Source organism: Urocitellus parryii, chromosome 5 (assembly GCF_045843805.1).
Source record: "Urocitellus parryii isolate mUroPar1 chromosome 5, mUroPar1.hap1, whole genome shotgun sequence".
NCBI classification, from domain to species: Eukaryota; Metazoa; Chordata; class Mammalia; order Rodentia; family Sciuridae; genus Urocitellus; species Urocitellus parryii.
This window is the reverse complement of record NC_135535.1, coordinates 88,544,772-88,833,129: the sequence shown is the minus strand read 5'-3', so window position 1 is coordinate 88,833,129 and position 288,358 is coordinate 88,544,772. Positions and strand designations below refer to the sequence as shown.

Genomic DNA, 288,358 nt, shown 5'->3' with positions numbered 1-288,358 from the left:
CCCTAGACCAAAATTATATTCAGGTAGATGGGGTCACACACCCACTGCTACAAAGTAAAAAATACGAGTTTATATTCAGCCATGTGAGAGAGGTAACAATTCCTAAAAGGAAAGATTTTTGGCAGTCAAGAAATTAATTTTTTTTTCTAAACAGATAATAGGTATGCACTACACTAGAAGAGAACACTAAAGTTGACTAGCAACAGTAATAACGTTGTTGATAGAGCGGAGAAGTTAAGTTATGGGGAAGGCTGACTTTTTAAAATGTTGATTTTAAAGTGCCTGTAGGACATTCGAATGAGGCAATCTCCTGGGGGAAAAACTGAGTCAGAAGCACAGGAGAAAGACATATGTTTAAAATTCATTTGTGTTAGGATACATCAGGGTGTGCATTAGCAACCCACTACAGTTCTTGAATGTGGAAGTTCTTTAGCAAAAAAAAAAAGAAAGAAAGAAAGAAAGAAAGAAAGAAAGAAAGAAAGAAAGAAAGAAAGAAAGAAAAGAAAAGAAATCAATAACCCATTTAGCCTATTTTCAACACATACATACATACAATATCAAGCATCCTAGAAACCACACCTCCCCAAGGGTCCCTGCACCCCAGACTTGCAAGCCTAGATTGCCTTGCCAGACTCGGCAGAAGGCTCGGACTACAACAACCGGCGTGCACCGCGAGGGGCGTGGGCGTGGGCGGGGCGTGGCACAGCCGCCAGCTCCAGCGGCCGGGCGGGGATCGGGCGGAGCCGTAGCTGAGTTGGCGGGGGACTAGCTCCCGGATGTGGAGAAGCTGGAGCGAAGGCGTAGGAGGAAGATGGACTCCTTGGAAAAGGGGTCCACCTCTGTCTGCAATCCACGGGGGCGGTCGTCCCGGGGCCGACCGCCTAAGCTACAGCGCAATTCCCGCGGCGGCCAGGGCCGATGTGTAGAGAAGCCCCCGCACTTGGCGGCCCTAATTCTGGCCCGGGGCGGCAGCAAAGGCATCCCCCTGAAGAACATTAAGCACCTGGCGGGGGTCCCGCTCATTGGCTGGGTCCTGCGTGCGGCCCTGGACTCGGGGGTCTTCCAGAGGTGCGCTTGTGCGAGACTGGAGGCGCGGTCTGGGCTGGGGTCGGGAGAGGAGACGGGCTGCTGGAGGGGGTTCCCGGGGCGTTGCTCCTGGAGGGTGTGATCGCTCCTATGAGGGGCGTGCAGGATCCGGGTGTTGGGGCCCGGGCCGAGAGCTCCGGAGGAAGGGCTTCGGCGCCTTCCTTGTTCCGTAGCTTCTAATAGCCATGACCCGAAACAGTTCCTGTCTCGCCCTTGAGAATGCCGTACTTTTATAAGGGGAGATTTCCCCTACCTAACGGTCACCTCCAACCGGGTGGACCTCACTGGCAAAAGCAAAGGAGACCAACCCCCTGTGTAACATCTGTGTGAGCTCCTTTTGACAGAGGCCCTTGAGGCTCCCCTGTTGCTCAGCCTTGATAACTGCTTGATGCTGATCCTCTTAGGGAGGCATCAGGTTCATGAGTGGAGTCCGATGTCGGGGCTTCCTAGTTTTAAGATCAGCTTGGAGATCCTTTCCTAACCTTTGAAAAATACCAGCTATCTGCTTGTGAGTCAGCACAATCTAGAAAGCTCCTTACATTTGTACGGATGTGAGAGACAGTGGCAAGGTATACAACTGGCTGTTTTATGTTTGTAAATGATTTTATTATATCTCTTGAACTTTGTCTGCCCTAAGGACAGTTTAATTTGTGCATCATTTAGAGACGTTGCCACATGCCAAATTGGTCATTTGTTGCAAGCTGATGTCATTCATCAAAGAAGAGAGATGAAAGTCTTTACCAAGAATGAATTTACACATAGTAGATGCAACCTAATTACACTTGAATTTGTTACTGAGAAAATGAAATTATTTTAATAATCAGCTGTTTTGCTTTTTAAGGAGATGTCTGCTTTCGAAGCATATTAATTTCCATGATTAATTACCCATATTACTATATGGATGAGTTTCATTTAACCAGTTTCGTTTATGAGTGAGATAGATACCAAAAAGCATAAATTTACTAATTTTCTTAATGTTTTAACCCAAAGTAAGCTCTGGGTGGAGCCACACAAATAGGAGCTGGTGCTCAGAAGATAACACTAATGTAATAGGAAGTGTGCTAAGGAGAGATAGGGAAGAACTTGGGGTTTGGTTCAATTCAGTAAACATTTACTAAGGCCTCATTTCTGCCATGCATACAAGGGAATAACAAGATGAATGGAATGTGGTTGTCCTTATGAAGTGTGTGCAGACTTTTGGACAGTTTTTACCTTTTTAGGAAGGGTACAAAGTGAGAAGTACTAAGATAAGGGAGTACATCCAGACCATAGTGGAAGAGTAAAATTTATAATACTAGAGATCAAAATCACACAGTAGATTGAGAATAAAACTATCATTTACATGGATTGCATATGTCAAAACACCACTTTGAAAATGATTTAACAAAAAAGGGTGAGTTTTGTTTCAGATACAAAAATTAAAAAGGTCAAAAAATGCTTCTTCCATTCAGCAAATATTTATTAACTATCTATTATTTGACAGACACTGTTCTGTGTCCTAAAGCAGGGGTCATAGCAGTAGCAGGAGGGTCAGTCCCTATATGACTGTGAAAAGTCTGGTTCTGCTGCCACCCTATGAACCCAATACCTGAGGAGACAAAAGAGTGGAAGAAGAAAGAACTTAAGAGGTTGGCAGGTGGAAGATGGAGGTCTATCTCCCCAATTCTATACTGTAAGGAATGCCACTTTCACCATAGCCAGATGAACTCTGGAATGGTCAGTTGCAGTAGTCAGTTTGCTTGATGTTGTTTTAATTGCCAGGCATTCCTGGGTCCTATAAACTTCAAGAAAGATTAGTGATCAGTGGGTCATATGACTGATATTGTTCTTTGATGTTTTCTCTTATTCTCTGCAGGCAAGACTGCCTCATTATTTGGAGAGTAAGACAAATAGTAAAAATCAGACTTTCTAGTGCTAGGAGTGAGTTAACCCACTTATCAGTTTCATCTAATTGCATGGAGATTGTTTTACAATAAGGAAGGATGAGTAATATGCAGACATTAATATATAGTGTATCAGGTGGTCATCAATGATTTGAAGAAAAATAAAAGATAAGGGGATGGTGCACTCTATCACCAAAATTCTCAATTTCTTGGTTTTGGATAAGTTGCTCTTTTGTGAAGTCAAGGTGATTGTACTGACAACTGCAAAACTATTCCCAAACCATTGCACCAAGAGTCTTAGCTCTATCATGGCTTCTAGCAGCTTAAGGCTTTGTCTCTAGCATGATTCCAGCCCCCCCATAAAATGCCTGCTGAGAAGGTTTAATGCTGCCACAATGTACTATTTATTCCTGGAAAAACTTGGTAATAGGCTGATAGCCTTTGAACCCCCTCTTAAAACAGTTGCTTTAGAAAGCTTTCAATTGTAGAAACTTTCTCTGCCCTTTGAGCTGTAATTCTGCCACCCCAAACTGCATCCCTCCCCCAAGGTCAAATGCAAACATTCTGAAAGATAACTCAGTCCCTGTGGAAAAGATAAAGGCCTGGCTTTGGTGAATGCTTTTCTTCAACTTGCAATGTTGTCAGTTGTTATAAAGAAAGAAATCTGCTTCTTCCCCAGATAAGCACCAATTAATAAATGCAAGTGAATCTTTACATGGACTAATCCCCTTGAACAACTCTCAGCGCCTTTCAAGTAGCATACCCTAGCCTTTGAAAAAGTCTCCAGTCTCATATTTTCTGGGAATTTGAGTTCAGTTTACACAGGATTCTTGCCCCTATTAAAATAGAGTACAACCTGTCCTCTCTACTTAAACTGGTAACCAGCTTTCTTTATCCTTGACAGTATTCCTCAAATCCTTCTAGATTTAAGTGTTATCAGAAAAAATTGCTCTTCCTCAAGCCTTTAGTAAAGTTCCCACTGGGTCTCATTGGGTCCTCTGCTTATACTAGAACCAGTTACCATCGCAAGACTCTTGTATTGTTTATTGCGTCTTCCACTCTGGGGAAGCAATGGAATCCCCACTGAAGTACATGACAGGTCTAATAGGAAAGTTAAGTCCAGTTAGCAAAAGCGAGGGGAATAGATTCTGGGAGTCAAAATACAACAAAATAACCATTACAGTGTACATTGGAGATTTGTTATGAAGGGATTAGAAAACACATGTTTGTTTTAAACAATGATTTTCCTGTTTTCATTATTAAAACGAATACAGAATTCCATTAAAAAATGACTTACCTGTCAACTTCTTCTGTATCAGTTTCACTTCATTCATCTAGACTACAGTATAAACCCCTTGACTATAGGGATAACATTTTTCAAGTTCTTTGAGTTACCTGCCATTTCTGTCTCCATACCAATATTAGTGATTAGAAGAAATGAAATCAGTCTTTCCCGTAACTAGCAAAATGAATATATTTTTAACTGCCTTCTCTAACTCACAATATCATGTAATAATGTGATTTTATTCTGTTTGGTTCTCATTGCTGCTTGCTGTGTGACTTCCATTCTGGGGACCTGGAAAGTTTAACTTGGGGTAACAGGAGGGACTATGACTGCTTCCACCATGAAGGCTTTGCTGATCTTTAAATAATCAAGTCTGTTTTCTCATACATAGCAACATGGTTTATTCCTTCATTTAGTGCCAGCAGTATTGAGAGTGGTAAGATCATAGACCCTGGAGTTATACTGTATGTATTTGAATTCTAGCTTCACCATATATTAACCATGTAATGTTTGCTTACATGCCCTAGTCTCTTCATCCACAAAATGGATTTAAATGTCTACCTCATAAGCTTGCTGAGGAGAACAAGTGAGTTAATGTATGTACAGGCCCATAGAATGTGATCTAACATTCACATTTTTCTCTTGTAATGGAGATTTTTACAGTCTTGATCTCTTCCATGGACTATAGTTTCTTTGATTGTAAAATGGAAAAATAGTAATGATCTTCAAAATTCTGGTGCTTACATTCCTTGGCTTTGAAGAGTTAATGGAAATATGTTTTTATTCTGTATTTCAACTTTCAGCAAACTTTCTATAAAGGGACAGATAGTAAATATTTTAGGCTTTGCAGGCCAGATGGTGTCTGTTACAACTACTCAGTTCTGTGGTTTTATGTTGTAAAAGGAGGACACGTATACATAAATGAATGAGTGTGACTGTATTTCAATAAAATGTTACAAACCCAGCCTGAGGAGTGGGCCATATTGGGCCTGGAAAAACCACTGCAGATTAGATGAAAAACTTGTCATGAGTAGGTACAGTCTTATTTATCTTGATATGCTTTATTACTTTAGATCCCCAATTAAAGTGTGTTGATTTAATTTAATTGACTTACTATGACTACAGGAGGACTTTGGCACATACTTCCTGCCTCCAACCCTTTTCTTTCTTCCTTCGACAAATATTTACCTTAGAAGGGAATTGAAGAAAATTACAGCTATGTGGTTTGTGGTTTTAGGGCTAGAAGACACCTTGAAGATTATTTTGTTCAAAACCATGATTGACTTAATTGAGGCAAATTCTATGGCCCTGCTCAGAATCAAAACTAAAAATATTACATTTTTAGGGTTGCTAAATTTGCATACTAACTAGGATATTTAGCAGTCAAGAAAAATGCTGAGATAAAAATTTCCTTTTCATTTAGTGAAGTATTATTTCTAGAACTAACTCTTTAAGTACTTGGTTTTCAACAGTAATTCAGTAGTGTTTAAGTAAACCTCAGAACAAATTGATCTTTAAAATTTTGCATAACATTCTGGTGAAAATAAATTTTAGTTTCATTTCTAGGGTGTAGATTTATGACTCATGAAAGGCCTATGCTATGTTATCCTAAAATGACAGTTTACAGTTTTCAATTTAGTTGATATTCCTGTTCATCCTGTTTGATATAGTATGCCTTCATTCAAGGCTAAAACCATTGACATTAGACTTTGACCCTTTACTTGATTTTAATATTATTAGGCGTGTTGGCACACATGTTTATTCTTTCCTCTTTGTGCATTTTATCCAAACCAAAGAAAGTTTATCTATTCACTTATTCCCTTTCACAATGATTGTTGTGTTTTTAGGTGTGCATGTGGATTGCTGTTTTTATATTAACAGTGCCATTGTCTTATATAATGCATACAAATTAGGCATTTGGACCTCTGAAGATTTGAAAGTAGAACTTCAGGTTTCAATAGATTTCAGTATGAAGATTAAATGAGACTGCCCATGTTTCTTTATTACCATTCCTGTTTTAGTGTTTTTAATTACTACCATCTATTAAATGTTTATTTTGTGATAAATGGTTTATATTTAATCCTCATAACAACTATATGAATGGAATAAAAGAAAAAAAATATATGTGTACATATGTGGCAAAGACTATAAGCCATTGAAATATCTGGGCATAATGTCAGTACTAAAATGTGGCTAGAGTAATATTCAGATTTTTCTTTCTGGCAGTTCGACTCAGTGAAGGTGCAGAAAACAACTTAAGTACAGATTAGTTTATATCCTCAAAAATAGCATTTATTTATTTGTTTGTTTGTTTGTTTGTTTGAAGGAGTACCAGGCAGTGAACTCAGGGGTATTCCACCACTGAGCCACATCCCCCAACCCCCCCCCCCTTTTTTTTTTTGTATTTTATTTAGAGTCAGGATCTCACTGAGTTGCTTAGCACTTTGCTGTTGCTAAGGTTGGCTTTGAACTTGCGATCCTCCTGCCTCAGCCTCCTGAGCGAGCCACTGGGATTACAAGTGTGCGCCACTGTGCCTACCCAAAATAACATTTTTTATTCTTTGTTTTTACCTAATAAAGTCTAAATATACCACTATGAAAGTTGTAATTAATAGTGTTGAGTTAAACTCTCATGAGCCACTCAAGCCAGGGCCCATAACCTATTATTATCAATGGCTATAACTTGATTCTTTGTTCAAACTTCTGCATACTCATTGTTGCAGAAATGATTCATTGATAAAGTAGGGCGGAAAAAGTTCAATTATCTGATTTGGGCCTAGAATTGGGCGTATATACTCTTCTAAGCTTGAAACTTTCAGCTTTATGACTTGGCTAAGCCAAGCCATGTTTTTCTTAAGTTTATTAAAACATTTCATAAAATATTTTGAATTTGGGGAATAAGAATCAGGATCTTCTTTTAATTTCTTTAGATTTGACATCTAGTGGTTTTTTGCTTAGTATATCTAGTTTTATAGAACTATATTACCTAAATAATAATTATATATAATACATAAAATGATAATAATAATATATAATACATAAAACAATTTTTTGAGATATAAATGGAAACATTTAGTATAAAATTTTTTCAGATATAATATACATGCAAAATACTTAATAATTCTTTATATTACTCTGGATGTTTAACATTATTTTAATGGTACAAAAAACAATTCTAACAATGTGTAAATTGTATTCTAGGATTGCAGAGCTCCTTTTTATTGTTCGTGATTTCTTTTTGTTGATGTGACAATTTAATTTTTTTTTTAATATCTGAACAGTGTGTGGGTTTCAACAGACCATGATGAAATTGAGAATGTGGCCAAACAATTTGGTGCACAAGTTCACCGACGAAGTTCTGAAGCGTCAAAAGACAGTGCTACCTCACTAGATGCCATCATAGAATTTCTCAATTATCACAATGGTATGAGTCTGGATACTATTCAAAATTTTATTTAATTTCTAACTTATCATCTCACAAGACTTGTTTTAACATTTGAACTAAAGATCTTAGTTTGCTTGCTTGCCAGAAACTTTATTGTGATGTCCTTTTCATTTCTTTTGTCTTCTTAAGAGGTTGATATCATAGGAAATATTCAAGCTACTTCTCCATGTTTACATCCTACGGATCTTCAGAAAGTTGCAGAAATGATTCGAGAGGAAGGATATGATTCTGTTTTCTCTGTTGTGAGACGGCATCAGTTTCGATGGAGTGAAATTCAGAAAGGAGGTAATCTTTTATCGGTCTTTATTTTAGCTCATTTTACTGAGAATCAGGTGTTTTGGGGACTGGGGGTGGGTACCACGGATTGAACTCAGGGGCACTTGACCACTGAGCCATATCCCCAGCCATTATTGTATTTTATTTACAGACAAGGTCTCTGAGGCTGGCTTTGAACTCATAATCCTCCTGCCTCAGCCTCTGGCGCTGCTGGGATTACAGGAATGCAGCACTGTGCCTAGCTGGAGAATCATTTTTCAGTTGTTGGTTTTTTTTTTTTTTAATATATTTATTTTTTAGTCATGGGTGGGCACAATATCTTTATTTTATGTGGTGCTGAGGATCGAATCATGCATGGTAGGTGAGCACTCTACCTCTGAGCCACAACCCCAGCCTGAAAATCAGTTTTTATATATAAATATTCTTTAAGATTGAGAAGAGTTAAAAAGGGAACAATGACATAATTAGTTCTAAATCTTTTTATTGAGGCAATTTCTTTGTTTTTTTCTTTATGATTAGACTTTCTAATCCTCTATTGCTACTTGTCTTTTTGAGGCAGATGTCATTTTTATAGATCAAATACATTTTAGATAAACTGCATACAAAACATATGCAAATAAAAAGCATTTGTCAAAAAAGTTCTAGAAAATCTCAAGAATAAAATTCCCCAAATTTGTAATTCATATGTAAGACGGGTTTAATGGGAGCCTGATTTCTAGTCAGATAAATTAACAAAATATTTAATAAAAACAGAGTCACTAACAAATAGGTAAATGTAGCATACTTGGGGGAAAGAAATGTGATTTCTCTTAGGTACACTGACATTTGCTGACTTTCAAAAGCCATCCTGTCTCTATGTAATATATGTCTTAAAAATAAGATAGTAATGAAGGTAGTGAAACTGGAGAAAGTACAAAAAAAGATAATCAGGAGTATACTGATAGTATACAGATAGACTGAAAATAATAACTTTTCAATCTCAAATTATGAATTTTATCAAGACAATATATATCAATAAATATATTTACTTTTTTATTCAGTAGACATTTATTATTTTCTCTGTGCCAGATTCTGTTAGGCTTGCTTGCCAATATAAAAATTTAAACTAATTTATCCAATCTACAAATAAAATCTAGGAAGGAGCTATTAAATCTTAAAAAAACAAAATTTTTAATCAAATCAAGAAAACCCAAATTCAAATTGGATTTTGAGGTTTATACTATATTAAAGTCCAAGAAATATCTAGATTCAATAGGTGATAATTTCATAAATTAAAAAATCCATAAATATTTTTTAAGAAAGTCAGGAATATTTGAAGAAATGTCTTTGAGCATTAAGAATGCACGTTAGGAACAATATCTTTGTCTTTTCACATGATATATTCCCTGATACCACTATAAAATAGAATACTGATAGGCAATTATTCTAAACCAGACTGGCATTTCTGTTTTCTTTTTAAATTTTTTCTTTAGTTGAAAATGGAATTAATATCTTTATTTTATTTACTTATTTATATGTGGTACTGAGGATTGAACTCAGTGCCTCACACGGGCTAGACAAGCTAGACAAGCGTTCTGCCACTGAGCCACAACCTCAGCCCCAGTCTGGCATTTCGTAATGATTCTTTTGTTCCTTGTTTATATAGTCATTATGACTAAAAGTCCTAGTAGTTTAATCAGTACCTTAAAAATTATTCCATTTTATTTTCTATAACATATTCTTTTTTAGTTGTTACTCTATATCTGCACTATCTGGTAGCCACTAGTACTGTTAATGCTTGAAATGTTAACAGTGCCAAACTCAGGTGAGCGCTAAGTATAAAATACATATTGCATTTCTAGATTTGGTATGAAAGAAGTGTTACAATATCTCAATAATTTTTATACTTATTACATGTTGAAATTGTAATATTTTAGATACATTGGACTAAATAATATGTACTGGTTTTTTTTTTTTTTGTTTGTTTGTTGTTTTTATGGTGCCGGGAATAGAACCCAGGGCCTTCCACATGCTAGACAAATAATCTAGGACTGAGTCACACACCCAACCCAGTAAAATGTACTATTAAAATTAGTTTGGTTCCTTTTATTTCTTCACAATGTAGCTAGTAGAAAATTTTAAATTACTTATGTGGCTCACATTGTATTTCTAATGTACAGCAGTGCCCTAGAGAGTATACTTCATGCCTTTGTTACAATCTACCCTGAACTAGTATTTTATAATTTCATCAATAATTGAAAACCTCACACCAGTATATTTCTATTTATGCCCTTTCTTTTGTACTTTTATTGAAGCAGTCTATTTCAACATATATTTTAATGCCATAATACATTGTTGCTATATTTTAACAACTAAATCTTTTTTAAAATTGTTAATAGTCATTTATCTTTCACCTGCATATTTATATTTTTCTGAAATTTTTCATTTCTTATATTTGCCCTTATTATATAGTTGTAACTGTTGCTGACAAATTCAGCTTTTGTTTATCTAAAAATGTAATTTGTCTTTATTTTTAAGGATACTTCCATTAAGTATGAAATTTTGATTGGCTTTTTTTTCCAGCATTTTAAACTTGCATTTTTATGATGTTCTTCTGAAGATTCATCTTTAAGATATTTCATTATTTTCTACCATCTGTGTTTTTTTAATAATAAATCAGCCATCATTTTGACTATTGTTTCTCTGTAATTATGTGTCTTTTTTCCTCAAACTGCTCTCAAAAATTTCTTTTTATTTAGTTTTCCACACTCTGACTCATACTTTTTCCCTCTTGTAGAGGGAATCATTGGGTAAGCTAGCTTTATTTAGGATTCCCAAACATGGGACTTGGATTTGGACGACAGTTTGCTACTAAGTTTACAGGGCCATTGAAAATTCTTCTAATTTTTTCTTACCCTAGCAGAAGCCATCTCATTTGCCTGCTTGATCCTTCTCTCACCTTGTCCTCTCTTCAGCAAATAGCCCCATGAAGAAAGCAGCCACTGATTCTAGAAAAGACTTGTTCCTCTTTTTCACTCCAGTGCCTATAAAGCTGTACAACCTGTAGCTATTCAAAATCTATTTGCTGAGTTTTTTCCTAGATTATATTAAATACGGATGAAAAAGAACAGAGATTGGTTTAGTTAGTGAAGTAAATAGAGGTTATTACCAGAAACTTTACACTTAGAACTAGAGGTTATTACTAGAAACTTTACAGCCGAAAGAAAGATGTTGAAGAATTAGCAGCTGTTAAACACACACACACACACACACACACACAGATGTATACCTATACATATACAAATTAGGAGGAAATTCATTGAAAAGGTAAGGAAATATCTATATACTAATACCAAAGGCTTAATTTTTTATAATGTGTTGTCATCATTAATGTTGATATTGCTAAGTCTTCATTATCAAGCATAATAATGAATAGGTGTTTCATATAGTTTTAACTACTGATAAAATATTTAATATATAAACATTCTTATCAATTTAAATGTTTCAATAAGTTAATGGGAAAAATCCTGTTTTCTGAATAATTCTGAAAAGAAATTCTTCAACCACATTAAATAAATAACACAGGCGCAAACAATAAAAAATAAAGGGCTAAAATTCTGAATGTGGTATTTTATGATAAGCTTAGTTTTTTTAAAGCTAGTTTAAGACAGCTTTGATGTTTTCCCAAAGCATTATGTTTGTATAAATATCTTAAACCTTGATTATTCTACAATTCCTTGTAAAATATTTTTCAGTTACTATGAGAAAGCAAAGATATAGCATTAGAATTGTTGGAGATTTTGTTCCTTTAAAGAAGTCCTTTTAGTTAATTATCTAGATAAAGAAAAAATGACATTTTAGTTCATTTTAATTTTTATTTTTTTTAAGTTACCAAATGAACACTTTCTGTATCCAAAGCAATATGGACTGACTATAGCTTTTTGTTTTTAGTTTGTGAAGTGACTGAGCCTCTGAATTTGAATCCAGCTAAACGACCTCGTCGACAAGACTGGGATGGAGAATTATATGAAAATGGCTCATTTTATTTTGCTAAAAGACATTTGATAGAGATGGGTTACTTACAGGTTTGTACATTCATTTTATAAAGTCCTTTCAAACCCTTTCATATGAACACATTGAATTCCAGGGAAGAAGTCTGGCATGGTTGCTAAAAGAAAGTAGCATCCCCCAGAGGAAAGGCAATAGCTGACAAGATTTATCATTTACCGCATTTATTCTGCAGGTTTTCCCCCAAAGTGATATTTGGAGTCTATTTAGTAAATATAAAAGGAATTCTGTTCCAACTATAATATTAAGATAAAAAATGAATCAAGTGGGCTGGGGTTGTAGCTCAGTGAGGAGCACTTACCTCACATGTGTGAGGCACTGGGTTCGATTCTCAGCACCACATATAAATAAAATGAATAAAATAAAGGTCCATCAACAACTAAAAACAATTAAAAAAGTGAATCAAGTACTGAATGTTTACATGTGTCCTGATATTCACATGATACCATTCAGAATTGTTTGTAATACATGTTTATGGTACTGTTAGGTAGGTTGTGGCTGTACAGATGAATGATTTCTATTACTTTAAAAAGAGAAAATAACCAATATAGTAGATGTGAAAAAAGACAAGCCTGGAAGTCAAGAACACCACATTCTAATGATCTTAACCTTGAATATATCATTTTTATCTGTTCTGTCCCATTGCTCTCATTTTAAAACATGGGGATTGAATGTCTGTCTCATTTTGGGTCCTACATGGTTGCATCATATATTTGTAAATTGGTTAATTTTAATAGCTGTTATTTATGTACCACTTAAATGTACTAGTGACTATATGAACATTTTACTTGGTAATTTATGTAATCTGCACAGCAGCTGGATGAAGTAAACATTTCTATACCAGTTTTACCTAGAAGGAAACTTTAGTTCTCAAAAGTGAAGTAATTAACTCAAGGCAGAATAGCTAGTCAGTGGGACTGTCAGGCTTTAGATCTAGGTCCTTATGTTACTCAAAAAAATAGCATTAAAAAGGGGTTGGGGACTGAGAGTAAAGCACATAAGTGAGGCTCTGATTTCAATCCCCAGTGCCAATTAAAAAAAAAAAAAGATAAGCCTCATCACTCTACAGTAAAAATTCGAATATGACTTGTGCTCTGAAGAAAAAAAGGAAAAGCATTTTTTCCAATCTTCTGAATACTACATAGGCAAAAGTAGACTGTACAGTTAAGTTCAGGTATTGAGGAAAATTAGATTTGACATAGAAAGATACCATCTTCCATGAACTCTTTTCTAAGGAGAACTTTGATCTAACCCTTTTCCAAAGTGTGGAGCAAAGTAATGTTTCTCATTATAACAAGATTCATAAAAAGACTAACAATTCTGGAAAAAATGAAATTTTCTAGTAATTGATCTGATCATTCAAATAATTACTGTCAGAGAAAGGCCCCTCCTCTTACTCCCATACCTCAGAATCTGTCCCTGCCTTAGCCCACATGTAATCTGGAAAACTGTTTTCCAATTCTCCTCTGTGGCTCAGTCATCCAAGACAGTACTGTACAACAGATAGTACTATTGTCCTCCCTGTCCTGCCCCTTAGTTGCAAGTTGGAACAGAAGTTCTGAAAACCTTGATATTGCTTTTGAATGATGATGGAAGAGATCTCCAGAAAAAAAGGGGAATATTTTAAGGGATTTTTTAGAATGGCTGTGATTTCTTTTTTCAATCATAAAATAGAAAACTTTTTGAAGAAAAATGGTACTTACATATTAAAGGTTATTAGTTTTGTGTGAGCTTTGCTTTCTAAAAAAACAAATAATTTGTGGTATCTTATTTATTTTACTGGGTTATTTCTTTTTCTTAGTACTATAGAAATTAATCCATTGTTCTATATTTTAATACAGTTTATGTGATCATATTAAAAACAGTACTCATGACATTTGTACTGTGTTTAGGGTGGAAAAATGGCATACTACGAAATGCGCGCCGAACACAGTGTGGATATAGATGTGGATATTGATTGGCCTATTGCAGAGCAAAGAGTATTAAGGTAAAAAAAAAAAAAAAACTTGGATAATCTTTGTACTAGAGCCTAAAATTATTTTTAGTAGATGATGTTTAATTATGCATCTAGACATCGACTTCTAATACTCCAAACATCTTAGGGTCTCTAGAACTAGTTTCCTCATGTGGGAAAGATATATGCATAAAATATGCCTTTAGATGACTTGTTCAATAAACTTAGAAACACATAATCTGGTTAGAACACACTGGGTATAGGACTTGCACTGTAAGTCAAAGTGTATATTATATGTTAAGTAAATTTGAAAAGTAATACTTGAATAATTGAATGGAGCATGAGGATTCAGTTACTGGTGCTGGCCAGATGAGAGGGAGTGATTAGTACTGCATTTGTACTCATAGGTCTATTTTGGTTTCTTTTAGATATGGCTATTTTGGCAAAGAGAAGTTTAAGGAGATAAAACTTTTGGTATGCAATATTGATGGATGTCTCACCAATGGCCACATTTATGTATCAGGAGACCAAAAAGAAATAATATCTTATGATGTAAAAGATGCTATTGGGATAAGTTTATTAAAGAAAAGTGGTATTGAGGTATGTGCTCCCTGAATGTAGCATTATTTTATAAGATTTTGATTCAGGGTTAAAGAATATGCAAGGAATTAAAAGATTTAAATTTTTAGTATTAATTATTAAAATATCTTAAGTTTAACCTCACATGCCTAGAAAGTTATCACACTTTATTTTTGGATGAGTAAAATTGAGATTTTTTTAATCAACAAATAATATATTTTTTTATTTATTCAGTGAGTGTAATTTATTCAGTAAGTGTAAATATACTGCTTTTAAATAGGTGCTAACTAGATTATTAGAAATTGCCACAGGATCTTGGAATAAGAAAGATTTCCTGACTAACTAGTTTTGGCATTTAGAAAAGGGCAAATATCTTGTGGATTTTTAAAATGTAGCATATTCTTTTTTTTTTTTTTTTTTAAGCAGGATTTCAGACACCTTTATTTTTGGCCTCTGAAATATGTTACTTCAAGGAAGTCAGCTCCTCCCTAAGTCCCCAGCATCCTCCAACAGCCAGCAGCCTGTCATTTCTCCTGCCCTCAAGGAGCCCTGAACACACCCTGCCTGCAGGCTGCAGCTGGCCCATTCCAGGCAGCACACTACCAGAACTTGCTGCTGGTCCCTCCTAGGAGTCAAGCAAATTATACTTTGCATTAAAAAATGTAGTATATTTTTATGAATGAAATTTTTAATTAGAAACAACTTAGTCTTTATATTTTTTTAAAATGAAGGCCAAGTATAATTCACTAGAATTCTTAAATATGTGTTACTAAGCAGCACAAGAGAGATTATGTACTTTTCTCTTAATAAATTGAAGGACTAGAAAATGTTAGATTAGTATCAGACAGTGTGTATTGTATTTTGTACCTGTGGGTAGAATCCTCTACACTGTCTTGCCTTTGTTGGGCTTTTAGAAATAAAATAAGCTTTGTTTTAAAGTATCATCATTTTCAAATGTCAGTTGATTTTACTATAATTAGTCCTTCAGAAGGTCAAAAGACTACTCATCTGTGATAGATTATTTACAAGGCCTTATTTTATTATGAAAGATTTCTGTTTCCTTTCTGATTTTTCCTAAACGTTTTGTGTTTTTGTTTGTTTGGTTTGGGGTTTTATTCATTTCAGGTGAGATTCATCTCAGAAAGGGACTGTTCCCAGGAGACACTCTCTTCCTTACAGCTGGATTGCAAAATGGAAGTCAGCGTATCAGACAAACTGGCTCTTGTAGATGAGTGGAGAAAAGAAATGGGCCTGTGCTGGAAAGAAGTGGCATATCTTGGTTGGTGTCTTTTATACAACCTTAGTAAAATGGACCAGGATTTATTTTTCACAAAATAGAAAAATAGGAAAGAAAATTCCCTAGATTAGTTTGATTATAGGGAAATAGCAGCTTTCTTGTACTGCTGACCAAAGTTTTAAATTGGGGAAGCCTCAGCAACTTAGTGAGACCCTATCTTAAAATACAAAGAGCTAGGGATTTAGCTCCATGGTAAAGCGCCCTGGGTTTGATGCAAAAATACCAACACTTTTTTTTTTAATTAATAGTTATACATAGCCAACACTTTCATAAGTAAAATTTCCTTGCAAAGTTTAGTTCAAAGACTGAATTACACACACAAAAAAAATATTGACCCTATTTTTCATCATCTTTCAGTGAAAACAGCTCAAATTTCAGTATATTTTATAACAAGAAAAATATTTCAGTGAATATAGAGCAAAGTTATATTAGTACTGTTTTGTCTACAATATAGTAATAATTAAACTCAGAATGGTGAATCTAAAGTACTGGGAGTTTTAAAATTTATCTTACCTAAAAAGTGGGGTTGGGGTAGAGGGAGGAGACAGAAGAAGCAAGAGGGGGAGAGAAATGATATAGTCATGTCAGTGTGATTTGGTATTTAATTCTTTGATGAAAATGCTAATTCTTCAATATATATGAATACAAATCAAAAGAACTATTACAGATTAAAAAGGCTAAAGATACACATTAACAAAAATGCATTATGTGGGCCTTATTTGACTCCTAAATTTAAAAAAAATGAAGCATAAAAAAACAATTTTGAGATGATTGGAGATATTCGAACATGGTTATGAGGTGATATTGAGGAATTATTGTCAATTTCATGAGCTTGATAATATGTCACGTAATATATTTAGCTTTTGGAGATAATTGCTAAAGAGTTTTTGGGTAAAATATTTCTAGGAATTCCTTCCTTTTCCTCTGCCCAAGGAAACTAGGAGGAGGGAATAGAAAAAAATTAATAAGTGATTCCAAAACACTGATAATAATTCAGTATAACCTTAGATTTCTTACATATGGTTGAAATTTTCCTTCATAAAATGTTGAAATAATTTCTCATATATAGAATTTCTAATGATTATGTTTATGGCAGGCAGAAAGAATACTCTAGTCTCTCCCTGTCCCTGATAAGAGTTTCTTTTTAATTGCTTACGATAAATCTTAGACCTCAGTTACCCTTTAAAAGATTCATTGCTCTGTCTAATCTTTACGTAATTCCTAAGGTCTTAACTAAAGTTACCAGTCCTCACTTGTTTGCATTTTTAGCTAGAATATCCTATGTCTCACTAAATGTTCAATTAGTATTTATTTTACTTGACAGGAAATGAAGTGTCTGATGAAGAGTGCTTGAAGAGAGCGGGCCTAAATGGTGTTCCTGCTGATGCCTGTTCTGCAGCTCAGAAGGCTGTTGGATATATTTGCAAATGTAATGGTGGCCGCGGTGCCATCCGAGAGTTTGCAGAGCACATTTTCCTACTGATGGAAAAGGTTAATAATTCATGCCAAAAATAGAAATTAGTGTAATGTTGGTAAGAAAGAATACAGCCTTCTTCAGCCACTTTGCTTTTATTTTTGATTGGGTATAATTCCATGGTGTAATGTTGCAGAGGGTGTGATTTGATTTGTGATAGATCTTAATATCTTTTTAAAAAGCAAAGTCATCTTAAATTATCATTCCAAAATCTATGAAATAATTGTGCCCTACTTTATCTTTATGCAAGAAAATTATTTAGAAATTGTTCACAGTCTTTCTTAGATTTTTAGAAAATATAAGTAAGAAATCATCAACATTGATTTTGTATTGTACCCTGGAAAACTGTGTATTTGTGAGCTTTAATGATGCTGGGATTTTATTTATTTGGAGACTGTGTCTGGCAAGAACACCCTTCTGTTAATTAATAAAATTAAATTTCACAAACTTGATGAAAATTGCCTTATTATAAAAGACATTTATTTCTTCTTAACATTATGTGCAGTCTTAGTGAGAAACAGGCTACTGGATGCCAAGTGTAAAACATAAATATCTGAATAAATACATATATCATGATGGTTATATGTTGATTTGAAGAAGGCTAGATTAAATCATTTGCAGTTACCTCTGTGATAATGGTAATTTTGTGTACTATATTCAGCTATCATAATTTTGTTTATGATAATTTGCCAACACAAATTGTTCCTACTTGATTGGATTCCAAGCATGGGACATTATCTCATAAATGTAGACACTTCACTGATAAATACATTTCCTGTGGAACATTTACACCTCTTTCTACCGAAAGAAGAATTCCTGTTTTTTTTTTTTTTTAATTTAGTTATACATAACAGTAGCATGTATTTTGGCAGAATATATATAAATAAAGTATAACTTATTCTATTAGGTTCCCACTCTGGCAGTCATACATGATGTGGAGTTGCCCTGGTCATATATACAAATACAAGGCTAGGAAAGTTATGACTAATTAATTCTGTCTTTTCTTTTCTCCTCCCCTTCCTTACCCTTTGTCTAGTCCAGTCTATTTCTATTATTCCCCTCCCCAAACTTCCATGTTTTGGATTAGCATCCACAAACCAGAGAGAACATTTGGCCTTTGGTGTTTTGGGATTGGCTTATTTCACTTAGCATGATAGTCTCTAGTCCCATCCAGTTACCAGCAAATGCCACAATTTCATTCAAGAGGAATTCCTTTTAAACTCAACAAGAAGCAAGCCATTCATGCCAAGCTTTCCAGGAAGCTGTTTTCCTGTCAGGACTTGGATTTGGACAATTGAGGGTTTGTTCTTACAAAACAGAGATAATTTCGAGGAAAAAAGAACCATATCCTACCTTAGTTTCCTTTACATCCTGTCCTGGTTTTACTCATGTTTCTAGATTTTCCCACTGCTGACTTTTATTTTCTTCTTTATCCTTAAATTTACCCCAAAGGTTCTTACCCTAGTTTTTATTCTTCCCCCAAAGATCACATCTGTGTTCAAGGTTTGGACTATAACCTCCATGTGGATAACTCTCAGATCTAATCTCTAACTAACTAAATATATGTATATAATTTTTTTTTTTTTGTACCAGAGATGCTTATCCACTAGGCCACATCCCTAGCCCTATTTTTTATTAGAGACAGGGTCTCACTGAGTTGCTTAGCACCTCGCTTTTGCTGAGGCTGGCTTTGAACTCACGATCCTCCTACCTCAGCCTCCCAAACTGCTGGGATTACAGGCATGCACCACCATGCCCAGCTCTAATTCAATATTCTGTTGTGACTCCTAGTTATATCTTGAACTGAGCATGTTCCAAGCCAGACTCCTTGGACTTCACCTTTCAATTTTTTTCATTAGTGAGATGTTATAGTTTTCCTTAGTTTATATTCTTTTTTTTTTTTTTGTACTGGGGTTGAACCCAGAGACGCTTAACCACTGAACTATATCCCCCATCCCTTTTTATTTTCTATTTTGAGACAGGGTCTTGCTAAATTGCTTAAGGCCTTCCTAAATTGCTGAGGCTAGCTTTGAATTTGGATCCCCCTACCTCAGTCTCTCTGAGCCATGGGGATTACAGGCATGTGCCACCATGCCCAGCTTCTTTTTCTCTTCAGATACCAAATCTTGAGTTTGACACTATTAGCCCTGTGGTCTTTCACTTTATCAATTATATTGCTGAGTTAATTGTTCACATTTTTGCTGTTATCCTTTAAAAATCTTTTAGTGGCCCCATATTGACTACAGAATAAAAGAGTTTTATATAGATCTAACATTAATTGGGCCACAAACTAATATTTATAGCTGTAGTTACCACTAATTGTGGGTCCCTCCACTCCAGTCAAGCTTTTCTGGCTGTATTGGCCTATTTTTCCTCAAGTCACACCTTTATTAGCATGAACCACACACTTCTCAAAAACCTCCTGCCAAAATAGATCCCAAAGTAATTATTGTATATGAGTATAGTTTATACGAGAGTCCTTGTTTAATTTCAATCACCCAAACTCATACAAGGATACAATGCAGTCCTCACTGTTACTACTTCCTGTGTTCCCAATAGTAGAAAATATCATTTTGTTCAGCTCTAATATGTAAAGAATTTAGAAGTTTCCACTCCTATCCTTCCAATAAGAAAAACTGGATAAATGGAATCAATGACTTTTCTGGATCTATCAGAAACAGGAAAGAAGAACCACTTCAAAGCTACAGAGATAGCACATTCTGAGAGAACCTGAAACCTGATGGAGCAGAAGCTGCTGGATGCCACAAACTGATAGAATCACATAGATAGTAATTTTGATGACTTCCTGAAATATGAGTGTGGGCTAAGGTAGAAATTCCTGTTAGCCACAGGTATGAAAGGCACACATGCATACTTTCCCTCCAGGAGTGCCGACAGGTTCTCACAGGAAGGATCTAAGGATCCAAGAAACATCCCTATGGACTGGAGTTTAGGGAAAAGAATAGCCAATGTGAAACCCTTCCAAATCCTAACGCAGAACTACTTTCCAGTAGGAAGAGTCTCTTCCCAACGGGCAATACTAAAATTTTACTCCAGCCCACTTTCTTGTCTCACTTAAGAGGGAAAAAAATCAATAGTCATCAAGAAGTAGATTGGAAATGCCACAGTGAAAGAAAACAATAGGGAACAGTGGGAAGAAAGCTAAATCCCTGGAGGAAAAACAGAAACAGAGACCAAAACAGAGAACATTTTTGCATGTCCCCCTCTTCCACAACATACACTACACCTACAAATCTCCAGTAAAATAATATTTTTTTATATCAGATTAAGGGCAAAAAGCTATTAGTCACCTTGTCTAAGGAGAAATACAAAAGGAAATCCAATCCAAAACCAAAAAAGGAAATGTATTCTCCTTAGTTGTAACACGGATAAAGAATTAATACTGCAAGACTTCCTGAAAAATTAACATAAGAATGTTTTGTCTTAGTACCTATTATCCAATACAACATCTGCAAAATTAACATAAGAATATTTTGTCTTAGTATCTATTATCCAATACAACATATCTGGTTTTCAACAACAACAAAAAAAATTATAAGACATACAAAAGGCAAGAAAAAGCAGTCTAAAGAGACAAAGCAATCATTATAACTAGACTCCAGTATAAATAATGCAGGTGTTAGTATTATCACACAGGTGATTTAAAATAGCCATGATTTTATGTAAACAGATGTCATGAGAAAATTACACAATATGCAATAATGATAGGTAATGTCAATAGAGAGATGGAAACTATAAAAAAGAAAAAAAAGGAAGTGCTAGAAATCAAAGACACGGTAACAAATATTAGGACAATATCAGAAAGTATAACATTTGTGTAATAGTAATAAGAAACAGAATAGGACAAAAAAATATCTAAAGTAATTATGGCCAAGAACTTCCCAGAATTAATAACAGATACCAAACCACAGGTCCAAGAACCTCAGAAAACACTAAATATCAATGGATCAAAACCAAACCTTACAATCAGGCATATCATATTGAATTTCAGGGAATCAAAATCTTGAAGGAACCCACATGAAAACACACACACAGAGGAATAAGGACACAAATTATAGCGGCTTTGTCTTTAGAAAACATGCAAGAACAGTAGTATGGAATTTCAAAATTTTGAAAGAATGAAAGGAAAAAAACAGCCAACATAAATTTTCGTAACCAGTGAAATTGCCATCAGAAATTACAAAATAAGTAAGACTTTCCCACAAAAAAAAATGGAGGGATTTCATTGCTAACAACATTTTGGCAAAAAAAAAAAAATGTTCAAGAAATTCTTCAAAAAGAAAATAAATGAGATAAGTTGAAAAGTTGGGTCTTGTTATGATTTGGGTATGTGGTGTTCCCCGAAAGCTCATGTGTGAGACAATGCAAGAATGTTCAGGGGTGAAATGATTAGATTATGAGAGCTATACTCGAATCAATGAGTTAATCCCCTGGTATGGACTAACTGGGTGGGAACCGAACCCGTAGGCAGGTAGCTTGTGGCTGGAGGAGGTAGGTCAATGGGTGTGTGCCTTTGGAGTATATGTTTTATCCCTGGCGAGTGGAGTGCTCTGTCTCTACTTCCTGGTTGTCATGTTCAGATATGCTTCCCTCTGTCTCATCTTGGCCTAGAGCACTGGCGTTGACCAGTCATGGACTGAACCTGGGGAACTGAGCCCAAACAAACTTTTCTTCTTTTTAAGTTGTTCTTGTGACATCTTTTGGTTTCAGTGATGAAAAAGCTAACTAAAACAGACCTACACAAAGAAGAACATTAGAAAAGGAATAAATCAAAATAAAACAATATCTTTCTTTCTCTATCTTTAGTTGATCTAAGAGATAACTATTTACAGTAATGATGGTAGCAATGTATAAGATGATTATAGTGTACAGAAAATTGAAATGATTGGTAGGAATGGAAGGGATGAATTGCGAGTACACACATAAGGTGGAACTCTGTAATATTTTTTGGAGATGGATTTAGATTATTTTGAAATGTACATTGTAAACTTTAAAATATATTAAAGAATGTAAATAATATACTAAGGGAGAAAATAAAATAGAATCATACCATATGCTCAATTAAAACTAAAGAAGTCAGAAAAAGAGGGAGAGAAAGAAACAAAGAATGAGACCAATCATGTAAATTGTGCATTTTGTGCTCTGGGCCAGTTTAGCCAACCTTTCTGTCCTTGTCCTAATTAAAGGTAATAATACTATCCACTCAAAGGATAGGGAAGATTAAAATAATATAGCTCATTACTCCACATGCCCCAGAAGCATCCCACCGTACACTCACCCTACCTGTGTGCTACTATCCTATGCTTCAGTAGTAGGCCACCCCACCCCTCTGCTGCCAGCCCCATGCCTCTTCTGCTGAGCCTTTGACAGTGGTCATGTCCCACACAATCTGAAATTAACAAGGGTGAGCTCACAACTGTCTTAATTGATCTGGATGAATGAAGCCTGCAGTTCCAAACAGGAGGAGACTTGGCCACTGGGTCACAGACCATCAGGGACCATGTCACTTGACCCTCCAGAGAGCTATAACACCAAGAAAACAATGGGAGCCTCCTAAGTTCACGCCAAAGGTGGACAAAATGATGTCTCTGCAGACACATGACAAAACATAAGTTCTGTACAGTCTTTGAGGCTGAAAACTGAACTAGACTGCTGGAGGGAAACAGGGGAGATAAATATACTGTTTCCTAATACATTAGGGAGATGGCTAATGTAGGAACTACCTCCATGTCCAAAGAATCTTAAAGGACAAGTAAAGAAGGTATGAGCATTTGCTACCCCTCCCCAAACTTGACAAAATCCATATCCGAAAGACCAAATAAGATATCTCTCCATCTCTAATAGCTCAGTAAAGAATAAATTAAAGCTTTCTAATGTTAGTTGTTTTATTTATGAATTTTGTGTTTTTTGATATGATAGCTTACACATATTATTTCATATTACACACTTTAATACAATCTTGAGTTTGACACTATTAGCCCTGTGGTCTTTCACTTTATCAATTATATTGCTGAGTTAATTGTTCACATTTTTGCTGTTATCCTTTAAAAATCTTTTAGTGACTCCCTACTGATTACAGAATAAAAGAGTTTTATATAGATCTAACATTAATTGGGCCACAAACTATATTTATAGCTGTAGTTACCACTGATATCATCTTCAAGAAATGTCTTTTAATGCTTTAATATGTCAATTGGATTTATTCTTTTTAATTTTTTCTTCTTCCTCACTTTTATATTCTCCCCTCTTCTGTCTCTCTTCTTGCATTGTCTGCTTCTGTCTTACCACACTAACAACAACTTTTTTGTTTATTTCCATCCCTATATAGTTTAATAGTAATCTTATATCCTCTAATGCCTATTTTTTTTAACCTATTCTAGTCTCTCTTTTTCACTTTTGAACTAGTGGAATCATGGAGAACATTTTCAGCACACTTTTATGGTTTGATAGTATATGGTTTGCTCTGAAGTGCTTGCAGTTGGTTATGATTATCATCTCATCTCAAAGTGGTGCTAGGGATTGATCACAGCACTGTGATCACATTGAGTGTGTATTTTAAAACTGAGATATAACCTCATCCCAGGGCATATAGTAAAGAGAAAGCAGCTCACTAAACTTTCACGACAGTGGTAGAAATATTTATCATAACAGAAAAGCAAATTTTAACATACAAACATAGATAACATGAGAAATAAGGCAAGAGGATGCCTCATAATTTAAAACTTCCCAAAAACAAATTTAGAAATATTGAAGTGGAGGAAATGCTGAGCAAAGAATCCAAAAATTTGAATGTTAAAATGATCTATGGGATGATCTATGGGATGAACTAAGAAAATACAGGAACATTTCAATAGAGAGAGACTATCAAAAGAACAAAACAAATCTTGGAAATAAAACACTCAGTTAAACACACACACACACACACACACACACACACACACACAAACTCAGTGAAGTCTCACCAACCCAGATTAGATCATACAAAAGAAAGAAAATCAGAGCTTAAAGACAAGGTGCATAAATTAGAACATTTAGACAATAGTAAAAAAAAAAAAGTTAAAACCATGTACAGAATATACAAGAACTCTGGAACAACATTAAAAAGACAAAACTTAAGATTTGTACATCTTGAGGAAGAAGAAGAGATACAAACTAATGTCATAAAAAACTAATTCAGTGAAATAATAGCAGAAATCTTCCCAAATTTTGGGATTAAGAAATATGCAGCTACTTAAGTTGTATTGAACTCCAAACATCAAGAAGCCCAAAACAGAATCTTTCAATGACATATTGTTATTAAAATGCCAAAAAATTCAAATTAAAGAAAAGAACTAAAAATCCACAAGAGAAAATCACCAACTTACTAAAGACAAACCAATTTTAATAACAAAAGATTTTTTAGAAAAATCTCTAAAAGTCAGGAGAACATGAAATGATGTATCTCAAACCCTGGAAGAAACCTTGATTACTATATCCAGTAAAGTCATCCTTCAGAATCAAATCATAAAATAAAATCCTTCCAAGAGAAGCATAAATTGAAGTAATTCATGGCTAAACCAGCTTTGCAAAAAGTACCTTAAGGAATACTGCACACAGAAGAGAAAGTTAAAAATAAGCAAGAGAGCATAAGAAAAAATAAATTACATTAGAAGAATACAAATAAACAAATAATAAAGATAAACAATTTAACTACCAGAAATAAAACAAAATGACAGAGAATAACACATACCTCTCTATATTAATACTGAATGAAAATGGTCTTAATTCTCCAGCAGAAATTCAGATTAACAGATTGGATTAAAAATAAGACTGAATTGTATATCGTCTTCAAGAAACACACCTCACAGGCAAAGAGTTGCATAGTTTAAAAAGTTAAAGGATGGAAAACGATAAATCATGCAAATAGAATCCAAAAACAATCTTACCTCAGACAAAACAAAAAAAGACTTCAAGCCAAAAGTAACCAGAAGAGACAAAGAAGGTCATTATATATTGGTGAAGGGAACAATCTGACAAGAAGATATAACAATCATAAATATTTATGCTCTAAATGTAGATCCACCTGATTATATAAAACAAGAATTGTTTGACATAAAGGGACTGATGTCCCCAATACAATGATAGTGGAGACTTCAATAAACCACTGTCACCATCAGAAAGAGCATCCAGACAGATGATCAACAAGGACGTGTCAGATTTAAACTTCACTGCAAATAAATTGGACTTTGACATATACAGAATATTTAATCAAATGAAAACTGAAAATTCTTTCTTTTCAGGACTAATGTCACTTTCTAAAACTGATCATATATTAGCCCATAAAGCAAGGCTTAGAAAATATTGAAATAATATATTTTTTTTGAAATAATCTTTAGCATTTTACAGATCATAATGGAATGAAATTAGAAATCAACAAATTAAAAGTTACAAAAATATATTAGTACATAGAAATTCAATAGTATTCTTTTTAATGATGAGTTGATCATTGAAGAAATTATGGAGGAAATTTTTAAATTCTTATAATCAAACAAAAATAGAAATACAACATACCAGAATTGTATATATATGGTGTACATATATATATACATATATAAAATATATATGTATATATAAAAATGGCTATAAGTGCCTACATTAAAACAGAAAACAAACAAAAAACCCAGAGAAATCAAATAAACAACCTAATGCTGCATCTTAAAATGTTAGAAACAAGAATAAAAAAAATCTTAGTAGAATGAAATAATAAAGATTAGAGCTAAAACTAACAAAATAGAAACTAAATGAACAATATAAAGGATCAAGGAAACAAAGAATTGGTTCCTTGAAAAAATAAACATGATTGATAAACCCCTAACCAAACTAACCAAAAGAAAGGAAGAGAAGATCCAAATTAATAAACACAAAAATGGGGATATTACAACAGGCACAACTAAACTAAGAGGATTATTAGGGACTATTTTGAAAATCTGTAGCCCAAAGAATTGGAAAATTTAGAAGATATGGATAAATTTCTTGATGTGTGAAATCTGCCAAAATTGAACCAAGAGGATATAGAAATCCTAAACAGATTAACAACAAGCAGTGAGATTGAAACATTAATAAAAAGCCTCCCAACTAAGAAAAGCTCAGGATCAAAAAGATTCACAGCTGAATTTTACCTGATTTTTAAAGAAGAACTAATACCAATACTCCTCAAATTATTCCACAAAATTGAAAAGGAGGAAATATTTCCCAAACTCATTTTAAGCCTATATCATTCTAATACCAAAACTGGATAAGGACACTTTAACAAAATAAAACTATAGACCAATATAATTGAGGAACACAGATTTTAAAATCCTCAATAAAATATTAGCAAATTGAATTCAACAACACAAGATTACACACCTTGATCAAGTTGTTTCATTCCAGGGATAGAAGGCTTGTTCAACATAAGAAAAGAAACTAAGAATAGAAGGAACTTACTCTAAAATAATAAAGGCTAACTATGACAAAAACCAAAGCAAAATATCATAAGGAATGGGAAAAAAAACTAAGTGGATTTCCTCTAAAACCAGGAACAAGACAAGAATATCCAGTCTCACCACTCCTTTTCAATATAATACTTGAAGTTTTGCCAAAGCAATTAGGCAAGAGAAAGAAATAATAGAATATAAATAGGGGAAAGGAAGAAGTCAAATTGTCCCTATTTACAGATGATATTATTTTATGTTTAGAAGACCCTAAACCAGAAGACTCTAACAAATTCAGTAGCAGGATACAAAATCCACATAAAAAGATAATAACATTTCTATACACCAATAATGAATCCACTGTGAACGAAATGAAGAAAACAATTCCATTCATAATAGCTTCAAAATGAATAAAACACCTAGCAATACACCAAAAGAAGGTGGTGAAAGACCTGTACAATGAAAATTATAGAACACTGGAGAAATAAATTGAAGAAGGTACTAAAAGATGGGGACTTTCCATGTTCATGGACTGACAAAATTAATATTGTTAAAATGGACATATTACCAAAAGCAATCTACAGATTCAATGCTATTTCAATCAAATATGAAAGATATTTTTCAAAGAACTAGAAAAAAAATTCTAAAATTGATATGGAAAAACTGTTATGATTTAGACCTGAGGTGTCCCCTAAAAGTTCATGTGTGAGATAATGCAAGAAGTTTAGAGGTGAAATGATTATGTGATGAGAGTTTAAACCTATCAGTGCATCAATCGCCTAATAGGGATTAACTGGATGGTGGCTATCAACAGGAAGGTTGTGGCTGAAGAAAGCAGGTCATTGGGTGGGGGGATGCCTTTTGAGTATATATTTTGTTCTTGGTGAATAAAGTCTCTGATTCCTGGTGGCCATGTCCTGAAATGTTTTCCTCCACCACAGTCTTCCACAATGATGTCCTGCCTTACCCTGAGGAATAGAGTTGGCCATGTACAGACTAAGATCTCTGAAACCATGAGCCTCAAATAAACTTTTCCTTGTTGAAATTGTTCTTGTCAGATCTTTTGGTCACAGTAGGAAGAAAGAAAGAAAGAAAGAAAGAAAGAAAGAAAGAAAGGAAGGAAGGAAGGAAGGAAGGAAGGAAGGAAGGAAGGAAGGAAGGAAGGAAGGAAGAGGGCGGGCTACAGAGACCCACCAGCCGCGCAGAGAAATGGAACTTCGGATCCTGTGAGGAGCTGCTAACCGGGCCTCCACTGGGCACCAGACTGAGATCTGAAGCTGGGACTTAGGAGACAAACGGCCAGATCCACCCTCCCCACCAGACACCCCGGCAAGGAAACCAGTGACTACCATATCAGAGAACTGACTTCATCAGAGTTCCTCGGATCGGATCAATTAGCAGAGAATTCGGCAACAACAGGTGTGTGACCCCCAGCACCCTCCTCCACACAGCTGGAAAAACTCAAAACATCTCTCCCCAGCTCTCCAAGGGCGTGAATATCAGAGCCTATCGAAACTGAAAAGGCACCTGACCTCCAACTCCCCCTCCCACCAGCTGCGAAAACGAAACCTTTCTCTCCAGTTGGGGGGGGGCGTGGCTATCAGAGGGAATCATGCAGAATAGGCTGCCGCTTCCCAACTCCCCTGCTCCACAGCCATGAGGACTGGGTGAATAACAAAGAGAGCGCCCAGTCATTCAAGAGAGCAGGGAATCCAGGAAACTGCAGGCCCAGATTGTAGCTAGATCTGTGGAGAAGTGCCCCAGTAAGTGGGGCCTGGCGGGCAGGAGAAGCAAGGAAGCTAGAGACCAGGAGCTACCCTAAGACTGGGATTGTAGATACACCCAGCTCGGGAGGGAGAGCCGCCTCACACAAATTGTTTCCTGCATCCTGAGGGCAGAGGCTTAGCCTGGAAAGAACAGCTCCACCTACTGGAAGAGAAGAAAATAGAACTCTAAGAGTGCTTTTTAAAAAAATTTTTATTTTTTCCTTTTCTTTTTTTTCTTTTTTTTTCTTTTTAAAGAGAGAGTGAGAGAGGAGAGAGAGAGAATTTTTAATATTTATTTTTTTTTAGTTCTCGGCAGACACAACATCTTTGTATGTGGTGCTGAGGATCGAACCCGGGTCGCACGCATGCCAGGCGAGCGCGCTACCGCTTGAGCCACGTTCTCTCTCTCTTTCGCTTTCTTGATTTCTTTCTTCCCCTTACCCTACCTTTACTCCCAAGCATTACGACTTCTATTATGTGTAATTGACTAAATGCAAATAGGTGAATGTTCCGGGGCTATCTATCGTGCTTCTGAGTCCCTAGCTACCCACAAATACTCCTGTCTATTCTCCTGTTAATATCCTCCTTCAGTAGAGGAATCTTCCAAGGTAGCTAAGATATACTAACCCCCATACCATCACATCATCCAACCTAAACATAAAGTTCTAAGACCAAACCTCAGTTCTCTATACACCATCAGAATCCGTATGCCTTTTATGGAACTCATGAACTTACTTTAAATTACAATTAAACCCAACATCTCTAGACATTTTCTCCCATTACAAAGGAGAGATCTCAGAGCTATACACAACCAAAACAAATTTATAGGAGAAAACAGTAACACAGCAGTCAAACAGAGCTGGAAAGAAACTCGAGCATCATGTAAAAATAAGGAAGAAAAGGAACACAAACAATGCAGGACAGCTTTGCTGCAGTCTGGCTGGGCACAAATCACCAAGCTGCCACAAAGCCTTGTATGTTCAAACAGGAAGCTTTATTGCCCGAACTCCACCAGCACTCCACGCACACACTTCCACGCACACTCCCCGGGATGGCTCTCTCCTCTCCACCGGGCTCCACCACAACTCTCTAGGAACCCCCGAGAATCCAACAGGAACTCCAAAGTAGCGGGCACCCAAGGCAGCAAGAGCCGCCCTATTGCCTGACAGTAAAGGTCAAATATACAATTGAACACAGCTTAACATAACCATCATCATCTCAATGGCTCGCTGGCATCACCTCTCAACTACTCCCTTCTGGCAATATGCCATGCATCATCGTGACTCAGCTGTGGCCCTCAACAAGCTTAAATTTACAGGAGATGCTAGAGGCATCAGAGAAATGGTCAGATAAAGAATTTAAGGCATACTTGATACAGATGGAATGGAATCTGAAAGAGGTCATTAGACAGCAAATGCAAACAATGAAAGATCACTTCAACAATGAATTACATAAACAAATTCAAGAAGCAAAAGAACAATTTTACAGGGAGATATAGGTTATAAAAAAATCAAACAGAAATCCTAGAAATTAAGGAAATTAAAAACTCAAATGAGAGTATCACCAGTAGAGTAGACCAAGTAGAAGTCAGAACATCAGACAATGAGACAAAATATATCATCTCGAAAAGAGTCTAGTCAACTCAGAAAGGCTGGTAAGAAACCATGAGCAAAATATCCAAGAGATATGCGATATCATAAAAAAACAAACTTAAGAGTCATTGGAATAGAGGAAAGTATAGAGGTCCAAATCAAAGGAACGAACAATCTGTTAAATGAAATAATATTAGAAAACTTTCCAGACATGAAAAATGAAACGGATGTCCATATGCTAGAAGCCTACAGGATGCCAAATGTACAAAACTACAACAGACCAACACCAAGACATATTATTATTAAGATATCCAACATATAGAACAAGGAGAGAATATTAAAAGCTACAAGAGAAAGGGGGCAGATTATATTTAGGGGTAAACCAATTAGGTTAATGGTTTATTTTTCATCACAGACGCTGAAAGCGAGAAGATCCTGGAACAACATATTTCAAATGCTGAAAGACAATGGATGCCAACCAAGAATATTGTATCCAGCAAAATTAAGCTTCAGGTTTGACAATCAAATAAAAACCTTCCATGATAAACAAAAGTTAAAAGAATTTGCAGCCAGAAAACCAGCACTGTAAACATTTTGGACAAAACACTACATGAAGAGGAAATGAAAAACAACAACCAAAATCAACAGTGGGAAGTACCTCAGTAAAAGGGGAAAAAAACTAATCAAAGAGGAAAAACATACCAAATTTTAAAAATAAATAAACAAACATGACTGGACGTACAAACCATATATCAATAGTAACCCTAAACGTTAATGGCTTAAACTCACCAATTAAGTGACATAGGCTAGTAACCTTGATTAAAAAAACAGATCTAACACTATGCTGCCTTCAGGAGACTCATATGATAGGAAAAGACATACACAGGCTGAAGGTGAAAGGTTGGGAAAAATCATACCACTCACATGGACCTCAGAAGCAAGCAAGGGTGGCCATATTCATATCAAATAAAATCGACTTCAAGCCTAAGTTAATCAAAAAGGATAAAGAAGGACACTATATACTGTTCAAGGTAACCATTCACCAACAAGTCATAACAATCATTAATATATATGCCCCAAACAATGGTGCAGCTATGTTCATAAAACAAACTCTCCTCAAGTTCAAGAGACAAATAGACCATAACACAAAAATTATGGGTGACTTCAACACACCTCTCTAACCACTGGACAGATCTTCCAAACAAAAATTGAATAAAGAAACTATAGAACTCAATAACACAATTAATAACCTAGACTTAACCGACATATATAGAATATATCAACTATCATCAAGAGGATATACTTTTTTCTCAGCAGCACATGGATCTTTCTCAAAAATAGACCATATATTATGCCATAGGGCAACTCTTAACAATTATAAAGGAGTAGAGTTAATACCATGCATCTTATCTGATCATAATGGAATGAAATTGGAAATCAACGATAAAAGAATGAAGGAAAAATCCTACATCACTTTGAGAATGAACAATATGTTACTGAATGATCAATGGGTTACAGAAGACATCAAGGACGAAATTTAAAAATTCTTAGAGATAAATGAAAACACAGACACAATATATCTGAATCTATGGGACACAATGAAAGCAGTTCTAAGAGGAAAATTCATTGCTTGGAATTCATTCCTCAAAAGAAGAAAAAACCAACAAATAAACGATGTCACACTTTATCTCAAAGCCCGAGAAAAATAAGAGCAAAACAACAGCAAATGTAATAGAAGGCAAGAAATAATTAAAATCAGAGCTGAAATCAATGAAATTGAAACAAAAGAAACAATTGAAAAAATTGACAAAACTAAAAGTGGGTTCTTTGAAAAAATAAATAAGATCGACAGACCCTTAGCCTTGCAAATGAAGAGAAGAAGGGAGAGAACTCAAATTACTAGCATACAGGATGAAAAAGGCAATATCACAACAGACACTACAGAAATACAAAAGATAATTAGAAATTATTTTGAAACCTTATACTCTAATAAAATAGAAGATAGTGAAGGCATCGATAAATTGCTTAAGTTATATGATCTGCCCAGATTGAGTCAGGAGGATATACACAACTTAAACAGACCTATATCAATTGAGGAAATAGAAGAAGCCATCAAAAGACCTACCAACCAAGAAAAGCCCAAGACCAGATGGGTATACAGCAGAGTTTTACAAAACCTTTAAAGCAGAACTAATACCAATACTTTTCAAGCTATTTCAGGAAATAGAAAAAACAGGGAGTACTTCTAAATTCATTCTACAAGGCCAACATCACCCTGATTCCTAAACCAGACAAAGACACTTCAAAGAAAGAAAACTGCAGATCAATATCTCTAATGAACATAGATGCAAAAATCCTCAATAAAATTTTATCAAATCGGATACAAAAACATATAAAAAAGATCGTGCACTGTGGTCAAGTAGGATTCATCCCTGGGATGCAAGTCTGGTTCAATATATGGAAATCAATAAATGTAATTCACCACATCAATATACTTAAATATAAGAACCATATGATCATCTCGATAGACGTAGAAAAAGCATTCGACAAAATACAGCATCCCTTTATGTTCAAAATACTAGAAAAACTAGGAATAACAGGAACTTACCTCAACATTGTCAAAACTATTTATGCTAAGCCTCAAGCCAGCATATTCTAAACAGAGAAAAATTGAAGGCATTCCCTCTAAAATCTGGAACAAGACAGGGATGCCCTCTCTCACCACATCTATTCAACATAGTTCTCGAAACATTGGCCAGAGCAATTAGACAGATGAAAGAAATTAAAGGCATAAACACAGGAAAAGAAGAAAAGAAGACCCAAAAGGTTCCACCAGGAAACTTCTAGAACTAGTAAATGAATTCAGCAAAGTGGCAGGATATAAAATCAACACCCATGAATCAATGGCATTCCTTATATCAGTGACAAATCCTCTGAAATGGAAATGAGGACAAACACCCCATTCACAATATCCTCAATAAAATAAAATAAAATACTTGGGAACCAATCTAACAAAAGAGGTGAAAGACCTATACAATGAAAACTACAGAACCCTAAAGAGAGAAATAGAAGAAGACCTTAGAAGATGGAAAGATATACCTTGTTTATGGATAGGCAGAATTAATATCATTAAGATGGCCATATTACCAAAAGTACTGTATAGGTTCAATGCAATGCCAATCAAAATCCCAATGGCATTCCTCACAGAAATAGAAAAAGCAATCATGAAATTCATCTGGAAAAATAAAAGACCCAGAATAGCTAAAGCAATTCTAAGCAGGAAGATTGAAACAGGTGGTATAGCAATACCAGATTTTAAACTATACTACAGAGCAATAGTAACAAAAACAGGATGGTACTGGTACCAAAATAGGTGGGTAGACCAATGGTACAGAATAGAGGACACAGAGACAAATCCACAAAATTACAACTACCTTATATTAGACAAAGGTGCTAAAAGTATGCAATGGAGAAAGGATAGCATCTTCAACAAATGGTGCTGGGAGAACTGGAAATCCATATGCAACAAAATGAAAATGAATCCCTTTCTCTCTCCATGCACAAAAGTTAACTCAAAATGGATCAAGGAGCTAGGAATCAAACCAGAGACTCTGTGTCTAATAGAAGAAAAAGTTGGCCCTAATCTCCATCTCGTGGGGTTGGGCTCCAAATTCCTTAATAGGACACCTATAGCACAAGAGTTAAAATCACGAATCAACAAATGGGATGTATTCAAACTAAAAAGATTTTTCTCAGCAAGAGAAATAATACGTGAGGTAAATAGGGAACCTACATTCTGGGAACAAATTTTTACCCCTCACACTTCAGATAGAGCTCTAATCTCCAGAGTATACAAATAACTTAAAATTAAACAAAAAGAAAACAAATATCCCAATCAACAGATGGGCCAAGGATCTGAACAGACACTTCTCAGAGGAGGATATACAATCAATCAACAATTACACGAAAAAATGCTTACCATCTCTAGCAATCAGAGAAATGCAAATTAAAACCACTCTAAGATACCATCTCACTCCAGTAAGAATGGCAGCCACTATGAAGTCAAACAATAACAAGTGCTGGCGAGGATGTGGGGAAAAAGATACACTCGTACATTGCTGGTGGGACTGCAAATTGGTGCAACCAATTTGGAGGGCAGTATGGAGATTCCTTGGAAAGCTGGGAATGGAACCACCATTTGACCCAGATATTCCCCTTCTCGGACTATACCCAAAAGACCTAAAAAGAGCATACTACAGGGACACAGCTACATCAATGTTCATAGCAGCACAATTCACAATAGCTAGACTGTGGAACCAACCTAGATGCCCTTCAATAGATGAATGGATAAAAAAATGTGGCAATTATACACAATCAAATATTACTCAGCACTAAAAAATAACAAAATCATGGCATTTGCAGGGAAATGGATGGCATTAGAGCAGATTATGCTAAGTTAGCCAAATCCCTAAAAAACAAATGCCAAATGTCTTCTTTGATATAAGGAGGGTGACTCAAAGCAGAGTAGGGAGGAAGAGCATGAGAAGAAGATTACCACTAAACAGGGACAAGAGGTGGGAGGGAATGGGAAGGATAAGGGGAATTGCTCGGAAGATGGAAGGAGACCCTCATTGTTATACAAAATTACATATAAGAGGAAGTGAGGGGGAAGGAAAAAAAGAGAGAAAAATGTGTCACAGTAGATTGGGTAGAGAGAGGTAATGGGAGAGGAGGGGAGGGAAGGGGGGTATAGGAAGGGCAGCAGAATACAACAGACACTAGTATGGCCCTATGTATAAACGTGGCTGTATAACCAATGTGATCCTGCAATCTGTACACGTGGAAAAATAATAATTCATACCCCATTTGAATCAAATGTATGATATGTCAAGATCATTGTATTGTCTTGAGCAACTAATAAAAAAAAGGAAGGAAGGAAGGAAGGAAGGAAGGAAGGAGGGATGGATGGGGGGATAGATGGAGGGAAGGAGGGAGGGAGAAAAAAAGGCAATGCCAATGCAACCCTGAGCAAAAACAGCAATGCTGGAACCATCATGATACCTTCTTTCAAATTATATGGAGATACATAGTAACAAAACCACCATGGAACTGGCATAAAAATAGACAGGAGACCAATGGAAAGAACAGAAGACACAAGCAGACCCATACAATTTGATTTTTTACCAAGGTGCCAAAAGCATTTATTGGAGTAAAGGCAGCCTTTTTAAAAAGTGATGCTGGGAAAACTGGTTACGCACATGTAGAAGAATGATGCTAGATCCCCATCCTCACCCTGTATAAAAGTCAACTCAGAATGCATCAAAGACCTAAGTGTAAGACTGGAAACTTTACAACTCTTATAAGGAAAAAGAGGGAAAATACTTCAACCTACAGGCACATCAAAGGCTTCCTGAATAGGACCCCTATAGCTCAGGAAATGGGTGAATGGATCTATAAATTAAATAGCATCAAATTAAAAAACTTCTGTGCATCAAAGGAAATAACAGGATGAGGAGAAAACCAACAGAATGATAGAAAGTCTTTGCCAGCCACTCTTCTGAAAGAGGATTAATATCCAGAATATATAAAGAACTCAAAAAAACTAAAAAAAAATATTTGCTACAGTTTGGGTATGAGTGTCCCCTGAAAGCTCGTTTGTGTGGCAATGCAGGAATGTTGAGAGGATTAATCCATTTGATGGGTTAATAATTTGAATGGATTGATGGGTGGTAACTGTAGGCAGGTTGGGTGTGGCTGGAGGAAGGAGGTCACTGGGAGCATGCCCATGGGGATTACGTTATCCCTCGCTCCATGTGTTGCAGCTCTTTCTCTGCTTCCTGGCTGTCATGAATGGAGCAGTTCTCCTCCATCATGCCCTTCTGCTATGATGACTCCAGCTGAGAGCTATGGAGTTAGCTAACTGTAGACTGAACCTCTGAAACCATGAGCTAAAATAACTTCTCCTCCAAGAAATTATTACTGTCAAGTACAGTGGTTACAGTGATGCAAAACTAACAAAGAAAATGTTCAACATCTTTAGCCATCAGGAAAATGCAAATCAAAACTGAGATTCTATCTTATTCCAGTTAGAATTGCAATCATTAAGAATACAAATAACAATAAATGCTGGCAAGCATGTGGGGAAAAGGAATTTGTACATCGCTTTATAAATCAGTATGGTGGATTCTCAAAAAAAAAAGAATGGAACCATCATATGACCCACTTATACAACTCTTTGGTATTTATCTGTAAGAAGTAAAGTGAGTTCATGTTAATTGCTGCACAATTCACAACAACAATTTATGAAATCAGCGTAGGTGTTCAACAACAGTTGAATGAATTAAAAAAATGGAATATATACACAATGGAATTTTTTTCAATCATAAAGAAGAAGAAAATTATGTCATTTGCAGGAATATGGATGAGAAATTTTGGGCGAAATAAGCCAAACTCATAGACAAAAGTTGTGTTTTCCCTCATGTGTGGAAGCTAAAAGGGAAAAACAGGAAAAAGAGACACCATGAAGTAGAAGCATGACCATGAAGGTAGAGGAAGGGGAAGGGGGAGCTAAAGGGGGCTACAGAGAAGTGAAATTGATCAATTTGTATTTAATTAAATGCAAAAGAAAATACAAGTAGCATATTTAAATGTTCTGGATGTAGATTATTATTATTGACAATAAATACACTTGGATTCTAGCTTCAGCTCTGTGACTAAATGAAGTTTTTCAAGTCTTTTAATGTCCCCAAGCTAGTTGGATTATAAACTGAGGATCACAGACTAGCTGTATCTTCCCATATAATCCTATAGTTGCAAATGTACTAATGTTTTACCTCGAAGAAATCTTTTACATGAAAAAAAAATACTATATATGTGAAAAATGTTGGCATTTATGATTCTGGTGATGATTAGCTAAAAAGTTACAGGGAAGAAGTCTTTTAAATTTCTTAGTACATCAGTCAACTGGAAAGGAAAATACTGTTGGTTAAACTGTGATTCTTTGAAGGAGAATAGCTATCAATTGAGGTAATTTTATTTGTGAGGGTCATTTAGTTTTCTCAATTCAACAATAAAGTATCCAGCATGTAAAGACACTGTGATATTCCTGAAAATAAAAATTGAGGCACAAGTTCATGGCCTAGGCTGGCAGACAAATGCAGTGAGATGAGATGAGATGAGTCTGGAGTCACAAAGAAATGGTGACTAAATCATTAAAGAATTTTTACTTTATTATAAGAATAATGATATAGAGGCCTTGATAGGGCTTGAAGCAAGAAGAGCTTTTCAGAAGTGAAATTTGAAGCTGGGCCTTGAGAACTACAGAAAATTTCATTGCTGCCAGAGGATAATCACAAAGAAATGAGGTTGCCACATTGTGTCCAGAGAAGGGAAGAGGCTATTGTGTACCAGACCTAAAGGATCTAGAAGGCAATGGTAAGTAATAAGAGCAGAAAAACAGGACAAATTTGGGGATGACCTTTAAAAGAAAATGTTTGATCCTCATGTTGACTTTGAAGTGCCCAGTGTCTTCCTGTCCAATCTGTTCTATTATCACTTTAGTGGTCCACTTTGCGCTTTGCATTCCCCTTGTAAAAACTTAGTGACTCCGTACTGTGCACAGAATAAGCTGAACTTCATAGTCCAATCGTGATCGCTCTCGTTTGTACCTCTCTCGTCCTCTACCCTGATGATGAAACCAGAAGAGAGCTGATCATTAGCTCTCCTCTTCTTCCCCCACATGTTCTCTTGAAGCCCTTTCTTCACAGCTCTAAGTATTTTAATGTGTACCTTTAAATTACAAAGCACCAGAGAGCCTGTCTGTTTCATGGTCCCCGTATTGCTTCAGTGGGCCTCGCACAGCATCCTTGAGACTGCATCTGCAGATACTCCCTTTCTGGGGACAGAATATATCCAATGACTAGATGAATGCAGAAGATAAGTCCTGTCTTCTTGCCCCCTAATAGACAACGTGATGAGCCAACGTGAGGTCAGCAGAGGCCTACCTTGAGACTACATGGGGTCCATCTCCTCCCTCTTCCCAGGCCACCTTCCTACCTGTCCTTACTACAAGTACAATCCAGGAACTCACTCTCATGAGCCTCCTAGACATAGTCTCCCTCTCAACACAAGGAAGTTTTGATTTTTTTTTTTTTTTGAATACTGAGTGAATATACAAAATACGCTATACCATTTGGGATGGGTACTAGGTAAAGTCATTACTGTTACCTGAGTTGCCACAGTAAACATGTTAATTAGTTCCTAATTATTTAGAAGGTCATGTGTGACGAATGACCCTTACTAGTTCTTACTAGTGTCTGTTACAATTGCCTGTGTCTGGTTTCTTGTTTGTTTACACTTTCTCTAAGTCTAAAAGGTTTTTTTTTTTTTTTTTTTTTTTTTTTTTTTTTTTTTTTTTTTTTTTTAGGAGTATGATGCTTTTGACAACCTGCTGCTCTTTTCAGCCTGAACCAGTTGGGAAATTTTTATTCCTAAAAATAGTACTTTTGATTTGTCCACAATTCATGATGATATTCCTCATGCAGGACCATTTTGTGTTCTGTTATTGAATTGCTGTCAAAATTTAAAGATAAAATAGATGCAATATTATTTGGATTCTGAGGGGGGAAAAAAACATGCTTTATTTTAAAATTTCAGTGGTTGACATTTTGGCCACTGGGTGTCATCACAGATCTAACTTTAAAGACATGCAGTTTTCACTAACTGATTAGAAATAACTGAGTTCAATGAGGTTGAATACAGTCTTTCCATTGTTCATGCTTCATCCATCAAACATCAACATTCATTGTACACGATTTTTCATGATGTAGAATAGCAGTATTTTTAAGTCTTTCTTCATAGCACAGCACTTAGAAGTAGCTGCTTCTGACATGTTTGGAGTCAGACTTAAGTGAGTCCTGAGTGGAAGACCAGTGAGCAATTGTCCTACTGCCTTTTTAGAAGACCAGCACCTACTAAAAAGAAAGACATATTTCCAAAGTTATCCAGCTGTTACCTCTGGACATAAAGTGACCTCCAAACACTTCTTTTAAATCCTCACAACCTCTATAAAGTAAGTACTTTCTTCCCTCTTCTACATAGATGTGGAAATTGAGACACAGGGAGGTTAAGAACTACCCAAGGTTAGACATTTGGCAGCAGATCTAGAACATTCCCAAGGGGGCAGATTACACCTTTGGTGAAGGCCTTGGCAGTATTCCCTTCAAGTATGATCCCTCGACCACCTTCATCAAAATCCCTTGTAATATTTGTTACACACATATTCCAGTCCCACCCCAGAGCCACTGACTCAGACCTCTGGGAGAAGGTCTGGGAATCTGCATGTTAGTAAGAGCCATTAGATGACTTTCAGGCACAGTGAATTTTTAGAATTCTTTAACCAGAGGAGTGAATTGGGGAGGCCTCCGCTACAGAGAGGAAGGTGAGAGAATGGCCCCTTGAAGGACAGCAGGATGAAGTCCAGGCTCAGGGACCACTCCTACCATCTTCAGTACATACTCCATGTGCATTGGACACCTTCTTCCTGCCTACCCTCAGACCTGGTGGTCGTGCCTACCCACCTCCTCCAGACACGGCCCTGTTCACCTGTGGAGGCCTCCTCTAACTCGGGGAACTTATTCACTTGAATCACCCCAGGGAATCTTAAAAACACAGGGATGTTTAACCCAATCCATCAAGTCAGAAACTCTGTGGATAGGGCCCAAAGAATTGGTATTAATTCTTTTTCCTTTTGTGATTCTCGTGTGCCGTCAGAATTGGTAACTACAGTTCTTGAGCAATAATTCTCAAATGATATTTAAACAAACATTCTTGCCCTGATATTCTGCAAAACACACTTTGAGAAACTGTCGTAAGTCTAAGAATGCAGGACATAGAAAGGGATGCCAAGGGGGATTTTTTTTTAAGTTAAACTAATATCTTTCTAGGAAAAATTAGTATGGATAGTGTTCTGGATCAGAAGCAGGACAGTCTTGAACTATAAGTTAAGAGACTGAGTGGAAGGGGTCTATCAAGGGACTATCATGTTGAGCTATATAGGATCTCCTCATTTTTGACCCACCTGGAAAGAGGGCCATGTTTTTACAAAAGGTAAGATCTAATTAGCCACATGGTATGCTTCTGCCAGAACAACTGAAATCCACCATATCACTGCCTCCAATTGCAAGCTCTGGGGCTCCTTTCTGGACCCCAACTCTGATTCTCGCACACAAGATGCTGATCCAGAGTTCTGTCATGGCACTTTTCCCATCTTATTGTTACTGTTCACTTCTGGAGAAAAGCTCTAAAAATATGACAGTGTCTGGCTTATTCATCAGTATTTTCAGGATTTTGGTACAGTACCTAGAGTTCATTCTGAAGGACTTCTATCTTTTCTCCATCACCTGCAAAAAGAGGGTCTCTTTCTCCTAAAAGGAAATCCTTCCATGCTTGCTTGGCAGAAAGCCTGGAGTACTAATGGGAGGAGAATGTCAAAGATGGAAGCTGGAGTGAAGATAGGGTGCCACGAGAAGATGACGACACATCTCTGGGCTCTTCCTTCCACCCTTCACTAGCACCCGGCACCCACATTCCTCATTCTTCCTGTTTCTTAGGAGTTGTGTCCCTAAGGGAGGCAATTAAGCTCATGGAAAAGGAGGTGACCTGGATGGACATCAGGGTTTTCTATATATAGTCTCCTATCTTACAGAAATATAACTGGTCAAATTTTCCTTTTTTAAATTTTGCATCTTGCATCTCATTGCAAAAAGCTTTGGCCTAGACAAAACTTGGCAGAGTCAAAACCTATGATTGAGGCCAGGAGCTCACTCAAGCCTACAGATTCCTGTCCAAAACAGTGTAGCTATCAAGTGAGGCCTGACTAGCACACTCACCAGTTGTCCTTCCTGCCACATTTGGCCTTTCACTTGACTGGCATCCTAGAAGAAGCGCCATGACAAGGCCTGTCACTGCAGCCTCATCACCCTTTGAGCCTGAGTTTTATTTGCATTTGGTAGAGGGCTCAAGGGATTCTGAATTAGATTTTATGAGTCTCAGGGGGGAACTTTGCTCCAGTGGCTACAAAGTCTTTTCACTGCAGTTGAAATCAGAAACTGCTCTCACTGAACAGGATGAAGTTGACCTTTATTATATTTACAGAAGAAGAATGAAATGAGAGATTGAATTGTCAGATTAACATGGGTAATATTTTTTGAATATTTATCTGAAGATTTAAAAAATATTTCTGTCTGAAGTGAATGAACTTCTGTATATCATTTTCCAGCACTACCTAGCAAGATTTAGCTGGTCACACTAATTTATTTTAATAAAATATTCTTTGAGCAATTACTCAAAGAGTAATTGCCCTCTTTCCCTAAAAGCTGACTACTCATCAGAAGGATACTCTCTCCTTGCCTGCCTCAGTCTTCCCTCAGTTGTCTTTTTTAAAAAATATTTTTATGTTAGATGTTGATAGACCTTTATTTTATTCATTTATTTATATGCGGTACTGAGGATCAAACCCAGTGCCTCACACATGCTAGGCAAGTGCTCTACCACTGAGCCACAATTCCAGCCCTCAGTGGTCATTTATACAGATCCTGGTGACTAGGAATCTTCACATAATGAAGGTATAATCTAAATAATGCAGAGCATCTAAAGAGCTATAAGTTCTCATCCCTATATGAGTAAATTTGATGTACATTAATATACTACAATACATAGCACATTGAATTGGACAAAGTCATATTTTAGAAATATATATATATACACACACATATATATATATACACACATATATTTATTATACCTATAAATTGGCTCAGAATTGTACTCTTGTTATTAACTACAACCTGAGAATTTCCTTTTCATCACAGAGATAATCATAACAACATCTAGTTAACAGTTGAGGATTAGTAGATCCTCATAACCATATAGTAATTGTGATGAAGATTTTTAAACTACTAAAGATCATATAGCAAACCAAAATATTTTCTCACATTTATTTACACAGATCTGTTTAGTTATAGCTTGAGAGTATATTCTTCATACTTTGGAAGAGTAATAATCCAAACTGTGTTTATCTAAATGGAGCACAGTGTTTGCCTGTAATTAGTTTTCTAATTAGCTACTGTGGGCTAGCTGGATTGCTGACTCCTTGACTTATGTGTCGCATGACTATTCATCCAAAATAGCCATAAGGGTTGTTTCCAACTAACTCCCTGTTGACTCTTATCGGATTCAGTGTAGGTCCTTACCTGTGGATCTAGAAAAAGGGCCAATAATCTTTTTATTAAACTAGAGTAAAAATAAATAATGAGCATTATTTAAATACAACATTATTCCCCCTTGACACTGATTTTCAGTTCCCTGACTTTAGCTGGGAGTTATGAATGTGTGAAAATGTTCCCATTTAATAGTCTTACATGATACAAGAAGAAATTTCTGAGAAAAGAAACACAAATACATATACACTGTGTGAACCTCACAGACCTCTCTATTGGATCTATTTACCCTATAGGTGGTAAACACATGCTCTTATAATTTTTAATTGATCTTTCCTTTTTGTTTGAAGGAGAATTGGTAAGGTGTTTTGTTATACTTAGATTGGATTGAGATAGTTATTATATATAGTAATTGTAAAGTGTTTCTCTCAAAAAGCTGGAAGAAAGAATTTGAATTTTTTTGGTAATTGTTTCTTGTTTTTTTGTTTGTTTGTTTTGCCATGCAGATGTGAAAAATGCTTGAGGAAACAGATGCCTTTAATCTTATAATAATATAAACATGTATAAAAACATCACATGGTACCCTACTAATAGGTACCAATATGATAGATACCAATTAAAAATAAAGTTAATTTTTTACAAAAGAATGGATTTAGAGATGTTGAAAAGCAAGAATTAATGGTGTACTATATGTACTATAATTAGTTTGATCTGGAAAGTGGAAGAAAAGCAAAGAATTAAATACATTCATGCTTACAGGACCAGCAAGCTGAGCCAGTCCATGAGAGACAGGAATGTGTTCATTCATCCTTTAAGTCATTCATTCATTCTTCCATTCAATACACAATTAGTGAAAAATTTCTGTGGTCAATACAATCCTTCAGTCCCTGAAGAAGCATCCTGTAAGTTTACAATAAAATTGGAAAGAAAAGTCTTGCATAGTGTGAAACATTTTAAGCAATAATGGAAGGGAATATATGATTAGGTTAAAAAAAAGAATTGACTAATGCAGACACAAAGTACTAGGAGAATACAAAAATAGGATCCATGTGGGTTGCAGTATTGGAACTGAGTTTTCTAGAAGATGAAGAATTTAAGCTTGCCCATGAACTCAACTCACAACCAACATTTGTTAAACATCTATTATGAGTGCTTTACTGGGCTGGGCCTGGTGGAAGAGACAAAAATAAATAGGGTAATGACTCTAATTAGCAAGAACTTTACAAACCAGAGTGGGAGATGGATGTTTACTTAATCACATGAGGCTGGAATGATTGAGTGGGAAGTAAAATACAAATGAAGAGTCATTGGAGAGTCAATAAAGGGAAATGAAAAAATAATGAGAGCAAGGAGCAGGGATTAACAGAGCAGGCTTTCAGAAAGCTGAAAGATCATGGAGAGAAATACCTTTAAGGTACCAACAAATGCTGGGAAGTAAGAAAGCACTGTCTGATGAAACCCTAGAAAAATCTTTAGGATTTAGCTCTTATTCATTGACTGCAAAAGTAGAGCAGAGAAATGAAGGAAAAAGAGAAAAATAAGTAAGAGAGGGAATCAATAGCAGGATGGTGGGAGGCAGTTTGGATGCAGAAATGCATATTACATTGTTTCGTAAGATCCAAGGAGGTAAGAAAACAAAGGAGTAGGTCAGAGTTCAGGGGAAGAGATCCAGAATTTCCAAAAAAGGGGAAAACCCCAGTGGGCGAGGATTTCAGGGCAATTGGCCTGCCCCAGGCCTCCAGGATTGTAGGCCTTGATTTAGCCACCTGGCCACCTTGACTGGTGTCTGCTTCTTCTCTCTGGGTAATGGTCCAGGAAAAGGGCAAAGTACATGCAGTAGAATTTGAAAGAACTTACCAGAGTTTATTTTTATATTCTCTAAGCCCACAGGAGCAGAAGCACACAGCAGGTTGATGTAAGTTAAAGAGGAAGGCAATCTCACTGGGTGTGTCAGTCTGTTGAGTAGGTATGTGATTACATCTGATATTTATAGCAGGTAATAGAAAAAATAAGTGTTCACTTAAGGATATTTTAGTCGTCTCTTAATAAAAAAAAAAAAAAAAAAAAAAAACCACTGACAGTTTTCAATGTTATATTTGTGGGCACCAAGACACAATTCTTGGGTGTTGTTTCTTAGTAGTATTGAACTCATGGATACAGAATAAGCTTTGACAAGGTAATTTTTCTAAACTTTCTTCCTGGAAACATTAGCCAGGAAAGGGATTTTAAATCTGGTTATTAAAATCCTTTTAGGAAGATGTAAAGGGGAGATGGGGTGGTGGCTCAGTGGCAGAGCACTTGCCTAGCATGTGTGAGGCACTCCGTTCAATCCTCAGCACCACATATAAATAAATAAATAAATAAAGGTACATCAACAACTAAAAAATATTAAAAAAAAAAAAAGAAGAAGAAGAAAACGTAAAGGGAATGGCTAAGGCTAATTTTCATCAGATACAGTTAGGAATAATAAAATGTTTTAAGAGAAGTAAGCCAAGCAATAATCAGCATCTACATTTTTTCTGTAGGCTTTGACTTTCAGGATCAGTCCACCTTGATTTATACCTGAAACTATCTCAGCCATTATCAAAGAAGTCAAGGAGTCCCAGGTCATTCATTATACAGATGCTCATTTCCATATTGTTAATCTAATTTGACACAACCTCCCATATCTCCCAACATTACTGGGGATTGAATCCAGGAGCCCTCTACCATTGAGTTGTAACCTGAAGGGTCTATCTTATTTTGAGATGGTCTCACTAAACTTCCAAGGCTGCCCTTGATCTTGTGATCCTCTTGCCTTCCCTGGGATTAAAGGCCTGCACCATGGCACCATGGCCTGTACCTAGCACCTCCTTACCTTCTTAAACCTCCCTTAGACCCCAAAGAACAACACAGCAGTCCTCAGAAATAACTCCCTAGTATCTAATAGATATTTCAGTCAGCGTGGTCAAAGTAGAATTTTTTATCCACATACCTCCACCTACCCCCCAAATCATTTTGCAATCAAGCTCTCACATCTAAATAAATGCCATTCTCAGATAGTGAACTGATTAGCCAAAAGTCTGGGTTCCTTTTAATCTACTCCTTTCTGTCTCTTCCTGTTAATAGCTTCACTATCTTGATATCCATGATATCCCTAAAATGTCCATTTCCACCATCCCCACTTCTATGATCATAGTCCAAGTCTTCTCTCTCTCACCTACACCATTTGGAATAGCCATTTATCCCTGTCTCTTTGCATGACCATTTAAGTCTAGCAATCAGATGAGTTTTTTTTTCAAAATGCTTGTCAGAATGTCTCCCTCCTCTATGCAAAGCCACTCACCCATCTAGAGTGAAATCTAAACCTGGGTCATGCCTTCAAGTTCAGATAGCACTAGTCCTCATTCACATTGAAGGTTCATACCCCAGCCAAGTGCAGCTCTGCACTTACCGTGAAATGACCTTATTTTATTTTTATAGTATATAGTGGGACCTGGCACATCTCATATGCTTGCTTTTCTAAAAATATTAATTATTATTCTATAACTTTCCCCTCTAGCAAGTAAGCTTTTTGAAAGCAGAGATTCTTTCCACTCCATCATGTGTCCCTATGGTCCACCATGAACCCTGGCACATAGATGATACTCAGAAATCTTTTTAATTGATAAATGAACTAGGAATTAAGATTTGTGGCTACACCTTTAAATACTGATCTTAGGAAATTTCTTATCAAAACTGGATTCTAAATTTACCTTACAGGTCTGAAATACAATCAAATACAGTCTTTCTTCAGTTCTCTTGACTTCAACAATCATTTTCATGAAATGAGAAGGGATATTGTCTCACAGGATTTGGTTCCTCCAACCCTACAGTCATTATTTTCTTTAATTTCCAGCCTCATTAGATCTCTGTGGCTGTCTTATGGCTTTGTCATTCCCTGGCCATCAATATCAGGAGGGATTTCAGCTCCACTATGAAGATGAAGCTAACGACGAAAGATGACCCCTGATTGCTCCTGTCATTCTCTAACCTCATTCATTTGAGGAAGGGAAGTATCTCAGTAAATCTCTAGGAATGCTAAGTTTGGAGGAAAAAAATTGCATGCATGAAGTAAAAAGAAAATAGATTTTATTTGTAACAAATGTGTATACACAAGGTTTAAGAAGATTTAATTTCTTACAAAATAAACTTGACACAAAAGACTCCAACAGATTTGTGACTGATGATTTATGTAAGTTTATAATACACTAAGATACAGAATCAAATGATGGTTAAATTAAGTCAACCCATTCCTTTGAGTTCAAAGCTCAATGTCATACACAATATATACTTTTATTTGCAATTAAGCTGTGAGTTAGATATTTTGACAGATATAAACAACACGACATAATTTATATGTTGTCACGTAGGTGATAAATAATCTTAAAATAAGTTCACTGAAATTCCATTATAATGTCCTCTGGGATAAACCTATAGAATAATACTCATTATAGAATAGAGAGAATTATACAGATTGATGTTAAAAATGATTCAGAATGAAAGCATACATATTCAAAATACTACAAAGAATCATAAAGATTCAAGGAAAATTATACTTTTTAAAACTGGAAAATAAGAAATTTTGTAAACTAACTGAATCAAGATAAAGAAAATACTAAAATACTAAGCCAACATTAATGTGAAAGTGTTATCTGTTCATTCTTTATTTTTCCCAATATATTGGAATGTGGTCATTTGATTATGCTCAGGTATTAGGAGATTCCACCTTAGTAAGATTATGTTTGTCATGATTATGACATTGGAGAATATTTCTACACAGACATCAGAGAATGTCGAAATAAAAGTGTTGGTCATGATTGTCCAAATAGGCAGAAAATAAATTCTTCTCAGACATCTGTTATTTTAGATAATCCCTCTCCTCTTTTGTTGTACATTACTGCAGCTTGTAGAACACCACAGTAATATGCTCTCTCTGAATAGAAGTAATTCCTTGCCTTACTGAATATCCTGGAAATAGGTATATAATTCAGCCATTCAAAAATGTTATACTTCCTTTTACTAATAATTCCTTGCTATCACCGAATATAATAACAGTCTCTCACACAGGACACTTTTGACACATTCATGAAGTATATGTTTCTCACGGAAAGAAATATTGGCTTTCTACATTGGTGAAAAATATTTACACATTCCCCAAGCTCAGCACTGCATAAAATGGAAATTGGTTTCATTTCCCATTTGTACTAAGAGTACTCCTTCAAGCGTCTTGCCAGTTCACTGTGTTTCATTTTCTCTGTGAATAGTTCATCAAATACTCTCTTCTGCTTTGAAGTAAAGTAGTTTATCCAATCACCCACCACTCCTGCAAAAATTGGAAACGTATCAGACAAGAACCAATTTAAATGTATAGTATTCACAAAAGAAATCTGTTAGCTTTATAATAAAATGTGAACATTTGGTATTCCTTGATGATAAGATTATGTGGGATTATTTTTCTTTTGCTTATCTGTTGTTTCTAATTTATTCTGCAAAGGTTGCATATTAATTTGTACAGTTTAAGAAGTTACTTCTTAAAAGGAAAGAAAGATTGAAAATACTTAAACATCATAAGGTTTTACTCTAGCAGGCAAAGAAGTTTCTAATCTAAATGTAATAAAACTAAATCAGACAATGTGGGCATAAGAACATTTAACTTATTTCCCTACCTGGGCACCTAGATAGCAGAAGATGTGTGGGTGGGTGGGTAATTTGTCTCATTTTAAGGAAATCTATTTTACAAAGTGAATAATGGATAATTAGAAATATAAACATCGAGTTCCAATGTAAGATATCTGGAGATACGGTATATACCTCACAATGTCCCTGAGCCTCTCCTGATCATACAAAATACCTTTCTCAGCGTGGCCACAAGAGGGTCCCCTCAAAACTGCCTTTCTCACCTCTCTTATGCCCCCTGTGACACAGCCCAATCCTGAATCTTGCACACCATGGTTTTCTGGCTTCAAGCTGCACCTCTGGGGTCTCCAGGTATTGAAGCCAATGAAATATCATTAAACCCAAGATTTCTAATTGCTTTATACCATGTTTTCTTTCCCATTAGCTTAGGTTAGGGACTGTGATGTATCATTTGTGTGTAATCCTATAGTTCCTGATTCAATGCTGAGCTGTTTCTAGTGAGTGGGTGTTCAATAAACAGCCTGCAGCTTAATCGAATGCCAAATAATGTCACCTACACCTACAGCAAAGCAACATAAAACAACCTAGGAATTTCTGATGTTGTGAATTATTGCCTCAAAAATTGAGTTCAAGAAGGAGCAGAGAGAAATTCTTGTATTGTCAGTAGGGTGGGGGTAGGAGATGGAAAGGAGAGCAGTACCAGAAGGAAGATCTCAATCAGGAAATGACACTGACGACACTGCCTCTAAGACACACCAACTTGGACACAAGGCCAGCTCCATGAGGTCAGTATGCCTGGCCCATGGAAGAGCAATATTATTTTTACCGAACAACCAATATCCTTTGGTCTTTTTCTGGTTTTCCCTTCCAGCCTCAGTGTCAGCTCCTCTGGATCACTATTTTAATCTTCATTTAATATGACTTTTGTTTGCTTGTCTTGTTTCTAATTTCTGATTTGTTCTTTGGACTTCCTTTATTTCTTTTGTTAAGGAAAAAAATTCTAAAAATAATATAGTAATTATATATGTAGGTTAAGAAAATACCTATGAGCAAAGAAGGTTAAAAAAAGTCAAGGAAATACGCTCAGCTAACACGGTATATGCTGACCTGCATTCTCCCAGATGTTTTTCTTTGCAAGCATAGATATTCACGTAAACTGTATTTAAAAATCACAACATCATAACCTGCTTTTATTTCACATGTTATACTTTGATCATCTTTCATGTTAGTATGCATAATCGCACAGTAAAATTATGGTTGCATAGAACAAGACGATCAATCAAAAACTTAAAGGGAAATTGGAAAATGTTTTGAAACAAAAAAACAAAACCACGGCACCAAAAACTTAGATAATACATTAGAAACAAAACAAAGAGGGAAATTAATAATGGCAAACACCTATACTGAAAAAGAAGTATCTCAAATAAACAACCTAACTTTGCACCTCAACCAACTAGAAAAAGAAGGGAAAAAAAAAACAAGCTCAAAGCTAGAACAAGGGGAAAAATAATAAAGATGAAAGCAGAAATAAATGAAATAGAGAAAACCAAAAAAATTAACAAAATTAAGAGTTGGTTTTTTGAAAAGATAAGCAAAACTGATGAACCTTCCATTAAGGAAAAGAAACCTCAAATAAATTTGATTGATTGAATTCAAGTCTTGACTTTACTGTCTTAGTTCCATGACTTTGAAAAGTTATTCAGGTACTTGATGTCTCTATACAAGGGTTAACATGAATATAATCCTCAAGTTTATTGTCAAGTATAAGAAAGATAAACCAAGTAATGTGCTTGGCACATAGTAAGCACTCAATAAATCCTACTTTTGCCTGCATAATTTTCTGTAATTTTCATACGCCATAGTAAATTCCTATATGCATGTAACTAAATTTCTGATTAGTGTCTGTTTCAGTGCTTTCTAGATTTTCATTGTCATGGGCAATACTGCAGCCTGCCTCCTGGCCATACATCTTTCCACACTCCCATAATTCTCCTGGAACTTTGAGTATGTGCAGGTCATTGGACTTGGGATACTGGGATCACTACTTGTCATCTCCATGGCTACCTCGTCATTTCCTAGAACATCACTCTAATTTGGGATATCAAAGTAAAGACAACTGCAAGGACAAATTCTCCTCTGTAAAGTAAAGACTTTCTCTGTGTGCCAAGGAGTCTAAGTCAGTGACTTGAGCAGTTTCCCTGCAGTGAGCATTTCTGAAGGATAGATCCTCAACTCCCACCTCATCCACCCAGTGCAGGAGCCAAGTGCACTACTGCTGGGCCCTCCTTGTGTTTAATTCCTTGTGTACAACAGATCTACCGACAGGCCCTCCTGGTGACAGTATCAGTGAGGAGGTTCCCACTGTTAACCTTCTGTGCTTAGAGCAACACAAGGAAACACTTTTAACACTAAATTTAAATGCTTTATAATTAATGTTGTTAGCTACAGTGATAAGTGAACTGATTTCATACAGGATATTTGCGAGGGTTACTAGCCTGGCAGGTCAGAGAATAATTCCTTTCCCATTACAGTAATATTTCACATGTTTGTAGGATAAGATGTGAGAATATTGATTATTTTGCTAATCAGAATCTCAAAGGGTAGTAATTAAACACTGTTCACCACTAAATATCAGAACTTCCTCATTTCTCACTTTCCTCTTTACCATGATCTGTCTCCTTTTTTTTTTTTTTTTTTTTTGGTTGGTTGGTTGGTTTCCCTTCTCTTTGCTTATTTTGCCTTCCTTATGTGGATCTTTTTCTAAGTTCTGCTGTCTTTCTTTCACCTCTTCTCTCAACCCCTCCTAATATTTTACTTATTCCTGCCTTTCTCTCAAGCCCCACATCCCCTTCCTCCTACCCTCTATTCTCTAACCTCTTAGAAGAGGGGCCCTTAGTTCCCGTACCCCCTTTTCACCTCCCATCTCATCAGATATTCACCTGGTTCCCCCTATATCTGGATAAAAATCACACAGACTTCAAAACAGTTCTATATCCAGATGTACCTGCACTTGCTCCTTACTTAAACCTGAAGAACTAGTGGAGAAGATTTATTTTCTTCTCTTTGTGTTTCCAAGCAGAGGACCATCCTTGATTAACAATCCCAGCTTCTTTCCCTACTCCTTCCTTACTTCTGAAGGATGAGTTGCCTGGTTGGTATCTGGGGAACCATACCATCCACATTCATGAACTCTTTTCACTTAAGAGAGGACTGGTGTGTTTGATCACCACCATGCTCCAGCGCCTTGCCTGGGGAATGGAAAGAATGGCCCTTGATGGGCTGTAACTAAGTGCATATGTTTATATAATTCAGGGTAAATTGTCAGCAAATGCACTAGGCTGCAGACCTGAGGCACATTCTTCAAAGAGCTTTATTATTTCCATCTGTTTAACTCCTATGTCTATCTTTCAGTTGACTCCTGAACAGGCATTGACATCTCAACTCTGGAAATAACACAATTCAACAATCTTATTTAATAAACATTCACCAAAGGGTGACAATGTGCAATATATTACACAAGAAATGGAAAGGTAAAATGGAAGATTAAATATGGAACTGCAGTTGTCCCTTGGTTGTCCCAGGGGGGATTGGTTCTAGGACATCCCCAAAATACCCAAATCCTCACAAGATATCCCTTATATCAAATGGCATAGTGTTTGCATATAACCTATCTATGCACATCCTTCCTTGCACTTTAAATCCTCTCTAGACACACTCAGTACAATGTAAATGCTCTCTAAATAGTTGTTATACCCAGTTGTTAAGGAAATAATGACAAGTCTACACACATGCAGTATAGTTGCAATTTTTTTTTTCAAATATTTTCATCTGCTATAGGCTCAATTCACTGATGAGGAAGATGCACATATGGAGGGTCAACTGTACTTCCAAAGACAGATGAGTTACCACATCTCCTTCTGGCTTACCTTTTCTAAATACCAGGTTCCTCTCAGATGTGAGGGCACAGATGGTATGATTTGGATCATGGCTTTCTTTGACTGTTTTATTTTTCATTTCACTGAAGGATGTTTTCCAAGCAATGTTATTAATTTCACTGTCATTCACATGCATACCAAGGAAAGTAGTTATTTTCTTTAAACTTTTAAAAAAATCCTGAGCAATAAGCAAAATTTAAAAACAAATTAAGTATAAGTCTTGTCAAAACACAAAATTCATTCCCTTAAACCTAAAAAGCAGAATTCAATTGATTGACTTCTTGTTTTAACTTAATTTGATTTAAATTTTGATTACTGAAACATTAGGGAAGACTTACTTTCTTCATTTCTTCATAGAATATAATTAGAACATTATCATTTTTGTGCTCTTCCCAGCTTAAAACATGATCAAACCAGGATCCATACACAACTGGAAAAAAAGTGAATTGTTGTGGTATTATTAAAAATTATGTCTTTGTATTCATGGGGTTTTCCCTTAGGAAGCAGTAAAAGTGAGGCATGTACTTATCAGACTCTGGAGTAAGACTTTTCCTTAGAAGAGCTTGATTTCACTATTATTTTGACAAATATAATGCTATGATATGATGCTGGATGGCCACATCTTTTAATAAGTCTTTGGTGCTTTTTTTCCTTATTTCTAGAAAACATTTTTTTTTTTTTTTTTTTTTTTTTTTTACCATCAGGGAAAGAAGGAGCAGAAATACAGATACACATTTTCTCAAGATAGTTTTTTGATCACCATTTTGGTTCTTGGGAGAAATATAGAAACAATGAGAATTTATTCCTATAAAGTGACATGTTTTCATAATTATAGGTTTTTCCAAAAATATTTACAAACTTCTTTTTAAAAAATTCTTATGATTATGTTTTTATGTATCAGTTAAAATTAATTTGAACAAAAAAAATAAAATTAACTTTAAAAAAGATTCTATTCACATGTTAGTTCAAGACTGAAAAATCAGCCTTGGAGATTTATGATCTCTTTGTTGTTGTTATTAACTAACAGCCTTGGAAAAAAAACTCCAAGGGTTTAAATGCAAAATATTATGATGCATAATAACCTTTTTGACAATGGTGATTAAAAATAAAATTTATTTATTTCATTTCATGAAGCCAACTAGTTTGAAGCACAATGTATAAAACATAGTAATTTAAAATACTGCATATACATTCTTCCATGTATCCTTACCAATCAATATTCAAATTCTGGCTAATACCATAAGTATAAAAGAGCTGCTCTACTGCTTTCCTGAAGATCTGCTGACTTTTGATTCATTGAATAAACATTTATTAAGCCATTAGTGTCTGCCAGACATTTGCTAGACGTTTTGAACATTAAAGCTTTGAATAAATTGAAGTATAATTAACTCCAAACTAAGTGCAATTTTTCATGGCTTCAGCTTTTGAGGAAACAAAGAGCAGAAAATAACCATGTGTATTTTTAAAACAAGAATTTCCAGGACTACCGTGATGTAATCAAAGAGTCAGCCTGCTACCCCCGGGGACCCACAGGGTTTACAGTAAGCTCCTCAGAGAGCTTCCTGGACACACCTTTTACTTATCAGCAGTCTCTAGCAGTTTCAGTGACTTGCGAAACACCTCTTACTAAATTACCCAAAGTACCACTTCATTGATAAGGGATACGTCTTCTAAGAATGGTCATTCTTTTCCCAGAAGCAAACACCTAGTAGGAAGAAGACTGATTTTCTGTTATGCAAATTTAGGAAGTTAACTACTGTAGTCACTGGTGCCTTAGACCACATCATGGACACAACCTGCCCTGCCAGTTCCCACACCCACATCCTCCAGGTGACATCATGCCTGGAGTTGTTGATGTCCAGGGACTCCTTTATACTACAGGACAGGGAAGCTGAGCTTCAGCAGCTAGGAGGCTGGGCAAAGACAGACCCAGAGTTTTACTCACCATTAGGTGTAATTGACTTTGCTCACTATGGTTTTTCATAGAAAATGTATTGCAACATGCCTCAGAATACATTTAAGAGTAGATGTTGCAGCATAGCTTGATCACAATTTGAAAGCCAGCTGTTTCATTGTTGACCAATTAATTTACACCCCACCATGTTCCAAAAGGACTTTAGTCAGATAAAATTGAAAAAAGTTGGCAGCCTGCTCCTTCTTCACCAATACAGGAAAGTGTGTTAGTACTATATCTGAAAAATGTTTTTGATAGGCTAAAAACCTTAAAGTTTGGATTAATTTTTTAAATCAGAATTGTTTAATTATCCAGGTCATTAATGGATCTTAGCTCTAAAAAAAAAAAAAAATCAGCTTTCAAAATAGAGGTTTGAAATCTTTCTTTTATGGAAAACTCTTTTTTCCATGTCCTGCATTTAATTTCAGAATTATCCTACTACCTCCTGGCTTTAATATTTGCCTGCAGGGCCTGCCCTTTGCTATCTAAAATTCTTTTACCAAATGTCCCTGAGAAGACAAGTTTATTCTAATTCAACCCATGTGTCTTAGGGTCTGGGGAGTGAGCCATTTGGCCTCCTAGAAAATTCCAGAATTCCTCCTTCCTATTAAATCCATGCTTCTTTGAGACTCATTTCAATAAATCATTCTTTCCCTCCTTATCTCAATCATAAATCAACCTGTTCTCTCTCCTAAAGTCACTGAAGGCTCTTCCTAACAGGTCACAGTCTCTGGGTCCTCTCAGTTCTTGCCATCTGCTCGAGTGACTAAATGGACAGTTCCTCCCGAGCCCTACTCTGAATATTTTATCCCTTTCTGTCTTCACTCTCTTCCTCTGTTTTCTTGCCTATCTCTTCAGTTTCCTTGTTGCCTTATTGCTTATTTAGAACAATTAGGAAAAAAAAAAAAAACACCCAGAATTGAATCAAAACACTTCAACTTCTTTCTTCTCTCCCATTTTTGCTGAGAGCTGCTGGAGAAATGCATACAAGTCAGTATTTGCATCACTGCAAGTTCCTGTTTCCAACCTTAGGGCTCCAAGGCTCCCTAAGCAAGCCACTTGTCCTACGTTAACATTCCCTTCTTCCCAGCAGCCTTTTCGATCCTGCCACACTTTCTGCAAACCTTGTGCCTCTACTCCATTTATAATGAATGTCTTAGTTTCTAGTTTCTAGGAAGTTCTCATAAGATGAAGTATTTGTGAAGAAAAACAAAACTCTCTGGGACGAAGTGGCCTAGGAAACAGAGTATCTATATAAGACCGGAGAGAAGGCTGTGAGGAGAAAAAAAGAGCTGAATGCTAAGGCATTAATTTTATTGAGATTATTAATCTGCTATGGTTTTACCAGAACACAATTTCTAGTTATTGTTTAACTTGAAAAGCTAAAATGTATTTATATGCTATCTGAAAGGCATATTAGATGATTAGATACATGTCTAATATGTCTCTTTAATATAGCATTATATAACTAAAATCCATGTCTATATTTAGGGATAGATACAGGATATCATAACTCCTTAGTTATAAAATAACCTCTTTAGATAAATCCTTACTTAACAACAGCTCTGCCTTAATGTGAAACTTACTTTCATTCTTTCTTCATCATAATCTTTTTTTTTTTTTTTTTTTTTTTTGGTACCAGAGATTGAACCCAGCAGCGCTTAATCAGAGCCCAGAACCACATCCCCAGCCTTTATATTTTTAATTTTAAGACAAGGCCTCACTAAGTTGCTTAAGGTCTCACTAAGTTTCTGAGTCTGGCTTTGAGTTTGTTATCCTCCTGCCTCAGCATCCCGAGCCCCAGGGATTGCAGGGATTGCAGGGATTGCAGCCCCAGGCCCGGCAATGTGAAACTCTTTAAACACCTTCTGAAAGAATGCACGAGTAGATTTCTACAGCACATTTCACACATTATTTAAATTTGAACCTCTAAATAATCTTACAAAATGGATCATTTGATTAGCCTTCTTTTTATATTAAAGTATAGACCTCAGAAAAGTTATGCTACTAATCCAAAGCCACACAGGAAATATAGTCAGAACTTGATGCCAGATCTTCTGCCTCTGTCACCTATTCTTCCTACTACACCATAGTAAGAGAAATAATCTTCCCTTCAAAGAGTTTCTAAAGAACATCCCTGAAAAAAAAATAGTCTCATACATATAATACACATGCACATGAACACAAACAACCATGACTTACAAATAGTAAAAACAGAAGCTACTTGTACCCAACCCAATAGATTTTTTAAAAAAAACAACTTCTGTTCTTCTGTTGGTGAGAGGGTTTGCCTAGGCTGAATCACTCAGTTGTAGAATGTTTATAGATAAAATCCCTTTACAACTAAAAATCTGTTCATTCACCCAAGAAGGTGCCAGAGAATCATCTGGAATACTTTTTCCAACTATACTCTGTCCCTCCTGGATACTCCAGGGCTCCACTAGGGCCAGATAGCCTCACTGTACTCTGGTCTGGGCTGGCATGTTTGTGGTTACATGGATAGAAAAATAACTTCTAGAATAGGAATAGTGCTAGAAGTCCTCACCAGATCACACCTAAAGTATACTTGCTTTCTGGAAACTGCATAATGGTAGAGTGGCCAAATTAGAGCTGATGCAGTGGAAATGATTGGGAACCCCAGTATGTGAGAATGGCAGACAAAAACAGCATTTCTTGTCTCGAGGAAAAGCAGACTCCAAGTCTGTTCTGGGAAAAAAAAAAAAGTCATGTATTTAAACTCTGCTTATTCCAAAAATGGAATTGAGGTGAAGTGAGGCATGCCAACTATCTTCAAATATTTAGAAGGCTATCATGTACAAGAGGAATTTATGATCAGGGGTAGTTTTTTTCTCTCCTGAACAAATGACACAATGGTTAAGGGTAAAGATTTTGGAGCAAATGCCTGAAATTAACCCAGGCTTTGCTCCTTATTAGTTATGCATCTGTGAACAAATTGCTTGGCTTCTCAAGGTTTGCTTTCTCTTCAGTTGTAAAATGAGGATAATAACAGCTACCTCGTAGGGTGTCTGGTGTGAATGAAATGAGAGAATGTTTGCATAGCACTTACCTAAGTGTATCACATGGTAAGCACAAGTAAATGGTAAGAAAAAAAAAAAAAAAAAAAAAGAAAACATCTGAGAAGTGCCAAGAGGAAATGCAGAGTGTTAGGGGGTTGGCGAACCTGTTGCCAGGGTTAAGATGTTTAAGCTTAACTTATACAATTCTTGTGGATGTCATAGGGTGATTCAAAATCAGGTGGGTATTTGGACCAGATAAGTACCTGTCATTCCTGCAACATGATTCCATTAAATGTGTGCCATTAGCTAAGCAGGAAAAGCAGATCAGAAAGAGGAAATACTGTGAGCAGAACATATTCTTCCATACGCTATGGAGTGAAACAAAGAAAAAAAGTACTATGTGGAGCCAGGGATTAAGGCTACAATTACCTAGTCCTCTCTGAAACTAAAGGCTGAAAAATTTCCTAGGGAAATTAGCTATTAAAAAAGACCTACCCTACCTCCAGGAAGAGAGAGGGCTCTCTGAAGACTCACCCTCTCTAACTCACGTCTCTTAAAAGTCTACAGTGCCTTGGCCTATTATTTTGGCTTAACATGTGTTTGGGAATTCAGAATAGCTGTTCGTTCTTTTGTTTGTTTTTTAAGTGCTTCAGACACCACTAAGTCCAGGGGAGAGGAATAAATTCAAAGGTCTTGTGGTGGCAGAACCAATGTGCACCGTGCAGCTCAATCATGTTTCATGGTGGTGTTTTTCAAGATAAATGGCTGTTAGTTTTCATGAAATCAGTTCTCTCACAATTTGTTTATTGGTTTATTTGGGGAAATTATGAGCATACTTTTTGTTGTTTCATGTTTATTCCCCCCTAGGCAGGTATATATAAGGTATTTCAGGCTTCTTATCTTCATAATTATTTCACCAAAAAAAGAGAAAGACTATTGGTATATGGGGTGGGTTGGGGGTGTTGGTTATATAGAATTAATCTGTTTAGAAAACACTCAAATCAGCTCAGTAAATAATCACCAATATATTACTCCCTTAGGAGATAAGAGAGACTGTAGAGAAGTAAAGTAAGTAAGAATTTGTTTAGAAGAAATGAAAAAATTATCTTTTCAGCACAGTTCTGAAAATAGGCAGTTAGGATCCATTTAAACTCTTGGAAAAATGCTTTCATTTTCAGTGAGAAAGTTCACTGTATGTTATGAATATTAAAATCATTGTTATATTTACCATCTCCTCTGAGGAACAGCTCCAGAAATGCAGCCCATGTTTCAATGTAAGGGAGATTGGGGTTATCTCTGTAGTAGTGGAAGAGTGAGACGGCTGTATCTTTTGGATTTCTAATGATGTAGATAACCTGTTTAAAAAACCAATTTATTCTTAAATAACCCAGTACAAACTATTTGCTGAAAGTAAACAGCAACTAAACTTACCTGTGCAAATCCTGATTATTATTATTATTATTATTATTATTATTTTTGGAGGGGGATAGCTTTTGCTAATGATTAAATACTGTCTTAGGCTAATATCTCTCAAAACTTAATGTGCAGAGGAGTCATTAGAGGATCTTGTTAAAATGCAGATTTTGATTCAGGAGGTCAAGGAGGAGGCCTGGTATATTGTACTTTTAACAAGCTCCCAGCTGATGTTGATACTGCCAGTCTACCAACCACACTTTCTACATTTATGTGCTAAATTTGGTCCTATCTTTTGGGGGAAGACATGGGAAAATATAAACTTATTCATTTGTGAGACAAAATTACCTTTTAGTTATCCACATAATATAAAATTGATTTCCAGATACTCATATTTCTTATAAATTGTCTGTTATTATTGAAAGAAAAAAATACTGTTTTAGAATTTTTTTTTCTATGGTTTAATCCCCCCAAGAGTAGGGAATCTTGAGGGAGCCTCCCAATTTCCATGAACACTGCAAATGCAGTTTAATTCAATTCAATAAATATTTATTTAGTACCTATTGTGTACCAAGTAATGTGAGATTTCCTCAGTCCAAAGAATATAATGAGCCAGGTATGGTGGCATATGCCTGTATAATCCCAGAGGCTTGGGAGGCTAAGGTAGGATTGCAAGTTCAAGGTCAGCCTCAGCAATTTAGTAAGACCCTAAGCAACTTACTGAGACTCTGTCTGAAAATAAAAAACAAACAGGGCTGGGGATGTAGCTCAGTGGTAAAGCACCTCTGGGTTAAATCTCCAGAACCAAAAAGAAAAAAAAAAAAAGAAGAAGAAAGAAAGAAATCCAAAGAATATAACAATAAACAAGACAGAAAGGATTCTAGCTCTCTCAAAACTTACAGTCAGGAGTGGGAAGTCTATAATTACATACACTTGACAATACAATGTTGTAAGAGTTATAACAAGGTGTGTAGAGTACCTACGACTATATAAGAGGCCTCAAGACACCAGGATAGGAAGCTGGATTTAATAGGTGCATTTTCAATCATAGTCAATATTGCATGATGAGTTGAGGGTACAAGATGTTCCACTTACTTTTAAAATGACAATCAGGGTAGACACATTTTGCTCAGATTAAAAGAGTTAGCTGAGTCATTATGCATACGTAACTATCCTGTTCAACCTAACTATCCTGTTCATAGTCCAGGTATTGTGGGTCCACATGAACAGTGTCTGTTCTTCTTTAATTGAGGGGATGTATAAAGGTCGCTGTGTACAGGAATGAAGAGTCACCTTTACCCCCACCCCACCCAGTATTCTCTCTACATCCCAAGAAATGCTTTCAGAGTAACCTAACACATTAGGCCTGTCTGACTTCTCCTGAGCAGATTCATAGAACCCTAAGGCTCACAGAACAGTTATAAAAAACCCACTGCCTTAACAAAAAGGGATAAAGTGTCAGAATTTAAGCCTGAGTCATTCAGTTGGACATATTCATTTTAGTAAAAGCAAACGTTTTTAGGGTTTCTGGAGAACGCCCAAAGTTATACGTCTGCACTATCTATTGGGAAAGACAATGCAACCCATTTATTAGTACATATTTTGTCAGAGAATGTAGTCTAGAGGCATTAGAATTACTGGAGGAGGTTAGGGGAGATAAAGGGAAGGCAGAATAGTACTCTGGAGGGGAATCAAATATGAAACAAAACAACATAAAATGAGCTAGAAAACATAACTTTTATGCGAAAGAGTTTAGAAACATAAAAAGGGAGAAATAAGGATCAAGGAGAAAATAGAGAAGGCAACTAGGAGTCAGGGGAAATACGGGAGGGAGGAATCTACTGTCCCAGGACCCTGCTGGGGCAAGGAGGCTTCTCCAACTCCAAGCCCTCAGGAGCTGAACCTCACTAACAGTTGTGGGAAACCTCTCATGAGTCCAGGGAAGAGGAGGCTGAGCTCCCAATAAGGGTCACACTGAAAGGGCTGCACCTCAAGGCTTTAGTGTGGTGGTTAAGAAGCACCCAAAGTTGGGCTGGGGCGCTGGCTCAGTGGTAGAGCGCTCGCCTAGCACAGTCAAGGCCCTGGGTTCGATCCTCAGCACTACATAAAAATAAATAAATAAAGATATTGAGTCCAACTCCATAAAAATAAATAAATAAAGATATTGAGTCCAACTACAACTAATGTGTGTGTATATGTGTACATATATACATATATATGCATGTATATATATGAAGTGTCCAAAGCTATCTGAGGTTCAGTGTCCTTGCTTATGAAGGGTCTGTGACCTTCACTTGTCCTTCTTGTGATGTACACAAAACATATAGCTTCCTATCTGGTAGCCATTTGTTACCACATCACCCTGAGTTAAAGTTAGTGAGTTTAATCTGAATCCTTTTCTCTTCGAATCTCTCTGTCTCTCTCCTTTCCCTCCTCTCTGTCTCTATCTTTGCTTTTCTTTCTGTCTCACTCTTTCTATTTTCAGTCTGTTTCATCAGGAGAAAGAAGAATATTTGAAAAGCATTGCCTTTCTCCCTTTCTCTCCCTTTGTCTTAGCAAGAGTCTCTTTGGAAGGTCTGGTTGAGTGAAATGGAATCAAGTTAATTCACTTTCTCCTGTTCTGACAGATTGGGGAGGGAGGGTCAGTCAAGGCAAAGCTTTATGACATTTGCCCCTGGTTGACTGTGCTTCCTTTAATTTGTGCACAGAGGTGTTGTGGTCATGGAATTACAGTCGGGGAAGACCTGCTCTAATGCATATACATTTGACTGGTAGGCTGCTTTTGTTTTTATGTTTAGAATATGACTGACATTGTTTGAAAAGCTTTCGTTTCTGGAAATGTGTTATAGCTGTTACGTGGGTCTTGTCTTTGCTTTTCAAACATTCTTCTTTTTTCTGATCAAAACAGACTTTTAAAATGTTCCTTACACATACATCAATCCTAACATCATATTACATTAGGCGTTTTTTCCTTTCCTATATAACACTTTGCAAAAATAATAGATAAAATAATTAAAATATAAGCAATATTGACTGTGCCACTTCTGGGCCATATGACAAAGTAGGAATCCAAACCCAGCTTTGTGAGACTCCCAAGCCCCAACTACTAACCACAGAACTTACCTTGCATTGCTTTTGTTTAATATCCACCGGCAGCATGTCATAGCTCAAATGGGTAGGAATGACTCTTCTCTTAGAATACGTTTTTAGCTCGTCAAATTTAGAAATGTCTCCCAATTCAATAGGAGTTGTTATAGTTATTTTTGCATTGGGAATGTTCTCAATGACTTCTGCAACCCAGTGAGTGCCTTTACACAGAGATAAAATGAAATCCAATTTTAATTAAATATCACTCTTGATGAAATGAATAAAGAAAATTAGGATGTGATAAAAGCAATGAAAGCATTAATTTTATTATAATAGTCACATTACACACCCATAAAACCTGTGGAAACACTGAAGACGCTAATTCATTTCACAAGTAGATTCACATTTTAAAGAGTGAAAGGGTTTGAAGACTGTACTTGTTGCTTCCTTGGCTAAAATGCTCTTCTGTTACCAATCACTCCTGAAACTTTCAATTCACAAAGTCATGCACATCTTTCCACACATAATTCCCACTCATCCTGTGAGCTCATGCAGCTTTGTCCTCTATAAACTACCTCTGAGTCCCCACTCGCTGGCACAGTTGCTCATCCCTTCCTGGCTCCCACGCTGTATTCAGCTCCTACCTCTGTCAGAGCACAACCACAGCATAGTTGCCATTGCTCATGTTCATGTTTACTTCTCCATTTCCTCCTTGCAGATAGCCACGAACCTTCATTTTATGTACAGATTACACAATATTTGTGCAATCAACAAGGCATTTGAACAATGAATGTATGCTGTATTCAAACATCATAGAGATACAAGCTATCATGGAATCCAGAAAGAATACAACATCAGCCGTTTTATTGTTGTTGTTGCTGCTGTTGTTTTATTTTTTCCTGGTGCTGAGAATTGAACCCAGGGCCTTGCATATACTAGCCAAGTGCTCTCCTACCAAGCTGTCCAGCCCAAGAAAACAACTTGACATTGACATAAAGCAAATGGTGGATGCACTCTATAGACAACAGTAAATTGGAGCAGAGAAATAGAAATCTGCAGTGGGGTGGGGTGGGGTTTGCTAACTTGAAAGCAATGTCCATAAAGAGTTTAAGTCGAGCCTCAACTTCATTTATCTCACTTTAATTTTCATGAGATACAGTATTTACAAGGTTACAGTTGAAAAGAGTTTAAATAGTACCTTCATTTGCATTGTTTTAATATTGACTATTTTAATTTGTAATAAGTCTTAAATATTTATAATTATAGTATTCATACAAATGTGACTTAAATTGTATGGCTATTTGGACTATTTTAACAAAACATATTGATTTGTTTTGATGAAAGAGAGGGAATATAAATGACTCTGTGCTACCAGACAGACCTTTTGGCAGCTGATGCCTTAGATGGCAGGGGATGTCACCATGTAGGCTCCACTATGTCCAGTGGAAGTCAATATATGTTTGCTTATGGTGTAAGTTAGCCACTTACTGTGAGAACATTTAGGCCCATCTTGTTTGTTTGGTGAGGTACTGGGGATTGAACCCAAGGGTGCTCGTCCACTGAGCTATATCCCCAAATCTTTGTTTGTCTGTTTTGGCTTTGGCTTTAGTTTAGTGTTTTTTTTTTTTTTTTTGGTATTACAAAAATGAACTTGTCCTTTTGCCTCAGCATCCAGTGTCACTGGGATTATAGGTGTGCATGTCCAGTTCCAAGAACACTTAAAATATCATAGATTACTTTCTAAACTAATATATCAACTTAAGACAATTTGCATATATTCACAGAGCAACCTATTATATTCCAACTTTACTCTGACATATTCTGGAGTCAATCATTTAATAATTTCTTTCCAGCAATGTTTTCCAAAATAAAATGCTAACACTGGGAAGATCAGTAAAGTAAAGGGACCAAAGGACGGGAGGCAGGGAGAGAGTGGGGAAATGGTAAAGAATGATATTGTTAAATTATATTGTTATACTGTGTGCACGTATGAATATGTAACAACAAATCCCATCAGTATGTGTAACTATAATGCACCAATTAAAAAATGTGGAAAAAGAACAGAATGATCACCCTAGAATATCTGGTCTTATGTGAACTCTACATCTTCTGATAAGGAGGACCTCTTGGCCTCAGATGGTGACTCTTCTGCAGTCACAACTCAAGGGGAGCTCAGCTTTTAGTTGCTGAACTAGTGCTACCAGGTATATGCCATCTCTATATGGTCACTAGTCTGGAAATAGCAACAGGCAGTGGGATGTTATATACCTTTGCAAGCTGTCAAAGCAAAAACAATATAACTCATTTTGAGAATTTGCAGAATGATATTATTCATAATAACCATCCCTTCATGGATCTACAACTCCATGTGGGAATAAACTTTGAAGTGAAATCTTTTTAATGTTACAAATATTGATGGCTCTTACTAGTTTAGAAGAAAAACAGTTATTTATAAAGCAATCATTAAGTGTAAATTGAACAAGTATCATTTAATTATTGCTATGCGTGAGTCAAATTATGATCAGAACTTTATAATGTTATAGATCTTATGCTTACTATAAATTTCAGCATATGTCCTCATGAATAAAATAGAAACAAGCATTTGTAAAGCTTTACTTTTTCCAACTGAATCTTTTGCAAAGCACATTTTAAAAATCTCTAATGTCAAAATTTTTTCATTAAAATAAGCAGTGGAAAAATTCCAAAAAATAAATGCTGAGCAAAAATGATTATTTTATTTATTATTGCATTCCTACATTAAAAATGCATTGAAATAAACTCACCAGATTTGGGGTAGGAAACCAGAAACACATCATCTTCTCTTGCATCAAAAGAATCCAAGGAATCAAGAAGTTCTCTTGAAGATGCAGTGGAAAAGAGGATCCCCTTGAATTTATGAAGAACACTCAATTGACCCGGGGATAACATCTTTCATCAAATCTATCAAAAATTATTTACTAAACACTAACTCAACACAAGACACAGAACAAATGTGGTCCGTGATCTTACTCCTAGCTGAGTGGGAATGTAATCTTAGAATTACTAAGTTGACATTCCAAACACACACACACACACACACATATATATATATATATATATATATATATATATATATATATACCTTTTACAATTCTTCTCAAGACTAATTTTTAAACCATAACAGAGTTAAAGTCTGTTGTAAAAATTTTGTTATCTGAATTTTTCTGATAACACATGTTACAAAATGTTTCCTCCTACTTGACTCAGGATAGTTTGCGTACAAAGCTACCAAGCTATCAGAATGCAATCATTCTAGTAAGATACTGCAGTCAATCGAATCCTTTGGCCTGAACAGGAAAAGGCTTTTAGTGGCTATAATGGATTATGTCATACACAAATGATTATAAAAAACTAGATTTAGATTTCTACTTATTAACATAGTAGAGGAAGTAGTTACTATTGTTTTTGTTTTTGTTTTTTTAATTTGAAAATGCTAGGAATTGAACCTAGAGACTTGTACATGGTACACATTTACTCTACCACTGAGATAGGCCCCCAGCTCTCATATGGCATTTTAAGAAAAGAGAAATAAAGTGAGAAAAGAGAAATATAAATTTTTATAGGAATTAAAAGATATAGCTGTGAATTTGGACAAAACAGAGTTATAAAGGAGTCAATATTGGAATAAGGCCATCCATGCCAGAAAGAGATATCTTGAGGTTTTATGAAAACAGGAAGTTATAAGTTGAATTAAATAAACTCTTGTCTGACTCATTCCTAGTTTTTGTCAGTAACATTGCAATCCACAGTTGGATTTATGCTTGTCTAACCATTGAAATATACACCAACAACAACAATAACAACAACAACAACAAAATGTTAGTTGAGCACCAAAAAATAAAGCAAAACAAAATAGGTCTACTGTGGAGAAATAACAAAAGAAGAAAAATATCTATGACAATAACAGAAATGATCACATACATAGAAAATCTCAAAGAATCTACAGACGGTAAGAATAAATATATGAATTGAGCATGGCTGCTGGATTGTTAGGTCACCACATGAAAATGGAGTGTATTCTGATATTTTAACAAAAAAAACAATTTAAAATAAAATCTAGGGCTGGGGATGTGGCTCAAGCGGTAGCGCGCTCTCCTGGCATGCGTGCGGCCCGGGTTCGATCCTCAGCACCACATACAAACAAAGATGTTGTGTCTGCCGAGAACTGAAAAATAAATATTAAAAAAAATTCTCTCTCTCCCCCATCTCTCTCTCTCTCTCTCTCTCACTCAATCTCTCTCTTTAAAAATAAATAAATAAATAAAATTTTAAAAGTCTAAATTAATACTATTTGCAATAAGGAAAAAAATCAATTCTCTTAGAAACAAGTCCAATAATAGATGTGCAAGACACTGAAAACTGCAAAGTATTACAGAGACTAGTTTAAAAAGACCTAAACAGGGCTGGGGCTGGGGCTGATCAGTAACTCACTTGCCTGGCATGTGTGAGGCACTGGGTTTGATTCTCGGCACCACATATAAATAAATAAAATAAAGATCTATCAACAACTAAAAAAATATTTAAAAAAACCTAAATAAATGTAGACATATACCACATCCATGGACTAGATGACTTAATTTTATTAAATGACCTAATTTTATTAAAATATCAAAATTATTCTTATTGATATAAAGTCAATAAAAGTTTGATCAAAATCCAAACAGGTATGCGTGCCTATGCGTGTATGTACATTTATAAATTGATAAGCATTTATGTGAAAATGCAAAGAGCCCCAGAATAGCCAAAGAAATCTTAAAAGAAAAAAAAAATCTCTAGGACTTATCAGATTTCAAGGTTTGCTGTACAGTAATAGTAATTAAAATTATGTGACCTGAGCCTAAGACTACACACATAGACCAATGGAATAGAATGAAGAGCACAGAAAATGACACACAGATAAAGGGCCACTTGATTCATGACAAAGGGAAAATTCAGGGAGAAAAGGACTTTTTTTAAATGAATGGTACTTATTCCATTGGATCTCTAGCGAGAGTTCAATGAATCCCATCTTATAAACAGAGGAAATTCAAAATGGATCATATAAAATTAAATTTTAAAAATAAAATATTTCTAGATGCAAACAAGGAGAATATCTTCTGAATCTTTGAGAAAGCAAAGATTTCTTTTAAAGGATTAAAAAAAACCACAAACCATTAAAAAATTATAATTGGACTTCATTAAATTAAGAACTTCCTGATTAAAAGCCATCATTAAGAGTAGAAAGCAAGACACAGAATGTCAGAAAATATTATAGTTTATATATTAAATGCTGTGCTTATTTCTAGACTCTTTAAAGAACTTGTACTTACAATAACAAAAATCAAACAACAAAAAAAGCAAAAGATGTGAATAAGCCTTTGAAAATGTATCCAATGTGGTTCTTTGTTAAGAAAATGAAAATTAAATCTAACACTATAAAGCAGTCTACTCTCAGGATGACAGGTGAAGAGCTCTGTGGACACAATGATGAAATAATCACAGGGACAAATCTTTTAAAAATTTATGTTAAAAAATAAACATTTAAAGCCTCCATAAATTGTCCTAAAAAGTCTTTTTTAAAATTTATATTAAAAAATAAATACTTAGAGACTCTAGAAATTGTCCTAAAAGCAAACAGTAATTAAATATTTATTCAAGAAAATCTACTAAATCTTGATGAGAACAGTGGGAGTCTGTCACAGTTGAATCATGATCTGCTCCCTCCCTCTATGATCCCTGCCAGTTCAACATGGAAGCTGCACTGCAGGAAAGCTTGGTTTAAAAAATGAGGCTCCTCCCTTCCCGGCTTTCAGACAGGGGATAATGTGCTTCCCTGGGAAGAACAGGCCACAAGCATTTCTCATCTCCTCTACCTTTGTTCTGTAGAGGCTGAACTTCAGGTGACAGCAGTCAAGAGATCGGAGGCTCTCTTCTTCCATTCAATACCACCTGAAGGAAAAGATGCTCTACTCTTGGTGCAGCAGAAAGAAAATACATGAGTACCCATGGCCCAGCTCATACACAGACCAGAGGCTTTACAACAGGAGAAGACTAGAGGATACTAACACTTCCAAGAGCCCCACTTATAGAACAGTGTCACTCTGAGAGAAACAGGCCACCATCTATGTGGCTCTAAGATTTTTCCCAGGAAAAGCATTTAAAAAAAAAAAAATAGAAAAAGAAAAAAAATAGTTCTTTTAAAATCTTAAGCTGTCCCAACAGGGAGACACTGACTTTACTTAAAAGGGCAAGGGAGAGGGTGCTTTGGAGAACAATGAGAGAAATTAAATAGATTGTAGACCCTCGTTGTTTATCAGGTAGCAGGAAAGGAGATGGCTAAGAAGAGGTCTCCTGGGGTCAGAACAAAATGAAAAAGAAAACAAAAATGACTTCAAATGCTATATCTGCAAAGTGTTTTACTTTTAATTGAGTCAGACTGTTGAGAAATTGATATTTCAAGGTATTGTTGAAAATAGTAGAGCAACCAGGTTATAAGTAGTCAAGCCCAATAGTTAGGTGACTTGTACAAAAAGCAGACAGCTACTCAGAAGATCAGGAAAAGAGAAAGACAGCCCTGTTGAAAGCACTGTTATCCAAGGGTCACTGTGCAGTTGCTCAAGGCCACACTCAGAAGTGACCTCAGAGGCTTCAGGATGTGGGAGGAAATGAACCTTTATAAAGCAGTCAAGCCAAATAACATTTTATAAAAACAACAACAAAAAAAAAATCAACAAGTCCCATATAAGTAAGGATCAGTGTCCTGGGTTGTTGGAGTATATTTTCTACAATGAAAACATTTCAACAAAAATATGAGAGATGCAAAGAAACTGGAAGGTGTGACTCGAAAACGGTGTGTGTGTGTGGTGGGGGCACTGGCAGCATGTCTGTGAAAGGCCTGAATGATATACTTAACAGACACTGACCTCAAAATGGCTATTTCATACATATTAATAGAACTAAAGCAAACCATGATTTAGAAAGTAAAGTTTGATGGAAATCATCATACTGCCTCATGTAGAGGGAAAAAAATGATGAGCAATTAAAAACAAAGAACTAAATTGACATCTGGCACTAAAAAATATAATTACTGACATGAAAAATTCGCTACAAGAGCTAAACCATAGATATGAACTGGCAGAAATAAAAACAACAAACTTGAAGCTAGCTCTTTGGAGAGTATGCAATCTGCAGAAAAAAAAAAAAAGAGCCATAAAGTATGAGGATGAATGAAGAGAGAGACTCAGAGAAAAGGACTTCGAACACTATATTACACATCAATTAGTGTGTCATCAATAACTGCACCAAATATCACATCAGGGGAGCAACAAAAGAAGAGGGGAGAGAAAGCAGGAAAAAAATGAAGAAATAATGGCTGAAAACACTATAAATTTAATGAAAAAAAATTAATTGATAATCCACAAAGCTCAAAAAAGCATAAAGAGATCCACACAGACTCATCACAGAAAAAATCTTCAAAGATAAACACAAAGAGAAAAATCTTAAAAGCGGTAAATGAAAATGACTTTCAAATCCAAAGGAACCCCCAATATGTCTTCACAGCTGACTTTTTATAGGAAAGTGGAGAGCATAAGGCACCAGAATGGCAGATTCAAAGTACTGAAAGAATCTTATTTCCAGCAAAACTGGATTCAAAAATGAAAAAGAAATGAAAGCTGTTTTGGTCAGATTTTCGCTGCTGTGACTAAAATATTTGACTAGAACAATTTTAGGGGAGAAAATTTATTTGAGGGCTCATGGTTTCAGAGGTCTTAGTCCACAAAAAGCAGGCTCCATTCCTCTGGGTTTGAGGTGAGGCTGAACATTCTGGTAGAGGGAAAGCAGCTCACAAGATGATCAGAAAGCTGAGAGAGAGACTCTACTCTAGAGATACAAAATATATACCTCAAAGCCATGCCCCCAGTGAGCCACTTCCTCCAGCCACACCCCACCTGCCTTCAGTTACCACTCAGTTAATCCCAGCAGGGATTAATTTACTGATTATGTTAAGGCTATAACCCAATTATTTCTCCTCCAACCTTCTTGCATTGTCCACAAGTGAACTTTTGGGGGACACCTCACATCCACAACCATAACAAAGGCAGTTCCAGAATAAGAGAATTAATTAGTAGTAGACCCACCTCACAAGAAATCTAAAGTAAGTTCCTCAGACTTTGATATCTAGATAGAAATTTAAATCCACATAAAAACAAAATCCAAAATTAAAAAAACAGAGAGCATCTTTAAAGATAATTATATAATTATAAAAGATATTATAAATGCATATTTTACATCATTTATCTTATATAATCTGCTTAGAAGAAATTATATAAGATAATAAATCATTCAATATGATATACATAAATGTAATATATTTTACAGCAACCGACCAAAGGAAGTAGATGAAAGAAAAGAACTGGAATAAGAAATTGACAGCAGATGGTACCTTGAATCTATAAGAATAGATGAAGAGAAAAAAAATGTTAAATTACAAGGTTAATGTAAATGTACTCCATAAATACATAAAAGCTCACCTTTCCTCTCTCAGTTTCTTTAAGGGTATAAGGTTGTGCAAAACATTAATATATTAAAAATATATTGCTGAATTTTTAACATATAAAAGTGTAATATGTTAAAAAGGCACTAGTTAAAAAGGTAGAATAACTAATAGAGCCATATAGGAATGCGTCTGTATCTCATTGGAATTAACAGCATAAATCTGAAATATATTCTCAAAAGATGAGTAAGTCATAGAGTACTAATAAGTAAATTAAAATGTAAGGTGAAAAAATAAAGAAATTTAAAAGAAATATTAAATGATAAAATATTAACACAAAGAAAACAAAAAGGAGCAGAACAGAAAAACAAACACAGGGGACATACAGAGGAATTGAATACAGTAAAATGAATTAATCTGTTGTACTAAAAAGTTTTCCACAAATTAAACACCAAGACAAATGAGTTTAGTGGTAAACACTATCAAATGTTTGATGAATTGCCGGGCATGTTGACACATGCTTGTAATCCCAGTGGCTTGGGAGCCTGAGACAGGAGGATCACAATTTCACAGCCAGCCTCAGCAATGGCAAGGTGCAAAGCAACTTAGTGAGACTCTGTCTCTAAATAAAATACAAAAAAGCGTTGGGGATGTGGCTCAGTGGTCAATTGCACCTTAGTTCAATCCCCAGTATCCCCCCACACCCCCCAAAAATGTTTGAAGAATTAATGCCAATCTTTCCTACGCTCTTCCAAATAATAGAAGAGCAAGGAACATCTCCCAACTCATTCTATGAGATCAGATTACCCAATAACAAGAAAGGTCACAAGAAAACTACATATTACTATCCCTTAGCAAAAAGGTTCAATGGAATACTACTGAACCAAACCCAGCAACACATATAAAGGATTATAACCCATGACTAAACAATGAAATTTAACAAGAATACTAATAAGTAAATTAAAATGTAAAGTGGAAAAATAAAAAATTTAAAAAAGAAATGTTACATGATAAAATATTTACATAAAGTAAACAAAAAGGAACAGAAAAACAAAAACACAGGAGACATAATAGAGGAAACTGAATATAGTAAAACAAATTAATGGGTTATACTAAAAAATTAATTGATGTTAAACACTACTTAAAAATAATGACAAAAATCACATGACCATCTCAACTGATTCAGAAAACACTGAAAAATCAAACACTCCTTCAAAATAAAAACACTCAACATACGAGGAATAGAAGAAAACTTTCTCAGTCTAACAAATATCACTTCAAACTATCAATAGCCAATAGCACACATAATGGTAAAAGAATGTTTTTCCATAAAGACGAACAAGATAAGATCATTTCTATAAATATTGCCAGTGAGTTTCTTGCCACAACAATCAAGCAAGATGAAAAAAAAAACTATCCACACTAAAAAGGTAAAAGTAAAACTATCTCCATCTATAGATGACATAATCTTTTTTTTCTAGAAAATGAAGAAATAACTAAGAACTATCAGAATAAGCTAGTTTATCTGGTTTGCAGGATAAAGATTAATATATAAAAACAATTCTATGTCTATACACTAGCCAATAAGCCTAAAACAAAAGAACATCTAATTACAATGTTATCAAAAGAGCAAAATAATTAGAACCAGATTTAACAAAACTTACGTTCTGAAAACTATAATACCTGTTGAAAGAAGCTAAAAAAGATCTAAATAAAATGAAAGACATTCCATATGTTCATGATTTGGAAGACCTAATATTATTAAAATAGCAAAACTCTCCAAAATTGATCTACAGATTAAACACAATTTCTATTAAAATTCCAACTGCTTTCTGTAAAAAACTGACATCTTGATCCTATAATCCATATGAAAGTCAAGAAGCCTAAAATTGCCAAAAGACTCTGAATAGGAAGTTGGAGAATTTGCACTTGCCAATTTCAAAACATACTACAAAACTAGCATCATCAAAGACAGACAAATATAGAATCCAGAAATAAACTATATTTGCGATCTCTTGATTTTAAAAAACAAGAATCCCAAGAAAATTCAAGGACAAAAGAATAGTGTTTTCAACAAATGTTGCTGGGACAACAGGTTACCTACATTAAAGAATGAAGTTGGACCCTTCCTCACACTACATCCAAAAATTAACTAAAAATGCACCATAGGCTTGAATGTAAGAGCTAAAACTATGTAATTCTTTGAAGAAAATATATGAATAAATCTTCAAGATTTCAGGCTGGACAAAACCTTCTTACACATACACCAAAAGCACTCAAAAAAGAAAACAATAGATAGACTGGTCTTCATGAAAATTAAAAACTTTTCTGCTTCAAAAGATGCCATTGAAGTGAAAATACGACCCATATAATGGGAGTAAATATTTACAAATCACATATCTGATAAGGGATTTGTGTTAGGAATGAGTAAAGAACGCTTAAATACATAAAAACCCAATTGGGCTGAGGTTGTGGCTCAGCGGCAGAGCACTTGCCTGGCACATGCAAGGCCCTGGGTTTGGTTCTCAGCACTACATAAAAATAAATAAATAAAATAAAGGTATTGTGTCCAACTACAACTAAAAAATAAAAACACAATTGGAAAATGGTCAAATGGTTAGAACCCTCACAGGTGTGGTGACTGAGACAGTAACAACCTTTGAATGGGAGAAAGGGCATCAATTGTAGGAAAACCAGCAATAACCATACAGGCATGAATCAATTCCTCCCGTTCCCATAGCTCCCTGAGCCAGAAAGGGACAGACTCTCCACCTTTCATCTCCTTGAGTAGGCTTCCTTATGGAAAACTATGACCTCAAAGCCAGCCTCAAGATGCTAAAAAAATAATAGGGGGAAATATTAAAGAAATTTAAAAATTGCTTTCAAAATAATTTGGTTTACTAGGGTCGTATTTTGAGTGTCTTAATGCATGATTCCACTCCCAGTGTCAAAAAGGGAGAAATCATCTTTTAATTATTTTCCTTTTGTAACTTTTCTATTCCTTGCCTCTAGGAGTACTGGGATAAAATTTATGTGATTAGAAGGACAAAAAAAAAAAAAAAAAGATGCCAGACGTGGTGGCAAATGCCTATAATCCCACCAACTGGGGTGTGTAGGGGGGAAGCCTAGAGCAGAATACAGGCCCCATTAGTGAGACAGAAGCCCAGTGCTACAGAAGTTGAGAAGATGAAAGTAACATTTGATAGACAAATCAGTAATTACTCCTGGGGAAGGTGGCCTTTGACAAGGGAATTGAAGATGGAGAGGTTGTTCACAGATAAAGTGTGGGCAGGCTTTTATTTAGGAAGACTGGGGAGGCAGGAGAACGATTTTAGGCCTCAAGGGCAGTGCATGAGAAATTCAGCTGTGGTAATTTTGATTGAAGATTTATTAGGAGCAGCAGAAGTCAAGGTTCAAGAATCAGACTGGGCTTGTGCTGAGAAGAGTATCCCCAGGAGAGTCTGAAGAGGTTTGTTCTCAGCCTAGGATCACAAAATCTCATCCCTACAGAGTCTGCATAAATAATTGTGTCAATCAACCTTTGCCAATGTGTCCAAAATACTCAATTAGAACAACTTAGAGGAGGAAAAGTTAATTTGGGATTATAATTTCAGAGATTTAGTCGTTGGTAGGCCAACTCCATTGTTCTGAGACCCACGCAAGGCAGAACGTGATGGCGTAAGGGTGTGGTGGAGGCACACTGCTTCATTCCTGGTGGCCAGGAAGCAGAGATAAAGAGGGCATGCCAGGTCACAGAGAAAAAGAAGCCTTCCAAGACACACCACCAGTGACACACATCCTTGAACCATGCCCCGCCTGTCTAGAGATACCACACACGTCCATCACGCTAGGATGGACTGATTAGATCCAGATCTAATCAGATCTCACAATGCAATTATCTCACCTTGGAAGATTCCTGCATTACACAGGAGCCTTCGAGGAACATCTCATACTCAAACCACAACAACAACAATGTAACTAAGCAAAGGGTGCCCTGAGTGAAACACAGACACATTTTTTTTCTTTTCATATTAAACACATAGAAATTGTCTTCACTTCTGTGTTAGCTTTCTACCACTGTGACAGAGACCTGAGATTAATAACTTAAAAAGGGAAAGGTTTATTTTGGCTCAGGGTTTCGGAGGAGGTTTCATTCCATGGTCGCTTGGCCCCGTTGCTTTGAACTGTGCTGGTTCAGTACCTCATGGTGACCAGGAAGCAAAGAGAGAGAGGGAGAGACCAGCATGGGGCGGGGGGATCCCCTTCAAGGACTCACCCCAGTGACCTGATTTCCTTCCAGTAGGCCCCACCTTCTCAGGACTCCACCCCCTTCCGACAGCACCACAGGCAGATGACCACGCCTTCAATACATGAAACTTTAAGGGATATTGCAAATCCAAACTCTGGCAACTCCCATCAGCAGGCTTTCCGTTTCTTTGGTTTGAAAAAGAGACAACAATAAAGAAATATTTCCCCACTCCAAGAAAAACAGTAGCACACCCATAACCACCAATAAAAGTAACAAATTACACGATTCCAACAGGAAGTAGTAAGGAGTGGTGGGGACAAGGGCAAATTGGAGAGTTTACCTCATCTCTAGGGAACAGATAATACTCCACAGGTGAGTGCCTCATGGACACCTGAGCTTAGTGTTTGCAAATCTTTTAGGTTTTCATGAGAAATCAAGAATTTGGATTTGATATAAAATCCCTTGGTTACCTTACCATGGCTAAAAAATAGTTTTAAATCTGAGGCAGCCAAACAAAATATATATCCCTTCTAAATTAGAATCATAGGCTGCTCATTTGCAGTCCTTTCCCAGATCATTAGTTTTTCTATAAGAATAGCACGTTAAGGATTTGCTTTGTGAACACTATCCAGGATAGAATGAAGCAGAAGGGGGAGTTGGAAGCAGGCCGACCTGTTAGGGAAAGCAAGTTGTTTTTTTTTTTTTTTTTTTTTTTTTTTACTTGAGCTGAATATGCAGCTGAGGAAACAGAATGGTGTTTTCAGGTACAGGACTGTTAAGAAAAATATACCTGGGATTTGGTAGCAGGATGTGGGTGGGGATGGGGGAGCACAACATGAAGTACAGAGATTGTTTATAGAAATAATAAACTCCAGGAAAGAGATTATTTTCTTTCTCCCATGGTATTGGAATGGGGGGGGGGAGTGTTAACCTTGACTTTGAGACCAGGATAAAACAAACCCCAGAACAGAAAATGTGAAGCATTATGAATAATCAACGGTGGAAATATATTAGATAAGATTTCCAGAAAGTGTTACAGATGACACACACACACACAAAAACAACAACAACAAAAAAAAAAAAAACAAGCCATAAGCAGAGATGGAGTGTAATATCAGTGAATGCAGTACTCCACTATGATGTGAATTTTTTCGTGAATTGTTGTTTCTTTTAGAACTCTTTCTGTTGGAGCAACAGTTGATCTGAGGGGCAGAACTGGAAAATGCTTTCAACATATTTTCTTGAGCATTTAGTATGGGCCAGATATTCTGAGTAAAGAAAATAGAGTCTGAGGAAGCTTTCATGGAGAGAATTCTAGTTCAGGGAGACAGATAGTTTTTAAAAATAGTTAAAAAGAAAATATCAAATAGCACTAAGTACAGCCCAGGAATGACACCATGATGATACAGTGTGGAATACCTACAGGAAACTCTAACTGGAGAGGTCAAGGGAGGTCTCCCAAGGCACAACCGGTCTCCACTTTCTGTGTCCACAGGCTGTTCCTCCTCCAATCTAAATATGTTTGAAGTGAAAAATATCAGCTCAGGCCAAGGAGCACAGATGTTGAGGGTTTTGCTAAGGCAGCTTAGATACTGTGACATTGTGCTGGAGGCTGGGGCAGATTCTCAGCTCAGCAGATACTGCCAGGACTAAAACTCAGTACTGGTGAGGGAAAATTTGTTTATTTACTTTGTGTTTTATTTTTCTTGTGCTAAGTATTTTCTTGATGTAAGCTGAGGGAGACTCTGGCAAAGGTGGAATAACAGGGGACAGGCTTACTAATGTCCAACTAAAAAACAAGGGACAAGATTGATAGAAGAGAGGAGGGGAGGGTAGAAAAAGGGAAGGGAAAGGGGAGGGAGGAAATCAATTTCCTTGCATGCATTGTTTTGTCAAAGTGAACCCAAATACTCTGCATAATTATAATGCTCTAAAAATACAAATGATGAAAGCTAAGAAGCAATGATTTTAAGGCACTAGACACCAGGCAGTGATAGTTCATCCTGGCAACACTACCTCATATTTCTTAGGTGACTAAAACTAAATCAATAAATTTAATTGGCTACAATTAAGAAGACCAACCCTATGGAGCTTTGATAAGAATGTGGAGGACCTAGAACTCTCCCAGCTGCTAGGCGACAGATAAAATAGTACTATCACTTTGTGAAATAGTTTGGTGTTGTTTTGAAAAGTTAAACATATTCCCACTACACAATCCAGCTCTTCCACTCTGAGATATTTATTTTAAAAATAAACTTCCATGCCTATGAACGTGCACAGCAGACTTCCATGTAATAGACAAACACCGGGGGGGGAAAAATACTCACCAACAAGTAAATGAATAGACAATTTATGACTTATGCTGATATGATGGAATCCCATTCGCCAATAAAAAGAAGTAAACTGTGGATACCTTCAAAGCCAGACGACAAAGGACACATATGGAGTGGGTTTATTTATATGAAATTCTAAAATTCTCTCTAATGAAAGAATGAAGATCTGTGGTTGCCTGAGGGTAGGTAGGTGGTAGAGATGGGCAAAGGGAAAGAACATTAAAGGACAGGAAAAATCTTCTGGGTATGATTGACACTTGTTATGTTGATTATGGTCATGGATTCACAGGGGTGCCAATCGTGTATTTTAAATATGTACAATTTATTTGATACCAACTATTCCTGGATGAGGCTGCTGAAATATTTAAATACATGAACACCACCAATAAAAAGACGACCGCACCATTCTTTGCTATTTAATGTTGCTATTTATTGTATGTGCATCCAATATTAGGTAGGTGTTGAAAATCGTTACTGAAATTATCTGATGAATCTCTTATCTTTACAAATTGTTAGAAGCCTTTTAATTAGAAATTTGACTCATAGTTTTTAAATTAATATAAAACCTAACAGGAATACCATGTAATTATTTTGGTGCCTTTTTCTGGAGTTATTTGGTTTTTGTTTCTCCTTTCAGTGTCTATGCCTTTATTTTTCCACCCTCAGTGACTGCCATTTCCTCTTCTTCTCCCATCGTCATTTCAATGTGTCATTTCCTTCTATCCATGACAATGCAAAAGGAAAAGTGAAAAAAAAATTATTAACTTAAATATCAGGGCTTTATTTCCCCATTGGCTAAGGTTCAGGAATATGTGCTATGCATATGAGGCATAGTTTTGAAAACTATTTTATACCTGGATTACAGGTGTTTCTCTTTACCTTAGAAGATTAATTGCTTTTCTTCTTTTGAATCTCACACGTTTTGGTTCACAGCTACCAAGGAGCTTAGGGATTGAAAAGATGCATTGTAGGAACTGGTTTGGTAGGAGTTATTAGACTTGCCACTCAAGTAGGTCTTGATTTATTACATCAGCTTGGTTTATACACGGTGCTCACAGGCACCTGTGAATTATCGATTGTTGCTAAAAGCAGCACTAACACAGGGAGGAATCAGCGTCAAATGAAGTATCAAAGATGCAAACGTTCTTATGAAAATTCACAGAGACATATGAAAAATGAACACTGAGCCAGGAACAGTGGCCCACACCCCTAATCCCAGGCTACTGAGGAGGCTGAGGCAGGAGGATTGTAATTTTGAGGCAGGCCTCAGCAATTTAGCAAGCCCCTGGCTCAAAATTAAATAATTTAAAAGGGCTTGAGACATAAATCAATGGTAGAGTGCCCCCTAAGATCACTCCCCAGTACTACAAAAAAAAAAAAAGAAAAATGAAGATGTGTAGAATCAACCATTTAATAAAATAATCGATACAATGTACCCCTTGACACATCAAGTCCTCATGAGAAAAAAATTTTACAAATAAAAGGAATTTGTGTGTCTCTCTCTCTCCGCATACAATGCATACAATACCTTATTGTTCAGAATGCATTTATTTGGAAAAAGCACATCTAAACCTTCTCCTCAGAATTCTTTTTTAATAAAAGAAGAGGTTTTATGAGGCTGAAGTGACAAAAGACTTGAGGTTCTCAAAATGGATCATAGACCTAAATGTAATGCTAAACCTATTAATTTAATTAATTTTTGTCTATATGGGACTGGAGACTGGGGATTAAACTCAGGGATGCTGTGCTATACCCCTGGCCCTTTTTTTATTCTCGATTTTGAGACAGGGTCTCAATAAGTTGCCCAGGTTGGCCTTGAACTTTCCATCCTCCTGCCTCAGCCTCCTGAGTATCTAGGATTATAAGTTTGTGCCACCATGCCCAGCTAAAACTATCTTTCAGAAAAATGTTCAATGTAAAACTTTTTTTTTACTTTTATTAATATTACTTTTTATTAATTGTATACTTATGAGGTACATCATGATGTTTTGAGATACATGTAGCACACACACAGTGATAAAACTGTAAAAATTCAAAGAGAAAACATGTTTGAAAATCACAATGTCAGGATATATTTCCTTAGATGTCACACAAATGCACAAACCATAAAAGAAAAAAAAAATGTTTGATTTCATCAGAATTGGAACTGCTCTTCAAAAAAATTCTGTAAAGAAAATGAAAAGGCAAGGCATAAATGCATAAAATATTTGCAGTCCACATATCTGAGTGAATATTTCTTAAAGTTAATAATAAAGGACAAATAATAACTGGCAAAACATTTGAAAAGAGGCATCACTCCAAATGATATATAAATGGTACATGAACATGTGATCAAAATAATTGATTAACAAGGACATTCAAAATACAACCACAATAAATTAAAAAAATGACTAAAGTGAGAAAACTTTACATATCCACTAATTTAAAAATTTTAAATACTGATCATACCAAGTACTGGTGGAGGTGTAGAGAAATGGGATCTCTCTATTGCTGATACGGATGAATAATGATAATAAGAACTTTGGAAAGTTCTTATTGGATTAGAAATATATCTATAATATGACCTGATAACCTGACTCCTATGTATTTACCTAAAAGAATTAAAAAGACTTGTTCACAAATGTCCACAGAGCTTTATTCATAATAGCCACAAAGTGTAAACAAGACATCAATAACACCGTGGATCAACAAACTGTGGTATGTTCACACAATGGGATGCTGTTCTCTAATAAAAAAAAATATATAAGAAATTTAAAAAATCACTCCTATATGCAGCAACATGAGTGAATCACAAAAATATTATGCAGAGAAGTAAAAATCAGACACAGATGTGTACATTTCTTGTTCTTTCATGTATACAAAATTCTAGGGTACATAAATACATAGTGTCAGAAAGCAGATCAGTCATTATCAAGGTCCAGAATTTACAGGGGTTGGGGTGGGGTACATAAAGAAGGAGAACTTTATTTAGAGTGATGGACGTATTTCATATCTTATATATGTTGTCAAAATTCATACCACGGCATGCTCAAGTGGATTTATTTTATTGCCTTCTAATTCTACTACTATGAAGTTAAAAAAAAATTGGGTCAGCTGGATGCAGTGGCTCACATCTGTAATCCCAGTGGCCTGAGAGGCTGAGGCTGGAGGATCACAAGTTCAAAGCCAGCCTCAGCAATTTAGTGAGATCCTAAGTAACTCAGTGAGACCCTGTCTCTAAATAAGATATTAAAAAGGGCTGGGGATATAGCGCAGAGTTTAAACACCCCTGAGATCAATCCCTGGTACAAACATAAACAAGAAACAACTACATCATTTTTCTTTTTAAGTTTTTTTTTTAATATTTACTTTCTAGTTTTTTGGTGGACACAACATCTTTGTATGTGGTGCTGAGGATCGAACCCGGGCGGCACGCATGCCAGGCGAGCACGCTACTGCTTGAGCCACATCCCCAGCCCCAAGCCACATCCCCAGCCCCATACATCATTTTTCACCTGTCACATTGGCGGTAAATTCAAAACCCAGAAAACATATTCTGTTGGTGATGCTTGTAGGGAAATGGGCACTGTTATATTTAGGGAATAAAAAGTGGTTTAATTTTTAAGGAGTGGAAATCTTATGTTTCCTTCTGTGATATTCTCAGAACATGTAACTTTCTGTCAAAAAGGCCTGAACTGAATGTAATTATGTGGAGACATCAGACTAACACAAATTCAGACACTTTCAATAGACCAGAACTCAATAGACCAGTCACTTCATTGAGAAAAACGTTTAATTTTTTTTTCCCCAAGCCTAAGAAGTTGGAACCGATGATCTAGGTAAGGACTTACTGCTCTTTTGAGTTATCAGGATTCTTCCATCTAGTCTTTCACTGTGAGTCAGGACCCCCTTTATTTTCACTTGTCCACATGCTTCGTCTCCCTTACCAAATTGTAAATCCCACGAAGGCTGAGTAGAAAATACAACCATTCCTGTAGTCCTCACAGAGCTCAGTGTTATGCCAATCAGTTCAAGCTCAATGAATATTTATTAAGGAAAAAAAATCTTAAAAATGGGCTATCAATATTTTCATTCGACGTGTTGTGTGTTGGAGCCCCCTAGTGTACAAAGACATCCATCCATCTGAAGCAGCCCAGGTGAAGAACAAATTGTCAAGGGAATGAGCTCTGACTCACTTCTGTCATTCAAGATCCTTTTCTTTTCTCATCACCCTGGTTTATTCTTCTGAGGTAACAGACCATGATCAGGACAATAGGACACATTCATTCTCCTTAACTGCAGCACTTAACTTGTGCTTCAGTCTCCTTCCAAAATGCCTTTTCTACTCCCCCAGTCATGGAAGATAAAAGCACCTTATTGATTCTAAGGTACACTCTTTCCATGTTTTAACATTACTGAGATCAAACGGCACCTCACAATGGAGGCTGTCACTACTGTGCTCAGCTGTGCGGTAGTCACAGCATGACTGTCATTCCCTACACATGTGAGTTACAGCACTGTTCAACCTCACATCAGCTGAGCTATGGCCACTTATTTGTGTCACTTTTGTTGAATTTAGCTGCCATTTCAATATTCTTAAGAAGAGATGATACTTTAACAGTATATAAACACATACACACATGTATAAATACGGTCATAATTTGTCATTAAAACATGAAGGTTATACTTGCAAAAAAGGAAGGAAAAGCACACAATGGGATATAAAACAGTATAAAATATATTATTTTTTGAAAGAAGGCACTTCCAAACTATGCTGCAATAATGACAACCAGGTTTTCTATAAGACCCAAGAAGGGAAGACACCCAGAAATACACAGAGCTGGATTATAATCAATTACTGAGATTCATTCAAAAAGATTGTTTAGGAGCTGGGGTTGTGGCTCAGTGGTAGAGTGCTCACCTGTCACGTGTGAGGCACTGGGTTCAATCCTCAGTACCACATAGATTTAAATAAATGAAATAAAGGTGTCATGGTCCATCTGCAACTAAAAAAGAAAAAAAAAATTCAAAAAAAGTTTGCCTAGCCGGGCCCGGTGGCACACACCTGTAAATCCCAGAGGCTCCGGAGGCTGAGCTAAGAGGATCGAAAGTTCAAAGCCAGTCTCAGCAACAGCAAAGCACTAAGAAACTCAGAGAGACCCTGTCTCTAAATAAAATACAAAATAAGGCTGGGAATATAATTCAGTGGTTGAGTACCCCTAAATTCAATGCCTGGTACCCTCCCGCTCCCCCCAAAAATACGATTGCTTATCACATGCCAAGCCATGCAACTAGAGGCACGAGCATTTGTAAGGGTCCTTCTGAATAGATTTTTTAAAACTTTAAGTAGTGAGTCTCTGATGTGATCTGTTCCTTCATTGTGCAAGATTATTAAGATGTCAATTTGCAAGTACTTTCCTGATAATTTTGCATAGAAGCTTTTATTTTAGTGATACATGATTCATTTGAGGAATAAAATGGAAATGGTAAAATCCAAGTAGAAACAATCCTCAAAGTCATGTTGACAACGTTGAAGCAAAAAAAGTTACAAAAATCAGCATGTCACTGTGATAATATTCAAAATTACTGATGATTAAAAATTGTCTCCCTATATTTAATTTTAAGCTGCAACATAACATCTAAGAATAAGATCTTTTCTGAAAATTATTTGAAACTTTTATCCAAGAACTTTGCATAAGCCACACAAGAGTTTGATTTTCTGTGTATTTCTTATCTATGTGTATTAACATTTAAAGGAAATGCTCCTGGAAAATTCTGGCAAATTGGAGATTCTTGGCAATTCTTGATCCTTTGTTTCCATATAAATATAAATTAAGTTACACAACAAACTCTATAGGTCTAGAACAATTTAAGCAACAATAATATCTTTCAGATACTGAATTTCTGTCTCAATTAATTTATATCTTCTTTACTGAATATCAATTAATGTTATACCATAAAGACTTGTACATTTTTTTATGTTTATTATGGACTGACATTTTTTTGCTATAGTAGTTTCAATTTAAATTTCATTTCTTGATGTTTATTACTACTGATATAAAAATGAAATTAGCTTTCACATGTTAATCTTGTATCTGGTAATCTTGCTGAATTTGTACATTAGTATTACAATTTTGTCAACTTTGCTAGGTGAATAACAGAAAAGTTTGGGTTTCTTATCTTCAAAAAGAAACATTTTTTATTTTCTCCTTTCAAATCCTTATGTTTTAATTTTTAAAAAATGCTTTAAAATTTTTTATTGTATCATTTGGGTCCCTGGTTACAATGCTGAATGACACACTCAACGCTTTGGTCTGAATGTGTCACCAAAAAGCATGTGTTGAAAACTTAATGTGTAATGCAACAGTCTCCGAAGGCAGGGCCCAGTGGGAGGGCTCCACCCTCTGAATAAATTAATACCAATTATAACAGGGTTTGAGGTTTTGAGCTAGGACTCTTTGCTCTCTATTCCTTTCCACTCTGAGATGATCCAGCAAGAAGGTGATGGCTAGATTCTGGCCTCTTGATCTTGGATTTCCCAGCTTTCAGAACCATGATCCAAGAAATTTCTATTTATTATAAATTACCTAGTCTCTGATGTTCTTTCATAGCAGAACAGGAAGGACTTAGACAGCTTATCCGTTACTTTTAAAGGCATGCTATAACATTTTACAACTAAGAATGATGTTTGCTATGTAGTTACAATTATAAAATTATCATTATAAAGAAAAGGTTATCTTCTATGATTGTATTAGTCAAATATCTGAGAAAAGAGGTTCATTGGGCTCACACCTTTGGAGTTTAAAATTCTAAGATCAGGTGGTGCCGTTGGCTCAGTCTCTGACAGGCCTTCCAGCTACACCACACTGCAGGGGTTGGAATCCTGTTGGACTTCCCTGTGTTTCTCCTTTGCTAGCAAAGCAATAGACCTTCTTTTTCCTTTTTCTCAAAACCATGTCCTCATTATTGGATTAGCATTGGGGATAAGGACTGAGCTCTTGGCAACAAATTTGGCACCCCAGATGGAACCCGACAGCAGCCCCTGCTCCAGTTCTCTTGGGCAGACCTGGCTCTCCAAGGAAACCAATTGTATACTGAGGATTCAAGGTGCTGGTGAACTTGTTGGGAGCCAACTGCAGGAAAGATAGGAGATGGCACAGGTTGCTCCATCCTGGTCCACTCTGAGAAAAAAGAAACTGAACTCAGGCAAGTCGCAACAATTTTGGCCATTTGCATGATTCCTGTCCTATGTATGCCTTGTCCACTCAACTGCCATCTGCCACTGTGGATCTCTGGACTACTCTGATGCTGAATGTCCTTAACTGTCCACGCCCCACCTGATAGAGAGCAAGGATTGGGGGATACTTCTCCCACTTCTCCCCTTTTCATCAGGAAGCAGTTTGGAGATGTCATTACCCATATGGCATATATACACAATGGAATTTTACTCAGCATTAAAAAGGAACAAAATTTGTAGGTAAATGCATGGCGTTGGAGAAGATAATGCTAAGTGAAGTCCAACAACCCCCCCAAAACAAATGCTGAATGTTTTTCCTGATATAAGGAAGCTGACTCATAGTGGGGCAGGGAGGGAGAGCATGGGAGGATTAGATGAATTCTAGATGGGGAAGAGGGGTGGGAGGGAAAAGGAGGGGGCAGGGGATTAGCAAGGATGATGGAATGTGATGGACATCATTATACAAAGTACATGTATGAAGACTTGAATTATGTGTCAACATACTTTATATACAAACAGAGATACAAAAATTGTGGTATATATGTGTATGAAGAATTGTAATGTGACACACTTCTTTTTTTTCCCCTCACATCATCATATATGCATTTTGTATAAAGATGAGGGTCTCCTTCCATCTTTCGTGCAATTCCCCTTTTCCCTCCCTTGCCCTCCCACCTCTCTTCCCTATTTAGTGATAATCTTCTTCTCATGTTCTTCCTCCCTACCCCATTTTGAGTCACCCCCCCCCTTATATCAGAGAAGGCATTCGGCATTTGGTTTTTAGGGATTGGCTAACTTCACTTAGCAGTTTGGAGATGTCATTACATTAGATTGGGTAGAGAGAAGTGATGGGAGGGGAGGGGAGGGGAAGTGGGGAAAGGAAGGACAGCAGAATGAAATAGACATTATTATTGCTGTGTGTATATATACCTGACTGCATGACCAATGCGATTCTGCAACCTGTACACTCAGAAAAATGAAAAATTATACCCGATCTGATTCAAATGTATGATATGTCAAGATCATTGGACTGTCATGTGTAACTAATTAAAACAAATTTAAAAAAGAATTGTAATGCAAAACAACAACAACAACAACAACAAAGTACATGTATAAAGGCAAAAAAAAATAGTGTTACCTTAGATTAGGTAGAGGGAAGCGAAAGGAGGGGAAGGCAGGGGATGTGGAGTAAGAAAGATAGTAGAGTGAAACAGACATTATTACTTTATGTATATATGTGACTGTATGACCAATATAATTCTACAATATGTATGCTCAGAAAAATGAGAAATTATATCCCATCTATGTATGATATATCAAAGTATATAAGTGCATTCTACTGTCATGTATAACTAATTAAATAAAAAATCAATTTAAAAAAAGAGATGTCATCACCCTTTTTTCCATAGACATGAAATGTAGAAATTGACAGTGGGGAAATGTAACAGTGGTCCACTTTATGCTCTAAATATAGCCCTTGCTGCTCTGCCACTACAACTTATTTTAAAAATGGACATGTTTCTTTCTCTACCTCTTTCCCTGCTCCTCTCAAATCTCACCCCTTCCCTAATCTCAGGGGAAACAGGATTACCTTTCTCCCCCATTTCAGGTGATTTATCAGTCCTTCAGTACACACCCACCACAGGAATGAAGTAATCCAGGCTTTGGGGATGGTACCATAAGATCTCAGAAATGACTATCTCCCAAATTAACAAACCAAGAACACATGGCATGTAGCCTTTGAGTCACCTCTTTAAAAGCCCCCTATTCCTGCTGATGAGCAGAATCACAGCCTTTGTGACAGGAGTCCCCTGGGTTTCTCCTTTGCTAGCAGAGCAATAAAGCTTCTTTTTCTTTTTTTCTTAAAAAGAAGAAGTGTGTAGGCTTTTGGGGAAGGAATAATAATAAATCTTTAGCAAGACTGATCATGAATGAAGTAGAAAGTCATAAAATACAAACTCAGAAATAAAACAGAAGTCATTGTGGACCTTAGAGAAATGAAAAGTATAATAATAAAATATTATTAACAATTTATGTCAAGACATTAAAGAAATCACATAAAACAATACTAATTTATGGAAAATATAAACATATATATAACCAGGGAAAATATTTCAATTTGTAATTAAAATTATTCCAATAAAGGAAAGCCAAGGCCCAGCTAGTTCTATTAATGAATTATAGCAATGCTATACTAAAGAATCAATAAAACTTTCACACAGACTCTTTCAGAAAGCACTTCCCAATCTATTCTATGAAGTTGGTTTTAAACTGATACCAAAGTCAAAGATATCACAAGGAAAAAAATTACAGTGATCTAGCTCATAAGCATAGGCAAAACGAAATCCTTAAAAGCTAGCAAATAAAATCCTGCAAAACACAAAATATCATATACTATGAGAAGAAAGTGGGGTTTCTCACATGAAAGCAAAATTAATTTAATATCTTCCTATCAACTTATTTAATGACAAATCATTCATAATAACAATTCTCAACAAACTAGGAAAAGAAACCAAATCTTTCATTCTGATAAAGGGCATCTACAAAACAAAACAAGACTCTACGGCTAGCATTCTGTTCATCTTGAAAGATGTAATGGTTTCACCGAAGGCCAGAAATAAGGCAAAGATATCCCTTTTCAACATTTCAACATTTTTATTTAATAATGTGCTTGTATTTCTAGCCAGTTCAATAAAGCAAGAACAATAAACTCAAGGCATTCATAATGAAAAGAAAGAAATGTGTCTTTATTTGCAGATGACACCGAAGGCACCATTTTTATGAAAAAAAATATAGAATGGACTTAATCAAAATGAAAAACTTTTGATTTCCAAGACCACAACATTAAGGAAATGAAGGAACAATTCATAAACAAGGAAAAATATTGGCACATATTATATTTGAAGAAGCACTTGCATATAGAATATGTTTTTATAATTTTAGAACCCCCTCCAAAAGTGCAGTGTGAAAAGATTTTTGATATATATTTCACCACAGCTGTATAAATGCCTAATAAGCACCAAAACCATGCTCAGCATCATTAGTCATAAAGGAAAGTGAAAACCACAGGAGATAGCATTACATAGTATCCAAGAATGGAATTGCGACGGGGGGTGGCGTTCGGTATCAGTGTTGGGAATTGAGCTGAACGCCTTGTGCGTACTTTAGGCAAGTATTCAACCAGGACATTTTTTAAAAAAAATAACAATACCAAGTTTTGTTAAGAATGTGAAGAAACTGAAGCAAACATACACTGATGTTGAATACTGTAAATTGTATAGCTACTGTGTAAAAAGGTTTAGAAATTTCTTAGAATGAAAAGTTTACCATGTGAACCAGCAATCTGCACACAAATATTTATGGCATCATTATTCAAAACAGTTGGGAGGTAGAAATAATCTAAATGCACACCAGCTGGTGAATGGAAAAACAAAATGTGTAAATGTGTACAAATGGAATGCTACTCAGCAATCAAAAGGAATAAGCTACTGCGCATAGATTAATATAGATGAACCTCAAAAGCATGCTAAGTGAAAGAAGCAAGAGACAACTGACTGCATATTTTATTATTCAATTTATATGAAGTTTCCAGAAAAGCCATAACTATACAGACCAAAAACTGAACTTTGGTTATCTGGGGTTAGTGCTGACCATTGGAATTGACAACAAACTGAAACCTTTTGGCATTGTGGAAGTGTTATCAAATCAAACTTTGGTAATGATTGTACAACGATTATCTTTTACTAAAAATTCCAAACTGTACATTTACAATGGATAGATTCTATGGCATATAAACTATCCTTAAAGTCATTAAAGATGTATTAGTAACCCAACTCAGTTTTTTAAATTAAAGTACAATGTTCCTCTCTCACACAGATCCTGGGTAACTTCTCTGCTTAATTGATAAGCCCATCAGACTAGGCTATTTAGAGCAGAGGACTGCCTGGAGTATGGGCAAATCTGCAGGTGCAGTAACAGCTTCCTTGACCTGACATCTCCCCCACTACTAAACCAACAGCACCTACCATTTTAATGGGAACAAGTTAGTTAAATTAGGCTTAAGAAGCACAAAGAAGAATTGTTTCCAGCCCAGTGTGTGAGAAGGCTGGAAGCCACCCCTCCCTCCTCACTACAGAAAAGGCTGAGCAAAGGGAAAATTGAACTACTCTCTTTAGATCCATGGTGAGGTTACAGTTTGCTGCCCAAACTGAAGAATCAAAAAGGCATAAACCGAGAATTGCAACTTACCTGGGCAGCAATCTGTCCACACCAGTGGCTATGGGAACTGGTATCTGGGCAGGAAAATCTACATGTTAACTGATGAACTGCTGGAGGCTATAATTCTGAGAGTTAAAAACTGCAGGGGCACCTAGACATAGGGGAGTCCCAAAACACTTGTGTGTTTTATTTCTCTTCTGGGTCCGGAGGGTGAATATTGGGAGCAGGGATCCCCTCCTATTTAAAGGCGGGGAGCAAGGGAGGGAAATTTTGAAATATACCAGTGCATTCTGCTCTTCTTAAGCTGTGCCCCAGGATGAACAATTGAACCACAGCAAACCTATAGGGACTTTCTCAAAGTCTAAATGAATAAAATGGGAGAAGGGAAATACCAACTCTAGCCTACTGTAGCCTTCCACGTGGCAGAAAGGAAGTACCTTCTGCCCCTCCCTCTGCTAAAGGCTGACTTACAGAAGTTCCTTTTATCCAGTACATCACAGTCACCAATCAAGGAAAAGTTACAAGGTATACTTAAAAAAAAGAAAGAAAGAAAGAAAGAACATATAGGTTGAAAAGACAAAGCTTCTGAATCAGACTCAGATTTGGCAGAGACAGTGGAATTATCTGACCAGGAATTTAAAACAACTATAATTAATAGGTTAAAGTCAACATGAATAAAAGATAGAGAGGCTAAGGTAGGAAGATCACTGGAGACCAAGAAGTCAGAGACAGGGCAACATAGCGAGGCTCTGTCTCTTAAACATACAAATTTAAATAAAAATAAACACACACACACAAAATAAATAAACACAACAATGAGTGAGAGTAAGAATAACGGAGAAGACACACTGTGTAAATATTAACCATAAGAAATCTCATAAGTTTCACTAATATCAAAGAAGAAATAATACCAGAAGAAGAAAATTTTGTTTACTATTTTAAAAATATTTAAATTTTGTATACTTAATTTTGTTTACTATTTTAAAAATATTTAAGTTTTGTATACTTATTTTAAAAATATTTTTTAGTTGTAGATGGACTCAATACCTTTATTTTATTTATTTATGTTTGTGTTAGTGCTGAGGATCGAACCCAGTGCCTCACACATGCTAGGTAAGTGCTCTACCACTGAGCTACAACTCCAGCCTGTATGCTTGTTTTTATTATATCTATATTATTATAGAAGTTAAAAATAGAAGAGTCAACTCATGAAGAAAATATTGTAATCAAGCACTGAGGTCAATTAGGGCAATGAGCCAAACTGAAAGTGACAGTTAAGGACACACTTATTACATGGCAAGACAGGCAAAAGCAGCACCAGTTCCCTGGGGTTTCATTGTTCCCTTGCAATGGTCCCAGGTGAGAGTTAAGGTACATGCAGAGCAGGTGGGAAAATACTGCACTGCCAAGGAGCCCCAAAGAAAAGGCTTCTGCATCTTAATGGATCTGTGGGCCACGGGGCTGGAAAAGAGAACTAGGAGGAAAAAGGTAGTGAGTCTCCATGTGTCAGTAGAGTCCCCTGATAAAGAGGCTTCCCCAAGAAGTACCCAGGTTAAGATTGCAGATATGCCCATGAGGGTGGCTGTCCTGGGGTGCTGCATCCTTGATGCAACCATTCCAGGTAAATAGGATGGATTTGCTGTGCTCCAGGGTTGGTGTAAGGACAACTTCTCCCCAAGGACATGTGCTTGTCTATGGTCAGACATGAAGGGTCACACGTAAGACTTTGGCCTGGTGTGAGACTTTCCAGTGTATACAATTTACAACAAAAGTGCATGAAGCAAAAATGTATCAAACTAAAGGGAGAAATGGGCATATCATTCTTAGAGATTTTTGCATTTCCTTTTTTTAAATAATAGAACAAATAGAAAAAATATCAGTAAGGATATATATACTAGTCAGTTTTCTGTTACTATAACAAACACTTAAGATAAATCAACTTATAAAGAGAAGAGGTTTATTCTGGCTCACAGTTTTGGAGGTTTTAATCCATCATCAGTTGGCCCCCTTGCTTTGGGCCTGTTTGGCAGGGAACACATGGTAGAGCATTTACTTCAGGCCAGGAAGGTAAAAAAGAGGAAGAGAATTGGTCCAGGATCCCACCATCCTGTTCAAGGACATGCATTAAGACCTAAAACCTTCCATTAGGCCCCTCTTCTTAAAGTTTCCACTATTTCCATAGTGCAAGCTGAGACACAGCCTCTAACATGGGCCGCTGGAGGATGTTCCTGATTCACACAATGCAGTACACTTCATCTAATAAGTGTTTTTAGAACATTACTGCAACAAATGCAGAATGAATGTCCTGTTAAAGACATGGAAGCTGAGCTATAAAGCAAGTTTTATTAATAAATTTCAAAAAAGAATTAAAATCACGCATAGAAATTCCCCATACTAAAAAATTTTAAAATATACCTAATAGCACACAGATAAAATAAGGATCTTAAGGGAATTAGAAAGTAGTTTGAATTTAAAAAAGGATAAAATCACAATATATCACAATTTGTGGAGCTACTTCTACTTCCATCCCTTGGTTCCCAGATCCAAATATTCTAAATATGATATAATTATGAAACTGGTCACTGTTCAAAATATACATCACATCCTGTAAGATGGCAGCCCAGTCTGAAAAGACACTGTCTTTCAGATGGTCCATTGAGTCTCTATTAGCCCACGCCAACATTGTGTAAGACAGCTGCTTCCAGATCAGTGATCCTCAAACTTTTTTTGTTATTCTTTACCCCAACACTCAAGGAAATTTTTAAAATATTTTCCCCATATCCTGGTAATATCTAATATTTTGCCCCCAACCCAGAACCAATTTTAGCCTCTTTGGGGGACAATAGCACTCCTGCTGAGAATGTATCGTCTAAATGACATGGTGAAAAGTAATAGTAGCTAATTCCTTTAGCATAAGCTATACTTCTTTTGTTGTAAGATATGTGTCCCTTGGTCAAAGGACAGTGCATGTCTTTTTCAGTTGGACAAACTGCTGCATGTTCCATGATGAAAAACATTGATAACTACACCATACGGCTCCAGAGATTAACCTATGCAAGTTCCATACAAAACCAACGTGGAGTGGATATCATGTAGTCCCTTTTCTTAATTACCTCACTGTTTTCTCCATGATCTTTCACAGAAATTGGTTTTGGGTAGCCAGGATGGAGATGGATGGCACCAATAACAGGGACCAAGGATAGTGCAGTTTCCACTCCAGCCAGGTGCCCAACCAACAATACCAAGGTCAGCATTGAAATCACAGTAGAGAAACATTCTCCAGGGAATTAGTAATCCACCTGGTAGGAGGTTGATTATAATGGTCCCACCCAACCTGCAACCATACCCCATTCTTACTCATTTCCCCGTCTCCAGCAGGACTCAGTACAATCTAGAATTTTTGATTTAATGATAGTTGGTGAAAACAAGTTAAATCTGTTTTCCTTGTAGAGTTAGGGTAACCCTTATTTATACTAAAGCTCTGGACCTTTTTCCACAAAGGCTGGAATCTTCTTGACCAATATCTACCTACCCTGAGACCAATAAACTCTTGATGGCCTTTTATTCTGACTTTTGATTGCACTGTTTATTATGAGAAAGTTCCCAAACATTTTGAGGATGTTTTTAAATTCATGTCCAGAAATTATGACTCTTATGGAGGAAAAAATAAGTTTCACTCTATCTACTTAAAAGAAATGACCAAGGGCTTACTTTGTCATCTATTCAAAAGCCCTGAAAACTTTAATATGAATTGTAAAATGGATTCAATCATCCTACAACTTTAATTCTTTATATCATCAAGAATATCATTGCAGGTCCAAAATAATAAGTTTTCAAGCAAAAATATAGTCTATGATTATAATTATGCCCTTTTTTTTTAGGTCTGGGGGAATTCTTGAGTATATGCCTTCAGATCCTTAATATCTGTTTTTGAGTGCTTAAATCAAAACAAAGTGGAATAGCAGGACTCAGTACAATCTAGAATTTTTGATTTAATGATAGTTGGTGAAAACAAGTTAAATCTGTTTTCCTTGTATAGTTAGGGTAACCCACATTTATACTAAAGCTCTGGACTTTTTTCCACAAAGAAATGATTCAGCTAAACAACATGAAGATTTTCCATTAGGTAACAGAGTCCTTTCCTGAAATATCTGTAGCCTAAGAGGCTATGATATGAGAGAATGAAGTCAGAGAATTAATAAGATCTGTACAAAGTACTTTGATCAATTGCTGCCAAGAAATATATCATAAAGGAGGGACCAAGGTCACTTTTCCTGATGTCACTCCCTCTGAGAAAGCGACTGGCAGAACTGGGCCACTAGAGCCCAAGGGAATGGGAATTTGAAGCAATTATCTCAATAATTTAGACAGGAAGGCACACTTGGGCTTCTCAAAGTCACCTATATGGGCAGAAGGGGAATTAAAGTATTTTGCATCTTGTTAGGAATTTATTAAAGTATCTTTAGGATGCACATACTAACTCATCGCACAAAAAGGAAAAATTCTATTGCTTAACAAGGTAAATTAATCTGCATTAATCATATAAATGTTTGATTTTCTTTCTATTTTCCCTGATAGTGCCTTTTCTCTGCATCAGAAATACCAACAGTATATTATATTTATAGCAATTGCAAATCTCTGTTTCTAAAAAGAAAATCTTCACTAAGTAACATGACTTTTCATCTATAAGAGGAAACGGGAAAAAAGGTAGTTGGTATGGATATGAAATAAAGCAGAAATAGAAAAGGAAACAATCTTATCCATATACTTTGGGGAAATGAAAAGATTTCACACAGTATTTTTTTAAAAAGTCATTTTATTCACAGGGTACATTTCCAAATTTTCTCCAAGTTAGGGAGGTAGAGAAATTGAGACTCACTGAACCTTCTCACTGCCAGCCATAATTACAATGAACGCACCAAAGAAAAGGAGATGTTTTTACAGAAAACCTTCTCTTTTGACATTACATTTAGTTTCTGTGGAAAGAAACAACTCAGCAGAGCCAACAGAGATAGATACTATTTTTTTTTCAAGTCACACTATAAAAAGTACCAATTAAAGTTTTCTTTCTTACCTGCTACATTGTATGTGAAACTCTAAAAAAAAAAGAAAGAAAAAAAAAAAAAGAAAGAGAAGAACAACACTGGTTTTCCCCACACTTCCTGCCAATGGAGTTTGGCTTTAATAGGAAGATGTTCATACACATTTCAAAGGTGATTTCAATTTTTTAGTTTAATCTAAAATGTTTTCCAGAATCATTACATCCATGACTGCATTATATGAAAAAAAGAATATATGAGCTTTTATTTTCTTCTTACTTCTAATCTCTGAAATTTTGGTCTCAAGAAACAGTTTGCATACATGTGCAATACTAGACTTAAGGAGACCAAAGAAAAACTCCACCCCGCCAATATTTTTAGACCAACTATGCTGTCTGGTAACTAGAGTTCTAGAAATATTCCAGACGTTTTAAAGATGAAGCAGGCTTTTCTATGGAGCTACAGTTGCCTATTCTCTTTTTCTCATGTCTCTATGATGTACCCTAGCGGCCATCAGTCCTCCTGAATTGTGAATCCTGTATATTATGGGAAGACTTCTATAGTGATCTACCATGAGAAAGTCCTTGGGATTCGTGCTTGAGACTGAATGAGAGACAGCAACAAATTGATCCCTTCCTTCCTTGAATACTGGAATTCTCTGGAGAAACAAACATTCTTATTCTATGAGCTGACAGCCCCAACTCTGTAGCTATCAATTCTATGAGCTGACAGCCCTAATCCTGTAGCTATCACCTAAGGACCTTCCTACCAGAAGGTTCTATGACTTCAACAAAAAATATTTACATACCATTATCAGACTTCTCCAAGGCCTACATACTATTGTGCATTTCTATAAAATAGTCACATTTGCTACATTTATAAGAGTTCTTGCTGATGATAAAGGTACAACTTAGAAAAGACATGGTTACATTTGTAATGTGACAACATACATGGAAATACATAAGGAAGTGGGAGCCAAGCCACGGTTAAGGCACACTCTGCCACTCCCCACCCCAATCCAATCAGTCTTCTCCTTTTTTTCCATGGGCATATTTTATGTGAGGTACGGGTGTGTGTGTGGGGGAGTACATGCATGTGTAAACACAAATGTACGTATGTTTTCTCGTACTCTAGAACATAGGAGGAAAATGTATACAAGTCTGCTTATGTAATCACACAAGAGCCTCTCGTGGAAGTGCTTGTGAGAGCAGGAGAGTAAGGAGAACTCTAACCATGCAGACCACGTGGTGACTGTGTTCCAAAGGGTCAGGTTCAAAGTGTCACTTCTGCCTATCAATGTGTCATCCTGACGGGAGATCTAAATGATAATCCTCCTTTGGGAGTAGGTGCCAAAGTGCAGATGACAGAGGGCTATGGAAATGAGAGTGCTTGCTTCATGTGGCCCAGACACCAAGGAAAGCACCACAGGAGGTGTCAGGCGTGGGAGGGCTGCAAGCCTGCCAAGGCCAGTGGGTGGACAGGAGTTGCTCCTCTGTCCTTGTCCCAGTGCCTTGCAATCTGGCCCATACACTGATTTCTCCTAATATCTTTTCATTCTTACCCCTAACAGCTGGATGACAATATATTTCCTGTAAAATATTTTGAAAAGGTTCTATTCTTGAGACTGCATGCAAGATCCAGACTCTCTCCCTTGCATCCTTGTGCTCTGTTTAGCTACCTTCTAAGACCCCGCCCAAAGGTACTTTCAAATTAAAACCATGACATTCCCCTTCTTTTTTTTTTCCTTTTCAGTTAAATCATTTTGGTTAAATCATTGAAAATTATTAGTATAATTTTTTGTTCCTCTTACTGGGCAGAGAAAAAACAGGCATTATCTAATTCCTGATTTTTTTCTGCCCTGGATTAAATCACATCTCTTTGATGTTTATTGGTATGGTGTAAAACACACATTTTAAAATGACAAATATCTGCAAAAGTCTAATTACATAGAAGCAGTAAGAGACAGAATCAATATATTTGGATATTATTCTATAAAACTTCCAGACAGCTTTGTATCATTGATTAGATCCCACAGTTTCAACTGAAAGGCAGAATCAGTAAAAATTTTAGCACAATGTAGGGATCAGTAGGAACACAAAGATAGGTACATGAGTGACCATAAAATATAATTCCTCTTTTGTGCTTTAAAAAGTTATAGTCATGGGCTTTGTATATTACTCAATTTCTCACAGATATTATAAATCCATCTTTAACATGTTATTTTATTCCTTAGGTGTTAGAGATAAAAGAAATCACAAATGCTGTGACCAGAAAGAAGAAAACCAAAAGAAGGAAAGAGAAGTATTTTTCCTTATTGAACACAAGCTGGGTTTGTATGGTTTGAAGGTTTCTATTCATGCATATATTTCAATGTCTCATCTTTTGAATGCACATGAAAATGTCAAACGACAAGCCAAGCATGAGGGTAAAGGCAGAGGATATCCATTTTCTTATAATGGGAAGAAAAAAATCTTATAAGTTCAAGTCTCCTTCCACTTCAAAAATGATGATTTTATAGTGCTTAACCTAAATATTGTGGCCTCATATTTGGAAGTTAATAGCCAGATATTCTGAGCTTCAGAATTCTAGTGAGTTATTTTCTAGGTTTGTCAAAGAGGCTCACAGGAAGAAGTAGAATATTTGATATCTCCCTCGCTTTACAGACTCCAAGTCCATCTAAACAGGAAAAAAAAAAGTTCTATTTTTCATAATCATTGGCAGGGCTATAAGTAGGTCAGGGTGTCCAGACTATGCCACAGGGTACCCAAATTTAGAGAGCACAAGTGAAGCAAAAACAAAGCAAAACAATTTAAGGCAGTGCAAAATTTTAAGCTTCTCAGCAAATTTCCACACCGCCTCTCTAGTCTCATGCTACTAGCTTAACCCCAGAGTTGAGCCAGTATCTCTGGCAGGAGAGAGACAGATGGTACTGAAGAGCCAAGGGCAGCGGGGAGACTTCTCTAACCCCTTGTATGCTGAGAGCTTTGGAGGAAGGTCACCTCTTCCTTTCCACTTGCCTCACCCTTTCCCTAAAACATGATGGAATGAAGTCACCAAACTTACTAGGTCTGTTTACTGCTGACTTTATTAGACACATTGATCTAAGTAGCAGGTGCCTTGAAATTGTCAATTCACTTGCATCCCTAATGTATGCACCCCAAAAGTCATGTAATCTGAGAGGCAACATTTGCATTGGGATGATAAAGAAATAAAAAAGCTGATAAGAACAGATCAGACACTAGAAAGGCAATATGTCAATCAATGGAAGGGTAACTGATGTGATACAGCAATTTGTATACGGGGTAAAAGCGGGAGTTCATAATCCACTTGAATCAAACCGTGTAATATGATGTATTAAGAACTATGTAATGTTATGAACGACCAATAAAAAAAAAAAGAAAAGAAATAAAAAAGCACAGTATTACTTCCAGTCCTTCTTTCCCCACATACTTGTCCCCAAGTACATGCAAAAACCCCTACAGCTCTTGATCTCTGGAATTCTACAAATTAAAAGTTGATATTATCTGGTGCTGATGGGAAAGTATTTAGGCAACACCACAGCACTTCCAGAAGCTCTCAGTGGGTTGGTGACACTTTTCCCCTCCATCAGTTAAAATTTTCACGAAGTCAGTATTTCAAACATAGGAATTAAAACTACAGGGGTGGGGGGAGTGAGTTTTTAAACAAAGAAATGAGGTTATATAAAATAAAGTTATAAAACTGTCATAATTCCTGAAAAGAAGAATGTTACTGATATTGTCTCCATTTTGGATCATCTATACCACTCCTGTAAAGACGTGGACTAATCTAAGAATATTTGTGGCACATTGAAGATTCCCAGGATGTCTTCAGTTATTTTCTAATTAAACCACATGATCCAGACTGCTTTGGGTACAAGTTATATTTAGCCTAATCAAATGTTTAGTTCCCTAAAGTGCATGAGATATCACAAAGCCAAACAAAGGATATTGTCTAAACATCTGCCATTTTGGATCATTTATTTTCTACCTTTGCTAAAATAACTAAACTTATACAGAAACAAAATCTGATGAGCACTTCCCTAACTTCTTGTGTAAGAATTACACAGTTTAAATGCACAATTTTGTATAACCTTGTGATAAAATGATCTCCATGCTGGGCACAGTGGCACACGCCTATAATCCCAGCAGCTCTGGAGAGGCTGAGGCAGGAGAATTGCAAGTTCAAGGCCAACCTCAGCCAAAGCGAGGTGCTAAGCAACTCAGTGAGACACTGTCTCTAAATAAAATACAAAATAGGGCTGAGAATGTGGCTCAGTGGTCGAGAGCCCCTGAGTTCAATCCCCAGTACCAAAAAAAAAAAAAAAATGCTCTCTATAAAGCAAATATGTCCAGAAGTCCTCTTCCACAAACAATCTTTCATATAAAACATTACTACTCTTTCCTATGGAATGACTTAATCTTTCATCTATCTTAATTATACTGAAGTGTGGTTAAAATTAAACAGAGACAACTCTTATTCACGATCTTCAGAATCAATTCTCAAATTGGGGCTAATAAAAATGAGGGTACTCATTTGTCATCTCTCCCTCCTTCCCTTTGCCCCCATGAAGCAATCTAATTTTAGACTGGGTAATGACGTGTTGAGAGGCTGACCTATGTACCTTAGGACATTTAGCAGGATTTGTGGCTGCTACACACTACATGTTAGTAGCATCCTTGAGTCATGACAATGAAAAACGTCTCCAGACATTGCCGATGACACCAGAAGGAAGAGGAATCACCCCCGTTGAGAAGCATAGGTCTAATCAAACATTGCCAGTCCTGGCCACTTCTGTTTTGCGTTTCAGAAGTCACATATAATAGTTTTAAAAATGTATAGACTAAAATTATATCGTTATCTTTTGTGCATGTACAAATATGTAACAATAAATCCTACTATTACATATAATTGCAATGCAACAAAAACTTAAAAAAATTATAGACCAAATATTGTACAAATCTATACATAAATCTATTCCAGGAATCATAACAAAAAGTAAAACTTCCAGATAGCTTTTCAACAGAACTGTGAGGTATGGGCTTTATGAACTCATTAATTTCATTTTAACAATTAATGTGCTAATTTGAATGACACATTTAGTTAATTTTTATGTGTGTTCTTCATTGGCCCTTTTATATTTTTAATGAAGTATATTGTTAAAAATGTATTCCTTTTTCAATCAATTATTAAATAATAACAATAGTTCAAAAAGAGGAAATATATTCAGGAGTGCATATCAGTGAATATTTAGCACAGCTCACTCATAGTAACTTTCCATTACGTTCTGCTGCCACACAAGATCAGAAGAGAAAATTAGTTCTGCATAGAATTGACATTCTCAAACACTTAACTTTCTAAGTATCAATTTAATCTATGTAATGCCAATCATATTTAAAATGTTAATTTCTGGAATAATTTCAATATTCAACCCCAATTAGAAATTTCCTACTCCAATGACGTAGGATTTTTCCAAGGTCTTTGTTAATGTTGGTATCTTGTAAATTAACTCACTAAAAAAAAAATGCCACTTGTTTTAGTCTATATGGTATGCCAAGTTTCTACCATTAAAACCGTGGTAGAACTTTTTGGTACAGTTTACCTACATTTTGATGGCATTTGAAAGAATAAAGATAATGAGTTCATGTCTCCTTTTAACATAAGATATCTCAAAGCACAAAGACAGTGAGAGATTTCCTTTCCCTTATATGGAAACATATTTGGCAGCTTACAGTAACAGCAGGTTTTTCTTTCTGTATGTCAAAAGCTGCTGTAATCCTCCCTGTTATTAAGGAAATAAGTAGCTACTAATTCATATCAATTTGCTTGTATGAAATATGCCTTGAGGGACCATGCTTAACATAGGGCCCATTCATGAGATTTTGGTGGGAATCAATGAATAAAACAATTCTGCTCTTTCTAGAATAAGTGTTTGGGGGTTATACTTGCCTTTTGTGCTGGTATGACAAGCAGCAACCAATAAACTCGCATGTCTTAATATCTGCAAGTTGTGTTACCAAACAGTTTATACGTAGCTCTCTAAAACTGATTTTTGCCATACCAAGTCATGTGGGTATAGCATTCATAGTTACACAAGAATGAGCTTTATCTCTGTGTAGTGGGTGTGAGAGCGTACATGTCTATATGCATGGGTGCATACATATGATGTATCTTGGAGTGAATATATTATGTTAGATAGGAAAGGGATCTGCCTTCTGGTTCATCTTCCACAGATGCTCACCTTATGTCACTGTGCTTTACTTCGTCTCTGAACATTACATTACGGAGGCATTTTTGCCGTTTACAAATGAGTATTCCATATGTACTCTTTTTGCACTAAAATAATGATAACAATGCAAACAGGTTTACATAATGCAGACCTAAAATCGAATTCACATCTTAAATTCTGAGGCAGGAAAGTGGCTCATGTTATCCAGACTATGAATCAACACAGTCTAAATTCAACAATGCTTCACATTGTCTAAGTAGACTTGACAAAAGGGGAAGAAACAAATCTTGTTTAAAGTTTTAGAAATGGAGGAGAACTATAGTTAATGTAGACTTGGTTCAACAAATCACAATAATCAGTTACAGCATTTTGTATCCTTATTACTCAATAAGGGATTTTTTAAATCTACCCCATCACCTACCCACTGCCCCTAAACAGGGCAAAAAATAAATAATAATCTTTAAAAACCTACAGTCCTAATGCTAGTCTTAATAAGACAGGTCTTTTAAAATTATTATGAGCCAGCAACACTTTTGCCCTGGCATTTCCTTTATTCCTCCTTGATTAGTTCCGTAGCCTCAACAACTAGCATTCATCTTATTTTTTGAATTGCATCTTCTAGATATGAACCACGCATATGTGCTTTACCAATGTCATTTCATCGGCATTTTATGAGTTGTAAATTCACCCTGTGCTGTAGGACGTTTCACAGGATGTTTCGTTTCTTCTTTGTCCTCCAAGCTGTCATTAAAAGTAGAGTTTTGCTTGGGTTTTTGTCGTTCTTCTCTTCTTTTTCCAAGTGGCCCATGCAAATCCATGAAAAACTTGACCATTCTCCTTTGGAGTCACATAGAAAACCTAACAAAAAGACCCTGGCTCAGTCCTCTCTCTCCTTCCACCGTCCCTAGGAAGTGGGCTGGAGCGAGGGCTCCTCACATGGGTCCAGCTGCATTCGCAGTGCACCGATTTTATGAAGATACCAGAGTTGGAGAAATTCCTCAGGCATGGCATGGAAGCCAGAGAAGGGCAAGACGTTGTCATAGTAGTGGTGGCTGATGGGCTGCTCATGCATATTCACAGAGAAGGGCCAGAAGCCATAGATGGCCACCTCTTCACAGAGGCCCAGGGCTGCACTCACCAGGAAGAGTCCTGTGGACAGGCGCTTGGCATGGATTCCCCTACTTTTCCAGAACTTTCCAATGCTACGAAGAAAGTTGGGGTTGGCAAAAAGCACTGTTTGATTGGCACCAACATCTGACAGTGTGTAATAAACCCGGAGAGATGGCTCTGTTCCCGTCTTCATAGAAAAGGCAGGCATGTAGATGTAACTGTGGTTATAGATTTTCATGTTGTCCACAAATGTCTTTCTGGACCATAGCAGGTTCTGAAACCTATTAGAGAGAAGAGGCTCAATTAAACCTCAAGAAAAAGAAACATTAAAATCCACTCTTCTGTCTTCTGATGGCTCAAATCATCTCAGCAAAACACATGAAAAATACTTCACTTGTATTTAAAATCCCTCCTTGAACTTACCAATTATCTCTTACAAGAAGCCTGGCTTTCTCCCACCCAGTGCCTTAAATTCAACTTAACATTCCCCAGTGGAGTTCTTCTGAACTAAAATGCTTTGTACATTTTGCTCTTTTTCAAAATGTATTTACCTGGAATGTAAAAGGATTTAATTCTCATGAATTCCTAAAATTTGTTGGCTGGGGGTCTGATGAAAGCTACATGCATGGTCTAATATCAGAATAGGAGTGGTTTCCTCATCGCAAATCAAAAGAATCTCTTCCAAGATACTTCTTCCCATTCAAACTCCATGATTCTATAAGCGTTTAGTTAATCGGTGTTATAACTAGGGTCTCACAACTTTGGATATAGTTCATGCAAGGGCAGCTGCCCATCTTTAGTGCAGGTTATATAATATTATCCACGTATAATAGTACATGGAAAAAGAAGGACTTCTAAAATGGTGCAGAGTTGCCCATATTGCTTGCTCCAAAGAACTCGACTTTGCTATGCTCTTTCAGTTTTGATTACATAAAGAGGCCCTCAGTTTCAAATGTATTCAACTAAAGTTTAAGGTATACTTCCTATGTGTCAGTGGGGAAATGAAAAATTAATGAACCAATTTTGGGTCTCAGGAAATTCAACTCCCGCTGTGGTAACAGAAATATTAATGAATACAATATGATACTCCAAATGTAGTGGTTGATATTTGTATAAAGTAGAACAGAGATGGGAAAAATATTCTGCCTGTAAGACAGAGCTGGGTCCAAGTTAGCTACAGAAAGGGGCAGTGTTTGAAGACACCTCCTCAGGAAAACAATAGAAAGAGTGGCAGCTAATCCAGAAAGGAGGGTGTGGTCATGGGCAGGTATACTGCAACAATGACAGAGGTCATTGTCCCTGGACTTTGGGAGATAGGGATGGTGGGGACAGTGGTTGAAGACATGAAGACAAGGCATGCTGCAAAGACCCTTATATGTCTCTCCAATTTGTCTAGATATCACTCTGTGGCGATGGGGAACCTTCCCAGCAGTGGCTACTTACTACAGTTGTCAGACTGCATCAAAAAAAAAAAAAAAAAATATATATATATAATGTATAGAAGATGATCTTGGCAAGGAAGAGGTTGGCAGCTTGGAGATCGGGCAAGAAGCTGCCCATGTAGCTCAAGAAGGGAAGGAAAGAAAAAGGAAAAGGAAAAAAGACAATCCAGGAGACTAGGTCTTAACTTTGGATTTCTTCGCAAATCCAAACTGCTCGTTACCAGTTACATGCAGGTGAAGCAATAGCATCTATGACAAGAACTGAGCCCCAACTAGCAGGGGGAAGTCCCTGACATGCTGAGAGGCTCATTATAAATATTTGAAATTAAAACTCTGAATATACAAATCCATAGGATTTTACGTAGTCATCAGTGATATCTATTTTGCCTGCCAAGAAACAAAGGTGTGTTTCTCAAGCCCAGAAGGAAGGATAATCTCTCTGTTTTTTTCATATCCTTGATCTAGCAGCTGCCTTTGGTAATTTTCCCTGTGCACAGACAAATAAAGAAGTAGTAACAGGGTCTTTCAGAAGTACCACTTTACCCTAGCAGAACCATGGAAGCACAGTCAACCCCGCTAACAAGGCAATAGATTCTTGCTTCCGAACTTTGACATGGGATCTGCTCAGCAATTCTTTTATTTCTTCCATATCCACCCATATCTTCTGCTCTCTTCCTTAAAACATTAATGCTTTCCAACCACGTAGATAACCTCCTACTTCACTGAAGAATAGTTCTCAAGCTCTAGTTAGAATAACCTAGACAGTTCACTAAAATCAACTTCCTGAGTTCTGACAAGAATGATCCAACGGTGGAATTTTTATCCAGTAGTCTCTGGTGATTCTGATAGAGATGTCTATGAAATAAACTTATTTAGAAGATCAAAACATCAATGTGAGATGCCTAGCTTTATGCATCTGTCCCTCAGTACCTCTTTCTTTAAATCTTCTAATTTTATCTCTGCTACCATCCTAAAAGGAAGAAACACTCTCTCTTCCCCTTTGTATCTTGGGACACGTTGGTTTTATTTTTTTTTTCACACTTCCTAAAGAACTCATGTTCTAAAGTAGGTTCTCCTTTTGAACATTTAACTGTTTCACCTCTACTAAACCATTTTCCCAGTCTTCTAAACATGTTTAGAACTCCCCCCTGAGAGCTTTATTGAAATATATTTTACAATTTAAAAATGTGTATATTTAGGGTGTGCAATGTGATGCTTACCACACCATGTTAGAACTTACTAAGAGAAAGCTCTTGATATGCCCACATTGTTCCCTGAGCTACATTTTGTTCTCTCATGTCACCATCAACATTCCAAGAGCAGTTAGATATACTTCTATTGCCTTTCATTCTTGCAACAGTATACTCCCTCCTTATTACTGTCCAATTACTCCTATTCCCCAGGGCTTTGTTGGCTCATGGAACTGATAACTTTTATCTCTGCAGGGGACTACACATTAGTAGAGAATTACTGGGGGGCTTCAATAAAATCATGACAATTGATTTTGTTTCCTATGGTATAAGCTGACTGGTTATTCTTGACAGGGATGGTCTTTCCTCTTAGAAAATGAGCTCCATCTTTAATTTACTATAATCTCAATTTTATGGACATTGTCAAACAACCAGTTTATCCATTGTATTTCAGTGTTTTTATCTGTCCCATTCTTCAACAAATGATTTTAAGGACTCAATTCTATAATTATTTATGGCCTATCCCATGTAATTAATATTTTTCCTGGTCAAGAGTTTAATAGAATTGGTTATAAATTTTACTATATTATAATAAAATTCCTCTGGAATGTAAAAGACTGACACTCAGCTTGTCTTCATGTCCTTCCCTTGTGCTCCAGCTATACCTGTGTGCACACCTGTGCATAGATTCCATTCTGTTCATTCATTCATTTCCCTGGTAAAATTCTACCTATAAATCAACACTCAATTTCATCTTTTCCTTTTTAGGGCATCTTTCTTTCTTCTACCTTAAGCATTTGTAAATTTTTTAAATGAACTGATCATATATATCCTTTAAGATTATGAACTCATTGAGACAAAGGACATGTCTCATTCATCTTTTAATTTTTATATTCTAGCTCAGATGACTTGTATGCTGAATAAATGGAAAGTAATTGAATAATAATTGAAAAGAATAAAAATGAAATTTAATTAGCTTATGAATTATTAAAATAGAAATTATTAATATATAATGAATATGGGCATGAAGGAAAAACCCATCCAAAGAGTAGAGTGAAAACACAGAAATATAGCATATCTTAAAAATGAATTTAAGATGATATAATGGAGATAAAATCAATGATTTTAAAAATTATTCAATAAAAGGTATTAACACGACTAGTATCCGTTTGGAATTTTGAGGCAGAATAGATTCAGGCTTCACAAGAAAATCACAAAATAGTTTCAAGATATGTAAGAGAAATATTTTAAATCTACAATATAAGAAAACAACTGCAGATTTAGACATTTGCAAAATATCTTTCAACAAAGGAAAATATTGACAAAATTGATATGTCAAGGTGTGAAATTTCATCACCATGAAAAATAAAATAGCTAAAATAAAAATAAATTAGTCTGAAAAATATTTATAGCAAATTTGATAAACAGAAGGCTTATATTTAGAATATTATAGTCTAAATATATTGATATTGACATATTGATATGAAAATTTAAAAAACAAACAAGCTAAGATTTTCAATTAGCAAAAATATTAAATCATTTTGGTTATGAATTGCTAATTAGGATGTAAAATTGAACAGAACAGAGAAATGATGAGGGTTCATTTCTCCCTTCCTACACTAAATCTCTGCAACTAAGAGAAAAGATGTTTTTGAAAATATGTACTCATAAAAAAGAAAAGAAAGCAAACCCTCAATGGATCTCAATCTGGGTTACCTCTGAAAAACAAAGTCTAGGCATAGGCAGTGCCCTATGCCTAGAGCAGGAGATATCAGGAAAGGGGGGTGTCTTGGAACAACTGGCCAGGGTATAGTTCAGATTATGGGGAGGCTGGGACATCCAGATGGGTAAAACCCTAAAATCTTTCATTGGTCAATTATCACTGTATGTGTGGGAGAGGGTGTCGGTCTTCGGGCAGGGACACTGGGTGCATGCCGAGATATGGATCAGCCAAGGGTTAACTGGGAACTCTCAACTCACACAATATCCACAGACAGGCTGAGACTCCCAAGTGGAAGGATGACACTCCACCTAGAGAAAAGACTTACAAATAACAACATTTAGGAGCCACCCAAGAGAAAGCAACCTTGCCACTTTCTCAACTCAAAGTAAAGTTTACCCTTCAGCCAGTGCAGTGTCTGCATAGAGCTTCTAGATCTAAAGAACCAGGATCAGAAGACAATGAAGGACAGCCTCTGACCCAAGAGTCCGAGATCAAACTGGAAAAACAAACGCAAAGAAAACCAAGATCATTCAAAAGGCAGAAAAAAAAAAAAACTCTTAAAAATCTATAATTAGTTTGTTCAGAAATATGAATTGCCATTGCATTCGGACTTGGATGCTATAAAAAGAAAAAGAACATTTAGGTAATAAGAAAGAGCTGCTGTCAATTAAAAAAAAAAATAGAGCAACAGATGAATTCCGGTAAAGAAAAGCTTCAGGAAAACAGCTACACAGTAGGCCTAGAAAGCCATCCATCAGTTTCTGGTGAGCAAAAAGGACAGCTCCAGGATGGATGTCTCAACAACAACAAAAAGTGCCCCTGACAGACTAATGTGTTTGGCAATCAAAAAGAAGAGCTGCGGCTCCAAAGGGAGACGAGCCATGAATTACTGCTGCATGAAGACGCTTTATTAGATCTGGGGGAAAATTAAAAGTTGAACAGGATGTAAGATACTTGTAATAAGCTTTCTGTCTCAGATGGGAACTACACCCAAGTAAGACACTAAAACCTTACCACTGAGAAACTGATTTGATTGTGATACGACTGGAATGGGAGGCCAGGAAACCACAGTGTGTAGGAGGAGGGGTGCTCTGTGGGCATGTTAAGGGAGCTCCAGCTTTATTTTTCCACAAGAAGCCAACAGACATGTTGGAAACATAAAAATTGTAATTAAGCATGCTGCTTTCTCATAAAATTTTTTAAAAGGGCCTTTTGACAAGCTGAAAGGAATTGATTTATAGATTGCTGCTTTTCATTTTAAAGTTTTTTTGTACTATTTGAGTTTTTACAACTATGTACTGTGTTATTTTTATAAAAATACATTTTGGAATCATGAAAAAGATAAACATTCTGTGTTCAATGAAATGCACAAGGCCACCAAGAAAATACAATGGTTGAGAAATTTTCTGTACTTTAAGTTTAAACAAAAATGTATATATGTAGACAGAGAGAGCAAAATCTGGTAAATGCAACAGATAGAAAGTCACAAATCCATAAACATAGTGAGTCTTAATTTTAAAATAATGCATATCTTTACAATGAAACAGAAAATTTCTGAAAGTGACTGTACTTCATATTACAAAAGAGAAATCAACATATTAAAACAATCATTACACAGCTACATTGTCATAAAAATGTAATAAAATGAGAAGACAACATAAAGATACACACACTGAAACAACATTTTTAAAAAGCATTTCACCTGTGTAACTATACACATACCAATAAAAACATTAACAATTTTCAAATATATTTATAAAGGAAAGTCTTTCAGTAATTACCTATCTAGTGTATACAACAAAACTAACCAAAACATGATCTGTTGGAGCCAATAGAGAGTTACACAAGATCTTTTTAGCTTCCCTACATAGCAGAGTTAATATTTTTGAAAAGTATAATAAAACAAAGATTTTATTTATACTAACAACACAGCCCCAAAAACACATTGAAATAAATTTGTAAATAAATATTTAATATTTATTGAAAGACATCTCCCCATAAAATTTGCAGGTTTAATGTAATCTCAACCAAAACTCCAAAATTTGATGATAGGATGATTTTAAACTTCACATGGGAGGTATAAATCGGTATGCATACTCAAGACAATATTGGACAAAAGAATAAGAAGGAGGACTTAACTCTTCAATATCAAAATTATACAAGTATCATAATAAAAATGCTAATCAAATTATAGGTAGAGATTCACAAATCCACAATCATAGTGAGTTTTTTTGTGCAAGAACAGTAAATATACACTAAAATAGGACAAAGAGTTTCTAAATGGATCTTTGCACATCTGAGAATCTCCTACATGATAAGTGACATTTTAAACCAGTTCAGAAGAAACTGAATATTTCACATTGTACTGGGACGACTAGTTAATCAATAAGAACTAAGATAAATTTATTTCTCATACTGTTCAAAAAGTTCCAGATGGAATAATGATACTTTATAAAAGAAGAATAAACAAATGAGAAATATCTGTGAGATATTTTTGGGATACAGAAATCATTGTAAAATAATGCATGGGATGCAAAAAATGCATAGAGCAAAGGATTTGATAAACATGACTGCTTTGAAATTAAAGATTTCTCTAAGGCAAATGTTATATAGATAAAACTCATTATGTCCCATTTTCCTGTACATAGGACACCTATAGAATTAAACTGAGTAATTGAGTAATGTTATAAGTGTCCTATAAAGTTTTGTAGGTTTTTATAAGTGTCCTATGTATACATAGGATGATGAGACATTAAAATTTAATGTTACTCAGAAGGCTGAGGGAGGAGAAGCTCAAGTTCACTGCCAGCCTGGCCAACTTAGTAAGACTCTTGTCTCCAAAGAAAAAAATAGAAAGGGGCTGGGGATATAGTTCTGTTGTAGTGTACCCCTGGGTTCAATCCCCCATACCAAGAAAGAAAGAAAAAGAGAGAAAGTGGTGGTGGGGGGAGGGGGCGTGAGTGAGCAGACTGGAAGAAAATGTTTACAACATACACAACAAAAGATTAGTACCCAGAATATAAACAACAAGAATCAATTACAAATATGACAATAACAAATATAACAAAGAATCAGTATCCAGAATAAAAACAATAAAAATCGATAACCAACCTATAAATAGCACAATAGAGAAATGGACAGTGATATAGAACTGTGGAGCCTGAGGTTAGAAAGTTCAAAGGAACAATACCCTTGTTAAAATATGTACAACCTCGCTAGCATTAAAGTTGAACTTGCTAGCCTTTAATAGTAACTAGTAAAATCATAGCAAAGTAATTTTTTTCACACATCTGATTGGTAAAAATTATAATACCTTATAATAAGATGGCTAGGAAGAGTGTGAGAAAAAAGTTACAGTTCAAGTATTTCATATTTTAAATGCTTGAGACCAGAAGTGTTTCAGATTATGGAATATCTGCATATACACAATAAGCTATCTTGGGGATTATACTCAGACCTAAACTAAAAATTCCTTTATGTTTCACCTACATCTTATACACATAGCCTGAAGTAATTTTACACAGGATTTCTAGTGTGTCTGCATTTCAACTGTGACCCATCACATGAGGTCAGGTATGGAATTTTCCACATGTAGTGTCAGGTTGGTGCTCAAAAATGTTTCAGATTTTGGAGCATTTAAAATTTCTGATTTTCACAGTAGGTAAGCTCAACCTGTACTTTTATGCTTCAAATGACCGTATGAATTGTTACAGTTTGAAAAGATAATTTAGCATTTCTAATATGCACACTTACCGCCACCAGTTCGAGCAGTATTCTGGGCCCTCTTACACCATGGCTGCAGTGGCCTCTGAGTGCCTAGGCACCTAAGCCTAGTGAAACAAATCCTGGGAAAACAACTTCCTATGCACCCCTGTGTGAATAGGATGTTCCCATTATCTCTTAAACAAATTTTCATTTTTACATCCTTAAACCTGCCATGTGTATGGTCTTGCTGATTTCTGAGATGCCTTCAAGGCATCTTGTCTTTGTACAAAGTACAAAGCTTTATTAATCTTTATTACCCTTCTACATCTTCCTTAGTCCCAATATTACATGTGTTTTTCTGGCCAAACTGTAAGTTTTTCAAATAGTTCCTCTCTGTTTTCTGCTCCCAATTCACACAGTAAACCTACCAAAAGTTGGGCCACCCTGCAATTTCCACCACCAGATTAATTAGTCCATCACCCTTGAATTCGGCCTCACAGAAAGTATCAAGATATGGACAAAGAAATTATAGACAAGTTCTTTGCCAGAATGTAACACAAATGGACTCTAATCCAATTTCCAGTAGAGTTCTCATTCCCATCTGAAACCTCATGAGCACATTCTTTACTGTCTGCATTCCTATCAGCATTTTGGTCTTCTGAGCTCCCATCAGAATCATCAACTAAGATCTGCATACAACATTCAAAGGATTTTACAGCATGCATCTCCAAACTTTTTCAAATTACTCCTGCAAATCAGTTCTAAAGGCTTGTAAACTACATAATCAGATAAAATCACAGGAATGACTCCACTCCTTGCACCAATTTCTGTATGGCTCAGTATTTTGTGGTCGTGAACAAAATACCTAATAAGAACAACTTACAGGAGGAGAACCATATTTGGCTCACAGTTTCAAAAGTCCAATCAATGGTTGGCTGATTCCATTGCCACGGCTCAAGGTGAGGCAGAAATCATGGTGGAAGGGTGTGAAAGAGGAAAGCTGTCTCAGCTCATGGCAGTCAGGTAGCAGGGGATGGGGGGCAGGGAGGAGCCAGGGACAAGACAGAGTTCCCAAGCGCACACCTGCAGTGACCTATTTTCTCTAGTCATTCCTCACCTGCATACAGTTACCTCCCAGTATTCCATTCAAATGGTTAATCCACTAAATAGATGACTCTATCAATGAGGTAACATCTCTTATAGTCTAATCATTTCACCTCTGAATAATTTTGCATTAACATATGAGTTTTGAGGGAACATTAAAGATCTCAATCATAACAGGTCCCAATATGCCCTTCAAAGACATGCCCCAAATGATCTTCTTTTCATTTGGTCCCATTTCCTAAAAGTTTTCCCTCTCCCTAAAGCACAGTGGGCTGAGGCCCAAACCTTTAACACATGGGCCTTTGGGGGACACTCCAGATCTGAACTGCAGCAGTGTCTATGATGTTTTCTTAAATATACAGAAAATTAGAAACTATCTAAATGTCTATCAATAAGATACCATAAGATCCATGTTATGGATACATGGTAGTTTTTGAAATTGTTTTGTACCAGGGATGAATGCAGGGGTGCTTAACCACTGAGCTACATCCCCAGCCCTTTTAAAAATATATATATATATATATTTGTTATAGAAGTAAGGTCTCACTGAGTCTCTTAGAGCCTCACTAAATTGCTGAAGCTGACTTTGAACTCACGATCCTCCGCCCTCGGCCTCCCCAGCTGTTGGGATTATGGGTGTGTGCCACCATGCCCAGCCATGGCAGTTCTTTTAATGACACAGCTCTATTTTTATTGAAATGGAATTATTTCCAAAACAAATGTTACCTAGAAAAATGAAGTTGAGAATTATTACTCCATTTTATATAGTTGTTTATCATATATAAATGTATATTATATGAGATAAAGATAGATATTTTCTATGGCTACAAGTATGGATGTAAATTCATGGGAAAATATTGAAAGGATACATTAAGCTGAAAATAATGGCTAACTCAGGGGAGAGGAGTGGTAGGGCGGGAAGACTGGGGAGGTAAAAAAAACTCAAGCTTTGTAATACTTTCATTTATTTGAAGATTAATATATTTATATGTGTTGCCTGTGTTATTAAATATTTCCTTCTAACAGTTTGGGCTCCTTGGTGATCACACAAATGTAATATAAAACAACTGGGTTTCTAGTTTACTTTTTTCTGTGCAATAATAAATTAGGGTTATAGTGTACTTTTAAATTTTTTAGACATTATTATAACTTTGATTTTGCAGTTTAAAAGTTTTTTAAAAGATCAAGTTAAGGGGCTGGCTCAGAGGTAGAGCGCTCACCAGCATATGTGAGGCACTGGGTTCTATCCTCAGCACCACATTAAAAAAATATATATTGTGTTCACCTATAACTAAAAAATAAGTATTTAAAAAAGAAAGACCAAGTTAATTTATCTCCAGAGTTTATTTCATTTTAAACACCCATTTGTTTTACATAAAATATTTGTCCTAATCTTTTTCACTCTTACCAACTTTAATATGAACATTTTCATTATTATTTACTTCCTGTTGAAATGCTTCAGCTACTTTTCCAGTGAGCTAACTCATTTCCTCACATTATTTGCTTGCTTTTCTGACATCTTTGGACCATTCGTCATTTTGAGGCTACTCACTGTCATTTTCCTGTCTCTTTGAGCAGATGCTTGTTTACCCAGCTGTTGCTTCCTTTCCTTCTGTCAATAAGGGTTAATTCTGTGTTGATCCACAATACTTTCCTCCTTTGTACCTTCTCATCCTCTAAGTGTATTTCTTCTACAGGAAAATATTTTATCAGATTGCAAAGAATACTCCTTACCAAGCTGTACCACTAACAGATAAAGCACAGTAAATATGTCCTAAGAATGCAAACTTTAAAAATATTTGCAGACTATGGGCTGGGTTGTGGCTCAGTGGTAGAGCACCTGCCTTGCAAGTGAGAGGTCCTGGGTTTGATCTACAGCACTACATAAAAAATAAATAAAATAAAAAATACTGTGTCCAACTACAACTAAATAAATATTAAAAATGTTGCTAAGAGGGAAGAAATTTAGGACAGACCTTTCACATATGAATATGTCTGAAATGAATTTGGAGGGATGAGGAGAAGTTAGCTACACCAGCAGACTTGATGGAGAAGAGCATTCTCAGCCAAAGGAGCAGTGCTGGCCAAGGTGAGAGAGGGTGGCATCCAGGGAAATGGAAACAACTGAACATGAGCCGTGGGAGTGGCTAGAGATGAGGCTAGTTTGAAGCATCGGATATGACAAAAGAAGGTTCTGTAGCCTTCTTTTATCAAGGAAGAGATCAAAATACCTAATAAGAACAACTTACAGGAGGAGAACCATATTTGGCTCACAGTTTCAAAAGTTCAATCAATGGTTGGAAAAATGGAAATTAATTAATATGTTGTTAGTCCAGATAAATGGCAAGGGTCTTACCACAGCCGCAACAGGAGAGGAAGAAGCTGGCTTTGGTGACTAGGTGGAGCAGGGCTGATCTTCCACTGGGGAGCAATGGTAAGGTGCCTGGGACTGGCAGGGCCGGGTGTGATTTAGTGCCTCTCCTGTTCAAGTTGTTAAATATTCTCACTCCTAGAAGTGACGTGGCTGCAGTTTGGAGGATAGGGAAACTTGGATTTGTGGTGACTCCTTTCATGATGTTGTGTTACACAAAGAAGAAGGTGGTTTGAAGAGAAGACTATTACTTAATTTTGAATATGCAGAGCCATGGACATGAGCCACCCAGAAGAAAAGTGGGTTACAATACAAAACTGAGAAATCATAGCATTGAAACAGTGGGAAAAAAAAAAAAAAAAAACAGAGGTAGAGCAGTAGCAAAAGACAGATGAAATGAGAGACCAGAGGGAATCAGAAGTGCATGTAACAGAAAGAGAAAGGGTTTCAGGAGAGGTTCATGGCTAATGGCTACAGAGAGATCAAGTGAAATAAAGACCGAAAATGCTCTGTGCAGATTTAGCAGCATGAACATTATTAACATAGAGCTATTTCAGTAGAAATCAATCTAGATCATTAATTGAACACTCAATGGTCTCTAGGTGCCAAACAAGTTAAGAAAATATGTGAAGGGACCAGACATAAGACAAGAGGGAGCTGATCTAGAAATGGAATGTGCATTTCCTACGTAAAGGATCTCAAATTTAAAAGAAGCAAAAGAATGGAAAATAAATCTGCTAACTGTCTGGGTCTGATCTGTTGGATACAAGTTTGATGTCAACACTCAAAGTTTATTCAAAATTCCAGGTGACAATTAAGACCACAGAACCACAGGTCCTTTTGAAGGGAGGGAGGGAAATGTAGCAGATATAGTAGACATGGTCTCTCATTTATTCATTACATTATTAGCAATCTGGGATAAAAATGGACAAACATCAAATTACAGAAATAATCCGCAAACTCTATTATACGATTTGTGAAGAGCACATTATCCCTTCTCTTCTGTTGAGAAAACTGAGAAGCAGATGGTTAAGTTCTACAATGAAGTCACACATTAGGAATGTAGTAGACCTTGGCTCCACTCTGCCCCGGACTCCATGCTCTCAGCTACATGTGCAGCTTTTCCCTGAGTGAAAGATGTGTCCCTCCTGTCCTCAATTCATTCCTTCACCTATAATCTGGGTTCTCTTCCTTTCACCTTCTCAAGAACCAGCCCACATCATCCTCTTCATTGCCTCTACCCCCGTCTACTTCCCTCCATTGGCCCTTGCCCCACGCGGAAACATTACAGGTGGAACATTCTCAGTGACAGGGCAGTCAAAATACTTTTAAGAAAAGAGATTTCTAATGTTCGAATTTTAAGTTCTTTGCTTGATGGTTTTTCAGTGCCTCCTCTCCCTCACCTCAAAATATCTATACAGTCTACTAAATATACATAATGTCTTTGGGAATGGTATCAGAAGAATTAAGGGCAGGAATTTTTCAAATAAACAAACACCATATCAGTGTAAGCTTATGGGAATCCCCAGAATATTGGAGAAAGCATTGAATTCACTGGCAGATATGGGGTAGGAATTCCAAATCAATCTGAAAGAAGCTCAAGGTTCAGGGTGATCTCTACTCACATCTGAATTGATTCTGATGACTTCCTAATCTCTGCCTCCATTCTTGCTCCAGAACGCTCCAAAATCATACAGCAAAATAGCTGAAAGCCTACGACTGTGAATTCCAAAGCACTAACACCTACATGTGAGTCCCATCTCTTATTAACACTGTGAATTTAGTCAGGTTTCTTAAGCTGTATGTACTTCAATTTCTTCATCCATACAATAGGGATATGGTTGCATCTAGCTCATAGAGATTCATTATCATATGAATTGATACCTGTGAAGTCTCTTGAACGGTACTGTCCCGGTACTGTCCCATAGTAAGCACTCAATAAATATTAGCACTTATTATTACTACAGCCAATACACCACTGTTGGGACCTTTTACCTCCCTTGGAACCATGGCCATTATTGGGTGTTGGCTGAGGCGGCTTCATGGGTTAGCATTTCCGTATATGTGACCTGGCTGGATTGGCGTTCACCGGCTTTTAGCCTTAGCCCTGCCTAATGGTTTAATCTGAAATCTGCCTAGGCCCCTAAGTGATAGTGACGTAACTGCTCCTTATTGGTTCTTGCTACTGTCTCTTCTTAGTCCCTCCTATCACTATCTAACCTTGTCCCTGACACAATAAAGTTGAGATTATTGCACCTTCACGGTTGACTCATCTCCCGAATAGGTGTGATTGGGGGCCAGGTTGGATGGCGGGCCGGTGGAGACACTTAACCCTCTCGCTCAGCCCCGGAGACACTAGCTGGTCTAGTGGGCTTCACTACCTCTATCGGAGGGCGGTTCCAACAGCTGGTGCCTCGGAGACGACAGGGTGGTCTCCCACGTACCCTTGTCCCTTGTGGGGGGGGGCGGGGGGAGGCGACACACCACTGGTCATCTCCATTTGGATTCATTCATACACAAACTATTTTCTGAGAACACATTAGGTGCCAGGCCCTGCTCTGTGCACTAAGGGATGTAGCAATGGACAATATAGACCAAGTCTTTACCTTCATGGATCATTTATTGGAGTAAGAAAAGACAGCCAACAAACAATATGTGGGGATGGCAGTGGGGTAAGAGAAGAGACTGAGGGTGCTGTGATTTTATTTAGGATAAAACTTTAGCAGAGGTTTGAATAAAGTAAGGGGGCCAGTCCTGTGGAGATCTGTGGGAAGCATCTCAAATGCAACATTCTCTCCCCAAAATCTAGTGCAATCACAATACCAGTGACTTGAATAAAGTCTTTCCTTTTCTGCAGATTCTGTGTCCAGTTGGGCTACTCTTATGGTTTGGATCTGGAATGTTCCCCAAAAGTTCATGTTTTGAAAGGTTGGTCCCCAATGCAGTAAGGTTCAGAGGCTGGGCTTTTAAGCCATGATTGGAATCATGGGGCTCTGACCTCATCAGTGCATCAGTCCACTGAATGCCTTGATAGCTCAATGGATTCCTGGAAGGTGGGATCTAACTGGGGGAAGTAGGCCACTGGGGGCTTGTCCTGGAAGATTTTATCTTCCCTCTGTGGCCCCCCTTCCTTGCTTCCTGGCTTCCATGAACTTCAGCTTTCCTCCACCACTGCCTTCCACCATGATGTTTCTGCCTTCAAGCTAGCTGACCATGAACTGACACCTCTGAAACCATAAACCCCAAATAAACTTTAACTTCTCTAATCTGTTCTTGTCCGAGATTTTGGTCATAAGCAACAAAAACTGGGCTGACACCATTACTAACTTCCACTTTTGTGATCTTTTGAGCTTATCTTTCTATCATTCTCCAATTATTACTTAGAGATTACCTGATGGGAAATGGCCCTTCTTGAAGTCAAAACATTTGCCTCCTGTTGGTAATAAGAGAATAAAGAGGAGGATCCAGTTAAGGACTCTGCGGCCCCAGAGGAACAGAACTAATGGGTAAAAGAAGTTTGGTTCCACAAATGACAATGTGGAGCAGAACCCTTCCCAATCCCTTTACACCCTCAAATAGCATGTGGGTGAGAAGAATATTTTATTGTATTCAGCCAGAGAGGTGTGGGGTGATTTGCTACAGCAGTTAGTCCACTCTAAGTGATGCATAACCTCAGTGCCACAGTTTCAATTTCAGGTTTCAATCTATTCTCCTCAGTATCATCGCAACAGAATCCAAATGGATCTCTCTTCTCAGTATTCCCCAAGAAAATTTCCTAAGCTCCAATATGACCATGGCACTTCCTGACAAGGGGAAGTTCTAACAGTGGCTTTTCCGCATCTTCGGAGAGAGCCCAAGCAACCTGGATATTCAAAACCCTTGGTCATGTAATCCTGCCCGACTTCTCTAGTCTCCTCTTGCCCCTGATCATCATCGTCACTCTATTCTGGCTCCTTCCAGTTACAGTACTTGATGTTCAAATAAATCCGGACACTCCTGCCTCTAAGCCATTGTACACACTACTCCTTCTGTCTGAAGCGAATGTCCTCTGTGCCCTGCTAATTCCCACTATCTTCCAGGACTTAATCCACAGCATCTACAATAGAAAGTGTTGTATGATTCTGAGTTGGATTAGGTATTTAACTATTTTACTTTGTGTTCTCTCTCCTCTCTTTCTCTCTTTCTTACAGATTGAACTTAGGGGTGCTCTACCACTGAGCTACATCCCCAGTCCCTTTTATTTTTATTTGGAGACTGTCTCACTAAATTGCTTAGGCTGGCTTCAAACTTGAATCCCCCTGCCTCAGCCTCTGGAGTCACTGGGATTGCAGGTATGCACCACCATGCTTGGCTAACTTTGTGTTCTCTTAGTACTTGACTTTAATCAAGGTTCTTATCATCTAGTCAGGTAGTTAGCTCTAATTTTTATACCACTTACTGAATTCTTTCAGAAAAAGCCAATGTCCTTTACTTTTGTGTCCTCTAAGCTTAATATTATGGCTGACACAGGGGAGGCATCTAATAAGTGGTTGTCAAATGAATAAATACTACAGGATCAAGTTAATTAACTAAATGTTTTTGCACCTTTCTCACAAAATGCATTTAATTGCTTCTTTCCAATATATGCTGCAGGAAAATGGAAAAAAAATCGCCCCCCAGGAATAGTAAGATAATATGAGATACTTTTGATTTCTTTCCCATTTGTCAAGCATTATTTTCTATCTCTGACTTTTATGCAAACTACTTCCCTGCCTGAAACTGAAAAGTGGATAATTAGGACCTGAATAGCACTCTTAAATATAATCCCTTATTAGATGCTAGTTCATTTTCTTGTAAACAGAATATGGTAATTTCTGGCAAACATCAAACCTTCCAAGAATCATACAACCATTTTTAATTTCAGGAACTATTTAGAAAAATCTCATTCTTTTTCAGGATGAATAAAATGGTGCTTGCTGTTTCTCTGACCATTAAGTAGCCTTGTTTTCTGTTTTATTTCTTTTATAGTTCTTTGAATAGCAATTATATTTATTTCTCTAGGTTTTTCCATATGAAAGTCAAGCCATACTAAACTTTCAAAAACAGATATTGACTCATTTCAAGACATATAAAATTATATGAGGCGTATTCTAATTTATGGAGTGTCATTGTTTACGTAAGAAAATTATGGCATTGTTGACATAAAGCAATAGTTTTGTATTTTAAAAGATACATTACATTTTTGGAAGGCCACTGATTTTTCCATATTTGCATCTATGTTTCTAATATAGATGATGATCTCTAATGTGGGTTACAATTACAAAAGAAGATACTTCATTGAGAAGACTGTAGTGTTCATTGTCTTCTAAAACCAAACTGTAGCATTAAGTCAATTACTTCATCTCCTTATGCCTCACTTTTCTCATCTAAAACAATGGAGATCATAACAGCACTTTATGTCTAGCACTATTAGAAGGACTCAACGAATTCATATGTATGATGTACTTAGAATAGTGCCTGGCATATAAGTCTTGTAATTTCTAGATATCATCATCATCATCATCATCATCATCATCAATCATGATTCTTTCTTTGCAAGATCAAGTGATGAGAATCTGAATCTTAAGGAATTCCTCTAGACGGCTGGGGTTGTGGCTCAGCAGTAAAGTGCTTGCCTAGCATGTGTGAGGCCCTGGGTTCAATCCTCAGCACCACATAAAAACAAATAAAATAAAATAGATGCATTGTGTCCAACTAAAAAGAACTCCTCTAGAGAAATAAATACCTCCTTGGAGGAAGTAAGTTACAACTTAAATGAAAAACCAGGGCACAGCTGGCCCACATGTTTATACAGGCATTACTGGAATGCCAAGATGCACATAAATAAATTTTCACATCTTGTTTTTCATTATTCTGTGAAACAAAATTAAAATATGTAACCAATGTTGCAAATGTCCAGCGAGTGCTTGAAAATGAGGAGGAAGAATAAGGGCAGGAGAGATTGGAATTTGGGGATTCAGAGAAGGAAAGATAATACTGAGTCTCAAAAGAAAAGCACCCATTAGCCACTAGAATACAGGAAACGCCCAGAAACCTTTGAAATATAAGGCAGGCATTCTTGAGCAACCCAGCTATGTCCTTAGTCTTAGCCCTTGACTCAGGCCATTATCTGAAAAAAAGTAACTCAAGGGCAATGTTTAAGCGCTAGAAAAACAAACATAAAATTGTATTACTCTGGCTCCACCTCAAGTTCAGCCCCTGGCAACTCTCCCATGTCTTGAGATGATCCGCTTTCTCTCTTGAATCAAGGAATATATATTCCTTGATTTGCCCCAAAAGCTTCTCACTCTCAAGATGGCCAGCATTCTCCCTTGAATGTGTATTTCTAACCTTACTCCAAAAGACATTGCTTCCTGAGACCACCTGAATTCTCTCTTGAATGTACATCTTCTTTCCTAAATAAATGTGTATGGGTCTCTGGCTGGCACAGGCTGAAATTCTTTTCCCTCACATGTGACACGGACCCCACTTGTTCTGAGTCAAAGTCCCTTTCCACAGGCACTTCTCTGGTGACACAGGGATCAGTGACAATAGTGAACTGCATATAATTTGTCAGAAATTCATTTAGAGCTCAAATATCAAGGCAGCTCTCTTTTCTTTATTAAAAAAGAAAAAAAAGAAACTAAATAGAAACAAAGTTTTATAAGAAAATGGATTCTTTCCAAAATATCATAAATGAACCATCTTTATTTTATCACAAAAAATACACACTCTATTTTAAGGTAATTAATGGAACTATTTACATTTGCAATGAAAATTTTTCATATTCTGCACATTATTTGAGTATTGCATTTATTTAATGCATTTCATTATTCAAGTGTTATTTAAGTTTTTACCATCAAAATATCTCAAATCTAAATTATGTAGTGTTTTATTATATTGCTATAATCTTATTACTTTTCAATTGAAATGTTAGAAAATAAATTAAATTTCTCTTTTGTGATATGAACTCAAATTGAAAACCTAAGAAGGGTACAAAGGCAGGGATCCTTTTCCCCTGGGAATTGGAGCAAGAAGGGTGGTATCAGCTACACTTAAGACTGAGATTCAAGTTGAGAGTGAGGGAATTTCATACCACTGCCCAGTCCTCTGACTAAATCTGAAGAAATGAGAGAGAATTTAATGCTGTGCACACCCTGCCTTTGGTTAGGTGGTTTGGCTGGTTGAAAACTGGCTATGGAAAGCCATAAGATAACAAATTTGTGGCACCTTCTTGATTAGAATCTTTAAAAATAATTTTATCATGAACTTATCATTTATAAGACTCCTAAGGCCACTGAAGAGCATTTTTGCCACTTGTGGAAAAGCAGATAAAAATATCTCAATGTATGAAGATGTGAGAAAAAAAAAAAGAATAGCGTTACCCTAGATTAAGTAGAGAGAAGTGATGGGAGGGGAGGAGAGGGGTTGGGGAGATAGGAAGAATAGTAGAATGAAACAGACATTATTGTTACTGTGTGTATATATGTGACTGCATGACCAATGTGATTCTACAACCTGTATACACAGAAAAATGAAATATTATATCCCATCTGATTCAAATGTATGATATGTCAAGATCATTGTACTGTCATGTGTAACAAAGTAAAACAAATTAAAAAAAAAAGAAAAAAAGAAGAAATATCTCACTAGTGTGTCTCATCTACACTGCTAATCCTACTTTGGGACACTTTCACGAATCCTGTTAGGGTGTGTGTCCTTGAAACATTTGTAAAGAATTTCTATTGTATTTGGGGTGATAAAAACTTTTCCCACATTGAAAGAGAAATCAACATTTTAGAAACATAATCAACTACCAGACTTGACTTTGGCTTTCACATGAACCTTTCTAATCTACTCTGGGTCTGATTATTTAAGTACTAGAGTATTGTGCCCCTCTGCAAACTTGCTTTTTACTTCTGAAGATCAAAACAGAATGCTGGTTTGTGTACAGTTATGAACATAGTAAGTCTAAAATTGTGAATGAAAATGTAGAATAATTCATGGGAATTAAGCTCTATTTATAACTCTACGGAAGAATTTTTGAAAAGTTTGAAATATATATTTAACTAACCCCAAAAGCATGTAGCCAAGAACAAAAGAGTCAATTCCAAGACCCAGTTTACAGCTCAGAAGGTGGGACATACATCATCACTATGAGTGAATTGGATAGATTTGTTTTAAAATAACTTTTACTTATTTCTTCATTTTACAAAAGTGAAACATAGTAAATAATTGTGGAAAATTAGAAATAAACACAAAGACGTGTGTTAGGAATATAGTAAATGTTTAATAAAAACATGTTGAATGATAGATGGATAGGCAGATGGATATACATAAAGATAGACAGATGGAGGGAAAAAATAAAAATAACCACCCAACAAATCCACCATTCAGAGTTGAACTCTATTAACATACTGATTTCTATCTTCATACACACATCCTGTGCAGAAATGATCATTTTTACACAATTCACTTGTGAAGAAGTCTATCTTTCTTCTCCCCTACAATTGCCTTTAATTTGCTCTGATGTTCCCATTCTCACAATGGTAGGGGGAAAAAAAGCACCTTCAATTTGACAGTTAAAAGCAATTCAGTGTCTTTCAAAGTAAAATAGTTTTGGGGGAATAAATATTTCATCCATTTAAAATGCAAAACTCCTCTCAGAGTTGTTCTCTCCTCCTTTCCCTATGGGACCTCAGAGAAAAGATGGATCCTTCCACTGTCTCCAGTGTGGTGAGGTTGACCTAGTCCTTGTCCTTGTAGCCAGCACTGTCTGCTGGACTGTGACTGCTCCCTCTGGCTCTTTTGAGTACGAGGCTGGCAACCAGGCTCAAGACTGTGGCCTCCTCTGTTGGCCCACTGATCCTTGGGTCCCTTTTGTTCCAGCAGTATGTGAAGCGTGTCTGTATTTTCCTATTAGAAATGTGCAAATGTCACCACTCCTAAAATATCCCACCCAGGGTGAAGAACTAGAGGTGTCATCACAAGCCCATCCCTGGGCTTCTCCTTCAGCTTTTAACTCTTCTCCCAGGAGAGACCAGCAGCACTTCAGACCCCCATGGGACTCATCAGTTACTACCCTAACTCTCCAATTTATACCTTCACCTGGAAACAAGGAGATAAAGAGTGAGGACAGATGGAGAAAAAAAAAAGAAAGAGGGAACCAAAGCACAGGAAACAAAATGACAAGAGGAAAGGGAGCTAAATAAAGCATATTTCTAACAACTGGGAAGATACAATTGGGCAACTAAAAACTTGTGTGATACAGTGTTTGAGACCCTGTCTTTATTTGCTGCCTTGAACAAAGATGGAGAGATGTGTCGGTCAGCTTTTCATTGTTGTGACAAATACCTGAGAAAATCAACTTGGAGGAGGAAAGATTTACCTTGGCACATGGTTTCAATGGATAGTTGCTGGCTCATTGTTCTGAGCCTCAGGTGAGGCAGAACGTTGTGGTGTAAGTGCCTGGGGGTTGAAAGTTTCTCATCTCAAGGCAGTCAGGAAGCAGAGAGAATGAAAGGTGTAGGAACAACATATACCCTTCCAGGACATGCCCCCAGTGACCTACTTCCTACAGTTTGCACCACTTCCTCGGAATGCTATCAAATTATTAATCATCAATAGGTTGATCCACTGATGAGGTCAGAGCCTTAATGATCCCATCACTCCCAAAGTCCCACCTCTAACCATTGCTGTCTACATAAGCCTTTGGGAGACATTTCAGATCCAACCCTTACAATAAGTGGGAAATAAAGTGATGGAAATAACAAAAAAGAGGATGTGAGAAGGTATGTCTCACTGGCTCTCTCCAGCTGCAAGGACTAACTGTATACCCATTTTGTCTTACCTCTGTTTCTTTCGAATCATGTGCTGCAAACAGCCCTAAGCAAACCTCAGTGGATTGCAATACCGTTGACTCAGTGGTAAGGTAAAAGTCCAAGAGTTAATTATATTACAGTTGTTGAAAACAGTGCATCTATTTTCATTTCATGTTGTGATTCAAGTGTTAGGGAATGACATCAGTTTTTAAAGTAAACCTTTCCAGCTTACACCCATAATAGATGTAGGGTAAATAGCAACTTCTTCCATTTCTGCCTAGACTAAGAAGTAATTTCAATAACTAACTTTGTATGTACACAACAGCTATTCTCCTATTGCGCTAAAATATGGTGAATACCACCATTCTTCATCTTCGTTTCAAAAATGGCAGAAAATGTTTTAAAAAAGAAACAGTACAGAGCATAACACTGCAGTCTCCTTAATAGCATGCCCTATAATTGCAATGTGCTAAGACCACAAACATTTAGAATTTGAAACCCATAAGTTTGATACCTTATGTTTATTAGCGAAAATTTTTAGCATATTAGTCTATATCTTGTAATGAGTTGGGGAAAATAAATTGTCAATCAGAATCTCTGAGGGAATTCTGTGCTACATCATATGATAAGTTGGGAAGCTTAGTACAGGCAGATGTTCAACAAGAGAAGCTGCCTCCCAGGGGAAAATCTTAAAAAACCTTTTTGCTCTACTTGAGAAGTTTTATTCTGGGAATTGACTTACATTAGAAAAATCTCTAATTTTCCATAAAATAAAATTTTCTAACATTTAAAGTTGAGAGAAAAGTCACTGGAGGACTTGAGATTTTTGTCACAGTTGACAAACAGCAAAAATCCATTCATTCAAAACATGAACTGAGTTTTAATTAAATGTAGCACTCGGTGAAAGAAAAATAATGATCTTATTACTAGTTGAAAAGGCCTTATACATATCATATTCTGGGTTTTATTTTTCTTTTCAAGCAATCACTATATTTATTGATTTACAAATGGTTGATAAATAAAATTGGTTTCTTTACATATTAGTTTTAAATAAAATTCTATTAACATATAATTTAACATAAATATTACATATATGCACATATACTTATATATTACCTGAGGCAAACACATAAATATATTCCTGCCCCTAAATGCCAACCTAAATGGCTATCCTGTGCTTACACCATCCCATCAGCAGCCACAACTCATGTCTGCTGTGGAAAAGCCAAGTTTAGAGGAAAATGAATGAGCCCTTGTCAAACCCTAAAACAGTCAAAGCCATAGTCATTCCTTTTCTTTTCTCTTTTTTTCATGTTGTTTTGTCAGCTTTCATATTGCTGTGACCAAAATACCTAATAAGACCAGTCTAGAGGAGGGAAATTTTATCTGGGGCATGTGGTTTCAGAGGTCTCCGTCCATAGATGGCCACAGCCCATCATGGGGGAAGGGCCTAGCGAAAGAAACTTCTCAGATCACAGCTGGTCAGGAAGCAGAGAGAGAGTAAGGGGCCACAGAAGAACAACCCTTCCAGCCACGCCCCACCTGCCGACAGTTGCCACCCAGTTAGTCCATTCAATCTAGGATGGAATGATTAGACTACAGTTCCCAGGATCTAATCATTTCACCTCTGAATATGCTTGCATTTAACACAGGAGCTTTTCAGGGACACATTATATCCAAACTATAACACTTATCTTCATTAATTCCTATTTTTACTTAACAAACATATGTTTGTTTTGATAGGAAATGAGGCTAACAAAATTAATATATGTTTATTTTAGACAAGGCAAACGGTACAGTTAAGAAAGAGAAAATATTTCATGGTCTCATGCCAGTGTTGAAGGCCTTGGTGTATTTCTCAAGAGCATTTTGTTCCCTATAAATATTTTACATAGATGAGAACATATATTATGTGTGCTTCTATTTTTGATTTTTAAAAATTATTAAGTCAGAATTGTTTCATCATTTATAGACATGGAATGCTTTTCTTTTAATTGGGGGTATTTTGCATGTGGTAGATACATGGACTGGATCACACAGCAGTCCACCCTCTTTCCGTGTCTTCCTACACTCCAAAGTGAGAAAGCTAAGGGTTGTCTTTTCCTTATTGGGGCTCCCACTGTGATGCAGGCTCAGCCAACGTGATGCACCTGTGTGAGGCTCGAATTCCGAACTGAATTACAGAAGAGAGAAGGGGACTCCTGGCTTCCTTCCTGATGGGTCCGTCTATTAAGAGCCAGAGAAGATCTGTAGCGTGGCTTGGAGTTACTCTGAAGTCCTCAATGAAGACTCTGCTTCTTCACTCTCCCAACAACATGCAAATCCCTTTAAACAGAGCCCTTGTGCTCAGGCTGGTAGGCTACATTCTCCTCCATCACAGATGCTTCCAACTCCACATAATACTTGATTCAGTGATAGCTTCTTTGGCTTTCTGCTCCTTCCCAGATTACTTGAGGATTGACATCCTTAGAAGTGGTTTTATGGATTCAAAGGGCATGAACATTTTAAAAGAATTGTTGATAGTGTCAATTCTTTTGTTGTTCTAGAAGGTCACAGTAATTTATACTCCCATTAGCAGCACATGAGAAAATATGGCAGGCATTGTAATCTTTTCTCTTTAGTTTTGCTACTTGGTAGTTAAAAATAGATGTCTTGCTGCTATTTTAATGTGAACATACTTAAGTATTAATACTTACTAATCTTATGAGCTATCTATATTTATTCCTTTGTGATTTACCACTCTATGCCCAAGTTTCTCCTCATACTGAGATATTTCTCACACCTATTTCCATACTATCTTTTTTTTTGGGGGGGTACCAAGGTTGACCTCAGGGGCACTCAACCACTGAGCCACATCCCCAGCCCCAATTGTATTTTATTTAGAGACAGGGTCTCACTGAGTTGCTTAGCATTTCGCCAGTGCTGAAGCTGGCTTTGAACTCGCGATTCATTTATCTATCTCAGCCTCCATACTATCTTTATATAGGAAAGACATTTACCCCTTTTCTTTTCTTTTTTTCTTTCTTTTTTTTTTTTTGTTTTTGTTTTTTGGATGTTAGAGATTGAACTCAGAGGAGCTTTACCACTGAGCTGCATTCCCAGATCTTTTTTTTTTTTTTTTTTGAGACAGGGCCTCTCTAACTTGCTTAGGACCTTGCTAAATTTCTGAGGCTGGCCTTGAACTTGTGATCCTCCTGCCTCAGCCTCCTGAGTCTCAGGAATTACAGGTCTGCACCACCACGCCTGACTTACCCTTTTTCTTTTTATAACTGATGTAATTTTTTTTCCCTAATGGTTGTTGGTTTTGAAATTTTGTTCATGTTTTTAACAAGAACATATTTAAAAATTTTGGAGTCAAATGTGTAATTCAGTTTTTCTGCAGCAGATGCCAGTGAAAATTCCTCTATACATAAAACAAATAAGCATCCACATTAATGCTTTTCACTTTACTTTTGATTGTATTAACTTTTTGTACTGGATTGAATCCTATACTGGTCCTCTCAAGTTCATATCCTACTAGAACCTCAAAATGTAACCTTTTAAAGTAATAGAGTCTTTGTAAATGTAATAGTTAAGTTAAAATGAAGCCACAGCAGATTAAGGTGGGCCACAATCCAATGTCTGGGGTTCCTATAAGAAGAGAAAAATAGAGACAAAGAAGCAAGAAGAATGCCATGATAACAGTGGAGGCAGAGATTGGAGGTTGGAATGCCAAGTCTAGGAGCCAAGGAAAGCTGAGGACTAATCTTTAGCCACCACTAGAGGCTAGGAAAAGTCGAGGAAGTCTCCTCCCCTAGATCCCTGGAGACTTCAGAGGAAACTTTGCTGAAACCTTGAGTTTAGACTTTTGGCCTTCCAAACTGTGAGAGAATAAATTTATTTTGCTTTAAGCCATTTAGTTTTAATAACCTGTCATAGCAGCCCTAAGATACTAATAAAATTATTATACTGTTAATTTTGGCATATGGTCTGAGTCGGGGATTTAATTTTTTTTTCCCTCAAAGATTAAACGAATTAGTCCTGCTGAGGGTGGACCCCAAGGCATGTGGGGGCCAACTGCACACATTTCTCCTATTAAAGAAAAGCAAAACAGAGATTGGGCCTGAGGATCCCCTGAGCAGATAACCAGTTAGGCCTCATAAGTCACCTTAAAAGTTGCTCGATTTGCAAACATAAATGAAATTTAACTTGAGTCATTTCTCATCGATGCCTGTATTAAGGGAAAATGAAACTTAAGCTTAACCAATTAGAAGCCATCAACTAACTTATAAAAGTAGAGACTTTCCAGATGGATAGAAAAAGGAAAGCAACCGTATAATTGAACAAGTCACATATTTCCTTTCTTTTACTTCCATGTTCATCCTGTAACCTAAAATCGCCTTGGGTTTGGTGCTTCATGATTCAAGAATGGCTGTTTACTTACATAAACTCTTTAACATGTTTGCTGTGTCTCACCTTACCCTTTATCTATCACTCCTCAGCTGCACCCTGGCCCCAGGGGCAACACTTACATCATGGAAGGACAAACACGACAAACCCAGGCTTCCCTCCCCACTCCCACAGCTGGTTTTTAAACATTTGTCAACACACCACCGTTTCAGTCTCCATATTTTAATTGCTTTTGAATTTTGCTACTAGTACCTTATGCTGTAAATTTCTTATTCTTGAGCATTTGGCTCGCAGGTATAGTACCTATTCCATATATATATATCATATTTTTTATTTAAATAGTTCAAGGATGGTACTTGAGGAATATACTTTCTGAGTTCTTGTGTTTTTTATACATACATGACAACCTGGACAGATGAGGCACCACGGCTTGCCAAATCTCTGTACCTACCATGACATCTGTCCTGAACTTCAGTGACAGGGAGAAGTGTGAGGCTACCTTGATTGCTCCTCCTTGGTAGGTAAATCATGTTTTCCTGAATGGATGCATGTAGAATTTTCCACTTCACCTTTTGCAGTGTAAAATCTGTCACAATATTTCTAACTGTGGGTCTTTTCTCATGCATTTGACCTGGATTATGATAAGGACTGTGTACCAGGTCTTATTTCAGTTCTGACAAGGTTCCTAGTTCTTAAAACATTTTTTTTTCTCATTGGATGGGATTAGTGATTATTTTAAAAATTCTTCTTGCACTTATTTAGCATGTGCAAGGCCCTGGGTTCCATCCCCAGCACCACACACATACACACACACACACACACAAAAAAAAAAAAAAAAAAAAAAAACTTTAATCTTCCTTCATCTTATTTCTCATCAAATTTATCTCTTTTTAAAAATTTGTTGTTTTTAGATAGACATGACTGTAGAATGTATTTTGACATATTATACATACATGGAGTATAACCCATTCCAGTTAGGATTCCATTTTGTGGTTGTACATAATGAGAAGTTACACTAGTTGTATATTCATTTATGAGCAAAGGAAACTTATGTCTAATTGATTCTACTGTCTTTCCTATTTCCTTCCCCCCTTCCTTCCCTTCATTCCCCTTTATCTAATTCAATGAACTTCTATTCTTCCCTTCCCTACCCTCCCTTGTTGTGGTTTAGCATCCACATATCAGAGAGAACATTCAGCCTTCGGTTTTTTGAGGGACTCACTTATTTCACTCAGCATATTTTCCAGTTCCATCCACTTACCAGCAAATGCCATAATTTCATTCTTATTTATGGCTGAGTAATATTCCATTGTGTACATATGCCACACATTTTCTTTATCCATTCATCTGTTGAAGGGTACGTAGGTTGGTTCCACAGCCTGGCTATTGTGAACTAAAGCTACTACAAACATTAATGTGGCTGTGTCACTGTAGTATGCTGATTTTAAGTCTTTGGGTATAAACAGTTGGAGTGGGATAACTGGGTCAAATGGTGGTTCATTACAAGTTCATTCCAAGGAATATCCATACTGCTTTACATCTGGTTGTACCAGTTGCAGTCTCACCAGCAATATATGAGTGTGCCTTTCTCCCCATATCCTCACCAACATTTATAGTTACTTGTGTTCTTGATGACTGCCAATCCCAGAGGTTTGGGAGGCTGAGGTAGGAGGATCGTGAGTTCAAGACAGACTCAGCAACTTGGCGAGGACCTAAAGATTTCAATGAGACCCTATCTCTAAATAAAATACAAAAAACAAAGGGTTGGGGATGTGGTTCAGTAGTTAAATGCCCTTGAGTTCAATCCCTGGTACAAAAAAAAAAAAAAAAAAAAAAGTTCAGGACTCACCCACTTTACATTTTGTTGTTGTTGTTGATGGACCGGTGCTGGTGCTAAGAATCAAACCCAGTGTCTCACACATGCTAGTCAAGCGCTCTACCATTGAGCTACAGCTCCAACTCCCTGTAACTTTATTGCAGCATCCAATAACTTAATTTCTTCCCAGGGAATCTTGCCTAGACTCAGCCTACTCCCTTTTCATCTCTACTCTTAGCTCATCCTCTGTTCCCCTAAGCCCTCTTTGCACCCAGGGGCTCAATTCTTACTAAATGCATCAAACAGAGGCTTTGAATTTTTTCTTCTACTCCTTCTGGAAAAGCATTTTTATTTATGTGTTTTTCCTCTGAGTTTTCAAGTCACTTTGTTCTATACAATGCTTTCTGTTAATCATTTTTTCCCCATTAGTTTTCTTAAGTAGTAGAAAAAGAAAGCAAAACAAAACAAACAAAACAAAAACCCACCAAACCAAAAAAAATCTTATGCTAGAACCGTATTTGGCTTCCAAATGGTATGGTTATCCTTGCATCTGCAATTAAAAAATCATTCAAGTATATGTATGTTTTCTTTCTTAGATGTTAACTTACAGAGAATGATAAAGTGCCCAGTACTGATTCTGGTGTTTCATGCCCAGCAAATTATTCATCTAAAATTCATCTGCTAAACCAAGAGAATATCTGGCAGGTTGTCTCCTGGCTAAGAAGTCATGTACAGAATTCAATCCTTCATTCAGTGATAGAGATAAAAAACTGCACCTCCAGCTGCACTACACTATGAGCTCTTCTTCTCTTCCCTCCTTGAATGTTTTCGTAAAGTTTCCACCTATCTCCTGCAAAATGCTCCTGCCTCTCCATCTGGCTCTCTGCCCAGGGTAGTTTGTGTTTTGTGAAGTACAGTTTACAAGTTGATGAGGAAAGAGAAGAACCACTGAAGAGCAGGAAGGGAATTCCCATGGCTTTGGGATTTTCTGGTTTTAGCCAGAGCAGAGGGTGGAGTTGAGTCACAGCCTGTCCCACCAACTCCCAGGTTTCTGTGCTAATCTGGCTCAGCCAGCTTCGTTCAGGATAATGACTCTCAACCGGATCCCCTCTTTGCTTCAGTTAGTGGAAATTCCTTGCGGATTCTGGCATTTTGTTTCTCTTATCCTTATTGTTCAGTTGTATTGTAGTTTTTTTTGGTCCACTTATTCATGGTGATTTAGTTTAAATGATGGAATAGAGCATTTCACTGAAAGGGTACCTAGGAACCCAGATACTTGCTGAACACTCACTGTGTCAAACACACTGCTAGGAACTGAGACTAATGAGATGAAAAAGACAGACTCACACCCTTTGGAAAGCCAAGCCTCGTGAAGGACAAGACAGTGAAGAACACTCTAGGCAAAGGGTGTGCATGTGCTCAGCAGTTGCAGCTAGCGGGTTCCTCGCAGAGGGACAAGTGACGCTGGACACTGAGGCAAATATGAGAAAATGGAGTAGGAGGATGAACTGAAATTCCATTTAGAAGGTAACAGGGAGCCTGAGAAGAATACTAATTTTGGATTTTATCAGAAAAATCTATACTGAAGAAAAAAATGATTGAAGGAAGCTCTTAGGACACTACTTGAGTCTTGACAAGGAATTGTTAGAGCCTGCACATGGGCAATGGCAGCGGAAATAATGAGACAGTGGCAGAGTTCAATGGATAATGTGAATGTAATAGTAACAGGGTTTTGTAACTGGGTAGATAGGGATGATGAGAGCAGGGAGATATGAGATCCACTGGAAGGAAAACCAACCTGTGACTAATAACTCTGACAGGGGCTACAGAAGCAGGGAAGGCTTGAGGGAAAGATGACTATTCAAGATGGGAACATACTGAGTGGGAGGTGCCAGGGGATGTTATGTGGAATCAGCCAGCAGACACACTGTCTGAAGCACAGAGGAGAGTGGAGGCGTGGGCTAGATCTGCACCAGTGGCAGTTCTGGCTGAAGGTGAAGGTCACAGATGATCTCCCTAAGGGGAGATAAATGCAGCAAGGAAAAAAGAGAGCTGAGAGACAACCCCACGGAGCACCAACATTAAGGTGGCAGATGAAAGAAAAAAATCAGCAAAGGAAACTAATGAGAAACAGGAAAGAGAGGTCAGTATTCTAGAGAAAAAAAAAAGGATTTCTAGGATGCAGAGAGCACCCGTGTTAAGTGCGGCAGATTTTGTCTTCTAGACACTGATAACCACAAGTTTCCATTTTCCAGACCTTTAAATCTCTATTTCCAGATATTTACTTAATAATAACTGTTTGAACAAATAATAACTGAAAGCTCCTACCCAATAACACAAATGCTCTCATCGGAAAACTTTTCCATCTAATGAGAATCTGTGTTATGAAACCTCTCCCTTTAGGGATGTCAGTGATGGGCACAGTGATCATCTAGCAATATGGGAGAAAAGCAGTCTCTTTGTTTTAAAAGAGTTGTTGGAGTGAGATGTAACCCAAGAAAAAGACAAGCTTGTAAGAACCTCTACTCTTGGAGGACAGTGGCAGACTCAATCCTGCCCTCTATGGGGCTCCTTAAAACAAAGAGTAGGTGTCTGTTTCCCATTAGTTCTCTGAAGTCATCGTTAATCTTGAGGTAGCAGGGTCAGCCCTGGGAAAAACTAGCCATAAAAATGGTGTGATATAAAGATCACTAAAGATGCCAATCCTTTGCCCAAAATATCTAGCCCCCCAATTCCTAGAAGCAGACAAAGTGTCTGAAATTCCTTCGGATAAAACATTCCTCTATTTTGTTAAAACACTTTCCCCAGGTGGCTCCAGTTGTAAAAACACTGAGAGGAGTAAAATATTAACCCATTATCAACCAGATTAATACTTCCACAGGGCTGGGATTGTAGCTCAGTGGTAGAGTGCTTGCCCTAGCATATATGAAGCACTGGGTTTGATAATCAGCACCATATATAAATAATAAATAAGATAAAGTGATTGTGTCCATCTGCAACTAAAAAAAATTAAACAAAAATACTTCCAAAAAGATTTACTGATCAACTGAGTTGCTGTCATCTTAGAAGAGTCAAGTAGGCAGTCAGCTGAGATGCTCTGAATCTCAGACCCTGCCTGGGGGAAGATTCCCATAACCAAGGAAGGCCATGTCACTGGGACTGACAGGATGGCTACTAAACAGGCATGCAGCCAGTGCTGAGCAGAGTTTCTCATTTTTTCTCTTTAACACAAATTCATCTTTACTAAGCATTAAGATCTCTTGGGCCCACTGACTCTCCAGAGTCAAATGCACTTCCCAAGGAAGGTCTGACAAATCCCAAGAATCATGAAACTGCACACCCCCAACAGCCAGAAGTATGTTGTTGAGCTTGTATTTCTATAATTTGAGTTATGAAGATAATAGAGAAATTTCTAAAATTTTCAAATAGGAGTATTTCCATATATAATTGCATTATAAAATACTGTACATGCTCTTCCCAAAACCCGTGCCTTGCCAGAGACCCTGACTTGATGTTCTAATTTCTCCAACATCACTGCCCTCTCACCTTCATTCCAAAATAGGGAAGAGGCAAAGAATTTTATAAATCCACTTATCAAACCTTTTGTTATTTTCCTGAGATGAGGAGCATTACAGAAAATATAGTCTGAGACAAAAATTTAAATCAGAAAAAAAAAAAGCCATGTTACGAGAAAATTTCTGGAAAGTCTAAGCAAGTGTAAGAGTCTGAAATGACCAAGTATGGACTAATTCTTATACTTTGTGCTAAAGGAATAACTTCTACTAATGGAATGCTGGGTTGTTGTGGTTTTACAAAACAAATACCAAATTATTAAAAGACAAGACTCTTGTCTGCATGTTGACTTGGTTATAAGTATTGGGAAAAAATTGCCAACTGGAATTAGCTACTGCTGTGGAACGGAACTGTTGCTAATGGGATGCCCACAAGAGCCACCAGGAGACAGGAAACCACAGGATGCCAACAGGAAGGAGGGAGTCCCTTCTCTTGCCATCAGCCTCCACAGCCTCCCTCTAGTGCCCTCAACTGGGAGGCCACACAGGAAACTGGCTGGCAAAAAAATGGGGCTTGTAGGATTCTGAATCCAGCAACACAAATCAGAGTCTTCGAGCAGGGTTTTGTAGCAGGAATACAATCACCTGCCAAACGCACAAGTGGAAAGGATAGAGGCATCAAAGCTTGTTGGAGACCATAATAACTCAGGAGTCACATGATCCTGGCTTGGACCAAGGCAGTGACAGCAGAGAAGGTGAAAAATGGTCATAACACTTGAAGGTAGGTTCACCAGAATGGATTTAGTCAATAAGCCAAAGATTTAGTCAATAAACCAAAGAGGACTTTTTTTGTTTGTCTGTTTTGTTTTAGTTCTGGGCATTGAATCCAGGGGCACTCAACCACTGAGCCACATCCACAGCCTTTTTTTTTTTCTTTTGTATTTTATTTAGAGATAAGTCTCACTTGCTAAGTTCTGAGGCTGGCTTTGAACTCAGGATCCTCTTGCCTCAGCCTCCCAAGCCACTGGGATTATAGAAATGAACCACCACACCTGGCTAGGATTCTAAGGGTTTTCAACTGAATTAAGAAAATGAAGTTTTTCATTCTTTGAGATGGGGAAGAATGTGGAATATACAGATTTGGGGGATGAAGGAGATTAGGAATACTGGTTATTTTAATATTGCTATTCCTATGAGACACCCAGATAGATTGGCCAAGTTGGGAGTTGGGTGTATGAGTCTGGAGGTGAAGGAAGAGGTCACAGATGTGGTAACAATTTAGGATTATCAAAGCATATGTAGTATTTAAAGCCATGAGACTGTATAAAATAAATAGTAAATGTCTGCTTTCCAGCACAATGAATGAAAGTAGGCCAGCAACAAAGTGGGCCCTTGTCAAAATTTCAAAATGCAGGGCAGGAGCGGGAGAAGTCCAGGTTGGAATGAAGGGGTGAATAAAAATTCAGGTCATATACAAAAGGCCAGGAATGAGAACAGCATCCATTTCCTCAAAGCAGCACTAAACCTAGACAACACTGGAGGATTGTTTTTAAAAGGCTAAGGGGATTTCCAAACTGGAAATGAAATCCTAGTAAAAACACCATTCAAGAATAATTTCAGACATGGAAGGTCTCGAAATCTTGACTTCCTCTGTATGTTTTCTCAGGAAGCTGTTTAAGAATGTGCTCTACCAAAATGACACCAAGAGAGATGACCCAGGTTATAGGAATTGGGAGCTTCAACACAGGTACAAGGTGACAGAAATCCCTAGGGTGGGTGGTGAAGGGAGATTCCAGGATGGCAGCCTTCATCCGGTGGAGATGAGAACATGTGAGATTTCAGGACTCATTCCTTTAAAATGCCCAAATCGTTGATTGTCAACACTGCTGAATGCCACTGAAATCATTTAAATAACTGGCTGAGATTTGGAAAGCTGTATTAGAATTAGGAAGGGAAGGGGAAAAAGGAGGAAGGAGGAAAGGAAGGAAAGGGAACATGTATCTCTCCAGGAAAGTCGGGCTGGGATACTGGGCTGATGGTCATTGTAAGTACATGGTCACGAATGTAGATATTTGGTTGATGTGAAGGTGAGAGTACAGATGATTCCTTCTTACTTCTATGTTCTCAAAGAAGTACAAAGCAAGATTATTATTTGGAAGCGGGGTGATGAGAAGGTGCGGAAGATTTGAGAGAGGAAAAGATATAATGTAGTCATCTAAAAACTGTTGAGACCAACTCCAACCCCCTAGATGGTATCTCTCCAATCTCTTTCCAAAAAGAGTCCAATGACCTCGGTTCCATCCTTAATTCTTCCACTTCATCTGTCACTGAAGCAAATCACTTAACTTGTCTATCACAATGTTTTTACTGAAAAATCAGGTGATGCTAATAACATGCATCTTTGTCTCCCCACAAGTTGGCTGTATTAACTGGGGGTTAAAACAACTTGAGAAATACTGTGGGGCTGCCTGTTAATTTTTAGTGGCATATGAAAGAGCTCTCCAACCACTGTCTCTTCAGATTGTTAAATATAGTTAATGGAAGGTAATGGAAGCCATAAAGAACAGAAACTATTCCAATATTCAGGTGGGGGGTGGATTCCAAGCAGAGATTGTGGCTCATAGGCTCTGTGTGGTCGGTAGTAAGGAGAGTAGAGGTCAGCTCCAGAGTGGCTGCCAGGAGTGGTCCAGAGAAGGAGCCCAGTGGAGAGGAGCTGCCACAGAGCACTCTGGGGAAGTGTCTTGAAATAGAAGGTGACTTGGCCTCATGTGAAGAAAAGTAATTTCAAGAATTTAAAGAAGGCCTCACAGTTGAAATATCGGAAGATAATTTGGCCGTGAGAATTGACTATATTAAAAAAAGTGGATAATGAGAGAAGCAGGGGTCTGGTAAGAATAATCACAATTGATCTTGGAGACTAGTAATCATTGTTTGTCCAAATGGAACAAAGTTAAGGTTTAGTTTAAAGCTACCACTACAGGCAATTACGTGGTGAGAGGGTGTTCCTGTTTGAAACACCTCCAGAAACACTTGTAAACAGGAGATCTTGTCAATTATACCTCAATAAAAAGGTTCCTTGTATTCACTTATATGGTTTTTTCCTGCGGGTTCGTCTTGTTAAAGTTGTAACCTGTGACTAACTATGGGGGGTTTAGTGTCTGTTGAGCATGTAGCCCTTCACACTTTCATATCTTCTGTTACTGTCAGAATACAGAGAATAAAGTCATAGCCTGTCACTAAATCCCACTTTTCCCTTATAAATTGTAATCTCTTCATTGACCTCTTGAGGTTGTCTCTTCTACTTTTAAGATGTTGAGACCAACTCTAAACACCTAGATGGTATCTCTCCAACCTCTTTCCAAAAAGAGTCCAAAGACCTTGGTTCCAGCCTCAATTCTTCCACTTCATCTGTCACTGAAGCAAATCATTTAACTTGTCTATCACAATGTTATTACTGAAAAAATCAGGTGATGCTAATAACCTGCAACCTTGCCTCCTCACAAGCTGATGCACCTGATGGTTAGGCAATGTTGGTGTTTGCTTTCATGTGTCACTCTTCCTCCAAAACATTCACTCTCCTATTTCCTACCTAATCATTTTTATTTCAGAGAAACTGGCAGATATTGTTTATTCAAAAGAAATTAGATTTCATCAAATCTAAGATATTATATTATTTAGCAATAATAAAGAAAAAAAATAGCACTGCCAATAAAATAATGACTCTGATTTATAATGGTGTTGTGAAGAGTCCTGAACTAGCCTCTTGTTGCTTTGATGTTTCTTTCATCCATTCCAAGGAACTGAGCAATTTTTCCTGTTTGCATTTGCACTGTTTGGCTATGACATGAAGACATTTTGTACACATCTTGGTAACCGCTTATAATAAACCTCACCCAGTTGTGGGTATTTTCTTCTTTTTGTTGCTTGCTTTGCAAGAAAATAGGAAATTGCTTTCCTTGTTTCTCTGAAATAATTGCCGTATAAATCAAATTTACACCCCACTGCTCTGTTTCCATCTTTCTTTACAGACAACAGGTATTCAATCTTTTCAGAGATATTTTAAATGCCTATCAAATTCAACATGGGCGGGACTGCCAATGCATATAACTCAATTGAGGTGACAGCACAGCTACAGCTACACCCATGGTGACTGCTATAGTTTGGAAGTGGAAGATCCCCCAAAAGTTTGTGTGTTAAAGCTTGGTCCCCAGAGTGGTGCTATTGGGAGGTGGGAGCACTTTGAAGAGGTGGGGCCTAGTAGGAAGATATCAGGTCACTGGGGGCATGTCCTTGAAGAGGACTATGGAACCCCAGCCCCTTCCTCGTCCTCTCTTATTGACTCACTATGAGGGGAGTCATTTCACTTTGCCATGTACTCCCACCATGATGTGCCCCCAGGGGCCCAAAGCAATGGGGTCAACTGCAATGGGCTGAAACCTCAAATATTAAGTCAAAATAAACCTTTTCTCTTTCAGGTATCTGTTACAAGAAATACAAAGCTGACTAACCCAGTGACCCTTGGTCATGCAAGGTCCACTGTACCTTAGCTCCCAATTGATCAACAGAGGCTTCATAGATACTAAAAAATGAAAAATTGGGCAGCTTAAAATAAATAAAATATGATCCTTTTACCTTTTGATAAAATTTTATCTTTATCTTCTGCCTTTCATTAGTACTTCCAATAATACTTACCAAATATATCTATCTCACCTGTTTATATTCTGCCCTTGTCAATAATTCACATTGTGATTCTAATTTTTAAGATGCTTCTCCTTTGTGGTTGTTTGTGTGTGCAGGTGTGTGACATATGGAGATGCAGTTATGAGCTAATAGTGAAAATGTAAGTTAAAAATGTATATCACTATTTATACACCAAACACTAGAGCTCTGATTTAAAAAAACAATAGCATCCTATTAAACAAATCAAAACAATTTAGTAACAGAAATTTGCAGACATGTTCTTATCATAATTCAACTTGGAAAGCAAACCTTATTTTGATAAGAATGTGATTATTTTAACCAGTATATAATCAAGTACAATTAGTAATTTCTACAACTATGTCCTATTTAATCTACATGATTCACATCCTCCAGTAAAATTAATTACAAATAGGAATTTAACAATAGAGTAATTGTGGATACTCTAGAAATATTCACATACATACTAATAAATAATTATTACTGTCTCATCCTTTTCCATGAGGATAATTAGGAAAACTCATTAATAGCTGAACACTCTGAAATCACTGAATACATAATCAACTCCATATAATGGAACTGTTCACAGATGGACCCCTACCATCTTGTCCAAACAAGCTCTTGGCACATATGGAGTTGGTAAGATAATTGGCCAGTTTCATACTTTACACCTAAATGTGCCTCCTACAGTTAAGCTGGGGCACAAATGCCTTGGCTGTAACAAAATAGCTTTGTGAGTCAAAGGGTGTCTCTGCCTTCCAAAGGGGATATGTAGTCAGGACAAATGTAGCTGTTCCCAGAATTTCATTCTGAAAATCCCTAGGAAAGTGTCATTTACAAGGCTGCCTCTGCCCCCTCAGCATTATTACAAACCATGGTTTATCCCAGATGAATGAAGCTCAGCATCCGTTCAACACACACACACACACACACACACACACACACACACACAGGCATGTGTACACACATTAATATCAAATGCAAAAATGCATGGATATATTAGAAATCTGATGAGCAAAAAAAAAACTGAGAAGATTAGGGGAAATAATCTCAGGACATGTACTTTCTAAAACAATTTACAGTTGATTTTAAACATTTCTGTTCTTTTCTAGCCAAACCGTTTTCAGTTCCCAAAGATTTCGCTCCTCTCCTTTCGCTCCTCTCCTTTCGCTCCTCTCCTTTCCATGTCTCTCCTTTCTCTAGCCCCTTCTCTTCGTCATTTCCTTTCTTTTTGCACAGCCTAACAACTCCACCCTCATATCATTCAGATCCAACTTTGACACCAACACTGGGCCCTTGAGTCTCTCTCTGACCCCCAGAAGTCAATTAGAGATGTCTCCACATACAGACAACACACTTTCAAAACAGAATTCTGGTGGTGTTAAATTATTTCTTACTATGTTTCATGCAGAGAGTGGCTATGCAACTTATCTAAGATCACACAGCCAGTTCTGTCCTACTGGTTTTCAGAAAACTCTCTGCTCATTTCTTTGTCCACTGAAATTGGAACTTCCTAACATTCTACAGACCTGGAACAATATACAACTGAGCAAACATTAAAAAGAGGTCTGAGGAAGGGTACATGGAAGAAAAATGGTACAAATTGGCCCAGTGGTCTCAAATATTGCATGCCAATGTAAATCCTGTTAGACACCCACCTTGGCACCCTTGCTGCGCCATACCCCAGTGTTTTTTCACTGGGATGCTAACTCCTCTCAGAGGACCTGCATGGAGGTACCATGAGAACTTAGGCTATTTTAATATTTACCAAGTATGTACTAATTATGCTCTTGGAGTAACATTTGATCTGCTCTGCTAATTAAGGCAAAGGGTCACAGAGGGAAGGAAAGAGGAAGGACACAAGATGACACTTATGCAGTAACCACTCTGTGCCAAGGTACACGTGCTAGGTCTTCCATTTACTGGGGCTGCTCTCAGGACAAAGCTACAGAAAAAATGCAGAGAATCTTCTGACTGTGTTTCAGTACCAAAAAAATGTGTTAAAGCTACTCTCACTTAGCTCTGGAAGGGCTGGAACTTCCCCACATATGCAAAAGTGGGGCTCCACTCATATTATTTGCCGCTCTTATAGGGCTGCTGTACCCTCAGAATGAATTAATATTAGGAGAAATTCTGTAATTGCAAGGGCTGCTTTTATAAAATATTTTTTTTTCCTACTACAAAGGTTTGCATAGATTTTAGAACCTTAAGTTGATGTGGAATAGGCTAGATCTTGTGAGTTTTCAGGAAGGGAATGAGTTTATTTTGAATATGCAAATGGGTGTAAACTGTCATAGCCTAAGGACAGACTATGGCAGGTTGTATTTCCCAAAGATGGTCACACTCCTGTATGTGCTCTTCTCACAGTGTGATTTTGAAACTCCTACCCAAAGGGGTGGATCTCTTCTAGAACTCCTCCCTCTTGTACCTGGGTCAGACCTTGCCACTTCTTACAAACAATGGCATTGGGTGAAAGTGAGAGTGACTCTATGCTGCTCTCCACGGGAGGTTATTAAGCCACCAAGTACTGTTCTTCATGGATGCTTTGGGGGAAGCCCACTGTCATGTCAGCTGCACAACTGTTCCACAACAGTGGTGCTGCGAGGTAGCCCAAACTAGCCCAATAGGAGAGACTCCATGGAAAGCCCTGAGACTACATGAAGAAAGAGGAAGCCTGCCCCTGCCAGTCCCAGCTGCTCCAACCCTTGGCCATTCCAACTGCAATAATGATCAGGAGCCAGATCTACTCAGCCTGCTGCTTCCTGAATCCCTGAACCACAAGAACAGTAAAAGATACTGCAATAAACCAAACAAAAATTTTAAAAAGAGCTCTATAGCAAATCAGCTCCAACCTCCCTCCCCGATATCATTTGTTAGTATTTTGTCTTTTCTTTTGATCATACGAATATATGAAAATAATGTATAATACTCTTTATTATTTCACATAGATCAAGTTTGTTTGGATTTATGTGTATGCTTAGCAATTTCTTTGTACCCCAGATTTTTGATCTGGAGTAACATTCTTCCTGAGATACATTGTTTAAAATTTCTCTCAGTAAAGGTCTATTGATAAAATAATCTGTTTTTCAGAAAAATTTCTTTATTGAAACATTTATTGAAATAACCACCAAAAAAATGGCTTGTCAAACACATTTCTAATGTTGAGAGTTTTCACTTCCACCACTTTGGAGATATTTTCTCACTTCTTTCTGACTTCCATTTTTACTGTTAGAAGTTTGTTTTTAGTAATTTTTTTCTTTTTCAGGCGATGTATTTTATTTCTGACTCCATTGAGAAGTTTCTTTAGTTGGGTTTCACTAAAAACTTTCTAGGTTTGCATCATTTAAAAATTTAATTCATCATTTAATACTTACTTAGTGTAAAGATTACATTATTCATTAATTTTGGAAAATTCTGAACCCTTATCTCTATCATATAGTTCCACAATTCCACTTTAAGGTAGCCCTTCTCATTTTACTCTGCTTGATTGTTGGGGGGTGCTGGGGATCAAACCGAGTCATTTTGTTCTATATGTTTTTGTCTTGTTTTGTATTTCCTACATCCTCATATCTAGAAAAGTAATTTGCATTATCTTCTAGTTCACCAATTCTTTCTTCTGTTACATCTAATATGGTGTCTATCCATTTCAACAATTGTACCTTTCATTTCTAAAATATTTATTTAGTTCTTTTTCAAGTCTATCTAGTTAATTTTTATATTCCCTTATGGGCCTGGCCTGTCATCCTTATTTTTTCCCACAAAGATTTCATATTTAATTATATACTGCATCTGACAATTCAAGTAAGTTCTCAGGCTTTTATATCTTATTTTTTGTTTGTTTTTTTGTCTCTGAGGACTCTGACTATTGATGCTTTATGTACATTTGAGTGTTTGCTTATGAGCTTATATTTGAAAACAAGACATGGGAATTCTGAGACCTTTCTTATAGAAAAAAAAATCCTTATACTTACTTCTACTGGGAAGCTGGGTGCTGCTCCTGACCTGGGGCTACACAAATCTCAGGCTTAACATGGGACACAGGTTAACATGGTAAGTACAGGGCTTGGTCTCCAGTTCTAAGTTTTGGTATCTGAACTTTATAATTCACAATGCTTGGTCTGGTTTTAGTTCTCGATTTTCTGTTCTGTTATGGGATTTTTGGGAGTGGGGTATGTAAATACCCTAGGAGTTTTGCCTAAATTTGACAAGTCCAACAATGCATTCTAGAGTATGTTTTATCCAGGAACAATAAGAAAGACAATAGGAGAGTTCTCAAGTAGCAATTCCAGATACTAACCAGAATGGCTGCTCCTGGGTGCCTCTACCTTATTTCCTTTATACTCTGGACAATCCTCATGGTAAATAATTTTATTCCCAGTTGACAGAAGACAGGATAAGTAAGTAGGGTTACATAACTGGCAAGTAGCAGTCCTCACTGGTACTAGAACTTGGAAACACAACTGTTTAAAGCTAAAATCTATGTTCCTCACTATTATGCAATACTTCCTCTAAGACACAAACTCCATAGATTCACATCTTTTGAGGGATGTGTCTTTTTCTTCTCCTATATGCTATTTCTCATGCCCAGTTTAGCACCTGCCTTCAAATTCCTTTATATCATTGCAGATGGTGGGCTGAATGGCCATAAATGACTGCCATGCTTGGGTGCAAACATTGATGTGCTGCTCTGAGTTTGGACAGAAAAGAAAAAAGAAGTTAGATAGCAGAAGAGATGGAAATTTTAGGAACATAATCTGAGACATATCATATTGTTTTAAAGAAAAATTTCTATAACCTTTTCAGGCCCAAGTTACTTTCCTTAAAGCTTGTATTATTTTTTAAAGGCCCATAAATAAAATAAGAAAATTGCTCTCCCTGTTTTATCTCTACACTCTCAATTTCCTTTAGTAAAATTAGAGGCAATAAATGATGGCTACAATCTCTTCCACTTACACAGGAAGAGATGAATCAGATTATACCTGACACCAGAAACCTCAAGATAAACATCAGGGTCTCACAGCAAGTCTTCCTAGTAAATTTAAAATTATGCACTTAGAAATTTTAATATGTTGACTATCCTATGATTTTTACTCTATTTATTCTAAAAGCTTTTGTTTTTCTAATTCATATCAATTTAAAAAAAGATAAAAAAAAAGAGCAACTAAAGTTTTCTTCGGTAAGTTTTCCACTAATAGTGTTTTGAAATACTTTTTATTTAAAAAGTTCATCTCCGCAGTTCAAAAACAACTAACACCAAAAACTATTAAACTTCCTTTTTTGTGGCCGGAGTGTGCCAGGGATTAAATTCGGGGGCACTCAACCATGGAGCCACATCCCCAGCCCTATTTTGTATTTTATTTATAGACAGGGTCTCTCTGAGTTGTTTAGCACCTTGCTTTTGCTGAGGCTGGCTTTGAACTCTAGATCCTCCTGCCTCAGCCTCCCAAACTGTTAGGATTACAGGCATGTGCCACAGTGCCTGGCTTAAATATCCTTTTAATAGATAAATGAAAAATTCAGTTTGAGGAGGATTTGGAAATATAATTGTTTATGTATCCATCCATTCTATAAACATTTACCATGCATGTCCTTAATGCCAAGCAGTGTACTGGGGTCTCAAAAGTACAGGAAAAAGATTCTTGGCCCCAAGATGCCCATCTCTGTTCTATTGCTTCTGTTATGTCTGAGAGGAAATACATCAGACTTGTTGCGTTTTAAAAGATGGTCCTCTTTTACCAAGTTGGTTACCCCCAAAGTTCAAAAATGAATTCTTAATGTCATAGTAAGATAACCAATTAAGTTTCAGTTTTTATTTTTAATAATTTTTTCAAATACCTAGTACCTCTGAAAAATCATGAACTCCTGATTTGAGCAAAATGGCCCACTGAATTTTCAACTCTATCAAAAACTCAGAAATAAAGCTTCAAGAGCTTGAATTAACCCCAGTGAATTTTACCCCTTCTGTGAGTAATGGAGCCCTCAGAAAATATCATGAAAAGTGTAGACATGCACAGACATGGAAATATTTTATAAACTTGGGGAAAGGGTCTCTGAAATTTATAAAAGCTGTACCACAGATGCAAATACCATGGTCATGTCTTTTCACTGTGAACAGCTTCATGACTGGAGTCTCATCTCATTCAACCTTGCAGTCCCTGTCCCAGAGTTGACTTCAGAAAACACTTAATGAATGAGTGAATTCTGTTCTTCTGTTCTTAGAAGGTTCCCATTTTTATCTTCCCTCTCCCCATGAATTTCCAGATCCTCAACTTCATTTATACATTTTCTTTTCTTTTTGTACCCACGATTGAACTCAGGGGCACTTAACCACTGAGCCATATCCTCAGCCCTTTTTTTTGTATTTTATTTAGAGAAAAGATCTTGCTAAATAGCTGAGGCTGGCTTTGAACTTGCGATCTTCCTAATTCAGCCTCCCAAACTGTTGGAATTACAGGCATGGTCCACCATGCCCAGCCATTTACACATTTTTCGAAAACTTATTTGCTCAAGACAAATCTGACAGGCTAAAGACCTCTCTTTCTCAAACTCTACTTTCAGAATTTCCCTCATTTCACCTCACCAAAGAAAGCCACACCTCCTAACAAATATTACAATGATGCAGTACAGACTACCAGGCCAAGAAACAAAAAAACATTTCCAAAACAGCTTCTCAGGAAATTCCTACCCCTAAAAAAGAAAAAAAAAGGAAGACTATCTCTAGATGAAACAGAAAGGGGCTGTGCTTTATTTCATCCAGGGAACAAACTCTGGGAGTTCCCCATACCTTACTTACATGTTGAATAATTAGAGGTCAGAAGTGAGATGATTATATTGGATCATACTGTAACACTTATTTTAATTCATTCCTTATTGTGAGATACAAGGTCTCAGAACAGTGTCTTTCTCTTTCTTTCTCAGAGATTGACTCATTCTCTACAATGAACAGTCCTTTGAAGGAGCTGCTGACAACTTGCAGGTAGGCTTCACCAATCAGAGACCTATAGCAGCTGCTGAGATTTCTAGAATTGATGCAGAATTTTCCATCTGCTCTCCCAAATCTGATATGATATCACATCATAGCATCAATAGAGTATAATTGCACATTCTTGTATACTCTGACAATATTGCTATTTTAATGCATGCATATGCACAAGATCAGACATTTATTTTTATTTTGTTGTATTAAATCAGTTCACCGTTGCCAAACAATAAGTTGGAACTGAAGCCAATAAATTAGAAAGTAGTAGCAAAGAGTATACAGAATATTGTGATGCTTCTTCAAGCAAACCAATTGATCTTCATGTTATTTCTACTATCTCTAATGGCAAGCAATAGAATCCCAGAGGAAGCATGAAATACTGTTTGGATTCCCATAATCCTTCCTAGTTTATTTACGATTCTCTCTTTTATCCTTCCTGCCTGCCCATATGGTTTTACTCTTTGTTTCCCGAACTGAATTATGCTTACTTCCCTTAAGATGCTAAATACTTCAAAAGCTTCCCTCTTTAGTTCCATACAAACTGAAGTTATAAACTCTTACCTTTGCCGAATTATGCTGGGATTAGCTGTCACTAAATGACTTTTGGATCCAACATCTTTAGTGTATTCACTTGACAAGGGAGGAAGATTGCATCTAGAGACAAAAGAACAAACACATTGGAATGATTTGCATACTTTTAAATCAAGTCAGTTAAAAATGACACAAATAGGAACTTTAACTCTAGCTCAATTCACAAATAACTGTTTTTACCACCTTTCCCTTTGAATAGACATTAGATGACTAATTAACCATCAGCATCTTCAAAATGCTGTCAAAAAACTAGTGCTGTTTTAGAAGAAAGAAAATGTCAGCTACAGAGTTAAATGATCTAGTGAAGGGGAGAGACAATAAGTAGAATGTATTGGTTCCATTTAAAATATCTTTGGTGTAATAAACTTTGAAATTAGGGCTCAGGAGGTAGAGAACACAAGACCTACAGTGTTCTCTGCATACCCCTAAGACCCAAGAGACACAGGAATTATATGTGCTCATGTTTTTCTTTCTTTTCTCAAAATGTAAATTATAATAGCATATTCAGGGCAATGTACTGTTCACCTAAATCAATGCATGTCTAATTTTTGTGTAGGCGGTCAATGCATAGGTTGATTATTGGTGAAGACATAATGACCTGTCATCCAAGGAAACACAGTGACTCTGCACCATTCTTGTTCAAATAGAAAGAGTACTGGTGCTATTCCTAGTGAGGAAAATAGTCACTCCCTCCCACTCGCAAAACACCACCCCATAGTCATTCCCTCCCACCAGCAAAACACCACCCCAATTTTGATTGTTCTTCTTGGTCACAACATCTTAACAATGGTCTTCAATGGAAAATATAGCCAATTCAAATGCAAATCTCATGGCTTTCTTCCTGTGGGACATTAGACAAGTGAATTAATTTGCTGGGCCTTAGCTCCCCCATTACATAAAATGAAGACAATGACTTCTTTCTTGTTGGGTTCTTGTAAAGACTAAAAAAAGAAAGTATAAAAAGTCCCTACCTTCATGCCTTATACATAGTAAGAGTCCAAAAATGTCTCAAATAAGATATACTATAGAAATATTAGTTATATATTTATGAAAATTCCAAAAGAGCCTATCTTTTCCACTAGGTTTTCTTCTATGAATGTGTCCTAATTGCTCATCTCCACCCATATGCCTAAATTGACTCCTGCCACATCACAGCATCTATAACGTTCTATGACTCCAGCAAACCAAAGCTTCATTTATATATAGATAAAGCTATCTTACAAATATCGAGATCTCTGCCAGCTACTAAAATTTCCCTTAAAATATGCCCCAGGAGATGGAACCATCCACGCACCCAACTCAGCTGATCAGCTCAAGCTCCATGATTTTGTTTTTACCCTGTGACTCCTACCACATCACAGAAATACATCAGTGTTGACTTAGAATACTCCTTTCATCTGCTCTTAGATAAGGATATACTGGTTCTTCTGAACTACCCACAGATCAGTTGGTCTGCCAGTTGGTGACCTGTGGCATGCTCAGGTCTAACACAGTGAGCATTGTGTCACAGAGCCCATTTCTGAGGCATCTCCAGTCTAGTGGTCACCCATACCCCATATGGTTTCCTGAGGATGTTACCAAGGAGTGAGCTTATGGACTGACAAGCAGGCTGGGCAGGCATGGAACTGGCTGTGGTCTCCTGACTTAACTGTCCTTTGCAAGGATGAAGATAACTTCCGAGCTAAAACACGGACTAAAATTTGACCACAAGTCTCATAAAGCAGCTTTGATCTTGATTTCCCTCAGTAACATTTGAGAAGAAACCATTTCATACTAAAACTGTCAGCTCTGAATACTGCTGGGGGGGGGGGTGCTGCTAACCTGTTTTGCCATTATTAAACAAAACAAATTGGTTTTCATGAGTAAACACTTTGTTTTTCTGTGTGTTCCATGGCTCATAGGTCTGAATCCCTCCATCCCTCCTACCACAAAGTAAAAGCTCAAGAAAAACTGGAAGATATTGGTTATATCCTATAATAGAGGGAAATACTTAAAACAATAAAGATAATATTTTATAATTACATTTCTGGAAAATAATGACAATGCATTTTAGTGTAAATATCTGCCTGAAGTTCTTCTGCGCAAATATCTGACAATTTCCTCTATTTCTTTCCTTAGGCATGCACACTATAATTTTAGCTCCTCAATTGCTAAATTGATAATTACACAGATTTATATAAAAGGCACATTTAATATAGTTAAATTGTTTCTAATAAGGCATAATTGTGTAAAAGTGTTTCAAACTTTGCATTATCGTTTTTTGGCACAATTAACAGATATTAACAGCTAAAGTATCTTGGTAACAGTACTCAAATTACTAGAAAAGATCTGATCACAGAACTAGTGGGAAATAAATACGATTTGAATTGGGGAGTGGAAGTAGGTGAAGAGCAGGCTTGGTGGAGAGGAAAGCTTACATAAAAAAGCATAAAATCACTGTGAACTTTTTTTATTTATTTAAGTGCAAAACATGCATTTGAACATAATTCTAAATTATGTTTCCTTCACTGTCACCCTGAACCACCAGATTCTCCCCAAGATACAATCATTGTGACTTCTGTCTTGCAGATCTTCCAGATAAACTGAATTCACTAATATTCTTTTTTTCAAGTGCTGCTTTCAGTTAGAGTGCAAATGTATACTTTGAGTAATGGGAAATTGATTTTTAACATTTTAGAAGATGTGTTTGAAAATATCTAAGCACAGAAAATCATGCAAGAGTCATATCCTAGTCCTAAGAAATTTGGGTTGTAATCCAGTATAGCGCAGCTACAGGCAGGGTCTCTGGATTATATGCTCACTTTATCTACCCGTGCACCCAATAGTGTAGGATCTGACCAACTACAAGCTTTCTAATCCACATTTACTCACTAAGTGTTCAAATTTGAATACATGCTATTAGTAATTTTCTAAATGTGCCCCTAAAATGTGCATTAAGCAAACATTTATTACAGTCAAGTAATATTTTATCAACATTTATCACTCCCATACTGTAAATCATAAATAAGGCTTTTAAAATTTCAAATGTGTTGTGAAAATAGCATGATTCTTGAAATTTAAAAAAAAAAAGCACATTGTGCAGAGCTTCAGTTAGATGCTACCTTTTCTGGATCCTATTCAAGCCTCACCTCCCTCATCATTCTGTGAACATGATGCTTAACGCTGTGCCAGATGCACTAATCACAGGTACTCATTAATCCTGAACTTGAATATATCGACAGAGCATTGCATACAAGGCTAACCTAATGTGGTTTATTTGGGATAAATAGGGCACCACTAGATTATCCCCTGGTCTTCTACATCTTAAGTTGAAAATACTAATCTTCCTAAGGGTAGTCACACACGCACATAGGCACGCACGTGTACACATACACACCCACACACACAAGGAGAGTAAGGAATAATAAATACATTTCTTGTTCTGCCTCTTTCTCCACTGTATAAAGACCACTTGAAGTCACTTAACTTCTCTTGAACCTGTGAGTTTAATACTATCTATTCCTCGTTTCTTACAGTGTTTGGAAAGAGCAAATAAGCTTATACGTGAGAGCAATTTGAAAAGTTAAACTGAACTCTATAAACTCTGTTGCAATGATATTGTGTTCATGTAACCATAGATAAAATCAGAGTTGCTGCACAACAGGAAGCCTGGAGGAACTGCCACTCAGACCCCCACCCCCTGCCTCCAGACTGCAAAGCTGAGCCCCAGCAAAGGTAAATGATAGGTGGTAGGCCACGGACCTCGTCAAAGGAAGGGCCTGTCCTCCAACCCTTTGTGTTCTTTGCTGATTCTGTGGCCTCACCTAATGCCACAGTATTGGAATGAGTACCTGCAAATACTCTGGCCTCTGTCCTTGTCCTCTCTCCATGCTCTCTAGGTGATTTTTTCCACTCCTTTGGTTTAAATACCTCTCAGCCCCATCTATAACACAGTCCTTGCTTCTCGGGGCACTGCAGAAGCACTTGTTCTGCCCACATTGGAATGAAGAGGATTCAGCCTAGAGCCACTCTTCCTCAGAGTCTCCCACTGCCCCCACTATGTGTCTGAATTCCTCTTATTACAGCAAGTACGCCTTCAGGATACAAGTCCATGAGAGAATTGATGAACATATTTCCAGATCTAGCTTGAGTTCCAATATGCAGTATGTGCTCAATGAACAGATTTTGCACTCAGTTAATGGAACTACTTCTTTATTTTTTTTTTCACTTTCCTATTGTTTATATTGCAAAAAGAAAAATCACAATGAAGAGGAAAACATAATCCTACACTGGAAAAAATATGCTAGGGCACCCCATGAAGGAAAGGTAGGTGTAGAAAGACCTCCCCACTCCAGCACAGGCTTCACCAAGTGAGAGGACACGTCTTCCAAGGAGCCCAAGGCTAATTCTCTCAGGGGAAATTTGGCCGCCCCTGAGTAAATCAACCTCTTAAAATTTAATTGTCTTTACTTTGCCCTACCTCACTTAGCTTGAGCTTAGAAGCAGGTTAGGGTTCTCTTAGCTGTCTTTTGCTGCTCCTAGACAGTTACTTATTTGTCCTTGAAAACAAATACAAACAAAAAATCTGCATCCTCCCTCTCTCAGCTTCCTGGCCTCTGTGTTGCTGGTGGTCCTCAGCCTTCCTGGCCTTTGGATACCTGGTGCCTAGTCAATCTCATTTCAGTAAGACTTTAGGGTCCACCTGAAAGACTCCCTTGTGCGGTCTTAGGGTTCTTTCTCTTTCTTAGTAACAAACTGTCTTTTCCTACAATGTATCAAGTCAACCCCAGATAACCTCAACTCTGAAATCTTATACCACAGGGACCCTTCTTTGACTTCACCTCCCACTCGCTCCTGGCTCTCAATGGCCCTGGCATTTGGCCTGTTTCCCTTCTCTTCCACATCTCAGAGCCAACTCCCTATCCTGCCCGGGCTTCAGGGTGTGCTGCTTCACAGGCTCTCCAGCCAGAGCCCTCCATGTTGCCACGCCCGGTCCTTCCTCCCTCTCACCAGATCATCTCAAACCTGCACCACGACATTCACTTTCCCTCTTGTTTTCGCTTCTACCCCAGCTGCCAAGCACGTCTGCTCAAACTCGCACCATGGTGCAGGTTGTGGGTGCACAACAGCCTGAAGGTCTGGTTGGATGTGTCTTAGCAATTCCTTACCACGTCCCTGCCTCCTGTTTTTCCACTGGAACTGATATGAATGTCGCCACTCTGCTCAGTCCCTTTAACAAGCCTTGTCCTTGTTTGAAAGCTCTTCCCCTCCTCCCTTCTGATTTTCCTAATCACTCACAGATCCAATCCTTCTTCAAATCCCACTTGCTCCTTTCAAATGCTTTTTGTGAAAAACTAAGAAGAAAGGGTGTAGAAGAAAGTGAATAAATTAAAATGTCTATTCATTCAGAGCTAGCTTTAGTGGAAGAGCAATTTTAAAAGTTTTAATTAGCCAAGTGCATAATCTAAAAGAAGACCTGAGTGTCTCTACGTATGAGCGGCAGAATGGGTACCTCTGCCACCTGTGAGCCTTCTTGCTTTGGATTTCCTCAGGGCAGGTTTCCTCCATCCCCTCAGCTCTTCTAAACTCACTTGTATATGAGCTTGAGGGGACACTAAAGAGTGTGCTACAGCTGATTAATCACAAGTGACTAGTTTTGAAAGGCCCCAGGGCTTACGGGAGGGATGGGGAGGGGGGGAAGGAGAGAAGGCAGAGGCCGCGCTGTGGGTGCTCTCTCTTACCGCATGACAAAATTTGCTTCATCTATTTGACGGCCACAGCCACTCTTCTTCAGAATCCCACCATTTCCCACCACCGCGCATTTCTTCAATGGCAGCTGGAATGGGGTTGCCTAGCAACAGAAAACAAGGCGGGTTTTCACTGCAAAGAACACACAACTGCTCATAAAATCATTGTTTACAGCAGACCCTTGGGAGGAATTTGCATGAAGACTGAGTGGGGCAAAAAGAGCATGTGGAAAGAAAGATGCCAAGAAGTTTGTAAGGAGCAAACTAGCTGGTTCCTTTGAAATTAAGAAAGCAAAACAGAAAAACCTCCCCAAAGTGTACTTAAATATAACAACAATTTTTTTTTTCTTTCACATCTTGGCCAAACACATAGTAGAGGGTGTTTGCTACGGAAAATAACAAAAATTTAAACTAAACACAGGATTATTCTGAAAGGCATTAAGCTGTGAATAAACTCAAATGAATTCTATTCCATTTGACTGCAATTTCATTCATTTATACTATCAGCCATTCTCTCAACAAATGTTTCTGAGCATTTCCTATTTTAACTTTTGGGGACAGATACAATGTACAGAAGTCTCTGTCCTCAGGCTTCTGAACAGAGGACAGGAGGTGAGGAAGAGGTGAGGAGAGTGTGAACTTTAAGTAGCAAACACCCTTGTGAGGCTGGGCTATTGCAAAAGAAAAACACACCAACTGCCAGGGGAGGGGCCCGGAGGAGTAAAATGGCCCTTCTGCTCAGCAGACTTGATTGGGGGAAAGCTTCTCACTTGAGAAGAACCTAAAGAATAAATTGGATTTTTCCAAGTAGAGGAAGCAACATAAACAAAGGCATAAAGTATTTTCTAGGAGCAAATGTTGTGTTTATAAGCAAATGAACACTGCACAGTTCTATCTAGAACTCAGGAGGCACTAAGGAGCAAGTGACTTGCATTGAGCCAGACAGCATGTGACTTTCTTTCTGCAAACATTGAACTGGACTGCAAAGAAAATTTTCAGTGTACCTGAGTGTTCCCTGGGGTGCTATTTATAGTACTAGAGAATATGGAAACCCAGCTACAGCTCTGAAAACAGAATGCATCATTTGGCCTCTTCTAGCTGGGTCAGCAAGAACTGCCGGGTACAAAATTTCCTGCTTGCTGAAACAAGGCACAGCAGGGGGAGTTCTTCGGGGGAAGACCTGACATATATATGTAACTGGTACAGAAAATAACTATATTGATAGTAAGCAGGCCACCGTGGATGAATAATATGGACTGTACCAAAAGAGCAAGTGGGATTAATATATGAAAATACATTAAGATGGTCTTGCATAGGCATGAAGTAATTAAACCATGAAGGAAAAACAAACACACAGGAGTCTCTGTGTCATTGATAGCTGAAGTGGGCACTTACTATGCATAAGATTTTATTCCGCTGATTTCTGTATGTAAGAGGAACAGCAAGAACTATGGAAATATTGTTGATAAAGTTGCTGTTATGGTTTAGATGTGAGGTATCCCCCAAAAGCTCATGTGTGAGACAATGCAAGAAAGTTTAGAGGGGAAATGACTGGGTTATGAGAGCCTTGGCCTAATCAGCGTATTGATCTACTGATAAAGATTAACTATGTAGTAACCATTGGCAGGTAGGGTATGGCTGAAGGAGGCGGGTCCCTCCGGCATCCCTTGGTAGTATATAGTTTGTGGTTGTTAGTACAGCTCTCTCTCTCTCTCTCTCTCTCTCTCTCTCTCTCTCTCTCTCTCTCCTTCCTGGTGCAATGTCTTAAGCCACTTTTCTCCATCACACTCTTCTGCCATGATGTTCAGTCTCACTTTAGGCCCATAGCAATGGGGTCAACCATCGTCAGACTGAGACCTCTGAAACCATGAGCACTGAAATAAACTTCTCCACTAAAATTGCTCTTGTCAGGTCCTTTGGTCACAGCAACAATACTAACTAAAATAAACGCAGTACTTAAAGTACAATGCCTAGCATTTGCCAGCAGAGAGATAGGAACTCCCTGCATTACTATAGCAGAGATCAGTCCAGAGAGGAGGGACAGGCAAGGAACAGCATCCTATCACATCCAAAATGATACATGACATTTTTCTCAGTTACTCTTGAGAGGAGGGTTTGGAATCAACATTAGAAAAACATTTATTTAGATCTATACTTGTTAATTGAAGATTTACATATTTATTCTCAAGTTAGCTTGTTTGTCCCACAAAATAAGTATCTACTGTGTATCAACCACTGGTGAGTGACAGGGACACAAGTGGAAATCTATGTTCCCCAGAAGCTTGTATTCTAGTGGGAAAAACAGATAAGAAATAAAGAAACATAAGTCAAATGAATAATGTGTCAGATGGTGACAAGTGCTTTGCAGAGAAATAAGCACTGGCACCAGAGGCTCAGGAGATTCAAGAGAGGAAATGCAATTTGAATAGGGTGATGAGGGGTAGGTGCCCAGGAGGCCTGCAAGCAAATCCCTGCCAATGAGGAAACGCACCCAAATATCTGCAGGAAGCACTGGCACAAAGACCTTGAAGGAGGGAACATTTCTGGAATGGGACAGGGAGAACAGGAAGCCTGCTGTGTCTGGAGAGGAGTCAGCTAGGGAGCCAAGTAGGAGAGGAGGTTAGAAGGTTAACTGGTAGGCAGCTGGGGGACAGATTCTATAGCACTTCGTAGACTCTTATAAAAGCGTGGGTTTTTAGTCTGAGAATTAAGTCTCTACAACAAGAAGTCAACGTGGGGAGGGCAACATTACAGCATAAGTTGGAGCGATCGCTGTGTGTGCTGCTGTGTGAACAGGCTGTAGGTTGTCGTGGGCAGAAGGAGAGACCAGTTAGGAATTCCTTGTAATTCAAGCTTGAGACATTGGTGACCTGAGTCAGGGTGACAGTATAAGAAGCAATCAAATTCTGGAGATACCCTGGAAGAAGAGCCAACTAGATTTGCTGATGTGGTAGGAACAGTGTTAAGAAAAAAATAAAGGGACCCAGGATGATGCCAAGGGTTTTGGCTTGATCGACGGTAAGGATGGACTTGTCATTTCCTGAGACACAAAAGATCAAGGAGAAGCATTACTGAGGGAGCAATTGGAGCTCAGTCTTAAAAACTCAAGTGTACAAAGACACCTGAGTGTCACTGTCAAGTAAGCAAAGGAGCATGTGGCCAGGGAACTGGCCTTTTCTGGAGACAGAAGGTTGACGGTGATCAGTACAAGTATTTAAAGTCAGGAGACTAGCCAGTGAGTGCAGACAGAAAAGAGAAGAGGTCTAAGAGAGGCTCAGACTTTAAAAAAAAAAAAAAGTATCTCAAAAAGGGTTAGAGAAAAAATGCCTCAAATGCTGTTGGTAGATTAAGTATGATAACAGCTAAAAACTGTCACTGGACTTAGCAACGTAGATGTCACTGGTGACCTTGACAGGGACCTTGGTTCAACAGTAAGGACAAAAGTGTGATGTGAGTTCAGTGAGTTATACATGTGGGGTTTTTTTTTGCATAAATATTTAGATATAGTTTATTTGAAAAATGTGGGTTCATCTCATCCTCAACTAGTATTTAGATAGATTTACATTATTAAAATCCCCTTAAACTGTTGTTAAAGAGAGGTCCTTATATCTGGGTTTTCAGGAAAGAATCTGAGCCCAGATCAAGAAGGGTAGCAACATACACCTGGAGAAAAATACTGTCTCCTAACCTCCAAATGGCAGGATGATGGGATCATGGGGCAGGTTCAAGCTCCTCCACCATCTGCTGCCTATCTCTGAAAGGAGGATAATACTACGCAGGATTTTATGAGATTATGTGAGATAAGCCATGAAGCCGCTCATGAGTCACTAGCACAGTGGCCCACTTATCTTCCTTCTCTCTTCTCATTCCTTCCCTCCTTCTAAAGACTTCATGGACTTGTTCAAGCTAAGAAATGCCTAGATTTCATGGGCTTTGATGCAATGAAGGAAAACAGTGATTTCTCTATCTTAACAATTAGAAATAATTTTATTAGCAGAAAATTTAACTATTACACCTGTTCACTATTAACAACACCTTCACCCCCAAAAGCCCTCCAACAAAAGTCCAGAGGTAACAAAAAAAAAAAAGGCCATTTCTTCTTTCTGATAATATTTGCTTGCTCCTTCTTTATTTCATAAATCTCTAGCCCTTGAACAAATAGTTTCATTTTATTTCATTTAAGCAAATATTCTGAACACTCTTGGACATTGATAATACACCAGTGAACCATAATAGCACACCACAGCTTCCAGAAAGGAAACATTTAATTGGAAAAATGCTATGAATTTTTATCCAGCTAACTGATATAATACTATTATGTTCTATTTTAGACATAGAATACTCAACTTGGCAATGGTCCACACTCTCCAGAATGGTACCCTTTTTGGAGATCATATTACATAGGAAAAAAATTCGGTCATCCATTGCCACATGAATATTGTGATTTTGACAATGTTTTTATTATAACAATGTATGCTGTCCTCTCAAATTTATTTCCTTGTATCTATGTGAGAAAATGTCTACCAGATCAGAGAAGATAGTATACATAACATTCCTGCAAAACTTGAAACTACTACTCTAAATGAAAGGATTGATTAGGATAGATTACATTAAGTAACTACAGTTACTTATTATTACAGTTACTTACCAATTCTTATTCAGCCATTAACTCATCCTATGGATCTCTGTCCAAATTTTAGCACTTGTAAATGTTCTGTTAATGACCAGCTTCTTAATGACCATATTATATTAATCATAGGATTCAGATTCTAATTTAACAGGCCACTCAACCTCTCAGTGCTTCACTGGAAATCAGGTATGATAATAACCATCCCATTTATCTCCCAGTGTGATTATGAGAATTAAAATAGGGTAAAGACATTAAATGTCACAAGGTTGTGAAGTTGTATATAAATGACGCTGTATATAAATATGTATTTTTACTACATTATTATATGCTAATAAAATTACATTCTTTTGAAAGGAAAGTCATCTCATACTGCTAGACCACTATAATATGCAGCCTATGTGTGAAATATTTTCAATTTCAAAGATTTATATAGATTTTGAACCAAATAATATTTTTGATCACTGGCTCTTTTGTAGATTTATCTACTCCTCCTATAAACCTATGAAATAAAAAATGAATATTTTTGTAAGAATCATTTATTAAACACTCTATTATTTAAACACTCTATATTTAAGATCAAATGACCAAAAATTTGCTCAAAAAATAAATAATTTAATCAAAGATTTTCCATCAAGTATCTGGCCTATTTTCAGCAGATACCTAAAGTGGCATTTCTTTCTGTTGCAATAGATACATAAATTAATCTCCATACTAGAAGAACAATCACAGGCCTCATCACTCCTAAAAATGAGCAGGTTAACAAAGCTCAAAGTCTTGCTTCTGAGCTGTCCCTTTTTCTAATTATCTTCCACAGTGCTTCTTCTTAAATAGTCCTGATAACCAAACTCCCGTCTCATTCAACAATTATTTGTTGAGCATCTACTATAAGCCCACCATGGAAGCTGAAATGTGATGGTGAACAACATGGACAAGCACCCCACTCATGGAGCTCACATTCTAAGAGAAAAGAGTCTTACAAATTCGATGGGAAAGTACGGAGTGCTGTACGTGACATTTAAGCTAAGATTTGAAGTTTTGAGGCATGAGAAAAAAAGGCTGAGATTCTTTATTAGACAATCTTAGGAAGGTTAAAAAAAAGCAAACAAAAATTTAAGACTTTCATGTTTTATAGCATGAATGAGGGTGAAAAGACTTGTTACAGGCTAGAAAACATTTTCAGAAACAAGCTGCAAACGCCAACTGTGAAAATATTCCTGGCTGAGGCTATGACTTCTGAGAGTATGTCTTTAAAATCTGAAGAATTTAAACCTTATTTTTTATGCCTGATATAAAACAGGATCAGAGCATCCCAGAATGGTTTTATAATTAAGTGAATGAAGCACTATTTACCAGAGTCACTGGCAAAACCACGGGCTTCACCTCCCTCCACACACAATCCACACAGGCAACAAGAAACCCAGGATCTGGACTCTATCTCACCCCAAACAGCAGAGCCATCACTGGGAACTCAATTGCTAGCACAGAGACCTTGTACCTACTTATCTTCCTCCCACAGACATAACTAGATGACCTGAATGATAATCACACTACCTCTATAAGATCCTGAGTTACCATCTTACGTCAATTGCTTTAGAGTTTGAGCAGATCTTGGAGGGAGGAGGGAAGCAGTAAATGAATGGAGGAAAAGAAAAAATGTCAGCCACTTATTAGAGTATTGGATGATAACTGTTTTCACAGAAACACCAAACATTTTATTAAGAGCACCTGTGATTATGAATTAAGTCATACCAGTCTTTGAGAGAGCTTACCTCTAAGGCATGCCTACAATTTAAATTTCAAAACTCAGCCTCATGCATGGATGTAAAATCAGAATCTAAGAATTAAAAAAAAAAATACACATTCCACAGAAGCACTTCAGAGAGAAGGGGGCAGTCATGTCCCTACATCCAAGTTATAAAAAATAACTAACTTCAAATCTAGGTTTCTTGGGAACATTAGGAATCCACAAAGTTTGGAATCCTGGAAGCAACCCACAAGGATCTTGAAAATAGTGGAGCTCTGTTGGAACTGACCTATACCATGAAGAGATGCAAGGAGGCTCTGAGGCTCCCGGGGTTTATGAGAATTGAGTCGTAGTTTCAATTAAACATTATTAATGGGTGAAGAGCAGCCAAGTCAATGTCTTGAATTATTATCCAAAGTACATGTATGAGGACACGAATTGATGTGAGTATACTATGTATACAAACAGAGATATGAAAAATTGAGCTCTCTATATGTAATAAGAGTTGTAATGCATTCTGCTGTCATATATAAATATAAAAAAGAAAAAAAATCAAAAAATTACCTTAGCAGCAAATGTGTATTTGAAATGCTCTCTTGCTTTTGAAGATGGCAACAAAACCATAAACCAATTCATTCCGCTGTTTCAGTTTCAAAATAAAAGGAAACTGATATTAGAAAAAAAAAAGATGGCAACAAAAGACCTCTTATTTTCAATGTAACACAGGATACACTGGATTATTGTGACACTCTTTTAGCCAGCAGAGTCCATGCTTATGTTCACACTTGACAATGCAAAGGAAAATGGCTGGGTTTTGGTGAGGTGGTTTTTGTTGTTCTTTGGTTGGGGGGAGGGGGGTAGGTTGTTTGTCACCCTACTACTCCCCTACAGACACTTTGCTCTTTGACAGGAAGGAGAAGCAAGTTGTCCTTATATAACTGCGTCTCTTAGCTAGAAAAATTTCCTACTCATTCAGTCATTAGAACACCATCAAGTGAGACTATTAGGAAGAATCAACGTTAGTATTAGATAAGAGCCTCAAATCACATCAGAAAAGCAGAGGTTTTTCCTTTGAAAGCCTTTAGAAAGACCCAGAAGGCTGTCACGACCATCTACCTAGCTATTAGTCACTGTGTCAAAATATATGCTTGCCCTTCTTGATGAAAAATCCCAAGTTCCTGTCTATAGGAACATCCACACACACTTAATTGCACTCCAACCCATTCTTTCTGTGTACCCTCACCTATGGATCCATCCACGTGGACTCCCACACATAATTATGCTTCACCCACACACATAATTTAATTTCTTGCCCATATGTTAATTATATCCTCAAGTTAGGCATCTAAATACACTCCCCTGCCTCACATCTAATTATAGCCCCCCTCTTATGAACGTAATTACACCATTCAGCCACCCATCTAATTATGCCCTCCCTGACATATTTAATTGCACTGCCCTGCTCAAGGACCTAATTACCTTCTAACCAGCACATCAATTAAGCCCCCAACTCTCCAATAATATTCCTCAGATGCTCATCTCCTTATCTCTGTACCCACTTTATTACTTCAGCTAAGGATTGGCAACTTCCCACAAGTGATCTCCTAAGAAGCATGGCACCCAGCTAACCAGGAAAATAATAATGACAAGATACAGCTGAACCCAAAGCAGTTTCGGTTCTTTCCCATAAATCACATGTATTTGCTTTTTCAGTCATTTAACGAGCCCCTCGGAAGTCCAAATTAAAATTTCAGCTGTTTTCTTACTTTGCATGCATAAGCATTTTTATGATGAAAATATCTAGTAATTAGCTCGTTTATTTCAGAGAAAAAAAATGTTTCTCATTACAGATATTTAGTTATTGAACCCTTACAAAAACATGACCCCAAACTTTCCCTGGGGATATATATTTATAAGCACTAATTTTAGAATATGTGCAGATCCCTACATTCAAGGACATTTAACTGTTCTTCAATTCTATGAAAACAATTTCCCACAAAGTTTCTGCTACGACTTATATTCCCTACTCTACCAATAAAATTGTGATTTTAAAAAGATAAATTAGTAGTATTATGCTTTCTACCCAGGATGTATCTCTGGAAAATGATTTTTCGATGGTGAATATTTATATACTGGGTACTCTTTTTCTATTAAAATTTCTTATTTGATCCATTATAAAAAATTACTTATACATTCCAGAGAGTGTTTTGTGTATTTCATTTACGATTTGTTAATTCTGGATACAGCACCATAGAACATCATCTTATGCAGCTATTCAGAAGATTTATTAAACACTTCATAATCGATTCTCAGTTACCTGAAATTTGTTCCTGATGCCCTCTCTGACTCATGAATGCCTACACTGTAACAGAGGTTGGCCACATTTCAAACTCCTCAAAAATGTTGGGGTTTTTTTCCATGGTAAGCAGGTAAGGAAGTATGATGGGCATGTGTATCATTCCAAAGGTAACAGCCAATCATTCTTTTTTTCTTTTTTTTTTTCTAATTCATTCTCAATACTGCAGCGGAAAACGGAAACAGCAGCAGGAAAGAGCAGAGTCTCTTGCTGTTGCTAGACCCTGTATGTGCACCTCCCTCACTGGAATTACCACAAAAGGATTCTTTTTCCTCTAAATATAGAAAGGGCATCTTCCTGTTGATGAGCAACAGACTGGAGCCTCCCTGCCTGCCTCCAAATCCTGGATTTCATGTTTCCTCTATGACCATCAGCAAGTTACTTAACCTCAGTGTCTCAGGCTTCTTGTCTGTTTTAATGGTACCCACTTCATACAGTTGTTTTGCATAATAAAGAGTTAAGTCTGGCACCAAGTAAGTGATGGATAATTTTTATTTTGACTTTTAATGAACCAGCATTTTCTCAGCAACACAAGCTAGAAATCATGGAGTCATCTGTGCGCAGGTCTCCAGACATCCCAACATCTACCTCTCCAGAGGCTCTTTGTATTCTTCCCTTCTTTCTACCTCCAGTGTACATCCAAAAAGATAAACGACTTGTTACTTTCAGTTATTTATTACTTCTAGTTGACTTCTGATTCTTACCAATCACCAATCTTTCACTCATATCCTAATTCTTCTAATAGAAAGAATCAGTCGTACAAATCACCCTCCTAGTAAAAATTGTACCATGGGTCCCCCTGCCCACAGACAAAATGTTTGGAGTCTTCATTGAGTGAACCGGGACCCATCAACACCCTGAACTTCCTGTTCATTCTTTTTTGCCCCCACTTTGTCTCTGCATACATTCAACATTCCCTTTTTTTCCCCTATACTTTTTTTTTTTTATTTACCTATGTTTCCTTGAACACAGCCTCAATTACTTGCCTCTCTACCTTTTATGAAGCTACTGCAAGGCCACCTCTTCCTATTTGCACTACTCTATTGTCTATCTACCGAATTCTTTTTCACTCTTAAGATCTGCAAAATGCCTGCAGGTACTGTGCCTAATAAGATCTCTTACAAGTTCATGAAATACTCGACAACTGAAGCAGATCAGAAGCACATTAGAATTCATTTATGCTCAATGAGTCATGAGAATTATGTACAAAAACTGTACACAGTAGCTTGGAGATATATGTGGATTTGAATCAAATCACTTCTTCAATACTTCAGAGATTTTCAAATTTATGGTTGCTACTCTTGTTATTTTATTTTGAAATGGAAGCCTCTCTTGATATTTCTCAAACGTCAAGAAAAGCCCCATTAGAAAAACAAAACATAGAAAACAAGACAAAGAATCCAGTATGTGGTAGAGATGGGTGTCCCTCCCTGACGCTTGGTCTTTTCCTTATTTCTGGAAGTAATAAATGCCCCAAGGAATTCAATGGTACAATAGCTCTCTAATCTATCGAGACTCTTCCCACTCCCACCCCTGAAATCAAGAACTAAACATATCAAGCAAATTTTCAATTAAGGGCATTTGGCAAGTATTTATTGAGTGTCAACCAATCACATACCAGTTACTCTATGAAGTGTCGAGCCAAAAATCCTGACTTTCACTTCAGTGTTTTCTCCATTAAAAGGCAAGTGTAAATGAAGACATTTATTTTTTATTTCAACTGTAAATAGTGTGCAATCACTCAGTGATGCAGCGGCTGCCTAAACTGTTAATACAATTTAACTGATTGGGCACCAGAACTAGAAGGACTGGGATTGATTGCCTGCTAATTAACTGTTTGCCTTAAAAAAAAAAAAAGAATACAAGCCCAAAGAGATGGTCTCAAGTATAAATTCATTTTATTCCATTAAATGATGAAGCAAACAAGAACAGTTCTTTGGGGGAAACAATGTTACTGCTGCTGCTTCCATCTTTATTTCCCCAACCGTATGAAAATATCTGTCATCTATTTTTGCTGAAAAACAGGGAAAAGTTGATTTCAGAACATCCCTTTATTCCCAGCATGGCTCCCTTAATTATCCCCGAGGGCTCCTGTAAGTGCCCAGTCAGCTGACATTTGAAGCCTCTGAACTAGGGTAGCCTCACTCTACCTGTCTGATCATCTTCTCCTCTGTTTCATAATGTGGACCACATATATTGGACTAAGAATATAGATTAAAGATGTCCTACATATGCAGGTGTGTAATTCTTATTCCCACTTCTAGCCAATCTCATCTTCTGGAATTGGAATTCACATCCTAGCTACCCCATAGAAATATCTATAGCATTACTATCAGTCACACTGACTGGTGATTCAAGACACTTAGCAACTTGTACCACTTTACTTCTATAGGTTTGTATACCTGCTATGATTTGGATATGGCTTAAGTGTATACCTCATACGTTTGTGTGTTTGAAGTCTGGTCCTTGGTGATGTTGGGAAGTGGGACCTTTAAGAGATGGAGTTTACTGGGAAGTGACTGAATTAATCCGAGACATTGCCTTGGAAGAGACCATATGACCCCAGTATCTTTCTGGCATTCTCACATATGAACTCCTACCCTGATGTGCTTAGGCCAAGAGAGCCCTCAGCAGAGCTGAGCCAACCATGACCTCAAAAATTGTGAGCTAGCCAGGCATGGTAGGACACACCTGTAACCCCAGCTCCTCAGGAGGCTGAGGCAGGAGGATCACAAGTTGAGGAAGGCTTGAGCAACTTCACACAAAATAAAAAATTAAAAAAGGGCTAGTGATATAGTTCAGTAGTAGAGTGCCCCTGGATTTAATTCTCAGTACTGCAAAAATGTGTGAGCTAAATATACCTCTGGTTTATAAAGTTATCCTGCCTAAGGTATTTCATTATAGCAACAGAAAATAGACTAATAGAACACTCATCCTCTACAAATGAGAAATAAGCCTCCTGAGGGTTTGAACCACTGCTTATAACTCTTATTACAGTAGACACATATATGTTTTTATTGATTAATAAAATCAATAAAATTGATTAATTCATTGATTGACTCAACCCATCCCCAATTCACCTAGAGAAGTGCCATAATCTACCTAAGCAAATGGAGCAGAATTGTTCATGCTTTTAGACAACGGGCATAAAAGTTTAAAAACTTGCTGAATGACAGCTGAGTGAACTCATTCAATTTTTTTTTGAGACTCTAGCACACAGGAGTTGAAAAATTAAATGCTACAGAATTCAGGAAAGTAAGAATGCAATAGGGAGTGTTGGAGAATGTGGTAAATGGAGGAAATGTGATCAAACTAAAAGGATCAGGAGTTACTCAGACCTTGTTGACAGGCATGGGACCTCAGGCTGCTGGTTACTCTTACTTATTTTGCCAAGTAATACTAAAAATTCAAATATTAATATTAATTTTCTAGTTTTAAAATGTTGACATATATTTCAAATTATTTTTAACAACAACAACAAAAAAAACAAACAAAATCCATTTGAAGGGCTTATGTAGGCAGTTTGCACAGTCTGCTGTAGACCCAGGTGGGCCCTGGCAGACTTGGATTTATTCAAAGAGTAGGTGGTCAGAGATGAGTATAAATCTTAAATTATTCAGAAAGCATAGGAAAATACATATTTCAGGGACTTTTAGCCAAAGATTGGGAAATACTTTGTTCTCCTTGCCAAGCTCAAATGAATTAATAGTTTCTTCTAAAGTAACTAGTTAAAAATTTTTTCAGGATACAAAGTGACAGGAAAAAAATCAAAAGGTCTCCCTAATATCTGTTTAGAACAACATTAATATTTAGATATTATCCACAGTGATTTCTCAGACCTCTCTCCTTTGCTGAGGCCTCTTGTGTTTGTTTTGTAACCAAACTTCCCCATACTATTGCAATGTGTGTATTTGTTTCACAAGATATTATGGATTATCTTTCCATCGTAACTTTAATATAAACACAGTATGCAACTGTACAGGTGACTCACATTTTAACCAATTCCTTAATGTTAAATGTCTTACCTTGTCCTCAAATTTTTGCTGTAATAAACATCTTTGAGTTGTGATGGGTTCAATAAGGCAGGCATTGAGGGTAGGGAGGGAGGTCTCACTGTATTGTCTCCTTTGATGTGGACAACAAAGTTTGCTTAATTTTATGTAAATAACCCGGCAAAAATGTCTTCAACACCCCCTTTCAAAAGAGCTTACAATCACTAACTCATTCCAGATAGGATTTCTCTTGCTGCTACTTATCCAAAGCATCACCTTGAGCACCCATCCATTTGTTTCCTTGATATAAATCCACAGACATGGAATTAACTGGTCTGGTGATAATCACATACTTGAAGCTTTTAATTCACTCGGCTGAATTACACCAGAAAGACAGTACCAGGTGCCCTACACCAGTGTGCCAGCAAACACCTCTGCCTCAACTTCCTAACCTGGTTTCCTTGAAAAAGCATGGGTCACAACAGTAAAAATCAGCATCTAAGTATCCATTCACTTCCATAAGAAAAACTCAATGGGAACCTGTTTACATGCAATTTCCACTATTTGGGAACATCCCAGCACAGAGATTTCATTATGGTGGAATGGTTTTTGTGATAGAATAGGCAGTGCCCCCTTCATGGTTAAATTCTCAGACTTCGGTTTTAACAGGTCTGAGTTCAAATTCTGGATTGGGATCACAGAGTGGAACCATTTAATTTAAGATCTCTAATGGGGCAGGGGTTGTGGCTCAGCGGTAGAGCACTCACCTAGCACGTGCGAGGCTTTGGGTTCGATCCTCAGCACCACATAAAAATAAGGAGGCTGACTCTTAGTGGGGAAGGGAGGGGGGATCATGGGAGGAATAGATGAATTCTAGATAGGAAAGAGAGGTGGGGGGAAAGGAAGCGGGCAGGGGATTAGCAAGGATGGTGGACTGTGATGGACATCATTATCCACAGTACATGTATGAAGACATGAATTGGGTGTCAAAATACTTTATACACAAACAGAGATATGAAAAGTTGTGGTATATATGTGTAATAAGAATTGAATGCATTCCACTGTCATTTATTTTTTAACAACTCAATTAAAATAAAATAAAATAAAGGTATTATGTCCAACTATAACTAAAAAATAAATATTTTTTTTAAAAAACATTTCTCAGCCTCGATCTCTCAGCCTCAGTTTTTACATGTAAAATGGAGAAAATAATTCCATTTATATGGTTTCATAATATGTAGGGATTATGAGACAATGTGTGCAAAACATTTAGCAAAGAGCTTAGCACATAGTAAATTCTCAACAAACTACAACTGTAGAGTGTATCCACAAAAGCTAATCAAATTACAAAAATATAATTAATCCACTCTTAGATGTTCTCTAATATATTTCATTTTCATTGATATTTTCTAGACATTTTACCTAAAATGTTCCACTTTAAGAAATTGAGTTTATTTACATGAACTTATTTATTATTTCTAATTTAAAACAAAAACACTGAATTTAAATGAAAAATACACTTCACGTAGTTTCTCCTCTAAATAGATATACCAATACATTTCAATTAAGAAACTTTTGTATGAGCTGTAAGCAGTTTACATTAATTGCTTTCTTTGTATATATGCTGTCTACAGAGTCATAATTAGTAAATGCAACTTTAGAAACGTCATTAAAACGTGTCTTTTCTCCTATTGATTTAGTCTCATCCACTTGATATCACTTCCCACTGCCACTTTTTTTGTCATCAGTGGCGTTCAGAGACCCTTTGGCTCACCTATCCCTTCACCAACTCTATGAAGAAAAATAATCTGCACAGACAGGATGATTTTTGAGGCTGGAATGATTTTCTTTCAGGCGTACTAAACGGGATGCCAAGTCCACAAAAAAAACAGGCAATAGCAAATTCAGGATTGGCCAGTGTCCTCCTCGGTGCTTCTCAAGCACATTTTAACTGAAGAAAACACTACAGACAGGTGGAGTATTAACCCATGTCAACTCTATATGTACCCACTTCAACTATCTAAATCATTCCTCAGGCACCTAAGTATGCAAGTCGTGGAAATGCCCCCCATGCCATGGAACAGAATGGTTATCCACACAGACTGCCTCACCAGAGGCTTCCTTCCCGTGACCTTGAGATGGTGACTGAACCTCTCTCAGCTCAGCTTCCTCATCTGTAAAATAGGAAGAAGTAAAAGAAAAACCCTACCTCCATAGAGTTATTAAAAGAATTAAATAAGATGATAATGATAAAAAGTGCCAAGTCTGGCACCTGAAAAATCACTCGGTAGGTATTAGCTATTAATGTCTTTATGGTATGAAAGCTCCCACCACCACAGTGTGCTGGTCACTTACTTGTTTACACTGTTTTCAGATCCCCTTTCCCACCCTCTACACTCTGCCCCTTCTACCCTCCTTACATCTTGTCTCCACCATCCGAAAAAGTAAAGGGAAATTTCTATACATCAAAATTCTCACGGGGGCTCTGGGGTTGTGGTTCAGCGGTAGAGTGCTTGCCTAGCTCGTACAATGCCCTGGGTTGGATCCTCAACACCACATAAAAATAAATAAATAAAACAAAGGTATTGTGTCCAACTATAACTAAAAAATAAAAATATTTTTTAAAAAAGATCCTCACGGGGTAATATAACCCAAAGCTTGAAACTGATGTTTCCTTCAGATACTCTCATTTTAAAGACATGATATAATCTACAACATTTTACTACCACTATCTTTAATAGGATAATTATTTGCCTTTTCTCTCCAAGGTTTCCTAGACTTTACTTCATCCACCTCATGTCTTGGAAATCTTTACCACTAAATGTTTGTTTCCCTAGGCCCAAGTCCTCATCTTTTAAATCCTTCCTTGCTTCTATTTGTTCAAGATGCAAAAGGTCAGCAATAAAATTATAATACGCCCTAAGAAGCTAATGACTATAATTTACTAAATTTTGCCCTGCTCTGGTATGACTTTTGAATACTGCAGAGCCTCTTACAGGGTCACGTTCCTGAAATGTGATTACAATCGGAGAAAGTAGTCTCAGGGGATTAATTTCTGTTCTTTACTAATTTCAGAAAAGTCACAAACTTTTCCATCAAAGGATGATTGTTCTAACTGCTCACACTGCACACTCAGTCTATGCCTAGAATCTGGCTGAAACCGTTTTCCTCTTTAGAGTTCCAAGGGGTTAAAAAAAAAAATCATTGCTGCCCCTGGCAAGAGGTTGTTTGGGAGCTTTATCAACTGGCTTGTTTCCTAAACATATTGGTTCCATAGTGCTACAAAGACACGAAAGTGTTTTATTCTACCAGCTGAGGCAAGATAACTAGAAAACAAGCAGGAAGACAGTATGTTAAGTTAAAAATACAAACCATTCACATTTGTTTCGTGGGAAAATTGGTGCAGGAATATCTGATGGTAAGAAAACTAAGCACCAAGGCCCCAACTCGGGGGCTCACAGCCTGGGAAGCCAGCGCCGGGCAGGGAGGAGACCTGGGAGTCGCTCTTTCTTCTGTTCCTTCACTGCACACTGCCAGTGCTATCTGACTGGAGGGAGGGCAGACACTGGCCAAGCTGACTGTGATTCTAAATCTTCAGAAAGAGCAGCAATCTCTACCTTGCAGAGTTTCATACCATTGATTTCTTTACAACACCTGAGCCCCTGTATTGATATAAAACCACACAAGGGTGACAAACGGCCACTGTTCCAAAAGGGGCTCATTAACCAGGCACAGTGGGGCACACCTGTAATCTCAGTGACTCTGTGGGCTAAGACAGGAAAACTGCAAGTGTGAGGCCAGCCTGGCAACCTAATGAGACGACTGGAAATGTGGTTCAGTGGTTAAGTACCCCTGGGTTCAATCCCTAGTACCAAAAAAAAAAAAAAAAAAAAAAATGGCAAGCAAGCAAGCTTGTCCAGAACAGCCTCATCAAAAGGGGCTCACTGTAACCCATTCCAATCATCTCCAGAGTCCCTCTAAAGGCTTCAGCGTAGGACTTTACCAAGCTGTTTGCTTCCAGTATAAGGATTTCTCCTTCCATTCTCTAATAATGACCTCCAAGTCTCTTTATACCAAAACACAGGCTGTGCGTCTGCCAGGGTACAGGTGGTGATGCATACAGCAAAACCAAGCAGCCCAACTCAGTTATTCCTTCATTCATTCCACTAAAATGTATTAAATCTCTATTACATCCCAGGCACTATGCTAAGAACTGAGGTACTACAGTTCCCAACCTCCCCCACACGCCCCCAATTAAACACTGCCCGGGGCACTTCCCTGGTAAGGAGAGAAAGAAGCTTGAATCAACTACATTTGAATATGAAGTTGCAAATGAGAGGTAACTGGAACTGTGAGGAGGCCCCCCAAGGAAAGGATAAATGTAAATCCACTAGGTAAGAGGATGTCAGACTCTTCCAGGAAAAGGGGTACTGTGTTAAAAATCTCTGTAGAAGGAGAGAGCTCCTTCTACATGAGAGGCTGACGCAAAGCCAGAGAGAAAAAGTGTGACAGGGGACAGAGAACACTGTGTAAATTGATGCTGGAGCCCTGGGAACAGGCCAGGCCTTAAGGAGTCTTGTCTTTATCTTAAAATCAATGGGACGATAATCAAGAATGTTAGGCGAAGTGACAGCATGATCTTACCTGCATTTTACAAAGCTAATATTACTCAGGCTACATGGTGGGAAATGGATCCAAGAGGAGGCCAGATTAGACACAACATGCCCAATTAGAAATTTTTGGAGAATTGTAAGCAAGGGGCCACTGTCATTTTGAATAGGTTAGTAAAGACAATGGTGGAAAATTTTTAAATGGATAGAGAAAGAGATGGAAACTATCTTCACAAACTTGAAATTTTGCTTTACTTCTGCTGAGGTTTGAATGTCTCCTCCAAAACTAATGTTCAGTGTGGTTGCCATTGCAACAGTATCAGGAGGTGGGGCATGGAAGAGGTAATTAGGCTATGAGACTCCTCTCTCATTAATGGATTAATGATGTTATGAATGGAGTGCGTTTGTTATTACAGGAGCAGTTAGTGACCAAAAAGGATGAATTTGGTCCTATTTTCCTTCTCTGTCTCACATGCCATTTGTCACACTCTTAGACTTCCTAACCTTGAAAAACATAAGCTAAACAAACTTTGTTTATAAACTACCCAGTCTGTGGCATTCTGTTATAACAGCAGAAAATGGACTCAAAACAAGCTCCGTCAAATGACAATTTCTTAAGAAGAAAGTGTGTCTAAATGTGAATAAGAGCCAAGCATGGTAGAATATACCTGTAATCTAAGCGGCTTGGAAGACTGAGGCAGGAGGGTCACAAGTTCAAAACCAGCCTCAGCAAATTAGAGAGGCCCTAAGCAACTTTTGAGACCCAGTCTCAAAATTAAAAAAAAAAAAAAAAAAAAAGATGGGGGATGTAGCTCAGTGGTGAAGTGCCCTTGGGTTCAATCCCCCAAATACTTTAAAATAAAAATGAACAAGATCTATAAAATAAAAACAAAATAATAACTGCATATCCAGTACCACTGTGATGGCTTGACTTTAAAATTGTATTATACAATCTTTTCATCTCAAGATTAGGATGAAATTCTGATCACCAAGAGGTTACTTCTGACATACCATCCCAACTTCATGCATTATCATTCCCACACCTTTCCTCCTCCATTGCTGCTGCTTACATGGGGCGCAATGCAAGTCCTTCTAGCACATGCAGCAGCTCCTTTCAAAGGAATCAGACTCATGCCAAGAGGAACAAAGGCTGTGGAAGAAGAGCCATCCATTCTATGCTCTTTCAGCACAATTTCACTTAACACCTTCTAGGCCATGACCAGGTATTGCCTTCAAGATGCACCAAAAAAAATGTGAATAAATAATTCAACAGTACAATAAGAGAGAGATGCACAAATCTGGGAGAAGGAAAAAGAACTTTTTAATCAACATGCGGGGCAGTGAAGATTTGGAAGAGGGCTCTGGGAAGGTTTTTAAAAGATGAAGATACTTTAGCTAGATCTCATAATTCATCAGATAGGCAAGGAAAAGAAGGATTTCTGGGATGGGGGAAGACCATGCGCAAAAGTGAAGAGGAAATGGAAAAATACAACTTGTTCTGGAAAATTCAAGTCCCTTGGGGAGAAGAAGGTGGATAGGAGTTGATAAGGTTATAGTTACATGTTCAGATCTTAAAGACTTCATGTGCTATCATAAGAAGTATGAGCTTAATACTATAGGTGGCAATCAGGAAGGATTAACTGGCCCAAGTCTGAGCCCCTGCAAACAGGAAAAGGCAGTGGCCTTCTGTAACATTCCAAAGAAATCAGCTATGGAGGGCTGGGAATATAGCTCAGTTGGAAGAGGGCTTGCCTCACATGCATAAGACCCTGGGTTCAATCCCCAGCACCACAAAACAAAAGAAAGAAATCAGCTGTGGCCCAGTCCTGGTCAGTAGCAAGACAAATCCCAGTATTCCCATGGCACTAGGGAAGGTGATAGCTCTTGCCCAACTGTGAGCAGGTATTCTGAAACTTTTTCTAGCTAGTTATGTCATTGAACTATATCTGCAAGGCTTGTATCCCAGATGCTAATCATGGCTATAGGGACCTTCCATCAACTCCAAATGTGGAGTTGATAAAATGAACTGAAGCCAAGTCCTGCCATTTCTCAGTACTATTCTATCACAGTCTGTGAATCATACCATGAGGGGTGTCCCAGCTGTTTCAGGGTCTTCCTCCTGGAGTCTAGAATGCATAGTATGTCAAGGTTTTTAAAACAAAAAGGCAACAGAGTATCTGCTAGCTGCTACTTGTCCCTCTCCATGAGGCTTCTCCAATGACACTGGTCCAGCAGATTTGGTGGGTGTGAAGTCTGACAATTTGCTCAATGTTTACAAGGCAGGTGGTGAGGACTTAAGAGAAGTTCCATAAACAGTTTCACACTTCATAAAGACCATGTTGGCAGTAATGGAGCAGATGCTATAGGGAAGCAAGTTCATAATGATGAAACTTTTCCAGAAGCTCTTGAATGAGTCCAGATAACAGGTGATAAACTTTGAACTAACTCAGTGGTAGTGAGGTTTAAAAGGGGGGGGGCGGGGTGGAGCCAAGAGATATTTATAATAAAATTGGGTTTGGAGAGTAAAATTCAAACACAAGATGCAGGTGTGCAACTCAAGTGGCCGAGTAGATGGTCGTGTCATTACCTAAGAGAAAAAGAGAGGGAATGAAGCTGGGGAGGGGTAGGATTTAAACTGGAACAGGTGGTAACGTATGGGACATCCAGGACTGTATATAGTGGGAGCAGGGACTGGGTCTACTTTTCCTCACCATTATGTTCTCAGGAACTACTATAGTGTCTAGCACACAGTAGCATTTGCTCAATTGTGTCTTGATGAATGTATTGTGAACATTGATTTTACATAGAAGCATCAAACTCCTGGGGCACAGAGTTATGCTGTAATGGGGCATATTCATTTAGTTGACACGTCCTACAAATGCAAAAGGCAGTTCGTGATGCCTCAAATCCTTATTTTAAATTTAAATTCAACTCTGATTTTCGTTAGTAGATTCTCAATTTATACCAAGTTTTATAGCTTATATACAAGTATTTTATTTTTTTCCTGAATGCATAAATATCATCTGTCTTTAAATTTTAAAAAGTCTTCCAACAATCCCCATGTCAGACATCTGGACACATCTGCAACCCATAGCTATTCAGTTCTTACTTGCCGTGGGTATTATAGTCAAAGTCAATGAAAAAAATCAGGAAATTTATAAATTATAGCTCCAGAATTAACAGTATTTTGTGAATATGCTATCCTTTGAATAGTAGATTAAACCCAAGATGTATGTGATAAGACTAAAGTTTAGAAACAGAAAAATTTCAGGCAAAATAATCCAATAATACATATTTTATAAGGGATTGTTAGTGCTCTATTAATAGCAGAGCAACACCATAAAGATTGTCAAATTAATATAATTTGAAACTTCCTTTCTATCAGCATCTATTTATTTTTTCCTTTCAAAAGAGTTAAAACTACAAACTTTGAGTCTGGGCACATGAGAAAACTGAAATTTAGCAAGAAAACTAATATGCATAAGAATTTTCAATTTATAAAATGATTTGCCTTGAAAAACACTTTTATTTCCTTCATAGCCAACAGATGTTGACCCATACACCATCCATCCTAAAATTTCTTTACCACACTTATTCATTCACCTACTTTGCTAAAAAGCTGACAATATTTCTTTTTCTTTCTTTCTTTCTACCCCCCCCCCCCCCAATGCAAGGGTACTTTACTACTAAGCTACATTTCCAGCCCTTTTGATTTTTTGTTTTGAAACTGGGTCTCACTAGGTTACCAAGACTGGCCTCAAACTTGAGATCCTCCCACATCAGCCTCTGGAGTTGCTTGGATTATAGGCATGGGTCATCACAACCAGTCCAATATAATTTTTTAATTAACAATTTACTCAAATTCTCTTCCACTTTAGCTTCCTATGTACATTCAGCATCCATGGAGCTACAAATATCAGAGGGTAAGAACCTCATGTTTTTGTCTGAAAATTTCTACTGCTTTCTCAGACCTCATTCTTCAACCTCTATGTACATCCTGAACCCATATCTGACACAACTGCAAGTTCAGATTGAATCTTGGGAAGTATGGGTCAGTCAATCTTGGTCTTTAGGGAAATGATTTGGGAATGCTCACCCAGAGGTGTGGGAATCACCCTCAAGTTATCTTAGCATTCTGGCCCTGGCATTAAAGTATGGTTCTAATAACTTAGTTCATAGCCCCAGGATGTCCTTCCAGATTTCCACCTCCAGCACATACCAAGTTCCTATAACTGTGCTTTAGTCATGATTCAAAATCAGTCCCTAGTTTTGCACCCAGTACTAGGGACCCTCATCTTGTTCACTTGAGTCTCTGCCTTGATACATAGTAAGTTCCCAAACCTTCTACCAACACCTCTGGAAGCTGCCAGTTGCCAAAATTTCCAGCTTAGAGACTGAGAACTTGAAGTCAACTGCTGTAACTAGATCTCTGGGTGTAGCTCCATCCACCCCCAGGTTTGGTCTCTACTTTCCGCATACAATAGGCACACCATGTTACTCCTTATTACCTTCTGGGTATTGCTAGTTTCCTATGATGAGACTCTAAATACCCCTTTCTGGCTATGGGCTGCACTTCCCTTTAGCCCGCTTGCCTACTTCTCTATTCTTACACCCACCTCATTCCCCTCACTCCATTGGAAAACCCAAGCTTAGAATGAATCTCTCCAATCTGTACAGAAATTCAGAGCATCAAAGATAAGGGAGTATAACCAGTCAGGCCAGGAGTGAAGAGGAAACTACTGTGCTATCTCGAATGTTGTCTTCAAATAATTGCCCAAGGTGCAGAAGGAAGATTATGAATCAGAACAGATACAAACACTGAGAAAATATCCTCTGGGCCTATCTGTGCCTATTTATCCTTCAACCAAATCAATTAATCCAGAGAAAATGTAGAATCGCTATAATACCTCTCTGTGAGTTAATCAAATGTATCTCTATGCATTTAAGAAACTCCTAATAGCTAAGAATTACAACTGAGTATTTAATAGCAGAAATAAACAGAGGCTTCCTGGTATCCAAACAAATGCTCAAAGCCAGATTAAAAAAAAAAAAAAAGGATGGAAATTCCTTTCTACACCTGGACCTTTGCCAGTAAGTAAAACTGAGATGAAGAAACTAAGCAAAGAAGATTTAAAAATAAAACAACAAAACAAAAAACACACAAAGATGCACCAGCTTTAGCTGCAGGAAAACACCCTGTCACTGAACCTACAAAGAGGATGTTATATGGACTAGAAACTCCTCCGGAGAAAAGTTATCACTCCTGTCAGACGTACCAGATGAGATCTGACTCGGTGGTAATTGATGTCATGCATCCTTTTCAATTGTTTCCAGGAAGCTGGAAGCCTGAGCCATAATCAGTCTCTGAACTAAATTTTACACACTGTCAAATACTTTATAAAGGTCTCTACCATGGCAAGACACACTATTCCTTAAATTTATTTTTCATTTTGTTCTCAGCCATATGCAACCTACGCATTTTCATTAGAGAAAGAGCTAAACTTTTAATCATTTCTCAATTCAAAAAGCAAAGCATCTTCCATTTTCCTTCAGTTCCTCTGCTGGACAGCTCCACTGCATGACCTCACCTATAATCAGTCATTACCTTTCCTGATGAGGATAAGAGATACTTGGAAGTCCTCTGATGATTCTCTCTCCTCCTCGGTTACAGAGCAGTTTGAAGAACAGTACATACTAATCCACTGTTTGTAAATGTGAGCTTACTCTGCTGAAATTTCATAAATTATTTCACATTATACTTTTAGTTTATCCTAATTATTATCCAAATATAATGACACAACTTTATAATTGGCAGAGTCTGTAGCCTTCTCCATTACCACTTGGCATTTTCCTAAATCCCGGACTCAACAGATTTATTTCTTTTCACTCTCCTGGAGAATTGATTTCACCCCTTCCCTAGTGGTGTTTTTATTTTCCTCCATCAGTTCCTGGCATTACCAAAATGTCAAGGAAATGCTAAAGTCCATAAATTCCTAGGCAGACAATAAGAGTAATAATATTATTATGTGCTTGTTCAGAGCATACATTACAAAGCACTATTATACTCATAATCTCATTTTAATTTTGTTTCTCAAAAGAATAATGAAATATGAAGACCTGATATTATTCATCCTGGTTTACAAATTATAAAATTTAGGAGGTAATGGTTGCATAACTAGGGTCACAAACACCAGAAAAGACAAGCACAGAACTCAGATCTTTAGACTCCATTTTCTGCTTACTTCGCTAATGTTGGTATTCGGCCAAAATCAACAGGGTAGATTATCTGAATTATTCAGTGATAATAGAATCATGTTCTGGATTCCTACAATAAAAAAAATGTGCAAAAGACAATTTTGCTTCCCTCTAAGAAGCTGGATTTTTCCTTTATAAAAATCAAAATAATATAACTGCTCTTATTTCTCCTTTCAATGTGGGCTACTGGGGAGCTCACCGTCAAAGGGAGACCACAGTATTGCAAGGGATTCTATAACCTGAATATCTATAATCTGTATTCCCCTCCAAATAAATGCAAAAGAAAGCAATTCATTTCTTCTAAGGATATTCTTATAAGGAAGTAAAATACCCACAAAATGGTTTCAAGTGACTGAGTGGTAAGAATGAACAACTAAGCCCATAGAACGCACATCATTTAAAGAAATAAGTAAGACAATAATCAAAAGAACCTCTGAAATCAGGTCAGGTTCCACATCCCAGCTCTTCCAGCCACCTGCTCTAGAACCTGAAATCAGGTACCTCATTCCTCTCCATCTTCATTTCATCCATGAGGAAACAATAACAACAACCTCAGAATTGCTCTAAGACAGAGTGAGATATGACATGAAGAAACTGAGGCAGACAGTGTAGGTTGGCAAATGCAATGTATTTTCCTAGAGTTGAAATGCTAAACTTCCTAGCCTCTTCTGCAGCTAGGAGTGCCCATGTGACTATCCCAACCAATGACACACAAAAAGCATTCTGTCAGGATTTGCTCTTCAGCCTCTTCCTTCTTCTTCCTGAGGAATCCTGGATCCATAGTGAAGATTTCCTTGGTCACCAGCTAAGGATGGATGAGTAAAAGACAAGGGTTTGGGAGCTGATGGCACTGTGTAACCAGATCCCACCTTGAATAACCACCTTCTGATTCCTTATATCGCTTGAGATAAGTAAGCACTTGTGTGGTTAAATCCCTGCGGCAGCCTCAGCCTTCTGTTAAAAGCAGCAAAAACAAGCCTAACAACATGGCTTGACACAACCCTGACAAAGATCTCTGCCCACCAACATTAGTCCCTTAGTTTCCTTCCAGTTGAAAAGGCATGTGTTTGGAAAAATGATTACAATAACAGTGTTATTATATAGTATGATACGAATTTCACTAGGAGAAAAAAAAAATTGCTGGGAGACTCAGAAATATCCAGCTCAGAAAGTTCTACTAAGCACATTTGTGAAAAGAGGGAAATGTGTGTTTTCATTTTAACAAGGCCACTTTGAGAAACTACTTCAAAATGTCCTGCTGGATTTCCCGTGGGCCAAGGAAGCGGCAGGGTCAGGCCAAGGGGAACATGACAGGGACCCTATGGCCAACCTACGTAGCTGGCAATGAGTGACTGAGGGGTGCATTAGTGGCTGTTCTGATAGACTTTACATTTGGCCCTTGGGTGAGGATTCTGAGGAGACATAACTGGTGGAGTCCATGATAGCCATCACATGACTAGGCAGCACAGTGCTGGAGAATGGTGAGTCAGCCATCTTTTTACTGCACCTAAAGGAATATTTTTTTCAGATTATATCAGCACAGATGTGGTTTCTAACATTCCTTGCTCATTTCCAAGGAAACTCATGCACTTCCTGAGCAATGTATTTTAGGCCAAAATAGACTTGATTCAATAATTCCTGCAAACCCTGGACCATGTGGACTTAAAAGGGACATTCTTTGGCCACACAGGAAAAAAATTAATCCTAACCCAGGAGATGTAGTATTCTCAAAATGAAAACACCCCATCACACTGTCCTCTCCAAATACACACTTGCATGCACATGCACACACACACACACACACACACACACAGCACATCTATGTGAAAGTTAAAAATGGCTCTTCACACTTAATAATATCCAACGAATATGTCACTGAAATATATTGGTAGAGATTTTTTGATACAGCTGCATTCAAAAACTCCAGCTTAGTCTCCTATACTCATGCAAATACATTGCAGTGTTCCAACCCAAATGGGACCTAGACAGGGAACCCTTGGCAAAGATGAGTGGATGGAAATGAATACTGCTATTAGGTGGGCAGCACTGCACTGGCCCCCAAATGAAAAACTTGTTCCTCAAAGGCTCACAAGGTGGTACTGGGATCAGCAGAGAAAGACTTTCAAAAAAAAGTAGTACATACAAAAATTTAATAATGAAGCTATAGGAAGCTGCAGAGGGTCCAAACAAGAAGCAATTAACTACTGGTAATAATAGCACTTCAGTGTGACACCTCAAAGTACCCTGGGGCCTCCTGAGGATATACAGCCCTGAGCAGGACCTGTTTACATTCCTCCATGTACAGAGCACCTTTCTTCTTCTATTGCATCTTGGCAATAACAACAACGACAATAATGATGGGTGAAAGTATGCTACAGAATAACAACAATAACAATGGCTGACATGTGTTGAACACTTAATTGGAAAGCCTAAGGCACTGGTGCATGATCTCAGTTGTAGAATGAAGGACCTGGAATTATTTTGCTGAAACTTAGGAAAGGGGGGTATGCTTTGTTCACACCCACAACACTACACCTCACCCATTCACCTGATTTCTGTGGAATCTGCACACTCTCTTTTCTTCCCACAGGGAATATGAATGAAATATATCAATCGGCTGGAAACTTGGTTTGCTTTGAACAAACTTAAAAGCATTCCACTAACAAATAATAATGAATGAGGGCACAGAGAAATACTTCATCATTTTTGTGATGCACTTGCTTTTCCAGAATTTCTAAAAATTTATCATTTCAAGATCTCAGCAGAAAAATACACATGTAACTTTAAAAAATCTATGCATTGAATTGGTTTAGCCTCTTGTAATGACTGTGCACATGCAGAATGATGTAATGACTCCTGGTTCCTAAGGATAAAAAGCATTTTCCTTTATTATTCAGGAATGGTTCTTTTGTCTTGCAACAGGCAAAGAGAGACACAGAATTCATTTGCACACACTTTGAAAAGGAAATGTTTCCTACCATGCTACTGCTGCTGCTGCAACTGACAGATAAGATGGGAGGCTACTTTCTATGTCTTTAATCTTTTCTTTTCTTCAAGCCTATTTTCTAGTATAAAGTTAAAAGTCAGTTGATAGAACTGAAAGCCCTCATTTATAGAGAGCCTCTTTTGAAATTCTTTTTAACATTTTTCTCCTTGTTAAAGAAGATCGTTTTCTTATCTCTGCTTCATTCCATGGCCGGTTGCTATCCGTTTTTGTAGATGGAAGATACTGCGGATTGGCATGCTCAGATTCTATGGCACCTTCCTTCCAGCTTCCTGCTGAAGCTTGGGAGTCAAAAATGGCCTCTTTAGGACTCTATGCATCTAGTATTTTGGATGTAAATTAATCTTTACCTAATAGATGCGCTTGAAGGAGATTTGGAAGGAGGAGAAGTGAAGCCCTCTGTTTTCCTTAGAGGCAGTTGTGGCCATAATGGCAATGGCAGGTTGGAGCATCCTAATTCCTAGACCACAGTTAATGCAGCAAATTTTGTCTTTTTTTAAGGGAAGGAGGTCACCGGGGATTGAACTCAGGGGCACTTGACCACTGAGCCATACCCCCAGCCCTATTTTGTATTTTATTTAGAGACAGGGTCTCACTGAGTTGCTTAGTGTCTCAAAGTTGCTGAGGCTAACTTTGAACTCACAATCTTCCTGCCTCAGCCTCCCAAGCTGCTGGGAATACAGGAGCAAATTTTTGAACTCAATTATTCTAGGAGCCACTTCTTGACTCCTACTTTTCCATTTTCTTTTTTTTTTTTTTCACTTCTCTCTCTCTCTCTCTCTCTCTCTCTCTCTCTCTCTCTCTCTCTCTCTCTCTCTTTTTTTACTTCTTCATTCTTCCAGTGATTTTTTTGAGTAGGCTCATCCCTCATGTGAAATATCTTTCTGTCAAAAATACCTAGGGAGATTTCCAAACCTTGCCTAAACCCTGACAAAAAATAAGCCTACTCTTCAGTCCTCAGGCTCAGGATGTACCTTATGAACCAGCACAGCCTCAATACCAACATTTATATAATGCTTTGTAGTTTACAAAAGTACATTGACAAGCATTATCTGAACTGGTCCCCACCACCACTCTGTGAATAGATGGAATAGGTGCTGCTCTGTCTATCTTAGAGATGAAGAGAGCTGACTCTCAGAAGAGTTAGGTGATTTATCCAAGGTATTTAATTAGTAAGTGGTGCAGGCAAGGTTCAATTCCACATTTTATGACTCTTAGTCATTTCCTTTGACATTAGGAAGTCTCCCAAGAGCAAGTGGATAATGGGGAGAGAGAAAGTACACAAATACTAGCAATTAATTAAACCTTCTAATTCCTGGTTTTAAAAAGGTATCACTACACACACTCTAAAACCATTCCATTAGACTAACACACCTAAGGATGAGCTAGGAAGTTTGGGCTTTTTTATAGACTGTGACTGTTTTGTAGGAATTGTGACAAGTAGAACCTGTGCCTGAATTGACAGGATTCCTCCTTCCATGACTCGTTGGCTATTTATTTATAAAGAGCCATGAAAGGTCAGTCCCATTTTCCAACCCTGACTGTTAATCCTTTTGGTGGGATCTGACCAAACCAAGAGTGACTAGAGGACTAGGGAAGGCCAAGATTGGATTCCCAATTTCTCCCTAGTGGCAATTTTCACCCTGATATCCTCTCTCCCTGAAACTACGGTTTCCTAGAATGCAGATTTACTACCCACGGCTCCCCCCACCTACTTGCTGCCTAGACATATTCTGGTAAAGCATTTTATTTCAATGCTCAGGAAACCAAGAAGAAAAACATTAAGTAAGCAAAGCTTGATTTAAACCACTTCAAAAGTGGTCAAATTGAATTCTTTCTCTCTACACCCACCACTCTTCCACTTCATAGCAGTAATCTAACCACAGGGTTAATGTTTGAGAGTTCTGAGGAGCAAACATCTCACCATATGGTCCCCATTCTCTGAAAGCAACATCAGTCCTAAGAAAACATTCCAGTATCACAAATCCTCACGACCATTCCAAGGCCAACCTCAGAACACTAGAATTCCACAATTCCCTGACCAATCTCTGCTTACTGCCTTTGGTTTCGTCTGACTCAAATCTCAAGAGCTAGTAACACCGCAACTCTGCTGCTCTATGCTATCTTCCTTCCATCCTTGCGTCAAAACAGGAGGCCTTGACATATACACACGAAAACAACAAACAGAAGGGAAAGCATTTAAAATTAAAATGAGGACAGAGAAGATGAAAAGAATATCCATTGGGTTAGGCAAAATTTCCTATGATATCAAGAATTATGAGAAACTGTCAAAAGGAAGGAAAAGAAAAAAAAAAAGCCCAACTCTATACTAACCTGGGGAAAGAGAGAATACGTTGAGTTGTCAATGGTGAATGAGTATAAAAATTCCCCATCGTACCACATGCTCTTCCCCATGGGGGAATTCATTTTAGTCATAGCAAAGAGATGGGCGGGGTCACAGCAGTCTTCCATTTGTTTCCTAGGAGAGAAAAACAGAGAGAAAAAAGAACAGCAGGTTAAGTGAGCAGCAGATTCATTCACTTGTCATTCCCACAGAGACGTGCAGCCTCGCCTCAGTGCCAACTCACAGAGGCATCAGCGTCTCCACGGTGATTAGACTACTATTAATTCACTCTGCCAGCCATTGAAAGGCATGACTGGAATATTTCACCATTAAAAAAAAAAAATTTTTAAAGTTGAAGAAAAAAACATCCACTCTCAGGTGCAGCTGAAATATGCCTCAAGGCATAAATAATCATACAGATGTATTGATTGATTCCAACAGCCAGGTCCAGAAGACTTGGGGAGCTAACTTTGTTGAACGTTGAGCTATTCAGCTACAGCAGGAGCTCGCCTGTATCTTGCTTTAATGGTCTGGTGGTCAAATTCAGTGAGGGGTTTTTTCAGGACTTGCTCAGGCCACATGGGCAGAAGAGCTGCCTGCTCAGAACCTCTCCCTGTCTCCACCCTGAAGGAATGCTCTGTAAGGAATCAACGGCCACATACCTGCCATGCACCAGGTGCCTTCACAGATATTTTTCACTTAATTTTCATGGTAACCCTGGACCTGGACCATGTGAATGTTGTTTTTTTCAATAATTTATCTTGGGTCATATAACCAGTAAAGAGGTAGGACATAGCTTCATTCCCAGATCTTTTTACTTCAACCAGGCTATAGCTCTCATCTCCAGACCAAGCTAAACTTGCCATTTAGCACAAAGTGCTACAGGAGATTCAGAAGAAAATTTCTGTCACAGACATATAATAACCTCTAACTTTGTCTAGTACCTGACAGCTTACAAGTCACTTGTACGTTTGTTTATTTGTTTCTTCTTTGCATCCTCAAAAAAAAAAAAAAAAAAACAACTAAGAATACAGGGATAAGAGACTGGCTCAAGTTCATTAGGTTAATAAATCTTTTCTTAGTTATTGATCAAATGTGTACTAGATGATGTGGTCTCAAGTTCACATTTCTTCTTCCATTATCACCATGCTCAGGGCAATCATTCCTTGAGTGGGTAAAACTAAATACTCAATAAAAAATGGAAAATATCACATGTATAAACATATTTTTTAATCCAAAAGTTACAGCAAATTCATAATACAGGTTTTTCTATTATAAATTTCCCAATTCTTTCTCACCCAGAATGCCTCCCCATCTCTGTTATGCTCATCTCTGGAGGGTAGCCGATATGGAGCACAATGTGAAAATCTGCATGCTTGTTCCTCATGCCTGAAAGGTGCCCAATCTAGCTCAGCAGCCTCACTGGCAGTAGCAGCTGCATCAAAATCCACATTAGTGCTAGTACTACCAGCAGCCATCACAGTCATAGTATAAGAAGGAAGAATGACTTTTAGTTTTGCCTAATACTGTGCCGGGTTCTGGGGATATAAAAAAAAAAAAAAATCAGACCTGCCTTCAGAGAACATGATTAAGAAGCGGGCAACCAAGGTTAGGCTACAAAAGCAAAAATAAACAAATGGGACTACATCAAACCCAAAAGCTTCTGCACAGGAAAGGAAATAATCAACAACATTAAAAGCAATCTACAGAATGAGGAAAATATTTATAAAGCACATATCTAACACAGGATTAAAATTTCAAATTGAATATTATTCAGCCATGAAGAAGAATGGAATTATGTCATTTGCTGGTAAATGAATGGAACTGGTGGCTATTATGCTAAGTGAAAAAAGCCAATCCCAAAAACCCAAAGGTTGAATGTTCCCACTGATGTGCAGATGCTAATATACAATAAGGAATGGGAGGAAAGAATAAAAGTTTATTGGATTAAACAAAGGGAATGAAGGGAAAGGAGGGGAAATGGGAGTAGAAAAGATTATAGAATGAAATGGCATAACTTTCCTATGTTCGTATGTGAATACACAACAAGTGTAACTCCACATCAAAATACACTCTACTGTCATGCATAACTAAAAAGAACAAATTAAAAATTACCAAAAAAATTTATAAAGAACTCTTAAAATTGAGGAAAATCCATAATTCAATTTAAAAATGGGCAAAGGTCTGAATAGATATTTCTCCAAAGAAGGCATAAAATGGCTAATAAATCTCATGAAGGTGCTTAATATGATTTAGCATCAGGAAAATACAAAATAAAACCACTGAGCTATTTCAAGGATAGTTATCACCAAAAAGCAAGAGATAGCATATGTTAGAGAAAGTATAGAGAAAAGGGAACTCTTATACACTGTCAGGGGAAATGTGGACCACTATAGCCATTAAGGAAACCAGTATGGAGGTTTCTTAAGTAATTAAAAATAGACCTACAAACGACACAGCAACCCCTCTTCTGGGTATACACTCAAAGGAGATGGAATCACCACCTCACCTAGATATCCTACATTTGCTGCAGCATTGTTCCCAATAGCTGAGATACAGAAACAACCCAAATATCTGTCAATAGATGGATGAATAAAGAAATTGGAATATAATTTAGCCTTTAAAAAAGAAAGAGAACTTGCAATGTGCCACATGGGTGGACCTTGAGGATTTTGTGTTAAATAAAATAAGCCAAACACAGACAAATGTTGCATGACCTCATGTATATGTGGAGTCTGGGTGGAAGGAATGTATCAGTGATTATTATGGGGAGATAATTAGAGATTTTCATGAGCTGGGGAGAAAGGGAAAAATTGGGGAAATGTAGCTCAAAGAATAAAAAATAGCAGATGTGGCCAGGTGCGGTGGCGCACACCTGTAATCCCAGCGGTTCAGGAAGCTGAGATAGGAGGATCTCGATTTCAAAGCCAGCCTCAGCAACAATGAAGCCCTAAGCAACTCAGTGAGACCCTGTCTCTAAATAAAATACAAAATAGGACTGGGGATGTGGTTCAGTGGCCGAGTGTCCCCAGATTCAATCCCTGGTACCTAACCACGCCCCCCCCCACAAAAATAGCAGATGAACAAGTTTAGAGATCTAACATACAATATGAGGACTATAGTATCAAAATTATAATGTGTTAGGATTTTTCTTATGTAGATTTTAACTGCTCTTGTTACAAAAAAAAGTAACTACGGAATGACAGATAGACTAACTTGCTTCATTATGGTAACTGCTTTACGTTATCTATCCCATAATATCATGTGGTAAACCTCAAACATACGCAATAACATTTATTTATTAAAAAAGAGGAAAAGTGACCAACAGGCAAGATACGACTCATGTGTTCAAGAAGGCTCAGTGGAGATGAGGGCTTATTTGTGGTTGCTGGAAAGAGGATGTTAAGCCTCAGTTCCAGGAAGTTTCCTCTGAGATTTGCAGTCTGGGAGGAACTGGCAAGATGATGGAGGAGGCAAGTTATCTCAGACAGGAAAGCTGCTGCAGAGGCATGAGAAAATAAGATGCAATCCCAATAAAATCATCAGAGAAAGCATCAGAGAAATCATCTAAAGAATTGTTGAGGTGAATAATACACATCACCCACCACCCAACTGTTTGGAGGAAAAAATATACCAGCTTTGAGAAATTTGGGGGCAAATTTGGTTCCCACTCTCTTTCTCGTGTTTTGTGCTGATGGTACATAATACCTACTTCTATTTTGTGGCAGACAAAAACCACGGGGTCAAAAAAGCAAAAGGAATTTTATTCAAGTTTCAACTTTTAATTAATGATTGAGAAGTTGGAGAATGAATCAAGTAGGGGAATTAGAACCTAAGTGCCTTTTATTACATGAATTCCAGCTTCTTCAGTGGTCGAGTCTACTTAAGCTTTGTTGTACCAGGAGGATGAATACTTCTGAAGCCTGAGAGCCACTTGCCAAAATCCCACTAGGTCTCATTCCTCCTAATGGAAGCCATGCAGTTCAATTAAGCCATGAGGCCCTCATCTGCTTATTGGGCACATAGACCAGTAAGACCCAAGATTTTGGAGAAACTCAATAGATAAATAAGGGTAAGACTGCAACCCTTTGGTTTGTATTGCCTAGTATCAGAGTGGGCCTCGCTGAGACTCTTGCCGATGCCACATTCAGCATTTGGTCTCCAGACAGGAAGAAGGTTGGCAGGCTACAATTCCAATGACTGACATTTTTGGGCTTCTTCCAAGGAATGATTGAGTTTGAGATAGCAGGGGAGAATCAGAGTTCTACCTTGTTCTCAGTATTTGACCGGAATCTGCTGCTACACTTCAGTTTTATACTGTTTTTGGAAGGCTGAATCGTCAAGTAGACAAACATCCAAACCCATACCACTTATGGCATTCCCGAATGTGCATGCAACAGATGATCATGTGAGCACGTGCACTGCTGTCTCATCTAAACACGGTATGGATGTGAGCAGCCCAAACAGGGAGCATCATTAGAATCTACTGTTTGTGATGGAATATGCAATTTAAAATCCCAATAAGCAGTCTAGAAGGAAACAGACTGAAAATTTCTTCATGTGTTTTACATATTGAAATTCTATCAGTCAAGTGATGTAGAAATGCATATGTAACACTGCAAGAAGAAAGTGCTATGGTAACTTTATTAGGAAAGCTGTTCATTTTATGTACAAAAAATTATTGACTATGTAGGACTATAGATATCTGGGGGGGAAAAGAAATACTAAGAGTGTATTTGGAAAGTAACCTCAAGAAAAATACTAAATCATCATTCTGCCACCAAATATCTACAAAATTGTAAATGGTAACATGAAAAACAGTTGAGATTACATGAAAACTTATATCTTTGTAGAATCATTTGATATACCAGCATTCAAATCGTTAAACTTTAAGAGCCATATTTAATTTTCAGTTAATTTAACTTTAATTAGAAAAGAGTTAGTGAGGGAGAAAGTCCTAGGTGGGAATTCTTCATATCTTTTTACGAAGACTTACAGTTAAATGTCACATTTGCTCCCCAAATGTCATTCAAGAAATAAAAACTTGAAAAGCAATATCCACCTTTTTAAAAATATTTTTTATATGTTGATGGAGCTTTATTTTTTATTTTATATATTTATATGTGGTGCTGAGAATTGAACCTAGTGCCTCACACTTGCTAGGCATATGCTCTACCACTGAGCCAAAACCCCAGCCCGAATATCCACCTTTGAATATTGATCTTTGATTTTGATGGATAATCATCTGTGATTGGTCATAATAGAGAATGTCTCATATTTCTCTCCCCTGATTTACTCTTGTCTCTGGCACTGTTACTGTTTGGATGTGAGGTGTCCCCCAAAAGCTCATGTGTGAGACAATGCAAGACAGTTCAGAGGAGAAATGATTGCATTATAAGAGTCTTAACCAAATCAGTGAATTAATCCCCAGATAGGGATTAACTGAATGGTAATTAAAGTGGTAGGGTGTGGCTGGAGGAAGTGTGATGTGGGGTGTGGCTTTGGGGCATATATTTGTATCTGGCAAGTGGAGATCTCTCTGCTTTCTGATATTATGTGAGCTGCTTTTTCCCTCTGCCACACTTTTCCGCCATGATGTTCTGCCCTCCCTTGAGCCCCAGAGAATGAAGCTGGTCTTCTATGGACTGAGACTTCTGAAACTGTGAGCCCTCAAATACACTTTTCCTCCTCTACAATTGTGATCATTTAGTCACAGTAGAAAAAAAAAAAAGCTGACTAAAACAGGTACCAAGCTCTACTTCAACACTATTTAATTTATAGTCTTGTTATTGTTTGTCTTCTTGGTTTAGTCAACTTTTTTCAGTGCTGTGACCACAAAACCTGACAAGAACAATATAGAAGAGAATAAGTTTATTTAGGGCTCACAGTTTCAGAGGTCTCAGTTCATAGACAGCCAACTCCATTGCTCTGTGCCAGAGATGAGACAGAACATTATGGCAGGAGGGTGCAGTTGAGGAATATGGTAAACAAGAAGCACAGAAGGAGTTCCACTTGCAGGAAAAATATAGAAACCCCAAAGGCAAGCCCCCCCACCCCCCCATGATCAACCTCCCCCAGCTATACCCTACCTGCCTATAGTTACCACCCAGTTAATCCATATCAGTGGATTAGTTAAGGCTCTCATAACCCAATCATTTCACCACTGAACACTTTTGTATTGTCTCTCACAAGAGCTTTTGGGGGACACCTTATATCTAAAGCAGGACACTCCCCAAGTTCCTGACCACAAACTCCATGAGGGAAAGGATCTTTATCTTTTGTTCACTGTCTCCCCATCTCTTGTGAAGCAATGCATCCACTGAAAAGGGGCTGAATAAATACTGACTGGATAAAAGTAGCTAACAAATGGGGACAAAAAAGACAATATTGACAAAACAAGATGACTCAGTGCACAATTTGGTCTTGCCAATCAAAATTCAAGTTTAAGTAAATTCCTTTTCATTTTTGTCTATGGAAACTAAAACCTAACAGTGGCAAAATAATTACTATAGACTGACAAAACATTTTCAGTAGTAGAAGAGCCAGGACTTTTGAGATTTATGGAGTAGTGGATAGGGGGCTATACTGTGCACTAAACCTCAGACCAGTTAAAACACACATGCCTCTAGGATTGCAGAGAAGTTGCTGGGACCACAGGAACGATCCACCAGCTGATAAGATTATTTTTCCTTCTCTAGGATGTCAGACTGCAAATTTGACTTTTAAAATGTTTGTTAAGGTTTCAAATTTAATCCTCTCTTCTTAAGTTTTTTTTTTCTATTCTAGTGATATTTGACTTTAGTCAATTATTGATTTTAATGTTTGGTTTTGGGCCAAAACATGTATAAGTGCATTTCTTCAGATAGCTAAAGCAATAGTCTTTATTATAAACTGTCCTGAGCTGAGTTTCTAAAATTGCTTTTAAAACTATTATATGTTAACCCCTTGGGTTAATGTCCCAGAGCCTCAATTCATTCCCAAAAGTGCTCAGAGTCTCTCCATCAGAGGAAAGCTTTGTAGTCGGGATAAAATGTAGACAGTACTCAGTGTATTATACGGTCTCACTTAAGTATTTCATTTCGATCTCCTTCTTAATTTTTGGAGACTACCCATCCAACTCTTCTTGTCTCACACAATTCTAGTTTGTAACTCTTTTCTGGGCATAATTATTGATAGATCTCCCTCTGTTCCCAAACATGCCCCTATTTAAATGATAAGTTATATATTCACCCTATTAAGAGTAGAAGCTGAAGAGATGACACCCAATAAAAGAAGTCTTTAAGTGGAGAATATGGGGAACTACAGGGAAATTGGAAAAGTTTATTCTAAAGAGCTACATTAATTATTTCAGAGATATTATGGAAAATAGTGTTCAGGTGGTCATAAAGCTATCTTCCCCTGATTCAATGAAATCTTTGTCTAAAAATCATCAATTTTGAAGCAAATTTAACAGTCAAGACTCAGGGTTGGGGGTGCAGCTCAGTGGCAGGGCACTTTCCCAGCATGATGCCCTGGCTTCATTCCCCAGTACTACAAAAATGAAAATAAATATAAGTCAAGAGTCACTGTTGAATTCCAAGATGGCAGGGCAGAGGGAGGCAGCATCCTGTGTCATTCTGTGACCCAGATCTCACCTACTCGGAATGCTTCATCTCAGAGAGTGTTAAGAGGACCCCTATACAGCTGATTTCCACAGAAGTCACCAGCACTGTGACCCCGGTGCAGGGCTCAGAACCTTAACATTCAAGTAGGACTCTGGACCCCTGGCTCCTAAAACCCAAAGCCTGCACGGCTCTCAAGTGGCTTAGCAGAACCACCTATCAGCACCTCTGCAGAACTGCACTCCACTCCCATGCAGGTCACTTGGCTACTACCTACCCACAGTACAACACCATGGCCCAGCTTCTCCCACCTCACCAGACACCCTGACGCTGGAAGCAGACCGACTCCATCCTGAATAACCTCTCTTGCCATATTTGGTGAGGGCAGCTCCCAAATCAGATCTCCATCTGGCCAGGTACCAGGTATCCAACTCCCCACTCCCAACAGTGATAACTCAGCACAGCGACCACTCAACACAAAAACAACTCCCAGTCGGGCAGGTGTGCAGTGTGACCAGGGTGCCGCCCACCTGGTGTGAGCCTGGGTGTGAGAAGCCCCACAGGTGGGAATTGCTAAGTGAGAGGGGATAGGACTAAAGTTTGGAGCCTAACAGAGAGAACTAGGTGCTGGGAAATCTCCAGGCAAGAGAGGGAAAAAATACCAGGCGCTCAAGTCAGACGAGTGGTCCCAAAAAGAGACCCATGAAGTGCAGTCTCCCTGCAGGGACTGGTGGGTGGCATTCCCCACTTCCAGACGCTCTACACCAGGACCAGTCTTCCCACCCTGGTTACCTACACCATCCTGAGGGCAGAGACACCAGCTTAAAACAGACAACCCCACCTGTTGGATGAGAAGAGAAACAGAAAAGATACTGATCTCTAAAACTAGCAACAACCCTGGTTTCTTCTTTTGAGTATTTTTTTCTCTTTCTCTTCTATCCCTCTATCCTCCTGCCCTCACATCCCCAACATATGTGAAACCAAGAACTTTGCATGAAACAGGATTTTGAGGACTGAGTTATCTAAATAATATAATATAGAGGTGTTGTATATGCCCTTTCTTTTTTCTCTTTTTTCTTCTTTCTTTTTCTTTCCCCCTCCAAATTTTACTATTTTAACATCCTGTATTTTTCTAAATACATGTGTGTTTGTTTTATGTACTCTACTGTCTTCCCACGTACATGTTTACCCTAAGTTACTTCCTGACTATTCTCTTGCTACTAACCCTCTTCATTAGATTTTTCTTTCACATTTCCTAAGATATGTTAACTCTGTACCCTCACATCTTTCCCCCTTAACATATTTTCCTACGCCCCAGCATGATGCCCTGGTTCATTGTCTACCATCAGAAACTGTAAACCTTTATACGAAACTCTATTTTAGATAATAATTGAATACAACATTTCTGTACATTGAGACTAAACTGTAAATTTCTTAATAAATTGTTCATGGGTGATATATTGTTGATTTTGGGATCTGTAAATATTGTCCTTCCCCACAAAGGAAGAATCTTAGAACCCTTACAAGAGCACCATAAACCTATAGGGTAAAAACAATAATACCCGAGACCCACATAACTGGAAAGAAACACAAACAACATGAAAAGACAAGGGAAGAAAGTACCACAAACAAATCAAGACAGCACATCATTAGAATCACTGGCAGCCACTGCAGGAAAAAAAAAAAAAGACAGAGAAAGAGTTAAGGATATACATGGTTAAAATGTTCTGTGAAGTCAAGGAAGATATAAGAGAGCAAATACAAGCAGTGAAAGATCACTTCAACAAGGAGCTACATAAAAAATCCAAGAAGCAAAATATCACCTCAACAGAGAGATAGAGGTTCCAAAAAAAAAAATACCAAACAGAAATCCTTGAAATGAAAGCAACAATAAATCAAATTAAAAGCTCAAATGAAAGCATCACCAACAGAGTAGACCACTTGGAAGACAGGACATCAGACAACAAAGATAAAATATATAATCTTGAAAAGAACATAGACCACATAATGATAATGGTAAGAAACCATGAGCAGACCATTCAAGAAATATGGGATAGCATAAAAAGACCAAATTTAAGAGTTATTGGGATAGAAAAAGGCATAAAGTCCAAACCAAAGGAATGAACAATCTATTCAATGAAATAATATCAAAAAAACTTTCCAAACTTGAAGAATGAATTGGAAATCCAGATTCAAGAAGCCTACAGGATGCCAAATGTGCAAAATCACAACAGATCCACATCAAGGCACATTATAATGAAAATGCCCAACATAAAGAATAAGGAGAAAATTTTAAAATCCATGAGAGAAAGGAATCCAATTACATATAGGGGAAAACCAATTAGGATAACAGCTGATTTTTCAACACAGACTCTGAAAGCTAGAAGATCATAAAACAACATACATCAAGCTCTGAAAGAAAATGGGTGCCAACCAAGATTCTTGAATCCTGAAAAATTAGGCTTTAGATTTAAAGATGAAATAAAAACCTTCCATGATAAACAAAAGTTAAAAGAATTTATAGCTAGAAAACCAGCACTACAAAACATCCTTGGCAAAATATTCCATGAAGAGGAAATGAAAAACAACAATGAAAATCAGCAGAGGAAGGTAGTGCCCTAAAGGAAAAACTAATCAAAGAAGAAAATCAAGTCAAGTTAATTAACAAAAATAAGTAAATATGGCTGGAAATACAAACCATGTCTCAATGGTAACCCTGAATGATAATGGCTTAAACTCACCAATCAAAAGACATAGGCTAGCAGATTGGATTAAAAGAAAAAAAAACCTAACAATATGCTGTCTACAGGAGACTCATCTGATAGGAAAAGACATACTCAGACTGAAGATGAAAGGTTGGTAAAATCATACCACTCACATGGACTGCAGAAGCAAGCAGGGGTTTCAAACCATCCTCGTATCAGATAAAGTAGACTTCAAGCCAAAGTTAATAAAAAGGGATAAAAATAGACATTACACACCTCTCAAGGGAACAATACACCAACAAGACATAAAAAGTATAAATATATATGCCCCAAACAATGGTGCAGCTATGTTCATCAAATTCTTCTCAAGTTCAAGAGTCAAATTGACCACAACACAATAATCTTGGGTGACTATAACACACCTCTCTCACCACTGGATAGATCTTCCAAACAAAAGCTGAATAAAGTAACTATAGAACTCAATAATACAATCAATAACTTAGACTTAACTGACATATATAGAATATTTCAACCTGCATCAAGCAGATACACTTTCTTCTCAGCAGCACATGAATCCTTCTCTAAAACAGACCATATACTATGGCACAAAGCAACTCTTAGCAAATACAAAAAAGTAGAGGTACTACCATGCATTTTATCATACCATAATGGAATGAAATTGGAAATCAACAACAAAATAAAAAATAAAAATTTCTCCATCACCTGGAGACTAAACAATATGCTACTGAATCAACAATGGGTTACAGAAGACATCAAGGAGATATTAAAAAATTCTTAGAGGTAAAGGAGAACACAGAAACAACATATCGAAATCTTTGGGACACTATGAAAGCAGTACTAAGAGGAAAAATCATTGCATGGATTTCATTCCTTAAAAGAAGAAAAAGTCAACAAACATCTCAAAGCCATAGAAAAAAAGAAGAACAAATCAGCAGCAAAAGCAATAGAAGGCAAGAAATAATTAAAATTAGAGCTGAAATCAATGAAATCAAAACAAAAGAAATAATTGAAAAAATTTACAAAACTAAAAGCTGGTTCTTTGAAAAAATAAATAAAAATTGACAGACCCTTAGCCTGAAGAGAAGGAGAGAGAGAACTCAAATTACCAGCATATGTGATGAAAAGGGTAATATCACAACAGACACTACAGAAATACAGAGGATAATTAGAATTATTTTTGAAAACTTATACTTCAATAAAATAGAAGACAGTGAAGGCATTGACAAATTTCTTAAGTCATATGATTTGCCCAGATTGAGTCAGGAAGATATACACAATTTAAACAGACCAGTATCAAGTGATGAAATAGAAGATGCCATCAGAAGCTTACCAACCAAGAAAACTCCAGGAACAGATGGATACACAGCTGAGTTCTACAAGACCTTTAAAGAAGAACTAATACCAATACTCTACAATTTATTTCAGGAAATAGAAAAAAAAGGCAGCACTTCCAATCTCATTCTATGAGGCAAATATCACCCTGATCCCAAAACCAGGCAAAGACACATCAAAGAAAGAAAACTTCAGACCTATATTTCTAATAAACATATATGCAAAAATTCTCCATAAAATTCTGGCAAATTTTATACAAATCATATACAAAAACATCAAAAATATTGTGCACCATGATCAAGTGGGATTCATCCCAGGGATGCAAGGTTGGTTCAACATACGGAAATCTTAAATATAATTCATCACACCAATATACTCAGAGATAAGAATCATAGGATCATCTCAATAGATGCAGAAAAAGCATTTGGAAAAATATAGCACCTTTATATGTTTAAAACACTAGAAAAACTAGGGATAACAGGAGCATATCTCAACATTGTAAAGGCTGTCTATGCTAAGCCTTGGGCCAACATCATTCTAAATGGAGAAAACTTGAAGGTATTCCCTCTAAAAACTGGAACAAGACAGGGATGCCCTCTTTCATCACTTCTATTCAACATAGTTCTTGAAATACTGGCCAGAGCAATTAAACAATCAAAAGAAATTAAAGGGATATGTATAGGAAAAGAAGAACTTAAATTAGCACTATTTGCTGATATGTGTCTATACCTAGAAGACCCAAAAAGCTCCACCAGAAAACTTCTAGAACTAGTAAATGAATTCAGCAAAGTAGTAGGATATAAAATCAACACCCATAAATCAAAGGCATTTCTGTATATCAGTGACAAATCCTCTGAGAAGGAAATGAGGAAAACTGCCCCATTTACAATAACCTCAAAAAGTATATATACTTGGGAATCAACAAAAGAGGTGAAATATCTATACAATGAAAACTTCAGAACCCTAAAGAGAGAAATCAAAGAAGACCTTAGAAGATGGAAAGATCTACCTTTGATAGGCAGAATTAATATTATCAAAATGACCATACTACCAAAAGCACTATACAGGTTAAATGCGATTCCAATCAAAATCCCAATGGCATTCTTCATAGAAATAGAAAAAGCAATCATAAAATTCATCTGGAAAAATAAGAGACCCAGAGTAGCTAAAGCAATCCTTAGCAGGAAGAGTGAAGCAGGTGGTATCACTATACCGGGTCTTAAACTATATTATAGAGCAATAGTAACAAAAACAGCATGGTATTGGCACGAAAACAGACTGGTAGACCAATGGTACAGAAGAGAAGACGCAGAGACTAACCCCCAAAAATTATAGTTTTCGTATATTAGACAAAAGTGCCAAAAACATGCATTGGAGACAAGATAGCGTCTTCAACAAATGGTGCCAGGAAAACTAGAAATCCATATGCAACGAAATGAAATTGAACCCCTATCTCTCATCATGCACAAAACTCAACTCAAAGTGGATCAAGAACCTAGGAATTAAACCAGAGACTCTGCGTCTAATAGAGAAAAAAGTAGGCCCTAATCTTCATCATGTGGGATTAGGCCCCAACTTTCTTAATAAGACTCCTATAGTGCAAGAACTAAAACCAAGAATCAATAAATGGGATGGAATCAAACTAAAAAGTTTCTTCTTGGCAAAATAAACAATCTGGGAGGTGAATAGAGAGCCTACATCTTGAGAGCAAATTTTTACCCCTCACACATCAGATAGAGCACTAATATCTAGGGTATATAAAGAACTCAAAAAGCTAAACACACACAAAAAAAACAAATAACCCAATCAATAAATGGGCCAAGGACCTGAACAGACACTTCTCAGAAGAGTATATTCAATCAATCAACAAATACATGAAAAAATGTTCATCATCTCTATCATTTAGAGAAATGCAAATCAAAACTACTCTAAGATACCATCTCACTCCAGTCAGAATGGTAGCTATTATGAAGACAAACAATAATAAGTGTTGGCCAGGATGTGGGGGAAAAGGTACACTCATACATTGCTGGTGGGACTTCGAATTGGTGCAGCCAATATGGAAAGCAGTATGGAGATTCCTTGGAAATCTGGGAATGGAACCACCATTTGACCCAGCTATCCCTCTCCTCATTCTATACCCAAAAGACTTAAAAACAGCATACTACAGGGACACAGCCACATCAATGTTTATAGCAGCACAATTCACAAAAGCTAAACTATGGAGCCAACCCCAATGCCCTTCAGTGGATGAATGGATAAAAAAAAGTGGCATATATACACAATGGAATATTACTCAGCAATAAGAGAGAGTAAAATCATGGCATTTGCTGGTAAATTGATGGCGTTGGAGAAAATAATGCTAAGTGAAGTTAGCCAATCCCAAAAAACAAATGCCAAATGTTTTCTCTGATATAAGGAGGCTGACTCATAGTGGAGTAGGGAGCGGGGAGTATGGGAGGAATAGATTAATTCTACGTAGGGCAGAGGGGTGGGAGGGAAAGAGAGGGGCAGGGGATTAGTAAGGATGGTGGAATGTGACAGACATAATTATCCAAAGTACATGTATGAAGACATGAATTGGTGTCAACATACTTTATATACGACCAGAGATATGAAAAAATGTGCTGTATATGTGTAATAAGAATTGTAATGCATTCTTCTGTCATTTATTTTTTTAAAAATCAATTTAAAAAAAAAAAAGATCCACTGTTGACTAAGGGCCCAGACCCTATGGGATCTAGAGTAAGGACTGGCAGAAGTTGTGCTGAAGAATTTCAATGAACATTCTATTCAGTCTCCCTCCTTATGCTCCTTGGTCTGTGTGGCTAGAAACATTCTAATGTTAGCCTTAAGAATCCAGCACAGAGCAGTGTCCATGGCAGGAGAGTGGAAGCAAGTGATAAAAGCACGTCTCTCAACAAAGACAAAACCTGCTGCCCACAATATGGGCCCCACTATGGCTGGCACTTAACCCAAGATTCAAAGTACATACTCAATAAAGTGCATGTATTTGTATTCATCTGATTTTTCAATAGAAAACAATCTCTTGAATTGTGTGGAGGAGGAATACTTTCATTGGATTATTGCTTAAAATAACTTTTTCTACAGATACAACAAAAAGCATTTTCAATGATTAATCATCTGGATAATTTGACAGAACTACAAACAACAGAGGGGGAAAAACAGCTCTTATCTACTACTTAAGACAGCAAGTAATCTTGTATTATTGAGAAGCATGTCACTCTTCACATTGAAATGACTACACAATGAAGCGTTACAAAGAAAGTAAATTAGGGACATGTGTGATTTACAATTCCTATAACAGGCAGAGCAAATTGAAAGGAAAAACTTTTGGAACACAAAATATCTCAAGGATGATCTTTTCCCTAATACATATTTATTTTGCAACTTGCTTAATGAGCATACATGATTATTTGAATTAAATGACATATAAATTTTTCTAAGAAGGATTTCAATGCATACTTATTTTCTGTCTTTCTATTTATGCTTTCCAATTTGTATACTTAGGAAGATTCCACTATTACCCTCTGAGAATCACCTACCTGCTCTTTTGGTGGCTGGAGATGAGTGGGCTCCTTTGCACAGCATTCATTTATTCATTTATTAAATCCACAAATATTTATTGAGCAACTTCTATGTGCCTAGTGCTGTTCTAGGCACAATGGACAGAATGCTGAATAAACCAGTGGGGAGGGGCACCCCATGCCCTCTTAAATTCTAATGAAGGTGTCAAACAAATGAGATGAATAAGTTACATGGGTGAGTTGGGAAGGGTGCAATTTTCAAAAATATGGGCTAATTAACTCCTTACTAGACAAGTGACATTTGAGTGAAGATCAGAAGAAGACAAGGAAGTAAGCCATGTGAATATCAGAGAGGAGACTGTACAGGAGTCCAGACTCCACCTCTTCCTTCTTATGGACTGTCTGGGTCTGAGTTTAAATCATAAGACAGATTAACAGGAGAAAAGTAGACAGATTTACATAATGTAAGTTTTATGTCACATGGACTCTCTCATGAGGAAATGAAGATCCAAAGAGGTGGCAAAACATGCTTTTGTATTAGGTTGAACAAAATCAGGCTATTTGCAAAAGTAACTTAATTCTGCATGGAGTCTAGGGGAGACTTAAGAATTATCTTAACAAGATCTGTTTGTACAGAACTCTCTCAGCTATGGGTCCCCATCTGAGAAGGCTTTTTGTCTCCTCACTAGGGAAGGCATCTTTCACATGGGCATTTTTTTTTTTTATCTCCTGTTTTCAGGAAGAAAAGGGGAAGATGAGAATGTTCCCATCTTGCATCTGCTGTTTTTCAAGTGCCTTTGGCTGGAAGTAATTCTCATGTCAAAGTGGCATCATTTGGGGTACATATTCTAGGCTCCCTTTGAGAGCCTGCCAGGCAGAGCAATGGTAAGTGCAGAAGCTGTAAGGAGCATGTTTGATGTGATCAAAGGCCACCAAGGAACTAGTGAAATGCAAGCTGAGCGAGGACAGAAAGGCTGTATGGGGAGGCTCATGCCTGGCTGTGCACGCAGTTCTGGGTCCATGTGAGAGGAGAATCTGCGGTCACCACCAACCTTTCATAGCATCATCCACAGACCCTCAAGAGTTAATCCAACTCCATAATCAGAGAAAGACGTATGCATTTTACTGAGGTTATAATGGAGAAGGTGGGGTCACCAATGCTGCAGAAACTTCACAAAGCCCCCCAGTGAATATCTGTCTCTCCCCTGGACACAGTTCCACCACCTCCTCTAACCAGCCCCCAATCCCATCCTCTCTCTTTCGTATCTCTCTCTGATCCAGAGCAACTTTCCTCTGTTAGACTCTTCATTCTTAGTTCCTTTATAATCATTTAACAACATACTTAGGTATGAAAAACTCCACCATACAAACTTCTTTTTTTTATTATCATTATTTTTCCTCCTCCTTTGGAAAATGGAAGCATTTGAAAAAACAAGAAAATTTTCCTGCTGTATATGTTTAATCTGTACAAATAAAATTATTTTTATTAGTCTATTAATGGCACCATGACACAATAGCTAAATGAATATAAACCAAATCTGGAGTATGTTTTCAATGATCTGAATCTTCATGCTTGGGTTTGGAGGGATGGGGGTCACAGGGACAGGGCAGGTGTGTTCACCCAGAGAGAGACAGAGTTCAGCAGTCATTGTGAGAACAGCTGATAATAAGGCCCAGATGACACCATCGGCCCACAAGTAAACCCCTGCACTCCACTGGGTTTTGGATGCTTGCCCCAGGGGCTGAAGATCCAAACTGTAGACACTGATTTCCAACTGAACTGCTTCTCAAATGTACAAGTTTACACAGCAGGGTGGGATGCAGGAGGGATGAGTTATCTAATCATGGTCCATAATGCTCACGTACTACACTGGGGAAGCAAGACATTATGTACAGTCATCCCCAGGTATCCACTAGAAATGAGTTCCAGGACCCCCTGTGGATAACAAAATTGGCAGATGCTCAGGTCCCACATATTAAATAGCATCATATTTGCATATAACCTATGCACATTCTCCTAAATTCTTTAAATCACCTCTAGATTACTTATAATATATAATACAATATAAATGCTATGTAAATAGTTATTGCTATATTGTTCAGGAAATAATGACAAGAAAAAGATCTGTACATGTTTAGCACAGGCTCCATTTTTTCCTGAATATTTATGCTCCATGGTTGGGTGTATCTGTGGATAAAGAATCCATGGCTCCTTAAATATAGAACTCCACTCAGACACACTTTTTGTTTATGGTTCTAATGATGCCTGGGTCTGAGATAATTTCTGTGAAAGATGGGCGGAAGTTGGTTAAAGGCAAAGGAGAAAAGAAGAATGAAGAGAAAAATACCATATGGATCTTCCAAGTTATACAGACTTTTCTAAGCTGGGAATCTGGAACAGCAAGCACTCAGGTGACCAGGGAGATGGGGTATTTTATTGGGTGGCTCAGCCCAGCTCTATTGCCTCCTAGATACAGAACCTGACAGTAGCATTTGTCCTGAAATATTTCCAGAGCATAATTATCTCCTTTATGATTCATGGCACACACTTGTGGTATTTCCATGAGTAAGATTCAAAATTATTTTCTGAGAAAAAAAAAATTTGGCTTTGCGCTATGACCCATTTTCACAGAATAGAATTCTGTATAAACACAAGTCAGGGATTCTCAATTTTCTTTACAGAATATTAACTGTGCCACCTGCTTGTCTAAAACACATGGGTCTCTCTTTACTCAGCACAGAATAGCAGCATTTCAGCTTGTCACGAACCTTTAAAGACTGTCATCCAACTCCCATTAACTCTGTAGTTAAAGGACCAGGTATTTAGGAGAAAAAAAAGGGATGTGTTAGCTGAAATTCTCCCAGAAGGTAGAGTCTTTATATTCTTTCTCTAGATCAGATCAAATCACAAGCAAGTCAGCTATTCACACCACATAAAAGTAATTATTTTCAGACTTCCACCATAAACTCATTGATGTGAATAAAGCTATTCTCCAGTCAGGTATGTCCACTCAACTCACCGCCAACCTATTGTGAAAACAACCAGGCAGGCATTTTCATCTCACCCATCCATCATCTCTCATGGTGTTGCTATGTTCACTACATCTGTACTTAATTTTGAATTGTTTTGTGAATATTGCTGATCCCCTCCTGATAGAAGAGTGCAGAGGTATTGAGAGAGTTGACAGCAGCAGTTCAGGAGAAGCGTAGGCTTAGCAATACAAACAAAAGCAGAAAGGATTTTTTTTTTTTTACAGAAAGCATCAAGAAAATAAAAGATATTTTAAGTGTAGATGGAATGAATCATTTGACAATGAGTGAATAAAGAAACAATCCACAAGAGCAAAGGAAAATGGTGGATGAAATGAATTTTTCTTTTTAGTTTGTCAATGAGATAAGCAGAGGCTGAAAACTAGAGCCCCGATAAAGTTACTGTGGTTTACTCAGTGCTTAGACATTGACACTGCACGTATCAGAGAAAACATTCACATTTACTGCTAAAAACAAACAGCCCTCTATGAACCCAAATGATAATTTAGGGTAATGGTAGGGCATCACTAACCCTAACCCTAACCCTAAAGTCCCAACATCATTCCTTATAAAAATAGAAAAAGCAATCATGGAATTCATTTGGAAAAATAAGAGACCCAGAATAGCGAGAAGAGTGAAGCAGGAGGCATCACAATACCAGACCTTAAACTATACTACAAAACTATAGTAATAAAAACTACATGGTATTGGCACCAAAATAGACATGTAGACCAATGGTACAGAATAGAAGACACAGAGGCAAACCCACATAAGTACATAAGTACAGTTATCTCCTACTAGACAAAGGCACCAAAAACATACAATGGAGAAAAGATAGCTTCTTCAACAAATGGTGCCTGGAGAACTGGAAATCCATATACAGCAAAATGAAAATAAACCCATATCTCTCACCGTGCACAAAACTCAACTCAAAGTGAATCAAGGACCTAGGAATTAGTCCAAAGACCATGTGCCTAATAGAGTAAAAAGTAAGCCCAAATCTTCATCATATCAGATTAGACCCCGACTTCCTTAACAATACTCCTAAAGTACAAGAAATGAAATTACGAATTAATTAATGGGATGCACTCAAACTAAAAAGCTTTTTCTCAGCAAAAGAAACAATCAATGAGGTGAACAGAGAGCCTACATCTGGGAAGCAAATTTTTGCCACACACGTCAGATAAAACATGAATCTCCAGGATATATAAAGAATTAAAAAAACACTTTACACCAAAATAACAAACAACCCAATCAATAAAGGGGCTAAGGAGCCGAGCAGACACTTCTCAGAAGAAGATATACATTCAGTCAACAAATATCTGAAAAAAATGTTCAACATCTCTAGTAATTAGAGAAATGAAAATCAAAACTAAGATTTCATCTCACACCATTCAGAATGGCAGTTATCAAGAATACAGACAACAATAAATGTTGGCGAGAATGTGGAGGGTGGTGAGGGAGGTATACTCACACATTGCTGATGGGACTGCAAATTGGTGCAACCAATCTGGAAAGCAGTATAGAGCTTTCTTAGAAAACTTGAAATGGAATCACCATTTGACCCATCTATCCTACTCCTCAGTCTAAACCCAAAGGACTTAAAATCAGCATACTATAGTAACACAGTCACATCAATGTTCATGGCAGCTCAATTCACAATAGCTAACTAAACTGTAGAACCAACCAAGATGCCCTTCAATAGATGAGTGGATAAAGAAACTGTGGTATATATACACAATGGAATATTATTCAGTATTAAAAGAGAATAAAATTATGGCATTTACAGGTGGAGTTAAAGAATATCATGCTAAGTGAAGCAAGCCAATCCCAAAAAACCAAAGGCCAAATGTTCTCTCTGATAAGTGGATACTGATCCATAACAGGGTGGGGGGAGGCATGGTAATTGGAGGAACTTTGACTGGGCAAAGGGTACCCAGGGTAGGAAGAGTGCATGGGGGCAGGAAAGATAATGGAATGAGATGGACATCATTACCTAGGTACATGTATGACTGCACATATGGTGTGATGTTATGTTACACTGTGTACAGGCAGAGAAATGTAAAGTTGTGCTGCACTTATGTACAATGAATCAAAATGCATTCTTCTGTCATATATACCTAAATAGATAAATTTTTTTAAAAATTCTAGGAAAAAAATACATCCCATCAAGCAGAAAAATAATTTTGGGATAAAACTATAAAATATAGATATCAAGTAAAAAAATTTTGTTTTATTATTTATCTATCTATTTATTTATTTTGCAGGACCAGGGTTCAAACCCAGGGCCTTACTGAGTTACATCTCACCCAACCCACTGCATTACTAAAAAACTTAAGAAGCAGATGGCACAAGCACTGCTGATAACAGGGTGTCCCTTAAGTTCAAGACCACTGTGAATCTGCACTTTGGAGGGTTCAGGACAGTAGCACCTGCTAAGGTGGACCCTTGCCACCAGGAAACAGATCCTTCAGGTCTGGAAATGATCTTTTTTAATTTCTTCAATAACTTCTGTCCTCCTTTTCTTTTATATGTCTTTTTCTGGAATTCTTATTATCCAAACTTCTCATGGTTTTTTTTTTCCTCATTTTTCACTTTTTAAATTTTTCCTTCCTACTTTTGCGGGGGTGATTTTCTAACATTGTTTTTAAAATTGATCCACTCATGTTCTTAATCCCACTATCACATTTTTAATAACAGCTCCTTCTTTAGTTTGAAAGGCTCTGGTTTCCCATGGCTTCCTAACCTCTGGGAATGCAGTCTATTTTCTTTAGAGGGACCATAACTGTATCATTTGTTATGTATCCTCCTGATTCCTACACTGCCTATTTTCTGTCTTTTCTTCTATTGGTTTGGTCCCTGTGCTTCATATGAGAGGCCTTCTGCAACTGTCTGTCCACATTTAAGAATGAGGCTAAACAGCTGATGGTGGGCTCTTAAAACCTGAGTGGTGATGACAAATGGCTGCACTTCACCAAGGATGACCACCTCACCATTGTTGGGAGTCCACCCAGCTCCAAAGACTAACTTCCCCATCCCCCAAGAAGAGCCGTCCAATGGTGAGCCCTGCTGGCTTACATGATCCTTACCCACCAATCAGACTAGCCCTGCTGGCTCACATGATCCTTACCCACCAATCAGAAAGCACCCCAGCCAACTGTCAAACCGTTCAACCATTAAACTGTCATAACTGTCAAACCACCCCTGGCTCTGTAAATATGCAGAGCTGTTCCTCAATAAACGGGCATTTTCTCCGACGGCAAGCCTTGATCATTCTTTCAACCATCTCACCATCTTAAGTGTCAGGGACCCTCCAAGGTCAGAGCCCCATTTTGTTACTTAGACTGGTCATTTCCCCCAGAGAGGAACACACCCGAGTCCTGATAAAGTCAAGCCCAGTCCCTCACATTCTGGAAGCTGAGTGAAAAGGCAGGGGCGAGATCTCCCTCTTCAATACAGGACCTCTCACTTGAGTCCTGTTCCTGGGGGATGTCTCAGGTGGTGAGTCTCTACTGCATCTCCAGGAGTTCCACAGAAGAGAAGCACAACTCCTCGCCCCTGCGTGGAAGGGGAATCCTGCCCACTCCCAACAGGTCTTCTAATTTAAGTACCATTAGCACTTGGACCTCTTCCGTCCGAGTCTCGAGAATTCTGCAGTGTGAGCTGACTTCCTCCTGGCTGGTTTCCCTACTGCCAGTACTCAGGCTGTAGACATCTGTACTTTCCTGGTCAGATATCACTGGGCCATCCGCTTTTTATCTACTATTATCTTCTTTTCCGTTATCTTCATTCTTACAAGTTGATGCCTACTTATATTCTTCTCTTCTCATTTTATCAGTCCTTCAAGAGAGATTAGAAAACCAGAAGCCAACTTCTTTCCATATCATTTTTCAGTGTTTTCTGATTTCAAAACATATAGGTATAAAAAAATTGCTGAAGCAACCATGAAAATTTTTAATGATGATTGCTTTAAAGAAATAGAAATAATACATCAGGGCATGTGGGAAGTTTTCACTTTTATCTTATATGTTTCTATACCATTTTTATGCCATGAACTTTAATTACTTCATTTTAAATCTGATTAAATTATTACAAGTTATTTTAAAATGAAATACTGGTAGGCACAGTGGCTCATGCCCGTAATCCCAGTAACTCTAGAGGACAAGGCAGGTGGATCACCAAGTTCAAGGCCAGCCTGGGCAACTTAGCGAGGCCCTTATCGACTTAGCAAGGCCTTTTTCTCAGTAAAAAATATAAGGACTTCAGATGTATCTCAGTGTTAGAGTACCCCTTGACTCAATCCCCAATACGGAAGGAAGATAGGAAGGAAGGAAGGAAGGGAGGGAGGGAGGGAGGGAGGGAGGGAGGGAGGGAGGGAAGGAGGGGCACATCATAGAAAATATAAAAGAGAAATTAATAGTTAAAAAATACAACCATATAAAAAACACTATTAAGGTTTTTTCCCCCTACAATCTTGTTAAATTCTCAGGCTTTTTCAAATGTCACATATACTCACCAATCAATTATTCCAGCTCTATGGAATCTTCAAAATCTCCTTTTTAATTAAATCCTAACTTCTGCCCATAAAAAAAAAAACTTTTTTTTTCCTAATTAAAGAAAATTCCCTCAAATAAGCCACCTTCTTAAGATATTAAAAAATCTGAGGATTTTTGCCAACTAAATGTTTAAAAACACTCACTGCCAGTTTGCACACCATCCTGTTTACTTGTCTCTGTTCCGGCTTTACTGAGAACGCCCTCCCCAAGGTCTTCACAGACATCCTAACCTTCAAACCCAATTGTGTGGTCTTCCTCACTTCCCGCTCATCCTGACTACTCTCGCATCTGATGTTGCTGCCCAAGCCATTCCTTCCTACAGGCTTCCAGCCCTGGACGTCCAGACAGAGCCTTGTCCTACCTATCCTCCTCCCACTGTGCTCTCTCTCTTCCCTAACAAAGCAGCCCTTCTTCCCCCTATCACCTCAATGTGGTCTGTCCCAAGCTACCAACCTCCCTTCTCAGCGTTTCTTACTCTAATCATAACAAGGACTGAGTCACAGCCACATTCCTCAGAGCTGTGTTGAAGAGAGCCCATAAGATCTCCAAAAGAGATGCAAGAGAGAGTGAACCTAGGATGCACCATCAAGACGTGTCTAAAGTTGGAGGATGGGATTGGGTAAGCGGAGAAAGGAGAACCCAAAGGGAAAAGGAGAAATTAAGAAGAAGTCTCAGTTCTTACTAGACACGAGAAACTACACCAGGTCCTTTAACATTCATTCGTCCTTTATCGTTCTCACAACAATCCTGTGAGTTATATATTCTATTTCTTTCCAAGAGTTCAGCAGCAGCACCAAGCCACATAGCTGTGGTCCAGGTTACAGATGAGGAAGCCAGCAGAGTGCAGTGGAAAGAACAGATGCTTCCTGTCTTGGGCTTCCACTTACTGTAGGGCCTTAGCCATGTCACTCAGTGTCACTCAGCTTTCTGATTTCCAGTTTTCTCATTTATAAATTAGGGACAAAAATTAGCTGGATTATGAATAAAAGGATCATAAATAAGCTGTACAAAGATCCTTCAGGCATAGAAAGTGCTCATAAATACTTGTGGTTTTTGCTATTATAACTCTATAAATGTGTTATTTTTATAGCAAAAGAGAACCCTCTGCAAGTCAAAGGAAGGGATAATTTCAAGAAGAGGAGCTAATAAGGCATTATTAGGTGGATGGATGCCCAGGCCTTCAGTGGCTGCTCAACCTCAGGGCAGAGGTCTCACCAATTCTCTTATCCACAGGCGGAGGGTCTGTGAGGAAAACAGAGGCCATCCCTCTGTGACCAAGCAAGTGAGTGACATAACTAGCCCAGGCATCTCGTGAGCTGGGAAGGTGCCCCACCCCGTGACTCCTATTGTCTAGAGCCTGTAGGCCCAGAACAAGACAGCTGTCTTCCACTACCAAATCTCAGGAGAAGCTGAGCCTATGCTTTCTGATAAAATTTTTTTTAAAGCAAAAAAAAAAAAAAGTATATTTTTAAAAGGAACAATAACAACCAAAAGACAAAGCCTCATAAGTGCCTATGGATTTAGAAAGGTCACACTACAGAAACTGCTGAATCTCTTCCAGATTCACTTCAGAGCGTGTCTCACATTTCTCTTCCCATAAAAATGTGATAATCAACACGGTGACCCAAAATGAACAGTCTAGAGAAAAACAGGAGCTGACCAGAAGAGCTGACGGAGGCACCACAGCCACGGAGGCATTTCAGACAGCAGCTGCAGACGGTTCCCAGACACTCTGATAATGGAGGACATAATTAGTTTTCCTCAGCAAAGAAAAATAGAAGAACTGATGAGGTCAAAACCCATAAATTAACTCAATTCAGTGAGTATTTGTGTTTGCTTGAACAAATCCTTTGGGCTTGAAACTAGGGGTCATAGAAGACGCAGGGACACAGAGGACACGAAAGGGGACCCAGGTAATCATTCACTCATTTGTTCACCCATCTACTAAATATTTATTAGGCACCGTGAGTGGGCCCAAGAGTGTGTGCTAAGCTTTGGGAATGAAGGTAGCTAAGATGCAGACTCCATCTTCAAAACTCTTCTGGTCCTGTGGCAAAGCAGAGAAGCTATTCTACAACCCCAGCCTCTTTGTCAGCACTTGAGGGTGCACGGATTGCCACCTGCAAAGGCAACTGGAGGGGTGGATGGGGAGCAAGAAAAACTGTGGAGGAGAGATAAGAACTTCCCAGGTCAAGCTGCAAAGAGAATTGAAGGACAAAGAAGACTTACTCAGGAAGGCAAAAGGCTAGGAGTATGAGAAAAGTAGAGAATTTCTGATGGAGGAAGCACTGTGTGCAGGGCCACAGAGTCTCCAACACCACAGGCCAGTGGCAGTCTGCAAATATATTTTCAAGAGTCTCTTGCAAAATGAGGGAAATGTAGGCAATGAGTGAAGTTTTTACATTTTATTTTAATCTATTTATTCCAAGATTATGTTTTGTTGTTGTTGTTGTTGCTGCTGAGGATTCAACCCCAGGGCCTCACACACACTAAGCACATGCTATACCACTAAACTACACCTCCAATTCCTCATTTCTACCTTTTGATAGTTTGGGGTTTTTTTTACTTTTTAATGCTTTAATATATAAAATGTTAACAACATTAATATGTAAAGTCGTTAAATAGTGGTATCTTATCATTTATTTAGGTCCAAAATATAAAATTATCAACATTTATTTGGAAATTTTCTTATCGATTAAATTCCTAAATTTCAGAAAGTCTGAGTGTGAGGCATTAACAGCCACCAGTGCTTTGTGTGATTGGAGGGCAGAATACACGTGGCAAATAAATATGCAATTGTTTACATAAGAGATTAAATTCAGGATGTAGGGAGGGTCCCAGTTATGAAGGGCTTTATTTATATGACTGGCTAAGAAATTTATATTTTATACCATAGACAAAAAAGAAGAGAGTGACCTTCAAAAGTGAGGAATTTGCAAATATAATACAGGGCAAGTCAATTACTCTTATTTCTCTGATGCTCCTTTGTAAAATGCTGAAATTGGCAATCACCCCACCTACCAAGCTATGTAGGTACTTAAATCAAAATCGAGATGAGTGCATGAAAATCTCCATGAACTGTAGTGTCTTATTTCAAAGGTCAATGGTTAATATGAACTGGATTTTCCTTCTCCTCTAAACAGGTATACAAACAAACCAGCTTTTAAAATCTCCTCTCCTGACTCCTCTGCCTGGGTCACTTTTGGTCAGGATACTGGGCCAAGAGGTTCCTAGTAATATGACATAAGGCAATGAAAACAAAATAAAACAAAACAGAAAAACACCTCCTGGGTAGGTGAACAGCACATCTCTCCATAGACTATGATTTGTGATGGGACCACCTACTAATAATCTGCGATGCGAATTTTGAAAATGTAGTAGTCAAATACTAGAATTACCACATTTTTAATTCACCAAGGATTCTCATTCACATTCTACAAAAAAGCCTGGCTTCCACGCAACTGTTGGCAGTATAACAATGCTTCCTTTGTGCAGGAACAAATGCATGGTTTTGAAATCCCCACAGTTGTCAGAAAAGATATGTTTTATCAGTGCATCATCAATGTGGTGGAGAACTGGCTATGATTTTCAATTGCTACTGTTGTCATTGGTAAATATAAATTACTTTGTCATTGTTCAATTAACTAAAATGGCAAATTATATTTGCATTTGGTGTGCCAACCAAGTAAGGGCATTACAGAAGTGAAAACAAAACAACAAATCTGTAAAAGTATTTCCATATTGAAATTCCTAAAAAGCCCCAGGGTAGTTATTACGAGCAAATTCAAAGCTTGACTCAACTAAATATACAATATTCTTTTCAATGCACAAGTCATTGAAAATTTTATTCAGAATTTTTTATTAACTTAGCAAAAAAAAAACCAACTTAGTACTTGTGAGTTACTGACCTAATCCTTTGATATATAAATGAGTATATATTGATAATATTTATGCTCTAATTATTGAACAACTTTAACCTGAGACTTATCGTATTTGGAGTCAAATAAGAACATTCATAAATCTGCTGATATACTAATAGCTCAAGGTTAGCAAGCTCTGGAGGAAAGCTACCCCAAATTTGGATTCTAACTTTACCTCTCACTATACATAATAAAGAACTAGGAAATGTTTCATAACCTCTCTAAGACTCTGTTTTCTCAACTTGAAACTGAAATAAAATAATAACTAGTTAATATACTATTAAGACCATATATATAAATCTCTTTGCATGAAACTTGTAACATTTTTCAATCAAAGTTGGTCATTATTATTATTATTGCTATTGCTTATTCTTTGAACATATAGTAAAAATAGGTATGATAAAAGGATAAGTCTGTGCTAACGCTACCAAGTAAATACACTTGAGTTATGCCAGTAAAGAAAACTGGGAAAGCAGAGAACAAATGTCAGAGGAGTTATTTCCACACAGAAACCACGAGAGATAGAAAACGGGATAATATCCAAGGGAGCTGAGAATGAGAAGTGAGAGGATTCTAGCCTGTGCCAAAGGGCCTGGGTAACCACTTGTCCACAAATGTCACCTTATTTCAGTAAAACTAGACAACTAAGCTAGATTCCTTCAATCTTCAACAACAACAACAAATATTATTGAAATATACACTTAATTGCACTACCCTTGATGAGTTTATGCATAAGCTTCAATTATCAATTCTTATGGTAAGTACTTCAACTTCTCACATGGGTGTGGTTAATATCTGAAATATGCTAAGAATGTCTTATGGATCCAAGGGCATATTTTGCAGGCAGGAAGGTACCCTGGGGCTATACATTCTGACCGGGTGTCAGATACCTGGCAGCAGCAGATATGCTCTACTTGTGCCTTGGTATTTGCTCATAAGGCAAATTTTGAGACCTCCATTTTTTTTTAAAAAAATGCCTGCCTCTTGAAAGAATACTTTGGTTGAATTTGCTTTATGTATGTGTGTGGAAAGGTCTGAGTGTGTTGCAAGGCAAGGGGTGCAATTGGAATAAATGCTTTGTAGTTCTTAATGAATTGAGTCCATTTATCTTCGAGCAGTGATAAAGGAAGGGAACAGGACATCAGAAGGCTGTCTCTCCCATTCATCCAGACCCCTGCAAGCTCAGCCCCATCAGGTGCTCAAGCATCTGTGCACAATGGGTCAGAACAGAGAGAACGCTACAGCCTTGGGCCCTTTACTCCTCCTTGCTCACTAACAGCATCTACTATAGATGGCTAACCATCAAAGAGCCCTCAGACACAGTTATACTACATCATCAGAGTGTCAACCAAAACAAGAGGAGGAGGCCAGACAGTATGTCTCCTAGCACAGGTGTTTAACCAGCTCCTTGATACGCACCATCATGGAGACAGCTGAAACGTGCCTCCTGGCAGCCTCTGCAGGGAGCATCATCTAAACACCATTCAACCCAGAGCTGCAAAAGAGCTACCAGGACACAACGAGAATCCCACTAAACAACTGGAAGAAAAATTTAGAGATGGAAATGAAATGATAACTGCTTTGACTGTCAGAAGAAAACTCAACTGCAGCCCACATTCCGTGACACAAAGATGAGTACCTACATCCGGTAGAATGTACCTGTCCACCCAGTTTTGAACAACAGCACTTGAGTCTCGAACCTCACTGACTGTGTATCTTCCTCCTCCTTCATTAACTTTACAAAGTCATTTCCTTATTCTGGAGGGTTTTCTGCTGCGTCTCTTTGATCTGTCCACGCTGTGCTCCCCTTATTGCTGTATAGGGTAAGCCCATGGTAGGAGTGTCTCTTTATTTTTTATTAATTATTACTTTAATCACACAAATGTATGGGTTACAGTGTGACAATTCAGCATACACATACAGTATTTTATGATCAAATGGGGTATTTGATGTTTCCATCCCCTTAAACACTTTTTAAATTTTTGATTAACATGTAATATTGTACATATTTATGAGGCTCCCTGTGTTACTTCATTACATGCATACAATGTGTGTTGAGAGCCACAGCCGAAGGGGCCCCAGCAAACTTCCAGCTGCCAGCTGATGATTGGCTCACAGCGGCCCCAGCAACTTCTAGCTGCCAACTGATTGGCTCCTCTGCGGTGATTCTCATTGGGCTGTTTTCCCGCCCTTTCAGGCCATGGAGCTGCTCATTGGGGGACTTTTTTGGCTCCGCCCACACGACCCAGCCAATTGGCCTCAAGAGCAGGAGGAGTGGGGGAGGTGGAGAGGCTTGTGGAAAGCCAGTGGTGGCAGTTGGGCTCTGAGGGTTTTCCTGAGGAGCTGTTTTGTTTGGCGGGTGTGGTTCTAAAAATAAAGTTTGTTTCTTTTGACAAGTGGCTCCTGAATCGTGCCCAGCCAGACTGCGGCAAATGTGTACTGATCAGATCAGGTTAACATTTCCATCTCCTTATGATTACTTTGTGTTCGTAGCTTTCAAGCTTCTCCCTTCTGGTTATTCACAAAATATATAATAGGTTATTGTGAACTATAGTCATCCCACTGTGCTATAGAAGACCAGAATTTATTATTTCTGTGTTTTGGTACTGATTATCCAACCTCACCCTCTTTACCCTCTCCTCATACCCTTCACAACCTCTAAGATACTACTTTATATTCAGATGAACTTTCTTATTTATTTGCTTAATTAATTAATTAATTTTGGCATTGGGGATTGAATCCAGGAACACTCTATCACTGAACTTCATCCCCATTCTTTTCTATTTTTTATTTTGAGATGGGGATCTCGCCAAATTGCCGAGGCTGGCCTCCAACTTGTGACCCTCCTGCTTCAGCCTTCAAGTCACTGGATTTATAGCTGGGTACATCACTGCATCCAGCTGGACTTTTAAAAATATATCCACCTATAAGAAAAACATGTAACATTTGTCTTTCTGTGTCGTGATTTCCTTCACTCAATATGTCCTCTAGTTCCATCCATTTTGCCATAAATGATAGGATATCAGTTTTTTATGGCTGAATGATATTTTGTAATATGTATGTACCACATTGTCTTTATCAATTCATCTGCTGGCAGGCATCTAGGTTGGTTGCATATCTTACTATTGTGAATAGTGTAGCATTAAACATGAGCATGCAGGTATCTTTTTGGTACTCTGATTTCATCTCTTCTGTTTACATACCCAGAAGTGGGATAGCTATATCATATGGCAGATCTATTTTTAGGTTTTTGAGGAACCTCCATACTGTTCTCCATAATGGCTGTACTAATTTGCATTCCCACCAACAGTGTATGTGAGTTCCCTTTTCTCCATGTCCTCATTAGCATTCCTTAATTCTTTGTCTTTTTTATAATAGCCATTCTAACAGGGTTGAAATATCTCATTGTGCTTTTGATTTGCATTTCTCTGACAGCCAACAAGTGTAAGCACTTTTTCATAAATTTGTTGATCATCTGAATTTCTTCACCTTCCACCAATCTGCCCAACATCACAGCTAGATCATGCCGCTAATCACAGTTATCATGTTCCATCCATGCCCAAGAGCATATAATTCTTGAGCTCCTACTGAGCATCATCCCAATGGCCCAATATTTTCATTTTTCCCACATAACTGTGTTCAAATTAACCATTCATCCCTGACTCTCAACCAGAAACCATTTCCCATGCTTTCTCCCAAGGCCATTACTATTTTTCTGTCAATTCAAATCCACTGTCCCTCAGGAGTACGTTCAGGCCTCTCGTCCACTCCCAAGTACCATTCCTTAATTGTCCGATCATTGACTATGAGGCCAGGGACCAGCTCTGACACTGTCTTTGAATTCTCCATTGAAGCTATTATCATAGTAGAGCCCAATGATAATTGAATCAAAGAAAATGTACTGGAAAGAATTATGGATGATATCACTTACAAGTAAGAAGTTTTTGTTTTTGTCATTTATTTTCCTGCTCCTTACTCCTTCCCATTCTCTCCACCCACCACAGACCCATATCTCACTAACAAAGGACTTGGTTTAGGGAAGCCCATCTTTCTCTGAAGTAAGATTCATGAGCCTTCCCACTGCTAGACAAAATACAGCAAAATCACACATGCCAATTTTTAAAACCTAGAGAAGTTTCCTCTCACCTGAACACAGAATTGACTTTGCCTCTTGCTTTCCATTCCCCCACAAAAATCTAAACTATTTTCCTTCCTTCCCTCCTGTGCTCCCTCCTAAAATAATGACATTTCCAGAAACCAGATTCATTTGATTTAAGCAACTCACAGTGAGCTGTGTTTCCTGTCAAACTGAGGACCTTATGGTCATAAAGGGCAAGCAGAGAATGCACAGCAGTAAACCGTGAAGCAGTGAGGGGAGCATGGACTTGAACAATACCGAAAAGACGAGAGTAGTGAGGGCAAATGAAACAAACTCTGAACGTGTGCATGCGTGCGCACACACACAGAGGCAAGGCTGCATGGTGAAATCTGCTATTCTTAAAGTCAAGTCCACTGTACCTTGTTTCCATTCACCATATGGGTGTATCTGGGTACTTATTATACCAACTGCAGATTTCCACCACAACTATGGAAACAGGATGCATCGTGGGAGGAAGTTAGGTGACTAGATTTATAGTAGCCAGAAACAAAATGTAGAGGGGAAGGAAGACTAGAAGCAAGTAATCATCCAAAATCTCTTGGTATGGGCCACATGAGATAGAGCTTAGAAAGTGAACCCTGGGGTCAGAGAATCCTGAATTTGAGTCCTGGCTCAGCTTAGAGACGGTCTCTCTCTAAGCTTCACTTGCCTTCCTATATCAGTAACTTGCCCAAGGTCACAGAGCTAGAAACTGAAAAAGGGTAAGATTCAACAGAAGAGAGAGAGAAAAAACAGAGAAGGAGAGAAAAATCCAGCATTGAAATTATTAAAGAAATTCTAAACGCATGCCCATTAAAGAATACAAAAGCATAAGAAGTAAGTACTAGGAAAAAGAACACCTTATGACATTCACAAAACTATATAGATATACAAGTTCATATCTGAACAACTCAAGAGGACAAGCTGAAAAAAGATACACTAAGAAATTTAGTAAGGTGGCTGGCAGTAAGTAAAAATGACTTTCCTCTATCTAAATAATAATCACCTCTAAATAATAATAATCACTTGGAAATAATGATGAAAACAAGATACTAGTGGGAAAAATAATGGAAGCATAGAAACAGATGAAATATCTAAGATTAATCTCAATAGTAGGACCTATGGGGCAGGGGAACCTAAATACTTTGCTTAGGGAAATAAAATAAGGATTGCATATTCAAGTAAATGTATCTTATTCATGGACACCGGCTGGGGAAATAGCTCAGTTGGTAGAGTGCTCGCCTCACATGCACAAGGCTCTGGGTTCAATCCACAGCATCTCACACACACACAAAATAAAAATAATAATAATAAATAAATAAGTGCAATTCAAATTTTAAAATCTCAACAGGAATCATATGAACTTAAAAAAAAAAAACTACCCCAATTATACCTGAGTAAAAAATATGGCAGAACAGCAAAGAAAATTCTTACAAAGAAACAGTTACTGGCCCTATCACATATTATAAAGCTACAGTAGCTGAAACAGTAGGGCTTTGGAATAAGATTAGTGAGAAGAACCTATGGAAGAAATGCAGGCCTTCCAAAATAGACCCACAGGCAAAGGCTTATCTAGTGTGGACACCTTGGCATTTTAAATGGGGTGGGGTTGTTATTGTTTTTGTAATGAAGAAATGGCAGAAAGCACAGGTCTCCAATTCACCATATTTCTTTAAAAATTACAGAAGGGCTGGGGATGTGGCTCAAGTGGTAGCGCGCTCGCCTGGCATGTGTGAGGCCCGGGTTCGATCCTCAGCATTACATACAAACAAAGATGTTGTGTCCGCCGAAAACTAAAAAATAAATATTAAAAAATTCTCTCTCTCTCTCTCTCTCTAAAAAAAAATACAGAAAGTTAACAAAAAGTTAAATCATAAAAATACTAGATGAAAATATCTTGGGCTGCAGGCATCAGGACACAAATGTTCAAAAGTCGTGAAAGAAAAAAAACATGATATCTATTTACTGATGATTTCCAAACTGTATGTAGAAAAAAATTTAAAACATGAACATAAGCGAAGTCAAAAGACAAAACAATGGAAAAATATTTGCAATAGACATGACAGATAAGCTCTGCATTACACGTTACATAAGGTATCTACTGACAGGTATGACCTGAGTGGGGAAGGAGACAGTATTGTTAAAAACAATTTGCTACATGATGCTATTTTTATTTAATAAATATGGTTTAGTTTTTACTAGCATAAAACAATAGTAATCATTTAGTAATTGCTATCTGGGGTATCTAACAAATTTACCCAAAATTCATCACTTAAAACAACCAACACTTAAGTTCTCTTGATTTCAGTGGGTCAAGAGCATTTCAGCTGAATGGGTCCAGCTCAAGTCCTCTCATGGCTCTGCAGTCCTGCTGTCAGCTGGGGCTTCAGTCCTCGAAAGCTGGAAGACACTCTTCCCAGGTCACTGACATGGTTGGCGGGCTCAGTTCCTCACTGGTTGTTGACCATGACCTCAGTTCCACCTGGGCCTTTCCACAGGCTGGCTGAGTGTCCTTTCAGCATAACAGAGTGAAAGAGAGAACCCAGCATGAAGCCACAGTCTTGTCAAAACCTAATCTCAGAAGAAGTGACATGCCATCACGTCGGCAGTGTTCTATTCTCCTATTCTGGAAGTGAGTCACTGCACTCAAAGGGAGAGGATGAAACAAGGGCACGAACACCAAGAGGTAAGGATCATTAGGGGCCATCTCAAGGCTGTGCATCACTGTGCATAATGCACACACGTGTGTACACACACACACACACACTAAGGACCTACATCCTTATACGTACAGAAGCTCAAATACAGTAGGACGGCTAAACATTCAGCCCTTGTTTATGCCTGCCTGCTGTCCTGGCATAATTATAGTATTTAACCTCAAGAACCCTAGTTTGAATAATAAGCTATCGTCTGAAAAGGAAAACATCTGGAAGGATACACATCAAAACATCAGCATTGTTTATCTCTAGGAAATAACACGGAGGAGCCTTTTGTGTTGGTTAATATCCTTGCATACAGCTTTAACTTTTACCATAAGAACGCATTGTTTTATTTTTAAAATGCACACTGTATCTCTAGGTTATCTTTCTGAATAACTGAAAAGATTATCACATAGGCTCCATTTCAGAAACAGTGTCTAAAGCCAAGAGAAAAATCCCTGGGGATTTCAGCAATGGAGAGAAATAAAAGAACTTCCTTTTTGGGTAGCACAGAAAAAGAAAAAAAATCCGTATGTGGTTGGTTGTTCCACTCCAGGTTCCCACAGTGGTGCAGGTTTTAGTTCCTCTGACCATAGCATGGTTGATGTCTTTTCTTGGCATCTGTCTCACAGATATAAAGAACAGGTAAGCACATGGGCCAGGATAGCCAGGGAGTTAGGAGAGCAAATGGATCCTAAAGATAAGCCACTGGGATGAATCAGAGATGTGAGGCAGACACAGAAAGGAAAGAGACACCCTCCCCCGCCAAGTGGACTCACTGCTTTCTTTGTAGGACCCTTGAGGAGTGGTTGCTAGAAGCAGCCCTGACATTAACAACAGTGAAATAGAAGGAAGTGCTAACTCCCCTTCATAGTCTGAAACTTTATCATTTGAGATTCATTCCTTTGTGTTAAGATGTTGCACTGGAACTGGGAGCAATAGTGCATGCCTATAATCCCAGCAGGAGACTGAGGCAGGAGGCTCACAAGTTCAAGGCCAGCCTCAGCAACTTATTGAGGTCCTAAGCAACTCAGCACAACCTGTCTCAAAATCAAAAAGGGCTGCGGATATAGTTCAAGAGTAAAGCATCCTGGGTTCAAGCCCCAGTCCTCTCAACCAACACACACACACACACACACACACACACACACACACACACAGAGAGACTTTGACTGAGTACCTAAATGTGAATACTTGGTCTAGGATGGAAAGGTAGTTTGTGCACTCTAAAGCCAGACAGATCGTTTACTAACAATGTAACTCTCAGCAAGGTCCTGAAGTTCTTTGTGCTTCTGTTTCCCCACCAATGAAAGGATCATCTTATAGGGATGCTATGATGATGTTAGCACCAATAAAGGTACTTAAAAGATGAGCTAAACACCTAGTAAGCATGCATTAGATGCTAGCTCCTAGCATCACTGACCATCTAAATGGCCATAAGCAAATAATTATAGCCTGTTTCTTTGTAAAATAAGGACAATAACATCCTTTCCATTTTTTTTTATATTTGCTAAATGATAACACCACATAGAGTTCTTAAAACAGTGCATGGCATATGGCAGACACAAAGTAATAACAACTATATCACTAAAAATATCACAGTGTTAAAAAATGAGCTGATCTTAAAGTGTAGGGTTAGACTGACTGATAACTGTGCATGAAAACATCTAGCATGGTGCTTGCACATAATTGGTGCTCAGTAAATGTTAATTAAATCTGAACTTAATTTACCGTGTCAAATCTCCATTTTAAAAGTTAAAAGAGAATTTTTGGATCGTAAGTTTTCAATCTTCAAACCTGATACACTAGGAGCAATCTTCTGGCTTCTTTATTGTTTCTATCCTTGTGTAACAGGATTTTCAGTGGGATTTTATGCTGGAATTATGACTTCAGTCCAAAGCTGAAGATGTGCTGCTAGGGACCCCCAGAGGAGTTAAAAGAGCTGCTAACTATGCAGTCAGCCCCTCGGCAGGGCTTGTGAAGGGAACTCGTGAGCAGCCCAGTCCCACCAACTCCATGACCCTCAGCCCTGAGCAACAGGAAGGAATAACCGCAAGCAAGAGGAACTGTCTGAGGAGTGGAGAGGACCCCAGAGAATCAACGTTGAGGGTGTGTGACTATCATGCCCCAGCTGGCTAGGAGATGTGTAGTCTGCTCCCAAGCTTCCTGAGTAAGACGAAAAGGAAACAGGAAGCAATTAGCAGTAAGAGACAGACTATAAATGGTGAGAAAACAGTACAAGACATTCATGGTCAGCCCCCTAAACAGGGAGTCAGGGCTCAGACATCTTGTTTGTAATGGAAAACCTTGCCCTCCTACTTGAGATGAAACTGAACTTGAGCATTTCCTATTCCTGGAGCCTACAGGGACCTTTAAGAAACAGTGCACAATGACTGAGCTTTGAGAGGGAACAGAACCTTATCCGGGGGTAACTGTAATAAATCTTTCCCCTTTTATATGGAGTTACTGAAAGCACATGAAAGAGAATACACATAGAAAAAGGGAAATGGAGGGAGACCTCATGGGCCAGCACTGGAGGGGCACATCTTCAATGGCAAAATGGCAGCAGGCTACCACAAGCATCTGGCTTTTATATGGCCTTAGCAGAGCCAGGTCATGGAGGTGCTGGTTACTTTCAGAGGGCCCTCTTGGCAGGCAGGACCAGGTCATGGAAGTTTAGGGTGCTGCGGGAGGACAGGTGGGTATCCTTCAATTACAATCAAGGATCCATTATGAGGTCCATATATACAAGTATCCTATCTCTTGAAGTTCAGAAAACCACCCAATTTCAGGGCAAGTCATCTCTTTACTAGTTTTCTAAGAGGTGCCAAACCAGAGAACCAATCCCCCATTCTCAAACCGAAGCACTGCAAGGAAAGACTGGGAGAAAAGATCAGCCATGGAATGCCATGTTTTATGGTGAGGCTCTGGCCTTTCCACACCCATGGAAAGGGAGGCAAGGGCTCTCCTTCCCCAAGAAGACCACCAGCCAAGTGAAGGGGGCAGCGGGTCAGAGTCGACCTGAAAGCTGCAGTCCCCAGCCATGGATATGCACCTCCTCCTTGTGCAGTCTGAAGCCACAGCTCCCAGAAGGGGACAGAATGTGGCTCCACAGCAGAGAACACCCTTCCTAACTTCACTGCAAACCCTGCAAAGACCCCAGGGAGCCTGAGCAGGAACAGACGGAAGACACAAGAGGCTCCACGTAGCTTTCAAATAACACAACTGAGCCAAGTGCCAGAATGGAGCTGTCCCAACAATCAAGATGGATAAAATTAATAAAATCTGGCCAGGTTGTTGAGAGATCCGTTTAGGACCAGCTATGTGGGGAATGGGGGCCAGGAGGTCGATCTGAGGTGGCACAGTTACAGCAGTTATAAGGAAGAAATAAAATGACCTGCTCTTTTTATCCCTAACTAACACTCAGTTCAGAACTTCCACAGTCTCAGCCAGCCCTCCCCTTCCTTTCCTTTATGACTGCAGGGTGGCTGGTCAGATGGAGAAGAGTTGCTTACAAAGTGTGCAATCCTATCCAAGCCAGTCTGCCACTCAGGCGCTTTGATTCTACCAGTAATTGAGCTTTGCTTTCCCCTATGGGCTCATGTATCTTCCAGCAATGTTTTAAAGTGCTTTCCCTCTCTAACATTTCACATGTTGTGTGGGTTAGCATGAGTTAGAAGGCATTAGACCACTAAACTGGGATACTTAGTCCAGACCGCTAAAACAGACCTCCTGCCTCACAATCTTGATGCAGGCTTAACATCGAATGGGCCAGGGGAGTCACTTGGGCCCTTTCTGGACTGTACCAAATACACACATAAATGGCTAAATTCTAAAAGTGAACATAATCCTATGTTTGTTTTTTTCTTCCATTAAAAAAGGTGAGAACCAGGCACAGTGGTGCAGTCTATCATCATCCAATGACAATGGGAGTTTGAGGCAGGAGGATCGCAAGTTCAAGGCCAGTCTTGGTGTCTTGTTTTATTAAAAACTTATTTGTGGGCTGGGGATGTGGCTCAAGCAGTAGTGCGCTCACCTGGCATCCGTGCAGCCCGGGTTTGGTCCTCAGCACCACATACAAAGATGTTTTGTCGGCCAAAAATTTAAAAATAAATATTAAAAAATTCTCTCACTCTCTTCTCTTCTCTCTCTCTCTCTCTCTCTCTCTCTCTCTCTTAAAAAAAGCTTATTTGTTAAAAAAATAAAAAGGGACTGGGGATATAGCTCAGTTGGTAGAGTGCTTGCCTCGCATGCACAAGGCCCTGGGTTCAATCCCCAGCACCACTAAAAAACAAAAAGGACTGAGGATGGAGCCCTGTGATAGAGTGTCCCTGGGTCCAATCCCCAGTACTGCAAAAACAAACAACAACAACAAAAAATATCTGAGAGGCTGGAGAACATTGCTGCTCCTCTGTAACGTGCGCTGGGTGCTTGCATGTTCCATGGGGACAAGGCCCCTCGTGGCTGAACACCATACTCTCAGCAAGTCGCACTGTATTCTGCACATAGAAAGCACTGAATACATCTTTGCTGAACAAAAGATTGAATGAGGGGGTGAATCTGTAAATTGGCAGTGAGTTTTGCATAGCCTTCACATTAGGCAATAAACAAACAAGACAATCCTTAAAAGTACTCAGCTGTCTGCTGAGCTTTTGGACAATCTCATTTTCGTTCATCCAACAAATATTTATTAGACACTTAGTAAGACTCCTGTATTCAGTCAACTTATCACTGTGACAAACACCCAAGAAAAACAACCTCGGGATCGAACAACAGTCCATACTAGAGGGAGAAAGACTGATTTGGGCTCATGGTTTCAGAGGTTTCAGTCTATGGTTGACTGGTTGACTGGCTTTGGACTTGCGGAAGGCAGAATATGATGGCAGAAGAGGGTGCAGAGAAGATGCTCAGCTCATGGCAGTCAGGAAAGTGGGGAGGACAGAAAAAACCATCTTCCTGGCCATGTCCCAGTGACCTCAACTAGGCCCCGCCTCCTGCAGTGTCTCCTATCTCCCAACAATCCATTCCAATTAATTTTTTAATTTTTTTTTTAGTTGTTGGTGGATGTTTACTGAATTTATTTACTTTTTGTGTGGTGCTGAGAATCGAACCCAGTGCCTCATACATGCTAGGCAAGTGCTCTACCACTGAGCTACAACCCAGCCCCCCATTCCAATTACTAATCCATCAAATGGATTAATCCACTGATGAGGTCAGAGTCTTCATGATCCTGTCAACACTATCTAAAAGCCCCACCTCTGAATACTGCTGCCTTGGAGACTGACCGCTCACTTCAGCACAGGAGAATTTGAGGAACACTTCACATCCAAACCATAACAACTATGATCAGAAACATATGTGAGACTCAACTTCTGGTCCCCAAACACCAGAGACACAAAGTAGATAGTCATTTCTTACAGGTGCAGGAGAGCAGGTCCCAGGATAGTGATGGTGGAGGCCAATGGCATCACAATCACCAATACACGACCTCCAAATGCTGACCCAATTAGACATCATCATGAGATTTTTATCCTTTTATCCCACCTGCATCCTCCGCCAGGTAGACAGGATCTGTTCCCGATTCATGCTTAAGACCTCTAATCAATAGGAGAATGACAACAAAAATCACAGAGTCACCAAACACAATGCTTCTGCTTCAAGACATTTTTCTCTTCCTTGAAATCTCAACCTTATGATAAAGTAAAAGTTGATTTTCCTCTTCAAATAGTTTTATTTAATTGCTTAAACCCTATAAAAATGATGGAAGTGGTATTTTTAAGGCATTGCTTTTTAAATGTTGATGGAACCATGCTAACCATCAGCAGCACCGTAATAAAGAGGACAACCATGAAGGGTGCGGGGATGTGAGCTGCTGCCCTACCTGAGTTCCTATCGGATGTCTCCACAAAGTTCCGAGAAGGGACTCTGCCACAGAGCACCTCCAGTCATGGGAACCTTTCTCAGCTGCCTTGACCTCTTGAAAATTCATCCAGGGGGAATTTCATCATTTAATGTTAGTAATCATTGTGTATTTGCATTTATGCAATCACTATCCATTCCTTTGAAAGGGGAAAAATCCCAAATCCAGCCTCAGCCAAACTCTGGGATTTTCTAAGAACAACAAAAGCCAGTTATAAGAATTGATGAGTTCAATGAAAACAAAACTGTCAAGAAACTAGTTATAAAAATTAATACTAAGAAAATAAACAGGTGAGTGTTCAGGATACCCACAAAGGAATGTTCATCACATCATTATTTATAAAAGTGAGAAACTATGACAATATAAATATCCAAAAACAGTGATTAAAATTTCATCAATCCTCACAATAGATAATCTGACAGCCATTAAAAAGGGATGATATAATGAATATGTAACAGCAAATCCCACCATTATGTTCAACGATAATGGACCGATAAGAAATATGCCGAGGGTGGGGGGTGATCATGTAGATCTACAGATACTATTACTAAAAAAAAGTAATGTATTATCAAACTCATAATAGTTTTGTTTTATTTACACACACAGAGGGCATTGAATGTCTGCAAAATCATACTAAAATATTAGTGACATTTGTTAAGTATCAATTACCTTTTTTTAAAAAAAAGTGTTGCTTTTACCCCTGAAATGCCTGTTATGAGATGCCCATTATGAAAAAGCAGACCTCTTTAAAGGGTCTTTTTATTTTTCTACACTCAGCTATTCACCAGTTACATGGAGGTATCTTTAAGGGGAAAAAAATTAATATGCAAATTTGTCAGTAGCATGAAGAATCTTTTTAAGAAAGTAATTTGTTCCATATGGTATCATGTTGCAAAAAAAATACCTCACAATAATTATTTTCCAAAATAAAAATCAGAAAGCTATTTTATCACAATTAAAAATTACATGAGAAAATGCCAGCAAGGTAATTTTGAGTGAATAAAACAGAATATAAAGCTATATGTCCAAAAGACACACAACGTAGAAACATACACACATGCAAACTAATACACACAAGGGACAGTGTTTACAATGAGCACTTCTGATGGGATTATGGGAGTTCCCTCTCCTTTTTTTTACTGCATTTTAAAATTTTCCATCGTAAATAGGTATTATCCCCCAACCAGACAAGTCATGCTATAAAATTTTTAAATGAACACTGGGGCATAAAATCATGTATATATTTATGATGTCGATAATTGAAACGAGCGCTTTTGTTTAAAGGACCCTATTAGGAGCACCTGGAATCTCTAGCAGTGTGTTCTGTTACTAAAACCCTGAAAAATGGGCGATGGGTGGCTCTGAATCATTTCAGCTTCCTCCTGGCACCTAATTAAAAGAGTGACAGCCCTTATGGTCCTCTCATGCAATGCCACAGCTAGAAGACAGTTCAACAGAAAGGGAAAACAATCCATTGCTCCAAAACTAGTTAATTATCCAAAACAGACAAACTCTAACCCTCGGAACCCCACATCACTCAGTTTCTGATTGATTGAACTCATGTCCCTGGAACAGACTGGATTTTATAAAGTCGGGGACCCTGTCTCATATCTATCACTGTGTCTCCAGCACCTGCTGGAGAGTGAGCGTTCAGGAAACGTGGCTGAATGAGTGCATGGCCAGGTGGTCCCCAGGCTCTGCTCTCTTCCTTAAAATCCTGCAGGACACATTCCAGCACCCTTGGTACTGATGCTGTGGAAGAGGAGGGCATGTCAGGAGGTCATGTTTCATTTTCAGAGATGCTTTTAATGACAGTACAATTATAGCACAGAATGTTTCCCAAGACATGGCTTTTCTCCTCATTATGGATTAATGATTAGCCATTAGTCAGACCTAATTCTCCCAAAGTAACTATTGATACTCACAACTAAGGCTCAGAAAGGCCAAAATATTGTTCAAGGTCACCAAGTTTATATATGACAGACTTAGGATCAGAACCTGATTCTCGGGGGCCCCCAAATCCAGTCCCTTTCCAGGTAGGAATAAGCTCCCTGTCATCTATCTCACCCAGCCAGATGAGGATGGCTCTAGCTTCGATGTTATTGTAATCACAAACCCATGAAGTGAGTTAGCATATACCTTTGCTTTGTCATCTTTCAGGTGACAAAGCAAAGGTACGGAGAGGTTAAGCAACTTGCCCATTGTCACACAGCTCCCAATAGAGTCAAATTATAATGAAAATCTACAAATTATTGTATTTTACTAAAAACCTATCAACTTGATTGTGAGAGACAATGTGAATGATATATAGTCAGTATTACTTCCATGATGATTCACAACCTTATCAAAAGATAAACAGGCCACATACTCTAAACTAATATAAATAATTATTCAATTGATCCAACCATTTTCCTAAAACACTCCTCTCTTAAATGAAAACTAATAGGCTCTCAAGTTAAAAAAAAAAAAAAAAAGCCCACTGCAGTATTTCACTGGAATATTGATTGTATGGTACAAACCAAAGGTATTTTAACCAACCCCATGTACAAGCCAGAAGACAAAGTAAAAGTGAATCTAAATATTTAGGAATTATAATCAAAGCAGAAACTGATAAAATATGTTTCTATCCTCCTCTCTGGACAAATATAACTGCATGATAATCTGAAATACCAGGTTCAAATTTAGACCTCTCAAACTTGGCAAATCTGGTTCTGGAACCTGGGGGACACACCTGCACATGTGGACCCCACACCCTATATCCAGATTCCTTGCACAGCCTCTCCTCCCTTGGAGAAAATCCCTTGGCCATTCCTTGGATGGAAGACTGCACTCCAGCGGGGCAAGCCACCCTCGGAGGGAAGGACAGGCAATGCCCCCACAGAGGCAGGCAGGTTGTAGAAGCGGGCTTGAGTCATTTAGGAAGGTAATTCCAGTGTCCAGAAAGGCCTCACGGATACCACTGAAAAGTACTGAGACTCAGGAGAGCCCCCAAAAGTATAAGGCACAGAGCTTGAAGTATGCTTGCCAGGGCTTCAGGACAGGGCCCTGACAGAAACCCCTGTCACATAAACTTTCAATGGAGGCAGCTGTTCAGAGCCAATATCCTAAAATTCATCCCTTCATGACCCTTCCCTAACCCAGACCTTATACCGGGCACAGTTCATTCACTGCTCTTCTGGGAGGGGGCAATTCCTACACAGACACCTTCTATCTCTGGTCCAAGCAAACTACAGCGCGTAGTTTTCAAACGCAGCTCTGAACTGCATGTATGGTCAGGGGTTTTAAGTCCTGTCAACTGAATGGGCTTTGTTACTCTAGAGCAGTGACTCTAGACCAGGGGCAGTTCTGACCCCCGAGGGAAATGACACTAGGTCTGAAGACCTATCAGGAAGGCTCATTTAGTGGACAGAAGCCAGGGATTCTAGAACGCACAAGAACATTCTCTACCTACAGGACAGCTTTCCACAACAAAGACTCTCCAGCCCAGAAGGACAGAAGCATTGGGGCGAGGAAATTGCTGAAGAGGAAGGGCTCTTTTCCTCCTCTGGTCTCTCATACTGCCACGCACAGTGCTGGATACACAGCAGGTTCTCCTTACATATCTGCTCATTGACCATCTGGATCCATGCCTTTCTAGAACTTTCATTTATGTGATAACTAAAGTAAGTGTGCCAGGAACCATGAGAGGCTACAGAGGTGCACAAAGGAAGGAGCTGCAGTCCCTGTGGTAGCAGAAGCTGGCATACAATTTAGCAGGAAGAGACAAATAAACCAATACTTTAAACCCAGCATGAAATAAAGCACCTGCCGCTACCAGAGATTTGGATATTTTTCTATTTGTTGTCTGACTCTTCTCATTATCCTATAAATTCCAAACCAAGCAAGAATTTTGTTACGTTCACTACCACAGTCCCAGAATCCTCTCCAGTAAAAGCAGTAAAACACCGTTGTTATAATTTTGCATAAAAGCAAGAAATGCAATAATATGTACATGGCATAAATAAACTGAAGAGAAGCTTCTAGGGAGGGAGGAGAGTTCACATGGATAGAGTACTAATCGTATGCTGGAAACAGCTCTGAGCCTTTTTGAACATGTTACCTAATCTTATTCTTGTAGCAATCCTACAAGAAGCCACCCTTCTTGAGGAAATGGATGCTGAAAGCCAACTTGCTCAAGAGCCCAACAAGTGGTAGAATAAAGATTTGAGGACACCTAACCTTGGGCCTTTGCTCTTATCCACCATGATGCACTGTCAAGAGATGGGCAGAAACTGGCCAGGGGAAGGGCAGGAAAAAGTGGCCTTGGAGTGAAGGAATTCCAGGAAATGAGCAAAATCAAGACAGTCTGGCCTATTTCAGGAACTATAGTGAATCTGATATTACTAAAGTACAGAAAAGAAAAGTGATGAAAGATGATGTCGGAGAAAAAGAAATGAGGGCCAGATCATATATGATACGTGCAACAATGTGTCATTTACCCAAGATTATCAGGGAGCAAACATGAGGTTTAAATAGAATAGCTCCAGGCTGGAAACCCAACTCCATCATTTGGTTCATGGATCTCTGAACTTCCACATCCTCATTTATAACAAGGAACATACCATAAACCTACATCATAGAACTGCTCTGGGGACAGAAGAAAACATGTTTAAGTGATTAGAAGTAGGCCTGACACATTTTATGTCCTATAAATGTCACTGATTGATTTGTGCTATTATGATCCTTGGTAAAGTTTTTTTTCCACATTTGTAAATATGCAACATAATCATAGCTAATTTTCTTAAACATCAAAGCTTCTTAAATTGTTGTTTTCCTAATCTATTGTTTCAAAGTAAACTCCACAAATCTCTATCTGAGAAACACCAAATTTACAGCTCACATACACAGAAAGCTGCACCTACCTCGAACCTACCTCTCACCCCGTCTGCCCCTAATGCCCTTCTGTTGCCACCAGGGCAGCTGTGACAACATCTGAAGCTTTTAACATCCATGGATTGAAAAGTAGGGAAAGAAAAGAAGCCATGTAAAGACGGAACAGCTTACAGCAGTATTTTGTTGAGAATTTGGACACAGTTACCACCCATTGAGTTAACAAAATTTTTTAAAAAATCATTTTCCTGAATTATCCCTAATTTCCTGTCCCCAGATCTACTGGTAATAGTAATGTGCTGTTCCTGCTGACAGCTGACAGTCAGTACCCGCTGAATAGTTGAATTTTAGTCCATTTTTCATCAGCCATCACTCAAATACATTCAGAGACTGGGACCTGGACCTGGCTTCTTCTTACCTCCCAGTCCACCACCTTTCTACCAAGGTTTCCATGGGTGACCTGATAACTTTCCACACAGGTAACGTGCCAGCATTTCCAAACCTCTCTGCCTTCACCCTTGCTGTTCTCTCTGCCTGGAACACCCTTTCACCCTCACCTCTTAACACTATCCTTACAAGGCTTAGGACAAACACCACCTCCTCTCTGAACTCTCATTTCCCTTCCCTGGAGAATTAAATGGCATGTTCTACGAACTTGCCCTGCACTTGGCGCACTATTTCTATGGCTACAATGGCCCTGTATCACACAGAGATGTGACAAGTACCACTCTAGGTGCTTTCTGTATGCTTTCAAGTGGCTTTATTACAAAACCCACTTTGTAAATGGAAAATCCACACTCTGAGAGTTGAACTCACCAATGATCATATAACTAGAAAGGGACAGGACCAGAAATCCAACCATGATCTGACAGTTCCCTAAGTATTTCACCCTGCCATGTTGCCTTTCTTTGATGGCCTATTTCCACTTGATTAAATGTATAACCAATATATAATCCCAATATGGGATTATAGTAAATCTCATTGGACTATTGTAAATCCTTTGGTGGCAGAGACTAGGGCATGTCTATCTTTTATAAATGTGGATAATACCCGTTTATGCAAAGTTCTTGTGGAGATTAAATGTGACAATACATATAAGCACTTACAGTCCCAGACAGATAGTCCTTAACCATTCGTGGGTTTCACTGTTGCCATTGTTGTTGCCATGTCTGATGCCAAAAATAAAGCCTTGCAAATATACTCAAGCTGAGGTTCCTCTCTGAGGAGGAGAAATGGGTAAGGGTATAATGGGATAAGCAAACGCTGCTTTGATTTGGCATTTCCCACACTACTTGACTAACTACTCGATCTGAAGCAACAAGAGATATGAAAGCTTTGCTTTAGGGTTATCTGATGCCTTAATCTTTCTATCACTTTGTGAATACTAGGCAAACTTCCTATCTAGTTCCAAACCCTTGCAGCTTTGTCACTTTCTTACTGCCATTTCTTATGCAGTCTGCTAGGTTCTCATCTGAAAAGTCAATACATAGGTTCTGGGCTAGAAGAAGAAGAAAATCACAGATTTAAATGGAAGTACAAATGGCAAAATGAAATCCGAAGGGGCTAGGGTGTAGTTCAAGGAGAGAGCACTTGTCTAGCATGTGTGAGACCCTGGGTACTGATCCCCAGCACTGCAAAAAAAATTATAAATTTAAATCTGAAATCCTGGCAAAAACACTCTTTTGTCTTGATAACATTAAGCAATACTTCAACTTCCCATGCGTGTTTGTTTGTTTTTGTCAGTCAGCCCCTAGTTAGACCGAAGCTCACTTAGTGGGGGCAGTCTTCCATCCCATACACTCCTATCCTCCCGGCCTAACACATACGTAGCATGTTCTAATCACTTACACTGATGGAGTAACTGAAATATTTCTCTGTGTGTGTTTACATCCACACACCTATATATGTGTACATACACATGACATCATTGCACAATTTATAAATAAATGTTCATCTATCTCCACATATACACATTGTATATTTGTTTACATATATTTCTATTTGTGCAGATATTTCAAACTAGAGAAAGATACTCATTTGCCAAAGTTATACCTTAATATAATAAATGCTTCTGGCTGACCTGTGTGATACTTAATAGATATATACTACTACTCATATGCTAGTAATTCAGCTGTTTAAAAGAATGAATCTCAATAAGTATTCAAAGTAAAACAAATGTTTGACTTAACAAATATGAAACTTATCTCTCAAAACTCCTATCTCTGTTAATTAAGTGATGTGACTAGGTAGGGTAGGTATGGACAGATATTGTTTCTCTATAAATTCGACAGGCAAAATATTCCAAATTCTTATGAAAAGGCCAGATGTCCTTATTTAGGTTGTAACATACACTGGAAATTTTAATGATTATTAAGACAAACATTTTCTGGGTACAATGTACTGGACACTTGGCATCAATTGTTTTTTTTTAAAACCTTATGACAACCCTGCAAGGCAGATGTCATTATCCCTATTTTATAGACAACAAAGCTAAGACTCAAAGAGAGAGTAACTTGCCAAAGATATTCTGCATTTTATCATGTCCTGGCACAGGCAATGTACAAATTCAGGATTCTAACCTGAAGCTCAGATTCTTTCCAATAGGCAATAGTGTCTCTTTCATAGTTTTACAGACACTAATTTTGAGAGATATGTTTTTAGGTAGTTTTTATAGTGTTGAATTTTAATAAGTAATTCTCCGCATCTAGAAACCAGACTAAATGACAAACACTGAAGATTACTCCAGGCTAAAGACAGCAAGGATCAAATGTGTCTCAGCAACCATCAGTCTGTATTTATCAGAATAGGAAGCCTTTTCCACTTAATTGTGTCCTCTAAAAAGAGTCTATTCTCGAACAGAGCTTCATTATTCCTCCTTCTATATATAAAGAAAATGGGCCCTTTCATTGCAAACCAATGGGAAGTTCTTAACTCATTTCTGTATATTACTTGGAATAAAGTGCTTCCTGTCTTCAGAGAAAAGAATTGCTAGGTGCTATACCTTTTGCCTGCTTCTCAGTCCAACAATCAATCTTGTGAAGGCGAGAGAAAATTAACCCTGATGTACTTTTAAGGAGAGTGGGGTTATTTTTTAAAACTTAATGATGGTAAAGTTACAAAGGGAAAGGAGTCTTCCTTCCCATTTAAGGAAAACTCAGTTGCCTTCCTCTGGAAGAAATGGCTATATCATCTCTCTGACCTTTCCAGGAGCAGGCCTGAGACAGAGAGAAACCATATATTGTACAAGTTTTTTTTTTTAAATGAATAGACGCTTCTGGACATTTGTAAGTAATGCAGTGAAAAATGTTTACATTGGCTCTCACCTGGCTAGAACCATCCTCTGAAGAGCAGAGGAAAGCCCTCCTCACTCAGACCCGCACAATCAGAAGAGCCAACTTCAGCATCTTCAGCCCTAGGGACTGAAGGGGAAAGGGACCCCTCCCAGTGACTGAAGCAGTTTGTTCCCTCTGCTGGGGAAGGCAGAAGCAGGCAGCTCTGTCTTTTCTTTCATCTAGCTAGCTACATTATTCCTGCTGCCAGGAACTTATTTTCAGAGGCTTACACTAAAATTCCCCCAAAGGAGGGGAAACTACTAGGCACACAGAGTGCTGATTTCCAACCTGGTTTGGTCTTTTGTTTTCTGATTTCAAGTCCCTATCTAAAGTACATCTCCCATCTTCCAGAAGTATCCACATGTCTGAGCCAAGAAAAGGAGCTGGGAGCTTTGAAGCTTTAAAGTACTGAAAATTTCAGCACTCACTCTTCAAAGATAATGACCTTGGGTAACTCATCCTTCCAACGAATCAGTTTGTGGTCTCCATAAGAGGTGAAAATATCTGTTATTTAGAAAGTTGTTGAGATTTCAACATAACAATTGCACAGTTCTGGCTTAGTAGGAGGTCAGCAAGTGCTCTGTATTTGCCGTGGGTACACTGCGCAAAGAAAGGGGAACCTAGTGGGTGTCCATGTTTTCACTGTCCAGGGTTTGCCCATCACTCTGCATTGATTTATGCCACGAATTGCTCACCTAACCTTGGGAAGACACTTCTTACCTGCTTCTAGTTCGCTTTAGCTTCAAATATCTTCAGAGCCCAAGAAATAAATTCTTATTAAGTACAAAGGACTAAGTTATCCCACCAGTTATGGGCAATTGTTACAACTCAGTCTTGGGAAGAAATGAGTATAGTCTTTACCTAGGCAAAGCAGGTGTCTGTATCTCTCTTGGGGTAAGGGGTGGGAAATAGACCCTACCTAGTCTCCAAGTCGGGAACAGCACAAAGGGGATTGGAACAAGAAAGCCTGGATGAAAGGGAAGCCTCTGCCAGACGGTCCTTGTCGGGGACCCTGTCCTCAGCGCACCGGGAGGAAAGGACGCTAGAGGGGAGGAGCCCCAAGGGCAGGAGTACCTGAAGACTCTGGCTGCTGTCTGGTTCCTCCTCCACGCTGTGCCCTGTTGCAGCACCCCCTGCACGATCTCCTTTTCGTTGGGCAGCCGGTAGACTGGGAAGATGTAGAGCCAACAGAGGACCACAACGCAGAGGGCACTGGCTCCCACCGGCAGCCGGGTACGCGGGAACTTCCACGCCAGTATGGCCATGGCCCCTCTGGACGTGTGTCGCCGGGCCTGCCCGCAGGGGTTCATCGCAGCCCCGGCGTCCCAAGGATGGGGGCCGGAGCCTCAGTATAACGTTAGGTACAGTGGCAGCGGAGGGTGCCCCCACCGCGGCCCCCCATACACACACACCTTTTGCTTTCTTGCTTGCACAGGCACGCACACTGCTTCGGCCCCCACAGCCCCAAAGGTCAGCACACGGATTTCTGATAATGCAACTTTTTCCAGTATTTCTTTCTACGGGAAGTGGCCGGCAGATAAGTCACGAGCTACAGTCATGGTCGTTCCCTGCAGAAGGCGGGCGCTGGGGGTCTCCAAGAACCGAGAGAGCGGCGGCAGCGAGTCGCTCCTACCAGTTCTATAGCATCACAGTAGCCCTCCGCGAGGGTCCGAGAAAAGGCGCGGCTGGCTCTCAGACATTTGGCTCGCAGCGGCGTCCCCTTCTGAGAGATGCTCCTTCGCCCTTCGCCGCCTCTCCCCGCCTCCTGCGCTGCTGCGCCGCCAGGCACCCCCCCAGACGCGCTCTCCGCGCCGCGCCAAGTCCTTGGAAATTTCCACCTCGGCCCGGGACCGCTATCCTGCCCCTGGCTTCTCGGCCTCACCCGCCAGGACCCTCGCTCCCCACCCCTCCCGGAGAAGAAAAGAACTCGGTCTCATCAGTTAATTCAGCCGCGCGCCGCAGCCTTCCGCTGCGCCCCGGACTTCGCAGACAAACGCCCCGGGATTGGTGGAAATCAAGGTCTCCCCCGCCCTCCCCCACCCGCAAAATTGCCTCCTTCGACCAGTTTAGATCCGCGAAGCTCGCCCAGCGCGCGCACCCTTCTCTCTTGCCCTTGTTCTCTGGAGATAGAGGCAGACAATAAAAACAGCAGCTCCCTTAAAAATACATATATATTCTCCGAGTGTGGCAGAAACTGGCTGACATTCCCAGCCCTTCGATGCGCGGCTAGTGGGTCGGGGCTGCTGCTGTCACCCTCCTGTAAGTGGTTGGTTATTGACCCGCAGCGAGTCGCGCGGAAGCCAGCGGAGATTTATTCCTTCCTGGGCCCCTAACCCCATTAACCGGTCCCGTAGCCGCAGATCTAGCAGACATCCCAATTTCCGTGCGCGCTTGCGCGCGGGGACACACACACACACACACACACACACACACACACAAGAAGACACACTCCCCACTCCCGATGCTCACGGGCGCGAGCGAGCGCGCGCATATGGAGGTGCGTGCACACCCGGTGCTCGCCTCGGCCCTGCAGGGAAAGACATTGCTGCATTCAGATAAGCAGGCGGCTGGTGCCCTAGCACGCAGACCTCGGATGTGAAATGCCTCGGAGGAGGGTTCCCTTCCTCAGTCTTGTAGATTAAAGGACCGTTTATTCTTAGCAGTGCTTCTCGCTCCCCGAATAAGCTTTACGGCTCCCTAGACCTTGGAAGAGTGCCTCTCGCCTGGACCTGCCTTGCCCAGAGAGCCAGTATTGGCCATTTCTTCTCTTCGGAACCGCAAACACATATCTCGGGTACCTCCTAGCGGTTGCCTATTCTATTTGCTTAAGCATCTTGTCAAGCATAAAATGTGCAAGGACAAAGAAGAAACTCTGCAGCCTGCCAACCCGGTCAGCTTAGTCATCGCGAAACCAAAATGCAAGGCCATATTCCATTTGCTCAGCTGATGAAGCTTCCGTGCCTGGGACAGCCTACACTGACTCCTTGGCGGCCTGGGCTCTTTTTCTAGCATCTTTCTCAACCAAGAGGTGGAACTGGAGAACTTGGTGCAAAGTTATTTACTAAACACGAAGTAGGATACCAAATGACTGTAGTGTCATTCCCTCAACACTACTGTGCTCTCTTAAGACAATGACCCACTGCCCTCCATTGGCAAGCATGTCCCAGAAATCTCTCTCCTACTTAGGTCAATCCATAGTCACAAGAGAAATCTTGAAATCCCAAAGCTACATCTTACCACAGTGGAGCTTAAGAGATTCTTTCAAATGAAGATCACCTCAAGTCCTACAAAGTAACCAGCCAGCCCTCTTTTGTTCTAGAGACGAAGAAGGGGGAATAAAGGAAACTTCTTCAGTTGCCAGAACTTGGATAAATCACTCACCACTTTTCCCTCCTATATTTTATATAAAACACAAGCCATCCCAATTTCTCTTTTCTTCCCCAAGTCCAAAGGATACTTGTGAAGTAAATAAAACAAGCTAACAAACGAAAATAAGGTATATTACATTTATGAAGGTTATAATAGTAATTGTGTTGAATGGGGAAATATTTATGTGGCAATTAACTGCAATGTGCTGTTTTCCTTTCTTGTTGTCTCTTGCCCCTCTTTGCAGTTCAAATATATTCTCTGATTTTCCTTAGCATGTGGCATGGATTGGCTGTGAAGTGTCCCCCCAAAGCCACTGTGTTAATGCAGGAATGATCAGAGATGAAAGGCTTAGATTATGAGAGCTGTAATCTAATCAGCTGATTAATTCATTTGATGGAAGTAAGTATGGGGGTGGGTGCTGCCCTTGGAGATTACATCTTGTCCCCTGGATTCCTTTTCTCTCTCTCTCTCTCTCTCTCTCTCTCTCTCTCTCTCTCTCTCTCTCATCTGCTCCTGCTTTCTGACTGTCCTGACTGAACAACTTTCCTCCCCCATCTTCTTTCACCACCATGATGTTTTGCCTCATCTTGAACCCAGAGCGATGAAACTGAACCTGTGAAACTGAGTTCAAGGTAAATTTTTTCTTCAAAAAGTTATTCTGGTTAGGTATTTTGGTTACAGCCATGGAAAGCTAACACTGCATGAATGCCAAATTTAATCAGGTCATTCCCGTCACCCTTCGAAGTGCCAGAGGGATCACTTCTGTCACTATTGTAATCCATATGCCTGGAATGTATCTTTTCTCTCTCTCCATGCAAATCCAATGCAATATTCAAAGCCAGGCCAATTAGCCATGAATTTCTCATTCAATGATGTGTTTCCAGACCACCTAAACTACGGTTTCATGGGGTAGGAACTCAACAAACATTTGTAGTTTCTCCTCCTGTTTCCTTTGACCTCCTACTCCAAATGCAGAGAGAATTTGCTGACTCTGATAATTGATTAGACACTTAGATGAGTTGTGTTGTGTTGCAAGCATTTTTCATATGTAACTTTGCCTCAGCCACTGAGTAATAAAAGTATTTGTTCTCAAATATCAAGTGCCTGTATTTTTAATATAAATTAGGACACAAATGTCATGTCTACATGTTTTGGGGAAGAACAAGAACAATATTTTATTTTAGTTATGTTCCTCCAGGTACCAACTCAGATCTGACAACATAACATACTCAAAAATAATTGTTACTTGAGTGTATAAAATTTACAGGTTCAAATTTGCTTAGACCATTGATAATGCAGCATTGTTTAAGGCAAAGTCTAAATACCCAAGTGTTACTATTTTAAATTAAATCTATTACCTGACTTATATGACTTTTAGAAGTGGCTTTGGTATCCTTTTATACTTCTGCTTATGAATGCAGTTAGAGGACACAAATAGGTTTTGCCCAGGGACTGAAAAGCACTTAAAACTGTATATAAGTGAGGGACTGGGGCTGTGGCTCAGCAGTAGCGCACTTACCTGGCATGTGTGAGGCACTATGTTCGATTCTCAACATCACATACAAATAAATAAAATAAATAAAGGTCAACAACTAAAAAATATTTCTTAAAAAAATAAAATAAATAAATAAAGTTCTATCAACAACTAAAAAAGTATTGTTTTAAAAAAAACTGTGCAGGTGTTTATTGAAAAATATAGAGGCAGGAGTGCCACAAAATGAGCCCAAGCTTTAGGATCAGACTAGACTGGCTCAAATTTCATTTCTGTCACTTACTAGCTCTGGATTTTGAGCTATTAGAGAAACTCTGAGCTTTGTTTTCCCCACATTTGTAATAATAATAATATTCACTTTGTTATTGTGAAATACACACCTAAATGATAATCAGCAGAAGTAATTCATGACTACTATCTTACCAATGTCCCCAATCTTCTTTTAGAACAATGTAAGAGTGGAAGGAAGAATATTCTAATGTATTTAGTCCTAACAAATACAATAATGTTGATATAAATACTCCCTTGATAATATTGTATTATCACTATCCTGTCTACCACAACCATTCAGCAGCTCATAAAAGGTCCTACAAGCACTAAAGACTTTTCTCTCTGTGAAAAACTGTTACTTGCCTTTGTAAGTAACCTATTGAACCAGTAAAAATGTGCTACTTTATTCTTTAGGTAAACTTGATGCCAGCTTTTGCAATATTAGAGTTGAGGCATCAGCCAGCATAAGAGGCAGAACCACTACAGAATTGTAACAGAGAGAAAGAAGCAATCATTGAGGTGAACAGAGAGACTGAAATGGAGAAAGCTGATCAGAGTGAATGGGACACAGTCATTTACAAGCTAGTTTGAGTACAAACATACGTGAAGACAAATATTAATAGTCACACAGAAAGAAGTCTCTCATTTAAAAAGTAAGTAAAGCTGGATATGGTGGTATACACCTGTAATCTCAGTGGTTCAAAAGGCTGAGGCAGGATGATCACAAATTCAAAGCTAGCTTCAGCAATTTATCGAGGTCCTAAGCAACTCAAAATAAAAAAAGGGGGGGGCTGGGGATGTGCCTCAGAGGTTAAGCACTCCTGGGTTCAATCCCTAGCACACACACACACACACACACACACACACACACATTTAAATTAAATTATCAATTACTTGAGATTAAAATTTTCTTGCCAAAATGTCTTGGAATGGAGAGACAAAATCATGAAGTCATGACTTCCCAAATTAGTTAAAACACCAAGGCAGAGAAAGTTGTAGATGGAGAAAGATTTAATATAGTTTATCTGAGTAAATATATTTGTTTATTTCCACCCCCTATTAGGACCCTGCTAAAGACAGTAAAGGAGAAAAGAAGAATAAACTCACAAGAGCAAGAGACAAGGAAGGGATACAAAGGCAGACAGCTGATATCAAAAAGTTCACAAACAGGAAAATGATTGAATGAGTGACGACTGCTTTATAGGAATGGAGAAAGCTCTGGGCCTCCTGGTGATGCTGTGCTTGTGTGCACACGTGAGCATGCAGGTGCATATGTGTTTTTGCATGGGAGGGGGTGCCGGTGGGCCTATGAGCAAGTCAACAAGAGCCAAGCGAAATTGTACTACAGCCTAGGAAAGCTTAGAAATTAGAGGCACTAGGGACTCTGCAGGTGGCAACAATGAATGAAACACAGTAAAAGGTTTGTTTGAAAGTCTTTAAAAAGAACCAAGAAGCTTCTAGATCTCATCCACCAATCTAGTTTGAAATAGGAAGGTAACTCTCTAGAGAGATGTACCAGCACAAAAAAGAAGACCTTACAGATTCATCCCTGTTGTATCCCTGCCTGACACCAAGCCTGCCTTTCGGCACACATGCTCTACCCACACAAACAGAGGCTTATCCTGTTTTCAAGCCTCATCCTTAAATGTGAGGAAAAGAGTCAAGGATCCCTAGAAAACTGAAAAGAATCTTCAATACAAAAGTAGGGGGTGCTGGGGTTTGGCTCAGTGGCAGAGCACTCCGCTAGCATGTTCGAGGCCCTGGGCTCAATTCTCAGCACCACATAAAGATAAATGAATAAAATAAAGGTATCACGCCCATCGACAACTAAAAATTTTTTTAAAAAATCAAAAGAAAGTAGGGACAGCAAAGAAAGGCGTATACACACACACACACACACACACACACACACACACACACCAAATCAAACACCACCTTGGGTGTGCTATATAATTCAGAAAAAATAAGAAATCTCATTAAAAACTATTATTGATTGATATTGTCAGCAGAACAAAAGACAGTCCATGAAGTAAGAACATGAAGAATATTCAGACAAGCAAAACAAAAGTTCTTTAAATTTAAAACATGGTAACAAAAAAAAAATACAATTCATAAAAAGGTTGAAATACAAAGCTGAGGAAAGAGCCAATAAAATAAATTTTTAAAAAACACAATTAAAATGATGATAAATTATGGACTCAAGCATAAAAATGAATATCTGAATCTCAGAAAAAGAAAAAAACAGAAAATTTGCAAAGTCATACTAAAAAAAAAATTTCCTAAAATTAGAGATTTCTTTAAGGAGTTAGCAAGATGAATTTAAAAGACCCACATAAAGGTTTAAAAAAAGTAAAATTTTAGAAAACAAGGAAGAGAAAATCATGAAGGATTAAAAAAGAAAACACATACATGAAGGATCTGAAGTCACAACAGCAATAGACTTACTAAAGGGAACATTGGAAACTGGAAGAATGGGGATAGAATATCAAAACTCTTAGCAAAGTTATTTCTGACCTGAGATTCTATGCCCAGACAAAATATGACTCAAACATGAAGGTAGAATAAAAACATTTTCAAATGCAAAGTCTAAAAACTTTACTCCCATACATTCTTTCCTAAAAAGATATTAGAGATACTCCACTAAAATAAGAGACCTACCAAGAAGAAAGAAACTAGGAGTCCCAAAATCTAGAGCTCCTATGCAAATGAGAGCAAACTTCTAGGGGAAAACTGTGCCTCATATCAAAAGAGCTACTCATAACTTCTGGAAAAAACCAAAGTTTTCTTGGACCCATCAGGAAAATTCCCACCCCTGATACAGAGAAGCAGGCAAATCCAGAGCCAGAGCTTAGATCTGTTTATCTAAAGTAATAGATGTTGGAGCCATAAATGGATAGCAATACTTAAATAATAATTTAAAATCATTAAAACTAATTGGTGGAGGCTGAGTGTGGTCTAGAGTGCGTGCGAGAAGCTACTGACTTCTCCACTGTCTTATGGATCTGGACACTTTCATGAGTTTTACCTCCAATAATACCACCAAGTTCTCATGGGAAAAACCCGGATGAGATCATCTTGAGGCCCTGGTAGAGAAAGAAGGAGAGTAGCCATTAAGAAACATGCCCAGAGGATGCTTCATAACAGAATCCTCTTCTCCAGGAAAAAGGACTTTGCTTAGCCTTATCTAATATGGAAGAAAAGCATTTACCCCTCCAACTCCCTCTAGACCTCCTATCTCACCTACACTGGGAAAATAAAGTTAAGAAACACTCATAGAATTCACAGACCAGGGACATAGGACCCCTAAACCACAGAAATTTAACTGTAAGATTATAAAACACTTCCTTTCACCTTACCAACATCCCAGTACAGTATCACTAGATTATAGCTGAAAGAGATTTTATAAGAGACAGTATCTCTGAAGAGAAGCACTTAATTCCAAGGTCAAAAGGAGAATAAAAGGAAAAAAAGGGCATTGGAAGAATGTGAAGTCCTCCCACACTTTTAGCTACAATAGATATCCAACTAAGTCCAACTTCTAACCAAGTTAGAATAAAACTTCACACTGAAGACCTATTTACCTGTATTCTTATTGCCCTGTACGTTATGTGTGGCTTTCAACAAAAAGTTACAAGGCATACCCCAAAAGATTGTGAAGAAGCAAAACAAGCAACAGAATCAGATGCAGCATATAATAAATGACACAGGAGTAAGAATTTCAGACAGAATTTAAAATCACTATCATTGAGATGTTAAAGCCTTTAATGAAAAAAGGATTAACACACAAGAACAGAGGGCTGATGGAAACAGAGAGATGGAAACTCTAAGAAAGAATCAAACAGAAATTCTAGACAATAAAAACACTAAAATAGAAATGAAGAACACCTTGATGTTTTCATCAGTGATCAGATATGGCTGGGGAGATCAGTGAGCCCAAAGACAGGTGAACAGGACACAACGCAGAGCTGTAGGACAATTTCAAAAGGTAAATGAGAGGGTGAATGTAATACCAGAAGAAAAAGAGAAAGGAACAGAGGAAATGTTTGAAGGGAAAATAAATGAGAATTTTCCAAAAATAGTAACAGGCAACACACTGGAAGAAAGCTCAGAGAATACCAAGGAAGATAAATATCCAAAAATTACACAAAAATCTAGGTCCCATGACACAGGCATGTAATCCCAGTAACTCAGGAGGCTGAGGCCAGACTCAGCAATTTAGTGAGACTCTCAGCAACTTAGTGAGACCCTGTCTCAAAATAAAAATAAAAAGGCAATGTAGTTCAGTAGTTTAGTTCCCCCAGGTTCAATCTCTAGCACCAAAAACAAACTTATAAAAATTACACAAAAATATACCATATTCAAACTGCCAAAAAAACCCAAAGATAAAAATAAAATATTAAAAGAAGCCAGAGATGAGGAGAAGCAACTTAACCACAGAGAAAAAGATTAAGAATTATATTTGACTTGTCATTAGAAACCTTGCAAGCAAGAAGATAATGGAGTGAAATATTAAAAACACTGAGAGAAAAAAGTCACCAACCTAGAATTCTGTGAAAGTATGCTTCAATAGCAAAGGATGGAGACTTTCTCAAACAGAAACTGAGATAATTCCTTACCAATAATTTGAATCTGAAAAAAAAATGTTAGTAGTTCTTCCAAAAGAAAAAAATAGTATGGTGGAAACTTGAAGCTACATAAAGAAAGTAAGAGCATCAGGGAAGGAATAAATGAAAATAAAATAAAATATTTTACTTTTCTTAAGTAATCTAAAAAACACTTATTTAAAGTAATCATAGTAACAATATATAGGATGATTCTAACATACAGATAAATGAAATGAATGACAGCAGTATGATAAAGGTCAGGAAGGAAGAATCGAAATACTCTGATGCACGGTACCTGCACTACACATGAAGCAATATAGTGTTATTAGACTAGTTTAAAATGTGTATTGCAATTTCTTGGAATCTCATATCATATAACTGATAGTTAGTAGAGTAAATAAAATGGAGTCTTATAAAAATTCTCACTAAATTCAAAGAGGGATAAAAATGGTGGGGGAGGAAAAAGGAGCAACTAGTGTATATTAGAGCAGGAAGACAGAGAGGAACTGAGAAAGGAAGTCTCCCAGAAGAAAATGAAATTGACAGGTCACCAGATATGCCAAACATCTCTGAGGTTCAGATACAAAGATCTCCCTATCTAGATGATAGTTCTATTTGGATGTCTCAAAGATACCTCCAATATGAATCATGAATCTGTAGTCAGTGACATGGAGGAAAATGTAGCAGGGTGGAGGAATGACTAAGATTCAACTATGGCTCCCAACATTCAAGTGGAAGGCCAGAAGGAAATAAGCATATGAAAGAGAAAGTAGTTGGATCAAGAGGTAGAATGAAAACCCAGAGAGTCTGATGTCACAAAAGGCAAGGGAATAAAGTACTAAACAGAGAAAGGCACGACCAATGGTGTATAAAAACTGAATAGATTTCCCTTCAACTGACCCATAATTTTTTAGGTTATCTAAGGTCACATCCTGGTTGCAATATCAAAAGATTATTTTAAATATTGATATTTAATCACTTCAAAACTATAGCAAAGAGTAGTTTGCAACCAGGAAATAGCCATTTCTCTGTATAGTAACAGGTCTGAGAGTGTTTAAAAGGCTATTTCTGATGAATTAAAATTGAAAAGGAAGCCAGGTGCAATGGTGCAAGCTTGTAATCCCAGTGCCTGGGGAGGTTGAGGCAAGAGTATTGCAAGTTCAAAGCCAGCCTCAGCAACTTAGCAAGATTCTGTCTCAAAAATAAAAAATAAAGAGACAGAGCGGCTGGGGAAATGGCTCAATGATTGAGCTCTGCTGGTTTTTAATGTCTGATACCAAGAAACAAAAACAGAAACAAAAAAGGACAGCACTTGCCTTACACACTCAAGGCCAAAGAAAGAAAGAAACACTCGGAGGAGGAAGGCTCAGCGGAAGGGAGCTAACACCACTGAAACACTAGGTTTGACACTAAACACACATTCCCTCCTTTAATCCTCACATCCATATTTTTCAAAGAAGCAATCTGAGGCATGTGAAGGTTAACTTACAACTTAGTATTCTTTTCAAGGACTGCCTAGAAAAATATCCTGGGAAATTTTTTTCTTTTAAATGGATAGTTTCCTGTAGAATGTCCTTAAAGCAAAAACTGAAGGGGCTTAGAGCATTAATCTTTCCAAATATAATCAGAGAATACTTAATTCATTTTCTACTCTAAAAATAATGTATTTTCAAATAACTTTATGTTTAACTTGACTTTAAGAAAATCCTAGACCTATAGGTCATGGACAGAAAAAAATGAAGCTTTTGTTTTTTTGTTTTTTTGTTTTTTAACACAATATCTTTATTTTATTTATTTATTTTTATGTGGTGCTGAGGGTGGAACCCAGTGCTTTACACGTGTGAGGCAAGCACTCTACCACTGAGCCATAACCCCAGCCCCCAGAATGAAGTTTTTTTTTTTTTTTTTGGTAGAACTCTCTCATCTAATCAGAATCTGCCAACTCATTGTTGTGTCTTTAGAATACAGTCTTCCCATATTAGCTTACTTGCTTTTGTTCCAACGGTGCTGCTTATTTTATCTCCCAACATTCTCTTTGCCTGAAATTCTTTAACTGACATATGTATCTACTGAAATCGCTTTCTATTTTTTTTTTTTTTGGCTGGGGGTCAAATCCAGGGCCTCCTCGGTGCTAAGTGAGTTCTCCCCAGCCTGCTAAGATACTTCCCATCTCATTATCCTGCACTAAGCCGTTCCCAGTTGCCTACACCTGCGTGTCCAGGACCCATAGGCTAGCACCACGATGTTCCCCCTCCTCAGAAGCCCTCATTCTTGCCTTACTTCTATCAAAGTCCTTGCATATTGTGTCCCAGCTTGTGCTTGCTTCATTCACATGAGACCCTTCACTTAAAATGCTGTTCCACTTTCTCTGCCTATCCAGATCTCACCCATCTTTAAAATCTCATCTTTTCAGGAATGTTTATGAGCCCCTGCCATGACATTCCAAGTCCAGGACTCTGCTGATTTTATGCCATTATATATAAACATCTTTTAACAGTGCACCAAATGGTCTTGCACCATGGTTTGAATTTTTCTTTTGCTTTTTTTATCAGCATATTGGACTTAATAAGATTCGACTTCTTACTTATGTTTTAAAAGACCTGAGAGCAGATACCAATAAAATACATATAGAAGACTACCTTTTAGAAACAAGCCATAATAGTATGTGTAAGATGCAGCTCTGGACAAAATGGGCACACACCACACAAATCATACAGTGTTTAGAGGCTCCATCCTTTTGGGCCCAACCAGCTTTTTTTATTTAAATAGATATCGAACTATCTTCAGTGAACATGCCGATCCATAATTCCTGCGAGCAGAAGAGAAACTTTTATCTTATACAAAGTCCCCATAGAATATGAAAAAAAAAATTTACCAAGGTAAGTCTGTCTTCCCAAGTTCAAATCTAAAGCAAAGAAATTCCCTCCTCCATACACCATAAATGTCTTTTCCCCTGTCAGTAAAAATATCCAGAAGTAAACGTATATTGAATTCTGTTTCAACAAATTCGAGCGGTTTTATCATGTATCTGTGTCCAAATAAGTTTTTTAGAATCTATTTTATGAGAACCATTGGAAAATAAATACTCCCTCTGACATTACATAGTCATTTGTTCCTAAATGTCAACATATATGCTACACAGAAATCTACTCATAGTGGGTCACAAAGTCACCTTATCTTTCTGGACCATAGAGTTATTTGATAATGTTGAAGTATATTTGTGTTATGGGTTGAATTGAGGTGTTCTCCAAAAGTTCATGCATGAAACAATTCAAGAAGGTTTAGAAGAGAAATGATTGATTTATGAGAGCTTCAACCCAATCAGCTAATTAATCCTCTGCTAGGACTAACTGAGGGGAAACTAAAGGTGGGTAGGAGGTGCCTTTGGGGTATATATTTATAACAGGCAAATAGAGTCTCTCTCTGCTCTCTGATCATCATGTAAGTTGCTTCCCTCTGCCACATTCTTCTGCCGTGATGTTCTGCCTCACCTTAAGCCCCAAGGAATGGAGCTGGCTGTCTATGGATTGAGACCTCTGAAACAATGAGCCCCCCAAAAAAACTTCTCCTCCTCTGCAATTGTTCTGGTCGGGTCTTTTAGTCGCAGCAGTGAAAAAGCTGACTAAAGCAATTTGATAACTTTGAAGTTCCCTTCAGATACAGAATCCTATGATTATACTTACACATATTAGAGGGATCTGAGTGGTAAATCTAGAACTAGAATCTGAGTGGTAAATGTAATAAGGATGAGAAACGTAGAAAAACATATTCAGTCATAGAATGAAAAGGGGTAGAGGGGGGTGGCCCAAAAGGCCAGGGTGGGGAGTCAGCTGAACTCCCACCTTACTTACCAGAACTGCTACTCAGACGCCCACAGTAGACCTTTTCAGGGGCAAATGGAGCAGCAAAAACTTACCTGATTGTTCCAGATAAATACTTGGCTTTGTGGTGGGAGGGACTCTTTTATGTAATATAATTTATTTGAAAATATCAAAACTGCAAAAATCCCCTAATACTTCCTTTAGGTCTACTGACAGAAAATGCAGTCAGTCTTGCATCATGAGTGGGATAGTCAAGCCTATTCCAATGTTTCTAAAATTTTGGGTACGTATGATTCACCTGGGGATCTTGTTAAAATGCAGATTCCAGGTCAGAAGATTCAGAATAAAAATTTGCTGTTCTGAAACAGCAATGATCCTTAATTTCTCAAAACTCAACTAATTTGTACCATGGAAAATATAAATACCCTTTTAATTTGTGGAACTGTGGGTAGGATAGAACCTACGTAAAGAACACAGTAACATCATGCCATAATTTAGGCTGACCATAGCTAATGTATCCTTGTAGCCTAACTCTCCATTATGCCTAGGCACTGCCCTTAACGTCTAATAGATCCTATTGTAAGGAACATACCAAGGTTCATCCCTTCATTCAGGGATATTAACAAGTTTCGTCCTCCATCATTTGAGTAATAGGCACATATTGCTTCATTAGCTTTCCAGACCAACTGCCTAGCCTGCGGCAATCCCTCTAGTTGTCCTTATCTACCTTAACAGATCATTCCTATCACAATGGCAAGGCTCCAAAGGAATCATCTCCACTTCTCTCTATATACCAAGTCCAACTGCTCTAAAGGAACATATCAAGTTCAACTGCCAAGACCCACAAGCCTCCCTTTCTACACAGAAGCAAAACGAATGTTGCCACTGTAGATTTGTTGTTTGGGTAAAATTCAAGAGTTATGCTAGCTGAGCTTGCACAACTCATAGGTACAGTGCAGTTCATTCTGAATAAGCCATGAAACTTCTCATAATTATTCTTTTTGAAGTTCCAAGGATGAATTATCAGTGATGTATGACGGACAGATCAAGCCAATATTCATCCTCTTGGGCACTATCCTGATTCCATCATGATATGCTTGTATAGCGCTCTGTGTACGCATCTGGTATTGTCAAATGGGCAAAGTCATCACTGACGTACAAGGCTGGTAGCAACACGGCATGTCATCTCCCTTAACAGGCTGTCACCTTTGTTCACAGCAATGCATAATATCCACTACAGATGCCAAATCTTCCAGTTCCAAGATGCATTTCCCTAATAATTCCAAAAGAATCAATACAATAAATAAAACCAACATAATGCAATCCAAATGGCAATTACAAACTGCTGATATTCAAGCAAGTCATCAAGGGATGCTGATTAATCTTTTCTTTATATTTCCCAAGTAAATTATTTGGGTGAAGACTGCAGTGTGGATTCAGTTTAGTTCTCCTTCTCAGGAGAAAATAAATCTGTGGGCTTTGCCTAGCCTTGTTGGCCATGACTCAAAACCTTATTCTATTGCTCTGAGAGATTCTCTCAAGAAATGAGTAATGATGTCCTTCCTAGCATCCCTTCCCATCTTCCACTATTTTTACTTGTTTCCATTTATTATTTGGTTTCCATCTCCCTGGGAGGAATCTGTTTCCAGACTTAGGGCAAGTAGCTAGGATAGCCTGACAGAGTTTCCCCTTTTGGAAAGTCAATCCCAAACTCAAGACATTTGGAATCTGGGAAAACAAAGACAAATTTTGCAGCAAGAAGAATACAAATTTATTTTGTATTCTTCATTCCTTTCTTTCCAACATTCCAGAAACTGTTCCAAAAAGTATCTTCCCTTTACTATTCATATATTTGGAGGGAACATGTATTCATGCAATCACTCAAGTGAATTAGCCATCTTTTCTTGCCTTATCATCTCTCAGGTTTATTAATAGTTTTTTTTAAGAATGCAACTCTTTTTAAAATTTCTTTTCTTCATTTATTGCCTTCAATTTGTTGCTGAGTCCACCTCAAGGGCAGATTTTCTTTTAATGTGTTGCTGGGGATTAGAACCCAGGGCCTTGTGCATGCAAAGCAAACACTCTACCAACTGAACTATATCCCCAGCCCTATAGTTTTTTTAATTGCTCAACAAGTTTTCAAACTATTATTCTGAGTATGTTCAGGGACATCAGTCTCTTATCAATCCAATAGTTCACATTGCTAGCAGCTAAATGCATACCTTGGTCCAGAAATATATGGTTTGGGAAATCAATTAATGCACAATTTGGTGTTCCATTATTTGGGTGGCTGAGTAATCACAGAACAAACTAGAGTACATTTCAACACAGGTAGGATCCATCTAAAGCTAGTTGGGACTACCAGTGAATGTCCTATGCGTCCCTTTTCCCCATAAACACCAACTCTCAAACTTAAGAGAATCTTGCCAAATTATCCAAGCATCTTTGGATAATTCTTTTCTCCTTGGCATTTTATATGGCCTTCTACCTCATTAGCAGCTTCAACAGGAAGTGAAAGAATATGTCATTTTTTCCACACAGCATTTCATATTTCGAACATCTACATAGCTCAATTTATTTATCTAGGAATATTCCCATAGGAGGAACTAGGGCAGCTTCTACATCCCAGTGCCATTCCAAGCCACCTACTGGGATTTTCTAATTGTTATCTACATTGCCCACATTGGTTTATTCTGGAAATTCCTATGGGGACTTTCATACAGGGACTTCCATAATTGCACTCACCACTAAAAGAAGGCAGGGGATGTGGGGAGATAGGGAAGAGGGAATAAGAGGAATGAAAAGAGAAAAAATGTTTGCTAAATATATAGCACAGCCTTGGTGAAGCCAAATGTCTTGCTGTTCTGTGTATATTCTGCCCTTGGTTTTGACCATTTTGCAGATTGACTCTTGCATCTTCAGCCAAGGGTTTATGAACCATTGACTGACTAAGGGAAAACTTGTAGAGTGCACTGCATCCTGTGTTTGTTTTCTTTTAGTAAACCGGGAAACTCACTTTGCTTTAACAAACAGAAAAACCTTCAAACCACTCAATACTAAGAACTGATAGTTTGGAGGGTTCCTATAGCTGTTCCTAAGGACAAGGCAGCAATATGTTTATGAATACAACATAAAACCCCAGGGCAAGTGGGGTATTCTTACTTATGTACCATTTCTATCTTCACAATGAACTCTGCTGAGCCACTCCTTCCTTCTGAATGAATCTAACATTAATCATGACATTTGGTATTTGAGAACTGAATTATTCCAAATCCCTGAGTGGTGGGAACAATCTCCACTAAAGCCTAGTAAAAGGGTAGTAATTGTTTATCAAAGGAACTATATCTCATCTTGGCATCAGATAACTTCAAATCTTCTTCCAGCTGTCCCTGCTCAGATGGAGAGAATAGTGTTAGAAGACTTCTGTAGAGTAACACGTGCCTGTAAACCCAGCTAGTTAGGGGTTTGAAGCAGGAGAATTACAAGTTCAAGGTCAGCCTCAGCAACTTAGCAAGGACCTAAGCAACTTAGTGAGACCCTATCTCAAAATAAAAAATATTTGGGTAGATATGATTCAGTGGTTAAGCACCCTGGGTTAAACCCCCAGTACAAAACAAACAAACAAACAAAAAACAGGAATACAGGAAGAAAAATATAAGTAGGTATTGATCTGGGTACATTTTAAAAATATTATTTGTCTCAAGTTCTTTAAATTTGTATAAACAGCACAAGCAAAAATGAAAATGTTTTCTGATGTGGGCTTTCAATTGATTTAGGTATAAAACACTTGACAACCATAATGTAGAAGGAATATGTAAAAGGAAAAGTTCCTGTGCTTTGCTTAAGGTGGTTAAATTTTAACTCTAAGAAGGCTATAAAAGGTTAGGGAGGTATATTATAATCCTTAGAGCACACATGCAGGCAGGCCAGAGTAGCACGGGCCCTTTATGCTGGTCTGGTCTCTTTAGGCTGCAGGCTCTGGGCACAACCAAGCACTGCAGCACCAGTATACACAGGACAGCCTAGTCCTTCACTTCCAACCTCCCCAGGCAGGACAATATGGAGAGAGATATTGTCCATTTGAGAGAAAAAGATGGGGGTAAATGCAAGTTGTTGTTTAGGCATCTTGGACCAATCCCTCCATGATGAGGTCAAGTGCTAAGCAGAATCTTATGGAGACTGACCGCAAGCCATTGACTATGGATTGCCACAGTGCAGCTGGGCAAAATAACCGAGAGGTGACAAGCAACTTGTGAAGGTTGAAGAGGGAACTGCTTTATTATGGAACAGCTGAGGTATATATATCTAACTGATTTACATAAAGCATGACTCAATCAACATCATCCAATCATAGCATTGCTCCCCTACAGATACAGCAATCAGCCAGTAAGGAGTCCCCACCACCTTGATGGCTTGGTGGCGTTGCCTCACAGGCCACTCCTCCTGGCAAACTGCCAGGTGCCATCTTGACTTGGTTGCGGCCTCCAACATCTCCCCCTTTTTGTTTTATTAAACAATAAGTATGTGGTTTGGGGACCCTGCCTGTCTTGGGTTGTCCAATACTACATATGGTTTTTACCCGTCATTGGATGGTCTGTCCTCAAATCGACAGCCTCCTGGCTTAGGTTGGTACCATTGTAATTGGATCTTACCCATCTTTGACTACTGGCCCAACATATTTAGCCATACTTGTGGATCTTGCCCTGTTTCTAGGGCCATCATGGCCTGTTTAACAACCATAGTGGTTTCTTTTTGTTGTCTGTGTAATTTACACAAACATCCATAAACAACCTGCCACAAGCAGAAGGAGGAGAATACAAAATGCCATGATACCAAGTCATTGATGGCTCCAAGTGATAAGCCCTTGGAAAAATTGTACCACCGATGACACCATTGGCAAAGACACCCTAGTACTATTAAGAGTTACAATTTGTTGTCTCAATAGATTAGTTAAATTTTGAAACTTTACATTCCATATGCCATTAATCATGGCTCCTGGTTGTCTGGAAAGATCTGCTGCTCGAGAAATATTATCATAATGCATAGAAGTGATACACAGTCCAGGTAAGTTCTGTAAGCAGCTTAAAGCAGAGGAATCCATTAATATGTCTATTCCTTCTTGAAGTAAATCAACTCTTTGGTTGAGCATCAGAATTCCGTTTCTAAGATGATCATTAATAATGTTTTGTGTTTGAAAGTCTTGTGCTACTTGCTAAGTTACATTATTCATTGATGCAGCAGTTTGTACAGTTCATGTGATAGCTATCGCAGAAGCTGTAGCATCAGCAGCAGAAACAGCAACAGCTGTGATGATGGCAGCTGTAATTCCGAAGTCTCGTTTGGTTCTCAGTAATACTGGAAATTCTTCTATTTTTGTCTTCACTGGCATTGGGGTGAAGGTAGGAATTCTGGCAATGATGGCTAAAGAAAATTGTGTAGCATTCCAGCAGGCACTAAGAAAACAATTTTCTGAACAATTTAGTACATTATCCTGAACAGAATTATTAGATATAATGAAAAGGAAAGGTGAAAGTAAACAAACAGGAGTAGGTTTGAAATCTATATATTTAGTCGTATTTATCTGTCCATTGGTCTCAAATGTAGTACTAGTATTAATTGTAAGAACAATTAAACATCAACTATCCTTTTATAAATCCTACAGGTGAAATATCCATGCAAGCCCTTTGTCCACAAAGTGACCAAATATTAAATGGATTTGGTGTAATGGCTTGACTAGGATTTTGATAAGTAAAATTGTTTCCTTTAAATATTTCCTTTGAAAAGGTGTTAAATCTAGGAGTAAATGTAAATCCAGGAGTTAAGTAACGTGTGGAACCTCGTTCCAAGCAACCTGACCATATCGGTGGCCAGGTGTATGCATTTAAATCTTTATGTTTCCAAGGTTGAATAGCCTCCCTACAATAGCCAATAGCCTCTATTGGCTTGTTCATAAGCTAGCTGTTTTATTAATGGCATCACTTGTTTTACATCCCCAAAGACTCTGCTTGCTGTTTGCATAAGCCTATCCGCAAACTCAGCGTAAGGCTCATTGGCTCCTTGAATCACCTTAGACAGATGACCTTGTAAATCCCCTTGTCCTTGTAGGGTTTTCCATGCCTTAACTGTGGCTGAAGCAATCTGTAAATATATAGAAGGATAATATCCAGCTTGTTGTTGTTGACCTGCATAAGGTCCTTCTCCTAGTAACATATCTAGATTTCTCTGTGGATACCCAGCTGCTGCATTTCACTTGGCAGTCTCCACACATAATTCCTGATTAGTAACTTTCCATAATAGATATTGTCCTCTGTTTAGCACAGCTTTACACATGCTAGCCCAATCTGCAGGTGTCAAGTTTAAACTTGCAGTGGATTCAACCATGCTTACTATAAAAGGGGCTTGAGGACCATAGGCTGCTACAGCTTCTTTTAACTGCTTTACAGTTTTAAAATCCAAAGCCTGCTGATATTGCTGCCCTCCCGCATCCTTAAGTACAGGGCATGCTAATCTTCGAGGTCCTGTCTCAGGATCCCATCTATCAACTTGGGGAGTGGGGGCCACCCAGCTTATGTTGTCCCCATATACATAGGTAGAGCTGTTGATTGAATACTTACGCCCTCTGGTGATAGAAAGGGGTTAGTAGCAGCCTCCTGTTGTAACTCCTCCCCTGATAGCCCTTCCTCCTCTGAACTTTCTTCCCCTTTCTGACTACCTTGAAGACTTCCTCTTTTACTTGATCTAAGATATTTTCTCCTTCCTCTACCATAGTCTGAACAGAAGGCTTTGGACTAAGCAAATAATATTGTATCAACGTCCATAATGGTAATATGCCAACTGGCAGAGTTCCTGGGCTTTTGTATTCTTTTTAAAATCTGCACCATGATGATCCCATTGTGGTATATTTAACAACCCCTCCTCTAAGAACCATGGGCTACGTTTTTGTATCGTATCAACGTATGCCCTAACTGTTCTTGGTTTTACTGGGGTGCCTCCTTCCTCTAGTTTGATTTTTACTAACTTCTGACCCCATATTTCTGTAACAAAGACAACACAACACACTAAGATAAAACGAAACAAAAACAAAACAAAATGAAACAAAAACAAAACAAAAACACATTGTATCAATTTTTCTATTTTCTTGAAATGGCCATCCATCCTCTCACCCTATCTGCTCCTCAGGGACGAGCAGCTTTCCTCCCATCCTATCTATTTCTAGGGACAGGCAGCTTACCTTGTCACTTATCCCCAAGTGTCCCAGAGTTCCCCGTACAGGCCACCATTTGCCGAAGTCCAGCTGGGCAAAATAACCGAGAGGTGACAAGCAACTTGTGAAGGTTGAAGCGGGAACTGCTTTATTACGGAACAGCTGAGGTATATATCTCTAACTGATTTACATAAAGCATGACTATCAGCATCATCCAATCATAGCATTGCTCCCCTACAGATACAGTAATCAGCCAATAAGGAGTCCCCACCACCTTGATGGCTTGGTGGCGTTGCCTCACAAGCCACTCCTCCTGGCAAACTGCCAGGTGCCATCTTGACTTGGTCACGGCCTCCAACAATGGATGAGGCATATAGATCCATCCTGGTCCCCAGCGAAAGCTATAAGGATGGACGGTCCATTTTAGGCACTTTTTCATGACCTCTGCCCCCAGGCAAGGGCCCATGGATGAAGCCTCTGGATCTGTGAACAATACACCAACATCCTACTGTCAACAATGGACAGATCACCAGACAGGAAATCAACAAGCAGCAGTGGAACTAACAGAGAGTTAGTACAGAGCAGATGCAGAATCCATGCTGCTCTCAACAGTACATGGGACATTCTCTAGGATAGATTATATTAGGGGACACAAAGAGGAATTTTTAAAAAATTAAAATCAGATTGAGAATCTTTTCCAACCACAGTACAATAAACCACAAATGAATATCAAGAAAAAACCATGGAAATTACATAAATACATGGAAATTAAACAACATATTACTGAACAACCAAGTGAAGAATATAGAAATTTAAAAGTTTCTTAAAGCACATGAAAATGGAAACATAGTAAAGCAATACCTAATACAGAAAAAGTAGAACTTAATGGGAAGTTGCTAGGAATGAACACCTATATCAAAAAAGAGAAAAATCTAAAATAAACAAGCTATCATTGTACCTGAGGGAATTATAGAAATAAAAACAACTTAAATTCAGTAGAGGAAAGAAGCTATAAAGATCAGGATAGAAATAAATGGACTACAGAGCCACCTCCCACATCTGGAACAGGCCCAGCGACCCGCTAGCGTGGTAGACACGTCACCCCAATTGGAGTAAGGGCAGAGCAGAGCCGCCACCAGCGCCTGCAAGGTAGGCAGACCTGCGACTGACCGGCAGAACAGGCCCAGCAGACCGTTAGCGTGGTAGACAGATCACCCCAATTGGAGGAGGAGCACAGCCGCTGCCTGCCCCTGCAAGGGAGACTTTTCAACTATACAAGAGCAATATAAAAATATAGGGGGAAAATTCAATAACACAACAGTTTCACCAAGCAGAAAGAAACGCGAGCAGTATGAAAAGACAAGGAAAGAAAGGACCGCAAGCAATGCAAATCAACTCAACTTTAGAAGAGGTAATAGCTGCAGCAGATGGAATGTCAGATAAAGAATTCAGGGTATACATGCTTCAGATGATCTGGAGTCTTAAGGAAGACATTAGACAGCAAAATCAGACAATGAAAGATCACTTCCACAATGAATTACATAAACAAATCCAAGAAGCAAAAGATCAACTATACAGGGAGATAGAGGTTATAAAAAACAAACAAACAGAAATCCTAGAAATGCAGGAAGCAATAAACCAACTTAAAAACTCAATTGAGAATACTACCAGCAGAGTAGAACACTTAGAAGATAGAACATGAGACAATGAAGACAAAGGATTTCAACTTGAAAAGAACATAGACAGCTCAGCAAGACTGTTAAGAAACCATGAGTAGAACATCCAAGAAATATGGGATAACATAAAGAGACCAAACTTAAGTCATTGGGATACAGGAAGGTATAGAGGTCCAAACCAAAGGAATGAGCAATCTCTTCAATGAAATAATATGAGAAAACTTCCCAGACTTGAAGAATGAGACAGAATCCCAAGTCCTAGAAGCCTACAGGACGCCGAATGTGCAAAATCATAAGAGATCCACACCTAGACACATTATAATGAAGATGCCCAACATACAGAATAAGGAGAGAATTTTAAAAGCTACAAGAGAAAGGAAGCAGATTACATTTAGGGGTAAACCAATCAGGATAACAGTTGATCTTTCAACACAGACTCTGAAAGCTAGAAGATCCTGGAATAACATATTTCAAACACTGAAAGAAAATGGGTTCCAACCAATAATTGTGTATCCAGCAAAATTAAGCTTCAGGATGGAAGATGAAATTAAAACCTTCCACGATAAACAAAAGTTAAAAGAATTTGCAGCTAGAAAACCATTTCTTCAAAACATCCTCGGCAAAATAATACAGGAAGAGGAAATGGAAAATAACAATGAAAACCAACAGTGGGAGGTAGGACAGTAAAGGGGGGAAAATAATCAAAGAGGAAAACAACCCATGTTTAGTAACATAAATAAACAAATATGGCTGGAAGAACAACCCCTATCTCAATAATAACCCTAAATGTTAATGGCTTAAACTCACCAATTAAGAGACACAGGCTAGTAGAATGGATCACAAAAAAAGACCCAACAATATGCTGCCTACAGGAGACGCATTTGATAGGAAAAGACACACATAGACTGAAGGTGAAAGGTTGGGAAAAAATCATATCACTCATATGGACTTCGGAAACAAGCAGGAGTGTCCATACTCATATCAAATAAAATAGATTTCAAGCCAAAGTTAATCAAAAGGGATAAAGAGGGACACTACATACTGCTCAAGGGAACCAAACACCAACAAGACATAACAATCATAAATATATATGCCTCAAACAATGGTGCAGCTATGTTCATCAAACAAACTCTTCTCAAGTTCAAGAGTCTAATAGACCACCATACAATAATTATGGGAGACTTCAACACACCTCTCTCATCACTGGACAGATCTTCCAAACAAAAGTTGAATAAAGAAACTATAGAACTCAATAACACAATTAATAACCTAGATTTAATTGACATATATAGTATATACCACCCAACATCAAGCAGTTACACTTTTTTTCTCAGCAGCACATGGATCCTTCTCAAAAATAGATCATATATTATGTCACAGGGAAACTCTTAGACAATATAAAGGAGTAGAGATAATACCATGCATCTTATCTGATCATAATGGAATGAAACTGAAAATCAACAATAAAAGAAGTAAGGAAAACTCATGCATCACTTGGAGAATGAACAATAGGTTACTGAATGATCAATGGGTTTTAGAAGACACCAAGGAGGAAATTTAAAAATTCTTAGAGATAAATGAAAACACAGACACAACATAGTGGAATCTATGGGACACATTGAAAGCAGTTCTAAGAGGAAAATTCATTGCTTGGAGTTCATTCCTTAAAAAAAGAAAAAAACAACAAATAAATGATCTCATACTTCATCTCAAAATCCTAGAAAAAGAAGAGCAAAACAACAGCAAAAGAAGTAGAAGGCAAGAAATTATTAAAATCAGAGCTGAAATTAATGAAATCGAAATGAAAGAAACATTTGAAAAAATTGACAAAACTAAAAGTTGGTTCTTTGAAAAAATAAATAAAATCGACAGACCCTTAGCCATGCTAACAAAGAGAAGAAGAGAGAGAACTCAAATTACTAGCATACGGGATGAAAAACGCAATATCACATCAGACACTTCAGAAATACAGAAGATAATCAGAAATTATTTTGAATCCTTATACTCCAATAAAATAGAAGATAGTGAAGGCATCGATAAATTTCTTAAGTCATATAATCTGCCCAGATTGAATCAGGAGGATATAGACAACCTAAACAGAGCAATATCAATTGAGGAAATAGAAGAAACCATCAAAAGACTACCAACTAAGAAAAGCCCAGGACCAGATGGGTATACAGCAGAGTTTTACAAAACCTTTAAAGAGGAACTAATACCAATACTTTTCAAGCTATTTTAGGAAATAGAAAAAGAAGGAGAACTTCCAAATTCACACTACGAGGCCAACATCACCCTGATTCCTAAACCAGACAAAGACACTTCAAAGAAAGAAAACTACAGACCAATATCTCTAATGAACCTAGATGCAAAAATCCTCAATAAAATTCTGGCGAATCAGATACAAAAACATATCAAAAAAATTGTGCACCATGATCAAGTAGGATTCATCCCTGGTATGCAAGGCTGGTTTAATATACGGAAATCAATAAATGTTATTCACCACATCAATAGACTTAAAAATAAGAACCATATGACCATCTCAATAGATGTGGAAAAAGCATTTGACAAAGAACAGCATCCCTTTATGTTCAAAACTCCAGGAAAACTAGGGATAACAGGAACATACCTCAATATTGTAAAAGCAATCTACGCTAAGCCTCAGACTAGCATCATTCTGAATGGAGAAAAATTGAAGGCATTCCCTCTAAAATCTGGAACAAGACAGGGATGCCCTCTCTCACCACTTCTGTTCAACATAGTTCTCGAAACACTGGCCAGAGCAATTAGACAGAAGAAAGAAATTAAAGGCATAAAAATAGGAAAAGAAGAACTTAAATTATTACTATTTGTAGATGACATGATTCTATACCTAGCAGACCCAAGAGGGTTTACAAAGAAACTATTAGAGCTAATAAATGAATTTAGCAAAGTGGCAGGATATAAAATCAGCACGCATAAATCTAAGGCATTCCTGTATGTCAGTGACAAATCCTCTGAAATGGAAATGAGGAAAACCACTCCATTCACAATATCCTCAAAAAAAATAAAATTTTGGGGAATCAACCTAACAAAAGAGGTGAAGGACTTATACAATGAAAACTACAGAACCCTAAAGAGAGAAATAGAAGAAGATCTTAGAAGATGGAAAAATATCCCCTGTTCATGGATAGGCAGAACTAACATCATCAAAATGGCGATATTACCAAAAGTTCTCTATAGGTTTAATGCAATGCCAATCAAAATCCCAATGGCATTTCTTGTAGAAATAGAGAAAGCAATCATGAAATTCATATGGAAAAATAAAAGACCCAGAATAGCAAAAACAATGCTAAGCAGGAAGTGTTAATCAGGCTGTATAGGGATACCAGACTTCAAACTATACTACAGAGCAATAGTAACAAAAACAGCATGGTACTGGTACCAAAACAGGCGGGTGGACCAATGGTACAGAATAGAGGACACAGAAACCAATCCACAAAACTACAACTATCTTATATTTGATAAAGGGGCTAAAAGCGTGCAATGGAGGAAGGATAGCATCTTCAACAAATGGTGTTGGGAAAACTGGAAATCCATATGCAACAAAATGAAACTGAATCCCTTTCTCTCGTCATGCACAAAAGTTAACTCAAAATGGATCAAAGAGCTTGATATCAAATCAGAGACACGGCGATTGATAGAAGAAAAAGTTGGCTATGATCTACATACTGTGGGGTCGGGCTCCAAATTCCTCAATAGGACACCCATAGCGTAAGAGTTAACAACTAGAATCAACAAATGGGACTTACTCAAACTAAAAAGTTTTTTCTCAGCAAGAGAAACAATAAGAGAGGTAAATAGGGAGCCTACATCCTGGGAACAAATCTTTACTCCTCACACTTCAGATAGAGCCCTAATATCCAGAGTATACAAAGAACTCAAAAAATTAGACAATAAGATAACAAATAACCCAATCAACAAATGGGCCAAGGACCTGAACAGACACTTCTCAGAGGAGGACATACAATCAATCAACAAGTACATGAAAAAATGCTCACCATCTCTAGCAGTCAGAGAAATGCAAATCAAAACCACCCTAAGATACCATCTCACTCCAGTAAGATTGGGAGCCATTAGGAAATCAAACAACAACAAGGGCTGGTGAGGATGTAGGGAAAAGGGTACACTTGTACATTGTTGGTGGGACTGCAAATTGGTGCGGCCAATTTGGAAAGCATTATGGAGATTTCTTGGAAAGCTGGGAATGGAACCACCATTTGACCCAGCTATTCCCCTTCTCGGTCTATTCCCTAAAGACCTAAAAAGAGCATACTACAGGGACACTGCTACATTGATGTTCATAGCAGCACAATTCACAATAGAAAGACTGTGGAACCAACTTAGATGACCTTCAATAGACGAATGGATTAAAAAAATGTTGCATTTATACACAATGGAGTATTACTCTGCATTAAAAAATGAGAAAATCATAGAATTTGCAGGGAAATGGATGGCATTAGAACAGATTATGCTAAGTGAAGCTAGCCAATCCGTAAAAAACAAATGCCAAATGTCTTCTTTGATATAAGGAGAGTAACTAAGAACAGAGTAGGGACGAAGAGCGTGAGAAGATTAACATTAAACAGGGATGAGAGGTGGGAGGGAAAGGGAGAGAGAAGGGAAATTGCATGGAAATGGAAAGAGACCCTCAGGGGTATACAAAATTACATACAAGAGGAAGTGAGGGGAAAGGGAAAAAATACAAGGGGGAGAAATGAATTACAGTAGAGGGGGTAGAGAGAGAAGAGGGGAGGGGAGGGGAGGAGAGTGGGGATAGTAGAGGATAGGAAAGGCAGCAGAATACAACAGACACTAGTATGGCAATATGTATATCAATGGATGTGTAACCTATGTGATTCTGCAATCTGTATAAGGGGTAAAAATGGGAGTTCATAACCCACTTGAATCAAAGTGTGAAATATGATATATCAAGAACTATGTAATGTTTTGAGCAACCAACAATAAAAATTTTTAAAAAAGAAAGAAATGGAATAGAGACTTAAATAACATACAAAAAAATCAATAGAATGAAGAGTTGTTTTGCTTTGAAAACAAACAAAATTGATAAATCCTTAACTAAACTAAGAAAAAGACTCAAAGTAAATGAAAAAGGACACATTACAACTGACATGATAGAAACACAAAGGATTATTAGAAAATATCATGAAAAAACGACACAACAACTTTGATAATCTAGAAGAAACAGAAAAATTCCTAGACTTATGCACATTACCAAGATTGAATCATAAAGAAAAAGAAACCCCAGACAGATCAACAATAAGTAATGAGATTGAATTAATAATTTTTTAAAAATTCCCCATCAAAGAAAAGCCCAATATTAGATAGCTTCACTGTTGAATTCTATCAGACCTTTTAGAAACTAATACCAATTCTTCCCAAATTACTCCAAGATGTTGAAGAGGAGGGAATTCTTCAAACTCAATCAGATCAACATTCCCTTAATACCAAATCCAAACAAGGACACAAAAAAAGGAAGTTTCAGGCCAGTATTCCTGATGAATATAGGTGCAAAAATCCTCAACAAAATAACTAGCAAACCAAATCCAACAGCACATTAAAAGGATTATTCACCATGATCAAGTGGGATTAATCCTAAGTATTCAAGGATGATTCAATATATGAAAATTATTAAACATATAATTAAAACATATCAACAGAATGAAAGATAAAAACTAAACAATCATCTCAATAGACACAGAAAAAGTTTTTTTTTTTCCTTTTGGTACCAAGGGTTGAACCAAGGAATGCTTTACCACTGAGCTATATCCTCAGCCCCTTTTATTTCTTTATTTTGACACAAAATTTTGCTAAGTTGCTAACACTGGCCTGAAATGTACAATGCTCCTGCCTCAATCTCCCTAGTCACAGGATAACAAAGGTGTACCTCTGAGCCCCGTTGGAAAAAAATATTCCTTAAAATTCAACATCCCTTCATGATAAAAACTCTGAACAAGTTATTATGGAAAGAACATAGCTCAGTGTATTAAAAGCCATACAGAACTAGCCCACCATTAAATCATACTAAATAAGGAAAAGCTGAATGCTTTCTAAGATTGGGGAAAAAAACACTAGGATTTCCACCTTCACTGCTTTTGTGCAACATAGTACTCAAAGTCCTGTCAAAGCAATTAGGCAAGAGAAAGAAATAAGGAAATCCATTTGAAAAGAAATCAAATTGTCACTAGGTGACATGATCTTATATATAGAAAACCCCAAGACTAGATATGTAGTTCAGTGGCAGAGCATTGCCTAGCATGCATGAGGCCCTAGATTCAGTCCAGATTTAAAAAAAACAAAAACCAACCAAACAAACAACAACAAAAAAACCCCACCAAAACACTATTTGAACTAATAAACAAATTCAACAAAATTGCAGGATATAAAATCAACATACATACATAGTATTTCTATACACCAATATTGAATTATCTACCCTGTTTAAAATAGATACAAAAAAAACCTATGAATAAATTTAACCAAAGAAGTGAAGGATCTCTACAATGAAAACTGTCAAAATATTGAAATGTTGATAAAAATAATTGAAGAGAGCATTGAGAATATAAAGATGTCCAATGTCATGGCTTGGAAGAATAAATACTGTTAAAACGTCCATGGCAAATTGGGGGTGGGGGAGCTTGAAGATGATGGATAGTGTGAGGCAGCATTTCTCTAAGCTTGGCTACCCAGAACTCAAACCATGGGAATACCAAGTCTCCCCCAGTCTTAGAGTGAAAAATCCTGAGACTGGAGGGACAGTCTTCCCTAGCCAAACCACAGATTCTGATCATTAATCAGATACAAACAAAACAAACCCTCTCCACCACAGTTTACCAATCCTCTGTGATCCAGGAGCTATGGGGACTGCAGCCTGGCGGAGCCTACAGAAACTGAAACCCAAATCCTTGAGTTTGCAGCTAAGTCTGTGTGGGCCTATCTGAGCCTAGCAATCCAATGGAAAATCAAAAACTGTGAGCATTTTGAGCAGGGGAATACAAGTTAGAGAGGCTGGAGAGAGCTGGGATCTCCCAGGCTCTGCGAGTCCTGAAGCACATAAGGACTGACCGAGCTGGCTATGGTGGATCAGAAGGTTGAAAGAGGGTGTGGGGGACAACTTGCCGTCATCTTGCCCAGCCAGCCTGTCCAGCACCCACCAGATTCCTGGGCCCTACTCAGGCTGGCACTCACTGGTCCCTGCACCAACCTGGTCCCTGACTCCCTTCCTAGTCTGGCATCCACTGGTCCCCCTGTCCCACCAGGTCCAGCATCAGTCTGGCACCCAACAGGGCCTTATGGCACCCCAGTCCCCACTCTCTCAACCCTTCCCTAGTCCATCACTTGCAACTATGTGCCCAGCTTGCAGGTCTCAGCGCCTGGTCTTGATCCACTCAACACAGAACAGCTGGGCACCAACACGTCTGGGTCCCACCACCTCCTAACCGCCAGAACCACCAGGTCTAGCACACAGCTCCTCAACCAGTGCACAGGTCCCAGTGCCCAACACTCAGGACCAGCTGGGAGAGAAGCACCTGACCAAGAATTTAAAAGGGTAGAGTAGGAGAGTCTGGATACTAATTCAGAGATCAGGAATTGTAGGGTCCACAGGTGACATAAGGGGCTAAGAACAGGCTCTTACACCATAGGAATGGAACCCAAAAGGGACTCCTGGGGTATGGTCTTCAAATGTGAAACGGCAATTGCTGGGTCCTTAGAGGTGCACTGACTTAAAATCTCACGACCTTTCTAGGTACATATATGACTTTACATACAGTGTGATGCTATATCCTGTAAAACCAGAGAAAGAAAAATTGTGCTGCAATTGTGTACAATGAATCAAAATGCATTCTGCTATCATATACACCTAATTAAAATAAATACATTGATTAATTTTTAAAAATCCCAAGACCAATTAGCACACAGGAAGAGAGCTGAGCATATCTAGGCTATACCCCAACTCCAGGAGCTTCACCTCCAGGACTAACCCTCCCACCCTAGCAAACCTAAACATACTGAGGGTGAAGCTAGCATCATATACCAGACAACCTCACCTACCTGCTGAGAAGGGAGGCTAAGAAACTTGAACTCAAATGGAAACAATTGGTCAATTTTTCATCAAGATCCCCACTTTTTTTCCCTCTCACATTTCTGCCATTTTTGAAACCAAGTATTTTTCATGCATCAGTTTATTGAGGACTGGGATGTCTGAATAGAATATTACAATATTTTGTGTATTATTTTAATTTTTTACAAATAAACTTTTTATTTATTCTAATTAGTTATGCATGACAGTAGAATGCACTTTGACACATCATATAAAAATGGAGTATAACTTCTCATTCTTCTGGTTGAACATGATGTAGAATCACACTGTCGTGTAGTCATATATGCACACAGGGTAATAATGTCTAATTAATAATACTATCCCCATACCCTCTCCCCTCCCTTCTGCCTAATCCAAAGTAACTCTACTCTTCCATACCCCCGCCTCATTGTGAATTAGCATCCTTATATCAGAGAAAACATTCGGCCTTTGTTTGTTTGTTTGTTTTCTTTTTAGTTTTTACTTTATACATATTTTTCCTCTTACTTATCTGTTTCCCTGGATTCTCTTTCTTTCTTTTCTCTTGCTATAAGTTTACTTCGATTAATTTCTCTTTTACTCTTCCTATAATTTTTTTACTTCTATCTTCTCTCCTTCCTCATAAGCATCACATCCTACACAACTGCTGTTCTCTCATTGTCCACCATTTGAAATTGTAAGCCATTTTGAAAACTTACTGTTTATATTTTAGACAATAATTGAACACATCATTTCTGTTTATTGTGACAAAACTGTATATATCTTAATACGAGTTATTTCATTTAAATCTGTATATTGTTAGCACTGGGTGCTATTAATATGGGTCTCCCCCTTAAAGGTGAGGTACTGGAAACATTCAGAGACACTATAAGTCTACAGGGTAGAAACTATACTACCTTATATCCACACTACTAGATGGGAAGATACACAAACAACAAGAAAAACCGAGGGAACAAATGACCCCAAACAAACCAAGATACTCCAATAACATTCCATCAACATCACAATGAAAGAAATATCAGAGAAGGAGTTTAGAATGTACATAGTAAAACTGATCTGTGACACAAAGGACAATGTAAGGAGTGAAATCAGATAATTTCAGGAGGTGAAAATCACTTCAATAAAGAGATAGAGAATCTGAAAAGAAATGAAGGAGAAATACTTGAAATAAAGGAATCAATAAACCAAATTAAAAATTCAATGGAAAACATCACCAACAGACTAGACCATTTGGAAGATAGAACTTCAGACAAAAAAGGCAAAATATATAATTTTGAAAATAAAATTGAACATGCATAGAAGATGGTAAACACCCAAGAATTATGAGATAAAATGAGAAGACCAAATTTAAGATTTATTGGGATAGATGAAGGCACTGAGATAAAAACCAAAATAATGCACAATCTTTTCAAATAAATAATATCAGAAAATTTCCTGAACTTTAAGAATTAATTGGAAAATCAAATACAAGATGCTTACAGGACCTCAAATATACAAAAATATAACAGACCCCCACAAAAGCATGTTACAATGACAATGCCTAGCATACAGAATAAGGATAGAATTTTAAAGGCTGTGAAAGAAAAAAATCAGATTACATATAGAGGGAAACCAATTCAGATCTCAGCTGATTTCTCAACCTAGACCCTCAAAGCTAGGAGGCCCTGGAATAATATATACCAAGCTGAAAGAAAATGAATGCCAACCAAGAATTCTATACCCATCAAAATTAAAATTCAGATTTGAAAATGGATTAAAAACTTTATGATAAACATAAATTGAAAGAATTCACATCTAGAAAGCCTGAACTACAGAACAGTCTCAACAAAATATTCCATGAGGATGAAATGAAAAAAAAAAAGGCAGAATTACACTAAAGGAATAATCAATCAAAGAAGAAACTAATTCAAATTAAAAGCCAGAAATAAACAAAAATAACCAGTAATATAAATTTTACCTGTTTTAGTCAGCTTTTTCATTGCTGTGATGAAAAGACCCAACAAGAAAAATTGTAGAGGAGAAAAGGTTTATTTAGGGGCTCACAGTTTCAGATGTTTTAATCCATAGACAACAGACTCCATTCCTTGGTGCTTGAGATGAGACAGGGCATTATGGTGGAAAAGTTTAGCAGAGGGAAGTGGCTTACAGATTATCAGAAAGCAGAGAGAGAGAGATTCCACTCTCCAGATACAAATTATATACCCCATAGCCATGTCCCAATGGACTAATTCCTTCAGCTACACCCCACCTGCCTCCAGTTAACACTGGAATTGGTTAATCCCATCAGGAATTAATTCACTGATTAATTTAAGGCTATGGGCCCAATCATTTCTCCACCAAACATTCTTGCATTGTCTCACATGTGAGCTTTTGGGGGACACCACATATAAACCATAAAAATATGTCAATAACCTCAAATGCTAAGGGCCTAAACTCATCAATCAAAAGACAGGGGCTGAGGATGTGGCTCAAGTGGTAGTGCACTCGCCTACCATGTGTGAGGCACTGGGCTCGATTCTCAGCACCACATAAAAACAAAATAAAGATATTTTTTAAAAAGACATAGACTGTCACATTGGGTTTTAAAAAAGACACAAAACAAAATGCTATCTCCAAGATATTTACCTCATAGGCAAATACATTCACAGACTGAAAGTGAAAGGATAGAAAACACCATATCACTTACATGAATCTCATAAATAAGCAGGGGTTTCTATCTTCATATCAGATAAAGTTAATTAGAAGGGATAAAGAAGGATATTTCATACTGCTTAAGGGAATTATATATCAACAAGCATAACAATTGTAAATATTTATGTTCCAAACAATGGAGCACCAGAGTATATCAAACAAACCCTTCTCAATTTCAAGGATCAAATAGACCACAGCATAATAATACTGAGTAATTTTAACACACCTCTCTCACTACTGGATAGATCCTCCAAACAAAAACTAAACAAAGAAACTATAGAATTAAAAATATAATCAACAATTTAGACTTAACAGACATATGTAGAATATTTCATCCATCAACAAGTGAATATACTTTCTTCTCAGCAGCACATGAATCCTTCTCTAAAATAGACCATATCTTATGCCACAAGGTAACTATTAGGAAATACAAAATAATAGATATGATACCCTGCATTATATCTGATCGTAATGGAATGAAACTATAAATCAACAATATTTTTTTAAAAAAGCTACTCTAACACCTGGAGACTAAATAATATGCTATTGAATGATGAATGGATAGAAGAAGAAATCAGGGATGAAATAAAAAAATACTTACATATGAATGAGAATAACAATACAATGTACCAAAATCTCTGGGACTCTATGAAAGTAGTGTTAAGAGGAAAGTTTATTGCATTGAGCTTATTCATTAAAAAAAAAATAGAAAGTCAATGAACAAATGACCTAACATTACATCTCAAAGCCATAGAAAAAGAAGAACAAATCAACACTAAAAGCACTAGAAGACAGGAAATAATTAAAATTAGAAATGAAATTGAAACAAAAGAAACAATTGAAAAAAATCCACAAAACAAAAAGTTGGTTCTCTGAAAATATATATAAAATTGACAAACCCTTAGCCATGTTAATGAAGAGAAGGAGAGAGAAAACTCAAATTGCTAACATATGTGATGAAAAATGAAATATCAAAACAGACACTAAACAAATACAGAAGATAATTAGAAATTATTTTGAAAATTTGTACTACAATAAAATAGAAAATATTGATGATATTAACAAATTTCTAGAGTCATATGATTTGCCGTAATTGAATCAGGATGATATACAAAATTTAAACAGATCAATTTCAAGCAATGAAACAGAAGATGCCATCAGAAGCCTACCATCCAAGAAAAGCCCAGGACCAGATGGATACACAGCTGAGTGCTACAAGACCTTTAAAGAAGAACTAATCCCAATACTCTTCAAATTATTTTATGAAATAGAAAAAGAGGCAGCACTTCCAAACTCATTCTATGAGGCCAATATCATCCTGATTCCAAAACCAGGCAGAGACACATCAAAGAAAGAACACTTCAGACAAATATCTCTAATAAATATAGATGCAAAAATTTTCAATAAAATTCTGGCAAGTCAAATACAAAAACAAATCAAAAAGATAGTGCACCATGATCAAGTGGGGTTAATCCCAGAGATGCAAGGTTGATTCAACATATGGAAATCAATAAATCTAATTCATCACATCAGTAGACTTAAAGATAAGAATCATAGGATCATCTCAATAATGCATAAAAAGCATTTTACAAAGTACAGCACCCCTTCATGTCCAAAACACTAGAAAAACTAGGGGATAACAGGAACCTATCTCAACATCATAAAAGTTTTCTACGCTAAGCTCCAGGCCAACATTTTTTCTAAGTGGAGAAAAATTGAAAGCATTTCCTCTAAAAATTGGAACAAGACAGGGATGCCCTCTTTCATCCCTTCTATTTAACAAAGTTCTTGAAACACTAGCCAGAGCAATTAGACAAAGGAATTAAAAAGATACATATAAAAAAAAGAACTGAAATTAGCACTATTTGCTAATGATATGTGTCTATACCTAGAAGACCCCAAAAATTCCACCAGAAAACTTCTAGAATTTAATTCAGCAAAGTAGCAGGATACAATATCAACACTCATAAATCAAAGGCATTTCTGTATATCAGTGACAAATCCTCTGAAAGGAAAATGAGGAAAACTACCCCATTTACAATAGCCTAAAAAAAACTTGGGAATCAACTTAATGAAAGAGGTGAAAGACCTCTACAGTGAAAACTTCAGAACACTAAATAAAGAAATTAAAGAAGATCTTAGAAGATAGAAAGATCTTGGATAGGTATAATTAATATTATCAAAATGATCATACTACCAAAAGCACTGTACAGATTTAATGCAATTCCAATAAAAATCCCAATAACATTCCTCCTAGAAATAGAAGGAGCAGTCATGACATTCATCTGGAGAAATAAGAGACCCAGAATAGCTAAAGCAATCCTTAGCAAGAAGAGTGAAACAGGTGGCATCACTATACCAGATCTACAAAGCAATAGTAACAAAAGCAGCACGGTATTGGCACCAAAATAGATTTGTAGACCAATGGAACAGAATAGAGGACACAAAGATTAAACCACATAATTACAGTTATCTTATATTAGACAAAGGCACCAAAAACATATATTGGAGAAAAGATAGCCTCTTCAACAAATGGTGCTGGGAAAACTGGAAATTCATAATGCAACGAAGTGAAATTAAAACCCTATCTTTCACTGTGCACAAAACTTAACTCAAAGTGGATCAAGGACCTAGGATTTAAACCAGAGACCCTGTGCCTAATAGAAGAAAAAGTAGGCCCAAATCTTCATCATGTCAGATTAGGCCCAATTTCCTTAAAACAACTTCTATAGCACAATAAATAAAATTAAGAATCAATAAATGGGATGTATTCGAACTAAAAAGCTTCTTCTCAGCAAAAGAAACAATCAGTGAGGTGCATAGACAGCACACAGATCTGGGAGCAAATTTTTATCACAAGCACATCAAATAGGGCACTAATCTCTAGGATATATAAAGAACTCAAAAAGCCTAACACCAAAAAAAATAATAATAACCCAATCAATAAATGGGCCAAAGAACTTAACAGACACTTCTCAGAAGATGATATACAATCAGTCAACAAATATATGAAAAATGTTCAACATTTCTAGCAATTAGAGAAATGCAAATCAAAACTACTCTAAGATTTTATCTCACTCCAGTCAGAATGGCAGCTATTAAGAATACAAATAACAATAAGTGTTGGCAAGGATGTGGGAGAAAAGGCACATTCATATGTTGCTAGTGAGACTTCAAATTGGTGCAGCCAATATGGAAAGCCAAATGGAGATTTCTTGGAAAACTTGGAATGGAACCACAATTTGACCCAGCTATCCCACTCCTCATTTTATACCCAAAGGACTTAAACACAAAATACTATAGAGTCATTGCCACATCGATGTTTATAGCAACACAATTCACAATAGCAAAATTGCGGAACCAACCTAGATGCCCTTCAGTAGATGAATAGATAAAGAAAATGTGGTATATATACACAATGGGATATTACTCAGCCTTAAAAGGAATGAAATTGTGGCATTTTTCAGTAAATGGGTGTAGCTAGAGAATATCATGCTAAGCAAAATAAGCCAATTCCAAAGAACCAAAGGTCAAATGTTTTCTCTGATGTGTGGATTCAATTCACAATAAAGCAGGGGGACTAAGGAAGAATAGAGTTACTTTGGATTACATAGAGGGAAATGAAATGAGGGGAGGGCATATGAGGATAGGAAGGACAGTAAAATAAATCAGATTTTATTACCCTATGTGCACATATGATTACAAGACCTGTGTAACTCTACATCATGTACAACCAGAAGAATGATAAATTATATTCCACTTATATACGATGGGTCAAAGTGCTTTCTATTGTCATGCACAACTAACTAGAACAAATTTTTAGAAAATGTCTGTACTACCCAAAGCAATCTATAGATTCCATGCAGGACCTTTATCAGAATAAATTGATATTCTTCATAGAACTAGAAAAAAATTCTAAAATTCATATGGTACCACACAAGAAACCCCAAATAGCCAAAGCAATCTTGAGGGGAAAAAAAGGAGGCATCACACAACCTGACTTCAAAATATACTACAAAATTATAGTCTTCAAAACAGCCTACATGTAAGCCTGTACATATACTGATCACCAACTGACCATCAATAAAGGTGCTAAGAACACATATTGGAGAAAGGATAGTTTCTTCAAAAAATGGTGTGGGGAAAATTGTATATCCACATGCAGAAAAACTAAACGAGATCCCTACCAATTACAAAAATCAACTCTAAGTGGATTAAAGACTTAAATGTAAGACATGAAACTACCAGAAGAAAACAGGGGAAATGCTTCAGAACTTTATTCATTGGAATGAACAAAGAGTTTTTAGATAACACCCCAAAAGCACAGGAAACAAAAACAAAAATAGATGAATGGGACTGACTCAAACTAAAGGAAATCATTAACACCATGAATAAACAATCTATAGACTGAGGGCAATATCTCCAAGCTGTATATCTGGAAAGGGTTTAATACATAGAATATACAAGAACTTGAACAACTCAATAGCAAATCATCATTGTTGTCATCATCATCATCACAACCTCCACCATCTAATTTTAAAATGGCCAATGGACTCAAATAGACCTTTTTCAAAAGATACGTGAATGCCCAACAAGCATATTAAAAGATGCTCCACACCACTAATCACCAAGAAAATGCAAATGAAACCACAATGAGCTATCACTGCACACATGCTTGACTACAATCAAACAGACAAAAGACAACAAGTACTGGAGAAGATGTGGAGAAAAGGGAACCTTTGCACACAGTTGTTGGGAATATAAATTAGTAAAACTATTATAGAGAACACTCTGGAGTTTCTCTAGAAACTTAAAAATAGAACTGCCATATGATCCAGTAATCCCACTACTGGGTGTGTATCCAAAAGAAATGAAATCAATATGTTAAAGAGACATCTGTACTTCCATGATTATTGAAGTGCTATTCACAATAGCCAAGAAATATAAATAAACTAAATGTCCATAAACTGATGAATGGATAAAGAAAATTCGGTGCATGTACAAAATAGCATGGAACTTAGTCATAAAAAAAAAAAGCATTAACTCAGGCACAGAAAGACGAGCACCACATGATCTTATTCACATGTAGAATCTAAAAATGTTAATCTCAAAGAAGTTGAGTGTAATCACCAGAGGCTGGGGAGAGTGGGAGAAAGGAGAAATGGAGAAAATCTAGCCAAAAGGTACTCTTACACTTATATGTAGTTCTGACTTTCTACTGCCCAATAGAGTAACTACTGATAATTATGATATGGCATATATTCCCAATAAAAACTAGTAGAATTTTGAGTGCTTTAATCACAAAGAAATGATAAATATTTTAAGATATTCATTTGCTTGCCTGATTGGAAATTTAGATAATATATACATGAATTGAAATTACCACCTGGTACTCCCAAAATATGTAAAAGTTCTGTTTCAGTTAAAAAATAAAGAGACTGGGGATGTACCTCAATAGATTTCTTACCTAGCCAACAAGAAGCTCTAAGTTGGATCCCAGCACTGCCAAAAATAATAATAAAATAAATAAATGTAAAAAGCAAAAGAATAAATAAAATAGCACTAAAATACATATACACGAAATACATATAAATACAACATGATATATACAGGATAAATATGCTGGAAAATGTTAAATACTGATGAAAAAGGTAAAAAAAAGCTGAACAAATGGAGATATCTATATTTTGTCAATAGCTTGCATTAATCAATATTGTGGAGTAGCCAATTCTTTAAAAGTCAATCTCTAGATTTAATGCAATCTCAAACAAAACCATAGCAGGATTTTGTATAGATATTGGCAAACTTTTTCTAAAATTTATATGAAAAGGTAAAAGAACTAGAATAGCCATAATAATTTTTTAAAATATAGCACAGTTGGATGGTTCACATAACATATTTAAAAAATTAACAGAAAACTGTTGTTCAACCATAGGACTACAAATACCCCAGTGCACTGTTATCTAATTCCAAAAAAAGCACTTGGAGGACTCATCAGAGAGCTCTTGAACATATTGTTACTTTAGAGCAGTGGTGGGCCTGGATGCGATGGAAGGCCCCACTGTGCCTACAGGCTGGGAAATGTACAGGACAGGTTGCATCCCCACTGCACAAATGGGTTTCTCCTGATGTTTTGAGTAGATTTCTTTACAAACAAATTCACTCAGTTTAGATCCTCTCCTGAAGTAACTAGCTTTCCCTCTCCATTCCTGTTGATAGCATATTTTTTTAGAGTCCTTATCTCACTGCAAGTTTTCCTAGGCATTGACCAGTGCTTAACCCAATGACCATGGTAATGAAAACTTTCAGAACTTTGGTCTCTGAAAGACACTGTTAAGAGAATTACACTGGGGAAAATATTTATAAATTGCATTAGCAACAAAGAACTTGTATAAAACAAAAAAAAAGAAGTCTCAAAACTTGGTATTAGGAAAATCAACAGCTCATTTTAAAATATGCAAAAGACAAAAACATGCATTGGAGAAAAGATAGCCTCTTCAACATATGGTGCTGGGAAAACTAGAAATCCATATGCAACAAAATGAAATTGAACCCCTATCTCTCATCGTGTACAAAACTCAACTCAAAGTGGATCAAGAACCTAGGAACTAAACCAGAGACTCTGCGTCTAATAGAGAAAAAAGTAGGCCCTAATCTTCATCATGTGGGATTAGGCCCAAACTGCCTTAATAAGACTCCTATAGCACAAGAATTAAATCCAAGAATCAATAAATGGGATGGAATCAAACTAAAAAGTTTCTTCTTGGCAAAATAAATAATCTGTGAGGTGAATAGAGAGCCTACATCTTGAGAGCAAATTTTTACCCCTCACACATCAGATAGAGCACTAATATCTAGGGTATATAAAGAACTCAAAAAGCTAAACACAAAAAAAACAAATAATCCAATCAATAAATGGGCCAAGGGCATGAACAGACATTTCTCAGAAGAGGATATTCAATCAATCAACAAATATATGAAAAAATGTTCATCATCTCTAGCAATTAGAGAAATACAAATCAAAACTACACTAAGATACCATCTCACTCCAGTCAGAATGGTAGCTATTATGAAGACAAACAATAATAAATTTTGGCCAGGATGTGGGGAAAAAGGCACACTCATACATTGCTGGTGGGACTGCGAATTGGTGCAGCCAATATGGGAAGCAGTATGGAGATTCCTTGGAAAACTGAGAATGGAACCACCATTTGATCCAGCTATCCCTCTCCTCAGTCTATACCCAAAGGAGTTAAAAACAGCATACTACAGGGACACAGCCACATCAATGTTTATAGCAGCACAATTCACAAGAGCTAAACTGTGGAACCAACCTAGATGTCCTTCAGTAGATGAATGGATTAAAAAATGTGGCATATATACACAATGGAATTTTACTCAGTAAAAAAAGAGAATAAAATCATGGCATTTGCAGGTAAATGGATGGAGTTGGAGAAGATAATGCTAAGTGAAGTTAGCTAATCCCCCCCAAAAAAAACAAATGGCCAATATTTTTTCTGATATAAGGTGACTGACTCATAGTGGGGTAGGGAGAAGGAGGATGGGAGGAATAGACAGACTCCAGATAGGGCAGAGGGGTGGGAGGGAAAGAGAGGGGGCAGGGGGTTAGCAATGATGGTGGAATGTGATGGACATCATTATCCAAAGTACATGTATGAAGACATGAATTGGTGTGAATATACTTTATGTACAGAGATATGAAAAATTGTGTTCTATATGTGTAATAAGAATTGTGATGCATTCCACTATCATGTATTTAAAAAATAAAAGCAATTTTTAAAAAATAGGCAAAAGACTCCAACAAACACTTTAACAAAGTAAAGATACAAATGGAAAATAGGAATGTGAAGATGCACATCATCATAATTCATTATGAATAATTATTCAAAGCTATAGTGAGATATCACTAAACATCTATTAGAATAGCTTAACTAATTAATTAATTAATTTAATTAAAAGGCATTAACAATACCAAATGCTTATGAGCATACAAAGCAATTAAAACTCTCACCTATGACTGATGTGAATATAAAATGGTACAGCTGCAAAAGACCAATTTGGTGGTTTCTTATATAGTTAAATATTATTCACTGTATGACTCAGCAATCCCATTCTGAGTTATTTATCTAAAAGAAATGAAAATATATATTCGTAAAAAACCTGTTTATAGCTGTTTATAGCAGTTTATTTTATATTTACCAAAAACTGGAAATAACCCAAATATCCTTTAACTGTGAATGATATACAAACCCTGGTACATCCATGAGAAGGAATATGATTCAGAAATTTAAAACTCAGACAATCACACTGAACTATTGATACCAAATGAGAATTAATCTCAAATGCATGGTGCTAAGTGAAAGAAGCCTTTATTGACAGGCTACATGTTGAATAATTCCAAATATATGACTCTGGGGAAAGGCAGGAGCTCTGGAGCATCAGGTGGATCAATGGCTGCAGGAGGCTGGGCCTGGAAAGGGATTAGTGATGAAGGTGATAAAGCAGTTGTGTATCTTGATTGTGGTGGCAGTGGTTATATGACTATGCATATTTCACAACTCAAGACTGTACACAGAAAGTATAAATTTTACTAGGTGTAAAACTGAAGGCCATAAACTTTAAAATAAATTTAAATCTAATCTTATGAGATCCTCTCTCCATGTAGTTTACATCACCCCAGTGTGTTCTTTGCCTTATGCCCAGCCACAATGCTATTACTCTAATTGGAGAACAGACAGTCAGTAGTCTCACCATAGGAAGTTTAATTCTGAATGGGATTATGCTGTAGTAAGAACTCTTTCCATATAGGTCCATAAGGAGAAATGACAAAATGATTAAAAATGTACAGGTAGCAGAATAAAAAACATAGTAATTCTCTCTTTTATATAAAAACTTAGTAAAACCATTGCAGGCTGTTTGTTTGATAAACTATTAAGAAATGAGAAAATCAATCTCAAATTAACAGATAGAAAAAGATAGCACAAGGGAAGTTACAAAGAGGAAAATAAAGTACAAGAGGGAAAATAGGTAGAGCTGGAAATGGAAGACAGGGTGAAAAGGGAATAGAATATGATATAAGAAAATAGGGACTAAATAAGATTCTTATATCTTTCTTATGCAGAATACATTTCTCATGACTATAGCTATAAAGCAAAAACAAAGTCAATTGAGTGCCAAGTACTCTTTTTGGTAAATTGAATTATCTTTCTCACACAATGAAACAAATTACTGAAAGTTTTCCTCATTGCAAAAATACTATCAATTATTTTCCCATAGTGCTGGCATATAAAATATTACTGTCTACCTCAGAAAATAAAATTGTCTAAATGTTCTTTTATGAGTATCACTGATGCCACTTCTTGTATTCTTTAAATGTAGGAAAACTACTTTCTCCATAGATGTTAAGATGAAAACAATATTGAAATCAACTTATAAGCCAGTTAAAGATTACCATAAAATTATCAACAAACTAGGCAATACTTTAGCATTTATAATAGTACAATACAGCTTGAGGATCTTCATGCCTCAGGAAATAGCCTATTTCACTAAAATAAGACACCAAACCCTTCTAATCGAATTGCATTCATTAAAATACCAGTGCAAGGAGAGAAATGAAATACAGTAGATGGGGTAGAGAGAGAAGATGGGAGGGGAGGGGAGGGGGGATAGTAGAGGATAGGAAAGGTTGCAGAATACAACAGTTACTAATATGGCATTATGTAAAAATGTGGATGTGTAACAGATGTGATTCTGCAATCTGTATTTGGGGTAAAAATGGGAGTTCATAACCAACTTGAATCTAATGTATGAAACATGATATGTCAAGAGCTTTGTAATGTTTTGAACAACCAATTAAAAAAAAAAGAAAATACATATACTGGAAGGAGTACTATAAATTAAAGCTAAGAGGAGAAAATATGCCAGATTCTGAGGATTTCCAATAAGTACTTGTCTACTGGGATGAATTAAGAAAATTAGTCTGGAACTATACACTCTGTTTTTCAATCTATAAACCTCAAACATAGCATAATGTCTATGTGAATCATGGATCCCTACAAGTACACTCTCCTCACAGTACCAATGTGAATATTTAACATTAAAATGTATATATGCAGTTCTTTGGAACCTCTCACTGAAAGTCAGCAATCCCTGTTCATCTCAAGCAACCAGAGGACACCAAATCTGGAAATCTGAGTACAGCCCATTCCCTCCTACTGTTGGTACCATTCTAGACAATCCAATGGCCTTCAGCTTTGTGTTGAGAAGCCGGCCTTTCTAGCCCACCTCTTCAGCTAGGAAAAAGGAGCTTTTTAAAAATTTTCTATTTGTATCTAATTCTCCAAACAGCAGCACACATTTGGATTATCAGTTGATAAACATATATTTATCAATGGTTTTCAACCAAGGAGATTTTGTTCTCCCAGTTCTGCAACATCCAGAATTATTTGGGGCTGTGATAACAGGGGAATGGGTGTTATTGGCATCTAAAGGGTATGGGCCAGAGTGACTACTAAATATTCTGCAATACACAGAACAACCTTTCACAGCAATGAATTATCAGTAGTGCCAAGGTTAGGAAATCTTGATCTAGATCTACTTCAACATCTGTATCCTTATCTGTATTTATTTTAAAATAAAGCGCTTGCTAAGGGTTTCTGGTAGTTTTTGTAGTTTACAAGGATGTTCAAATTTTTCTGATAAGCATGCTTGGTTCTGGTTAAGAGATCACATGATCCATTATCAAACTGGAGATCTTGAATGATGTCTTCAGTAATATTGACCATTTGGAGTCAGTTTCTGATTCAAACTGCACAACTCTGGTTTATGTAGCTGTACAAACTTTAAAGAGGAACAGATCATCTAACTGGGAGTGGAAACTTCCACAGTTCTAATGATTGCACTCCTTGCTGCCAAAGGGAATAATAATCTTCCTGTGACACTTAGCAAAGGCGGGTGCGGGGGAGGGGTAGCCTTAAGCATGAAATACCAGCATAATTAGACTTTCAAAAACTTGGATAACTGGTACTTCTTTACCTGTCTAATGTTAGTAAATTGAGCTTATTTTTCCATGACCCTTTAGACTTAGGTGATATTGCTCATCTCTGAGAGATACTGAAAATTAAGAACTTAAGTCTATCCTTGTAAGTGGATAGATAATTTACAATATAAAATAAAACAGAGAAAATTTTTTATTCTTTAAAACTGAGAGAGTATAAATGCTGAAAACTCTACTTAAACAAGAGATCAAATGAGTAGGAAGTAAATATGGTTTAGTGAAACTAAACATTTCTCTAGTTTTCATGTGCCAAATTTTCTTTGTAACATGAAAACGAAAAGCTAAATTATAATCCATCATATTAATACTTTAAAATTTTGGCATAAATGAGATTAAAAAATGTAATAATTGTGTCACTTTGTGTTCATTTTTAAAAGACTTCCCAGCATTTAAGAAAATCTTGCTGTATTAAACTTACAAAAACATTAATATTTACATATTTGGAAATTTTCATTATCTACATTAAAATCTTTGATTTATGAGTTTGTGAATATTTGGAAAAACCTGGATTAAGGATCAAATAGACATTAATTGACAAATAAAAAGAAGGATTCCTCTACACACATAAAACATTCTCCATAAAACGGTACATTTGACAAAATGTACTATGGTGTCTGTCCCTGATTTAGATCTCTCTGATTATAAGGCCATAGGAAAAGAGAAAACGAAAACCTTCAGAGAGCAAACACTGGTCAGATAAAACTAAATTACACTATTATAAAATCCTCCCCTCTCCACATCAAAGATTAAGAGTTCATGTTTGAGAATCAGATTTCCTGAGTTCAATATCTGTGGTGCCACCATTAACTGTATTATCTCCTTAGAAAATTATTTAATTTATCTAGCCACTCTCTGACTCATTTTATTCATGTATAAATGGAAATAGCAATAGAACCTGCCCTAACCATTTCCTATGAGGATTGAATGAGCTAACCTTGTTAAGGATTTGGCATAATGGCTGAAAGATTTGTATCATTATTATATTGCTCTATACACTGATGTATTTCTTCCTATCCCCCGAGGATAGATAGAGTTGCTATTTTTTTAAGCACTGTTAGAGATCCAGTCCTGAGAACCAAAAGTCAAAAACTTTCAAAATTTATCATATATAAATAAAACTTTACTCTATCTTTAAGCAGTGCAGAGGATGGAACCCAGTGCTTTACCCGTGTTAGGCCAGCACTCAGCCACTAAGCCACAAACCAACCCCTCAAAATTTATCTTTACTTCAGCAAACTGTAAAGTAAGTATAATATTACTTTTAATAAATGTTCTATTAACTCATTTCACTAACATAAAATTTTACCAGATTTAAAATAAAATATAACATGTATCGCTGAGTTCCCTTTAATAATCAAACAGATCAAAGTGAGAGAAACTTAGATGGAAGGAGACATATGAACTTTCACTATGGAATGACAAAGATGTGGGGATGGTTGACATTTGTTGGGTGCTTATTGTTTACCACAGTCTCCTAGCACCACCCCTGCAAATACCGAAATCCAAGACACCCAAATCTGTGACATTAAATGGTATAGTATTTGCATGTAACCTACACACATTCTGCTATATGCTTTAAGTTATCTCTAAATTATTTATGATATCTAATACAAAGTAAATGCTATGTAAGTAGTTTTTATTCTATATTCTTTGGGGAATACTGACCAGAGAAATGTGTGTACAGATGCAACTTTTAAACAAATATTTTCAGTCCATGGTTGGTTGAACCCACAGATATAAAAATGGTGGATGCAGAAGGCCAGCTATATATGCCAACAAATCAGATAAACTTGATGAAATGAATAAATTCTTAGACACAAACTCTTAAAAAGACCCAAGAAAAGAAGAAAATTTAAGTAAGTATAACATATGTATAAAAATTTAGTGATAAATCACCCCTATTTGCCCCTCAATACGCAAACATAAGTCAAGTACCAAACACATTCAAGGTGATTCTACCAAGCATCAAAAGAGTCAGCACTGATCCCTTCACAAGCTCTTCCAGGAAAACAGGACAGTAGAGAACACTTCTCAACTCATCCTATGAGGCTTGATTATTTTAATAACAAAGCCAGATAAATATATCACAATAAAAATAGATTTTTTAACACATCTTCCTCAGTACTAATAAAATGAAGAACAAAAAAATTTAAAGACTATAAGATAATTGAAAGTGCACCCTACAAACCACACATGATAATTGAATAATGCATGCAGGAAGCCACTCGTGAAATCTGCGAGGACATTTTCAGCACTGGAGCTAGTGAGAGGGAAGATCTGGTATTTGGGAATTTACAGTGGCAATCCCACTGTCAAGATGGCCCAATTCACATGAACTCCCTCTCAGTTCTGCCCAAAAAGGTCCTGCACAGACCAGAGATGGGCAAGACCCATTAAGAACCAAGCAGCCCATCTGTCTCCAACTCTATCCTGTTTTGGGAAGAACTTTCTATGGAATCCCTTTGATCTATTCCAGTATAAATAAAGCAAGCACAGGCTCCTTTCTTTGTTAGAAGCAGCACCCCTTTTCTTGGCCCATCTTGGGTCAGCTGAGCCCATCACTGCCCCACTCTGAAACTATTTTTCTGTGTCCTGTGGTTATTTCCTAGTACTGCTCTCTTAGCTTTTATTTCTCAGCCAGCCCATCCCTCTGGAGGGAAACCCTTTCCCTTGCCATGCGGCACATGAGCAAGAAATGCACCCTACAAACTGCAAACCATGATCTTTCAAATACATTTGAACCATTTATATATAAAAAAAAAATTGATTGTGACTTGGTTTCAAAACAGCCCTCAGGTAATTCCAAAAATTCAAAGTTCTTACAAACAATAAATTATGACCATTACATAGAATTCAGCAACAAAAATAAAACTGATAAAAATTCCATATTTGAAATTAAGGAATGGTTTCTAACTGAACTATCTTCCAATTAATATATCATAATGGAAATAGACTACAAGAAAGTAAAACTCTTCTGAAAATTGAGAGGAGGTCTATATATTGATATAATAAAGGATGAAGAACAGAACTAAAAGGTCACTTGAAATATAAAAAGGAGTTATGGAAAGAAGATCCTAAGTAGGGGAAATTGGGAATATCTTTAGAAAGAATAGAAGCAAAAATAAAGCACAATAACTGAAAAGTTTTAGAAAGCAAAACAGTGGATAAAATTTGTCTTCCAATCTTGATTTTTTAAAAACTCAGTAAAGTAGTATTATATGGGCATTCTCTGAATAAAGACACCACACAGTGATTTCAGCTCACCAGAGTGAGTCACTACCAGAACAGAAACAGCAGAACAATAAAGCAAAATCACAGTAAATAGGTTTAGACTGAGAGAAGAGAGATTTTGTTAGGAAGAAGGCAATCATAAAGATATGAAATGGAAAACAAGATTTTAAAGATCAGAACAGGATATATAAAATGGAAAAAGGGAATGTCCAGATTTTGTAAAAGATAGAGATGTGCAAGTTGCACAGTGAAAAGGATGATTGAAGATTGTTAAGTCTAGAAAGGCAACAAGGTAAGGCTTCAGACAACCACCTAGGACAACCCACCCCTGACCTGCAAGGGTCCAAGGCTAAGCAGTCTTCTTCATGAAAGGAGGATCAATTAGAGGAAATACCCTTGAAGATCAGAAAAGATATGCCAAGTCACTAAGTAAAATCTGGACAGACTTGAGAGGAAAAAACCAAGAACAGAGTAAAATATTCAAAGAATTATTGAATGAATATTGAAAGTTAATTGTAAGCGGACAATGAGAACATTAACCACACCTGTGTGGGGGGGCATGCCAAAAATGTATGGAATCAGGACTCTGCCAGAAGACAGTCAAGATAGTGCAAAATAAAAGGGAGCCAGGCTCGACAATGTTAGATCAAGCATTAGATTTGCTTTGGATGGAAAATACCTCCTGAGTTGAATTAGCATATTTTAAAAGTGAAGATGGATGATGTTTGCTTCCACAGTTGATATTTTAGTGACTCCACAATTTAAAAATTCTTCTCTCTTATGATGAGAGAGGCCACAAAACAAGTTCTAGAAGACTACATGTGAAAACAAACATGAACCAGGATAAAAGAGGAATAAGAAAGAGTAATATTCTCAATTCAGATTTTTCTAAAGTAAAGGGTATGATTTTAAAGCAGTTCATATGTTAGGAATTCAGCAGAACCTTTCTAAAAGGAATAGGGAGAGAGCAGAGGGGAAGGAAAAAGAAGTAAGAAAGTTTGAAGTGTTCAAAGGCTGAGAGAGACATTTTGAGAAGCATGGGGGTGGGGGGGGATTCAAATTGTATGCCCCTTCCCAAAGGCACCTGCTTCAGGAATCTGCTAACGCCTATTCTCCAGGGGGAACAAAAATGAAGACTAAGTGGAAATATTCCAGTAGAAGTAGGAATTAGGTTTCACAGGCACTTCCTTAGCAAGAGGAAGTCACAGTGACCTTCATGGCATTGGCTGAACTCCTTGGCTCCAAAGAGAGTGAAAAGGGCTGCCAGGTAAGGCCCACATCCAAAACATAAATGGAGGCCAGGCACAGTGGAACACGCCTGTAATCCCAGCTGCTCAGGAGGATCATGAGTTCAAACCCAGATTCAGCAATTTAGCAAGGCCCTAAGCAATTCAGCAAGACCTTGTCTCTAAATAAAATACAAGAAAGCGCTGAGGAAGTGGCTCAGTGATTGCATGCCCCTGGGTTAAATTCCAGGTACCAAAAAAGAAAGAAGTTTTGAATATACTCATTTAGGCAAAAATAGAGACCCACAAAAGCATTAGACCTGGTAAGGAGATACCTCCATTAAAAAGTGTAAATTCCTGAGAAATATTTTACTATACTCAGGTGAATTTTTTCCCCCTCATGGGGAAATAAAGAGTACCACATTACCTCTGATGAACTGACATTCACAAATCATGCAATCCATATAGCTAACTTGGAGGGACTGGACTCCTGAAGTCTGAAATCCAGGTTTTCTCTTCTCTGCCTCCTTCACTCTGTATCACAAATTCCTGTTCTTGGAATTGACCAAGAACCAGATTCTGGGAGCATCAGTTTGCTTAAGGTACATCATTTCTAGAAGCTCAGGATTTTGTTGTTAATTTTGTGGTGGACTAGAGGTAGGGGGGGAAACTGAGTATCTATGCATCCTGTCATTTAAGGGCAAGAAAACAAAAAGACTGTTAATAATGTTTAATTTTGTAGTGTGACATCAAAAACTCTTGCTTTATAATACTTCTCTAATGTGTGAATGTTTTTGTCATTATTATATATTACTTGAAAAAAAGAGTTAGGAAAGGAGAAACTGATTATTTATCAGGTCAGGGGAGAGGTAAAAGGGAAGACAGCTTACAGAGTAAGGGGAAGAGCCGTCAACAAAAAGCAAGGAAATAAAGCTGGGGCATGATGACGCACACCTGTAATCCCAGCAGCTTGGGAGGCTGAGGCAGGATTTTGAATTCAAGGCCAGCCTCAGCAACTTAACAAGACCCTCAGCAATTCGGGGAGAGTCTGTCTCAAAATAAAAAATAAAAAGGACTGCAGGTGTAGCTTAGTGATAAAACGCCCTTGATTCAATGCCCAGTACCCAAAAATAGGAAGCAAATAGTCAGACATCAACACTGGGAGGATGACTCAGATTTGGAAGAGACTCACACTGACACTAACTGAATCAGTTTCAGTTATAGCCAAATCCTAGCAGTTGCCTGATGTCTCAGGACAATGAGTGAGTGGCAAAGGAGAATGGTCCAGCCGGCAAGCACTCTCAGTCAACTGAGGAAGCCTTTGTATTGAAAATCATGGCTTAGGGCTGGGATTGTGGCTCAGCGGTAGAGCACTTGCCTAGCATGGGCGGGACCCAGGTTTGATTCTCAGCACTGTATAAAAATAAAGGCATTGTGTTGTGTCCATCTACACCTAAAAAAATAAATATTAAAAAAAAAATCATGGCTCATCTCATGTGATGCCTGTCTGCATTGTTTGCCATGAGATGGATATGGTGCCACTGGAGGCAAGTTTTATGGTCATTAATTATACCAGATGGTGGTGGAAGATTTAATAGAGAATATAAATCTCTAGGAAAACAAACATCAGGAAATAGTAACGGTCCATTTACCATTACAGACAGTCACCACAGCAGGTATCAGTCAGCAAAGTTGCTTGAAGAGTCATAAATTAAGTCACCCAGAAATCCAAATGGGAAATTTATATTCTCCTAGAACATAGAGTCCCATAACGATGGATTCTAGGAGAAAAAAAAATAAACCTCTCTATTTAAACAGAAATATAGCTCACTATAATTCTGTCAGTGGAACCCCATGAAAGAAGAACATTGGTTATAAGATAGTGCCAGGGACTCAGAATCTGTGACAGAGTTGTTCTTTGAGTAGAAAATGGTGCTACTATACCAGAAATGAGGTCAGATTTGTGTGTCCAAATCCCCTAGTGGGCCAATTTTCTTTGTTTTTAGGTTATATTGCACAATTTGCCATTGAACAAGGCCATGGAAAGAGCCAGTGGGTATTATGATCTACCTGTATTACTGAAGAACTACTCAAAAGGTTTCTCCTGCAGGTTCAGGTCAGAAAAGTCATCCTGCAAATGAAAAGACAACCAGTCATTGTGAGCACTGATGGCGCTTGCCACTTACTAGTGGTAGGAAATGCTAAATATCTTTTCAATCAAGGTAGCCTATTGTTTTACATTTGATATAAGATCAGGTAGTTTTGTACCATGTGAACCTCATAACAATTTAACTCACACTACTTTTCACAAAAACTTGTGTCTTTTCTAATTTTCCCAGGTCAACAATTAAACATTGAAAGAGCCCATCAGAGCAGCTTATGAAAGAGAAACATATTCTAATGATCTTGTTAGCTTGCCCTTTTTATTTCAGAACACCACACTGTTAGTTCTTTCCATACACTGGTTATAATAAGATTTTTAGCAATTGACATTTTCCCTGTGAGTAAAATATTAGTACTGTATTAGTATTTATTTGTTATGTTTATCGATGGTTCATCAATTGGTACACCTTGAAAATCTTTACCAATGTGTCAGGATTGCTACTTAATCAATCTTTCCAAACATAAGTGTTTAAAAACTAACACTGAATCTTATAAAATGGAAATTTTTGGTGCTTGAATTATAGTCTAAAGTTTTGAGAGAAAGTTACCTTGAGAAAAAATTGATACTCTTTGATATAAAAGTCCAGTCCTATAGTCTCATCAGCTATAGTACAATGAAGAAAACTTCAGAGGAAAATAAAACCTAAGGAAGAAGGTAGAAGGAGGAATTTCAACTAAATTTCTGAGATAAGCAAGAAAGGTTCTTCTGGGGTGAGTCCGTGTATCAGGTAAGATGGGGTAACTGCTATAGCAGATTAAGATCTCAATAGCTTAATCTCTGTTGGACAGAGGCTTATTTCCTTCCCAGTCCCTTATGGGCCCTAAGCATCACTACGACTTTTAAATAGTTATGTCAAGGCCTCAGTCATTCTTACCAGGGCCATACACAGGTTATAAAGGCTGTCAGCAACTCTGAAAGATGAGAGGATGTCTTTCCCCAAGGGCAAACCACAGGTTTGCTTCTGCTTACTATAAAAGCAGTAGCGAAAAAAATTCTCCAAACTCAGTATTTTTGTCCTGTGATGCAATCCATTACATATATTGACATCTCTCTTGTGCAATGTTGCCTTAATGGAACTTGGGAGATGAGGGGAACAGACACAAACCAATATGAAATTCAGGCTACTGCTCCTGCCATGAATTATAAAGTGCTTTGTCTCTGACCCACAAGTCTTGTGTCCTCTTCCAAGATCCATGAAATAGTAATCACCTAACTTATTAGCTTATGAGTGGTGCACAATCCCAGATACAATTCTTTTTTTCTTATTAGAGCATTATAGTTGTACATAATAGTTGGGTTCGTTTTGACAAAATCAAACATATATAGAATCCCTCCACTTCCATACCCCTCCTCCTTCTTCCTATTCTCCTTTCTCTACTCTACTAATCTTCCTTTTGCTTGTTTATTTATTTGTTTTTGGTGGGATACTTTCAACATATGCATGAAAGTGGAATTCACTGTGGTATATTTATATATACACATAGCATGATTTTGTTATATTCATTCTACATTTCTTCCCCTTTCTCATTCCTCCTCCCTCCCTCTGGATCTTCTTCATCTACTCCACCAATCTTTATAATATCTGATTGTCCACCACCACCACTTTTTTTCCTTATTTTACTCTAACTTCCACATATGAAAGAAAATTTTCAACCCTTGCTTTTCTGGGTCTGGCTTATTTCACTTAGCATGATGTTCATTTCCATCCATTTACCTGCAAATGTCTTAATTTCATTTTTATGGCTGCATAAACTCTGTGTGTGTGTATGTGTGTGTGTGTGTATATATCATATTTTCTTAGGCAATTTATCTATTGTGTGTGTATATCATATTTTCTTAAGTAATTTATCTATTGATCAGCATCTGGACTGGTTCCATAATTTGGCTATTGTGAATTCTGCTGCTATAAACATTGATGTGACTGATTCACTCTAGTATGCTTTTGAATATATACTGAGGAGTGGGATAGATTGGTCATATGGTGGTTCCATTTACAGTTTTTTAAGGAATCGCCATACTGTTTTTCAGAGTGGTTGTATTAATTTGTAGTCCAGCTACAACAATGTATCAGTGTACATTTTTCCTCACATCCTCATCAACATTTATTATTATTTGTATTCTTCTTAATTGCCATTCTGACAGGAGTGACATAAAATCTTAGTGTAATTTTGATTTGCATTTGCATGATTGGTAGAGATGCTGAACATTTTTTTCATATATTTGTTGGCCAATCATGTTTCTTCTTTGGAAAAATGTCTGTTTAGTTCTTTTGCCCATTTATTTTTGGGTTATTCATTGTTTTGTTGTTGTTAAGTTTTTTGAGTTCTTATTTATTCTGAATATTAATCCCCTGTTGAAGGAATAGCCAGCTGGCAAAGATTTTTCTCCCATTTGCTAGTAGGCTCTCTCTTCATACTCTTTTAATTATTTCCTTTGCTGTGGGGAAGCTTTTTAATTTGACGATATCCCACTTACTAATTCTTGGTTTTATTTCTTGTTCTTTAAGGGATCTTGTTAGGGAAGTCAGTGCTGGCACCAAATGATGGAATGTTGACCCTGTTTTCTTCTAGCAGTTGTAAGGTTCTGGTCTTATTTGCAAGTCTTTGATCCACTTTGAGTTGACTTTCAGGCAGTTCAAGAGATAGGAGTTAAATTTATTCTAGTACATATAGATTTCCAGCTTTCTCTCATGTTGTCTTTGCCAACGTGTATTTTTGGCACCTTTGTCAAGTATCACAAGACTCTAAGTATGTAAATTTGTCTCTGTGTCTTCTGTTCTATTTCATTCATCTGCATGTCTATTTTGAAGCCAATACAATGCTGTTTTTGTTACTACAGCTCTGTAGTATAATTTGATTTCATGTATTATGATGCCTCCTGCATGGCTGTTCTTGCTAAAGATTTCTTTGGCAAGTCTTGGTCTCTTATTCTTCCAGATTTTGGAACTGGAATTTCCTCATCAAGAAGCTGCATCAAGAACTTTTACCTTTCCACTTAAAGGAAGTAGCTTTGGCATATCTTAATTGCCAGAGTCACTATTACTCTTGTACTCTACAGCTATTATTAAGTAAAATAAGAGTTACTTGAACACAAGCACTATATTGCAACTGAGTATAATAACTAAAACAAACAGACCGGTAATGTATACAATGTGGACATGCTGGACAAAGACAATTCATGTCCCAGGCAGGATAGAGTAAGGATTTCATCGTGCTTTTCATATACAATGTATAATTTAAAACTTAAAAGTTATTTATTTCTGAAGTTTTCCACTTAACAATTTTGGATTGTGGTTAACAGTGGTGAGCAGACCATAGAAAGTGAAATCACAGCTAAAGGGGACTATCCTATATGATTTGGAAACATTCTTTTCCATTCTGGAAATTGTCTTTCATTCTGCTGATTATATCATTTGCATATCTTGTTGTTTTTAATACTTCATACACCCCCACACCCCAGGCTTGGCTTGAAAGGGAGAGGAAAGAAGTTGCAGATCAGATCACATCCCCTTTTTTCTTTTCTCTTCTCTACTAATTTCTCAGAGAACTCTCATTCATCACTAGCAAACAGCAGCCTCCCTATGTCATATGCTGTGTTCTCATTCTTCCTATAGCCTCTAGAAAAACTTGAAGTTTAGATCTTATGTCTTTTAGGGTTTTAGAAATGTAGAAATTGTTTTTCTCTCAGCAAACTGCACCTCTCAAAACTCATTTTGACCAGAGCCCTCAATGCATTTGTGCAGTAGATGGCTGGTTCTGCCCTTCCTTTGAAGAACTGAAACCCCATGAGTTGACTAGGCAAAAAGTCCCCAAACATCATGATTAAAGAAGGTATGAACATGCCTTTACTATTTCCAATGCAAATTTGTTACTCACCATCTAAAGAGAAACTGCTAAAAATATTGATGTTTCTAAATTCCCATACATCTTTTTCAAATACCACGTGTAACAAATGTTACCTTGCAGCTTCAGGGGATATCTGAACTTTCCACTCTAGGCCAATACCAACACCTTGGACAACATTCAAATCCAATATTACTTCCAGTAATTACTTCTTTGGCCCTGTTTCCCAGACAAATATTTAGTAGTATCTGTTGTCTTAGAACCTTACTGAGAGCTTCAATGTGGTTATTGTGTATATGTGTGTTTTTGTGTTAAATAAAGCCTTTGTCTTATTAGAATTTAATCTGCTTGGGTCACTATTACAATTAAAAGGGCAAGTTTTCTTGCTTAAAGTTAGGATTTTTCAACAGCATTCCTGAAACCAACGTGCTTTTGGTGTTAAAATTTGGGCTGTGATGATCAGAAAATGTAAAAACAGTCTCAAATACAAAATTAGGAACTGTGATCATATACACCAGCTATCCTAAACATTCTACATGTGGAATTTCTCTATGCCAGAGCTGGGTAGTATACTCTCACTGTGTATATACTTCATGAAATCTTGCCCCTAAGACTTGGGTTCCAGTGGTAGGTGGGAAGGGAGGAGGAGAGGCAGCAGGTCTTAGAAGGAGATGAGGAGTCTTTTAAACAGGTATTTGATTATCAGCTTAAAGATTTAACTACATCTCTGTCATATGAAAATGTGTTCAACCAAAAACCAAGAGAACTATTTTGTACTTATATGTGTGATATGAGATTTTTCTCAGAAATTACCTAGTATTTGTCTTCCCATATTAAAGTTGTATTTTTAAAAACAGAATGTGCTACCTTGTGAGCTCTAAGTTTCTTGTCATAGGAAGTAATCAGAAGCTGCTAAGGCTTACTGAACTATGAAAATAGATTCCTTGTTAATGTACATTTTATAAGATCTACAGTCCTGTGGCATCTCAATGCAAAAAAAAAAAAAAGACAAAAGATAACCTTTGGAATTTGGGAAGAAGAATCATGTCATTTAAAAAAAAAAAAGTTTGCTCCTAAGAATAGAAATATATTCAAAATTCAGGAAATTTTCTTGTTGTTTCATTTATACAATTTTTACCTTTCTATATTTTATAACTTTAGTAACACATATGTCAAAACACTGCAGGATCCACAAGGAGAATCAGCCAGACATTACTTTGTATTTAGATAATAAAAGGCAGACAAAAGATTTATTCCCACATCTGTTGAGCATTCACAGTAACTTTTATTTTAGCAGCTTCTAATAATCCAAAGCAGAATAGAAGCCAATGTGCATCTTTCTTTTGAAAGAATTCCGAATTGCCATTGACTTGGGAATTTCAGGTGCCCTTGAATCCCTCAACTCTTTGGCACAACCCTCCCCCAGCTCCTAGGCCAGCCACTTCCCTTTCATATCCCTGGAAGAGCATAATTAATATCTTGATCTCACTGTCTTTGGGTTAGTCAAAAAATAAAATCAGATCAATTTAGGAAAAAACTTAATGCAGATTGTCATGCAATAAGATCAAATATAGATCATCATCCAAGAAATTTCGAATTGAAAATGATGTGAAGATCCCTTTACCCCCAACAATTACAGTGCAGTTTATAAAGCATAGATGAGGATGTATTTTGACCTTTTTATGTTTAGCTGTTATAAATTTATATTCTTCAAGAAAGCAGATCTATCTAGGCTGCATTGTTTGTAACTAATTGGTTTAATGTCATTGAATCATACTAACAAGGATGAAAGCTTGTGTTTTGTGTTTCATTTGTGATTAGAGCTAGCATTGCAGGTTCATCAGAAGGATTTTCAGACTCCACCTGTTTTTTTCCATAAATATCTGTAGGTTACCAACCAGATTCTCAACAGGTTTTTAGTTTGGAGTTCTTTGGGGGTTTTTTGTTTTGTTTTGTTTTGTGTGTGTGTGTGTGCGCGTGCACACGCATGTTCTTATGCAGGGTCTCAAGAGTCTCAAGCACACAAGGTAGGCATCTTACCACTGAGCTACTTTCCCAGCATTCAATGATGCTTGTTCTTCTAAGACTTTGTCATTCAGTTCTCAAGGAGATCATCTGTTCAGTTAGTGGCTACTGATGAACATTTAAACTATTTAATGTTTTTATTAGTATAGTTTAGTTATACGTAATATTGGGATTCATTGAGAATACAACACAGAAGGAATATTATGAATATGATAAATGAGAAGATGATATGAAGCATTTTTTAAAATACAATAAAAATTAGGTTCCCAAGAACCAAAGTCTAACCAATCAAAATCAGTTGATTGTGCTTCCCCAGTCTGGTGGACTACTTGGATCTGACCTTTTAGATCTCCAAGAGTTGTGTCTACAATTGCTGACTTACTGACATAGAAACACATTTTTCCCCCTAATACATCAATTTCTGTCTAATAGATTTTCCTGGTTGGCAACTTGAAGGTCTCTGTGACGTCTTGGGTATTCTGGTGAACTTTCTGCACAGCCCACACAGCAACAGACACAAAGGTGGTTCATTTTTGAGCTGTTGTGATGATTTTTTTTTAATATTTATTTATTTATTTTTTAAGTTATTGGCGGACACAACATCTTTGTTGGTATGTGGTGCTGAGGATCGAACCCGGGCCGCACGCATGCCAGGCGAGCGCGCTACCGCTTGAGCCACATCCCCAGCCCCTGTTGTGATGATTTCTCTGAAGTTTCTGTCAAGTCATCCAGCTTCAGTGAATAGGCTTTGTGTTTTGTGTTCATTTGTGATCAGAGCTACCATTGCACGTTTATCAGAAGGACTTGAGTTAGGGATGGCTGCTTGCAGTAGAACAACTAGAGTTCAGCAGTCTGATCTTATTGTGGTCAGAAACTAGTATGTCAGTCATTTCCATTAATATCTTGCAGTTATCCACCATAACTACTTGCAAAAACTTTCAGGAAAGCTTGAGAATAGAACAACAGGTTACAATGACCATGGTTAAAGATCGCATAACAGTTTGTCTAAATGAAATTGAAATTTGTTTATTCTGTGACATGATATTTTAAAGTAATAATGAATTATAACTGATTATACAGAGTAAGAAAGATGATAACTTTCTAGGAACTTTTGGAACCTTAAAGGTTTCTTATCAATTCTTATTTGCCAATGCTTCTGTTATGGTTTAGGTACTTAGGTGTCTCCCAAACGTTCATGTGTGAGACAATTTGGGAGGTGAAATGATTGGGGTATGAAAGCCTTAATCTGGTCAATGCATCAGTCCTCTGAGTGGTAACTTTAGGCAGGTAAGGTGTGGCGAGAGGAGGTGAGTCCCCTGAGGGAGTGCCTTTGGGGTATATATTTTGTCTCTGGAAAGCAGAACTAATTCTTTCTCTCTCTCCCCTTTCTCGCTGCTTCCTGGTGTGAAGTCTTGAGCACTTTCCTCTGTCACATTCTTCTGCCATGATGTTCTGCCTCACTTTGGGTCTACAGCAATGGAATCAGCAGTCTCTGGACTGAGACATCTGAAACCATGAGCTCCCAAATAAACTTCTCCTCCTTTAATAGTTCTTGTCAGATCTTTTGGTCACAGCAGTGAAAAGCTGACTAAAACAGCTTCCCAGGTAATAGATACACCAAATAAACCTTTTTATTTTAAAATCTCTTTTTTTATGAATAGTGAGAGAAATCCTTTCGAGGCTATCCAAGGGGACCTCTGGGAAATCTCAGTTAGTTGAAGGTCAAAAAAATTAATTTAAGATTTAGTTTGGGGAAGGCAAATTTATCAAAAATGTCAAAAGATTTTAAACATTTGATAAAATTGAAACCCAGGTCACCCTAAAACAATATTTATGTAACCAAAATGATAAAGGCTTCAAAGGCGAATTCAGAAAGTTACAGAGTTGAAAAAGGCTAAGCTCTTTTTAACAGAGAAGTTTCAGTTTTAAGTAATCAAAGGCATGATAAAAACAACACGAATCACACACACACACATACACACACACAAAACTGTTTTTAGTCAAATCATTTACTTAAAATACATAGAGAATACTTTTGTAATTTCTTATCAAGAGCAAGTCAATAGCCAGACACGGTGGCTCACTCCTGTAATCCCAGCAGTTCAGGAGGCTGAGGAAGAGGATTGCAAATTCAAAGCCAGCCTCAGCTACTTAGTGAGGCCCCAAGCAACTCAATGTCTCTAAATAAAAAAATATATATATATATCCTATATATATATAGGATAAGGGATATACATTACAGGTATTAATTTTTAACTCTTAGTAACCTTAATTTCCAGAAAAAAAAGGAAATACATTTTGCAACTTCAACCATACTAAAGAAGCATAGTACAATTTTTTAATGTGTCACACCAATCATGTCTACTAATAGACTCAAATATTTTTAGTCTTTCTGCCATAAAAAAAAAATCCATAGGGTAGGCAAATTTTTCTGGGTTCTTGAAGTTTTCAGCTGGGCCTAAAAATTAAATTATTGTTTGTGCAAATTTCCCTTTGCCTCAACTTCCCACCTGTGACAATAAGAATGTTACTTTCCTTTTGGTATAGGGACAAGGTCTTTTGTGTGGAATTTTTATCTCCTGTTTTTAAGAAAAAGAAAGAAGATCAGAGTGTTTGGTTTTTTGATCTTGCATTTGCTGTTTTTCAAAATACCCTAACTCAAAGTAGTCAATATGTCAGTTGGCATATTTAAGGGTAAAGTGTTCTGCGATCTTTCAAAGCACAAAGTGGATAAACTTATGTTCAGCAATTAGTGTTTTGAGATTTTTGTCTTATTTGAAAATAACATAGATAGTCAATTAATATTCATCATTTTATTTAACTTAGTATAACATTAAGGTTGTAAGTTACCAAAGAGATATGGGGAACTATTTCAGAGTAGACAAATTATAAAACATAATTACTATGGAAAAGTATTTTTGAACCTTTGCCTTACTTACTCTTGCTCACTTCATTTGTCTTTAGCCATTATGCTTGGGGTGCTCATGAAATTTCATGAGATATTAGACATCTAGCCATCATTTTAAGCTCTTTTATTACAGATAAAATACTATAACATAGACATATTCTGAGCTTATTTTACTAGTAAACCTATGTAGAAAAGGTTGTGTGTCTGTTGCATTGTTTGCTGACAACTCTGAAGCTACATCTAGTATTTGTTTTTTTGTTTTATTTTTTGTTTTTGTTTTGTCAGTGCAGCCCACCCATAAATGGTGGTGCCCCTTGAGTCTCCACTAACTATACTGAATTCTGCAGGGGTGTGAATGAAGAATTCATTTTCAATTTGTCCCACAGAGAGAAAATGATTTTCTCTGCCAAGAGATAGACTATAAACTTTCACCTCATTCTTTCCTTCTAAGGAGACAGTAGCTGCCTGGAAAAACAAACATAAGACAATTAGTTCAAGGACTAAGCTACAGCATTACCATCCTGTGGCCAAAGCTACTCCCTTGGAAAGTAAGAAGCCTAGATTAATAAGTGCAACTCAGGGTGAAGCAAACTCTCCCCAGAGAAATAATGGACAGAACTTAGTATTTACGTTTGTACTTTAAAATAAGTCCATTAGTACAGATCACAACTTGGTATGGGAGCTTTGATTCAAGAGGTGGCTGTCCCCATATACTGTGGGACATTGGAGAGGAAGCCTCAAAGTGGGAAGAAGAAAATAGAACAGAATCAGTTTCCCTGCTTGTTGATGAGGGGTCGCCAGCAGCTGCTTAACAAGGACTTGCACTCTTTGCATTCTCTGTGGCTGATTGTCTGTTTGGCAGTACAGCTTCAGCTGCTCTCAACAAGTCTTGTTTGTTTTAATTGTTATAAAAATTCAATTTAGGGGCTGGGGCTATATCTCAGTGGTAGAGTGCTTGCCTAGCACGCATGAGGCACTGGGTTTGATCTTCAGCACCACACAAAAGTGAATAAATAAAATAAAGGTATTGTGTCCATCTACAACTAAAAAAAAAATTTTAAATCCAACTGAAGGGGCTGGGGTTGTGGCTCAGCAATAGAGCGCTCGCCTAGCGTGTGCAAGGCCCTAGGTTCGATCCTCAGCACCACATAAAAAATAAATAAATAAAGATATTAAAAATATTTTTTTAAAAAAATTCAACTTAAAAAAAGTGTCATGACTTTTTAGAAGCCAGGGTTCAATGAATTATATGAAGTAGTCTGTCAAGATCCTTATAAACATAAATAGCATTCTTTACAGAAATAGTTTTCATAAGGTATAATTGTTTATGACTAGTGCAAGTTTTTCTGATACCAGGTACTCATACAAAAAAAAATTTACAATAATCACTATACTTATTAAGCATTTGCTGTATGGCAGGCACCTCTGGGAGCACTTTATACATACAGAGTGTTACTAGAATTATCCCCATTTTACAGATGAGGAAACTTAGTCACCAATTATTGTGTGATAGTTAGTTTTATGTGTGGACTTAGCTAGGTGACAGTATCCAATTATTCAAACACTAGTCTAGGTATTGCTGTGAAGGTATTTTGCAGATGTGCTTAACATCTGTGATCAGTTAAGGATTATTCTCCATACGTAAGTAGGTCTCATCCAATCACTGGAGGTTCCTGTGAGGAGGTAGAAGTTCTGCCTGGAGTTCACAGTGTCAGCCTTGCCAGCCTGCCTAGAGATTTTTCACTTGCCCAGCCTGACTGCACAATCACATATACTAATTCCTTCAAACAATATATTCATGTTTGTGGGCTTGCATACGTGTACACACACACACACACACTCACACACACACACACACATCTTCCTGCCTCTTTCTCTTATAAAACCACTGAAAGACATTAAATAGCTTGTAGATAGCTGATTGATGGGCTCACTACTAATGTGTGTTTGGGCTAATACACTAACCTGGGCCATTGGGCCTTGAACAAGTCCCTTGTCCTACCACTCATGTTGCCCCTCCAGTAAATTCCAATTCTGAGCAGTCTGGTTGAAAATTTAAGACTTGGACCTCGGGGAAAAGCAGAGGAAAAAGAAAAACAAAACACCCACAAGTGAAAATAGGTACAGTATCAAAGAGTTCTTTGTGTGTACACATATGCAGAGAACACAGAAAAGCATTAGTCCCCAGAGAAGAAATTTTGAGTTATATTAGGGAATAAAAATGAAGAATGTGTATTTGCTTAGAAGAGGAGGAGGAGCGCATTCCAAGTGGAGTGTGTGACACCTGCAAAAGCCCAAAGCAAGTCATGTGAAGTCAGCCATGGGCAGGCTGCCAGAGTGGAAGGTAAAGAGCAAAGGCAGGAGATCTGTGGTAGTTCTCAATCCTTGCATAATAAATGCAGGGCTGGATCAAACTGAACACTCTCCCCCATATGGCAGGGATATTGGCTGCTGCTCCCTCCAAGACCTTGGTCTGATGGTGGAAAGAAACTGTCTGTATTGCCTTTGGTGATCTAGCATCAGAAATTAGGCAACAATTCTCTATTATTTTTCTCGGTAGGGAAAGG

The 288,358-nt window shown here is 37.7% G+C and overlaps 3 protein-coding genes and 1 non-coding gene across 4 annotated transcripts; 2 read left to right on the top strand and 2 right to left on the bottom strand.

The window, feature by feature from the left end:
• Window positions 1-722: 722 nt before the first annotated feature.
• Window positions 723-17,778, top strand: Cmas (cytidine monophosphate N-acetylneuraminic acid synthetase). The gene is made up of 8 exons (XM_026392332.2): window positions 723-1,068; window positions 7,536-7,678; window positions 7,829-7,984; window positions 11,906-12,039; window positions 13,915-14,009; window positions 14,405-14,576; window positions 15,681-15,834; window positions 17,177-17,778. Exons 1-8 carry the CDS (start codon window positions 812-814, stop codon window positions 17,365-17,367), a joined length of 1,302 nt encoding a protein of 433 aa, XP_026248117.1. The 5' UTR covers window positions 723-811; the 3' UTR covers window positions 17,368-17,778.
• Window positions 17,779-47,600: 29,822 nt separating this feature from the next.
• LOC113185289 (sulfotransferase 6B1-like) lies at window positions 47,601-64,367 on the bottom strand. The gene is made up of 6 exons (XM_026392373.1): window positions 64,223-64,367; window positions 61,476-61,660; window positions 58,168-58,294; window positions 52,307-52,398; window positions 51,960-52,146; window positions 47,601-47,719 (listed from the first exon to the last, which is right to left on the bottom strand). Exons 1-6 carry the CDS (start codon window positions 64,365-64,367, stop codon window positions 47,601-47,603), a joined length of 855 nt encoding a protein of 284 aa, XP_026248158.1.
• Window positions 64,368-100,157: 35,790 nt separating this feature from the next.
• On the bottom strand, window positions 100,158-227,364 carry St8sia1 (ST8 alpha-N-acetyl-neuraminide alpha-2,8-sialyltransferase 1). The gene is made up of 5 exons (XM_026392362.2): window positions 227,129-227,364; window positions 178,374-178,518; window positions 149,443-149,552; window positions 143,693-143,785; window positions 100,158-100,644 (listed from the first exon to the last, which is right to left on the bottom strand). Exons 1-5 carry the CDS (start codon window positions 227,362-227,364, stop codon window positions 100,158-100,160), a joined length of 1,071 nt encoding a protein of 356 aa, XP_026248147.1.
• On the top strand, window positions 216,148-216,220 carry Trnaa-cgc (transfer RNA alanine (anticodon CGC)). Its single transcript has one exon. It is a non-coding gene; the product is annotated as a tRNA-Ala (tRNA).
• Window positions 227,365-288,358: the final 60,994 nt, after the last annotated feature.

Excerpts from the sequence above, each read along its gene's own strand:
- Cmas (XM_026392332.2), top strand. The coding sequence starts at position 812 with ATGGACTCCTTGGAAAAGGGGTCCACCTCTGTCTGCAATCCACGGGGG. Across the intron at positions 12,040-13,914 it reads TAGAGATGGGTTACTTACAG|GGTGGAAAAATGGCATACTA; the intron begins GTTTGTACATTC and ends TACTGTGTTTAG. Across the intron at positions 14,010-14,404 it reads GCAGAGCAAAGAGTATTAAG|ATATGGCTATTTTGGCAAAG; the intron begins GTAAAAAAAAAA and ends GGTTTCTTTTAG.
- LOC113185289 (XM_026392373.1), bottom strand. The coding sequence starts at position 64,367 with ATGTTATCCCCGGGTCAATTGAGTGTTCTTCATAAATTCAAGGGGATC. Across the intron at positions 58,295-61,475 it reads TTAAACAAAAGCAATGCAAG|GTTATCTACATCATTAGAAA; the intron begins GTAAGTTCTGTG and ends TTTTTTAAACAG. Across the intron at positions 47,720-51,959 it reads GAACCTGGTATTTAGAAAAG|GAGTGGTGGGTGATTGGATA; the intron begins GTAAGCCAGAAG and ends CAATTTTTGCAG.
- St8sia1 (XM_026392362.2), bottom strand. The coding sequence starts at position 227,364 with ATGAACCCCTGCGGGCAGGCCCGGCGACACACGTCCAGAGGGGCCATG. Across the intron at positions 143,786-149,442 it reads GAAGCAAATTTTGTCATGCG|ATGCAATCTTCCTCCCTTGT; the intron begins GTAAGAGAGAGC and ends TTTTGTCTCTAG. Across the intron at positions 100,645-143,692 it reads CCCAGCATAATTCGGCAAAG|GTTTCAGAACCTGCTATGGT; the intron begins GTAAGAGTTTAT and ends TCTCTCTAATAG.